The sequence below is a fragment of the Jaculus jaculus genome, chromosome Y, assembly GCF_020740685.1.
Source record: "Jaculus jaculus isolate mJacJac1 chromosome Y, mJacJac1.mat.Y.cur, whole genome shotgun sequence".
Lineage (NCBI taxonomy): Eukaryota > Metazoa > Chordata > Mammalia > Rodentia > Dipodidae > Jaculus > Jaculus jaculus.
Window position 1 is genome coordinate 6907533 of NC_059126.1, and position 288358 is coordinate 7195890.

The window sequence follows — 288358 nt, forward strand, 5'->3', positions numbered from 1 at the left end:
CTGAGTTGTCTGACGCTCATCATCCCCTCAACCCCTAGGGAGGAACCAGCAGACCTGGTCCTTCCCTCGGCACTACCTGTGTGGGAAGGAGCCCCGCAAGGTGTCTAGCAGCAACCCCACTCCTCAGTACCACTTTACTGTTGCAGTCCAGTTCACCTTGCTGGTAGAAATCACCCAACCAAGAGCAGCTTCTGGGAAAAAGAGATTGATTTTGGCTTACAGGCTCTCTGGGAAGCTCCATGATGGCAGAGGGGAAATGAGGGCATGAGCAGAGGATGGACACCACCCCCTGGCCAACATAAGGTGGACTATAGCAATAGGAGAGTGTGCCAAACACTTGCAAGGGGAAACTGGCTATACACCCATAAGCCCGTCCCCAACAATGCAATCCCTAGAGGAGGTGTTAATTCCCAAATATCCATCAGCTGGGAGCCTAGCATTCAGAACACCTAAGCTTATGGGGGATACCTGAATCAAACCACCACAATCATATTAATAAAACTGACCAGAATCATATCCTAAAGCATTTATCTTTTGACAGTAGGCTTAGTGTGATGGAAAAAAATGATAGAACCCTCCAGAAAGATATGAATAAATTGAAGGTAATTCAAGAATTGGAAGACCTCAACAACTAGATTATTAAGCTTAATGAAGACTTGATCAAATCCAAGAACAAACTACAAGAAAATCAGAATTCAAATTGAAATCATACCTTACAAAAAGATGGACACTGTACAGAGCCACACAACAGAAAACAAAAATAAAATAGAGCTTATGAGAACCTTTCTAGAACCACTCACCAATGGAGTTACTCATATGGAAGACAGAACCTCTAACCTGGAAGATAAGGAAGAAGAAATTTTCAGGAAGCCAAAAACTTTGCTAAGTTCAAGAACAAGTTACCAGAATATAAGGGAGCTGTGGGACCCTCTAAAATGACCAAACATCCAGCTCATGGGTATGCCAGAAGGAGAGGAAATCCAGACCACAGAAATAGAAAAGATGCTCAATAAAATTATTAAAGAAAAATTTCCAAGTCTTGCAAAAAAGAGGCCAATCCAGCTACAAGGAGCCTACAGAACAACAAACATGCAGTACCAAAGAAGAAACTCTCCAAGACACATCATATTTAAAACTCTTGACAATGAAAACAAAGTGAGAATGTTAAAAGTGGCAGAGAGAAATAATTCACAACATACAAAGGCAATTATAACTTCAAATTTCTCAGTGGAAATCCTGAAAGCCAGAGAGCCTAGAATGGAACAGTTCAGTGTCTGAAAACCTATGGCTTCAAATCCAAGCAAAAGTATCCCTCATAATAGATGATGAAACAAAACTTTCCATGAAAAAAGCGATCTTTATAATTATATGAACAGAAAACCAAACCTACAAAGAATACTTGAGGGACTACTCCATACAGAACAGTCCAGCAATCAAACTCAGGAGCCAATAATATCACAATAACCAAAATAGACCAGGCTCAAAACAGTACATAACACAAGTTAGCACCCAACACCATAAAACACCTCACCATGGCAGGAATTAATTCAAATCTTACAGTAATAATCTTAAATTTGAATGGTCTTAATTCAGCCATCAAAATACACATGCTATTAAAATATGTCCAAAAAAACCCTGTACGTTTCTATCTGATGTGTTCAAGAAACCGACCTCACCACTAGAGATAGCCAGAATGAAAGTTTGGAAGATGATATTACAAACAAATAGAAATAAAGACAAATGGGTGTTGCTATAATGATATCTAATAAAATAGACTTCAAACTTCAAAATCAAAAGACAAAGAAGTCCACTTCTTAATCATCAAGGGAATGATCTAACATGAGTACATCACAATTATAAACATATAAGCCTCAAGCACAGGGGTACCAAAACAAAATCTACTCAACAACAAAACAGAAACAAACTCCAACATGATCATAATTGGAGACTTCAATACTCCACTATTATGTATAGACACATTATCCAAGCAGAAAACCAATAATAATAGAAATATTAGAAAATAATAATAGAGTTCAACAACTCCATAGATCAACTAGAACTAAAGAATATCTATAAAACTTTCCATCACAACTCTACAGAATACACATTCTCAGCAGCCCACAGAACCTTCTGAAAATTTGACCATATATTAGTGTATAAAGCACACCTTTCTAAAGTCAGGAAAATTGAAAAACTTCCTGAATCATGTCAAATCATAATATGTTAAAGCCATAAAATAGCAAGAAGCATATCAAGAATGACACCAACCCCTGGAGGCTAAAGAAAAAACATTTATACAATGAATGAGTCATGGCAGTAATCATAAAAGAAATTGTAAAATTCCCAGATTTGAATAATAATGAAAACACAACCTACCAAAAGTTATGGGACTCAATAAATGCAGTCATAAGGGGAAACTTATAGCTCTAAATGCCTTCATGAAAAAAAGATAGAGAGATTACAAATTAATAACCTGTCCACTTAAAGGTGCTGAAAAAACAAGAAGTATGCAGCCCAAACTGCTCCCACAGAAAGACATAATGAAGATTAGAGCAGAAATTAATGAATTGAAAACTTGGAAAACAATTTTTTAAAAAGCAATAAAATGAAGGTTCTTTAAAAAAAATAAACAAGATTGACAAGCCCTTCGCAAAAATGATAAAGCACAAAAAAGAAAATTTCAAATTAACAAAATCAGAAATGAACAAAGAGAGACTACTACAGACATCAAAAGAAATGGAAGAATCATCAGTGCATACTTCCAAAACCTGTACTCCATAAAATTAAATAATCTTTAAAAAAATGGATGAATTCCTAAACACATTCCACCTACCAAAACTAAACTCAGAGAAGATTAGTCTCCCAAACAAACTTATCATATCCATGGAGATTGAAAATGTAATCAAAAATCTCCCCCAAAAGAGAAGTCTAGGACTTGATACATTCTTAGCTGAATGCTAACAGCATTCATAGAACTGAAAGCAATTTTTCTAAAACTTTTCCACATAATCTGAGATTAAGGGATCCTCCCTGACTCCCTTTATGAAGCTAGCATCACTCTAGTACCAAAACCAGACAGATATGCAACAAGGAAAGAAAATTATAGGCCTGTATCCCTAATGAACTGAGATGCAAAGATCCTGAACAAAATCCTTGCAAACTGAATTCAACAACACATCAAAAGCAGTATCAACCTTGATCCTGCAGGCTTAATCCCAGGGATTCAGAGATGGTTTAACATAAGGAAATCAGTCAATGTACTACAGCACATAAATGAACTCAACCATAAGAACCACATAATCATCTTGATTGGTCCTGAGAAGGCCTTTGACAAAACACAACACCACTTAATGATCAAAACACTGAAAAGAATAGGAATGGAGGGTTTATATTGCAACAAAATAAAGGCTCTATAAAGAGCTCTGAAAGTCCAACTAATTTTTAATGGGAAAAATCTCCCACTGAGAGTGGGAACAAGAGAAGAGTGCCCATTCTCACCACTGCTCTTCAACATAGTACTAGAAGTGCTAGCACAAGCAACAAGAGAGGAGAAAGAAATAAAAGGGGTTCAAATAGGAGAGGAAGAAGTCAAGTTAGCCCTATTTGCAGATGACAAAATCCTACATATAAGTGACCTGAAAGTCACCATCCCCAAACTTCTGATGATGATATATTTTTTCAGCAAAGTGACAGGATACAAAGTCATTGCACAAAATCAGTAGCTTTTCTATTTGTAAAGGACACATATACAGAGAAAGAAATCAATGACACTATGCGTTCTCAATGGCAAAAATAAATAAATACCTTGGAATAACACTAACAAAGGATGTGAAGGAATTATGTAATGAAAAAAGCACTCAGAAGTAGAGGAAGACAAGATGGAAGAAACTTCTGTGTTCCTGGATATGAATAATTAATATTGTAAAAATGGCAATTCTGCCGAAAAAAATGTACTGATCTAACACAATACCAATAAGAATCCAGCATCCTTCTTCATTGAGACTGAAAAAATGATCTCCAAATTCATTTGGAATGGCAGAAAGCCTCAAATATCCAAACATAGCCTCAGCAAAAGAAATACCTCTAGTGTTGTAACCATACCTGATCTAAAGCTATATTACAAAGTCATACTAACAAAACCAGCATGGTACTGGAATAAAAACAGAAATGTAGACCAATGGAACAGAATTGAAGAATAAGACTTTAGGGCAAGCAACTACAGCTGATTGATCTCTAAGAGAGTTGCTAATAATGTAGTCTGGAGAAAAGACAGCATACTCAATAAATACTCAATAAATAAATAAAGACAGCATACTCAATAAATAATGTTGGACAAATTGGATGACTATATGTAGAAAAATGAAATAAGACCCACTCATTCCACCATACACAAAAATCAAGTCCAAATGCATTAAAGACCTGAAATAAGACACAAAACTCTTGAAGTACTGGAAGAAAAAATAAGAAGCATACTCCACAATGTAGTACTGAGTAAAGACTTCCTGAAAAAACTCCAGTAACCGCAGAATCTCAACAAGCACTAAAGCAATGGCATCTCATGAAGCCAAAAAGCTTTTGCACAGAAAAACATACCATAAGCATAGCCAACAGATTACTCACTGAATGGGAGAAAATTGTTGCCAGCTGTAACACTGACAGAAGCCTAATATCTAGAATCTACAAAGAACTCAAAAAAGTAAACAATAATCAAACAACCCACTCCATAAATGGGGTGGAGAAGTAAATAGGGAGTTCTCAGAGGAAAAATTAAAACTCTTAACACATTTATGAAAATGTTCAAAATCTCTAAACTTTAAGGAAATGCAAATTAAAACAGCTATGAGCTTCCACCTTACTACCGTAAGGATAGCAAACATTAAAAAAATCAAATGAAAACAAATGTTGGTAAGGCTCTGAAGAAACAAGAACCCTCATTTACTCTTGGTGGAAACGTAAGCTGGTACAAGCACAGTGGAAATCAATGTGGAGATTCCTGTAAAGGATGAGTATAGTTACCAGCAGCCCCTGTTATTTGTTATTGAGCATTTGCTCTAAAAGCTCCACATATCAGTTCACAAATATTAGCTCAAGCATATTTACAGTAGCCCAATTCATGATAGCTAAAAGTTGGAATCTACACAGGTGTCCATCATTGGATGAATGGAAAACCATGATGTAATTCCACTCAGCAGTAAGAAAAAATGATACATTGAAATTGTTGGAAAATGGTTGAACTTGGAACAGATCATTTTAAGTGAACTCCCACAATCACAGGACAGTTGTCACATTATTTTGCTCACCTGCAGTTTTTAACCTGGATCAGTCCAAGTTGCTGACCTAACTGAATAGCATTTTGAGGCTTGGACAATAGCATCAGTAGCGATTGAGGGAAGGTAAAACGTGGGAGGGGACACAAAATATGAACCCAAATTGAACTGTTACTTTATATCCTGGAAATTAGACTAAAAATGGAACCCTCAAGAAAACCTTAAAGGGAGCACCTGAATCAAAGGCACCTGCACACAGTGAGACAAAGCCTAACCTAAAATTTTTCCTGTTTCTCTTTATTCTCTGGCTTTTTCTTTTTTCATTTATTTTAGCACTTGATTGTAAGTGCCTGTTCAGGATGTGAGCTACATCCACAATGATGTGTTGGTCAGAGAGACCTACTAGATCTCCCAAAGCAAACAAAACAGTCTTCTGTCAGGGCACTTGATTACCCACTAGAGATTAATGGTAAGATCATACTGCTGAAGGCACCAATCACTGTTAGCCCATACAATGCAGAAAACTGGAATCTGGAGGAGAGTCACTTCTCAGATAATTAGCCAATCTACTACTGGTAGGTGCTACATGACCTACTAGGGGAAAATTTTCCAACATCTATACTAGCAACTCAAAGTATAAGCAACCCAGAAGCACAAACTCACATGATGCTCACACAAGTGCAATAGTGGCATCCAGCCTTGATGGGTAACCAACTCCTCTTGTATTGGCTAACAGATCCACTCAGTGGAAAGGAAACCATATCCAGAACTAGGAAACATTCAGAACCATGTCCAGATAATGATTCTGCTTTTCATTGTCAAGCTTCCACCAATCTTAGACTGAAAAGAGTCTAGACCCTTGTGATCCCCTTTAAATTAAATCATTGTTATCCTATTTAACTGATGCTGATTTCACTCTCAGTTGTAGAATCTGCTTCTCTTTTTCAAATGGGAACTGGACTTGAGGAGATAAACAACTGAGCACACTCCATTCTGTCCCCAGCTGAAACCACAGAGGAATTATGGAAATGAGCAAGAATGCTACTCTCTTAGTTAAGCTGATATCAGCACAAGGGTGATGGAGAAAGATACTGGGGGACACTCAACACCTACCAAACAAAACATCCAGATGCTCTTAAGTGCCCATCAGTGAAGTAGTCTTAAAATGCCCCCAGCATGCTGAAAGGTCCTGGCAGATCTATTCTCTCCATCCCTCCCTCCCTCCTTCTCTCCCTCCTTCCCCCCCCCTTTCTTTCTTACACACACACACACACACACACACACACACACACCACACACACACTCCATGAAAAGGTCTACTTAAAGAATGCTCTGAGAAATTGACAGTCACCAGCAAGAAAGGTCATAGCTTGATCTTACTACATGTTGCCTACATCCTCAAGATGTGAGAGATTTTCTCCTCTGGAGAAGATCTTAGTACTCTACCACTTCAATTTCATCATTGTGAGATGCAGTACAGAGAAATGAGCCACAGCCACTCCAACAGTAAGTAAGTAACTCTGAAAAATAATATGTGATTGAAAAATAAGGTGTGATTCTTTCAGATTAAGATATTTTATTAGGATAGACAAATAAAACTAATACCAAATTCATAAAGGAAAGAGGAGAAAAGCCATTTCAGAGATCAAATCTCTAAGCCTGAACCAAGATAAATGGCTGTCACCACAGAGGTGAAATAATGTGTTATGTGATGAGATTAGACCATGATCAATATGGAACTCATTGCAAAATGAGGAAAATTGTTGCTAGGGATAACCCTAGGGTTTGTCTATATAATAGTGTAGAGTGAGAAAGAAGCCAGTGGAAGGACCATCAATCAGAAAAATAATCTAGATCAGAGAAGACAGGACATTTGACCAACAGTCTGGCATTTGGAATCAATAAAATATCACACATTCAGAGAGTCAATAAATGGTATGGTGAGAAAAAGATAGAATGTTCTTCAATATTTTGGGGTTAAGTGAATTGGAAGATGGTAATGTAATTACTACCAAAATCTTTGAAGAAAAATTTTGTATCTCTTTTCACCACTCAGGGAAAGGGGAGGTTTGTTGGGCTCCTTCCCACTCAGGTAGTGCTGAGGGAAGAACAAGGCCTGCTGGTTCCTCCCTAGAGGTTGAGGGGATGATGAGCATCGGATGACCCAGAAACCTCTCATGGCCACCAGAGAAAAACCACACTGAGTTGGGAGTCTTTGTGAAGCAGGAACTCACTTTATTGTTACAGGCAGGTGTTTATATAATGTTGAGAACAAAGGCAGACACTTTAGGTGGGGTAAGATGTAAGGGCCAATAGCATACCGTGACCTTTGAGATGATTGGTTCCAAGCGTGCATGAGGGGGGACTCTAACTTCCTGTGTGGAAGTGGCAGGCCAGAGTCTGTTTGGCCCCCTGCTGAGTTCTAAGCGCCCACAGGCAGGAATTCTAACTTCCTGTGTGGAAGTGGCAGGCCAGAGGCCATTTGGCCCCCTGCTGAGTCATAGCTGGGTGGAGGCTAAGGAAGTTCCACTAGGCCTCATGTCCAGGCCTCTCAAGGCCCAACACCTCCCACTTTTGTATTTGTAAGAGCATTAGTCACCATGGCCCCTGTCTTAGGTTGTCCCCCTCTGGGGATCTTACCCGTCATTGGTCACATGGAGGGCAGAGAGGTGGCAGTGGGTCTGAGGAACTTAATTCCTGAGTTGCCAGCCTGTGATAATGTATTTTGGCCTAATAAAGTTTTATTGTCTAAAGCCACTGATGAATAAATTGTGTAATTTTGTTAATTACACAAGGCCCAACAGTGAGGATAAGGAGGAGAAGGAGAAGGAGAAGGAGAAGGAGGAGGAGAAGGAGAAGTATGGGGTGGGGTCCAGGTAGAGGGAGGAGGTTGAGTAAGAAGTCATGTTGAAAGGCCCAAGAATTCAGAAGCCCAGAAATACTATCACGCTCCAAAGGGACCTTAAGCAGGCCCCTGCATACCTCAAACTCCAGGCTTTACTCTCTGTTGGAAGCAAGTAAAGAATCCCTCTTCTCATTATATCAGAGCCCACTCCTAATATAAAACTAGGCAAAAAGGGCATGAGATAGCCCTCAAGGATGGGAAATGAGTAATGAAGTGAACCACTTCTTTGGTTTCTGTAAATAGCCTGCACCATAAGCCTTAATAGCCCACACTGTAAGCCTTAGTAGCTCGCACCATAAGCTGTAGCAGCCTGCCTCAGACCACCAAGGTCATAGGAGGCTGATACCACACTCTACTACTCCCACCTAAGGACCTGCACAAATGCTGACCACCAAGGTCATAAGAGAATGATTGGTCCACGAGGGGATTGAACAAATTAAACTAATTGGCTTAGAAACTATGGGGTGGCACAAACTGACTGGCTCGCACCCCACGGGCTCCGGATATTAAAAAAATGATTGGTCTAATGTACAGGCTTTGTTAGAAACCCTATAAAAACTGTCCCGTTCCTTCATTCGGGGCTCTGCAGTCCTCACCCTTGTGCAGTGTATGTCTGTGGGCCCCAGCGCACTTGGAATAAAATCCTCTTGCAGTTTGCATCAAGACCACTTCTCGTGAGTGATTTGGGGTGTCGCCATATCTGGGCACAGCTTGGGGTCCCCCTCCTGGGGTTGTTCATTGGGGGCTTGTCCTGGATCTGAAGGCCCCCACACACACCCGAGAACTGACTTGGAGGCAAGGGGGACCCCTCTGGAGTGAATGTGTGCCGGCCAGTGTTTTCGTTCTGAGTATCTGGTTTCTGGGACGCGGGCTTTTGGCTTGGTTTGATTTGCAGCCGTCCTCTAGGGCCATAAAGGACCAGAGGGCCATGATCAGCAGACGTGCTAGGAGGATCACAGTCTGCCACCCTGGGGGACACCGTGGGAGGGGAGGAGAGGCAGGGACACCTTATGGTCTCATACTGTCGGTCGGAAGACTGAGTTCTGTTGTTAGAGTGGGAGCTTCCTCCTTCGCGGCCGTCTGATTCTTTTGCCTGCTTGTGGAAGATGTGGATGGGTCACTGGTGTCTGGCTTTGTTAGTCTCAGTTGTGTGTGTTGTTGTGCTTTGTGTCTTTGTCTATAGTTCTAAAATGGGACAGATGGTGACAAGGCCCCTTAGCTTGACTCTTGACCATTGGGCTGAAGTTAAGTCTAGGGCCCATAATTTGTCAGTTGAGGTTAGAAGGATACCCTGGCAAACATTTTGTGCCTCTGAGTGGCCAACTTATGAGGTCGGATGGCCATCAGAAGGAACCTTTAATTCCGAGACTATTCTGGCTGTTAAAGATATTATTTTTCAGAATGGACCAGGCTCCCGTCCCAACCAAGAGGCTTATATCCTCACCTGGAAGGATTTGGTGGACAACCCCCCACCATGGGTCAGGCCGTGGCTGAATAAACCAAGAAACTCAAGCTCCAGAGTCCTGACTCTCAAAAATGCTAAAAAGCCCTCTCCTGAGGAAGCCAGACCTCCCCCTCGCATCTATTCTGAGATTGAGGAGCCTCTGGCTTGGCTGGAGACTCAGCCTGCCCCTCCCCCCCTTACCTAGTCCTGGGAGCTGAGAGAGGGCCTCTTGCCCTTCCCAAAACTCCGCCCTCCACCCTTCCCAAGCCTCCGCCCCCTGCCCTCCCTGAGCCTCCGCCTCCCAGCTTGCCCAAGCTTCCTCCCTCCACCCCTCCTGAGCCCCTGGAAATGGAAGGGCTGGCTGCAAGGATGTGGAGCTGGAGAGATGCTATCCCAGAGGGACCAAATGGAATTGTAACACTGCCACTACGCGAGGCAGGTCCTCCCATGCTGGGGGGCCAACTACAACCCCTCTAATATTGGCCTTTTTCCTCTGCAGATCTTTATAACTGGAAAGCTAACCACCCCCCTTTTTCAGAGGAACCCCAATGCCTCACGAGGCTGATGTTTCTCTTATGTTTTCTCATTAGCCTACCTGGGATGATTGCCAACAGCTGTTGTAGACACTCTTCACAACTGAGGAATGAGAGAAAATTTTAATAGAGGCCAGATAAAATGTCCCTGGGGCTGAAGGGAGGCCCACGCAGCTCCAGCATGAGATAGACGTGGGGTTCCCTCTGACTCGCCCTGTTTGGGACCACAATATGGCTGAAGGTAGGGAGAGCTTAAAAATCTATCATCAGGCTCTGGTGGCGGGTCTCCGAGGTGCCTCCAGAAGGCCCACCAATTTGGCCAAGGTGAGAGACATGATGCAGGGGCCAATGGAGTCTCCCTCAATGTTTCTTGAGAGGCTCATGAAAGCATTTAGGAGGTTCATACCGTTTGACCCCACCTCTGAGACTCAAAAAGGCTCAGTAACATTAGCTTTCATATAACAGTCAGCTCCTGATATCAGAAAGAAACTTCAGAGATTGGAGGGATTACAGGAAGCTGAGCTGCATGATTTAGTAAAAGAGGCAGAAAAGGTATATTACAAAAGGGAGACAGAAGAGAAAAAGGAGCAAAGGACAAAAAGAGAGAGAAGAACATGAGGAGAGACGTGAGAAAGAGAGTGAGAAAAGGGAGGATAGACAATAGACAACAAGAGAAAAATCTGACCAGGATCCTGACCACAGTGGTAGAAAAAATAAGAGAAAGGGAGAGAAATATTCAAAAGTTTAGGACAGGCCCTAGACAGATAGTGAACCTGGGCAACAAGGCCCAACTTGATAAAGATCAATGTGCCTGTTGCAAGGAGAAAGGGCACTGGGCAAGAGACTGCCCTAAGAAGAACAGCAAAAGACCTAGGGTCCTAACCATTGGAGAAGATGAAGACTAGGGAGGATGGGGCTCAGAGCCCCTCCCTGAGCCCAGGGTAACTCTGAAGGTGGAGGGGAAGCCAGTCGAATTCCTAGTGGACACTGGCGCTGAACATTCTGTACTCTTGCAACCACTGGGAGGGCTAAAAGATAAAAAATCCTGGGTTCTGGGTGCTACTGGACAACGGCAATATTCATGGACTACCCGAAGAACCATTTACCTGGGAGTGGGACGAGTAACCCACTCATTCTTAGTCATTCCTGAATGTCCAGCTCCCCTCCTTGGTAGGGACCTATTAACCAAGATGGGTGTTCAAATTTCCTTCAAGTCAGAAAAACCAGAAATGTCTACTGGAGGTCGACCCATCACCGCGTTGACTCACCAACTAGATGATGAGTATCGATTATACTCTCCCCCGGTACAGCCTAATCAAGACCTAAAGCCCTGGTTAGAACAATTTCCCCAAGCCTGGGCAGAAACTGCGGGCATGGGCTTGGCGAAACAAGTATCCCCACAGGTCATTCAACTAAAAGCCAGTGCTACACCAGTATCAGTCAAACAATATCCCATGAGCCGAGAGGCCCGAGAAGGAATTCGGCCCCATATCCTAAGACCGATTCAACAAGGTATTCTGGTCCCGGTTCAGTCCCCCTGGAACACTCCCTCACTGCCAGTTAGAAAACCCGGAACCAGTGATTACTGCCCAGTACAGGATTTGAGAGAAGTCAATAAAAGAGTACAGGACATACATCCAACTGTCCCAAACCCTTACAACCTCCTTAGTGCCCTCCCACCAGAGCGGATTTGGTATACAGTGTTAGATCTAAAAGATGCTTTCTTCTGCCTAAGATTACATTTGGACAGCCAACCTCTTTTTGCCTTTGAATGGAGAGACCCAGACACAGGAAGGACTGGGCAGCTCACCTGGACCCAGTTGCCTCAGGGATTCAAGAACTCCTCAACCATCTTTGATGAAGCCCTACACAGGGACCTAGCCAATTTTAGAGTTCAACACCCACAGGTAACCCTCTTTCAATATGTCAATGACTTACTCCTGGCAGGAGCTACCCAACAGGACTGTCTAAAAGGTACAAAAGCATTACTACTGGAGCTGACTGACCTTGATTACTGAGCCTCAGCTAAGAAGGCCCAAATATGCAAAAGAGAGGTAACATATTTGGGGTACTCCTTGTGGGGTGGACAAAAATGGCTGACAGAGGCACAAAAGAGGACTGTAGTACAAATACCGGTTCCAACTATGGCCAGACAAGTTAGAGAGTTCCTGGGGACAGCTGGGTTCTGCAGACTATGGATCCCAGGGTTTGCAACCCTACCAGCCCCCCCTCTATCCACTAACTAAAGAGAAAGAAAAATTCACTTGGACCTCTAAACACCAGGGGGCATTTGATGCCGTCAAGAAGGCACTATTAAGTGCGCCTGCCCTAGCCCTCCCTGATGTGAGTAAACCATTCACCCTTTATGTAGATGAGCCTAAGGGGATAGCCCAGGGAGTCCTAAACCAGTCCTTAGGGCCATGGAGAAGACCCGTTGCCTACCTCTCAAAGAAACTTGACCCTGTGGCTAGTGGATGGCCTATATGTCTAAAAGCCATAGCGGCAGTGTCCACATTGATCAAAGATGCTGATAAACTAACTCTAGGGCAGAGGATAACTGTCATTGCCCCCATGCCCTAGAGAGCATTGTCTGGCAGCCCCCAGACCGATGGATGACTAACGCCCGTATGACTCACTACCAGAGCCTGCTCCTCACTGACAGGATAACGTTTGCCCCACCTGCCATCCTCAACCCTGCTACTCTTCTGCCTGAAGAAACTGATGAGACAGTGACTCATGACTGTCATCAACTGCTGGTTGAGAAAACTGGGATCCGAAAGGATCTTACAAATGTCCCACTGACCACAGGAACATTAACCTGGTTCACAGATGGAAGCAGTTACATTGTAGAAGGTAAGAGGATGGCTGGGGCGGTGATAGTAGACGGAACATGAACAGTCTGGGCCAGCAGTCTGCCAGAAGGAACTTCAGCACAAAAGGCTGAGCTCATGGCCCTCACAAAGGCCTTACGACTAGCTGAAGGCAAGTCTGTGAATATCTACACGGACAGCAGGTACTCTTTTGCTACTGCACACGTACATGGGGCCATCTACAGAGAGGGCCACTTACTTCAGCAGGGAAAAAAATTAAAAACAAAAAAAAAAATTCTAAGTTTGCTAGAAGCTCTACATCTACCCAAAAGACTGGCCATTATACATTGCCCTGGCCACCAAAAAGCCAAAGATTTTATCTCCAAAGGAAACCAGATGGCTGACCAAGTGGCCAAGCAGGCTGCCCAGGTGGTCAACCTTCTGCCCATAATAGAAAAGCAAAAGAACCAAAAAAGTGAGCAACGATATACCCCAGGTGACTAGCAAGAAGTTAAGAAAGTTAGGCCAGTTTTCTGAAACTCCAGAAGGGGCCTGTTTTACCTCAGAGGGAAAAGAGATTCTACCTCAAGCAAAGGGACTACAGTACGTTCAACAAATACACCATCTGGAGGCTAAACATCTGCAAAAACTGCTGCAGACATCTCCTTACCATATTCTGAGGTTGCCAGAGATAGCTGGCTCAGTAGGCAAGCATTGTGTACCTTGCCAGATGATCAATGCTAATCCCTCAAGAATGCCTCCTGGGAAGAGGCTAAGGGGATACAGCTCAGGTGCTCACTGGGAAGTGGACTTCACTGAGGTAAAACCAGCTAAGTATGGTAGTAATTATTTACTAGTTTTTGTAGACACTTTTTCAGGATGGGTAGAGGCTTATCCTACCAAGAAAGAAACCTCAACCGTGGTGGCTAAGAAAATACTGGAAGAAATTTTCCCAGGATTTGGGAGACCCAAGGTAATAGGATCAGACAATGGTCCAGCCTTTGTTGCCCAGGTAAGTCAAGGACTGGCCAAAATATTGGGGATTGATTGGAAATTACATTGTGCATACAGACCCCAAAGTTCAGGACAGATAGAAAGGATAAATAGAACCATTAAAGAGACCCTCACCAAATTGACCACAGAGACTGGCACTAATGATTGGATAGCTCTCCTACCTTTTGTGCTCTTTATGGTCAGAAACACACCCAGACAATTTGGACTGACCTCCTATGAATTGCTATACGGGGGGCCTCCTCCACTGGTAGAAATAACCTCTATACATAGTACTGATGTGCTGCTTTCCCAGCCTCTGTTCTCCAGGCTCAAGGCGCTCGAGTGGGTGGGACAACGAGCATGGAAGCGACTCTGGGAGGCTTACTCAGGAGAAGGAGACTTACAGGTCCCACATCGCTTCCAGGTGGGAGATTCGGTCTATGTCAGACACCACTGCGCAGGAAACCTCGAGACTCAGTGGTAGGGCCCCTACCTCGTCCTACTGACGACTCCAACAGCTGTGAAAGTTGAAGGAATACCCTCCTGGATCCATGCATCTCACGTCAAGCCCTCTCCACCATCGGACCCCGAATGGCAAGCTGAGAGGACATACAATCCCCATAAACTTAGGCTTCACCGTGTGGCTTCTCCTTCTCCAGCTAGGTGATGCCTCCAGTCCCTATGCCCCCCAAAAGTTAACTTGGCAAGTGCTTTCTCAAATGGGGGATATAATATGGACTACAACTAGGGAAGCATCCCCCTGGACTTGGTGGCCTGTCCTGACCCCAGACATATGTGCCTTGGTAGCCAGGGTAAAATTTTGGGATATCCCAAAGCTCACCCCGGAGGAGGTCCCTAGAGAAGTCCACTCTCATTTGGCTAAGCGGGCACTCATGCAAGGGGTCATCTCCCAAGTCCAATACATGGCAGACAACCCGGGGTGCAGCTCTGGGCCAGCCCAACCTAAGATGCTGCATACTCCATTTTATGTCTGCCCCCAAACTTCTAAACGAAGTTGTGGAGGGATAAAACAGTTCTACTGTAAATACTGGGGTTGTGAAACTACAGGCAATACCTACTGGCACCCACTTTCCTCCTGGGACCTGATTACTATGCAGGAAGGATTAGATGGGAAAAAAGCAGTTCCTCTCAGCATCTCCTTCACCCCACAAGGTCGAGAGTCCCAAGACTGGATAAAAGGAAAAACTTGGGGACTCAGGTTTTATATGACAGGATGGGATAAGGGCCTAACATTTACTATACGAGTTAAGATAGAGCCTCCCACCCCAAGACCAGTAGGACCTAATAAAGTTCTAGTTGAATAGGGACCCCCTAAAGTGGCATTACCCAAGCTCCCACCCACAGTGGCAGCCAAGACCCATCACATAATGACTGCTAGAACCCCTTTGACTAGCCCACTCTCGGAAGCCCCACATGGGACAGGACAGAGGCTCTTTAACCTAATCCAAGGGGCCTTCCTCACCATAAATGCCACCAACCCCAACATTACCTCTGCTTGCTGGCTTTGTTTATCCTCAGGATCACCCTACTATGAGGGGATGGCAACTATGGGAGAGTTTAATATGACTAAAGAACATAATAGCCGGTGTTCATGGGGGACCAAAAACAAGTTGACTCTCCCGGAGGTCTCAGGAAGGGGGGCATATATAGGAAAGGCCCCCCTGTCCCACCAACATCTTTGTAATGTTACTCTGACCTATAGTCAGACTTCAGACAAGCAATATCTAGTGCCAGGGTATAACAGGTGGTGGGCATGTGATACAGGGCTAACTCCCTGTGTTTCTACTTCAGTTTTTAACCCATCCAAAAATTTCTGTATAATCGTCCAGCTTGTTCCCCAGGTTTACTACCATCCTGAGGAAGTAGTCATTGATAAATATGACTATCATCCCACCCGATCCAAAAGGGAGCCTGTAACCCTTACCCTAGCAGTCATACTTGGCTTAGGGATAGCCGCCGGTGTGGGGACGGGGACCACGGCTCTGGTCACGGGACCACAACAATTAGAAAGAGGGCTTAGTGAACTACATGCTATCATAAATGAGGATCTCCAAGCTTTAGAGAAATCTGTTAGTAATCAAGAGGACTCCCTGAGCTCCTTATCTGAAGTGGTCTTACAAAACTGGAGGGGATTAGACATACTGTTCCTAAAAGAAGGCGGATTATGTGCAACCTTAAAGGAAGAATGTTGCTTTTATGTAGATCACTCAGGAGCTATTAGAGACTACATGAGCAAACTCAGGGAAAGACTAGAAAAGCATCGAAGGGAGAGGGAAACTGACCAAGGATGGTTTGAGGGATGGTTCAACAAGTCCCCCTGGATGACTACTCTGCTTTCCACCCTGATGGGACCCTTAATGGTTTTGCTCCTGATGCTTTCATTTGGGCCTTGCATACTTAATAAGATTTTTACTTTTGTTAGAGAACGAACGAGCACGGTCCAGATCATGATACTTAGGGTTAGATTGAGACAGGAAAAGCCTGGGAGGATTCCATTCTAACCTGGAAAAAGAATTCATCCATTTATGGGGGCCATAATGGCAGTCAATTTTACCTAGTAACCCCTCAAGAGCCATAATAACTCTGTTATTATTTCTCCGAAGCCAGGTAAAATCAGTTATCTTAAAGGGAGTGATAATAAGGTGAGGTTCTGTGCCAAACAACCAGACAGAGGTGTCTCTGCACTTGATAATGCAATCAGCAACCTGGTTGGTTATAGAATAAACTCTGGGGATCCCACTGATTGAGAGGTGGATCCATTGGATGGGCTCACTTTCCTGGGCCAACTGTGCAGTGCATTATGTTTCCCAAGGGAATATGTAGAGGGAGATGGGCAAAATTACCTGAGAGGAGAAGTTAAGATCTTTTAGGAGGTCAAACAAAGGGGATAGCTGTTCAGTAGTTATGGGTATCCAAGACCTCATCCAGTTAATTTCTCCCAAGAGCTTCTGGAGTTGAGACAAGGTGTAAGAATCCTGATTATAAACTTGTGGTTTAACAGGTGAAATGGTATCTAGGGTAAGGGTCGAGCCCAAGATCTTAAAGGGAGGCACGGTTTGAACTTTCTCAGGAGCTACTTTAAAGCTGTCAATATAAAGGATAGTTAGACATTGGTGAGTAAGGTCTTGGAGTGTGGAGGAATCTAGGCACCCCAAAATAATATCATCCATGTAGATATAAAACAGGGTATTGGGGAGATTGATAAGAGAAGAGAAAATGGATGACAGGTAATATTGACAAATGGGTGGGCTATTAGCCATGCCCTGAGGTAAGACAGTCCATTAAAATCTCCTATCTGGGCCATAAAAATTAATAGTGGGTACAGAGAATACAAATTTTTCCATGTCTCCTGGTTGGAGAGGGATAAATAAGAAGCAATCTTTAATGTCAATGACAGTAATATGGTATATATTGGGAATAGCTGGGATCCATGGGAGTCCCCTCTGGGAGGTCCAAAGGGGATCACACATTCATTGATCTTTCTTAAATCATGTAAAAATCTCCAGGACCCATTAGGCTTTTTTCTGACAAAGACAGGAGAGTTCCAGGGACTAGTGGAGGGACAGATATGTCCAGCTTCCAATGGTCAATCAGTGAGTATGTGGAGTTGGTGTAACTTAGAAGAAGGGAGAGGCCACTGCTCAACCCATATAGGGTCCCCTTGTCTCCACTGAATTGTAAATGGGTGGGAGGACTGGCAGTGGCCCTTAGAATTGGGGTGTTCATTGGAGTAATTGGGATGACATTTCCTTCCTTCCTCAAACTGTTGTTGATATATATATATATATATATATATATATATATATATATATATATATATCTCATATATAAATTTATATATAAATATATATTATATATATTTTTATATATATATAGTAGATATTTATATATTTTTATTTATATATATATATATATATATATATATATATATATATATATATATATCAATATATAATAAATAAATAAATATACAGGAGGAGGGCACTTCCTCCTTTCTCAGGACCGTTCAGTCCACTCCAGTGTCGATGAGAAGTTTGAATTTTTTATTGCCAATATTTAAAATAATTTTGGGTCTCAGGACAGGAACCAGGGGGACGGTCCAATTGGATTTGATAGATTCTTTTCCCTTATTTAACAGGGCTGGGGGTAGCACCAGGAGGAGTTTATAGGCTTTCCCTATATGTTAAACTTCAATCGGCAGTCCCTACCCCAATGAAAAGCCTTATTGCATTTAGGGCAGTGGGTGAAAAGGGCATTGGTCATCCCCTAGAGGGCAGGGGAGGATTTGTCTTGTTGGGGCACTCCTTTATAAAGTGACCCATGTACCCACACCCGAAACATGTTGAGTTTTTTGGATTTAACTGTAATGCACAGGTCGATCAATTAAATCTCCCTGTTTATTTTCCTGAAGGGTGGCAGCCATGGCCCTAGCCTGATGGAAGATAGTGCCAACAGCCTTGGTGGCTACAATCCATCTACTCATGGAGTTGTCCTTGAGACCCACACAGGTGAGGCGGTGATTGGCCATCATCCCTTCCCAGACCAAAATTTTAGTAAATTGATCTCATAATGCCTCTGGGGGGAATTTTCTTTGGAGACTTTTTTCCATCCTATCCATAAACGTAGCCAAGTCCCCAGATGGGTTTTGAGTAATACTCATAAGGGAGGTTTGAAAGGGTCCCTCATCAAGCTTTTTCCATGCTGCCAAGCCCAGTGCCCTGACCTGGTCGCTATACGGGTCAGGTATAGCTGCCTGATGAGTGCCTGTAGCATATTGATCAGAGATACCAGAGAGCATCCCAAAAGTTATTGGCATAGGGGGCTGTTGAGTTTGGTTTTGTTCTGCCTGTTTAAAATAGGCACACCACTTAAGGTATAGGGGACCTGACAAGACAGCCATGACTAGATTTTTCCAATCTTGGGTTGTACAAGGTTGATGGGCAAGTCCCTGTAATAGGGTCTCAGCCCAAGGAGAGTTGGGTCTATCCTCTGAGACTGCCTTTTTAAGCTCCTTAAGGTCCTGAGCTTCCCATGGATACCAAGTAGCATGGCAATTGCCCCTAGAATTTAGATTGACAGGAAATAAAAAAGTAGCTTTATTTTCTGGTGGCTTGGCAGCCGAATATGAAGGAGAGGGTGAGGGGGTCCAGAAAGGGCTAGTCAATGGAGGAGGTGGAGGAGGTCCCCCAGAAGGCCAGGGAGCACTCTCAAAGGGATCAAGTGAGGAGTATAAAGATGTATCCTTTTTGGGGGTTTTTATAGCTGTATCTCCAGGAGGAGTAGCCAGATCAGCCTGTATATTATCTTTTTCTTCTGTCTTTTGTTTATGTTTGGTTAATCTTGGAGGGAATCAGTCCATGAGGGCCGAGATCATAGGGAGGACCCCTGAGGGGAGTATTTGACCCTTCTCCACATGTGCCCAACAAACAAGGGCCTCTACCCTATCCCATGTGTTCCATTCAAAGAGATTTCCTTCTGGCAGCCATGGCGCCAGTTTGAAAAGGCAATCCCAGGTCTGTCGAGCCTGATTATCAGTCAAATTAAGCCCTGTACTCTTTAGGAGTGCCCTGAGAGATTCTAAGGCAGGATTGGACTTAGAGGTAGACTGTCCCTTATTATAAAGTTGAGAGAGAGATGTCCATAAAACTAGGGCAATAGCAACCCACATACTCATGAGTATAATACAACCACAAGGATCCAAAAGATAGGTAAACATGTTGTACCAAAGCCACAGATGCAGCTTGTCTGTGAAATGAAAGTGAAAGGAAAGAGAAAGAGAATGAAGAGATGTCGTCAAGTAAGTACAGGTTGTAGAAGCAAAGTTTAGTGCACTATATATGAAGACTGCCTCATAACTTATGAGGGTACGCTCACCTGCACAAACTGATTACCTCCTCAATGACTGCCTCTCACAGGGTGCACTAGTCTGTTGGGGTCTCAAAGCCCCAAGTTGGGTGCAAGATGTTGGGCTCCTTCCCGCTCAGGTAGTGCCAAGGGAAGAACAAGGCCTGCTGGTTGCTCCCTAGGGGTTGCAGGGATGATGAGCTTCGGATGACCCAGAAACCTCTCCTGGCCACTGGAGAAAAACCACACTGAGTCGGGAGTCCTTGCAAAGCAGGAACTTACTTTATTGTTACAGACGTGTGTTTATATAATGTTGAGAACAAAGTCAGAGACTTTAGGGTGGGGTAAGATGTAAGGGCCAATAGCATACCATGACCTTTGAGATGATTGGTTCCAAGCATGCACGAGCGGGGACTCTAACTTCCTGTGTGGAAGTGGCAGGCCAGAGTCTGTTTGGCCCTCTGCTGAGTCATAGCTGGGCAGAGGTAGTTAGGCTCAGGAAGTTCCACTAGGCATCATGTCCGTGCCTCTCAAGGCCCAACAGATGTTAATTCACTCAATTTTGGATGCTTTGAGTTTTGGGGTCTAGCAAGAGATTTACAACTTGACGGCAATTCCAGCGTTAAGAATTATTGCTATGGTGCTGGGCACTGCCGGCAGGGGCAGGTAGTGCTGAAGAAAGGTCTAGGCCTTCTGGTTCCTCTCTAGTGTTTGAGGGGATGATGAGTGTTGGACAACCCAGAACTCTTCTAGCCTCTGGAGAAAAACCACACTGAGTCAGGAGTCTTGTCAATGCAGGATCTTGCTTCAATGCTCTGAGCACCTACCTATATAATGTTGAGGACAAAGGTGGGGATTCTAGGATGGCGGGGGGCAGGGAGACGTTAGGGCCAATAGTAAAGTGTAACTATTGAAATGATAATTTTCAACTTCCACGAGGAGGTGGTAGGCAAGAAGCCATTAGGCATCTTGCTGAGTCCCTACTGGCCAGAGACAGGTCCCCAAACTTTAGCTAGGCTCAGGAAGTTCCAATAGGCCTCACTCCTGGGCCTTTCTCAGAGCCCAACATTTCCCCCTTTTGCTGTGTAAGAGCATTAGTCACCATGGCCCCTGTCTTAGGTTGTCCCCCTCTGGGGATCTTAACCATCATTGGTCACATGGAGGGCAGGGGAGGTGGCAGTGGGTCATTTGAGGAACTTAATTCCTGAGTTGCCAGCCTGTGGTAATGTATTTCGACCTGATGAAGATTTATTTATAGCTGCTGGTGAATTAATTGTGTAATTTTGTTAATTATATAAGGTCTGACAGTGAGGATAAGGAGGAGGGGAAGGAGAGGGAGGGAGAAGGTAGGGTAAGAAGTCATGTAAGCCCGTCTGCAGTGGGTAGTCTTTGAGGTCCTGTTGCCTCCTCTCCAAGTCTTCATGGAGCCTCTTAATTTTGTCCTGGATGATTCCCAATTTATTGGCACAAAAGCAGCATTTTTCCTGTAAAAACAAATATACGCCTCCCTTTTCGGCAGTTAGTAGGTCTAGTCCTCTCCTGTTTTGTAGGACTAACTAAGCCAGGGAATCTATCTTCCAGAAATGATATATACATCTGGGATTAATGTGGCTGGGGCACAAAGGCCCATCTAATTGGTGGGCAGAAAGTCATAGGCCATCCCACCTCCACAAACATAAACCATTCCAGAAGGTGGGCAGTGTTGGGCACTGGGCTCAGTTGTGTTAAAATTACAGGAGGAAGGATGAATGTATCCCACATCTATACTGGAATTATTAGGGGAAGGTAGAGCCCAAATGCCCAGAGGAAATTTGGGAAAAGCTGGATGGGTATGGGGAAGGTGGCTGAGCAATTTTTTTAAGGTTGTATGGGCAACTGTGCTGCAAGCAGCTGGAGAGGCCAAGATTGGAGGCAAAGCCTGCAATCCTCTGCAAGGAAGGGAGTTATTTAGTTTAGCAAGGTGAAGGACCATTTTAGAAACAGCCCTCAGGGGTGGGACTCCCCCTAGAGAAGTGATTGTCAGTGTCCCCTTGTTGGGACAAATATTTTAGGTCTCTCGCTGGTACCCAAATGGGTCTATTTTCATCTTGAGGGAAGACCCATTCAACCCCTCTCCCTGCTGTTAGGAGTGGATCAGGAACCAGTCAATGGGTTTCTCTATCTTACCCAGATGGAACTGTAGGTAATGGATGAGGACAAATGTTTTTGAAAAGTGCATAATTGTTCATTTTCTTTAGAAATTTAAAAATGTTTAGGGTAAATAATGCCTTTTTTAGTTGGTTGTGTGGGGGTAAGAATTCCCCCTTTTGCTTTTGCAACTGAGACTTGAAAGTATGATTATCTTTCAATGTTGCCTTGGTCCCAGGGGTTGTATGGGGTGACTGTGGAATGTGAGATTTTCCAGGTCTGGAAAAAATCTATAAAGGCCTTCCTTATGAAGCAGGGGCCGTTACCTTTAATTTGATCAGGGAGCCCAAGAGTGGCAAAACATTCAAGCATTTGTCTAATGGTATGTTTAGATTTTTCTCTGGCATGTGCTGATGTCCACCAGGCATGGGAGAAGGTATAGACTGAAAGAAAAATATATTTAAGCTTTCCAAATTGAGAATAGTGTGACCCCACTGATTGAGAGGTGGATATATTTGATGGGCTCACCTTCCTGGGCCAACAGTGTGGTGCGTAATGTTTCCCCAGAGAAAATGTAGAGGGAGATGGGCAAAACAGGATGGAACCTCTTTAAGGTCGCAGTATTTATAGCTTGTTGTACCTTATGAAAAATTTGTTGATGACAACAGTAAACAATTACCTGAGAGGAGAAGTTAAGATCCTTTAGGAGGTCAAACAAAAGGGACAGCTCTTCAGTAGTTATTGGTATCCAAGGCCTCATTCAATTAATTTCTCCCAAGAGCTTCTGGAGTTGAGTAAAGACATAAGAATCATGAATATAAAGTTGTGGTTTAAAAGGTGAAACTGTATCTAGGGTAGGGATTGAGCCCAAGATCTTAAACAAAGGCACAGTTTGAACTTTTTTGTTTGTTTGTTTGTTTGTTTTTTGAGGTAGGGTCTACTTCTAGCCCAGGCTGACCTGAAATTCACTATGGAGTCTCAGGGTGGCCTTGAATTCACAGTGATCCTCCTACCTCTGCCTCCCATGTGCTGGGATTAACGGCACACCCTGCTCCAGTTTGAACTCTTTCAGGAGCTACTTTATAGCTGATACTATGCAGGATATTTAGACATTGGTGGGTTATGTCCTGGACTGTGGAGGAATCTAGGCACCCAAGAATAATATCATCCATGTAAATACAAAACAGGGTATTGGGGAGCTTGATAAGAGAAGAGAAAATGGATGACAGGTAATATTGACAAATGGGTGGGCTATTAGCCATGCCCTGAGGTAAGACAGTCCATTAAAATCTCCTATCTGGGTCATAAAAATTAACAGCGGGTACAGAGAATGCAAATTATTCCAAGTGTCCTGGATGGAGAGGGATAGAGAAAAGGCAATCTTTTATGTCATATTCCCAAATATATTGGGAATAGCTGGGATCCATGGGAGTCTTCCCTGGGGGAACATGCATTCATTGATCTTTCTTAAATCATGTAAAAACCTCCAGGACCCACTGGGTTTTTTAATGACAAAGACAGGAGAGTTCCAGGGACTAGTGGAGGGATGGATATGTCCGGCCTCCTACTGTTGATCAATAAGTGTGTGGAGTGTTGTAACTTAGAAGAAGGGATTGGCCACTGCTCAACCCATATAGGGTCCTCAGGTCTCCACTGGATTTTTAATTTGGGGGGTGCTGGGGAGTGGCCATTAGAATTGGGGGTATTCTTTGGAGTAACTGGTATGACATTCCCTCTCTTCTTCAAACTGTTGTTGATATGTTATTTTTAAATTAACAAATCATTATAAAAGGCCTTATGGTCAGTAGTGATGAAAGCCTCAGCATCTCCAAGGATGTCTTGCCCCAGTAAGTCAGCAGTGAGCCCAGCCACCATGAGAGGGCAGACTTTTCCCTTGTCCCCACCTGGCTCATTCTAAAGGAGCCATGTGGCAGTCTCCCAGGAGGTGGCCTGCTTGCCAACTCCCACTAACGAAGGGGTGGACACAAGCTTTCAGGAGGGGGGCACTTTATCCTTTCTCAGGGCCATTCGGTCTGCTCCAGTGTTGATGGAAGTTTGAATTTTTTATTGCCAATATTTAAAATAATTTTGGGTCTAAAGCTGGGGACCAGGGGGATGTTCCAGTGGGCTTTGATAGATTCTTTCCCCTTATTTAAGGGGCTGGGGGACCCCGGAAGAAGTTTAAAGGCTTTCCCTGTATGTTAAACTTCGACTGATATTCCCTAGCCCAATGAAACCCCTTATTGCATTTAGGGCCACAGGTGCGAGGGGCATTGGTCATCCCCCCCAGAGGGTGGGGAAGGCTTTGTCTTGTTGGGGCACTCCTTTTCAAAGTGGCCCTTTTCCCCATACCCAAAACACATTGAGTTTTTAGGATTTAACTGTGATGCGCAGATTGTATTGGCCAAATCTCTGTTTATTTTCCTGAAGAGTGGAAGCCATGGCCCTAGCCTGATGGGAGATAGTGCCAACGTCCTTGATGGCTACAATCCATCTACTCATGGAGTTGTCCTTGAGACCCACACAGGTGAGGCGGTGATCCGTCATCATCCCTTCCTAGACAACATTTTATTAAACTGATCCTGTAATGCCCCTGGGGGAAATTTTCTTTGGAGACTTTTCCACCCTATCCATAAATGTAGCCAAGTCCTCAGATGGTTTTTGAGTAATACTCATAAAGGGTGGGGGTTTTCAGAGGGTCCCTCATCAAGCTTTTCCCACGGTGCCAAGTCCAGTGCCCTGAACTGGTTCCTTTATGGGTCAGGTATATCTGCCTGCTGATTGCCTGAAACATATTGATCAGAGATACCCGAGAGCATCCCAAAAGTTATTGACACAGGGGGCTGTTGAGTTTGGTTTCATTCTGCCTATGCATAGCACTCATCTTTAAAATATGCACACCACTAAAGGTATAGGGGACTGACAAGACAGCCCTGACTAGATTTTTCCAAGCTTGGGTTGTACATGGTTGATGGGCAAGTCCCTGTAATAGGGTCTCAGCCCAAGGAGAGTTGGGTCCATCCTTTGAGACTGACTTCTTAAGCTCCTTAAGGTCCTAACCTTCCCAAAGATACCAAGAAGCAAGGTGATTGCCCCCATGATTTAGATTTATGGGAAATAAAAATGTAGGTTTTATTTTCTGGTGACTTGGTGGCTGATTATGAAGGAGGGGCTGAGGGGGTCTAGAAAGGGTTAGTCAATGGAGGAGGTAGAGGAGGAGCCCTGGAAGGCCTGGGAGCACTTTCAAAGGGATCAAGTGAGGAGTATAAAGATGCATCCTATTTTGGGGTTTTTAAAGCTGTATCACCAGGATACAGCTGCACCAGTCTGTAGACTATCATTTCCTTTTGTCTTTTGTTTATGTTTGGTTGGCCTTGGGGGAAAACAGTCCTTGAGGGCTGAGATCATAGGGCAGACCCCTGAGGATAGTATTTGACCCTTCTCCACATGTGCCTGACAAACAAGGGCCTCTACCCTATCCCATGTGTCCCAATCAAAGAGATTTCCTCTGGAAGCCATGGCACCAGCTTGAGAAGGCAATCCTAGGTCTGTGGAGCCTGATTATCAGTCAAATTAAGCCCTCTATTCTTTCGAAATGCCCTGAGAGATTCTAAGGCAGGATTGGATTTAGAGGTAGATTGTCCCTTATTATAAAGTTGAGATAGAAATGTCCATAATACTAGGGTAATAGCAGCTCACATACACATGAGTATAATACAACCACAAGGATCCAAAAGATAGGAAAACATGTTATACAAAAGCCGAAGATACAGCTTGTCTGCACAATGAAAGTGAAAGGAAAGAGATGTTGACAAGTTAGTACAGGTCATAGAAGCAAAGTTTAGTGCACTAAGTATGAAGACTGCCTCATAACCCATGAGGGTACACTCACCCACATATGTACACCGATTGCCTCCTCCACGACTGCCTCTCACGGGGGCACTAGTCTTCCGGGGTCCCAATGCTACACATTAGGCCTCAGTTGCTGGGCCTGCCGGAGGTGGCAGGTAGTGCTGAGGGAAGAACCAGGCCTGCTGGTTCCTCCCTAGAGGTTGAGGGAATGATGAACGTTGGATGACCCAGACCTCTCCTGGCCACTGAAGAAAAACCACACTGAATCGGGGATCTTGTCGATGCAGGAACTCCTTTATTGCTCTGAGCAGCTACCTATATCATGCTGGGGACAAAGGCGGGGATTCTAGGATGGGGGGAGAGGTAAGGGCAAATAGTAAAGTGTATATATTGAAATGATAATTTTCAACTTCCACGTGGAGGTGGTAGTCAAGAAGCCATTAGGTGTCTTGCTGAGTCCTAGCATGCCACAGACAGGTCACCAAACTTTAGCTAGGCTCAGGAATTTCCACTAGGCCTCATGCCTGGGCCTTTCTCAGAGCCCAACACTATGGGTTGAATATGACATACTATCTCCAAGATGCATGCTGGAGTTTAGCTTCAATGGGTGGCATTCAGAATATGAGAATCTTGATTGTAATAATGGCAGTATGGTTGTGGAGTTTGACTGGGATGTGTCCCTATAATCTCATGTGCTTGAACTTTTGGTTCCCAGCATATGGTGCAGCATGAGAAAATTGTACACCTTTGAGGTGGAGTTCTGTAGAAAGTGGGTTCACTGGCAACTGTACTTGAGGTTTGATAGCCATACACCCACTTCCTATAATCCCTCTGTTTTCTATCAGTGGGGGCCAAGTGGCTATCTGTCCACCTGCTCATGCCAGCATGCCTTTCTTACCATGATTATCTCTATTCCTTGGAACTGTGAGCCAAAATAAACCTTACTTTATTTAAGTGGAATTAGGTATGCATTTGTTCAAAAACAGTGAGTAAAATAACTAGACATGTGCTGTTTAAAAGTAGGATCTTGGGATGGATTTCCAAGTGGTTAAGGTGCTTTCCTATGAAGCATAAGGAGCCAGGTTCCATTCTCAAGCACCCACTTAAGGCAGGTACACAGGGTGGCACACACATCTGGAGTGGATGGAAGTGCTCTCTCTCTCTCTGAAATTAATGAAATAGAATCTTTGAAAGGATAAACAAGAGTGATAAGCCCTAAACAAAACTGATCAAAATAAAGAGAGAAGAGACACAAATTCATAAAATTAGAGATGTAAAAGGCACCATCACAACAGATACACAGAGAAATTTAAAAATTATAGGAACATACTATTAGAACATATATGCCACTAACTTTAAAAATCTGAAAGAAGGGGCTGGAAAGATGGCTTAGTGGTTAAGCACTTGCCTGTGAAGCCTAAGGACCCCAGTTTGAGGCTCGGTTCCTCACGTCCCACATTAGCCAGATGCACAAGGGGGCGCAAGCATCTGGAGTTCATTTGCAGAGGCTGGAAGCCCTAGTGCACCCATTCTCTCTCCCCCCCATCTGTCTTTCTCTCTGTGTCTGTTGCTCTCAAAACAAACAAACAAATAAATAAATAAATAAATAAATAAATAAATCTGAAAGAAGTAGATGATTTGTTAATTTATATGACTTACCTAAATTAAATCAAGATGAGATTAACCACTTAAATAGACTTATAATATTGAAATCCAAGCAGTTATAAAAACATCTCCCAACTAACAATAGTGCAGGCCTAGATGGATTCAGAAGAGATTTTTACAGACATTCATGAAATAACTAACACCAGTGGTTCTCAAACTTTTCGATAATATGAAAAAGGAAAGAATTCAACCAAACTCTTGTTATGAAGCCAGCATCACCCTGATAAGAAAACCAGACAAAGATAAATATGAGAAAATGTCAGACCAATCTCCCTCATGAATATACATGCCAAAATTCTCAACAAAATATTAGCAAACAGAATACAAGAATATATTAGAGGCTTCTGGTCAAGATGGCATCTGCCTAACCATGCTGCTCCTGCCAGGGAAGGAAAGACAAGACATTAATGGTTACTTGGGTCTTCTAGCAGTAGTAGACTCTAATACACTTTCAGTGAAAGAGTTCAGAGGAGCATAAAAGGGAATTAACTGATTCCCACACTCTCAAGTTGACCACACTCTCAAGTTCCCTCAGTCCCCTCAAGCAGCCATCCTAGCCATAGTCCCAGCCACATTTTCCTCATTTCCACATTTTCCAGCACTAACCTTAGGCAAAAGCACCCAGGCTAACAGACTGGAATAGAAACACCTGTGCCTCCACATGCATGAACACTATCCCATTCATTGTCGTGCCCTATTCCCATGTCTGGACCCAAGCCAGCAAGCTAGTTGAGCTCTACCCATGCCGAATGCTCTCAAATAACATGCCACTAACAACCATGAGTGAGAAGGTTGACCCACACACCACCACATGTGTGAATGCCATCCCACTCACAACTGCCCCCATCCCTCATCCAGGACCCAAGCCATCAGGTCAGGGTAGCTCCACCTGTGCATCAGGCTTGGGATCCCCATCCCATTCACCTTTGCATCCCCTCCCCCACCCTGGCAGGCCAGCGTAGCACCACCTGTGTGTCCAGGCTCACAAATGCTGGCCCATTTGCTACTGCCTTCCATTCCATGTGTGGACCCAGGCAGGCCACTGTAGCTCCATCTGGATCTCCAAGCTCAAAAACTGCATAACACTCACTAATATTATGGAGGAAGGGATATTTATTGAAGCCTACAGATCCAGGGGAAGTTCCATAAATGACAGATGAAGCTGGCCTGCCTTCACAGGATCAGACACAGAGAGAAGTACAAGCCAAAATAAAGCCAAAAACCACAGCACACTTCAGGAATTCCTTCTAGGCAGACTTTGCATATATTTACATTGAAATCTGAAACCCACCACCACTTAAGATCCACCCAGTGACACTACCTGCAGCCAGGTGGCAGAGATGCAAACTACAAACAAATAAACAAATGAATATATTGGGGGCCATCTATTCTATTCAAACCACCACAACCCCCATCCCTGTGCACAGACACTGGCAGGCCAGGATCCTTCCACTCATGCACTTAGCCTTGGAAACCCCATTCCACTCAACACTGATAACTGAACTCCTAACAGACTGGACCAAAGGAGAAATTCTCCAGAAACATAATTAAAACTAAACATCGATACCAAAGAGAAAGTCCTAACATCAGCTAAGGAGAAAGAAATCAATACATATAAAGGCAACCCCATCAGAATTACATCAGACTTCTCAGTGGAAACCATGAAATCCAGAAGGGCCTGAAATGAAACACTTCAAAGTCTCAGAACTTATGGCTTCCAACACAAAATACTCGGCCCAGCAAAAGTATCAACCTCAAGTGCCTACAAGAAGCAGATTACAATAACAAAGCAAAGAGAAGTCACAAAAAACGACGAAGTTGGGCTTAAGGGATGGCTTAGCAGTTAAGGTGCTTGCCTGCAAGGCTAAGGGGCCCAGGTTCAACTCCCTAGGACTCATGTTATATAGAAGAAGATGGCACACGATACTGGAGTTCATTTGTAGTCACTGGAGGCCTTGACATTCTCTATCTCTTTCCCTCACCCCTCTCTGTCTTGCTGTCTTTATCTCTAAAATATAAAAATAATAGCTATATAAATAAATTAAAATAAAATATTTTTAAAAAACCATACAGTCCAAGAAAACACCAACCCACATAATTGCTGTGATATGACAGGGACTAAATCAAACTTCACAGTAATTACCCTAAATACTAATGGTTTAATTCACCCACAAGGAGACATAAACTAACAGGGTGGATCAGAAAATTAGCACCTCAATCTGTTGTCTTCAAGAAACCGACCTCACCACTAAAGACAGACACCACCTCAAGGTGAAAGGGTGGAAAAATGGTATTCCAAGCCAATGGGAATAAGAAAGAAACAGGTGTAGCTATACTAATATAGGATAAAATAGACTCAAAGCAAAAGTAATCAAAGATTTTTAAAAAGGCCACTACCTACTTATCCAGGGAATGATCCAATGAGAGGATATCACAAACATCAATCTTTATGTGCCAAACACAGGGGCACAATTCATAAAACAAAATCTACTTGACAACAAAACAAAAATAACCACCCACACTATCATAGTTGGAAACTTCAATACTCCACTATCAGCAATTGATACAGCATCCAAGGAGAAAATTAACAGGGAAGTAAGGAGCTCGACAAAAACATAGAATAATTAGGCCTAATGGCTATCTACAGAACATTCTATCCCAAATCCACACACTACACATTCTTCTCAGTTGCCCGTTGAGTCTTCTCTAAAATAGATAATACATTTATAAAGCCTGCCTCCATATATTTAGGAAGAGAAACATAATTTCCTGCTTGGTATGAGATCACAATGCTGTATGGCTAGAAATTAACAACAAAAGATGTACTGGAAGTCCCATTGGCTCCTGGAAATTGAACAACACACTTTTAAACAATAAGTGGGTAATGAACAAAATAAAAAATGAATTTGTGAAATTCCTAGAAATGAATGACAATGAGAACACACCATACTAAAACTTCTGGGACACAATGAAGGTGGTCCTCAGGAGAAAATTTATAGCACTAACTGCCTTTATAACTGACACAGAATGATCCCAAATCAATAACTTAACCATTCACCTAAAGACTCTGGGAAAGAAAGAAGAATCCATCCAAAAAAAGCTTTATACAGAAAGAAATAATTAAAATCATAACATAAATTAATGATTGGAAACTAAGGAAACAATTAAGAAAATTGATGAAACAAACAGCTTGTTCTTTGCAAAAATAAACAAGGTTGATAAACCCTGGCCAAATTGATCAAGTGTAAAAAATAGATGCTTCAAATTAATAAAATTAGAAATGAATGAAGAGAGATTACAACAGACATAAGTGAAACTGGGAGAATCATCCAGAATTATTTCAAAAACCACTACTCTGAAAAACTGAATAATATGGAGGGACTGGATGGACTCCTGGATGAAAATGACCTACCAAAGCTAAACTAAATCTAGATTAATCTGAAAACAAAGCTATCACAGCCATTGACATTGAAAAGATAATCAAAACACTCCCCCCAAAAAAGAACGTAGGACCAGATGGATTCTCAGCTGAATTCTATCAAACCTTCATGGAAGAACTGAACCCAATCTTTGTCAAACTGTGACAGAGAATTGGAGAATAGGGAAAGCTCCCCAACTCTTTTTATAAAGCTGCTATCACCTTTCTACCAAAACCAGGCAGTAATACCACAAGAAAAGAAAACTAGAGGCCTATTTCCCTTATGAACTTAGATGCAAAGATTCTGAATACAATGCTCACAAACCAAATTCAACAATACATCAAAAGCATTATGCACCTTTATTAAGTAGGGTTCATCCCAGGATCTAAGGTTTAGTTCAACATACAGAAATCTGTCAATGTAATACACCACATAAATAAGTTTATACAAAAAATCCACATGATTATTTTGATAGATGTAGAAAACCTCTTTGACAAAATACATCATCACTTCATGATCAAAACACTGGAGACAGTACACATGAATGGCTTATATCTCAACATAATAAAGGCTATACATGAAACTTTTAAAGCTCAAATAATACTTAATGGGGAGAAACTGAAGGAATTACCAGTGAGATCATGAAAAAGACAGGGCTGTCCACTATCATCTCAGCTTTTCAATATAGTACTGGAAGTACTAGCACAAGCAATAAAAGAGGATAAAGAAACAAAAGGGATACAAATTGGAAAGGAAGAGGTTAAGTTAGCTCTATTTGCAGATGATATGTTTAAATACATAAGAGAAGCAAGAAGCTCTATCTCAAAAGTCTTAAAGGGCATTAAGTCTTCAGTAAAGTAGTAGGATACAAAATCATTGCATAACTATCAATAGCCTTTCTACATGCAAAAGACAAAAATACAGAGAAAGAAATGCATGATATTGTCCTATTGTCAGTAGCAAGAATAAAACAACAACAAAAATCTCAAAATAACACTAAACCTATAAAGGAAAACAAAAAAGCACTCAAAACAAAAATCTCAACATAACATTAAGGATATGAAAGACCTGTAAGTGAAAACATAAAAACACTCAAAAAAACAAATTGAAGAAGCCTTGAGAAAATGAAAACACCTCCCATGCTCCTGGATAGGCAGAAATGACATTGTGAAAATGGCAATCTTACTAAAGGCAATATACAGATTTAATGCAATACCAACAAAAATTCCAACATTGTTCTACACAGAGATAGAAAAAGTGATCTCAAAATTCATATGGAATGTCAAAAGGCATCAGATATCCAAGCATATCCTCAAGAAAAGAAACATCTCTGGATGCATCACCATACCTATCTAAAGCTATATTACAAGTCATAGTAATAAAAACAGCATGGCACTGGCATAAACACAGGACTTTAGATCAGTGGAACAGAATCAAGGACTTAGACTTTGGGTCAAGTTAACTATAGGTACTTGATATTTGACAAAGGCACTACCATTGTAGGCTGGAAAAAGACACCATCTTCAATAAATGGTGCTGGACAAACTGGATAACCATATGCAAGAAATTGAAACTTGATCCACACATCTCACCATGTAAAAAATCAAGTCCAAATGGATGAAAGAACTCAATATAATACCAGAAAATCAGCAACTACTGGAAGAAAACATAGGAGGATTTTTCATGATATACGAATGGGAAAAGTCTTCCTGTATAAAACCCCAGTAGCTCAGGATCTTAAATGATTAATCAACCTTTGGGATCTCATGAGTCTGAAAAGTTTCTTCACAGATAAACATACAATAAGCAGAGCCAACAGGTTACCCACAGAACAGGTTTAGTTTTTGCTGGCAATATAACTGACAGAGGCCTAGGTCTACAATCTACAAAGAACTCAAAACACCTAAACAATAAAAAGTCAAACAACCCACTCAGAAAGTGGGGCAAAGAATTGTACAGGCAGTTCTCAGTGGAAGAAATACAGTTGGCAAACACATACTTAAGAATATGTTTATCAGCCCTAATGACAATTAAAACAACTATGACATTCCATCTGACCACAGTAAGGATAAAAAAACACCAAGAATATCTAAGGAAAACAAATGCCAGATAGGATGTGAACAAATAGGATCCTTTACCCACTGTTGTTGGGAATGTACAATAATACAACCACTTTGAAAAGCAATATGGAGGCTCATAAAATGGTAGTCTATAGAGTTACCAACAGACTCAGTTATCACCTTTATGGCCATTTATCCTAAAAGCTACATGGCTCAGTTTAGAGATATATGCTGAAACATGCTTATAGCTTCTCAGTTCATAATAGTTAAGAAATGGAATCAACTCAGGTGTCCATCATTAGACAAATGGATAACCAAGATGGAGTTTATCTACACAATGGAATTCTACACAGCAGTAAGGAAAAATGACAATAAAATTTGAAGAAAAGTGGTATAACCTGGTCATGTCATTCTCAGTTAACTCCCCCAATCACAGAAAGATAATCATGTTATAGTCTCACTCCTCTGCCACTCCAAACCATAACCTACCTGAGGAGTTGACATACATAATAAGCATCTTGAGGACCAGACAGTAAGGTGGGTGGGGCAGGAGAGGAGGGTAAAGTTGGAGGTGAGGAACACAATACTGGACTCAAATATCAATTTTGGCATAAAATCCTACATACTGAAAGACAGACTAAAAGTTTCAACCTTTAGTAGGTCCTCAGAGGGAACACCTGAAATCACAGGGCCCTGGAGAGGGTATGATGAATTCTGACCTTAATCTCTTGTTTCTCCAGCTCCCCCTTTTCCTCTTCTCTCTATCTCTTAAATATTATGTATCTTTTACTTCATTCTTTTCCTTAGCACTGGCCTCTAACTCCTAGCACCAGCTTCTGGTAACATCCACAGTGAGCTATTGGTCAGAGAGACAGATTGACAAGAGAAGACACATTTCTTTCAGAGTACTTGATGTCTCACCAAAGGTTAGTGGTAAAACCCTACTGCTGAAGACACTATCAGTTACATGGAATAAGCCAGGTGGAACCTGGAAGACAGTCAGTCCCCAGACAGTTAGTTCATCTAGTGCCAGAATATGCTACATGAGTAACTGGGGAAAATGACCAACATCTGTCCAAACAACTCAGGGTCTAAGCTACTCAACAGCAAACAACCTGATGTGATGATCACCCAAATACAATAGTGGCACAAAGCCATGGTGGGCAAACAACTGCTCTTGACTGTGGTACCTGATCTGCTCAGAGGAATAGAACCCATCAGGGAAAAGCAGATTAAAATTAAATTGAGATTCCATCTCACTCCTGTCAGATTGGCTACCATCATGAAAAGAAATGACCATAAATGCTTGCAAGGATATCAACAAAGAGAAATCCTTCTACACTGTTTGTGGGAATGCAATCTGGTCTAACCATTGTGGAAATCAATGCAGAGGTTCCTGAGACAGCAAAAAATAGATTTATCATGTGACCCAGAATTACCATTTCTAGGCATATATCCTAAGATGTTCAAATACAAAATATTAAATCCTTGAAGATACAATGAAGGCAGTCCAGACGGAGAGTTTATAGATTTAAGTCCCTATATTAAGAAATCAGAGAGTTGACAAGTAAACAGTGTAATGCTTCACCTTATGATCTTGGAAAAAGAAGCACAAGGCAAACCAAAAATCAGAAGACAGGAAGAAATATATCTGTCAGAGTACTGGATGACTCACCAAAGGTTAGTGGTAAGACCCTACTGCGGAAGACACCATATGCTGTTAGCACATAACATGGAGTGACATGAATGGAAGCCAGAAGAGAGTCACTCCCCCAGATAGCACGTCTAGTGCCAGAATGTGCTACATGAGCTACTGGGAAAAAAATGAGCCATATCTGTCCAAGCAACTCATGGTCTAAGCTATTTAGCAGCAAACAACCTGATGTGATGATCACAGAAATGCAATAGTGGTGCATAGCCTTGGTGGAAAACCAATTGCTCTTAATGTGGCTAAATGATCTGCTCAGTGGAATGTAAACCATAACTGCAGCTGGGAAACAAGTCAGAATCATATTTAAAAATATGCCCACTCACCATTATCAAGCTCCCACCAATTATGGGCTACAAGAGGGCCTACACCTATTAAACTCTCTCTGAACAAATAGTTATCCCATTTATCTGGAGATAACTTTACTCTCAGAGAATTTGATTCCAATTTTTAGACAGATACATATCCCAAGGATAAAACCACCTCATCATACCTCAGAAGAGCCTCAGCTGAAACTAAGAATAAGTGGGGAAACAAGAAAGAGTGATGTTTTCATGTTGAACCTGGTATCAGCACAAGGATGAAGGAGATAAACACCGAGAACAACCAACTTTTACCAAACCAGACATCTAGAGACATGGAGGCTCCCAAGACCTCATTGCTGAAGTAGACCTAAATTGAACCCAACATGGCTCAGGGAAATTTGTGGAAGAGGGGGCAAAAAGAAGCAAATGTTCTCATGATACACAGATATGTTGCCTCCTACCCATAACTGATGTCTACCCCCACAAGTCACAATCCATATTCCCCAATTAGTTGGGTCCCTGCAAAGGATGGAGTACAGAGAGGAGGCTAACAATGGCACCAACTTGATTGTATTTACTGAATACAAAACTAATAAAACTAATAAAAAAAAGCTTACCATTAAAAAAGAAAGATTCGGGCAGAAATTAATGAACAAAACAAAATCCAAAGAGCTGCTTTGAAAGGATAAACAATATTGATAAACCCTTAGCAAATCTAACCAGAAGAAAGAGTGAAGAAACAAAAATTAATAAAATTACAGATGAGAAAGAAACCATAACAAGAGATAGATAAGAAATTCAAAAAATCATAAGGACATACTTTAAGAATATATTGGCCTGTAAGTATGAAAATCTGAAAGAAATTGATGATTTTCTTGACTTTTATGAATGACCAAAATTAAATCAAGATGACATAAACTAATTAAATAGATCTATTGCAAGTACAGAGATCCAAGCAGTTATGACATCTCCCAACTAAAAATAGTCCAGGCCCAGATGGATTCATGAGTGAACTTTACCAGACCTTCATTGAAGAACACCAATGCTTCTCAAGCTTTTCATAAAATAGAAAAGGTAGGATTTTACCAAACTTTTTCTGTGAAGCCAGCATTATCCTGATACCAAAACCGGACAAAGAAAGGATAAAGAAAGAAAGAAAGAAAGAAAGAAAGAAAGAAAGAAAGAAAGAAAGAAAGAGAAGAGTTACAGACAATCCCCCTCATGAACATAGATGCAAAAATTCTCAACGTAATATTGGCCAACAGACTACAAGAATATATCAGAGGGACTTCTGGCTAAGATGGTGGCATGCCAAAGCAGCCTAGGGGGAAAAAGCCAAAACAAAACAAAACCAACCAACCAACCAACCAAACAAACAAAAAACCAAAAACCAGCAAAACACACAGTTTTATTAAAAAGTGAGGTGTATAGGAAATTAAAACAGCATCAGAGAAGTAGGAGAGATCCAGAACATCCAGGGCCCACATGGGCCAGCAGAAGCTGCTTGGGTGGGGCAGCTCTGCATGCCAGACCACAGCGGTGGTGCTCAGCTTGAGCCACAGAAAAAGCCAGGCAAAGGGAGTTTCCACTCACACTGGAGCTCTCTGCAAACTCAAGAAATGTGAAGGAAGAACAGCAGTGAACAACGAAGGAGCAGATCACAAGGTAGAAGAACGTGCGGAACAGCAGGTGAACTAGAGCAGCATCGGCTCCCTCCCTTTTCCCACCGCCAGTGCTCAGCCCTTGGGAACAGAGCAGCAGTCCAGGGAACTGACTATGCCTACTTTACCTGACAGAGCACCAAAGAGGGACTCAGTCAAGAGCCCAGTTGACACCAAAATCATTCCAAAAGGTAACTGGGATTACACCAGGTAATTTCCTGCCTAATAAACCTAGTATATATTCCTGAACCAGAAGTGCTAATTGCACCTTCCATATCAGGATAAATTATATGTAAAATCAGAATAATGGTCAAATTTGCCATTCTTAAATAAACTGTATTTTGGGCCTGTTATTTGTTGCTTCTTGAATTATAGTGGCTTTTTCTACTCTTCTGTTATACGTTAGGGAAGGGTCTCACCTGGTCACTGACTTGGAACCCTTTACAGACCAGAAATCTTAACCAACTTGTTGTCAGGATTAAGGGAGTGGGTGAGGTACCACACAGCCTAAGGGACAGACAGAGGACATGGTTGTCATAATACCTACTCTTGAATAAATACTCTGTGCTGTTTTTCACAGAAAGTGAACATTTTATAGTTAAATTTTAGAATCTGCCTGTATTTTGTTCCACTTAGCCTACTTGAATACTCTCATAGCAAGCATACCCAACACCTACAGTCACTTTTGTAGATACTCTGAGTCTTCAGAGCCACACATAGTGCCTTAATCTCCTACCCTGAAGATATTTAACTACATATTGATTGATACATCTCATAATACCCAGCTAACTGGAATATCCAAGCATTAACTTAGGCCAAGATGCAAAAATATATAGATTATAGCACAAGAAACACCAAAAATCAAGACAATATATATGCACAAAAAGTATTAATGCATCAGAATTGACCTCCAGTGAGAATGAGTTAGAGGAAATGCCTCTGAAAGATTTCAAAGGAATGATTATAACTATGTTCAAAGAACACAAAGAAGAAATCAAAGGAAGCAAAGATGAAATAGGATGCCAATTTGATGAAATAAGGAGGTCAATACTAGATGTAAATAAGAAAATAGAAATAATAAAGAAAAACTAGTTAGAATTACTAGCAATAAAGTACACAGTTAATGAAATAAAAACCATTGTAGAAAATTTTACCAGCAGAATGGATGAAGGAGAGGACAGAATATCTAACCTGGAAGACCAGGTGGTAGGTCTAATATAGTCCAGCAAAGAGAAAGACAAACTTATAGAAAAGTACGAGTGGAAATTTTAAGATATTTGGGACACTATGAAAAGATCCAATATATGAATTCAGAGCATAGTAGAAGTAGAAGAATTTCACTCCAAAGGCACAGTTGGTGTCTTCAACAAAATCGTAGAAGAAAACTTCCCCCAAATTGCAAAAGAGGTGCAAATGCAGATACAGGAATCCTTTAGAACAGCAGCCAGACATGGAAAGAACCTCTCCCTGCCATATTATAATCAAACTACCATACATACAAACCAAAGAAAATATATTGAAAGCAGTCAGAGAGAAAACTCAAGTTACCTACAATGGCAAGCCTATCAGGACTACAGCAGAATACTCAACACAAACTTTAAAAGCCAGAAGGGTATGGAGTGATATATTCCAAGTTCTGAAAGATCACAACTGTCAACCAGGTTTACTTTATCCTGCAAAGTTATCCATTCAAATAGATGGAGAAATAAGGACATTCCATGACAAAAGCAGGCTAACAGACTATTTGAAGACAAAACCATCTCTACAGAAAATACTTGAAGGAATCTTCTATGCTGAAGAAGAAGAAAGGCACATTTTAAGGAACCTATGAAAAACAAACTATACTCAAATACTAGTTAACATAAGCGAGCAAAGGTAAAACTGGAACAACTACAAAAAACAATGGCAAAAGTGAATACACATCTTTCAATAATTGCTCTTAAAATCAACAGCCTCAATGCCCCAACCAAAAGACATAGGTGTGCAGACCGGGTTAAAAAGCAGGATTCTTCAATTTGTTTCCTCCTAGAAACCCACCATTGTACAAAGGATGGACACTATCTTAGGGTGAAATGTTGGAGAATAGTGTTTCAAGCAAATGGACCTACAAAACAAGCAGGGGTTGCTAACCTGATCTCTGATAAGGTAGACTTCATTCCAACATTAGTTAAGAAAGATAAGGAAAGGCACTCTATATTGATTAAAGGCACCAAAAGGAGGATATTACAATTCTAAACATATATGCACCTAACATGGGGTCCCCCAAATTCATCAAACAAATGCTATTAGAAGTAAAGTCACATATAACACCAAACACAGTGGTAATGGGGGACTTCAGCACCCCATTCTCATAAATTGACAGGTCATCCTGGGAAAAAATAAAGAGGCATCGGGACTAAATGAGGCCATAGAAGAAATGGACCTAACAGTTATATACAGGATATTTCATCCAAATGCTGCAGAATATACATTCTTTTCAGCAGCACATGGAATATCCTCTGAAATAGACCATATATTAGGACACAAAGCAAACCTTAGTAAATACAGGAATACTGAAATAATTCCTTGCATTCTATCTGACCACAATGGAATCAAACTACAAATCAGTAGTAAGAAAGGCTACAGAGCATACACAAAATCATGGAAATTAAACAACACATTACTAAATGATGAACGGGTCAATGAAGAAATCAAGAGGGAAATAAAAAAAAAATTATAGAGTCAAACGATAATGAGAACACAACATGCCAAAATCTCTGGGACACAATGAAGGCAGTACTAAGAAATAAATTTATAGCTTTAAGTGCCTATGTTAAGAAATTAGAAAGGTCACAAGTAAATGACCTAATGCTACACCTTAAATCCTTGGAAAAAGAAGAACAAGGCAGACCTAAAATCAGCAGACAGGAAGATATAATAAAGATTAGGGCAGAAATTAATGAAATAGAAACAAAAAGAACAATCCAAAGAATTAATGAAACAAAGAGTTGGTTCTTTGAAAGGATAAACAAGATTGATAAACCCTTAGCAAATCTGACCAAAAGAAAGAGAGAAAAGACACAAACTAATAAAGTTAGAGGTGAAAAAGGTAACAACACAACAGATTCCAGAGAAAATCAAAAAATCATAGGGACATTCTATAAAAGCATATATTCCACAAAGTATAAAAATCAAAAGAAATGGATGATTTCCTTGATTTATATGACCTACCTAAATTAAATCAAGATGAGTTTAATCACTTAAATAGACCTATAACAAGTATGGAGATCTGAACAGTTATCAAAATCTCCCAACTAAAAAAATCCCAGGCCCAGTTGGATTCACTGCTGAATTTTATCAGACCATCAGGGAAGAGTTAACACCATCACTCCTCGAACTTTTCCATAAAATAGAAAAAGAAAGAATTGTACTGGACACTTTCTATGAAGCTACCATCACCCTGATACCAAAACCAGGCAAAGATAGAACAAAAGAAGAAAATTGCAGACCAATCTCCCTCATGAACATAGGTGCAAAAATTCTCAACAAAATATTAGAAAACAGAATACAAGAATATATAAGAAAGATCATTCACCCTGAAGAAATAGGCATGATACCAGAGATGTAGGGATGGTTCATATATGAAAATAGATAAATGTTACACATTATATAAATGGACTAAAGGACAAAAATCACATGATCTTCTCATTAGACACAGAGAAAGCCTTTGACAAAATCCAACATCCCTTCATGATAAAAGTCCCACAGAGACTGGGAATAGAAAGAACATATCTCAATATAATAAAGGCTATTTATGACAAGCCTACAGTCAACATATTACTAAATGGGGAAAAACTGGAAGCTTATCCACTAAAATCAGGAACAAGACAAGGGTGTCCACTGTCCCCACTTTTATTTAATATAGTATTGGAAGGCTTAGCCTTATCAATAAGGCACGAGTCGCACATAAAAAGGATACAAATTGGAAAGGAAGAGATCAAGTTATCATTATTTACAGATGTCATGATTCTATACATAAAGGACTCTAAAGAGTCTACCAGCCAACTGTTAGATCTGATAAACACCTACAGCCATGTAGCAGGATACAAAATAAATACATAGAAATCAGTAGCATTCCTACATGCTAACAGAATACATACAGAGGATGAAATCAGAGAATCACTCTTATTCACAATTGCATCAAAGAAAATAAAGTACCTTGGAATAAACCTAACCAATAAGTAAAGGATCTGTACAATGAAAACTTTAAAGCACTCAAGCGAGAAATTGCAGAAGACACTAGGAAGTGGGAAAACATCCCTTGTTTTTGGATTAGAAAAATCAATATTGTGTAAATGGCAATCCTACCAAAAGCATATATATATATGATGCAATCCCCATCAAAATTGCAAAGGCATTCTTTATGGAAATAGGAAAAATAATCCAAATATTCATTTGGAATCACAGAAAACTCAAATAACTAAAATAATACTGAGCAACAAAAATAAGGCTGGCAGAATCACCATGACTGATTTTAATCTATACTACAGAGCTATAGTAACAAAAACAGCATGGTACTGGCACAAAAGCAGACTTGTAGATCAATGGAACATAGTATAAAACCTAGATGTAAGTCCAGGTAGCTATCGCCACCTGATATAAATGCCAAAAATACTCATTGGAGAAAAGACAGCCTCTTCAGCAAGTGGTGTTGGGGAAACTGGATATGTATCTGTAGAAGGATGAAAATAGATCTTTCTCTCTCTCCATGCACAAGAATTAAGTACAAATGGATTAAAGAACATAACATTAGGACTTTAAACTTTAAAACTGCTAGAGGAAAAAGTAGGGGAAACACATCACCATATTGGTCTTGGCAGACTTTCTGAATACAATCCCAATTACTCAGGCAATAAAACCACAGAATAACCAGTGCAATCTTATGAAATTACAATGATTTTGTACTGTAAAGGACACTGTGAGTAAAGCAGAGAGGCAACCTACAGAATGGGAAAAAAATCGTTGCCAGCTCTATATCCGATAGAGGATTAATATCTAGGATATACAAGGAACTCAAAGGTAAGTAATAAGAAATCAAACAAGCCAATTAAAAAATGGGCTATGGAGCTAAACAGAGAGTCCTCAAAGGAAGAAATGTGTCTGGTATATAAGCATCTAGAAAAATGTTCTACATCCCTGGTCATCAGGGAATGCAGATTAAAACTACATCGAGATTCCATCTCACTCCTGTGAGATTGGCTACCATCATGAAAACAAATGATCATAATGTTGGTGGGGATGTGGAAAAAGAGGAACCCTTCTACACTGTTGGTGGGAATGCAATCTCGTCCAGCCATTGTGGAAATCAGTGGGGAGGTTCCTAAAACAGCTAAAGATTGATCTACCATATGACCCAGATATAGCACTCCTAGGCATTTATCCTAAAGACTCATCTAATTTTCTTAGATTTATGTGCTCAATCATGGTTATTGCTGCTCAATTTATAATAGCTGTGAAATGGAATCAGCCTAGATGTCCCTCAACTGATGAGTGGATAATGATGATATGGCACATTAATACAATAGAGTTCTACTCAGTGGTTAAAAAAAAAAGTGAAGTTATGAAATTTGAAGAAAAATGTATGGATCTGGAAAGGATTATAATAAGTGAGGTAACCCTGGACCAGATGTTCTCTCTCATATGTGCATCCTAACTACAGATGATTGGGCTTCTATGTGAGAAGGAAAAAACTCAGTAGCAAAGGCTAGTAAGCTAAAAAAGAGATACAAAGGGAAGATAAAGGAAGGGAGATGGGTACTTAATAGGTTGGTATTGTATACATGTAAGTAGAAGAACAGATTAATGAGGGTGAAAAGGCCCAAAGTGAGGTCAGGGAAGGAGACTCAATAAAGAAAAGGTGGAGGGAGGGCTAATCAAAATCTAAGAGGATATAAATAAGTCATATGGAATCCTCTGGTTTTGGATAATGGAACACTCAGGAGCTATAGATCATTGCCAGAAAATTATCAGTGCCAGGGATGGGATATCTTCCAGTGAGTTGTTGGCCAGGGAGGTTCCTGATGTCCCCTAAACATTATAGGCCATTACTGAGGCCCTTGGTTTCCCACCAGCTATCAGTGGTACGAACCTATTGCTGAAGACTCCATATACTTGGGCTGCTGAGAAGCCCACTGAGAAATCCTGTTATAACTGAACTGATAACCTCCTCCATGTAGACCAGCTGACAGGAAGCTGGAAGAAGCCATTCTACATGCAGTTCAATGGGAGAAAGTGATACCACTAGTGAAGATACTCAAAAGAGAACACTGCAGGCTGGAGAGATGGCTTAGCTGTTAAGTGCTTGCCTGTAAAAGCTAAGTACTCCGGTTTGAGGCTCAATTCCCCAGGACCCACGTTAGCCAGATGCACAAGGGGGTGCACGTGTATGGTGTTCATTTGCAGTGCCTGGAAGTCCTGGTACACCCATTCTCTATCTATTTGCCTCTTTCTCTCTCTCTCTCTGTCACTCTCAAATAAATAAATAAAAATGAACCAAAAAATATTTTTTAAAAAAAGTGGACACTGCAAGCCTTATGTGGTGGTTTGATTCAGATGTCCCCCCATAAACTTAGGTGTTCTGAATGCTAAGTTTCCAGCTGATGGAGATTTGGCAATTAATGCCTCCTGGAGGGAGTGTATTGTTGGGGGTGGGCTTATGGGTATTAAAGCCAGTTTCCCCTTGCCAGTGTTTGGCACACCTTCCTGTTTCTGTGGTCCACCTTATGTTGTCCAGGGAGTGATGTCAACCCTCTGCTCATGCCATCGTTTTCCCCTGACATCGTGGAGCTGCCCCTCGAGCCTGTAAGCCAAAATAAATCTCTTTTTCCCAGAAGCTGCTCTTGGTTGGGTGATTTCTATCAGCAATGTGAACTGGACTGCAACAGTAAAGTGGTACCGAGGAGTGGGATTGCTGCTAGACACCTGACTGTGTGGCTTTGGCCTTTTGGAGCTGATTTTCAAGAGGAATGTGGGAGGATTTGAAACCTTGGCCTAAGAGATGCTTTGCAGTGCTGTAAGTACAGCTTGATGGTCTATCCTGGTCAGAGCTGAAAGATCTGAAGGCAGTAAGAACTATGGACTGTGAGGCTTGGCTTATGAGGGGGAGAAAGAGCTTTGCTTGGACTGGGATAGCAGTTTGTGTGAGAAGCTTGCTCTTATGCCGGTGTCCGGAGAAGTTGTGCAGGGTTGCTTTGCATAGAAATGAACTGGTGTGTGCAGAGGGATATGGCACAGAAAGAAAAATCTTTGGGTGAACTCTTGCCTGTTCAGCTGCATCTGAGAGATTACAACCATTGAGACTGGGCTAACTGACCTGCGCTGAGGCAACAAGAAGAATGTAGACTTTTTTAAAGGGGTCTGGGTGCTCAAGTAGTGTCCTGTTCTTCAAAGTCTGCTTTATTCCCCCCTGGATTAACACAATGGCACCCTACCTGGTATTGTGGAGTGTAAGAAATGCTGGAAAGAGGGTGGTTGAGTTTGCAACATGGTATTGTGTTTTGGAAATGGCCATTGACAGTGTGAAGCAGGTTTGCTGGTTGCCTGCATAGAGACCTCATGGGGTCATGAGGATGAACCGTGTCTTGCAGTGGAGACCCAGTGGAGATGCTGGGACCATGAGATGGCTGCCAAGGAGCTGCCGGCCCCAATGAAGTTTTCCAGGACTGTGAGTAGTCTAGCTGGAGGGGTGGAATTTGAATGCCAGAGACTTGTTCCTGGTTAGAATTACTGGACTTGAAGATTTGTCATTGGTTAGAGTTGCTGGACTTGAAGGTACAGAGTTTGATATTTGCCCTGGTTGTTTTAAATCTTGTATTGGTTGAATGTTTCTTTGCTATGCCCAATGCCATCTTTTGCAGTGTGAATATTTAATTTATTCTGTGCTTTATGGTTTTTTTGAGGTTATTTTTTGGTATTATGGCTCAGTTAAGAGATTTTTGACTATGGGGATGTATGAACATCATTAGAATTGATAAAAACTATGGGGATTTTTAAAGTCAGACTGAAAACATTGTATTTTACATCATGCATGGATATCAGTTTATGTGGGCTGGGGCGGAATGTGATGGTTTGATTCAGGTGTCCCCCATAAACTTAGGTGTTCTGAATGCTGGGTTCCTAGCTGATGGATATTTGGGAATTAAGGCCTCCTGGAGGGAGTGTATTGTTGGGGGCGGGCTTATGAGCTTTTTAGCCAGCTTCCCCATGCCAATGTTTGGCACACCCTCCTGTTGCTGTGGTCCACCTTATGTTGGCCTGGGGGTGATGTCTACCCTCTGCTCATGCCATTGTTTTCCCCTGCCATCGTGGAGCTTCCCCTCAAGCCTGTAAGCCAAAATAAATCTCTTTTTCCCAGAAGCTGCTCTTGGTTGGGTGATTTCTACCAGCAATGTGAACTGGAATGCAACACCTTATAATTGGCCAGACAGGCCAAATGAGCCAACCGGTGCAATAGTGGCATGTCTATCATGGTGGAAATCAACTGCCCTCCAATGGGACTGGAGGCCCACCCCATGGGAGGGAATATATACTTGATACTGAAAACTTAAAGCAGTGGTAGTCATGAACCCTAGGGTTGTAACATCTGCTAAAGTCTGGATAAGTATATATACTATGCTTATCAAACTGCCTAGTAAGCGCTTCTCTTAATATTCATACCCTTATATTAATGCTATTCTCACTTTGGGTAGAGAATCTTCTCTTTCCAGATGGCAGTGACCTTGGGATGATTCAGACAGTATCATGGTGCTGGAAAGAAGTGACTAGAGAACCAAGTACCACCTCGATCATACTTTCCAAGGCTCAGGATCTAGTGTGGAAGAGGTGGCAGAAAGAACATAAGAGCCCAGGCAGGGTAGGACTCCTTACAACGTGCTCCCTCCAGATATAAAATGGCCTAGAAATCCATGACCTCATAGTGCCTGACACTACCTACACAAGACCATCATAAGAGGGAAAGATCATGACATCAAAATAAAAGAGAGACTTATTGAGGTGGGGAGGGGATATAATGGAGAATGGAATTTCTGAAAAGCAGGGGATGGAGGGTATTACCAAAGGATATTTTTTATAAGCATGAATATGTTTTTAAAAATTGAGAAAAAAATAAAATAAGGTTAAAAATATAAAAATGCAAAAAAAGTATATATCAGAAAGATTATTGACCCTGACCAATTAGGCTTTATCCCAGAGATTCAGGGATGGTTTGATAATGCAAATCAATAAATGTAATACACTATGTAAATGGATTAAAGGACAAAAATCACATGATAATTTGAATAGATACAGAAAAGGCATTTGAGAAAATCTAACATTCCTTCTTTGTAAAACACTACAGAAACTGGCAATACAGGAACATATCTCAACATAATAAATGCATTTATGACAAACCTACACTCAACATAATACTACATGAGGAAAAAGTTGAAGCTTTTATACTAAATTCACTTTTATTTAATATAGATTTGTAAGTCTTATCTATAACAATAAGGCAAGAGATACTCATAAAAGGGATACATATTTGAAAGGAAGAAGTCAAATTATCATTACTTGCAGATAATATGATTGTATACATAAAGGACTCTAAAGACTCTTCCAAAAAACTGTTAAAGGTGATAAACAATTTTTGCAATGTAGTAGGATACAAAATAAACACACAGAAATCAGAAGCTTTCCTATATACTAACAAGAAACATGCAAAGAATGAAATTAGGGAATCTCTCCCATTCATAATTGCATTAAAAAAACCTAAAGTACCTTGAAATAAACTTAACCAAAGAAATGAAGAATCTTTACAATGAGAACTTTAAAATACTCAAGTAAGAAATTGCATAAGACACAGGAAATGGAAAGATATCCCATCTCTTTGGATTGGACGAATCAATATTGTGAAAATGTCAATCTTACCAAAAACAATCTACACATTTAATGCTATCCCCATTAAAATTCCAATGGCATTCTTCTCAGAAATAGAAAAAAGATATCCTAAAATTTATCTGGAAGCACAATAAACCTCAAACACCCAAATAATTTTCAGCAACAATAAGACTGGTTGCATCACCACAACCAATTTTAAGCTATATTACAAAGCAAAAACAGCATGGTATTGGCAAAAAGACAAACATGTAGATCAATGGAACAGACTAGAAGACACAGACGTTAATCCAGGCACCTGCATCCATGTTATTTTTGACAAATGTGCCAAAAATGTTTATTGGAAAAAAGACAACTTCTTCAACAAATAATACTGGGAAAACGGGATATCTATATGTATAAAGATGAAAATAGATCCTTGTCTTTTTACACACAGAAGAATCAAGTCCAAATGGATTAAGGTCCTTAATATTAGATTGGAAACTCTGACAGTGCTAGAGGAAAAGGTAGTGCAAACCTTTCAACATATTGGCATAGGCAATGACTTTCTGAATATAACCCCAGTTGCTAAGAAAATAAAACCACTAATCAGCTACTCATGAAATTACAATGCTTTTGTACAGTGAATGACACTATATTTTCTCAATAGAGAAAAGAGACAAACTCCAGAATGAAAGAAAATCTTTGCCAGCTATACATGTGAGAGAGGATTAATATCCACAATGCAAAGAACTCAAAAATTAGAACAATAAGAAATCAAACAACCCAGTTAAAAAATGGGCTATGGAATTAAATACAGTGCTCTTATCAGAAAAATGCAGATAGTATATGAACATCTAAAAATAAAAAGTGTTTTACACCTTTAGCCACCAGGGAAATGCAAATTAAAACCACTTCAAGATTCCATCTCACTCCTGTCAGAATGGCTATCATCTAGAAAACAACTGAGCTGGGTGTGGTGGTACACGCCTTTAAGCCCAGCACTTGGGAGGCAGAGGTAGGAGGACTGCCGAGAGTTCGAGGCCACCCTGAGACTACATAGTGAATTCTAGGTCAGCCTGGACCAGAGTGAGACCCTACCTTGAAAAAACAAAAAACAACACAAAACAAAGAAAACAAATGGCAATAAATTCTGGTGAAGATGCAGAAAAAAAATGGGAGCCCTTCTACACTGGTGTTGGGAATATAGTCTGGTAACAGCCATTGTGGAAATCAATGTGGAGGTTCTTGATACAGCTAAAAGTATATTTTCCATTTGATCCAGCTATGGCACTCCTTGGCTTATGTATTAGTCGAGGTTCTCTAGAGGAAAAGAACTGCTAGAATGAATTACTTTAAAAAGAGAATTTCATTTGGGAGGCAGAGGTAGGAGGATCACTGTGAATTCGAGGCCACCCTGAGACTACATAGTGAATTCTAGGTCAGCCTGGACCAGAGTGAGACCCTACCTTGAAAAAACAAAAAACAACACAAAACAAAGAAAACAAATGGCAATAAATTCTGGTGAAGATGCAGAAAAAAAATGGGAGCCCTTCTACACTGGTGTTGGGAATATAGTCTGGTAACAGCCATTGTGGAAATCAATGTGGAGGTTCTTGATACAGCTAAAAGTATATTTTCCATTTGATCCAGCTATGGCACTCCTTGGCTTAAGTATTAGTCGAGGTTCTCTAGAGGAAAAGAACTGCTAGAATGAATTACTTTAAAAAGAGAATTTCATTTGGGAGGCAGAGGTAGGAGGATCACTGTGAATTCGAGGCCACCCTGAGACTACATAGTGAATTCCAGGTCAGCCTAGGCTAGAGTGAAACCCTACCTCAAAAAACAAAAACAAAACAACAACTACACACACACACACACACACACACACACACACACACACACACACACACAGGATTTATTGGATTAGCTTATGGTAGTCCAACAGCAGCTGCAGGGCTGAGAATCAAGGAAATTGGTAGCTACCCAGGCCATGTGGCCAGGTGCCTCAGCAGTCCTGATCTGGCACTGCAGATGGTACAGAAGACCTGGAGGCTTCCTTGAGGAGCTGCTGCTGAGTTTTGACCAACATGTGTCTCCAGTCGATGCTGGTATTCAGTCTGTGTTAGTCTTCAATCCATGCTGGAAGACAGCAAGCAGCTCTGGCAGCCAAGTGAGAAGAAGGAAGGGGTTCTTTTCACCCAGAACTTCTTTGTATAAAGCCCCCTCTGAGAGAGGCTGCCCACTTTGGGGGAAGGGCTCACTCTGGTGGAAGGACTTCCTTCTTAAGTTAATCCTTTCTGAAAGCAACCTCAGAGACCCAACCAAAAGGGATGTCTGTGACTTACTAAATCAAGTTGACAACACGTTAACTATCACAGTGTATATCCTAATGACTCTTCTCACAACCTTAGTGATACTTGCTCAATCATGTTTATTGCTGCTCTATTCATAGTAGCTAGTAAATGGAACCAGCCTAGATGTCCATCAAGAGATGAATGGATAATAAAAATGTCATACATCTACACAATGGAATTCTATTTAGCAGTAAAGAAAAATAAAATTATGAAATTCCTGGGAAATGAATGGGCCTGGAAATGATCATACTAAGTGAGGAAATCCAGGCCCAGAAAGCCAAACATCAGATAGCCTCTCTCATATGTGGATCGTAGCTACAAATATCTAAACTTGTGTGTGAGCTGGAACCAAAATATTGGTAGCTGAGGCCAGTAAGCTAGAAAAAGGATATAAGGAATTGAAGAGAAGGGAGGACTGTAGGGTATGGTATTGTATATTATAAGAACAGATTGCCGGGAGTGGAGTGGCCTAAGTGAGGCCAGGAGAAGAGATTTAATAAGGGAGTGTTGGGGGAGGGTCATTCAAAATTTAAGATATTCTTGAATATGACATATGAAAGTCTACTTCTTTGGATAACAGCACACCCAGAAGCCATACATTGCTACTAGAAAATTTTCAGTGCCAGGGATGAGATACCTACCAGTGAGTTGTTGGTCAGGGAGGTCCCTGCTGCCTCCAAAACATTACAAGCTTTTGCCAAGGCCCTTGGCTTCCCAAGAATAACAGATGATAAAACCCTATTGCTGAAGATTCCACATGTTTGGGCAGCAAGCGCATTGAGAAATCAACGTGGTGCTGAGCTGAAAAATTTCTCCCTGTAGACCATACAACAGAAAGCTGCAAAAAGCTGTACTGTATGAAGCCCTATGGGAGACAGAAGTCCCCAGCAGTGAAAACAATGGACATTGGAAGCCACAAGTTGGATCAGACAAGCCAAATGACTGAATAGGTGTGATAGTGGCATGTCTGCTATGGGGGAATCCAGCTGTTCTCTAATTGGACAAGAGACCTGCACTATGGGAGGGAATATAAGCCTGGTACTGAAAACATAATCAAAAGGCTATGGAAGGGGAGGTCATGTGCCTTAGAGGTATAAAGCTTGCTCTTTTCTGGAAAAATGCATAAATTATTTTCACCAAACTACCCTGAAAGTACTATATTTAATGTTCATATTCATATATTAATGTTACTCTTACTTTTGGTTAAAGAAGGTTCTCTTTTCAGATGGCTATGACCACTGGGGTGGCTCAAAAGGCAACACAGTGCTGAGAAGAAGTGATGGGGTGATAAGCACTGAAACACATCTATCACACTCTCCAAGTCTCAGGGTCCATTGCCGAAGAGGTGGCAGAAAGAATATAACAGCCAAATAAAGGGCACCACTCCTTTCAACTGCCAGACAGAAATTCTTCATAACCTTAGAGTACCTAGCAATACAAGTCCCTCATAATAGGAGATAAAGATGGTGACATCAAAACAAAAGAGCGATAGAGCAATGGATGGAGAGAGGGAGGGGATATGATGGACAGCGGACTTGTGAAGGGGAAAATGGCAGGAGGGAGGGAAATATGGTTTATTATCTGTAAGTATAGAATTTGTCAATAAAAAAAAGTTTTAAAAAAGAATATAACAAAAAGTTGTTTTGTTTAAAAATCAACTAACAAACATGAGCAGAAATTCACATTACATTGTCTCTTCCTCCAGGAAGAAGTACAGACATAAACAGCGAGTGCCTGCCCCTAGAGGTACAATTCTTCTAGAAAGCTTGTCATCCTAGGGGTCCACATAGTGTTAGAACACTTCCAATAGCTGGAGATTAAATACTCCAACACTTAAGACTCTGAGGACATTTTAATTTTTTGTTTTTATTTACTTATTATTGTTGTGTCAAAACAGGTGGATAGGGCCTAAGGAATGATATCTAAGTTTATCTTCTTTCCTCTCCATACATATGAATACATATTCTTGCACACATCCACCAGCAACTGTGCATACACAACCACTCACAAAAAAGAAAAAAAAATAACTCACAAAAATACTTATAACATGTTCATACAAGATGCATAATAACCAAATACTAGCTCTGAAAACTTTGGGTCATATTCTGGAAAATCTGAAAGTAATTGAAATCATATCTTCTTTCATCTCCTTGTCAGTATGTGCATTAATTTTGCAGCTGTGCACCACCAAACAATACAGGACCAGACTTAAAGAAGTCAGTTCTAAGCATTGGTTGGCTTATGAATCTACCCTACGTTAATGTCAACTTATGCAGAAACTCACAAAAACAATGTATGCTGAACTCATAACCAAGGTGTAAGTAAAAATAAACTCTGTTTCAAGAGTCACAGTCACTGTAGGACAAAAGAATGCAAAAGCTTTTCTCAAAAAAAAAGTTTGCAGAAGGATTAGAAGATTGTTCCATGGATAAATGTTCAAAAACCTAGTGTGGGGCTGGAGAAATGGTCTAGCAGTTAAGGTGCTTACCTGTGACCTAAGAACCCAGGTTTGAGTCTACAGTACTCACATAAGCCAGATGCACAAAGTGGCACATGCATCTGGAGTTCTCTTGCAGTGACTAGTGGTCCTGTCATACACATTTCCTCTCTATCTGTAGAACTGTCATGCTTCTAATGAACATTACCGATTAACATTTCTACTTTCACTTTCTCAGGATCAGTATTGTTCTAAAACATCATAAGCTGTTTTTACTCTACACCATCTAAAAACTGTTCTAGAGTTAATTTTTTATTCCTAGTAGAGTTATACATTTCCTCCATTTTCCTAATCATAGGAGGGGCACATTCAATACTCAAATTGTTTTTTGTACTCTGATTGCGTGCATGATTAATAGTAAGTGTAGCGTAGAAACTAGCTGTTCTTTGACAAACAACTAGAAGGAAGCAGGAGAGAAACAGAGTGCAGAAAACAGCTCATTGGCGCCAGCAATCAGGTCTTTGTGACTTCTTATGGGCAGCAGGAACCATTACAGTAACTGACTGCCAAGGGGTCACCGGGGGCATCCCTCCGAGGGGTGCTGGCCCTCTGTCCTCAGCTCTCTTCCAGTGCAGAAGCATCTCTGCTTGCTACACAGGCGAGGTCACCGTGGACGTAGCACATTGGGACAGCAAACCATTCGCAAGTGTAAATTATCGAGGTAGAGCATGTTGGAATCATCCTTGTTTTCAAAACCTGTCTCACTGGAGAGAAGAGATTTCTGAGTGGCCAAGGCACTTAACTGCAAAGCCAGTGGATGCAGTTTTACTTCCTGAGAACCCACACATGTTTAGGCCATGGTGATTAGAGTTCATGATTTAAGTGTTACATGTAGGCTGTAGACATGGCTTAGCAGTAATAGCACTTGCCTGCAAAGCTTAAGGACCCAAGTTTGATTCCCTAGTACCCACATGACACCAGGTGTATAAGGTGACACATGCATCTGGAGTTTGTTGGTAGTGGCTAGAAGCCCTGGTGTGCCCATTCTTTCTCTTTCTTAAATGAACTTTTTATGATTTTTTCAAAAAAAATTATTTGCAAGAAGGAGTGAGAGATATAGATAGATGATAGATGATAGATACTTAGACAAGACAGATAGAGATAGATAGAAAGAGAATAGTGATGCCATAGCCTCTAGCCCCAGCAAGTGAACTCCAGATGCTTGTGCCACTTCTGCGTGTGGCTGTAGTACTGCCAATCAAACTTGTGTCCTTAGGCTTAGCAGCAAACACCTTGACTGTTAAGCTATCTGTTCAGCCCCATTCTCTTGTGTCAGGAGCCATAAAACAAAAGCCTCTCCAGTTTTCCTGGGCCTGTTCTTAAGTTGACTCATTTATCAGAAAGCTGGTCCACCCAGCTAGAGGTTAGGAATGTTGGTCAACAGACTGTTTACAGAATCTTATCTTTTGCTAAAGGCCAGTTTGTAGTCAGGCTGTCAAGCCATTGAGGCAAGATTAGATAAACACCTGTTTCATCTCCTCTAGGTTCCCGAAGTTTAGACACCCTGTTACCTCTCCTATAAGTTCCCTAGCAATCCCATGGCCCTAAATCACGTCAGTCAGCTTACTACCCCTTTTCTTAACCCTATATAACCACTGTGTAAAAAATAAAAGTTAGAGAGCTTGGTCAGATTCTAGACTTGGTCTCCTGCTTTGTGTCTGTCTTGTCTCTCATCCAGGTTAATTTCCCCTCGGGTTCTTGTTTAACGCCCCGCTGGCTGGGGCACTCTTGCTCTTTCTTTCTGCCTCTTTCTTGACCTTCTTCTTCTTCTTCTTCTTCTTCTTCTTCTTCTTCTTCTCTCTCTCTCTCTCTCTCTCTCTCTCTCTCTCTCTCTCTCTCTCTGGTTAAATGAATAAATCTTTTTTTTTCCTTTTTGGCTTTCAAAGGTAGGGTGTCACTCTGGCCCAGGCTGACCCGAAATTCACTATGTAGTCTCAGGATGGCCTCGAACTCATGGTGATCCTCTTAACTCTGTCTTCTGAGTGCTGTGAGTAAAGGCATGTGCCAAAATACCTGGCAAATGAGACATTTTAAAAAACTGTGACATGTGAGGAAAAACAGTGATAAAAGAAAAAGAGAAGAGGGCAGGGGGAGAAAGAAGGATAAATATGAGAGAAATGAGGGGAGAGAAGAAAGATTAAACTGAGAGTAATCACAAGAAAACAACTAGGTTCTGCCACCATATAATCAGCCCTAAACTTGTTTCTCCTGTGAGTTCTCTGACAAAGAATCACAGTTAGCTTTACCAGCTACCTTCACATTTCTTCCCTTTATTATTATTTACAATTTGAGGTGTCCTGGGTCTGAACCAAACACCCATCCTCAAATGCCATCATTACAACTGAATAGTCTCTGACTCAGAGTCCCTGCATTGATGCATTGATGCATGTTCTACTTTGGACAACCTGAGAGTCTCATGGTCACTGGGAGATAATTTTCTTTTTAACAGGTTTTGTTGAAATGTTATGCATGGATTATGAGAAATATACTGCTGGATAGATTTCATAAATCCTCCCACTGTAACCTAATGATGAAGGTAAACTGTGGGATATGAAGGCATTTCCTGATATCAACCAATTTCATTCAAGTCTGATCTTATTCCTCTCAGTGTGCCAAGTGGCTAAGTCCCATAGCTGCCAGCATGGACCTTCATGGGGTAACCATACATGCTTTCAAGATCCCCAACCTTTGATATCCTTCCCCAAGGAAGCTAGAGAAATGCTCCAACCAAAATGAGGCAGTGTGATATTTAGCAATGCATTCTAGAAGTACATCTGAAACTATAGTCTCAGAGGAGAAGTACAAACTTAGGCTCACTTTCATTTTCCCCACCATGGTGTCTCAGCAGGACTTAGTGGGGAAACTGTATAGACCTCTTATCGGAGGAGCCTCAAATTAGCTTTCAAAATTCTTATTCACTTAAGGAGTGACTGTGTCTTCACACACTCCTTAAGTCATACACACAGTAATTAACGTTTATAGCATTATACAAGCAGGCAAATACTGAGAAAGTTGCATGAAAATTAGTGTTAGAATGTTGACTCAGTCTTGGGAAAAGAAACTGCTTGTTAGGAGCATGTTTTCTGGTTAGAAATAGGACAGTAAAACAGGAACAAGGAGAATTTGTTGGAATACTAGATCAGGGAATTTGTTTTCCTCTATTTTGTTTCTCTTAGGTACTTATACCTTGTTTTCCTATTATTTTGTATATAGCCAAGGCCAGTAATATCCATTTAAACATACTCAAGGAAAATTTGCTCTACTTATTAAAATTTCCTTTATGTGACTTAAAATGCAGGCATTTTCCCAGGCCTTCTCATGTGACTCTAGAACAATTCCAAACTTTTTACAAATGCAGTAAGCTTTCTGCAATGTAGAGATTTGCTGGCTGTTATTTCCCCAAAGGTTTTGGACAGATAATTAAAAATTCAGCTAATTCTCAGTATAGTTCACATTCAATAGTGCTTGACAAATGAAATTGGCTCATGTGCAAATGTGATAAAAAATATTCTTTACTATGTAGAAGCTATATTTCTTTAGACATATACATTTGAATCACATATTTATTGAGATGGCATGGTGTTGATATTTTGCCATCACTTCATGGATTTAAAATAGATTGTTTCCTAGTGCTTACAGATTGCTAGTGAAACAAGGAGGCAGAGTGCTTACAAATCTCTACTAACACATATCTATCTCTGTGCAACAATCATATCAGATTCATGAGCACATGTGGACAGGTGAAAAGACAGCATCTTCAACAAATGGTGTTGGACAAAATGGATGACCTTATATATAGAATAATGAAAGTAGATCCACTCACCTCTAAATACACAAAAATTAAGTACAAAAGGATTAAAGTCCTCACTATAAGACCTCTAACTCTTCTGCTGTAAAATAAAATAGGAAGCATTTTCTACAATGTAGCAGTGGAGAAAGGCTTCCTAAACAAAACTCCACTAGCCCAGGAAATAGAACAATCACTCAACCAATGGGATCTTGAGAAGTTGAAAAGCTTTTGCACAAACACACCATAAGCAGATCCAATAGGTTACCCTTGAATGGGGGAAAATATTTGCCAGCTATCCCACTGGCAGAAGCCTAGTATCTAGAGTCAATAAAGAACTCAAAAACTATACCAAAAAAAAAAAAAAAAAATCAAACAACCCACTGTAAAAGTGGCACATAGAACTGAATAGAGAGTTCTCAGGGGAGGAATTATAAATGGATAATAGACACTTAAGACAGTATTCAACATCTCTTTCCACCTTACTCCAGTAAGGATGGCAGTCATTAAAAAATCTAATGACAAGTGTTGGCGAGGATGTGGGAAAACAGGAACCTCATGTACTGTTGGTGGTAATGTGAATTTTTACAATCACTATGGAAATCAATTTGAATATTCTTGAAAAGGATGAAGATAGAGCTACCAACAGACCCACTTATTTCCTTGCTGGGCATTGATTCTAAGTGTATTCATTAATACAGAGACTTTTGTTTAACCATGTTTGTAGCTGATCAATTCATTATAGCTAAGAACTGGCTGAATCAGCCAAGATTCCCATCATTGGATGAATGGATAACAAAGTTGTGGTGCATTTACACAATGGATTTCTACTCAGCAATAAGAAAAAAATGATATAGTGACATTTTCAGAAAAATGGACAGACTTGGAGCAGATCATACTCAGCAAACACACAATCAAAGTGACATGCATCATGTCACTTATCTATGGTTCCTAACCAGGACCTGCTTGGAGCTGTCATACTAGATAGGCAACTCAAGTCCAAAACAATAGGAATTATAGGGTTTGGGGGAGAGAAGGAAAGGGAATGGGGAAAAACAAACACAAAATTAAATCCAAAATTAGCTGATACCATAGAAACATTTGTCTTTGAAGATAGCCTAAAAGATATAACCCTCATAAGGAGTAAGTGGGGAGCACCTGAAAAGTAGGGCTCTGGTGAGGGTGAGATGAAGTCTAAGGTTAAAAGAATTTTTTTTTTCTGTCTCTTGCCTATAATTCCCACTACCAGACTTTGCTACCCACATTGAACTGTTCATCAGAGAGAATGACAAGGTTGTCTACTTTCTGTCAAATCTCTTGATTACCTTCCTGAGGCAAAAGGAAGACCTTATTGCTGAAGGCACCATATGTTGCTGACACAGAGCATGGAGAGACCTGGCTGAAATTCAGAAGAAAATAGTCTCCAGACAATTAGCCTGTCTAGTCCTTGAAAGTCTACATGATCTACTGGTGGAAAATGGCCAACAATGTTCTGAGCAATCAGAGATCTAAACTACCTATAAGCAAACACCTTCTTGCAATATATATACCAGTGCAACAGTAGCCCATAGCCTTGTTGAGCAACCAATAGCTTTCTGATTAGCTAAGATATCTGTTCAGTGTAAAGGAACCCAAATCTGGAATTAAGAACCAGATCAGAACCCTATGAACCCAAACTTATGTACTCCAGTGTCAAGCTGCCTCTAGTCTTTAGCTAAAGGAATGTTGCAGTCCAGTTTGCATTGCTGGTAGAAATCACCCAACCAAGAGCAGCTTCTGGGTAAAAGAGGTTTATTTTGGCTCACAGGCTTGAGGGGAAGCTCCATGATGGCATGGAAAACAATGGGGTGAGCAGAGGGTGAACATCACCTCCTGGCCAACATAAGGTGGACCACAGCAACAAGAGAATGTGCCAACCACTGGCAAGGGGAAACTGGATTTAATACCCATAAGCCTGCCCCCATCGATACCCTCCCTCCAGGAGGCATTAAGTCCCAAATCTCCATCAGCTGGGAACCTAGCATTCAGAATACCTAAGTTTATGGGGGACACCTGAATCAAGCAACCACAAGGAGGGATTACATACATTAAATTCTCCCTAAATTAATAATGCTTATTCCATTTAAACTATGGTTTCACACTCCACTGAAGAATCTGCTTTTCTTTTTCAGAAGGTAGCAAGACCCAAGAGATAAACTTCCCTTGTACTTCAGCCAAGCTGCAGCTGTTTCCACAAAGGGAATAGGGAGATGAGGAAGAGTGCTGCTTCCATGCTATTCCTGATAACCACTGACTGGACTGAGCATTAATCAAAATTCTCCAAAAGGTAGAACTCTAAGATAGTCAGATCTACTGTTGATTTTACCATACATTTAAGTGCCATAATCCCAGAACTTCTCAAAGAGTTGGACAATTGAGAAAGGAAAAGAATATTATCAAACTCATCTTTGAAATTTGTATTATCTTCAAACCAAAATTGGATAAAAACACATTAAAGAAACAAAAAAGAAGCTAATTAGCCTTGTAAACCTAAGTGCAACAATTTCCAACAAAACATTTAGAATATGAATTCAAGAATACATTAAGATCATTATCAATGTCTTTATTTCATCATAGCATGCCAAGTTGGTTGAATATACACTAATAATTTAACACCTCACCACTGAAGCAGACTGGAGGACAGAAATTATAGGATGACCTCAATGTACCAAAAAGTATTTCACAAAGGACAATGTGTCCCTCAAATAAAGACCTTGAAAAACTCTAGAAATAGAATAAACATACTTCAACCTAATATAAGCTATTTACCACAAACCTACAACTAACATTACACAAAGGAGAAAAACTCTCAAAATTTCTTCTAAAATTTGTAGTCTAGCAAATTCTTAATTAGAATATTCCCTTCTGAAGGTAGAGGAAGGCTAAGAAAATTCAGATCAAGTCAGAGGACGATGATACCTAAAAAACAACAGATGGCTAACACCCCTAGGTTATATGAGCAGTAAGCAGCTGTTGAGGAGAACTCTGACTAATGTTGTGTAGCTTTTTTTTTTTTTTTTTTTTTCTGAATTGAAATACTCCCTTATGCAGGAGAGGGCATGCTCAGAAGACTCTGAGGTCAACAAGTATAAAAAAAAGTTGTAAGACCCCCTTCCTTAAGTTTATATAAAGGTTAAAGCACTGTTTGGAAACAGACTCTGTGACTGGCACACCTTCCTGCACATTATGCAATATGTGAAAGAGTTGCAGTTTCCATCAATCACCACTTATTCTGGAGTGGGCTTTTTGGTGATAAAAAGAGATGGACTTAAAGGTAAAGGGATATGAGACATGAAAGCAGTAGTGGACAATAGTGGGATTAGAAGGGGTTAAGCAGTGATGATGGCAGGAAGACAGGTTAGAGGAGAGAGTGGGAGTTGGAGAGAAGCTTAAATAATATCTAGAAAATAACAAAAAAGTGATATGAACATCTTACAATATTTTATAATATAAACTAAAGGAAAATGTAGTGTACAATAATGAGAATAAGAAAACTTATATGTACAAATAATGTACATCCCAGAAGTAATGATTTCTAAAATGAAAAGGTCAATGCCAAGTATGATATACCTCCTTGTGAAATGTTGGAGAGGGAAACTTGAGAGGCATTCAAAACAATCTGTACCATATTGCCATGACATTTGCTACCCACCAGAACTGAATATTATAATTCTACTGCTGAAAAAACTATATTGTTTGGTTGCAAAAAACTGGAGAAATCAAGCTGGAATTGAGCTGGAAACTTGGTTTCTTCTAGTTTGTTTTCATAATTCCAGAAGGTGCCATTGCAGTCTGCTGGTGCAGCACAAGTCATCAACAGTTTTGGGAGGGGTAGGGAGGGAGGGAGGGGAGAAGGGAGGGAGGGAAAGAGAAAGAGAATGAGAGAATTGATTTACTATGGTCTCCAGTCACTGCAATCAAACTCCATCTGTGTGCACCATCTTGTGCACATGTGTGACTTGTGTGTTTGTGTCACCTTGTGCAACTAGCTTACATGGAACCTAGAGAGTTGAATATGCATAGTTAGGCTTCACAGGCATAAGCATTAAGCCAACTCTCCAGCCCAACATTTATGTTTATGTGCACAGGCAGTGCTGCTCTCTGCTGTAGTTAGATAAAGCTTTTCTTTGGCAGTGGGTAGTAGTTATACCATATACTCATAATTCATCAAAATGCTGAAAATTAGTGACATTTTAGTGTTCAGCCATATATAAGGCATCTGAATTATCCTATCAGTAAGGCTCAAAGAACAATACAAAAGAGGGGAGAGAATTAAGATCCAGAAAACTGGGTATGTTGTTGCACACCTTTGATCCCAGCATTCAGGAGGCAGAAACGTCATAATTAGGTCAAGGCCAGCCTAAGTCTACCTAGTGAAGCCCAGGTTAGCCTGGGATGGAGTGAGACCTTACTTGGAAAAGCAAATACAAAAAGGAAAGCCTTAAGAGCTGGAGTATTGGGAGAAGGGGATATAAACTCTGCCATCTGGAAATAATGTAGTCATTACATATTCATGAACTTTGGTTACTTGCACAGGAAAGGAGCAGTCAACATTCTTTCACAGATGAAAGAGGAACTCATAAGACCCCCTCACTTTTTTGAAGAAATAATGCTAGCTTATAACTGCTGGAGGAAGGGGAGCCACTGCCTTCCATGGTATATGCACTGGTAAGTGGTAGGAAGAAATGGTTCAGAGGAAGTGAAGGTTGAAATAAAATATAATAGTAGCATATATGATCTAAGGTAATATACACTGTGTGTGGTGACTCACACAGTTAACCCCAAGACTTGGGAGGCTACATAGTGTTCTCATCTAGTTGCTACAGAGTGAGTGCTCATCCAATTTGGATGAGCATGAGACCTTACTTTAAAAGAAAAATAAAATGTATGTATGGAAAGGTCAAATCACATATGAGATGATTTAAAAAAATAAAAAAAAATTCTAAACCTCATGTGAATACACAAAAGATTCCCAATTGTAAGCAGAAAGAATCATGCTGGATGTTCTGTAATATATGAACTCCAATTATACTATGAAGCTATAGTGGTGAAGTCAGTAGAGTACTGGCAAAACAAAAAGAAAAAAAAAAAAAAAAAGGACAAGTAGTCCAAGGGAACAGAACAGAGATCCAAAAGCAAATATTCATAGCAGCGTCCAAAAAAAAGAAGAACCAGATAAGTTATGTAAAAGAGATAGAGAAATGAGAGAGAAGATAGAGATGAGAGAGAAGATGGAGAGAGAGAGAGAGAGAGGTATAAATAGGAAAAGATACTGAGCAGTTTTTGGTGTTTGTCATACCCTCTCCAGGGCTTTGTGAACCCAGTGTTCACTCTAAGGGACAGGTGGAGGTTCAGCCGTGTGGTCTGACTTTTAGGATGCAGAGTTTTATGTTATCATTGCCTTTGGGTTCAGTTTTGTGCCCCATCTCCCTTCATTACCCTTCCCTCCCTCTCCACCCTCCCTATTTTAGACAACAGTGAAATACTACTTCAAAATTTCATCTCACTCATATCAGAACTAACATCAAGAAAACAAATGACAATAAATGTTATGTTTACAGTAACCATCTTGAGGTAATTTCCATGATATAGGAATGGGAAAAGACAGTAGCTCAGGAAATTAAACAATCCCTCTACCATTGGGGCCTCAGGAAGCCGAAAAGCTTTTTCTCAGACAAACAGTAAGCAGAGTGAATAGATTTCCCACAGAATGGGAGAAAATCATTGCTAGATACACAGACACAGGTCTAACTTATAGAATCTACACAGAACTCAAAAGCCTAAGCAATAAGAAGTCAAACAACCCACTCACAATATGGAGGAGAAAACTGCACAGAGAGTTTTCAGTGGAAAAAATACAAATGGCAAACACATACTTAAGAAAACATTCAACAACCCTCTAATCATCAAAGAAATGCAAATTAAAAACAACTATGAGATTCCACCTTTGCCCAGTAAAGATAGAAAGCATTAAAAAAATCTAATGACAAGAAATGTTGGTGAGGTTATGGAGAAATAGGAACCCTTATCCACTCTTGGTGGGAATGTAAGGTGGAACTACCTAAATGAAAAGCAACAGGGAGTCTCCTAGAAAGGATAACTATAGAGATACCAACAGACCCAGTTATTCCCTCACTGTGCATTTATCCTAAAAGCCTCAAACCTCATCTCAGAAATATTTGCTTAACAATATTTATACCTGCTCAATCCATAAGAGCTGGAATCAACCCAGATGTCCATCATTAGATGAATGGATAACTAAGATGTGGTATATCTACATGTTGTAATTCTACACAGCAATAAGGAAATATGACACAAAGCATTTAAAGAAAATGGTCAAACTTGGAAGAGATCATTCTCAGACAATGCAACCAATCACAGAAAGATAATTGTTGCATAGTCTCACTCATCTGTGGCTCCTAACATGAATTTGCCTGAGATGGTGACATATGTAATAAACATCTGGAGGACTGAAAAATAAGGATGGTGGGTGGGAGGGGCCTAAATGTGTGTGGGGTGTGTGTGTGAAAAAAACTGGACCCAAATGGAAATGATACCATGAATTCCTAATCCTAAAAGACATACCAAAAATTAAAACCTTCATCAGGTTCTTAGGGGTTCATAGAGAGAATATTTGATTCACAGCAGCCTGGAGAGGGTATGATAAAGATTATCCTCAATCTTCTTTATCTCCCTCCCTTCCTCTCTCTCTCTCTCTCTCTCTCTCTCTCTCATCACTTTCTCTTTTATATTACCTATATTTTTCTTCCATCTTCTAACTTGGCACTGACCTGTAACTCTCAGTCCCAGCATGTGGGTAATATCCACAATAAGCTGTTGATCAGAGAGACCTACAAGGTTTTCCAAAAGAAGAAAAAACTCTGTCAGAGTGCTTCATGACCCATCAAAAGTTAATTGTAAGGCCCTAATGCCAAAGACACCACATGCCGTTGGAATGGAACATGGAGAAATCTGTCTATAAGCTGAGAGAGTCAATCCCCAGACAGTTAGCTTGTCTAGTAACAGATGGTGTTACATAAATGACTGGGAGAAGATGACCAACATATGTCTAAGCAATTCTGGTTCTAGATTACTCAATTGCAATCAATTTGATGTGATGCTGCCAAAAGTGCAATAATGGCACAGAGCCATTGTGGGTTACCAACTGTTCTTGATTTGGCTAACAGATCAACTCAGTGTAATGGAACCCATACCTGGAATGTGAATACAAATCAGAAACATTTCCAAAATGAGCCTGCTCTTCAACATCAAGCTCTCAACAATAGTAGGCTACGAGAGGGCCTATACCTATTCAATTATCTCTAAAATAATAATGGGTATACGTGTATCTTGCAGTGACCTCACTCTCCATTGGAGAATTTCTTTCTGTTTTCCAGATGGACACAGAACCTGAGGAAAAAGTCAAACCATTGTACCTCACCAGGCCACCAGTTAAAGCCATAGAGTTAGTGGGATAAATACCAAGAGATGCTTTCTTGGTTAACTTGGTATCAGCACAAGAGTGAAGAAGATAGACACAGAGAGCACTCAACTCATATTAAATCAGATATCCAGAGAGTCTCAAGTCTTCCTATTACTGAAATAGACCTAAAATGAACCCAACATGGCTCAGAAAAATTCACAGAAGAGGGAGTGCAAAGATTATTAGAGCCGTAAGTTGGGTCACTATGCACAGAGACATTGCCTTCCGTCCCTATAACTGATTGCTCCCCCTACAATGCAACTCGCACAACTGTAGGGTGGGGGATGACAGGAATAAGGCTGTATACATGCTATATACATAACTAATAAAAGATTCATAAATTTTAAAAAAAGATGGTGCTATAGTGGCCACATCTGTGCAGTTGGGGTGGAGTGGCAGGGATGGGAATGGAGGCAGAAAAACAGCACAATACACTCACTTACTGACAAGTGAAGTTATACTCTGCAGAGAAACAGGAGAGCTTTGAGCAACACTACTGGACCAAATTAGTTCCAGCTGGGGTGCCAGTGGTCTGCTAGGAAGAGGTACACACACCAGTCGGCACCTGAGCTGTCAAGAGCAAAACTACGATGAAGAGAGTCTCCACTCACATAAGCCTCACAAAGTAAAAACGAACAACAAAAAACCCAAAGGAGAATAAAATATGGACCACCTAAGCAGCTCTAGAACAACTTCAGACACTCTCCTGAGCCTCTTCTCCCCAGTGACTAGCACCAGGAACTACTGAAGACCTCTGGACACTAACTGATTTTGGCCACCCCTAAGCTACACAACATCCAACACAGCTAATCTGTACAGCAGATTCACAAAACCAACCACCCTAGCTGAGTCCACAGAACAACAAAAGGGGAACTAGAAAGGCATTCAACATAGGTGGGACCAGTAGTCAGCTCAAAAGGTAACAGGGCCTACTTACACCAGGTCAATACTTGCCCCAAACCCAGGTATATAGGCCTGAACTGGAACTGATCATAACACCTTTTCATGACAGGGCAAGTTTTGTGTTAGATATGACTGATGTACCTTGAACTCATGGTGATTCTCCTACCTCTGCCTCCCAAGTGCTAGGATTGAAAGCATGCATCACCAAGTCTGGCTCACTTTGTCAGTGTTTTGCAATCAACTTTTGTTATTCTGGATATTTTATATTTATAGTACATTTTTGACTTTTTTTTTTTCTTTCTTAGGGGCAGAGTCTCACTCAGGCCCAGGCTAACCTGGAATTCATTACAGACCAGTAATCTCAGCATTCATATTGACACGATCAAGATATGAGTTAACAAACACCCTTAGAGATTTGAGCTTTATTAGAGAATCTGTTTGTTTAATGACCACTCTGGCATAAATACACCATGTGGGTTTTAATGAGTGTGTACATTGCTGTTGTACTTTGCTTGCTTTATAAATCTTCTATTAGGTCAGGTGTGGTGGCACACACCTTCGATCCCAGCACTTGTGAGGCAGAGTTAGGAGGATCACCGTGAGTTCAAGGCCATCCTGAGTCTCCATAGTGAATTCCAGGTCAGCCTGAGCTAGAGTGAGACCCTACCTCGAAAAACCAAAACCTAACTAAATATATAAATAAATATTGTATTAGGTTGAGTGGTACAAAATAGAGACAAATTCTAAAATACAGGCTGAGATTCCTGATCTGTAATGTATTTACATACATATAACCTATATAATTTTATATAATAATATACACTGACAACTTAGGCTCTTACACTGAAGATAGATAGATCTCTCTCTCACACACACATATTGATATACTACAGCCAGACATCTAAGAATACAATAGATAATTAGAAATCCCAAGCACTAAAGTAACTCAAAATGCAAATATGTCTACAATATAATATAAGAAACATAAGAAATCAAGACAACATAATTCCACAGACAATTGTAAAATCCATTAGAAATGACTTCCAGTAAGACTGGTTTAGATGAAATGCTTGACAAAGAATTCCAAAGAATTATTATAAATAAGTTTAAATAAATCAAAGAAGAAATCAAAGGAATCAACTAATAAAACAGAATCTCAATGAAACAAGAGGTCATACATGAGTAGGAGAATAGAAATACTGAAGAAGAAAATGTCCCCCAAATGGAGATGCCAATAAAGATATAGAAAACAATGATGACAATGAAAAAAAAAATACAGAAACAAGCTAAAGGAATAATGACCACTAAGTCAGCTCTACAGAAACTCTTGAAGGGATTCCTCATGCTGAAGAGAAAGAAAAACACACATGAGAAAACAGGAAGAAAAAAAAACCATTCAAATAATAGTTAGTATGAGAGTGTCAAGCACAAACAGAAAGCACTAAAAACCAATAAGAATGGCAAGAATAAATGCAAACTCTTCAATAATAACTCATACTATCAATGGCCTTGGTACCCCAACCAAAAGTCTACAAAAGTCTTGTAGTCTGAATTAAAAGGAATGATCCAAGAAACTCATCTCTCTATAGACAGACACTATTTTACGGTGAAAGGTTGGAAAATGGTATTTTAAGAAAATAGGCCTAGAAAAAAACAGGTATTGCTATGCTAATATCTGGAAGGATAGACTTCAAAGCAAGATTAGTTATAAAAGATAAAGAATATCACTTTATGTTGATTAAAGGAACAATTCAGTAGGAGGACATTACAATTCTAAACATATCCACACTCAACATAGACACTCCCAATTTCTTTCTTTTTTTAAAAAAAAATTTTATTAACATTTTCCATGATTATAAAGTATATCCCATGGTAATTCCCTCCCCCCCCCCACATACTTTCCCATTTGAAATTCCATTCTCCATCATATTACCTCCCCATTACAATCATTGTAATTACATATATACAATATGAACCTATTAAGTATCCTCCTCCCTTCCTTTCTCTACCCTTTATGTCTCCTTTTTAACTTACTGGCCTCTGCTACTAAGTATTTTCATTCTCACGCAGAAGCCCAGTCATCTGTATCTAGGATCCACATATAAGAGAGAACATGTGGCGCTTGGCTTTCTGGGCCTGGGTTACCTCACTTAGTATAATACTTTCCAGGTCCATTCATTTTTCTGCAAATTTCATAACTTCATTTTTCTTTACCGCTGAGTAGAACTCCATTGTATAAATGTGCCACATCTTCATTATCCACTCATCTGTTGAGGGACATCTAGGCTGGTTCCATTTCCCAGCTATTATAAATTGAGCCGCAATAAACATGGTTGAGCATGTACTTCTAAGGAAATGAGATGAGTCCTTTGGATATATGCCTAGGAGTGCTATAGCTGGGGTCATATGGTAGATCAATCTCTAGCTGTTTTAGGAACCTCCACACTGATTTCCACAATGGATGGACCAGATTGCATTCCCACCAGCAGTGCAGAAGGGTTCTTTTTTTTCCACATCCCCGCCAACAGTTATGATCAATTGTTTTCATGATGGTGGCCAATCTGGCAGGAGTGAGATGGAATCTCAATGTAGTTTAATCTGCATTTCCCTGATGACTAGTGACGTAGAACATTTTTTTAGATGCTTATATGCCATTTGTATTTCTTCCTTTGAGAATGCTCTATTTAGCTCCATAGCCCATTTTTTGATTGGCTTGTTTGATTCCTTATTATTTAACTTTTTGAGTTCTTTGTATATGCTAGATATTAATCCTCTATCAGATATATAGCTGGCGAAGATTTTTTCCCATTCTGTAGGTTGCCTCTTTGCTTTTTTCACTTTTTTCACTGTGTCCTTTGCGGTGCAAAATCTTTGTAATTTCATTAGGTCCCAGTGGTTAATCTGAGCAACTGGGGTTGTATTCAGAAAGTCTTTGCCAAGACCAATATGTTGAAGGGTTTCCCCTACTTTTTTCTCTAGCAGTTTCAGAGTTCCAGGTCTGATGTTAAGGTCTTTAATCCATTTGGACTTAATTCTTGTGCATGGCGAGAGAGAAGAATCTATTTTCTTCTTTCTGCAGATATATATCCAGTTTTCAAAACACCATTTGCTGAAGAGGCTGTCTCTTCTCCAATGAGTATTTTTGGCATTTTTATCAAATATCAGGTGCCTATACATACTTGGGCTTACATCTGGGTCCTCTATTCTGTTCCACTGATCTACATGTCTGTTTTTGTGCCAGTACCATGCTGTTTTTGTTACTATGGCTCTGTAGTATAGGTTAAAATCAGGTATGGTGATACCACCAGCCTTATTTTTGTTGCTCAGTATTATTTTAGATATTCAAGGTTTTTTGTGATTCCAAATGAATTTTTGGATTGTTTTTTTCTATTTCCATGAAGAAAGCCTTTGGAATTTTGATAGGGATTGCATTAAATGTGTAGATTGCTTTAGGTAAGATTGCCATTTTCATAATATTGATTCTTCCAACCAGGAACAAGGGATGTTTCTCCACTTTCTAGTGTCTTCTGCAATTTCTCGCTTGAGTGTTTTAAAGTTCTCATTGTAGAGATTCTTTACTTCCTTGGTTAGGTTTATTCCAAGGTACTGTGTTTATTTATTTATTTTTTTTTTGATGCAATTGTGAATGGGAGTGATTCTCTGATTTCATCCTCTGTGTGTTTGTTGTTAGCATATATGAAGGCTACTGATTTCTGTGTATTTATTTTGTATCCTGCTACATTGCTGTAGGTTTTGATCAGCTCTAACAGTTTGCTAGTATAGTCTTTAGGGTCCTTTATGTATAGAATCATGTCATCTGCAAATAATGATAACTTGATCTCTTCCTTTCCAATTTGTATGCCTTTTATGTGTGTCTCTTGCCTTAGTGCTATGGCTAAGACTTCCAAAACTATATTAAATAAAAGTGGGGACAGTGGACACCCTTGTCTTGTTCCTGATTTTAGTGGAAAAGCTTCCAGTTTTCCCCCATTTACTAATATGTTGGCTGTAGGCTTGTCATAAATAGCCTTTATTATATTGAGATATGTTCCTTCTATTCCCAGCCTCTGTAGGACTTTTATCATGAAGGGATGTTGGATTTTGTCAAATGCTTTCTCTGCATCTAATGAGATGATCATGTGATTTTTGTCCTTCAACCCGTTTATGTAATGTATTACATTTATAGATTTGCGTATGTTGAACCATCCCTGCATCTCTGGGATAAAGCCTACTTGGTCAGGGTGAATGATCTTTTTGATATACTCTTGTGTTCTGTTTGCCAATATTTTTTTGAGAATTTTTGCATCTATGTTCATGAGGGAGATTGGGCTGTAATTTTCTTTTTTTGTTCTATCTTTGCCTGGTTTTGGTATCAGGGTGATGCTGGCCTCATAGAAGGAGTTTGGTAGAGACACTCCCAATTTCATTAAGAAACTACAATGAGATTTGAGGTCACAGATAACCCTAAATACAATTGTAGTGGGTGATTTCAATAACCAAATCTCATCAATTGATAAGTCATCCTGGCAAAAAATAAAAAGAGAAGCATGTGGATTAAATGACATTACAGAACAAATAAGACTTAACAGTTATCTACAGAATATTGTCTCCAAATGTTGCTAATTCTTTACAATAGCACATGGAACATGCTTCAAAATGGATCTTATGTTAGGATACAAAGAAATCTTAACAAATGTAGGAAAATTCAAATAATTCCTTGTGCTCTATATGATCAAAATTGGATTAAAATACAAATATAAAAAATATAAAATAGCAAAAAAATACCACTACATAGCATACACAAAGTCATAGAAAGTCAACAGAACACTACTGAATGATGAATGTGTCATTGAAGAAATCAATGAATAAATAAAAATATCATAGACTTAAATGATAATGAAAACGCAAATTACCAAAATGTATGTAACACAATAAAGGCAATTCTAAGAGGGAAAGTTACAAATTTAAGTACCTATATTAAGTAAATAGAATGATCACATGGGTTGAAAAAAATGGCTAGCGTGTAAGGTGCTTGCCTGCAAAGCCAGAAGACTCATGTTTTACTCTCTAGATTCTACATAAGTCAGACACACAAGGCGATGCAAGTGCACAAAGTCACACATGTACACAAAGTGGAATGTGGGTCTGGGGTTCTATTGCAGGATCTGGATGCCCTGACATACCAATTTTCTTTTTAAAAACTTTCAAAAAAAAAAAAAAAGTTTAAAAAATGTTCCTGTCCTACAAAAGTCAAAAGGGTCATGTGGTTAAAATCAACCATTGGTTTGTTTATGAGTATTTATTAATTGTGTGTTTTTATGGTCACCTGAAAAAAACCCATAGAAACATACTTTCTTATTTTTTTTCATGTTCTGAAATATGAAATAAAATACTAGTTTATGTAAAATTAGTGGTGCTAGCTGAGTGTGGTGGTGAATGCCTTTAATTCCAGTACTTGAGAGGAGAGCTAGGAGGATCACCATGAGTTCAAGGCCACCCTGAGACTCCATAGTGAATTCCAGGTCAGCCTGAGGTAGAGTGAGACCCTACTTCAAAAACAACAACAAAAGGTTAGTGATGCTTAAATACTGGAAGTATATACCTTGTATTAGAGAATTCAGTAACACAAAGTACCTACTTTTTAAATGTAGAGAAGATGAAAATGGTAGACAGGAAGATTTTATACCATTGAATCTAAGCCATTATAATCATACCTTTTTTTCCCCCAATATAGTCAAAGATCTGGAAAACTGCCAGGTGTGTTAGTACATGTCCTTTAATCCTAGTACTGTGAGGCAGACGTAGGAGATATCTGTGATTTCAAGGCCACCCTGAAACAACATAGTGAATTCCAAGTTCAGTCTGGGCTAGAGAAAGATCCTACCTCAAAAAAAAAAAAAAAAAAAAAATCTTGGGCATGGTGTTGCATATTTTTAAACCCAGCACTCAGGTAGGTAGAGGCAAGAGGATTACCATGACTTTGAGGCCACCCTGAGATGACATAGTGAATTTCAGATCATCCTGGGCTAGAGTGAGACCCTGCCTCAATTTACAAAAGAGAAATAGAAAACATGGAAATACTGTATATGTCACAATTTATATCAGAGCACATATACAAACAAGTAAACCATTAATAGTGGTAATGACATTATTAGTAGTACCAAGACTCATAAATATGTGTTTTCCTTATCGTTAACAGCACTGGGATTGAATTTATCAGTAAAGGCACTACCTCTGTGCTATATATTCTTCAGCTTTCATTTTATTTTACTTTTTTATCTGAGACAGGGTTGGAACTTGGCACCTCAGACAGGCCTTTTACGTAAGGTTTTTCTGTTTCGCTACCCAAGAGGCTAGGATTTTAAACCTATGCCATCTAATATAGTACTGTCCTGTACTAATATATATTAATAGCAGCACTTATATAATGACATAAAATTAACAATAATAATCTAACATTTCAGGAAATTCTTATCTATTTATTTGAAACAGCATGTCACTCTAATACAGTATGACAAGGAACTCACTATGTAGCTCAGAAATCAAGACAATATTCTTAAAAATTCTAGGATTAGGGCTGGAGAGATGGCTTAGCGATTAAGCGCTTGCCTGTGAAGCCTAAGGACCCTGGTTCGAGGCTCAGTTCCCCAGGTCCCACGTTAGCCAGATGCACAAGGGGGCGCAAGCGTCTGGAGTTCGTTTGAAGAGGCTGGAAGCCCTGGCGCACCCATTCTTTCTCTCTCCCTCTATCTGTCTTTCTCTCTGTGTCTGTTGCTCTCAAATAAATAAATAAAAAATAAAAAATAAATAAAAAAAAAATTCTAGGATTATAGGCATGAGACACCATATCCAGCACAAAGATATCTATTTTATTGAATGCTATAAAATGGAATTTATCATTTTTTCCAGCAATATTTATTTAATGTTTAAATTAATAATATAATATTCCCCTTTGACATTGAGGTTTTAATTTCCTTCTAATAGTAAATTAGACATATTTAAAAGCTATTTGGATTTAATTATATATACACATATATATATGCAGGTGAACATATGCATGCATGCATGTGCACACAAACACGAATATACCTAAAATTTAAATATAATTCTAATGTTGTGATTGGTGAAGTCCAGCCCCTAGTCCCACATCATGGCTTTTGTCTTCATGATCCAGCCCTTAGCCCAAACCAATCAACTCTCATTCTGGCTCACCTGAGTCACAAGATAAAGCCCACTACACTAAGATTAAAAATATGTTTACAAGGGGAACTCTCTTTGCTGCAAGTTCATGACTCCTGAATCTCCAGGTTCTGGGGACATTCCCTCTTAGCTGGGCTGGGAGGAGGGTGGAAACTCCCTGGCTTCTCTCTATACTCTGCAGTCCTCCATATGCCAGGAGCTCTCTGTCCTGGGATGGTGTAATGGGACAGTAAAACGTGGAAGTTAGACCTGATCCATGCATATTCTGCATGAAATTATGGAAATACTGCAATAATATGTACAATGAATTAATGCTAATAAGATTTAAAAAAAATCCAGGATGACATTATCAGTACTCATGTGTCTGTTGAATATAATTCTGAAAGCTTACCAATATTTACACTTCTCTTCCTGTCCTCCTCACCTAGATATAGCTTCTTCTATATAAGTGAAGTACTAGTATAAGAGCCAATTGAGTTGCAATATCTGAAACAGATAATTATTTTTAATTGTACTTCAGGTATTTTAGCATTCTCACATTTAAAAATGCCAAAATTTAATATTCTTAAAAGTAGTTAGTTTCTGAGCTGCCTGCTGACTTGGAAACATTCAGCTATTGGTGAGCTTTTCCTCAGCTGGGCATGGGCACTGCCCCAGGTCAGTAGGGATGAGCTGAGTGAACAGCCTCCTAGCCGTAACTCTATACATTGGTTCTTATCCTCTGAAGACCCCCACAGGACAGGAGCTCCTTAAACTTTCTTTCCTCTTTTCTTTCCACAGCTTATCTGGGCCTTTCATGTGGGATTCTAGTCACGTGGATGCCTTTCCTTGGCTCTATACTTCCCTCAATCAATATAGTAATTTAATAATTATCCTTCTATTATTTTTAATTAAGCTATTTTATTAAAATTAGAAAAGATATCTGGAGAGGTGGCTAGGAATTATTGTGCTTGCCTGCCAAGCCAAAAGGCCCATGTTTGATTTCATAGTACTCTCTTAAGCCAGATACACAAGGTGGCATGTGCATCTGCAGCTCATTTGTAGCAAATGAGAGCCCTGATGTGCCCATTCTCTATCTATTTGTCTCTTCCTCCTCTTCTCCTCTCTCAAATAAACAAGGAAAAATAAACTTTACATAAAGAAACAAAAAATTGGAAACACTCCTATGATTTGCTGTTCAAGTAAATAATAAAATCTCTCTAAACTTCAAAAGGCAGTCATCAGAAAATACTGCATTATAATGTCATACTAATTTATTTTATAGACAGGAACATACGAAATACTGGACTGAAGAGGTTGCTCAGCAGATAAGGTGTTTGCCTGTCTCTTTAATAATAAAATAAATAAAGAAGTAAATCTTTCTAAAAATTAAAAAAAAAAAAAAAAACAACAAGCTAGTCAGAAAATACTGCATTGTACCTTCACCCTACTTTCTTTTTACAGATAGAAATATACAAAACACTGGGCTGGAAGAAGGCTCTGCAATTTAAGGTGCTTGTTTGCAAAGCCAAATGACCCAGGTTTGATTCCCCAGTGAATCCAGATGCACACAAATCCAGGTGCACAAGGCAGTGCTTATATCTGGAGTTCATTTGCAGTGGCTACAGGCCCCGGTGACTCACCCATTTTCTCTATGTATTGGTCTCTTTCTTTCTGTCTCTAAAATAAATACCATCTTTTAAAAAGACAAGGAAATATAATACATTAGAAGATGTTGTATGTGGAACCCTCAAAATTACTTAGCTAGATGAGATGATAAATATTGGCTAGAAAATGGCTGGATAGAGAGAAATTTTACTGTTTATGTTTTTAATCTTATGTTTGTTACTTAAGCTATTTTTTTTTAAATTTTTATTTTTATTTATTTGAGAGTGACTGACACAGAAAGACAGATAGAGGGAGAGTGAGAGAATGGGTGCGCCAGGGCTTCCAGCCACTGCAAACGAACTCCAGACACATGCGCCCCCTTGTGCATCTGGCTAACGTGGGACCTGGGGAACCGAGCCTTGAACTGGGAGTCCTTAGGCTTCACAGGCAAGCGCTTAGCCACTAAGCCATCTCTCCAGCCTGCTATTTTTTTTTTTTTAACATTTTAAAACTACCTTCCTAACTCACATTACCTAGTTATATGATAAAGTTTGTTTTGCTGACCCTAAGCCTCACATATGTCCCTTCTTGTGTCCAACTGACTTTCTGGATTACAGAACCAACACCAATGGTTTAGAAAAAAATGCACAATATATCTTATATTAAAAAATTAAAATGTAAGAGTACATTTTCATATATTTTTATTTCTATTTGTTTGGTTTCTTTGAGGTATGGTCTTGCTGGAGCACAGGCTGACTTGGAACTCATTATACATTCTCAGAGTGGCCTTGAACTCACAGAGATCTTCCTACTCCTGCCTCCCAAGTGCTGTATTAAAGGTGTGAGCCACCATGCCTGGCTAAGATCTCCAATTTTTAAATAAGATAACTTGAGCCTGAGACATTGGCTCATATCTTTAATCCCAGCACTGAGGTAGGAGGATCACTTTGAGTTCAAGGAAAATCTGGGCTATACAATGAGGTCTAGGTCAGCATGGGCTAAAGTAAGACTCTGTCTCATAAATAAATAGAATAAATTAATTAATTAAACAAATAAAACTAAGAACAATATGAACAAAATATGCTATAATATCAATGAAAACACTTATTCACTTATGCCATAATTTTATGTTAGGCCCCCTGTACATTAAATAGATCTTATAGAAATGGAATTTTACCCAGAGCAACTTGAAGAATGACAGTTTATAGAAAGACAAACAGACACTCACCTCAGTCTGTAGGCCTTTTGCCAACCAACTATAGCTGCTGAACTTTGAAGTTTGCACATGCACAACACTTTATCCAAACAGGTCAATTCCATAAACTGTATCAATGGACTTTTCCACAATTAAAAAGAAGATCAAATAAGACAAATGGAAAGAAGCAAATCAAATTACATCAGGCCCCACAAGGTTGGCTCCTGATTGAAATATTTCATAGGGGTAAATGATATGTTGACCCTGAGATCATAACAGGGAACCATTGTTTTTACCAGGTGGGTAATTAAGTTGTTGGGCAGAACGACAAACCAGTAGGCTTTCCAGATGGCTTCATAGCCACCTTCCTCCATCACAACCCACAGTGTAGGAAATAGCATGGAAGAAACTGTGAGTATTCTGGAGAGGCCTGAAAATTAGTAATAGACCTAAGATGTGGAAGATGCATTTCCCCCAGTAGTAAATAACCATTGGAGGAGTTAAAGATTCTACCAATAAATACTACCAGGTTATGTATTTGCTCCTTCTCTAACACAAAGCCTTGTTTGTATTATTAAAAATGTACTTTAAAGAAGGCTTTCTCACAGAACAACAACTGAGAAGTGTTGACATTGGAAATAAATGTGGACTACCCTTACCTTGCTAAGGCTGCAAAGGTCCAAGTTCTTCCACTGCTCATCTAAAATGTTTTTTTTTTTTTCGGTTTTTCGAGGTAGGGTCGCACTGTGGGCCAGGCTGACCTGGAATTAACTCCGGAGTCTCAGGGTGGCCTCGAACTCATGGCAATCCTCCTACCTCTGCCTCCCAAGTGCTGGGATTAAAGGCGTGCGCCACCACGCCCGGCTTCATCTAAAATCTTTAATGAAGAAATTTTGGTTTCACAGAGTTTTGCAATCTGATTCAAATAGTTCTCATTTGCTCTGGTCTGAGCCTGGAAAAGATAAGATTCAGTGGGATTGGATTGCTCCTTGACAAAACTTTGGCCTACTGCTAAGTACATGAAAAATTATGGTACTAACAGTTCTCTTTTACTGCTCTAGAACTTAAGCTTCATTCAATAAAACACCATGAATGTACATAGCAACAACAAAAGGTTCAAGTAAGCTTTAATAAGAAAAGCGAGTGAAGGGCGTACTTTTTTTTCATCCAGTTTTAAAGAAATGAATCATTGTGTGCATAAAATATCAGCCTAGCGTTCTTTATTGACTCTTTTCCTTTGTCCGTTATTTTCTCTCCGTCTTTCCTTTCTTGCCTCCTATTCTCTACAATTAAAACCTTTGAAGGCAATTTCTAAGATCTCCTCTTGGGGAGCCATGGGACCCTTACCTAGGCTCTGCAGTTGTCAGTCTAATATGGGGCGCATGCTAATTGCTATGGGAAGTGAACACGGAGGATGAGAGTGCCGTGCCGTCCCTAGAGTTAACATCCACATTTGTATATTTTGTCATGGTCTCAGTAGACGGTTAAGAAAAAGGGTTAGATTTTCTTTAGGACCTTGAGTTATTGCCTGGAGTGTGCCAAAATTAATTCTACCATGTGCTTGTTCGTGCATCCCCTCAGCTAAACAAGGGACCACAAGCTGGAGGCACACATTTAAATGTTTGTTGGTCCCAGTTAGGGTCTGTATCAGGAATTGCTGGTCGTCCTGGTCTTGGGATGGGGCAGAAGGTGAACTGGGAATCTTGTTAGTTAAGCCTGCTGGCATGAACTTTCCAAATACATTTTCCAAATACCTAAGAATGCACTTAGGATGTGATAAGTGTCACTCCAAGTTCGAGAACAGATTTTAGGTAATCCTTGAACTGCTTTCTAAAATGTTGGGGCTAGAGTAAGACACTACCTCGAACAACAGGAAGAAAAAAAAGGGGGGGGGGGCTTTTCCGAAAAAGAATCTATCTAATAATTTCTGTTCAATGAGTTCCATTTCATTTAATGTAAAGGGAACGTGAACTGCATTTGGCCCATCTGTCCCTGTTACCCGTGCAAAGGAAACAGTCCAGTCTTGGGCATAAAGTTTTTACCTGATCAGAGTTGAGGAGCTGATGAAAGGAGGGGACAGATTGGCAACTGGAGAGGGAGACAGATGACGTTAGAGTGGGGTTAGAGAAAATGAGGTGAGGCTGCAGGAGTGGATTTGGGAGAGATTAAAAGGATGGTTGCAGTGAAGTGGGAAGAGCTAGCAAGGACGAGGGAGCGAAGGCAAGTGGGTATGTGGAGATGTTGTGGATGAGGAAGAACATTTGGAGAAGGAGACTCATTACCCAGATCAAAGGGCGAGCTTTGGATGGTTTTCTGAGGTGCCTTAGAGGTGCCTATTGACAGAGCAGGATCAGGGAGGCTGAGTATGGGGGCCAAAGGGAAGAACTGGAGTAGAAGGCAAAAAAGACTTGGAGATATGGCACCTCAGACCCCCTTCTTGTGATGTAGGAGATAAGTGTGGCTATCTGTGCTTATAATTAAGCTGAAGGTACCAAATTTGGACAGTGACTGCCTTTGTCTAGGTCTTACTGAGACCAGATCTGAGTGGAGAGCAGAAGTTTTTTTAAAGGCTGCAGCTTTATTAATCCGAACTCTTTGAGGTTAGGCCTGATGTAAGCCAGTGGCCTGTCCTTTGGAATTGATCATTTGGAACCCGTTTAGTCTAAGGTTGAACTGAGAAGTGAACTATCCCACCACCTGGGATGTCTCTGAGACTGAGAGTGGGCAATTAAAAAAGAAGGGATCGGGAAGATTAGAAGGGGATGTTCCTTCACTTCTAACTTTTGGGGCGCCTGTGGATTGCAAAGTGCTAGGCTCTTGGAGCCTCCTTTGAGGGAATACAGCATGGGAGACTGAGAGTCTCTGAGGTTCGAGATGGGGGAGGCTCCACCACGACCCTCTGAGTGAACTTTACATTGTCCTGAAGGCTTCAAGGTTTTGAAGTGTTGGGTGAAACGTGGTCTTCAGAAAGTGACCTTTCCTCTGGAGTTCGAGACTCCAGGGAAAAGGGAAGAGCAGAGAGATGGAAAGTAAACCAAGCGAAAGAGCATAGAGAAATTGAAAGTAAAAACGAAGGGAAAGGGCCAGCACTTAGGCTGGGTTTACTCCGAAGCACCCATATGGCACCCTGGCCGATAAGGGTGAGTCGAACCTGCCTGCCCCGCATTATGGGTGAAGGACATTCAGGTCACAACTGCCAACTGTTGAGCTTGTTAGTGGGCGAGGTGAATGTTCTTCCACCTGAAGGAAAGCTGAGGGCAAGGAACGGGCTTCAGACCCCAAAACCCACTAAGAGTGGGGTTTTGGCACCACTAATTGTAAGGAAAGTGCAGGAGAAAGAACATGCACTGGAACTGCGACAGAAGGAAACCGTTTATTCCATACCTCGACTGGAGAATTTTAATATATTTCATTTGTCATTGTAAAACTAAGGAAAATTTTACATTTTTAAATATATATATATATATCTGTTACATGTGGGGCAGTCTTTCTTTAAGTCACAACATATTACTCTAAAATTAAATCCTAGATACTTTTCACTTACAGTCAAGTATCTTGTTTAAAAAGTAAAACAAACAAACAAAAAGGCTTTTTCACGGGCTTCTAGAGCTTTTCTTTCCTGTGTATACGCAAGTATGTCTGTTTCATTGACTCACTGCCCATCAAGTCAGAATCTGATCTGTCTTATTGACAAACCCTGTTGTTTACAATAGGCTTTCATTTAGTTCAGTAAGTGGTATATGCCTCTTAAATCTAAAACTGCACTTCAGAACCATCCTGCCCCACAACCTTCAAATTAATATGATCATTGTTCTCAGGCTTGACTCATTCCTTGGGTGTTTCACGGGGGTTTGCTCAGCTGCCAATTTACAAAAAAACTTTCACGTGCACAATGAGGGAACACACAAGCAGCCACGTAAAAATATTTAGTGGGAACATTCACATATTTCTGTGTGAGTGAACCACAAAAGCATTAGCCCTGTACCTTCACAGAGTGGAATTTTAAAAGAGTAAGTAGAGATGGCTTAAAAAAGAACAATAGAGGAAAATTTAAGAGCAGACACTGGAGAAATAAGTAGTAAGAAGTTATTACATACATGGTAGATGCCAAGTTTAAAGGAATTAAACACATAACAGACACAGAGTTTAGAGGTATGTATCCTTGCTTAAAGACATGGCAACACATGTAACAGGTACGTGCAAAAAAAAAAAGCGGGAATCCCCACATGTAATATTCTCAAAGATCAAAGAGAACTTGTACATATAATCATAATAAGAAATTACACCAAAGCATGACACTGATGGAAGGCAAGTAAGGAAATATTCAAGCAGAGAGATGTGCCCCTCTCCGTGTGCTGACATAGATGCACATTACATGCATGCTCAGGCAGATGAGATCACAGGGAAGAGAAGGAAGTTAGGAGGCAATATACATCCTTTATAACTCATTAAAATGAAGTTTGTCCTCAAACTCAGGTATGTAAGAGTAAGACCTGATTGGCTCAGGGATCCATGTGGTTGAAGACTAGCCCAACTAGACAGGGTGCTAGACTGTTGAGGCAGCAAGCGTCACTGCAGCCATTCTAGAATAAATAGGATCACACATGGATTCTATACCTGCCAAGGTATGTGGAGTGATCTGTTTTGGTTCTTTTTTTAGGCTCCTGTTTCTAAATAAAGTGTCTAGGGCTGGAGAGATGGCTTAGCAGTTAAGCACTTGCCTGTGAAGCCCAAGGACTCCGGTTCGAGGCTCGGTTCCCTAGGTCCCACGTTAGCCAGATGCACAAGGGGACGCACGCGTCTGGAGTTCGTTTGCAGTGGTTGGAGGCCCTGGTGCACCCATTCTCTCTGTCTACCTGCCTATTTCTGTATCTCTCTCTCTCAAGTAAATAAATAAAAATAAAATATTTTAAATAAAATGCCTAAAGTAAGCTAGTTATCTCCTGTCTCCTGCAGTGAACTACCCTTCTTCTGAACCTAAAAAATACTTCTCATGAATTCAATATAAGTTTTTTTAATAAGGATAATTCTTTAGCTTTTAACTTTTATAACAGGATATACTCATTGGAAATTATTAAAGACAGGGTGGGGAGCAGTTTCTTAGTAACTCTTCGAGATACAACTCGAGGATCACTACACCCTATATTTACTAGTATTGGCTAGGAAAGTCAGAGGGTAAGTGTTCTGTTTTGTTGTTGTTGTTGTTTGTTTATTTTTAATCTTCCTCATGTCAGGAGGCATGATCTCTACCCTCTGTGTTTTTCTTTTCCTCTCTGCAGCTTCCACCTGCTTGGAAACCTAGAACAATGTGCATAGATCCTACAAAAAAGAAAAAAAGAAAAACATTGGTGAGTCTAGATTAAGCTTTCATCTCTTCTCTTTTGGCCCACTTGGAGAATAGATATCAAAGTGTATATGCATGTGCTCTGCAAAAAGATGACTGATCTTTTTAGTCATATGATTGTGCTCTGTACAATTTTACACCTTGGTAAAAGACACTTGTAATAACCAGTACTAAGGGAATCAATGCCTTTAGGGGACAAAACCAGTAAGCCCCATGCACAGCCCAAACCTGAATCTATAGGAAATACCAGTTACACCCAAAATTGCTCTGTTGGTTTGTGCTTGCAGCATGCACAGACTGGCTCATGCAGGTGACTTCCCTAGTCAGGATTCCTCATGAAGTGCATGGACCCCACAAGATTATTATCTTTTTTATGAAGCAGGGTGATAGCAGAAAGATGGTCCAATGTCACACTGAGACCCCATAGGCAGTGAAAATACAACTGTGACTTGATCAGAGGCAGAAACAGATTCATGCTCAGAGAACAAGCTCATTTTGGGGGTCCAACTTCTAATATCTATAGGGTGGAAGAAATATTTGGTGACTTGACATTTTCTAATGACTGTTTTGGTTACTTCATTTTTTTCCTTACTTTGGCTTTAGATTTTATAAGGTGTTTTAGGGCTGGAGGAATGTCTTAGCAGTTAAAACTGATACCTGAAAACCCAAAGGACTTAGGTTCAATTCCCCAGGACCCACATTAGCCAGATGCAGAAGAGGGCACATGCATCTGGAGTTTGTTTACAGAGGCTGGAGGCTCTGGTGTGCCCTCATTCTTATTCTCATTCTCTCTCTCTCTCCCTCTCTCTCTCTCTCTCTCTCTCTCTCTCTCCATCTTTCTCTGTCAAATAAATAAATAAAGTATTTAAGAAGATATTTTACCTGAAGGCAACAATTTTATTCTTTTAGTTACATGTGATAAACTATGGTTTTCCTAACCCAGACATCTTAACAGATTTTATGACATTCAACATGAGTTCTATCATGCTCCTATCCTATGTAGATTAAAGAATAAAGCATATGATGCGAGCCCCCAGGGAAGACCACACAACCCCAAGTAGTAGGAAAGGAATCTTTATTAGCTGGGTGGTGACTATATTCTGGACTCAGGAGTCTGAATGCAGTACCAGGCTGCACTTCATAGTCCTTTTTATAAGAGAAAATCATAAGATTGCACATCTTAGTTTTATAGTTCAGATGCTTAGTCATCATAATTTTACAAAACCATGAGTTAATTTTAGTTGATTTTAGAAACAACAAAAACTTCCAGGATCTCCTGTTCCTGCATTTTTTCTCTCCTGCAACTGTAAGCAAACAGCAGTTAATTCAGAACCTAAAGACTGCATTTAGTAACAGCAAGATAAACATCTTTTCTGGTGGTGCTCCCTTGTGTAAAGCAAGGGAAGCAGAAATTTCAAGTGCAGGTAAGACCATATTCTAAGATACTAAGTAAGCTGAACCTCACATGGAGTCATTCCCCACTGGTGCTATGGGCAGGAATCAAATGACTGACTCATCTTTAGTGGGTACAGGTTTATGTGATTAGTTATTTCTCCCTCAGTTGTGTTTCTTAGCTTAGGAAGAATGGAGAGTGGCTTTTCAAACAATACCTCATAAAAAGTGAAACTCACCTCAAACTGGGTGTATCTGGTTTTAAGGAGAGCAAAAGGTAGGAGGTTTGTTCAACTTTCACCGGATTTTTATAAATAGTTTAGTGAAAGTTTCTTTAATGCCCCATTTTTAAAATTTGACCTGAATTCTGTGTTCTACAATCACAATGTAATTTATAACTGATATTTAGTGTCTTTGTCAATTTTTGAGAGATTTTGGCTGTCATGGCTAGACCATTGTTGGACCCCAAAATAATGGGCAAGCCAGACCTAGGAACTAATTCTTGAAGAAACTTCTTAGCTACTATAGAAGCAGTTTCTGCCAAGTAGGAAAAGCCTCCACCCATTCAGAACATGCATCTCCAAAACCTGGAAGGTATTTATACCTGAAAGTAGCAGCTCTGAATTCAGTAAATTTCAACTCCTTATGTTCTCTGTGTGTAGCACATTTACCTGGTCATGGGAGAAAGACCTGTTCATGGTGTCCTTCATATTCTGGTCCAGTTGGGGTATGTAATGCCTGGGGCTAAGGAGTTCAGTTATCCTTGTGGCTCCCAGATACACAGTCTGGTGAGATTGGGCCATTAATAGTCTTCACAGGGCCACTGGGAGAATAGGTCTCCCATTTTCCAGTTGGTAACAGTAAGTATCCATTTTACTCTTGGTTATCATCCTCATATTGTATTCAGGCTTTTTTCTCTGAGGTATAGGGAGGCTTGTGAGGCAGGCTGGGCTCTGGTGTCATTGGAAAGGAACTGTAGGGGCACAACTGGTTCTAGGGTCACCACCCATGTGGATAAATCTCTTACCCTGTTTCCACGATTGGAAGAATCTCTCTTTTAATGTACTTTACAATGGACAATGGCCACCCTTTTTGGTAGCCAAATGGCCTTTAACAAGGCCAAAATCACTTTTTTTCCTTGTCTAAGGGGAAGTGAGGAGTCCTTATCCTCTGTATAACGTCCCATGTACATAGTCAGTGCCAAAAGGATACCTGTGATAGTTGAGGTGTTGTCAACTTGATCTGTTTAGTAATCCACAGGCTGCTTCTAGGAAGGATCAACTAAAGGAGGAGGTCTTTCTCCCAGGGTGAGCCCTTCCCCCAGAGTGGGCGGTCCTGCTCAGAGAGGGACTTGATATAAGGAAGCTCTGGGTAGAAGAGTTCCCTTTTTTCCTTCCTTCCTTCCACTTGGCTGCCGGAGCTGCTCCCTACCTTCTAGCGTGGATTGAAGACCAGTGTGGACTAAAGACCAACATCAACTGAAGACCCACGTGGATCGAAACCCAGCGGCTCCTCAGGAGGCCTCCAGGTTTTCTGGCACCATCTGCAGTGCTGGTCGGGACTGCTAAGGCATCTGGCCACGTGGACTGTGCAGTTACCAGGTTCGGTGATTCTCAGGCCTGCAACTGCTATTGGACTACTGTAAGCTAATCCAATAAATTCCCTTTATAAAATAATTCATTCTAGTAATTCTGTTTCCTCTAGAGAACCCTGACTAATACAGATTTTGGTACCAGGAGTGGTTCTAGAGAAACAGAATTGTAAGGATGGATTTCTCTAATGGGCTTAGTGCTATCTGGGGCTGGTTCTCCAATTTCAGTGCTACCAAAGGCCCTACTGGTGATAAGGAGAGTGCCTGCACTGGAAATAAAGAGGGCACTAATAATCCATGGTGTGAACTTTTTAAAGAACTCCATGAGATAGATGTATTTGGTGACCCTGACTCATGTCTTGTGAGGAGCAAGGAATTTAGTGACTCTGTATTTAAAACATTTGAATATTTGTGGAAAAGTAAGACCAATGAAGAGGCTGGTTGGTTGCTTTTAGCATCTCTAGACAAACTACTGAGGGAACAGCAGAAGCTCAAAAAGGAAAATTCCAAGCTTAAGACCCACATACATGATCTCAAGGTTTCTAAAGGTGCCCTGGAGGAGAGTCTCCTCTCTAGCCAGAACAGGGCTCAAATTGCAGAAAACCAAACCCAAGCTCTCATTGTGAGATTAGCTAACTTGCAACGTAAGCTTAAATCCCAGCCTCACCAACTATCAGAAGTTAAAGTGAGGGCACTGATTGGAAAAGAGTGGGATCCTGTGACTTGGGATGGTAATGTGTGGGAAGACCCTGAAGAACCTGGAGACATTGAAGTGTTAGATTCTGAAGAAGATGTTTTGGATGAAAATATGACCTGCCCTCCCTTAGCACCAGTTGTATCCCCACCCCCACATCCTGAAGGATTATCCTCCCCACCCTTGCCTGGGGGAATTCATCCCTCTTTGTCTGAGGAATCAGCAGAAAATGCTGGTGATTCTCAGTTCCCACCCATCTTTGCCTCTAGCCCTATAACCGGATGAAAGGCTAGGCAGGCTCCTAAAGGTGAGATAGAAAGTGTGACACAGGAGGAGGTGAGGTACACTCCTAAAGAACTTCAGGAGTTTTCTAACTTGTACATGCAGAAGCATGGGGAATATGTGTGGGAATGGATTTTAAAGGTGTGGGATGATGGAGGAAGGAACATAAGATTAGATCAGGCTGAATTTACTGAAATGGGGCCATTGAGCAGAGATTTTAGATTTAATAATGCAGCTCGTGCAGTTGGAAGGGGTGCCAAGAGTTTATTTGATTGGTTGACTGAAGTATGGCTCCAAAGATGGCCTACTGTGAATGAGCTTGAGCTGCCTGATATCCCTTGGCTTAATGTCGATGAAGGGATTAAAAAGCTCAGAGAACTTGGAATGCTGGAGTGGATTTGCCATGTAAACTCATCTTTGCCCCCACAATGGGCGCGACCAGAAGATGTGCCCTTCACTAAGACCATAAGAAAGAGATTTGTGAGGGGAGCGCCAGCATACTTAAAGTCCTCTATCATTGCTCTTTTATGTAAAGAAGACCTCACAGTGGGAGCTGCAGTTGCTGCATTAGGTGATTTAGATGCAATGGGCATAACTGGATCTCGGGGTAACAAGGGCCAAGTGGCAGCGATGAATCGCCAAAGGCGGGGTGAACGTGTTTTTCATAATAGACAGCATAGGCAAAATTATGCACATAAAGGTATGACTCGTATGGACCTTTGGCGTTGGCTGATTAATCATGGTGTTCCCAGAAGTCAAATAGATAAGAAGCCTACTGAGTTTCTTCTTGATCTGTATAAGCAGAAAAGTTCCACAGCAAGGGGACATAAAGCCACTTTGAATTATAGCAACAGAGAATCAAGGCCTCTTAATCAGTTTCCAGACTTGAGCCAGTTTACAGATCCTGAGCCCCTTGATTGAAGGGTTGGCCGGGTTCCCTCGGGGAAGGACCCCCTTACAATTGCCAAAAGTTTCAATATTAAACTTACATCTATCCTTCCTCAGAGGGACCTGAGGCCTTTTGCTAGGGTAACTGTACACTGGGGGAAAGGAAATAATCAGACCTTTCGGGGCTTACTGGACACTGGCTCTGAATTGACATTGATTCCAGGAGACCCCAAAAAGCACCATGGCCCTTCAGTTAAAGTAGGTGCTTACGGAGGTCAGGTGATCAATGGAGTTTTGGCGAATGTTAGACTGACAGTGGGTCCACTGGGTCCCCGAACGCATCCTGTGGTTATTTCCCCAGTCCCAGAATGCATAATTGGGATAGATATACTTAGCAGTTGGCAGAACCCCCACATTGGTTCCCTGACTTGTGGAGTAAGGGCTATTATGGTTGGAAAGGCCAAATGGAAGCCATTGAGGCTCCCACCACCAGGGAAAATAGTGAATCAAAAACAATATCGCATCCCTGGAGGGATTTCGGAAATTAGTGCCACTATAAAGGACTTGAAGGATGCAGGGGTGGTGGTTCCCACCACATCTCCCTTTAACTCTCCTATTTGGCCTGTTCAGAAGACAGATGGATCCTGGAGAATGACAGTGGATTATCGGAAACTTAATCAGGTGGTGACTCCAATTGCAGCTGCTGTACCAGATGTGGTTTCTTTACTTGAGCAGATTAACACATCTCCTGGTACCTGGTATGCAGCTATTGATCTTGCAAATGCTTTCTTCTCCATACCTGTCCATAAGGACCACCAGAAGCAATTTGCCTTCAGCTGGCAAGGTCAGCAGTACACCTTTACTGTTTACCTCAAGGTTATATTAACTCTCCAGCCCTGTGTCATAGCTTAGTTTGCAGGGACCTTGATCGCCTGTCCCTTCCACAGGGTGTCACATTGGTCCATTATATTGATGACATAATGCTAATTGGATCAAATGAGCAGGAGGTGGCAACCACTCTGGAGTTGCTGGTACAGCATATGCGCATCAGGGGATGGGAAATAAATCCATCCAAAATTCAAGGACCTTCCACCTCAGTGAAATTTCTAGGAGTTCAGTGGTGTGGGGCATGCAGGGATATTCCTTCTAAGGTGAAGGACAAGTTGTTGCATTTGGCCCCTCCTACCACTAAGAAAGAAGCACAATGTCTAGTGGGCCTATTTGGATTTTGGAGACAGCACATTCCTCACTTGGGTGTCTTACTCCATCCCATATACCAAGTGACTCGGAAAGCTTTTAGTTTTCATTGGGGCCCAGAACAAGAGAAGGCTCTTCAACAGGTGCAGGCTGCTGTGCAGGCTGCTCTACCCCTTGGGCCATATGATCCAGCAGATCCGATGGTACTTGAGGTTTCAGTGGCAGACAGGGATGCTGTTTGGAGCCTTTGGCAGGCCCCCATAGGTGAATTACAGCGGAGGCCCTTGGGATTTTGGAGCACGGCCCTGCCATCATCTGCAGACAATTATTCTCCCTTTGAGAGACAGCTCTTGGCCTGCTATTGGGCCTTAGTGGAAACTGAACGTTTGACAATGGGCCATCAATTTACTATGTGACCCGAGCTGCCCATTATGAGCTGGGTGTTGTCTGACCCACCAGGCCATAAAGTTGGACGTGCACAGCAGCAGTCCATCATCAAGTGGAAGTGGTATATATGTGATCAGGCTCGAGCAGGCCCTGAAGGTACGAGTAAGTTACATGAGGAAGTTGCCCAAATGCCTATGGTTGCTACTCCTGTTGCAATGCCTTCTGTCCCCAAGCATGCACCTATGGCATCATGGGGCGTGCCCTATGATCAACTGACTGAGGAGGAGAGATCTAGGGCATGGTTTACAGATGGTTCAGCACGTTATGTCGGCACTGCCCAGAAGTGGACAGCTGCAGCATTACAGCCCCTTTCTGGGACAACTCTGAAGGACTGTGGTGAAGGGAAGTCTTCACAATGGGCAGAACTTTGGGCAGTGCATATGGTTGTGCATTTTGCTTGGAAGAAAAAATGGCCAGATGTGCGGTTATACACTGACTCATGGGCTGTGGCCAATGGTTTGGCTGGATGGTCTGGGACTTGGAAGGAGCACAGTTGGAAAATTGGTGAAAAGGACATTTGGGGAAGGTGTATGTGGATAGACCTCTCTGAATGGGCAAAGGATATAAGGATACTTGTGTCCCATGTTAGTGCTCATCAGAAGGTGACCTCACTGGAGGATGACTTTAATAATCAAGTAGACAAGCTGACCCGTTCTGTGGATAGTGGTCAACCTCCTTCCTCAGCCACCCCTGTCATTGCCCAATGGGCCCATGAACAAAGTGGCCATGGTGGCAGAGATGCAGGCTATGCATGGGCCCAACAACATGGACTTCCACTAACTAAGGCTGACCTGGCTATGGCTACTGCTGAGTGCCAAATTTGCCAACAGCAGAGGCCGACTCTGAGCCCCCGATATGGTAGTATTCCTCGGGGTGACCAGCCAGCAACCTGGTGGCAGGTTGACTACATTGGACCTCTTCCATCATGGAAAGGGCAGTGTTTTGTCCTTACTGGAATAGACACTTATTCTGGGTATGCATTTGCCTTTCCTGCACGTAGCACTTCTGCCAAAACTACCATCCGTGGGCTTACAGAATGCCTTATCCACCGTCATGGCATTCCACACAGCATTGCTTCTGACCAAGGAACTCACTTCACCGCCAAGGAAGTACGGCAGTGGGCTCATGATCATGGAATTCACTGATCTTACCATGTGCCCCACCATCCTGAAGCAGCTGGCTTGATAGAACGGTGGAACGGCCTTTTGAAGAAACAGCTACAGTGCCAACTGGGTGGCAACAGCTTGGAGGGCTGGGGGAGTGTCCTCCAGCAGGGTGTATATGCTCTGAATCAGAGTCCTAAATATGGTACTGTTTCTCCTATAGCCCGGATTCACGGGTCCAGGAATCAAGGGGTGGAAATGGGAATGGTCCCACTTGCCATCACCCCAAGTGACCCGTTAGCTAGATTTTTGCTTCCTGTTCCCGCAACCTTATGCTCTGCTGGACTACAAGTCTTGGTCCCAGAGGGGGGAGTGCTTTTGCCAGGAGACACAAAGAACATTCTATTGAACTGGAAGCTAAGACTTCCCCCTGGTCACTTTGGGCTCCTAATGCCCTTGAATGAACAGGCTGAGAAAGGAGTTACAGTGATTGCAGGGGTGATTGATCCAGATTACCAGGGGGAAATTGGGCTGCTACTCCACAATGGCAGTAAGGAAGAGTATGCCTGGAGTGCAGGAGATCCTTTAGGGTGTCTGTTAGTGTTACCATGTCCTGTTGTCAAAGTCAATGGACGACTGCAACAACCCAATAGAAGTAGTGTGATAAATGGCCCAGATCCTTCAGGAATGAAGGTATGGGTTACCCCTCCAGGTAAAGAACCAAGACCTGCCGAGGTGCTTGCTGAAGGTGGAGGGAATACAGAATGGGTAGTAGAAGAAGGCAGTTACAAATATCAGCTAAGGCCACGTGATCAGTTACAGAAACGAGGACTGTGATTGCAATGTTTCTGTCCTGCCTTGATAACAGAGTGTTGTATCTACACCAATATTAAGATTGTATCATTAGCTAAACTGTTGAATTTATATTAGACCCATTGTATTAGAGACTAAGCTTGTGTTGGGGGGAAGATTTTGCGGTTCCGGTTGTACGTGGGATAGTTATGCGATGTTAGGCGGAATTATGAGCTTGTTACTGTTTTCATTTGGAAATTAAGTATGATGTAAGGAGACGTGATTTGATGCCAAGTTGACAAGGGGTGGACTTGTGATAGTTAAGGTGTTGTCAACTTGATCTGTTTAGTAATCCACAGGCTGCTTCTAGGAAGGATCAACTAAAGGAGGAGGTCTTTCTCCCAGGGTGAGCCCTTCCCCCAGAGTGGGCGGTACCGTTCAGAGAGGGACTTGATATAAGGAAGCTCTGGGTAGAAGAGTTCCCTTTTTTCCTTCCTTCCTTCCACTTGGCTGCTGGAGCTGCTCCCTACCTTCTAGCGTGGATTGAAGACCAGTGTGGACTAAAGACCAACATCAACTGAAGACCCACGTGGATCGAAACCCAGCGGCTCCTCAGGAAGCCTCCAGGCTTTCTGGCTCCTCAGGAGGCCTCCAGGTTTTCCGGCACCATCTGCAGTGCTGGACAGGACTGCTGAGGCATCTGGCCACGTGGACTGAGCAGTTACCAGGTTTGGTGATTCTCAGGCCTACAACTGCTATTGGACTACTGTAAGCTAATCCAATAAATTCCCTTTATAAAATAATTCATTCTAGTAATTCTGTTTCCTCTAGAGAACCCTGACTAATACAATACCTAATGTCTCTAAACATTGAAACAATTTTGTCTTTGCCCCATCGAAGAGCCTGAGTTAGGGCTGTAAGTTCAGCCTTCTGGACAGATGACTCCCAGTTTAATGAGTGAGCCCAAATAGTCCAGTCTATGTTGAAAACTGTTGCACCTGTATCCCAGAGGCCATCCTGAATGAAGCTGTTCCCATCTGTGAACTGTGCTTTGTCAGCTTTGGTCAGTGGGACATCAGTCAAGTCTGGTCTAGTAGAGTGGATTGCATCCATCACCTCATTACAGTCATATCGAGGTTGTCCTACAGTGTTTTCTGGCCGAAGGCTTGCTGGGTTAGGGACTGAGGTTCTGTGAAACCTTATGCAGGACTGGTCCATAAGCAGAGGCTGGTGATGAGTCACTGGGGCATTTGTCATCCAGCATTCACAGTGCCTCCCAGAGTGTTTTCAACTTATTGGTAAATAGTGAAGAGGAGCCCCTGTTCCTGGGTTAACTTATCTTTCACCGATATTGTTGCAGGGATAGCTCTCAGGTAGGATGGTCTGCCTACTGAAACAGAGTCCAGTCTTTAAATTAATAACTTACCAGCCATATTCAAGGTCCAAATGTTTGAGCAAGGACCCTTTTTGCAATCCTTCTGATTTTATCTAAATACAGACATACATACAGAGTTTAGTAATGTCTGGAAGGTCTAGAAATGCCAGCACAGGTGTAGTCATCAGGGCCTCCTTCAGGGTCTTAAAGGGCTCTTGTTTAGTCTCAGTCCATTTGAGAGAGTCTGCCCCTCTGAAACTGGTATATCAGAGATTGACAATTTCTGCAAACCCAAAGTTCCATAAGAGACAGTTGTAAGGGTCCAAAAATCACTGAGGAAAGACCCTGGACTCAAATGTATGTAAAAGCAAAGAGTGTTTATTCCTCAGAATCAGCCAGCATGCTGGGGTCAACCATTCATACAAAATGGTAACTCTGGGATGAGCTCACAGGCTCCTTTTAAGCACAGCTAGAGGAATTTTGGCAGATTAGTGTAGAAGTCCAACCAGATTGGGTAACCCTTTATCATGGTTGGCTAGACAGTCAGAAGTTTCATTTGTACATCTTGGACTGGTTGAGACAAATGTGCAAAAGGGACAAGTCTGGGCATGCTTGGACATGTCTCCAGGAACTGACTCAGCCCCTGGGCAGCTATCTTCTCCAGCCACATGTCAGGGTCACTAATGAGTAACAGCCTGCCCTTTCCCAGGAGATTTGCCTGCATCTCAGGGAAACTGAAACTTAGGCCTAGTTAGGGTGGCACCTTACTGAAACCTGTCACAGCTTCTTGGTCCCTTCATTCCCCCCTTGTGTACAACCCCTTCTCGAATCCTTGAGATGTACCTAAAGATTGATATTGTTGTCGTAGAACCATTAATTGTACTGTGGCTAAGTGATCCTTAACAAATTTGACCTAGGCATTAATAAGGCAGGGCCCACAAGTCAGGGCCAGCAACAAGAGGATAAGGGGTGTGCAAGGGAATAAGTTAGGGTTGTTAACCAAGATGACCAATTAAATAAAAATTCGTACCAGTTTTGATTTCCTGTCTAATATAGCCCTTTCTTCTAAACTCTTGTGGTCCATGGCCATGCTGTCTCTGATAATGCCTGAATGGTTGACATAAAAACAGCATTTTTCCCTTAAGGCCTGGAAAAGCCCTAATTGCTGTAGAAAGAGCAGGTCTAATCCCCTTCTATTTTCCAGCTACTGAGTCCAGTGACCACTATTGGTGATGGACAGACTTTTCTAATTCAGTAAGATCTGAGTCTATAAGGTTTGTTAGACCCTGATAAATCTGATCTGCTTTAATGAAGCTGTTGTAGCAGTGTCAATTCCTGCAGCTATGCCAGTCCCAATTAGTATTGTCAGAAGGATTGCTGAGACTTCAAAATCTAGTTTTTCTCTGCAGTGGTCATGGCCCAGGGTTTCCATATAGGTGTTCAAAGGAAGGTAGAAAATTTGAAGGAATAGGGTAGCTAAAACACACAGCTGGTGTTGTTCTGGAGGACTTGGAGGTGGATGCAAGGGGTTAAACCTGTGGTGTATGCAAACCAAGTTCCATTAGGGGCACATGGTAGGACATACGAGCTTCTGTGGTGATGGTATGTTTACAGAGATGCTTAAGGTGAGGAAAGCTATCTAGTATTCCCCCATTCACATCACACATAACCCATTTCCAGTTACAGTTTAAAGGGTAAGAGATTTTCCCCAATAGCATCTCCGTGGGCTTTCTGAAGGAGTTGACAGATTTCCTGTGGTGGCCCAATCATGGGGGGTCTGGGGTACAAACAGAGCCAACAGTCTTCCCTAGAAAGGTTACTGGTGGAGTTAAGAAACTTGAAAGTTAAGTATCTGTAACTCAAATACAAGGGATGTATCTGGGACTCTGGGGGGAGGCATGACAGTGGGTATGGACATGCCCCTGGCTGGGGGAGATGCCTGAGACTGAAATTTGTGCTCTAGGTTTGAGTTGTCCTGGCTGTCCTTCGATGGGGGGCATGAATAGGTTAGGGTTGGGCTCAATGGGTACTCCATGGTGAGCCCTGTGGACCCTCCTGGGTCCTTTCCTATTGTATATAGTCTTGGTCCCCAGCTTTTACCAGTCTCCCATCTGGTGGCAGCTTTTACTCTGTTAGGGAACTTAGTTAATAGCCAATTACATCAGGACTGCTCACATGAGGGGGACCCCTAGGTTTTGGTGACAGTGATATAGTCTGTTTTCAGGGGGAGAGGCAACAAACAGTTCCCATATATCCACATCCCCATGCTACACCATAGTGTGGTTCTGGGCCACCACAACTTTGCCTGTAGTCCGGAGGTTCTGTCATGACCACAAGAGCCATAAAATGCCTGTTTTCTTATGTTGGCCTGTGCTTCACGGAAATTGCATCCAAAGGATGGGTTGCACTGGCATGGGTGCCAGTTTTAGTATCAGTAGAAGTATAGTCCCAAGATTGCCCCAGCAGATCACACAAGTCAGGGAACCAGGTTCTTGAAAGGGGGGCCAAAAAGGATGTGCAATTAACCACTTCCCTATAAACATGTTAGTAATTGCCCATGTGAGATTATAGTGCTGATGTGGGTTTGAGGAGATCAATGTTAATAGACAACAGAAGACCAACATAGTCCAAAATATTCTGGCCATCATTGAGTCTCTAGCTTACAAATTCTCAGCTTGAGTGGGTCCTGCAGGCATGCAATGCCCCCCCCCCACTACATAATTCTGATTTTTCCTCAAGAGCATAATTGTCTGGATGCACCGTGGGTCAACAGGCTTCAAATGTGTGTGATATATGCAGGTGGGGTTGCCTCGACCTTGACAGCAGTTGGGGTGGTCAGGATCACAGTGTAAGTTTCATTCCAGCTGGGTTCAAGAATCTCTTTTCAGTGCCTTTTGATGAGCACTAGATCGCCTAGTCTGAACTTGTGGGGTGTAGGTGGAGGTGGAGGTGCCTTCCCATAGATGGCCTGTAGCTGAGGGCAGAAATGTTTTTGCAGCTGTAATGAAGCTTATAAAGAGGAGAGAAACCTTTCATCCTCAAATTCACTTAACATTTCTGTTTTTGTATTTGTTAACAAAATAACATTATTTCAAAGGGTGTCAGTGTTTTGGTATAAGTGTAGTTCTGAACTTGGAAAAGGGAAAAGACAAGGAGAGACACCCAGTCACCACCAGTTGTAATGGTTACTATAGTTAGGGTCTCCTTTAGGGTCTGATTTATTCTTCTACATGTCCTAAACTCTGGGGACAATACACTCAAAGGAGTTTCCAATTTGTCCCCATGATTTTAACTATAGCCTGGGTTACCTGTGAGATGAAGGCTGGTCCATTGTCTGATTCCAAAAGAACAGGTAAACTATACTTTGGAATGATGTCATCCAATAGTTTGTTGGCCGCAGTTGTGGCAGTCTCATTCTTGGTTGGAAAAGCTTCAGTTCATCCTCAGAGGTGTCTATAAATGCCAGCAAATACTTGTATCCATACAAACCAGGTTTTATCTCTGTGAAGTCAATTTCCCAGTTTACTCCTGGTTGGGTACCTCTTTTCCTGATTTGTGACTAAGAAACTCTGCTTTTTGCATTTACCAGGTGATAAGTATGAAACTAAGCTATGGCTTCTGCTGCTTTTTGTCTTAAGTCATAATACTTGAGGTGAGCTCACCTAAGTAAGTCCTCAATCTTCTGTTGATACAGATGTGTGCTCTGGTGTATTTTCTAATGAGTTGACTCACAAAGTCCTATGGGAGAATAATCCTCCCTTCAGAGGTTTTATACCATCCTTGTTTCTTATAGGCTGCTGTGCAGGTGTGGATCCTTTGTAGCTCTGAGTCAGTATACTTTGGTGTTTCAGGAAAGGTTGATGTCACCCTTAGAGGCACTTTTATCACTAGGGTGGTAGCAACCTGGAGAGCTGCCTCTCATGCTGCCTTATCAGCCCTGTTATTCCCTTTAGAATGGGGATTGTGATAGTTAAGGTTGTTGTCAACTTGATCTGTTTAGTAATCCACAGAAATCCCTTTCAGAAGGGTCTCAGAGGTTGCTCCCAGGAAGGATCAACTAAAGGAGGAATCCTTCCTAGAGAGGGCAGCCCCGCTCAGAGGGGGAATTCATATAAGGAAGCTCTGGGTGAAAAGAGCCCTTTCTGTCCTTCTTTACTTCTTTTCTTCCTTCCTTTGTTCCTTCTTTCCTTCCCTCCTTCCTTTCTTCCACTTGGCTGCCAGAGCTACTCCCTGCCTTCCAAAGTGGATTGAGTATCAGTGTGGACTGAAGGCCAGCATTGACTGAAGTTCTGTGTGGATCTAAACCCACCAGCTTCACAGGAAGCCTTCAGGCATTCCAGCAGCATCCGCAGTGCCAGATTGGGACTGCTGAGGTATCTGGTCACATGGACTGAGCAATTACCAGGTTCGGTGATTCTTGGGCCTGCAACTGCTATTGGACTACCATAACCTAATACAATAAATTCCATTTTTAAAATAGTTCATTACAGCAGTCCTGTTTCTCTAGAGAACCATGGCTTAAACAGATTTTGATACCAGGAGTGGTTTCAGAGAAACAGAATTGTAAGGATGGATTTCTCAAGTGGGCTTATTACTATCTGGTTAGGCTCTCCAACTTCAGTGCTACTAAAGGCCCTTCTGTTGATAAGGAGAGCACTTTGATTGGAAATAAGGAGGGCACTAATCTATGGTGTGCACTATTTAAAGAGCTCCATGAGATAGGTGATCCTGAACCATGTCTTGTGAAAAGTGAGGAATTTGGTGACTGAATTTAAAACATTTCAGTATTTTTGGAATAGTAAGACCAATGATGAGGCTAGTTGGTTGCTTTTAGCATCTCTGCACAAACTAGTGAGGGAACAGCAGAAGCTCAAATAGGAAAATTCCAAGCTTAAGACCCATGGGCATGATCTCAATGTTGCTAAGGGAACCCTAGAGGAGAGTCTCCTCTCTAACCAGAACAGGGCTCATTTTGCAGAAAACCAGACCCAAGCTCTTATTGTGAGATTGGCTAACCTGCTATGTAAACTCAAGTCCCAGCCTCACCAAGTATCAGAAGTTAAAGTGAGGGCACTGGTTGGAAAAAACTGGGATGCTATGACTAGGGATCATGATGTGTGGGAAGACCCTGAAGAACCTGGGGACATTGAAGTGTTAAATTTTGAAGATATTTTGATGAAAATATGACCTGCCCTACCTTAGCAGCAGTTACCCACACCCTGAAATATATCTGCTCCACCCTTACCTGAGGGAATTAAACCCTCTTTGAGGAATCAGCAGGAGGTGCTGGTGCTTCTCTCTTCCCACCCATCTTTGCCTCTAGGGCTATAACCAGACAGAATGCTATGCAGGCCCCTAAAGGTGAGATAGAAAGTGTGACACAAGAGGAGGTGAGGTACACTCCTAAAGAACTTCAGGAATTTTCTAACTTGTATAGGCAGGAGCATGGGGAATATGTGTGGGAATGGATTTTGAGGGTGTGGGATGATGGAGGAAGGAACATAAGATTAGATCAGGCCCATTGAGCAGAGATTTTTAATTTAACACTACAGCTTATGCACTTGGAAGGCATACCAAGAGTTTATTTCATTGGTTGGCTGAGGTATGGATCCAAAGATGGCCTGCTGTGAGTGAGCTCAAGCTGCCTGATATCCCTTGGCTTAATGTTGATGAAGGGATTAAAAAGCTCAGAGAACTTGGAATGCTGGAGTGGAGTTGCCATGTAAACTCATCTTTGCCCCCACAATGGGAGCATTCAGAAGGTGTGCCCTTCACTAAGACTGTAAGAAACAGCTTTGTGAGGGGAGCACCACAATACTTAAAGTCCCCTGTCATTGGTCTTTTGTGTAAAGAAGACCTCACAGTGGGAGCTGCAGTTGCTCCATTAGGTGATTTAGATGCAATGGGTATAACTGGATCTTGGGGTAACAAGAGCCAAGTGGCAGCACTGAATCACCCAAGGTGGGGTGATCCTGTTTTTCATTATAGACAGTGTAGGCAAAATTGTGTACATAAAGATATGACTCATATATTCCTTTGCAATTTTGCCAATTAATCATGGTGTTCCCAGTAGTCAAATAGATAAGAAGCCTACTAAGTTTCTTCTTGATCTCTATAAGCAGAAAAGTTCCAGAGTAAGAGAACATAAAGCCACTTTGAATTATAGCAACTGAGAATCAAGACTTCTTAACCAGTTTCCAGACTTGAGCCAGTTTACAAATCCTGAAGCACTTGATTGAAGGGGTGGCCATGTCCCCTCAAGGAAGGACCCTCCTGTAACTGCCCAAAGTTTCAATATTAAGCTTACACCTATCCTTCCTCATAGGTACTTGTGACCTTTTTCTAGGGTAACTGTACACTGTGAGAAAGGAAATAATCAGACCTTTTGAGGCCTACTGGACATTGGCTCTGAATTCACATTGACTCCAGGAGACATCAAAAAGCACCATGGCCCTCCAGTTAAAGTAGGTGCTTATGGAGTTCAGGTGATCAATGGAGTTTTGGCAAATGTTACACTGACAGTGGGTCCAGTGGGTCCCTGAACTCACCGTATGGTTATTTCCCCAGTCCCAGAATGCATAATTGGGATAGATATACTTAGGAGTTGGCAAAACCCCCACATTGGTTCCCTGACTTGTGGATTGAGGGATATTATGGTTGGAAAGGCCACTGATGCTCCCACCACCAGGAAAAACAGTTAATCAAACACAGTATCACATCCCTGGGGGGATTTCTGAAATTAGTGCCACTATAAAGGACATGAAGGATGCAGGGGTGGTGGTTACCACATTTCCCTTTAATGCTCCTATTTGGTTTGTTCAGAAGACAGATGGTACCTGGAGAATGACAGTGGATTATGGGAAACTTAATCAGGTGGTGACTCCAATTGCAGCTGCTGTACCAGATGTGGTTTCTTTAGTTGAGCAGATTAACATATCTCCTGGTACCTGGTCTGCAGCTATTGATCTTGCAAATGCTTTCTTCTCCATACCTGTCCATAAGTACCACCAGAAGCTATTTGCCTTCAGCTGGGAAGTTCAGCAATACACATTTACTGTTTTACCTCAAGGTTATCTTAACTCTCCAGCCCTGTGTCATAGCTTAGTTCGCAGGGACCTTGATCGCCTGTCCTTTCCACAAGGTGTCACATTGGCCCATTATACCGATGACATAATGCTAATTGGTTGAAATGAACAGAAGGGGCAAACCACTCAGGATTTGCAGGTACAGCATATGTGCATCAGGGTATGGGAGGTAAATCCATCCAAAATTCAAGGACCTTCCACCTCAGTGAACTTTCTAGAAGTTCAGTGGTGTGGGGCATGCAGGGATATTCCTTCTAAGGTGAAGGACAAGTTGTTGCATTTGGCCCCTCCTACCACTAAGAAAGAAGCACAATGTCTAGTTGTCCTATTTGAATTTGGAAGACAGCACATTTCCCACTTGGGTGTCTTACTCCATCCCATATACCAAGTGACTCAGAGAGCTACTAGTTTTCAGTGGGGCCCAGAACAAGAGAAGGGTATTCAACAGGTCCAGGTAGCTGTGCAGGCTGCTGTGCCCCTTGGACCATATGATCCAGCAGATTTGGTAGTACTTGAGGTTTCAGTGGCAGACAGGGATGCTAGCAGGAGCCTTTGGTAGGCCCCCATAGGTGAATTACAGCGGAGGCCCTTGGGATTTTGGAGCAAGGCCCTGCCACCATCTGCAGACAATTATTCTCTATTTGGGAGACAGTCCATGGCCCGCTATTGGGCCTTTAGTGGAAACTGAACATATGACAAAAGGCCATTAAGTTACTATGTGACCTGAGTTGCCCATTATGAGCTGGGTGTCATCTGACCCACCAGGCTATAAAGATGGACATGCACAACAGCAGTCCATCATTAAGTATAAGTGGTATATATGTGATCAGTCTTGAGCAGGCCTTGAAGGTACAAATAAATTACATGAGTAAGTTGCCCAAATGCCTATGTTGCTACTCCTGTTGCAATGCCTTCTGGCCATAAGCATGCACCTATGGCATCATGGGCATGCCCTATAATCAATTGACTGAGGAGGAGAGGTCTAGGGCATGGTTTACAGATGGTTCAGCACATTATGCAGGCACCACCCAGAAGTGGACAGCTGCAGCATTACAACCCCTTGTTGGGTCAACTCTGAAGTACTGTGTTGAAGGGAAGTCTTCACAAGGGGCAGAAATTTGGGCTGAGCATATGGTTGAGCATTTGGTGTGGAAGAAAAAATGGCCAGATGTGCATTTGTACACTGATTCATGAGTTGTGGCCAATCATTTGGCTGCAGGGTCTGGGCCTTGGAACAGCAAAATTGGAAAATTGGTGAGAAGCATATCTGGGGAAGTTATATGTGGATAGAATTCTATGAATGGGCAAAGGATATAAAGATAATTGTGTCCCATGTTAATGCTCATCAGAAGGTGATCATATTGGAGGATGACTTTAATAATCAAGTAGATAAACTGACCCATTCTGTGGATAGTGGCCAACTTCTTTCCTCTGCCACCCCTGTCATTGCCCAATGGACCCATGAAAAATGTGGCCATGGTGGCAGAGATGCACACTATGCATGGGCCAAACAACATGGAATTCCACTAACTAAGGCTAACCTGGCTATGCCTGCTGCTGAGTACCAAATTTTCCAGCAGCAGAGACCAATTCTGAGCCCCCAATATGGTAGTATTCCTTGAGGTGACCAGCCAGCAACCTGGTGATGGGTTGACTACATTGGACCTCTTCCATCATGGGAAGGGCAGAGTTTTGTATTTACTGGAATAGACACTTATTGTGGGCATGAATTTGTTTCCTTCATGTAGTACTTCTGCCAAAACTACCATCCATGGGCTTACAGAGTGCCTTATTCACCATCATGCCATTCCACACAGCATTGCTTCTGACCAAGGAACTCACTTCACAGCCAAGGTTGTATGGCAGCAGGCTCATGATCATGGAATTCATTGGTCTTACCATTTGCCCCACCACCCTGAATCACCTGGCTTGATAGAATGGTGGAATGGCCTTTTGAAGAAACAGCTATAGTGGCACCTAGGTAACAATAGGTTGGAGGGGTGGGGGACTGTCCTCCAGTAGGTGGAATATGCTCTGAATCAGCATCCTATATATGGTACTGTTTCTCCTCTAGCCCAGATTCAGAAATGAAGAGGTGGAAATGGGAATGGTCCCACTTACCATCACCCCAAGTGACCCATTAGCTAGATTTTTGCTTCCACTTCCCACAAACTTTGGCTCTGCTGGTGTACAAGTCTTGGTCCCAAAGGAGGGAATGCTTTTGCCAGGAGACACAAAGAACATTCCATTGAACTGGAAGCTAAGACTTCCCCCTGGTCACTTTGGGCTCCTATTACCCTTCAGTGAACAGGCTGAGAAAGGAGTTACAGTGATAGCAGGGGTGATTGATCCAGATTATTAGGGGGAAATTGGACTGCTCCTCCACAATGCAGGTAAGGAAGAATATTTATGGAGTGAAAGAGATAGTTTAGGGTGTTTCTTGGTGTTACATGTTCTGTTGTTAAAGTTAATGGATGACAGCAACAACCCAATAGAGGTAGTGTGATAAATGGCCCAGATCCTTCAGTAATGAAGGTATGGGTTACAACTCCAGATAAAGAACCAAGAGCTGCTGAGGTGCTTGCTGAAGGTGGAGGAAATACAGAATGGGTAGTAGAAGAAGGAAGTTACAAACACCAGCTAAGGCCACATGACCAGTTACAGAAATGAGGACCGTGATTGCAATGTTTCTGTCCTGCCTTGATAACAGAGTGTTTGTATGTAGATACACCAAGATTAAGATTATATCACTAGCTAACTGTTGAATTTACATTAGACCTATTGTATTAGAGACTAAGCTTTGTGTTGGGGAAGAGTTTGCGGTTTTGGTTGTACATAGGATAGTTATACCATGTTAGGCAGAATTATGAGCTTGTTACTGTTTTCATTTGGAAATTAAGTATGATGTAAGGAGATACAGTTTGTTGCCAAGTCGACAAGGGTTGGACTTGTAATAGTTAAGGTGTTGCCAAATTGATCTGTTTAGTCATCCACAGAAATCTTTCAAGTAGGTCTCAGAGGTTGCTTCCAGGAAGGATCAACTAAAGGAGGAAGTCCTTCCCCCAGAGTGGGCAGCCCCACTCAGAGAGGGACTTCACATAAGGAAGCTCTGGGTGAAAAGAGTCCCTCCCTCCCTCATTCCCTCCCTCCCTCCCTCCCTCCCTCCCTCCCTCCCTCCCTCCCTTCCTTCCTTCCTTCCTTCCTTCCTTCCTTCCTTCCTTCCTTCCTTCCTTCCTTCCTTCCTTGCTTCCTTCCTCCCAACCTCCTACTTGGCTGCCAGAGCTGCTCATTACCTTCCAGCATGATTTGAAGACCAGCACAGACTGAAGACCAGAATCAACTGAAGACCTGCTTGGATTGAAACCCAGTGGCAACTCTGGAAGCCTTCAGGCTTTCCAGCACCATCTGCAGTGCTGGATAGGGACTGCTGAGGCATCTGCCCATGTGTACTGAGCACCTACCTGGTATCATGATTCTCAGGCCCGCAAATGCTATTGGACTACTGTAAGCTAATCCAATAAATTCCCTTTTTAAAATAACTCATTCTAGCAGTTCTGTTCTTCTAGAGAACCCTGACTTATACAGTGATCCTTTCCTTCCTGGTGGCCAGGGCAATGCATGATTGCTATTTCTTTAGGGAGCCATATAGTTTGTAGGAGGTCCAAGATCTCATTTATTTTTAATGGTTTTTCCTTCTGCTATCAATAGTCCTCTCTCTTTATAAATGGCCCCATGAACATTTACTGTTGTAAAATCATAGCAGCTATCCATATAGATATTAAGTCTCTTTCCTTGGCCTAGTTGTAAGGACTTCATCAGGGATATCAGTTCAGTTTTCTGGGCAGATGTACCTGGAGGGAGGGCTTCTGGCCATACAGTTGTCTCTCCAGCTGTCACTGCAGCTCCTTCATACTGGACACCATCCTTAAGGAATTTGCTATAACCTGTATAATAGGTAGGCTCTGCCCCTTTAAAGGGACCATGCTTTTGATTTGGTTGGATCCCTTATAAACTGCTCAAGATCTCCAAGCCCTCATTTATAGCACTGTCCAGATTTGGATCAGGTAACAGGGTTGCAGTCAGTGCTTCTTGTAACTGATCAGCAGATCTGTTTCAAAGCTCCTTCTTTTTTTATGGCTGCAACTTTTACATGTAATTATTATTTATGGTTTAACTCTTGCCTTTTTTCTTTCTAAAATCATGTGGTTATTTCCAAGGAAGACTGACAGTCCAAATAGTTCAGGGCTGCCCTTGCCTGCCCGCCCCCCTTCCTGCACACCTGAGGTTACCTCTGGTATGTAAACCTGATTTACCAGACTTTCTTCTTTATCTTTTCTATCGTTTTTATCCAGTAAAACTTTGTCTCACATTTCGCGAGTCCATGGTCTTAATTGTGCAACACTGGACCCCATAACACTAGTAAAAAGCTGACACATTTAGATACACATATGAAATACAGGCTCTAGAAGCCTGTGAAAAAGCTTTTTATTTTCATTTTAAGCAAGAATTGATAAAAACACACCCAAAAGAAATGTATGAATTATGTGAAAATGCTTTTTTAAACATTTTAAATAAGATAATTGACTGGTAGGAAAAACCATCTGGGATTCATTTCTTTTTAGAGTAGTATATTCTTACTTAAAGAAAGATTGCCCTACATGTAACAGCTATATATTTTAAAAATGTGTAATTGTCCTTAGTTTTATAAGCATGAATGAAATACATTAAAATTATCCAATCAAGTTATGTAAGGATTAAAAAAAAATCTTTTTTGTGAATTTGGTTTTTTTGTTAGAACACTGAGAGTAAAATAACTGGCTGGAATATAAATAGCTAAATGAGGATACCACTAAAGGGAAAGACTATATTTTCACAAAACCATTGCTTTCCCCCATACTATCTCCATTTGATGTCAACTAAAATATTGGACATTTAATTTAAACAGAAATCGAAAAGAAAAGTGCAGCATGCTTGTGCACACACAACAGATACTCTATGTAGAGTGTAGGAATTTGGATGAGGATAATGAAAGAAGGCAGAAAGCTATATTGTACTAGTCAGGTTATGGTGTAACCAAATTGCAGCTTACTAATTGAGGAATTCCCAAATGAATTCAACATCAGTTTGTTTAATAAGGATAATTCTTTGGCTTTTAACTTTGTTTTAAGGTAATCTTATTGGAAATTATAAGTTGAAGGTTGTGACACAGGATTGTTTTGAGGAGCAATCTCTTAGTAACACCTGCAGATGCAACATGAGGGTCCCTATACTCCTATATTTACTCATATTGTATTGGATAGGAAAGTCTGAAAGTAAGTGTACTTTTTTTGTTTTAACATAAAGGCAATGTTATTCTCTATCCACCTAAAAGGCACTGGAAAAGCAAGAATACAATTCACTAATTAATCATATTAAAAGGGAAATGAGACAGCTGAAAAAAAAACCACAGATCAGGGCTGGAGAGATGGCTTAGCGGTTAAGCGCTTGCCTGTGAAGCCTAAGGACCCCGGTTCGAGGCTCGGTTCCCCAGGTCCCACATTAGCCAGATGCACAAGGGGGGGCACACGCGTCTGGAGTTCGTTTGCAGAGGCTGGAAGCCCTGGCGCGCCCATTCTCTCTCTCTCTCCCTCTATCTGTCTTTCTCTCTGTGTCTGTCACTCTCAAATAAATAAATAAAAAATATTTAAAAAAAACCCACAGATCAATTAGATGAAACAGAGTTCTACAAACATTCTAACCAGATCCACAGACTATGCATTCTTCTCAGCAGCCCTTGGAGCCTTCTGTAAAATACATCATATATTAGGTCATAAATCTTGCCACCTTATATTTAGGATGATCAACATAATTTCCTGCATGATATCAGATAACAGTGATGCATTTCTAGAAGTTAACAACAAAAGATTCACCAGGAATCCCACCAGCTCCTGTAAACTAAACAACACACTTTTAAACAATAAATATGTAATGGACACAATTTTTAAAAAATGAAATTTAAAATTTCTAGAAATGAATGACAATGAAACACATCTTACCAAACTTATGAGGCACAATTAAGGCAGTTCTTAGGGGAAGTTTATAGCACTAAATGCCTTCATAATAAAGACAGGGAGATCCTATATCAATAACCTAACCATCCACCTAAAGCCACAGGAAAAGTAAGAATACAACCCAAAAGTCTTTAGATGGAAAGAAATAATATCAGAACAGAAATTAATAAATTCAAAACTAAGCAAACTATTAAGACAATTGGTGAAACAAAGGGCAGGTTCTTTGAAAAAATTAACAAGTTTGATAAATCCCTGACCATTTTGATCAAATGAAAGAAAAAGACATTTTAAATTAACAAAATTAGAAATTTAAAAGGTGAGATTACAACAGACTTGAGGGAAATTGGAAGAATCATCAGGACTTATTTCAAAATCTCTACTCCACATAACTGAATAATATGGAAGAAATAAATGAATTCCTGGACTCATAACACCTACCAAAGCTAAACTTGGAACAGATTAATCTCCTAGACAAATTTACCACTCCCACTGAGATTGAAAAAGTAATCAAAAACTTTCCCCAAAAGAAAAGTCCAGAACCAGATGGCTTCTCAGCTGGATTCCATAAATACATTTATGAAGGAACTGAAACCAACTTTTCTCATCCTGTGCCACACAATTGGAGATCAGAGAAAGCTCCACAACTCCTTCCATGAAGCTACTACCACCCTACTACCAAAACAAGGCAGATATGCTAGAAGAAAAGAAAATACAGGCCTATTTTCCTAATGAACTTAGATGCAATGATACTTAACAAAATCCTCACAAACCAAATTCAACAACACATAAAAAACATTATTCAGGGCTGGAGAGATGGCTTAATGGTTAAGCGCTTGCCTGTGAAGCCTAAGGACCCCGGTTCGAGGCTCGGTTCCCCAGGTCCCACGTTAGCCAGATGCACAAGGGGGCGCACGCGTCTGGAGTTCGTTTGCAGAGGCTGGAAGCCCTGGCACATCCATTCTCTCTCTCTTCCTCTATCTGTCTTTCTCTCTGTGTCTGTCGCTCTCAAATAAATAAATAAATAATTTAAAAAAAAAACATTACTCACTTTGATTAAGTAGGCTTCATCCCAGGAACATAGAGATGGTTCAACATATGGAAATTTATCAATGCAATACACCATATAAATAGGCTTAAACACAAAAACCACAAGGTCATTTTGATAGATGCAGAAAAGGCCTTTGATACAATACAACATCACTTCATGATCAAAACACTGGAAAGAATAGGTATGGATTATCTATATGTCAACATAATAAAACTATATACAAAGACACTAAAGCCCAAATAATGCCTAATGGATAGAGACTGAAGAAATCACCATTGAGATCAGAATCAAGGCATGGGTGTCCACTCTCACCTCTGCTCTTCAACATGGTACTGAAAGTCCTATCTCAAGCAATAAGATTGGAGAAATGCCAGAGATGGCCAGCATGCCATTTCAGGATCACGAGGAATAGAACCCTGAAGAGCTGCTTAACATAGTACCAGCCCAGCTGTCTCTTCCTTGAAGTCTGATGTGGCCCCTGTATAGAAAAATCTTAAAGTTATAAATCTAAAAACTCTCTATGCTACAGAAATATGTGGTTTTCTGTATAATGTTTGTTTTTCTCTGTCTTTCACTTGGTGTCCCAATCTCTAAGTTTACTTTTCCAATAAAAGTTGGTATTGGTGAAATGTTGGTCAATGTATCTGAAAGAGGCTCTGGCATAGAATTGGAAAAACAAGAAAATGGGTCAGAGATAATTGTTTTCCTAAAAGGCCTTAAAGAAAGTAGGCATGGAGTATAGTACACTTAGGAGGAAACAATGAACCTACTGGAACAATGTAAAAATTGTTATATGACTGATTTTTCTAAATGGTGGCAATTACAATTGGCTCTTTACCAGGAATCCTTACAGAAAAACAACCAAAGTCAGAAATAGTTCAATTGGGGGGACCAAAGTCTAAGTATTGGAGGGACGTGAAAAGGAAAATTCAAAATAAATATTAAAGGATAAATGGATCTACTGGGTCAGTGATTAATGATGGGAAGCCCCATTTGTGGTTGTTTTGCCTCTCACTTTTAATAGAGTAATTGAAAGTAGAAGTCCAGGAAATCACAAGTGCTTGACCACACATACATGGGGAAAATGTGAAAACAGTTAATCATTACAGGGGCTTGGCGACTTTACTTGAAGTGAATAATTATGGGATTGTTTGATGATAAGGAATAACAAAATGTTTCTATGAATTCTGTGAAGTTGTACTTTTCTTGAAGTTTGTTCTTGCATGATGTGATCAGAAAATGAAAGACAGAGGCTAAGAGCTATGGCAGCAGAGAAGCAGAGAAATATAGAAGCATGGAAGCATAGAAATAGGGAAAAACAGAAAACAACAAAAACGACAAAAAAATAGAAAAAGAAAAAAATAGAAAAATAGGAGAAGCAGAGAAATACAGAAGCATGAAAGCATAGAAAAGGGAAAAACAGAAAACAAAAAGGGACAAAAAAATAGAAAAGGAAAACAAGAAAAAAATAGAAAAATATAAAGAGAAAAATTAAAAAATAGAAACAGAAAAGGAGGCAGAGAGAAAAAGATAGAAAAACTCAGCTGCCTTCAGCATTAGCCTGTCAGCTTGCACCAGAACTTGACTTCAAGATGTTATTTCACCGCTTCCTTTCACACCTCTCTTCGGGGACCCTCCTTCAAGCCAGGGCTGGACCCTGGCAGAGAAGGAAAGAAAAGGGATACAAATTGGAAAGGAAGAAGTTAAGTTAGTCCTATTTTCAGGTGACATGATTCTATACAGAAGAAACCTAAGAACCTCTATCTGAAAACTCTTGAAGGTGCTTAACTCCTTCACCGATATAGCAGGATACAAAGTCAATGCACAAAAACCAGTAGCCTTTCTATATGCAAGAGACAAAGATACAGAGAAAGAAATAAGTGACATTGTCCCAATTTCAATAGCAGCAACAAAAAAATACTTTGGAATATCATTAACCAAGGATGTGAAAGACTTACACAATAGAAGTATAAAAACACTCAAAAGAGAAATTGAGGAAGACTTGAGGAAATGGAAAGAACTCCTATGATCCTTTTTAGGCAGAATAGATATTGTAAAAATGGCAATAATACCAAATGAGATATATAGATGTAATGCAATACCAACAATTCTCACCACTATTCTTCATGTAGATAGAAAAAATGAAAAATTATCCCAAAATTCATATGGAATGATAGAAGGCCTCAGATATCCAATCGTTTCCTCAGTAAAAGCAACACAGTACCTAAACCTATATGACAAAGCCATAGTAATAAAAACAGCATGATACTGGCATAAAAACAGGATTATATACCATAGGGACAGAAACAAGGAACTGCACTTTGGGTCAACTAACTATAGCTACTTGATTTTGACAAAGGCCCTAGCAATAACAATGTATGCTGGAAAAAAAGAAAAGAAAAAAGAAAAAAGACAGCATCTTCGACAAATGGTGCTAGACAAACTGGATAACCATATGCAAGAAAATAAAACTTGATCCACATATACCTCCATGCACAAAAATCAAGTACAAATGGATCAAAGACCTCAATATGAGACTGGAAACTCTGCTACTACTGAAAGGAAAAGAAAAAAAAAATACTAAGGGCTTTCCATGATGTAGGAATGAGAAAAGACTTCCTAAACAAAGCTACAGTAGTATCTCAGCAACTTAAACAGTCACTCAACCACTGAATAAGCTGAAAAGCTTATTCACAGACAAACAAACAATAAGCAATCCAATAGATTACCCACAGACTGGGAGAAATTTTTTGCTGGCTATACAATGGACAGAGGCCTAAATTCTAGACTCTGCAAAGAACTCAATAACAGAAACAATAAAAAGTCAAAAAACCTGCTCACAAAATGGGGCAAAGAGCTGGACATAGGTTTCTCAGAGGAAGAAATACAAATTAATCCCTACTCACCAGGGAGGTACCAATTAAATAACATTAAAAAATTAAATGAAAACAAATGCTAGCTAGGATGTGAAGAAATAGGAACCCTCATTTTCTGTTGGTGGGAATATAAGTTTGCACAACCACTATGAAAAGCAATATGGAGAATCCTAAAAATTTGATTAGAGAGTTACCAACAGACCCAGTTATTTCCTTACTGGGCATTTCCCCTAAAAGCTCCATGTCTCACTTCACAGAGATTTGCTCAAACATGTTCATAGCTGCTCAGTTCATAATAGCTAAGAACTGGTATCAACCCGGATGTCCATCACTAGATGAATGGCTAACCAAGATATTGTATATCTACATGATGGAATTCTACATAGCAATAAGGAAAAATGGCACAATAAAAATTGAGGAAAAAGTGGTCAAACCTAGAACCAATCATTCTCAGTGAATTCACCCAATCACAGAAAGATAATTGTTGCATGGTCTCACTCATCTATGGCTCGTAACTTGAATCTACCTCAGATGCTGACATATCTAATAAGCAACTAGAGGATCAGACAATCAGGAGCATGGGGTGGGAGAGGAGGGCTAGGGTGGGGGTGGAAGACACATAACTGGGTGCAAATGGCAATGGTGCCATAAAATTCTACATCCTAAAATAGAGATTAAATGGTTAAACCTTCGTTAGATCCTTAAAGGGAACACATGAATCACAGGGCCCTGGAGAGGGTATGGAGAATAACTTTAATCTTCTCTTTCTTTGTCTCTCTCTCCACTTCTCTCCTCTATACCTCTTTTATATTACCTATGTTTTTCTTCCTTCTTTTCCTTTTGTTGGCCTTAACTCCTGGTAACAGTATATGGTTAACATCCACAGTGAGCTATTGATTTGAGACACTTACAAGGTTTCCTAAAGGAAACAGATTTCTGTCAGAGTAATTAATGACCCAACAAAGGTTAGTGGTAAGACCCTTACTGATCAAAGCACCATATGCTGTTGGTATGAAATATGGAGCAAACTGGCTGGAATCTTGAAGTGTCAGTCCTCAGACAGTTAGATGATCTAGTGCCAGAAGGTGCTATATGAGTGGCTAGGAGCAAACGATCAACATCTCTGTAAGTAACTTGTTGTCTAAGCTACTCAGCATCAAATAAACTTATGTTATGCTCATAGAAATAGACTAGTGGCATACAGCCATAGTGGGTAACCAAGTGCTCTTGATTTAGCTCACTGATCCACTCAGTGGAATGGAACACATAGCTGGAGCTAGGAAATAAATCAGAACCACATCCAAAAATCAGCTCACTCTTCATTACAAGCTCCCTCCAAATGTGGACTACAAGAGGGCCTACATTTATTATTAAAGTAATAATAGTTATAACATTTATCTGGTGCTGACTTTACTCTCCATTGAATAATTAGCTTGTCTTTCTCGGATGGGTGCAGATCCAGAAGAAAGAATCAACCCATCACATCTCAGCAAGGCCCTGGCTGAAACCAAGAGTAATTGGGGAAATGAGCAAGAGTGCTGCTTTCTTTGTGAACCTGGTAGCAGAATAAGGGTGAAGGAGATAGGCACTAAGGACACTCAACACCTACCAAACTAAATATCCAGAAACACAGAGGCTCCTAAGATCTTATCACTGAGCCAGAACTAAAACAAACCCAATCTGTCTCAGGGACTTTAGCACAAGAGGGGGCAGAAAGATTTCCAGAGCCCCATGTTGGGCCATTATGCATAGAGATATTGTGTTGTACCCATAACAGATGAACTAACCCCACAATGCATGACCCATATTCCCTAATAGTACCATATGAGTGTATTCACATTGTTTACATAACTAATTAAAAAATAAAGAAATAAAAGAAGGAAAGATAATTTAGCTTAAAATATAGTGAAATGGAGCTCATTGTTGGGGTGTCTTGGTTACAGAAATGACAGATATAAAAGTTGTCACATTCTCTTGATTATTTGCTCTTTTTGGCTACAAAAATTAGAAAATGTAAATAAAATTTCAATTTGGGGTCAAAGTCATTTTAGGGAGTTATTTTAATTTTTTTTTTGATTCCTGGCTAAACAAGCTTCTTTTACTTTTGCTTATACTGGTATTGGAGTGATCTTTTCAGAAAATTTCTGCAACATCTTTGGAGACCCTCCCAAGCTTTTCATTTACCATGACACTTTTTGGTCAGGAATGGCTGCTGCTCCTGGGCCTCCCATTCTGCCTAAGGTCCCTTGAAGTGGTAAGTGCATGCCTATGACATGATTGTGTGGTCCCCTTACAGGGGGCCCAGTGAGACTGCAAAATCCCAGACTGGAGTTTCTAAGTTGAAGGAAATGAGACTGAGCCAGACCTCCAGAACAGATAAACACTCCTTGGGAAAATAGAAAATTGGAAATAAAAATTTAAAATTGGTATTGTGACAAGTCAGGTTTAAATTATACTGGAAGTGATTTTGAAGTCTGAAGAAGCTGGCACAGATTCATCCCCCAAGAAGAATCCTGTGCCTCAATGCAGTTCCAAGTTGATGTCCCTCTTTCTATCAGGAGGACTAAAGTTTTTCTTGATACGACTGATGTTCTGCTCTTTGTCAATAGCCAGATCAGAACTGAAAATTTTCTAGACTCAGTAAGTAGGTAGATCAGGGTTTTGGATGGGGATTAGATTAAAAAAATATATTCAAACACTAAATAAATGAATTAATAAATGTGTGAGGGAGAGATGGCCATCTGGAGTCTATGTCAAAAGTACATTTGATATGAATCTTGGTGCATAAGTATGTCCATGGTTCATAGCCCTAAGGCTGTGGAGTGATTTCTGTCCTGAGTAATCATGTCACTGAGGAAAATTTTGCCTTTGTCTCTGTTTTGCAGCACCAACACAGGGGGAAATTCATTGTGGGGAAAGTCCTCCACCAAGCCCATTGTCCAAAATTGAATGACCAAAAATAAACTGCATCTCAAAATGGATATTCAAGCTATTATAATACTAAAATAACAGTTCAGAAGTTAAAGGCTTCTGTAAATTAGGATGGCCCAATTTTAGCGTTGAATGACCCCCAGAGGAATCACTGAGTGTAACTATGATTATAGATAAGGACAAATGGAAGATTCTCCTACTCTTAAAACTTATAAAATGGCAAAATCAGGGAGCTGGCCTGTATCCCTGAGAGAAATTATTGATGTGGGGCTAAACTTATGTTTTTCAGCAGATGGAAAAATTCCAAGGAGAGAATGGTCCAGCAGGGACCCAGAGAGATGACAAGAAGGCAAAACAACATAGGCTAAAATAATATAAACTGGAGTTCATTGTTAGGCTGGAATGACTATAGAAATGATTGATATACAAACTGTCATGTCTTGTTTCTTCACTTACACCTCTCCTCAGCTGTGAAAATTATAAAATGGAAATAAAGTCTCAACTAGAGATCAGAGCTTCTTTAGAGTGCTATCTCAATATCTTTGGCCCATTGGTAAGCACACTCCTCTACTTTCACTCATTCTCACATTGGAGTGATATTTCCAGAAAATATCTTCAATTATATTAAATCTTGGAAGCTATTAGTAATTGTTTGTTTGTTTTTCTTTTTAGTAAAACTGCTTTAGTAGCTGAGACATGTGTGGAGTCTAAATGTATGCATTTTTTATCTCTATGAAGCTATAAATCATAGAACCCACACAGGCAATCCAAAAAGCCACCTTAATTATGTGTATGAATATAAGATCACATAGACAATGAGTGGCTAAATCAATAGGCTTTTTCTCTGTCTCCTGGTATTAAGTGGTGCTAGTTATAGTTTTATGCAAGGTTACACTGGTAAGAAGCAACTAACCCAAACAAATATGACTCTTTCCTTGTGGTTGTTCAAAGAGAGAAAAAGGCCTCTAGGGGACACTCTAGAGAAAGAACAAGATATTTAGGAGACATAGTATGGGTTGTCATGTAACTTCAGATTACAATTCCCTTGAATGTATTTAAATCTGTTTTATAAACTACCTTTTTGGGGCTGGAGAAATGATTCACTGAATAAAGTCACTTGCTAGCAAAGCCTGATAGTCTGGGTTTGATTTCTGAATACCATATGCAACCAGATGCAATAAATCTGGAAGGTCATCTGCAGTGGCAGGAGGACCTGGTCCACCAGTACTCACTCTCTGTCTCCCTTCTTTATGTCTGGGTGTGACTCTTTCAAATAATAATAATAATAATTAAAAAATAAAGTACCTTATGTGCAAGGCTTTCTTTCTCCAACATACAGAAAATGCTGTGCCACCTTAGCACTCTTGACTACCATGGGAGCACATCTGCTGACTTTTGATTTGGGGGCTTCCATGACTTTGTTTTCTAAGTAATAAAAGTGCTACAGAGGCTATTGAGCACTAAATCAGGATTAACATATTGAGTGGTTTTTTTTTTTACTCTGATTCTCCTTGGTCTACATCACTGTAATACAAATCATGCTACTAAAACATCATATGCTATTTAAGTACAAAGAAAGCTGGATTCAGAGAATGGCTGGTACCCAGCTGATATCAGACCCCAAGTTGATTTGACCCATGCGTTCTCCAAATTTTGTGCTAAGGCAGGCATCGTCAGCTGGCTCAAAGGTAAGAGAAGAACATACAGCCTGTGGAGCTTTGACTTCATATTTTTTCTGTTTCACTTGGTTACTTATAAGGAATTTCAGCATCAGGTTATTAACATTCCAAGAGTTGCCACTAAGAATACTTTTGCCATTAATGTGCAGACATCCCTTAAACTAATAAAGACATTTGTCTAAGACTTACAACAAATTAGAACTTTGTAATTAAAAATGTGTGAACAGAAGCTGGAGAGATGTCTTAATGATTAAGGTACTTGCTGCAAAACCAAGCAACCCAGGTTTAATTTCCTAGGACCCATGTAAGCCAGATACACAAAGTGGTATCTATGTCTGGAGTTGATTTGCAGCTGCATGTTTATTCTCCATCTGCCTGTTTGTCTATCTCTCTGCCTCTCCCCTTCCCCACTCTCTCCATGCTTCTTTTTTTCTCAAATAAATAAATACATAAAAATTAAAAAAAAAATTTTCTGCAAGATCTGCCAGTAGCTTCTTCAGGGTTGTATTGCTCACAATTTCATTTTGGGGATCTGATCCTAATGTCTCTTTTAAGTTTTGATTAGAGACATCCTTTTTAGGGATGGGTGAACTTACTGTATTTATTTGCATTTGATTTTTCATGTTATTCCTTTTGCACTGTGGTCTGCTCATCACAGTGTATAGGCAGGATTATTCAGAGCATGGTTTTGATGGGCAGGAGAATTGGTGCCTGAGCTCATGTATGTGGGGGCAGACGGGATGAGCAGTTCTGAGCTAAGGCGTGAATGGCCAAGCAGATGGGTGGAATTTGCCTGTGTTGGTACTGGCAGAAAGGCAAAGTGGGCCTGAGCTAGCATGGGCAGAACAGCCTGAGTTTGTGCTTGCAGTGGGCAAATGGGTAGAGAGAGATCCTAAACTCTCATACCCATGTAGGTAAATAGAGTGCCTGAGCTGGCACAGGTGGATAGTCCACCTGAGGTCATGTGTGGGAAGGCTTAACCAGGTGATAGTCCCTGGCAGCAACTCAAGTGGAGCTATGCTGACCTGGGCACCCTTGCCTGCCATAAGTCCAAGAGTAGCCTGAGGCTGGAAGTATGTCTAAGACAGGGATGATTGGGGGACTTATGAGCTACCCAAATCAGATGATACCCATTTTTGCCCTTTGAAGCACTTCCACTGGTGATCTAGTAGAGATTGGTCTCCTCTAAAAGACCCAGTGAACCCTTAATACCTTGCCTTTCATTCCCTGGGAGGTGTGGCATGGTTAGGCAGATGACATGTTGACTGGAAAACCCGTTTTCTTCTTTTCTGCTGATCTTGGACTCTCTTACTTTTCTGGTGTGTGAAAAAATAACCTATACTCCTTCATTTTTCAGAAGAAGAGTGTACTTTTGAGAGTTTTCCTTAAATCCCTCCCTAGGCTGGCGTGGCTCATATGCTGACATGGCTCCTATGCTTACATCTTATCCACAAGTCTGGGACTAGGCATTCTTGATGGATATCTGTCTGCTTGTTGTCGCGCGCGCGCGCGCGCGCGTGCGTGCGTGTGTGTGTGTGTGTGTGTGTGTGTGTGTGTGTTGATGTTTGTCCATCTCAGAGTAAATGTCTTTAGAAATTAAAGACTAATGTGGTATTTTTAATGTGTAATTTGTTCTGGTTAAATCTGGAAGGAAGTGGGCTGGTGGGCTGCAAGTTTTGTTTGGGTGTTATTGAATGTAGAGGTCTTCCTTGTGTGCACTGTTCTTCAGTGATTCTGGGTGAGACACTGGGATTCCTTGTCCAGTCTATGGCCAAGCAGGGTCTTATTCTCCTAGTAATACCTGTTTTCTTGCCCTTGGTGATGAGATGGGCTACAGCTTCTGGTGGCAGATCCAGGACAAGGGAATCCCACTCTTGGCGTAGACCTTAATTTGGTAATTTGAGAGTGGCTTTCTGGGTCAAGTGGCTCTGTGGGTGGCTGGGACTCTGCTTGTGATCACCCCCTGGATTTTTCAAGTTTGTGGAGCATGTAGAGGCCCGTGTGGTACTCAGCTAGAGTGTGAAATTCCTATAGATTACATTTTGTGCACTCTAACAAAACAGTCTATAGTGGGACTAATAGCCCCAGATTCTGTGGTCCTACTGTGCCATTTCTGATAATTACATGTTATATAGTACAAGAGGAAGGGAGACAGCTGCCAGACTGTGTGGAGGTCTGGGAGACCTTAAGCCTCTGGGTCTCCAGCTGTATACCATCTGTGGAGTACTGAGAAGCAATCTGCTGGGCTCTTCATTTGTGTCCAGTAGGCATAGGTAGTTGCAATATATTGTGTGTACTATTCCTGCAGCCTTGGACTAATTGCTTTTTCCAAAATGTTCAGATGAGATTTAAGGTCATTTCTGTTGTGCTCTGCCAGATGCTTTCTGTGTGCCCTGGCTAATGTGGCAGTCCATGTTCTGCATTTTCTTGGTCATCTTCACTGTGCAATGCCAGACTGCTGTAGCCAAATACCCACACTGCCACCACCTCTGGTATGCTCCCCTGTTTTCTCCCCTCTGCAGCCACCCTCCCAGCTGATGACTATGTGCTTCCTCTGGACTTCAGAATTTCTCCTGCTGCCACATCTGGCATGGTGTCTCCTGTTCCCACCACTGCAGTTGCATTTCCAGGCCACCCAGCTGGAGCTGCAGTGTTTCCTGGCTGCCACCACTACCACTTTCTATATGGGAAACACAGTGCCTGTATGTATGGGCCCAAGAATGTCCTTATTAGAACAGAAGCCCAATCCCTTGCCATCTTTCTCCCTGAAGTTTTAGTTGTGTTACAAGTGTGCCAGCTTAATCAGAAGTCCAAACAATCTCCTTCTTCCTTTTAATTTTAATAATCTAGCACCTCTCTTATTTTCCTTAATTTTGTCTCTGTCTCTCTCTTTCTGCAAAGTAAGGTCTCTCTCTAGTGCAGGCTGACCTGGAATTGTCTGTAGTTCCTCGCTGGCACTTGACCATACTTCCTAATTCTGCCTCCCATGTGCTGGGATTAAAGGTGTGTACCACCCCACCTCTTGTTTTCCTACTTTCACTAAAAGATTATCTTTTTATTTGAACTTTGATTCTTGTGTTTTTCTGTGTTACTGTTTGTTAGCCTCCACTTTATTTTCCCTTTTCCTTCCTTTTCATAGCATCTGGTTTCAACCATCCTGATCTTCAAGGTATAAAACTAGATTGGTGAAATCATATTCTACATTTTATAAATGATTAATCTCCCACCATAAGCATTACTGCAAGCACTTCTTTGTTGCAATCTACAGATCATTTACAATTGGTAAATTTATATGAGGTAAATTACATGAGAGGAAGTAGGGCTTTCCACTTTCTTTACTCAACTCAATCTTTAAGAGAGTTGTTGAATTGAGTAGGATTGCCTTGAGTTCAAGGTGGCCCTGAGACTACGTAGTGAATTCCAGGTCAGCCTGAGCTAGTCTGAGTCCCACAACACCCAAACCCCCCAAAATGAGAGAGTTGTTCCTTTGTACAGGCAACATTCTACTTGCTGCCCAATCTGTTGAACTCTTACAGTGTTTTTAATAAACTACTACATCATAAACAAAGTGTGTTGCTTAATTCTCACATTTGTGAAATTTTTAACTTCCCTTCTGATATCATCTTTTGCTCCATTGTAGTTGTAGAAAACTACATGACTTCAAATTTTAAAATTGGTTGAGTCTTTACTGGGGCTTATCACATGACAAAATATGAGGCTATACAAAGAGTAGTAAAGTAGAATGTGTATACCACACTCCTTGTCTATCCCATTCATATACACATAGGTGAAATCAAGTCCATATGACATGTGGCTCACATATTCTATTTATTCACAGATCACCTGCCTACTTACTGTATTTATTATTCTTTCTTTTAATATATTTGTGTAAGGCTTGGGAGTGACCAAGGCCATGCAAACATCTCTGAGGCAAAGACGAAACTTTTATTTGGGAAAACAATGAGTTGCCAGGACTGACTCACAGGAGAAAAGTCCAGCTCCCATGAGGTTTCAGGTAGAGGGCTTTATAGGGCTTTTTCAGTTGGTAGAAAATGATGAATTAAAATTGTTAAATTGGAGCTGGAGAGATGGCTTAGCTGTTAAGCGCTTGCCTGTGAAACCTAAGGACCCCGGTTCGAGGCTCAGTTCCCCAGGTCCCACGTTAGCCAGATGCACAAGGGGGCACATGCATCTGGAGTTCGTTTGCAGAGGCTGGAAGCCCTGGCGCGCCCATTCTCTCTCTCCCTCTATCTGTCTTTCTCTCTGTGTCTGTTGCTCTCAAATAAATAAATAAATAAATAAATAAAATTGTTAAATTGAATAGAAAAGTTCCTTTAAAGAAGATCATTAAATAAACCAATTAAAATAGCTACGGTATGACTTCAGAACAGTGACTATGTGACTTACAAGATATGGGAGCAGGGAACCATGACATGAAGCATTATTAGGTCAGGAAGGGATAATGTCCAGGTGGTTTCTTGAGGAATGTGTACAATCCATTTACTAACAATCTGAATGATAGACCTTGTAACAGCATGATGGGTATTGCCGTTCTTTCATTTTCTTTTCTTTCATTCTTGAACAATACTTTGGAGAATTTAATGAATGCAGATGTAAGGAAAACATTTATTTCTATTTTACTACTGTGTTCATATGTGTGTTTGTGCATTTTATCTGATTAGTTTTCTTAATTTCTTCATTACTATATAAGTTGATCTTTATTTCAATATAGCCTTCTTATATCCATTGCTGCCACACATTCCTTGCACCAGCATCTCTGGGGAACATGGGGGCATGCCACTAAGACCATCTTACTTTTGTATCTTTCATGCCTGCAAAATCAGTACCATGTTGATTATGTTTTCAAATCCTTTTACCTTGAGATATAGTTCAGTCTCCTGGGGATATACTACACTGGCCTCTGTGATCTATGCTTAACTGCCTAGGCAGTTGTTTTTGAGCAGAGAACTCATTCAGTGGCATTTTCTTTTAGGCTCTCTCCTCTGTTATGAATTTGTATGTCCACAAAATAATCCTTCCCTTGGTGAGGTCCTGCTTTCAGGGCACCTTTCCCATTCTCCCTGTGCACAGCAGGATTTACTTGTTTATTTATTTATGTGAGAGCAACGAACAGAGAGAAAGAGGCAGATAGATAGATAGAGAATGGGCACACCATGGTCTCTAGCCACTGCAAAGGAACTTCAGACACATGTGCCCCTTGTGCATCTGGCTAATGTGGGTCCTGGGGTATCGAGCCTCGAACCAGTGTCCCTAGGCTTCACAGGGAAGTGCTTAACATCCAAGCCATCTCTCCAACCCAAAGCAGGATTTCTTTAGTAGTACTTATCTCTTTATCAATTATAGTTACATGCTTGATGAATATATACTGGAGGCCACTCAACTTGTAGAGGCAACTGCTTAACTTGTAGCACTGTATAGGTGAAGAGCAATAGAATGAGAAAGCATGAGCGAGAGAGTGTGAGAGAGAGGCCATGTATCTCCTATTCCTTCCAAGGGCATGATTTCAGTGGCCAAACTTCCTCATATATGGCTACCTGTGTGACAAATTCCACCACAGAACTAGCAAACAGACCCTATGAGAATGTATAAACATTATAAACTATAAACATTATAAAACAATAAAAAAGCATATACAAAAGAATCATTTTATTTTTCCCATGCTAATACTTCTGGTGTCTTATTTCATTTTATTTGTCTCTAGAAAACACTTTTATCCTCTTGCTGTTGTTACTGTCATACATATGTTTAGATATATTCAGTAGAATAATGAAGCCAGGCTAATTATCATAAACAGCCCCTTAAATATTCATCATCTTTCTATGTTAAAGTTTTTAAAAACCTTCTCTTTTAGGTACATTGGTTTCATATTCAACTCCACACTGCTAGCATAAACCTCCAAGCCAGACATAGTTTGTGGAAGGAATAGGATTTATTTCAGGCCTACAGATCAAGGGAAAATTATATAATGGTGGTAAAACTAGCCTCCTTTGAAATATCCAGGCAGATAGAAAAACCATCACCAGTACTACATGTAAACTCAATCCAGGTACCCCAGGCAGAGCTCATTATGCATACCTTTGCCTGGAATTCAAAATTGACATGAGTAATACTTTAAAGTTGGGCCCAAGATCTCATAGTGATACCTCTTCCAGCTAAGTAGTTAGAAATTCAAATAGATCAACTTTTTCCATACTTGCTGTATTCATTCTCAGCACCTTTTCATATTATTTTACTATTTGATGTTTTTTCTATGCTATGTAATAGTGTGAACATGCCTAAATGTTTTTACTTCATATAATTGCCCTCATCTACATACACATTGTGACAAGTGAAAGAATGTTCAATGATTTTAAGACTAAATAGTATTATAGCTCATCTTAAAATGTACCTCTGGGCTGAAAGATATTTGAGCTGTTGTGTGCTTGCTGTGCATGAATGAAATTCCTTATTAAGTGTATGCTCATTGTGTTGCAACTATGTTTTTGGAAGCTTACAAGGTTTGGGAGTGCAGACATTAGAATAATTTAGTTGTCATTCCCCACTAATTTTTGCTCAAATTCCAAAGCAGTTGACACAGTTGATACTTTATTTAAGTTCATATTATTTTTTGATTCTTCTTTCCTCAGATTCCTTTTTATAAACTTTATGGCGGTTTCATTGTTAATGTATGTCCCCCATAGCTTCAGGGGTTTGTTTTTAAGAAAATGTTTGTATGGATACATCATGTGTTGGTATCATCTTTTCCTTCTTCCCTCCTACCACTCTTTCTAGGGATCCTTGTAGTGGTGTTGCTGGTATTCTCCATGGGTTTTCTGTTATGTATTCAGGAGCAGCTCTTAGTTATTGGTAGCAGAGGCAGTACCTCTGGGCATGATGTCCCAGCCTGTGGCTCTTACAATCTTCTGTCCCCTTCTTACACAAAATTCTCTGAGTGATAATAGGTGTGTTTTAAGTCTACTTCAGTGATGAGATCTTAGGAAGCTTTGGGTCTCTGCTTTGGTAGGTGTTCAGTATTCTCAGTCTGTCTCCTTCACTCTGTCAGTGATTATCATGCTCAGCATGGAAGTAGCACTCTTGCTTGTCTCCCCAATTTCTCTGTGGTTTTACTTAGACCTTGCTGATGCAAAAAGAGATGCAAGGGGTATTTTATTTCTTTAGGTCTCACTACTTTCCAAAAAAGACAAACATTTTCCAATGGAGAGTGAAGTAGAATAGGTTAAATTAGATAAGCATTACTAATTTAGGAAAATTTTAATGTATGTTTCCCCTCTTTCAGCCAGCCTTGTGGGAGCTTGACAATGGAGAACACAATTTTTCTCTCTGTAGAATTTTCAGTCCCACATATGATGTCTTTTGCACTGAGTGGATGTTTCAGCCAGTAAGAAATCCACTGGTTTCCCACAAAGGCTGTGTGTGGCCACCATTGCATAGGTATGTACTTCTTGTCAGGATGGTTTGTTCTGAGTAGTTTAGATCCTTGTTTGCTCACAATGTTATTGGCCACTTTTCCTCAGTAGCTCATGTAGTGCTTTCCAGCAATAGGAGCTAACCACCTGGAGACAGGCTTTCTTCCAGATTCCAGCCAGGACTCTCACTGTTCTGTGTTGGCAGCATATGAGCATATAGTGTCTTCAGCAATAGAGTCTTACCTTTTACCTCAGGGAGGTAATTGAGTGCTTTCACAGAAGCATGTCTTGTTTCTTTGTGGGAAGGGGGGTGTTGTAGGTCTTTCTGATTAATAGCTCAATGTAGGCAGCACCCTTTTTTTGGTATTGGGTGTTACATGCCAGAGACCAAATATTTTAAGGTTAGGCTTCAACCCACCCTCTCCAGGACACTTCTTTTAATATGCAACTCCTATACACCTATTGAAAGTTAAATCCTTTAGTTTGTCTTCAAGAAGAAATGGTTTTATGGTACTAGTTTGGGGTTTGGTTTTATGTCTATTTCCCTCATCCTTCATTTCCCGTCACCACAAATCCTTCTATACCTATTGTCTAGGCCGCAAGTTGCCTATCAGGTATGCCAGCAACTCAAGCTGATCCAATTTAGGAAATACAAATGACTGAAGTCATGCAGAATTTGTTTTTCTGTGATTGTGTGAGTTAGCTAAGTATTTTCTGTTCTAAGTCCATTAATTTTCCTACAAATTTCATTGTATCATTTTTGTTTCTTTCTGCCTAGTAGAATTCAATTGCGTTAATGTACAACTTCACAATACATTCATCTAATGCTAGGCACCTGGGTTGATTCCAGTTCATAGCTCTTATGAATTTAGCATCCATAAACACAGTTTGAAAATATCTCTGTAATGAAGCATGGAGTATTTAGGATAAATTCCCAATAAGGGAACAACTGGGTCTGTTGGTAGCTCTATATTCATCCTTTTCAGGAACCTACACATTGATTTCCACAGTGATTGCAAAAGTTTGCATTCCCACCACAGTGTATGAGGGTTCCTCTTTCCTAACCTGTTCACCAACATTTATTGTCATTTGATTTTTATTTTATTTATTTTTTTATTGGTTGCCATCCTTACTTGATTAAGGTGGAATTCCCATGCTCTTGGGCAGCCCACAAGTCTCCCAATCCCTACAATCACAATCCCAGCTGCAGGTTCCTCTGCATTAACCACAGGCTAAGTGGACCCAGGCCAGCAGGTTATTTTGCTGTCCCACTCACCACTACCACATCCACCCCACCTTTGCAGACACAGGCCAGTAGGCTAGCATTATCCTCTCCTGCCCTATTTATTCCTGTCACCACAGAGCTACATGCACAAACACCAACACATTCACCATGAGCCTCTCAAGCCCACTATATGCAGATGCAGACAAGGAGATCAGCATTCCCCACCCTTCCCCACCCTCTGACCTTGGGATTTCCTGCCATCATGGAGCTCCACACATGGACACTTCCTACTCATCCACTCACTGCTGCCCTCCCCCACCCTATGCTTGGTCCCAGGCCATCAGATTAGCATTTCCCTCACCCTAGGCTTTCCCACCACAGGAAACATCCACACACAAACACCATCATACTCATGCTGACTGCCCTCACCCCTTATGGCAGACCCAGTCCATCAGGTTAGCATTCCCCTGGCAGAAACTCCATGTACCTCCAACCCTCTGTGCATAGACCCAGGCAAGCAGGTTAGTGTTCCCTTTAAGCAGTAGGGTCCCATTGCCATTAGAAGTCTAGTCAAAGCAAAATTAAAAGGAATAATCACTGAATACACCTCAAGGGTAGACTACTGTTTCCTTGTAAATTAAAAATTTCTACACCATGATGGGCAGACCACTGTGTAAAAAGAATAACATGAAAAATCAAATGCAAGTAAATCCAACAAGATTGACAAGTCCCACAGGATGTCTCTAATCAAAACATGGAAAAAACAGTAAGATCAGAGACCCAAATCAATTATACAAGCTATGTAACCCTGGACAAGCAAACCAGAACAAGCAGAAAATCAAAAATGGGCCAAGACATAGTTGTATGAATATTGTCCTTGCTAGGTTAAACCCAATATAAAATAACCAGGAAGTGTTTCAAAGACAGTTACATGATCTGAATGAGAACAGGAAAAAAAAAAAAATGGACCTGAATAGCTAGGAATAACTATCTGGGTAAACTCAATGAAGACATAAACAAATACAAGGATAAATTCCAAGAAGCAACAAGAAAATCAGGAAATAACATGAAAAGGGAAATTGACAAAGGGACACAAACTATACATAAAAAAATAGGAGAAAATACAAACCAAACTGAATAAGCCCAAATTTGTATGGAAACTCTCTAGAATCAGTCACACGGAGGACAGAAACTCAGGACAGAAACACAAAACAGATGAAACAGTTCATGAGTTCAAAACTTTCAACAAGTTCAATTATTTTTGTGAGCAGAACATGAGGGAACAGAGGGATACCCTTAAATATCCTTGAATTCAGATCATAGAAATACCAGAAGGGGAAGAAATTTCAGACCAAAAGCGTGGAGAACTTATTCAAAAAGAGTTGTCAAATGAAATATTTCTACTCTCTCAAAAGAAAGTCTTATCAAGTTAAGAGAAGGTATCAGAACTCCAAACAGACTGAAAGAGAGGAGAAATTACCTGACATATTATGAAGACTGTAAACATTGATAACAAAGAGAAAGTCATAAAGAAAAAAGCTACAGAGAAACAACACATTACATATATAGGTAACCCCATCATAATTAGTTCAGAGTTCTTAACATGAACCCTGAAAGCCAGAAGGGTCTAGAATGGAATATTACAAAGTCTAAGAGCTAAGGCTTCCAAACTGAACTAAACAAAATGATGAATTGTTAGAAAATAACAACAAAAGATGCACCAGGATTCCCACCAGTTCCTGGAAACTGAACAACTCATTTTTAAATGATAAATGAGTAGTGGATGAAATTAAAAAAAATAACACATTGCAAAATTTCTAGAAATTGATAACAATAAGGATATATATAGCAAAACTTACAGGACACAACTAATGTGGTCCTGAGGGGAAAATTCATAGAGTAAAATGCCTTCATAACAAAAACAGAGAGATCCCAAATCAAAACCTAACCATCCACCAAAATACACTGGAACAACAAGAAGATTCCAAGACAAAGCTCCAAATGGAAAGAAATAATTAAGATAAGATCAGAAATTAATGAACTGTAAACTAAAGAAATAATTGAGAATATTGATGAAACAAAGAGATGGTTCTTTGAAAAAATAAACAAGATTGAGAAACCCATAGCCAATTTGGTCAAGCAAAAAAAGAGGTGCTTCAAAATAACAAAATTAGAAATGCAAAAGGAGAGATCACAACAGACATAAGTGAAATTAGGAGAATATCAGGACTTATTTCAAAAACCTTTACTCCACAGAATTGTATTACGAGGGAAAATGGATGAAATTCTGGACAATACCATCTACCAAAGCTACACTCACAGTAAATTAATCCCCTAGAGTAAACTATCACACCCATCAAGTTGAAAAGTAATCAAAAACCTCTCCAAAAGAAGAGAGGAGGGCTAGCTGACTTTTCAGCTGAATTCTATCAAACCTTCATGGAAGAACTTTTCTGAAATTGTGCCATGCAATCAGAGAACAGGGAAAGCTCCCAACTCCTTCTATGAAGCTAATATCACCTTAATACCAAAATTAGGAAGAGTAGACAAAACAAAAGAAAACTATAGGCCTTTTTCATGGTGAATCTCAATGCAAAGATCTCAAATAAAATCCTTGAAAACTGAATTGAGCAACAGATCACAAGCATTATCCATATTCACCTTGATCTTGTAGGCTTCATCCCAGGAGTACAGAGCTAGTTCAACATACAGAAATCTGTCACTGTAATACACCACATAAATAAGGTTAAACACAAAAACTACAAAATTATTTTGATAGGTTCAGAAAAGGGCTTTCACAATCAAAACAATGAAGAGAATAGGTATAGATGATTTATATCTCAACATGATAGAAGCTATATATAAAGCTCCTGAAGCCCCATTAATACTTAATGGGGAGAGACTGAGGGAATTCCCAATGAGATCAGGAATAAGATAGGGGTGTCCACTCTCACCTCTGACCTTCCACATAGGACTTTTTAGTTTTTTTCACAGCAAAACATACAATAAGCAGAGCCAATAGATTACCCACAGAATGGGAGAAAAATTTTACTGGCTATACAACTGACAGAGGCCTAATTTCTAGAATCTATAAAGAACATAAAATCCTATACAATAAAAACTCTAACAATGCACTCACAAAATGGGGCAGAGAACTGTAAGGGAGTTCTAAGATGAAATACAAATGGCAAACACACACTTAAGAAAATGTTCATCATGCCTAATCATCAGGGAAATGTGTATATAACTAATTAAGAAAAATATTTAGTCAGTAATGATCTTTACATCTAATAGAATAGAAAAGTTAACAATCATCTCAGAAGTAATATGGTAAAAACAAAGGAGAGAAGAGGATATTAAAAAAAAATGAACTGAAATTCAGGCAGTTTTGTGCTACGTAAAAATAGTAATGTAGGAGTTAAAGCATTACAAAGTGCTAAATAACAAAGCAAAAACTAATATTTCATCTGCCTTTTATAAAATGTATAGCTAGTTAAGTCATTTAATTTTAATAACATAAATATAACTACACAATGCATGTTAAACACTTAATATTATTCATAATTCATATTGATGTATGTATGAATACATATATAGTGCTTCGTTATTACTAGAAAAAACAAGATTTAAAAGGTGTGGTGGCACAAAATTTAATCTATACATTTGGAAGATGAAAGTAAACAGATTTCTATGAATTTGTGGCAGGCCAACCTGGAGTAAAGTTAGTTCCTATTATAAGTTATAACAAGTTTGTATTTGGGAACTGGGAAAAGAAAAAAAGCACACACCTAATCTGTATAGTTTTGCAAAGCCATATTGGGCTATTTTACTACTAGAGATTTTAGGTACTAACTATACAAGAAAACTAGATTAAAAAACATTTTGTAAGGTACATCATTTCAGTAGCTCTGTAATGTATTCCTTTGTGGTTTTGAATGATTGACATTAATTTAACAAACAAAAATATTTACACTGTTTAAAATGTAAATCATACTTCCGGATAAGATGGCGGTGTAGGTACCACGCCAAAGCAGCCTGGGGGGAAAAAGACCCCCCCAAAACCAGCAAACTACACACTTTTACTAAAAAGTGAGGTGCATAGGAAATTGAAGTGGCAGCTGGGAAGTAGAAGAGATCCAGAGCATCCAGAGCCCACACAGGCCAGCAAAAGTGGCCATGGTAGCTCTGCCATCCATGGCTGCAGCAGCAGCAGTGGTGCAACAGAAAGCCACCAGACTCGGCTCCAGCCACAGGAAAAGCCAGGTGCGGGGATTTTCCACCCACATTGTCGCTCTCTGCAGCTCAACAAACGTGAAGGTAGAGCAGCAGTGAGCAATGGAGGAGCAGACTACGAGGTAAAAGTACACATGGAACACTGAGAGAACCAGAGCAGCTGCGGCTCCCTCCCCTCCCCCACTGCCTGAGTCCAGATCCAGTGAACAGAGCAGTGGTCCAGGGACCCGGCCTCACCAGCTTGGGCTGACAGCGGGACCCAAGCAGGAGCAGAGACTGGTAGCAACATCAGCGGCTCTGGCACTGGTACCAGCGGAACCAACAGCAGCAGACCCAGCAGCAGGAGCTTCAGTGGCAGCAGAGGCTCCAGAAGTGGCAGCTATAGCAGCAGCAGCAGCAGCAAAGGCAGCAGCAGCGGTAGGCCCAGCAGCAGCAGCTTCAGCTGCTGACAGACCCAGCAGAGGCAGCTTTAGCAGCAGCAGTTCCAGCAGCAGGGGTGCTGATCTGCAGGGCCACAGTTGCCAGCCTCAGATTGACCTGCAGAAAAAGCCAGTGCCAAGCTCCAGAAATCAGAACAGCAGCCCAACAACCAGGCAGCAATTTGACTGAGACCAAAATCATCCAAGGTAACTGGGATTGCACCAGGGAAGGGTCCACATGGTCACAAGCTGACTTGGATCCCTCAACAGACCAGAAATCTTAACCTCTATGTTGATAGAGGATCTGGTTGTTATAATAAGTACTCTGACATACATACTTGGGGCTGTTTTTGATTGAATGGGTACAGTGTTTAGTTAACTTTTAGAATCTACCTGTATATTATGCCACTCAGTCTACTTGAATACTCCCATAGCAGGGAAACTCAACCCCTAGGAGGACCTTTGTGGATACTCTGTGAGTCTTAAGAGCCAAACCTAACACCTTAAGCTCCTACCCTGAAAATATATAACATCAAATCAATTGATACAGCTAAGAATACCCAGCTAACTAGAAAATACAAGCATTTACTTAATCCAAGATGCAAAAACATATACATTATAGCACAAGAAACACTAAAAAGCAAGACAATATAAATCCACCTAAAAGTATTAATGCCTCAGAAATGACCTCCAGTGGGAACGAGTTAGAGGAAATGCCTGAGAAAGATTTCAAAAGAATGATTGTAAATATGTTCAAAGAAGTCAGAGAACAAATCAAAGGAGTCAAAGGGGAACTCAAAAAGGAAATCAAAGGAATCAAAGAAGATGCAGGACACCAATTTCATGATATAAAGAAGGCAATACAAGACATAAATAAGGAGATAGAAATAATAAAGAAAAACCAATCAGAATTACTAGCAATGAAGAACACAGTTAAGGGAAAAAAAAAAAAAAAACAAAAAACAAAAACAAAAAAACACCTCTGTAGAAAATCTCACCAGTAGAATGGATGAAGGAGAGGACAGAATATCTCAGCTAGAAGACCAAGTGGCAGATCTAATGCAGTCCACCAAAGAGAAAGACAAACTTATAGAAAAGTATGAGTGGGATTTCAAGATATTTGGGACCCTATGAAAAGATCAAATATAAGAATTCAGGGCATAGTAGAAAGAGAAGTATTCTACTCCAAAGGCATAGTAGGTGTTTTCAACAAAATCAAAAAGAAAATTTCCCCCAAATTGGGAAAGAGGTGCCAATGCAGATACAGGAAGCCTTTAGAACCCCAGCCAGACAAAACCTGGAAAGAACCTCTCCTTGCCATATGATAATCAAACTTCCAAACATACACACCAAAGAAAAAATATTGAAAGCACTTAAAGAGAAAAATCAAGTTACCTACAAAAGCAAGCCCATCAGAATTACAGCAGATTATTCAACACAAACTTCTAAAGCCAGAAGGGCTTGGAGTGATATATTCCAAGTTCTGAAAGATAACAACTGTCAACCAAGGTTACTTTATACTGCAAAGTTATCCATTCAAATAGATGGAGAAATAAGGACATTCCATGACAAAAGCAGGTTAAAGGAGTATTTGAAGACAAAACCAGCTCTACAGAAAATACTTGGTGAAGAAAAGGAAAAGCACACATATAAGGAACCTAGAAAAAACAAGCAATACTCAAATACTAGTTAACACAAGAGAGCACAGGTAGAACCAAAACCACACAGACACACACACACACACACACACACACATACACACAAAATGGCAAACATAAATACACACCTTTCAATAATATCTCTCAATATCAATGGCCTCAATGCCCCAACAAAAAGACATAGGTTTGCAGACTGGGTTAAAAAGCAGGATCCTACAATTTGCTGTCTCCAAGAAAGTCACCTTTCTACAAAGGATACACATTATCTTAGGGTGAAAGGTTGGAAGATGGCATTTCAAGGAAATGGGCCTAGAAACAAGCAGGGGTTGCTATACTAATATCTGACAAGGTAGACTTTAGTCCAACGTTAGTCAAAAAAGATAAAGAAGGTCACTTTATATTGATTAAGGGCACACTCCAACAGGAGGACATTATAATCCTATATATGCTCCTAACATGGGGGCCCCTAAATTCATCAAACAAACACTATTAGAACTAAGGTCACAGATAACACCAAACACAGTGGTGGTTGGTGACATTAACACCCCACTCTAATCAACTGACAGCTCATCAAGGGAAAAAATGAACAGAGAGGCATCTGGACAAAATGAGGTCATAGAAGGAATGGACCTAACAGATATATATAGGACGTTTCATCCAAAGGCTGCAGAATATACATTCTTGTCAGCAGCACATGGAAAATTCTCTAAAATAGACCATATATTAGGACACAAAGCAAATCTTTAACAAATTCAAGAAAATTGAAATAATTCCTTGCATTCATTCTGACCACAATAGAATTAAACTACAAATCAGCAGCAAGAAAGGCTATAGAGTATACACAAAATCATGGAAACTAAACAATACACTACTAAATGATCAATGGGTCAATGAAGAAATCAAGAAGGAAGTCAAAAAATTTATAGTCAAACGATAATGAGAACACAACATATCAAAATCTCTGGGACACCATGAAGGCAGTTCTAAGAGGTAAATTTATAGCCTTAAGTGCCTATATTAAGAAATTAGAAAGGTCACAAGTAAACGACCTAATGCTTCACATTAAAGCCTTGGAAAAAGAAGAACAAGGCAAACCAAAAATCAGCAGACAGGAAGAAATAATAAAGATTAGGGCAGAAATTAATGAAATAGAAATAAACAAACAAAAAAACAATTCAAAGAATAAATGAAACAAAGAGTTGGTTCTTTGAAAGGACAAACAAGATTGATAAGCCCTTAGCAAATCTGATCCCAAGAAAGAGAGAAGAGACACAAATTAATAAAATCAGAGATGAAAAAGGTAACATCACAACAGATTCCAGAGAAAGTCAAAAAATCATATGGACATAGTATAAAAACATATACTCCACAAAGTATGAAAATCTGAAAGAAATGGAAGCTTTCCTTGATATATATGACCTACCTAAATTAAATCAAAATCAAACTAAACACTTAAATAGACCTATAATCTCCCAACTAAAAAAAAGTTCAGGCCCAGATGGATTCACTGCTGAATTTTACCAGACTTTTAAGGAAGAGATTACACCATTTCTTCTTAAGCTTTTCCAGGAAATCGAAAAAGAAGGAACTCTACCAAACTCCTTCTATAAGGCCAGCATCACCCTGATACCAAAACCAGGCAAGGATAGAACAAAAAAAAGAAAATTACACACCAATCTCCCTCATGAACATAGATGCAAAAATTCTCAACAAAATATTCGCAAACAGAATACAAGAGTATATCAAAAAGATCATTCACCCTGACCAAGTAGGCTTTCTCCCAGAGATGCAGGGATGGTTCAACATACGCAAATCTATAAATGTAATACATTACATAAACGGGTTGAAGGACAAAAATCACATGTTCATCTCAATAGACGCAGAGAAAGCATTTGACAAAATCCAACATCCCTTCATGATAAAAGCCCTACAGAGACTGGGAATAGAAGGACCATATCTCAATATAATAAAAGCTATTTATGACAAGCCTACAGCCAACATATTACTAAATGGGGAAAAACTGGAAGCTTTTCCACTAAAATCAGGAACAAGGCAAGGGTATCTACTGTCCCCACTTTTATTAAATATAGTTTTGGAAGTCTTATCCATAGCAATAAGGCAAGAGACACACATAAAAGGGATATAAATTGGAAATGAAGAAATCAAGTTATCATTATTTGTGGATGACATGATTCTATACATAAAGGACCCTAAACACTCTGCTAGCAAACTGTTAGAGCTGATCAAAACCTACAGCCATGTAGCAGGATACAAAATAAATACACAGAAATCAGTAGCCTTCATATATGCTAACAACAAACACACAGAGGATGAAATCAGAGAATCACTCCCATTCACAATTGCATCAAAATAAATAAATAAATAAATAAAGTACCTTGGAATAAACCTAACCAAGGAACTAAAGAATCTATACAATGAGAACTTTAAAACACTCAAGCGAGAAATTGCAGAAGACACTAGAAAGTGGAGAAACATCCTATGTTCCTGGATTGGAAGAATCAATATTGTGAAAATGGCAATCTTACCAAAAGCAATCTACACATTTAATGCAATATCTATCAAAATTCCAAAAGCATTCTTCATGGAAATAGAAAAAACAACCCAAGAATTCATTTGGAATCACAAAAAACCGAATATCTAAAATAATACTGAGCAACAAAAATGAGGCTGGTGGTATCACCATACCTGAATTTAACCTATACTACAGAGCCATAGTAACAAAAACAGTGTGGTACTGGCACAAAAACAGACATGTAGTTCAGTGGAACAGAATAGTGAACCCAGATGTAAGCCCAAGTAGCTATAGCCACCTGATATTCAATAAAAATGCCAAAAATACTCATTGGAGAAAAGACAGCATCTTCAGTAAATGGTGTTGGGAAAACTGGATATGTATCTGCAGAATGATGAAAATAGATTCTTCTCTCTCGCCATGCACAAGAATTAAGTCTAAATGGATTAAAGACCTTAACATCAGACCTGGTACTCTGAAACTGCTAGAGGAAAAAGTAGGGGAAACCTTCAACATATTGGTCTTGGCAAAGACTTTCTGAATACAACCCCAATTGCTCAGGCAATAAAACCACAGATTAATCACCAGGACCTCATGAAATTACCAAGGATTTTGCACTGCAAAGGACACAGTGAAAAAAGCAAAGAGGCAACCTACAGAATGGGAAAAAATCTTCGCCAGCTATATATCTGATAGAGGATCAATATCTAGGATATACAAAGAACTCAAAAAGTTAACTAATAAGGAATCAAACAAGCCAATCAAAAAATGGGCTATGGAGCTAAATAGAGCATTCTCAAAGGCAGAAATACGAATGGCATATAAGCATCTAAAAAAATGTTCTATGTCACTAGTCATCAGGGAAATGCAGATTAAAACTACATTGAGATTCCATCTCACTCCTGTCAGATTGGCCACCATCATTAAAACAAATGATCAAAAATGTTGGCGGGGATGTGGATAAAGAGGAACCCTTCTACACTGCTGGTGGGAATGCAATCTGGTCCAGCCATTGTGGAAATCAGTGTGGAGGTTCCTAAAACAGCTAGAGATTGATCTACCATATGACCCAGCTATAGCACTACTAGGCAATATCGGAAGGAATCATCTCTTTTCCTTAGAAGTACGTGCTCAACCATGTTTATTGCTGCTCATTTTATAATAGCTGGGCAATGGAACCAGCCTAGATGTCCCTCAACTGATGAGTGGATAATGAAGATGTGGCACATTTATACAATGGAGTTCTACTCAGTGCTAAAGAAAAATGAAGTTATGAAATTTGCAGGAAAATGGATGAACCTGGAAAGGATTATAGTAAGTGAGGTAACCCAGGCTCAGAAAGCCAAGCGCCACATGTTCTCTCTCATATGTGGATCCTAGCTACAGATGACTGGGCTTCTGCATGAGAATAAAAATACTTAGTAGCAGAGGCCAGTAAGTTAAAAAGGGACATAAACAGAAGAGAAAGGAAGGGAGGAGGGTACTTAATAGTTTGATATTGTATATATGTAAGTACAATGATTGTGATGGGGAGGTAATATGATGGAGAATGGAATTTCAAAGGAGAAAGTGTGGGGGGGAGGGAGGGAATTAACATGGTATATTGTTTTATAATCATGGAAAATGCTAATAAAAATTAAAAAAATAAAGAAATTGAAAAAATGTAAATCATTCTTGAAACTTTTTCTGTTGGAATTTCTCTGTCCTTTGAGTGTGCTCATCAAAAATATTTTACTACAATAAGTACAGTTTTTTTTTTTAAATATGTGTTGGTAAGTTTTTTATTGGTAGTTGATTTAATTTAAAATATTTGGATTTATTGCACCTTCATCTATTAAATACAATATTTACATCAAATGACATGTTACAATAAAAAAATGTCTTTATAAAACTATCTAACAATTTACAAGGTTGCACCAATGCTTAAAAGTAGAATTATGGCATTATATATAAGATTTTTGCAAGTTAAATCTTAAATTCTAATTAAATAACAGTTGAATTATACTGTGAGTATGATTTATTTTCTAGAGTAAATGGTCATACAGATAAAGCTGTTTCTATCAAATTTCTATTAAAACGTAATGTAATTAAAAATTTCAACAAGAGCAATTTTTCTTTTTTGGGGTAAATTCTTCTAGACCAGGCTGCCCTGGAACTTGCTATGTAGACTCAGGCTGGCTTCAAACTCACAGTGATACTTTTACCTCTGCCTCTCAAGTGCTGGAATTAAAGGTGTGTGCCACCATGCCTGACCAAAGGTAATTAATTTTCATTGAAATTTTATTCTAGATGTTATGGTCTCCATTCTAATTTCACACAAAAAATATCCTATTTCTTGGGCTACCCATCAGAACATGTTGGTTCCTGCTTCAAGGTTTTATTTTCTCCAAAACAAATGCCACACCTAGTTGGAGTGGGTGTTGTATAATATTTTATTTTGTGTCTAGACATAACATTTATCCATCCTGAGGTAAAAAATACTGTTTCTAGGTAGCTTGTAGAAATTCATCATAAAACAGTACAGTGATACAAGATCTATGGTAATAGAAGTAGAGCTATTGACAAATCCATAAATACTGGAGAAAGTGAGGACCTGAAAACCCTCACCTGGGTTACAATTGTTCTCTTCTATTTGCCCTCCCTCAATGTCAGAGTTTTCCCAAAGACAAACAAAAGCATGCCACTTCTAACTTCTTATAGCTTTTGTCCTGTCTTTAATAATACTTAGTGTTACAAAAATAATAATTGAAATAATTATTGGATTTTAAAACTGAAAATGACAAATTTCAAAACAATAGAATTTATTGGTTCTTTTCCATGGTCTTTTGTATCTAATGATGATGTATATTATCTAAACTACAGCTATAGTACCATTGATTTATAGTATTCATATAATTTCAATATTGATCATGCTCTTTGTTATCAGGCACTTGTTATGTTGCTTTGTGTTGTTTCATATAGTTTGTCTTCAGGGAAAGCCAAATTTATGTCCACTAAATATTGAAAACCATATGGATAAAAATTAAAATAATACTCAGTTACTAAAACAAGGCTTATAATATGTTTAAAATAATTTACCTATAAGGTTTTGGCTTCATGTTTGTTCATGCTTATTATAACAATTAAAAGTTGTCTTCTAAATATGTTGTGACTTAAATCTTTAACAAATTAGTTAACTTGGATATGTTTTTTCTATATTTTTAATTGTTATACTCTCTCAAAAATGTAGCTTTCTAAGTTTTCATTTTAATTTCTAAGTTATCACAATAATAATGATAATAAAAAGGATACAATTTAATAAAAGTAATAAGATTACAAAAATATGGTGTGTTTTCAATTAAGAAAGATTTGCTTTAAAACTAAAAAGACACATGGCATATAAAAACATGTTATTTAAACAAAAACAATGGAGAAAAATAGATAAGACCATGGAGACATGTGCTTATCATAACTTTTATAATGTTCACAAAAATGGTCTCATGTTTGCTGAAACTTGGAGCAACACAATTCAATCCTACCTAGCCCTCCACTCCTTCTGCAGACTGGGAAGGCCCTATTGTGACCTGAAGGAGCCTGAATAAATTTTCCCATCAGACTTATATAGTTCTAACAAGGATAGGACAACCTGAAGTCTTCTTACTATGCTTATGGACATGATGACAATCATCTCCTGTATGGTAATGTATTTACCCAGCATAAGGGGAATGCATATTGAGTTTTCATTATTGACCTCCCTTTATGAGAATCCATTGCTTGGATGGATCTGTCTTTTCTTATTTTTCATATTGTCATATCTTAGCTAGGAGGCATACAGCCTCAGGATTTAGCAAACAATTTAATCTCATATACATTTCACCCTCATAAATCAATTATTGGGCCTCTCATTTGGCAGTATGTATGGCTTCTAATAATTTGTGTCTCACACCCAAGTTACTTGCTTGGCTCCAACAAACTGAATTTTTGGTTGAATATAATTATATACACGGCAAAGAAACAATTTGTTTCAACCCCTTATAACCTGCAGTTCTATTCATACAGACCATCATCCTAAAATTTAAAAAAAAGGGAAACATGCAGGGCCTTATAGAATATGTTTTCAGATTGGTAAATTATTCAGTTATGGATTGCATTCATGTTAAACTATAATTGTCCTTTCTTTGTCCATACTTCTATCAGTGGCTTAATAATATATGATTACAAAAATGAATCTAGACCATCATAATAGGAGGAAAATATGACATCAAAGTAGAAGAAAGAGTGATTGAGAGGAAAGTGGTATGATGGAGAGTGGATTTATGAAGGAAAAGGTGTTGGGGAGGGACTTCCCATAGTTTATTGTCTGTAAGTATGGAAGTTGTCAATAAAAGAAAACAGAAAGAAGGAAGGAAGGAAGGAAGGAAGGAAGGAAGGAAGAAAGAAAGAAAGAAAGAAAGAAAGAAAGAAAGAAAGAAAGAAAGAAAAAAAGAAAAAGCAAATGGTGCATATTTTCTGTCATATGTGAATCCTAGCCACAAGTGATCAGACTTCTCTGTGTATAGGAAGAAAACTCAGTAGCATAGACAAGTAATCTAGAAAGAAGATATAAAAGGAATAGAAAGGGAGGAGGGGAATCTAATAGGATGATATTGTATATATGTAAGTAGAAGAACAGACTAATGGGGTTAAAAATTACTAAGTTGGATCAGGTGAAGATATTGAGTAAGGAAAGTTGGAGGGAGGGTTAATCAAAATCTAAGAGGATATAAAGAAGTCATATGGAAACCTACATTTTTGGACAATAGAACACACAAGGAGCCATAGATTGTTACTAGAAAGTTTTCAGTGCCAGGGATGAGATACCTTCCTTGATTTGTTGGCCAAGGATATCACAGATATTCCCAAAACATTACAAGCCATTGCTGAGACCCTAGGTTTCCTACTAGGAATAGATGGTAAGACCCTATTGCCAAAGACTCCACATGCTTCGGCTGCAAGATCACTGAGAAATACTGCTGGAACTGAGCTGATAAGCTCCTCAATATAGACCAGGTAACAGGAAGCTGGAAAAAGCCATGTTGCATACAATTCAATGAGAGAGAGAGAGAAATCACCAGTGACAATACCGAGCAGTGGACACTGCAAGCCTTATATTTGGCCAGCCAGACCAAATGAGCCAACTGGTGCAATAGTGGCATGTCTGTCACAAGGGAAGCCAGCTGCCTTCTAATTTGACTGGAGGCCCGCTCCATGGGAGGGAATATATCCTTGATATTGATAACCTACAACAGGGGTAGTCATGAGTCCTAGAAGTGTAATATCTGCTCCTGTCTGGCTAAAAGTATATACTATGCTCACAAAATGACCAGTAAGCACTTCTCTTTATGTTCATACCCACATATTAATGCTACTCTCACTTTTGGTTAGAGAAGCTTCTCTTTTCAGATGACAGTGACCACTGGGATGACTCAGGAGTCACCATGGTGCTGAAAAGAAGTGATAGAGGAGCACTCAGCACTGAAATATCTCAATTACAACTTTCATGGCTCAGGGTCCATTGTAGAAGAGGAGGCCAAAAGAATGTAAGAGCCAAAGGAAGGGTCCTTACAACATGCTCCTTCAGACACAAAAGGGCCTGGATATCCATGACCTCACAGTGCCTGACACTACCTACACAAGACCATCATAATAGGAAGGAAAGATCATGACATCAAAATAAAAGAGACTGATTGCGATGGGGAGAAGATATGATGGACAGTGGAGTTTCAAAGGGGAAAGTGGAGGGAGGGAATTACCATGGGATATTGTTTATATAATTAAGAAGTTATCAATAAGTATATATACATGTATGTATGTATGTATGTATGTATGTATACATGTGTGTGTCTGTGTGTGTGTCTGTTTGTAAAGAGAGAGAGAAAGAGAGGGAAAATAAATTTTAAAAAGTTTAATTATTCTATTGTATGTAAACAAAGAGGGCTATATAGCTCCCCCAACAATTTTTAGGCAAAGGAAAACAACAAACTTCTATTTGGAGACCTGGTCCCATGTTCTTAAAAATATTCAATGTGGGAAAGTAAATTTCCAAAAGTTCAAAAAAGATCTCTTTACTTTCTATTACTACCACACTGGACAATTTCACCTTTGTACTCTGTTGTGGTCAGGTTCACACTGCTGGTAGAAATCACCCAGCCAAGAGCAGGTTGTGGGGAAAATGATGTTTAATTTGGCTTACAGGCTCAAGCAGGAAGCTCTATGATGGCAGGGAAAACGATGGCATGAGCAAAGGGTGGAAATCACCCCCTGGCCAACGTAAGGTGGACCATAGCAACAGGACAGTGTACCAAACACTGGCATGGGGAAACTGGCTATAATACCCACAAGCCAACTCCCAAAACAACACACTGCCTCCAGGAAGCATTAATTCTCAAATCTCCATCAGCTGAGAACCTAGCATTCAGAACACCTAAGTTTGTGGGGGACACCTGAATCAACCTCCACCTTCCACCCCTGGCTCTCATAAATTGATAAACATACATGGTGTAAAATGAAATGCATTCAGTCCAACTTTAAAAGTCCCCATAGCTTTTATCAATCCCAATGATGTTCATATATCTCCATATTCCAATGTCTTTTAACATAGCCATAATGCCAAAAAATCCTCCCAAAACTCATAATGGCACAGCATAAACATTCACACTGCAAAAAGATGGCATTAGACATAACAAAGAAATAGTCAAACAATACATGACTTAAATAGGAAAAACACCAAGCCCTGTAGCTCCAAGTTCAACAACTCTAGTTAGTGTCAGATTTCAAGCCCACTAATTCTAATCAGCAACAAATCTCTGGCATTCCATTTCCACCCCTCCAGCTAGGCAACTCACAGTCCTGGGAAACTTCATCAGGGCCAGAAGACATCTTTCCTTAGCAGTAATCTCATGGTCCCAGCACCTCCACTGGCTCTCCACTGTAATCCATGGTCCATCCTCATGGTTCCATTGGGTCTGTATGCAGGGAACCAGCAAAACTGCTTCACATTGCCCCTGGCCATTTACAAACCACAAGACCATGTTGCAAACTCAATGACCCTCTCTTTCCTGCATTTTTCATACTCCACAAATACAGGTAAGGTGCCAATTTGTTAATCCAGGAGATAATAAAACAGACTTTGTAGAACAGGACACTCCTTGAGCACTCAGGCCCCTTCAAGAGTCTACATTCTTCCTGTTGCCCCAGTATAGGTCAGCAGGCCTAATCTCAATGGTTGTAATCTCTCAAACAATTTGCAGGTGAATTGGCAGCTGTTTTAGGCCCAAAGCTTTCATTTTTTTCCGTGTCATATTCCTCTTCTCACACCAGTTCAGTTCTATGCAATACAACCCTGCACAACTTCTCAGGACAAGGGCATTACAGTAAGCTTCTCGCACAAACTGCTAGCCTAGATCATTCTCACCCTCATAAACCAAACATCACTTACTGCATTCAGGTCTTTCAACTCTGACCACAAAAGTCCATCAAGCTGTACTTATAGCCCTGCAAGCCATCTCTTAGGCCAAGGTTTCATATTCTTCCACATATCTCTTGAAAATCAACTCCAAAAGGGCAAAGCCACACAGTTAGGTGTCTACCAGCAATCCCACTCCTCGGTACCACTTTATTGTTGTAGTCAAGTTCACACTACTAGTAGAAATCACACAAACAAGAGCAGCTTATGTAGGAAAAGAGGTGTATTTTGGCTTACAGGCTCAAGGGGAAAGCTCCATAATAGCAAAGAAAACAATGGTATGAGCAGAAGGTGGATATCATCCCCTGGCCAATATAAGGCAGACCATAGCAACAGGAGAGTATGCCAAACATATCAAGGAGAAGCTGGCTATAACACCCATAAGCCCACTCCCAACAATACACTCCCCCCAGGAAGCATTATTCCCCAATCTTCATCAGTTGGGAACCTAGCATTCAGAATAGCTGGTTATGAGGATCACCTGAATCAAACCACCTCATACTCCCTATCCATATGCCTTTCTTACTGGTCTTTTTGACATTACTAAAAAAAAAAAATCTATTTCATGTTTTATGCTCTTCCAGCTATTAATATGCTTTACCTGATAATTTCTTTTTTAATAATTATTTTTATTTTTTTTCAAAAAGATAGAAAAAGAGAGAGAAAATAAATGGGCATGCCAGGGTTTTATGCTTTACATGGTTACTGGGGAATTGAGCCTGGGTTCTTAGGCTTTACAGGCAAATACCCTAATTATTAAGCAATATCTGTAGCTCCTACCTGCTTGTTTCTTAATAAAAGTATGTTTATGTGATGTGAAGCCTGTCTTATCCCAAAAGATTATATTGAGCCTTAAAAAAGAATCTAGGGCTCTTATTATAGCTAATAAAGTAGAATAATACTTCAACAGACCTAAGGGGTTTTGGTATACTCGTAGTCGTTATAGCCACTGCTGTTTGTATACTAGCTGCTTCTGCATCACAGTGACAAAAGTGGCCTAAACTTCTTTAGCATCACATTTTGTATACCAAACTCTGTGTAATGTAACAAGCGTCATTACTATACCACATGAGGACAAAAAACTAATAATCTGAGTACAATTTATGAAATCACTATAAAATATATTTGGGACCAAACTCCAGCCACTCTGCTCTAGGTTGCTTTAAATTGTGAATAGAGATGTAAAGTTATATGTATAATTACATATCTTTAATATAAATCTAACTATACATGGAGCAAAATTAAAACATCTTCAAGTGTCCCTACTTAATTATGTTCCTACAAATAGCAATTTATTACATAACCAAATTAATCAAACAATGCTTAACTTAAAAAAAATAATCAAAAATATATTTTGACTCCAGGATTTCTCTAGAAATTTGTTTTGTTAGCTCAGTACCTCTTTCTAGTTTTCAATTACTTGGTCTTCCCCTTTGGTGGCCATTGGATTAATTATCTTTACCTTGTTCTTTGTAGAGTTGGAGGGATCAACCTAAAAATACTTACTCCCCAACACAATATGTCTTGTTCATTACACCACTTTAAAAAAACAAAAATGAATGTGAAGATATAGAGATCAAGCTAATTAGAAAAAGGCTAGTATTTACACAGAATGAACCTGGAGACATGAAAACCTATGAGCCTTGAGTGGAGCTTCTTGAAGACAGAAAACTCAAGAGTTTCTCCAGCGATTTCCTGATAAACATAAACAAACAACTCATAATCTGATCTGCTGCAAATTTGTGATCTTATGTTCTGACTTCCCATATCCTTGACTGCCTAAATCTGAATAAAATCTGAATAAAATTAATTGGGAATGTGCTCAAATACATCTCTCTGATCTCCATTAAATCATATTTTTGCCTGTTGTGTGTTCATTTCATGTTTATCCAAACAGCTCTGGATGGTGTACACAATTTGTATCTCACTTGTTTCTCTTTAATAATCTACTTGCCTTTGTAGGTAAACAAACAGATAAATTTGCCCCATCTTAGTACACATAAATATAACTATTCATGAATTAAGAGTTGTATAGTATGGAACAATGCTTATTTCCTCTGGTATTATGGAAATCTGCTAACATCTTTTAGACAAAAACAGACAGTAGCCAAGAAGATAACACTCTGACCATTACTGTCCAATTACATATAGTTTTTTTCTCTTTTTTTTCCTATTTAAATTTAAAACTTGGAGTTGAAGAGATGGCAGTGGGTTGAGACCCTGGTATGCCCATTCTCTCTCTATCTTCTCTCTCTCTCTGCTCATAAATAAAATAAAATCCTATGTGATTACCTCAAAGACAGATAGGACATATCATAGCTAAAACTTATTTTCATACCAAGGGAGGAAAGAAAAATTAAAATCATTTTCTGTCTAGTTATTGTCCATTGTAAAAAGTCTTTTCTTTCCATTAAAAATAGTGTAAAGAAGCCAGCTATGCGGGCACATGCCTTTTACACCAGTTACTTGGAAGGCTGAGGTAGAAGGATTGCCATGAATTCAAGGCCATTCTTGGCTAAAAGATGAATTCTAGGTCAGTTTAGGGTAGAGTGAGACCCTACTTCATAAATAAAAAAGAAAAATAAGACAATGGGAAAAAAAGGAAAAAGAAAAGAAAAAGAAAATCTTAGAGGGAGGGAGTTTGTACTGGCTAAGCTCGCTCTCTCTCTCCCCCTGCCCCAACTTCTCTCCCCTTGTAATGTGCTAAGCATTGACCCTTGATCAGGGTGATAGGAGTGGATAAGGAGCAGCTGTGCTCAAACTCCCTTGAGTAATTGTGGCTGCCTGTCCTTCATCTGTCACTGACCCCAGGTTAGAAAAGGGTGCCATTTTGAGCAACATGATCACAGAGAAAAATCATAATCTATCCTTTCTTTGTTAAAACCTTGGGAGGTATACTCACAGAAGCTCTTACTAATCTGGTGCTTGCACTGACTCTGGGTCTTCTCAGGGCTCCATTGTGTGCCTGAATTTTTTACCCTGGCACACTGGAAAGGCTAGTCCCTTACAGAGGAGTCAGTCAGCTGGTTCTATGAGTTCACTTCTTCCAGTCTTCTTGGAGGTTACATCCAGTGGCAAGTGATGTGAAAAATATCAACATTTCTGAATGTTGAACAAGAGCACTATGAATATACAGGATTCCTCAATGGGGAGGTAGTATATAAAGGCTTTTCATCTAGGAAAAAGCTTTAATTTTGCCTGTACTGACTAGTTGATTGTATCTAAAGACTGATCTCTGCATATAGCCACACATTGCACTTTAGTCTCCTTTGTACATTTTTAGCCCCCTTTCTCTCATGTATAGTAGCATACTACTCTAAGCTACTGGGGACATTATGGAATCCAAGTTTGCTATGTGCACACAAGCTCACATATGCCTTCTCTTTGGTTTGGGAGGGCCCTTACCACATTTTCAAAAAGTCTTCAAAATGCTAATAGCCAAAGAGCTTAAAAGCATTCTGATATGACAAAAGTGGGAAATAAACAAGCATGCAGGCAACAGTCTTTGTAGTGATAAGATAATAAACTAAAATGATCTATAAGAAGAAGCTAAAGAAACTGCTATGCCTACTAGGATACTGGCTTTAAAAAAGCTGGCTGTAGTGTCAGATATGACTTGTAGGAGTGGCATAAAGGAAATATCAGAAACAGATCCAGATGAAGTAATTAATGGACTGATGTGTGGATATATGGCAAATCCAGATATGTCAACAGGAGGATGGGTAGATGTCAATTTATTATTTCTAGTAGGTTGCAACAACAATGATGACTAAGCTGAGCTGAATGCCTTCAGATACGTGTGAATTCTCTTCCTGTGAATCCTATGAGGAAAATACCTCCCTCTCTTTAAAAACCAGGATGACCTTACCTCAAAAAATTAAACAAAATGTAACATACAAACAAATTAGTCAAAGTACAGTCTCTAAGTAGTGAAAGGCAAGGCAGCTTATTTTCCATCTTGTAAGGTCAGAGAGCAACCCAAACAAAAATGTCAATACAGGGGCAGGAAGGATAACTCAACAGTTAAGTCACTTGACAGCAAAGCCTAAGAACCAGGGTTCAATTCCTTAGTACCCACGTAATGCCAGATGCATTTGGAGTTCATTTGCAGTGGTTGGAGGCACTAGCATGCCCATTCTTTCCTCAGTTTCTCTTTCTGCTTTCAGATAAATAAGTAAAATATTTTTTAAAATGTCAATACCTTGTTTGAGCACAAAGTCATTACTTTTTATAGATAAATCTTTTCCCTACTCTTTATTGGCTGCCTGCTTGAAAATGCATAATCTTCCTCATTTTCTAATGCATTGTTTACTCTGAACTTTTTGCCTTTTCTGTTCAATTTTGAGACCAACAGGTGTCCTATGTGAGGTAAATAGATATTTGTTTGTTTCTCCTCACAAACGCTTTCAACAACATCATGATACTTCCTGTTTGACTAATACTTATAATATGCTGGCCTGGGATAAAAACCATCTCAGACTGGCACATGCCATAATGTGGTATTCTTATGATCAATTCTATTCAGCCTCTATTCAGATCAACTCTATTCAGATCATAATCCATCAGCCTTAGACATTCAGATGATAATCAGTATTATTTTGCTAATTTAGGACTACCCAAGAATAGGGATGTGGTTGGAACTTTTTTTCTGTTATAGTCCTACTCCCTTGTTTAGACTCCTTAAGCAAGGTGATTGTGGTGGGGAATATGAAAATGCATGCCTGGCAGAGGACAAGGGCTTACCCACTGACAGTCTATATCCTATTCAGAAAGAAGGTTTATCACAATTAAAGGATTATCCCCTTAATTAACAAAAACATCATTTTGCCATGCTGTCAGTTTCACTTATTCTCTTCCAGATATGCCAGTTCTCTCTCTCCCTCCTTCCCTTTCTTTCTCTCTGTCAAACAAATAACAATAAATAAGTAAACAAATAAAGTAATAAATAAATAAATAAGACATGGGACAGAACCACAGTGGTAAGTTAGCCAGCCATTAAAAAAAAAGGGCTGTAGAGATGGCTAAGTAATTAAAGCACTTGCCTACAAAGGCCAAGATCTCATGTTTGAATCTCCAGGTCCCACATAAGCCAGGCTTACAGTAATACAAGCTACAATATTGCACACGCACACAAAGGGCTACATTCTCTCTTGTTCTCTTTCTCTATCAAATAAATAAAAGAAAAATATTATAAATTAAAAAAAACATACCATTTTCAGCAAAACAGAAAAAAATGAAGAAAATCAATGTAAATGTAAGTACACAGAAATGTAAGTCTGCCTCATATGTGAATACTAATAAACATAAAGATGTGTTAGAAACTACATAATAAAAATTACTAGAAGCTGAGCTGATGGGATAAGATATATGGAAGTGCTGGCTAATAGTTACCCAAACACATCAGACAGAAATAACAAGTTTTGCTGGAATGTGTTTTACAACAGTAATCCTTAGATAGCACTCAGGAATCAGAGGTAGGAGGCTTACAATTTGGTATTTAGTATTGATAATATGTGTGGAAAGTTCACAGATATTACTAGAAAGACTTGGCACAACACCAGTAGTGGTGTGTAGGCCTCCTGTAGAAGACCCCACAATTTATATATATTTATACCGGGATCCTATTTTCTCTGTCTTTTCTCTTTCTTTTTTTCTTTTTTTTTTTTTTAACCTTATTTTGCTACCCTCATTGCCTTCCCCAATCCTTGCCTTTTCTTCTCTTTGCCATAAGTCAAGTATTCTAGCTGAATTAAATTCTGTTTCTAGTGTCCTTAGGAGGATTAATTTATATCAGGTTGTAGAGTTGATCTCAGGGCTGGGGAGATGTCACAGTGGTTAATTGTGCTTGCTTAGAAAGCCAGCTGTCTAGGGTTCAATTCCTCATCCTGAAATAAAGCCAGATGCCCAAAGTGATGTAAGCATTTGGGTTTGTTGGCAATAGCAAGAGGCTCCTGCTCCTTCTTTCCTCTTTCTCTCTCTTTGGCAAATAAATAAATAAAACTATTTTATAAAGACATAGATGATCTTAGATCTTGTAGCAGACCTCCTCCTACCTACTTTTTCTACTATATTCTGTATCATTTTCTTTTCTTTCTGTACTGCTTTATATATAGATGCTCTTTCCTCCAAATTAAATACTCTGGGAAAAAAAAATGTTCTCTAATTGACTCATAAGTCAGGAAATGAGAAGATCTGAAATTCCTCCCCTATATTAACTTTTCCCTTTCCTTCTCCCTTTTTCTTCTCCCTCCTCCCATTTTCCTCCATCTCCTATTTCACCATCCCTCCTCCTTCTCCCTCCTTTCCTTTCCTTCTCTCTTTCCCTCCTTCCCTTTCTTTGTGAATTAATTTTAAAAGTCATTTGCTCCCTATTGATGCAGGAATTTTGGGTTTAGGGAGGGAATATGTCAGAGATTCCATGTCTAGGAACTCTAATTTTTAAGTCCTTATTCAATTTAGCAAAGAATTGAAAAACTGAACACTGTGAAGGGTAAATTATGAATTATGAGGTTTATTTTCAGGATAATTATAATCCAGGAGAAGGCTAGCTGGGACACTGGACATAGAAGGAAATTCTATTATCTTGGCTGGAAAGGAAAACTGAAGAATAGAGAGGTTAATCTCCATGGAAGAAACTTTTGGACAGTGGGTGCACACACATACATACACACATACACTCTCTCTCACACACACAAGAGATGAGATGAGACCTAAAAGATCCCTATCCTATAAAAGATGAGACATGATTAAGAGATAGTGAAAGACTCAGGGCTTAATGAGACACCATACATGTTGGAAAGTAGTAAGACATCTGAGACAAATCTTTAAAAAATAGGCAAATAATAAGTTTCTGTCCTCTTTTCCAGCCAAGCTAGGGGAAATCTTACCAAAGCAGGGATCAAATTTAGGTGCCAGAAGAAAAGAGAGTTATACACACATGCCAGAAACATTTATATGGGTCAGATATGTATATGGGAGAGCCTAGACATCAGACTCAGGTTTGTAAGGCAGATACTTGAATGATTTATGGACTCAAAGTGCTGACTCCAGAATGGCCAGTCCACTCAGGTGTGATGCAATGAGGAAAAAGGAAGTTTCTTCCAAGGATTATTGTTTGAAGCCATCTTGAATGAGACTGGATCAGAAATGGGTTCTAGTCCTGCCATTGCAGGAAAAGGTTACATTGATTTCTCCTTTGGCCACTAGCCTTGGCTGACTGCTTATGGAATGCTATCTTCACCCTATTTTTCCTTCATTATCATCCCTCCTGGGGCTTAAATCAAAATGTATTGTGAGAAATTATTTGCTTATAGTTTGAAAAACATGAGGTTTATTAGAGTTTCAACAAAAAACCTGCCTTTTCTACTCCTCTTCCTCCAACTTCTCATTTACCCACTACTTTAAAAAAATAGTTTTATTTATTTATTTGCAGGGGTGGGGAGAGACAGAGAGAGACAGAAAGAGAAAGAAAAGGAGGAAGAGAAGGAGGAGGGAGGGAGAGAACGGATTTGTCAGGGCCTCTAACCACTGCAAACGAACTCCTGATGCATGCACTCTTTTGTGCATTTGGATTTATTTTGGTACTGGGGAATTGATCCCTGTTTGGTAGGCATTGATTTCCTTCTTGATTTCTTGACCCATTCATCATTTAGTAGCGCATTGTTGAGTTTCCATGATTTTGTGTATGCTCTATAGCCTTTCTTGCTACTGATTTGTAGTTTAATTCCATTGTGGTCAGATAGAATACAAGGAATTATTTCAATTTTCCTGAATTTGTTAAGATTTGCTTTGTGTCCTAATATATGGTCTATTTTAGAGAATGTTCCATGTGATGCTAAAAAGAATATATATTCTGCACCATTTGGATGAAATGTCCTGTATATATCTGTTAGGTCCATTCCTTCTATGACCTCATTTAGTTTAGATGCCTCTCTGTTTATTTTTTCCCTTGATGAGCTGTCAATTGATGAGAATGCGGTGTTAAAGTTACCCACCACCACTGTGTTTGGTGTTATCTCTGACCTTAGTTCTAATAGTGTTTGTTTGATGAATTTGGGAGCCTCCATGTTAAGTGCATATATGTTTAGAATTGTAATGTCCTCCTGTTGGATTGTGCCCTTAATCAATGTAAAGTGATCTTCCTTATCTCTCTTGACTAATGTTGACTGAAGTCTACCTTGTCAGATATTAGGATAGCAATACCTGCTTGTTTTCTAGGTCCATTTGCTTGAAACACCGTCTTCCATCCTTTCACCCTAAGATAATGTCTATCCTTTGTAGAAAGGTGAATTTCTTGGAGACAACAAATTTTAGGATCCTGCTTTATAACCCACTCTGCAAACCTATGTCTTTTGTTTGGGGCATTGAGGCCATTAATATTAAGAGATATTATTGAAAGTGTGTATTTATGCTTTCCATTTTGTGTGTGTGTGTGTGTGTGTTTCTGGTTCTACCTTTGCTCTCTTGTGTTAACTAGTATTTGAGTATTGCTTGGTTTTTCCAGGTTCCTTATATGTGCACTTTTCCTTTTCTTCTGCATGGACGATTCTATCAAGAATTTTCTGTAGAACTGGTTTGTCTTCAAATACTCATTTAACCTGCTTTTGTCATGGAATGACCTTAATTCTCCATATATTTGATTGGATAGCTTTGCAGGATAAAGTAACTTTGATTGACAGTTGTTATCTTTCAGAACTTGGAATTTATCACACCAAGCCCTTCTGGCTTTTAAAGTTTGTGTTGAATAATCTTCTGTTATCCTGATGGGCTTGCCTTTGTAGGTAACTTAATTTTTCTCTCTAACTGCTTTCAGTATTTTTTCTTTGGTTTGTGTGTTTTGTGGTTTGATTATGATATGCTGAGGAGAGGTTCTTTCCAGGTTTTGTCTGGCTGGGGTTCTAAAGGCTTCCTGTATCTGCATTGGCACCTCTTTCCCAATTTGTGGGAAGTTTTCTTCTATGATTTTGTTGAAGACACTTACTATGCCTTTGGAGTGAAATTCTTCTCCTTCCAAAATACCCTGAATTCTTATATTTGATCTTTTCATAGTGTCCCAAATATCTTGAATTTCCCACTCATACTTTTCTGTAAGTTTGTCTTTCTCTTTGTTGGATTGTATTAGATCTGCCACCTGGTCTTCTAGCTTAGATATTCTGTCCTCTCCTTCATCCATTGTACTGGAGAGTTTTTCTACAGAGTTTTTTATTTCATTAACTATATTCTTTATTCCTAGTAATTTGGACTGGTTTTTCTTTATTATTTCTATCTCCTTATTTATGTCTTGTATTGCCTTCATATTTCATTAAATTGGTGTCCTGCATCTTGTTTGATTTCCTCTCTGATTCCTTTGATTTCCTCTTTGATTCCTTTGATTTGTTCTTTGACTTCTTTGATCATATTTACAATCATTCTTTTGAAATCTTTCTCAGGCATTTCCTCTAACTTGTTCTCACTGTAGGTCATTTTTGATGTATTAATACTTTTAGGTGGATTTATATTGTCTTGCTTTTTAGTGTTTCTTGTGTTATAATGTATATATTTTTGCATCTTGGATTAAGTTAATGCTTGGATTTTCAAGCTAGCTGTGCATTCTTAGCTGTATCAATTGAGTTGATGTTATATATCTTCAGTGTAGGAGCTAAATGTGTTAGGTGTGGCTCTTAAGACTCTCAGAGTATCTACAAAGGTGTTCCTAGGTGTCAAGTTTCCCTGCCATGGGAGTATTCAAGTAGACTGAGTGGAATAAAATACAGGTAGGTTCTAAAATTTAACTAAACACTGTACACATTCAATCAAAAACAGCACCAAGTATTTATGAAAGAGTAGTTATTATAACAACCAGATCCTCTATCAACAAAGAATTTAATATTTCTGGTCTGTTGAGGGATCCAAGTCAGCTTGCGACCAAATGATACCCTTCCCTGGTGCAATCCCAGTTACTTTGGATGATTTTGGTCTCAGTCAAGTTGCTGGCTTGGTCATTGGACTGCTGTTCTGATTTCTGAAACTGGGCACTGGCATTTCCTGTGGGGCAAATTGAGTCTGGCAAGTGTGGCCCTGCAAAACAGCACCCCTGCTGCTGGAACTGCTACTGCTGCTGCTGAAGCTGCTGCTGCTGGATCTGTCACTTCTGCTGATAAAGCTTCCACTGCTGGGTCTGTTACCACTGCTGCTGAAGCTGCTGCTGCTGCTGATCTACTGTTGCTGGTGCCACTGCTGCTGCTGTAGCTGCCATTGCTGGAGCCGCCACTGCTGCTGCTACTGCTGCTGCTGCTGCTGCTGCTGGATCTGCTGCTGCTCAGTCTGCTGCTGCTCGCTCTGAAGCTGCTGCTGCTGGATATGCCATTGCTGCCACTACTGGATCCACCACTGCTGGGGCTGCTATTGTCAGTGCCAGAGTTGCTGATGTTGCTGCTGTACTCTGCTTCTGCTTGGATCCTGCTGTCAGCTTAAGTTTGTGTGGCCAGACCCAGGACCACTGCTCTGTTTGCTGGATCTGGGTATAGGTGTTGGGGAAGGGGAGGGAACCGCAGCTGCTCTAGTTCTCTCACTTTTCCACGTGTCCTTCTACCTTGTGACCTGCTCCTCTGTTGTTTGCTGCCACTCTCCCTTCATGTTTCTTGAGTGACGGAGAGCTCCAGTGTGAGTGGAAGCTCCCCGCACTTGGCTTTTCCTGCAGCTTGAGCCAATCTGGGTGGCTTTCTGGTGCACTGCCACCACTGATGCAGTTGGTGGATATGGCAGGGCCACTTTTTCTGGCCTGTGCGAGCTCTGGATGCTCTGGATGTTTTCTACTTCTTCACTGCCATTTCAATTACCTATACACCTTACTTTTTAGTAAAAGTGTGTATTTTGCTGAGATTTTTTTGTCTTCGCCCCACGCCCAGGCTGCTTTGGCTTGTTACCTATGCTGCCATCTTAACTGGAAGTTCCCTGTAAGTTTGCTTTATGAAGGGTTCTCTATGTCTTTTATATCACTTATCTGGTTCTTCCCTCTCTTCTTGGGCACTGGCCTGTAACTCCTGCTGCCAGAAGATGGTTATCATCTACAATGAGCTTTTAATCATAGAGGTATACAAGGTCTCCCAAAAGAAGACAGATTATGTCAGAGTAATTGAGGACCCACCATAGGTAAGTAGTAAGCCCCTATTACTGAAAACACCATGCATTGTTGGTATCTATCATGGATTGAAATGGCTGGAAGAGAGTCAGTCCCCAGACAGTTAGCATGTCTAGTGCCAGAAGGTGCTACATGAGCGACTGGGGGGATAATAACCAATATCTGCTCAGGCAATGTGTAGTCTAATCTACTTAGCAACAAACAACCTGACATGATGCTCATACAAGTGCAATAGTGTTGCATGGACATGGAGGAAAACCAACTGCTCTCAATTTGGCTGACTCATCTGCTCAGTGGAACAGAACCCATAGCTGGAGCTGGGAAACAAGTCAGAACCATATCCAAAAATGAGCCTGCTCTCCACTAAACTTCCTCTAAAAAATAATGGTTATTGCATTTATTTGATGCTAACTTTACTCTACTTTGGAGAATCTACTTCTCTTTTTCACATAGATGCAGATCCTAAGGACAGAACCACCCTATCATACCTCAAAAGAGCCACAGCTCACACTAAGAATAATTTGTGAAATATGTAAGAATGCTGTTTTCTTGACAAACTGATAACCAGCACAAGGGTGAAGGAGATAGACACAGAGAAAAATCAACCCCTACCAAACCAGATATCCAGAGACACAATGGTGCCCAAGATCTCAACATGTAAGCAGACCTAACATGAATCCAACATGGCTCAGGGAAATTGCAGAAGAGGGAGCCACACATTGAGTCATGACATGCAGAGAACATTTCCTCCTACACAACACTAAAGGCTAACCCCTTAATGTATTACCCATATATCCAAAAAGGGAGGGTCCCTGTGTAGGGGGAGAACAGGTAGGAGGGTAACAATGGTACCAATTTGAATGTATTCACTGACTACAAAAATTTAAAGTTAACAATATTTTCATGTTGAAACCACAGGCTAGCTATTTCCTAAATTTCCTGGAGCATATCTCTAATAGTGAAAATCATTTATGAGTTTTGAAATGAAACCTTCATTGATACAGTGTGAACATCACATTCAAATTGATTGGATTATATAAAAATATTATGTGTAGAGGGATAGAAAAATAAGTTAGATTAGATGCAGAACTTTTTCCTTCCCTAGCTGACCTTGCAATCTAGCCTAGTTTTTAAAAAAGCAAGTAATTTATTTTTCCATATTTATTTATTTTACATGAAAGCACAGTTAGAAACATAGAAAGATAGACAGACAGAGAGAGAGAGAGAGAGAGAGAGAGAGAGAGAGAGGGAGAGAGAGGAGACGTGGTCAGAGAACAGCTGCACCAAGGCCTGCAGCCACTGCAAACAAACTCTACCTTCTGTATCTGGCTTTAAATGAATCCTGAGGAATTGAACCTGGGCCCATTGGCTTTGCAGGAAAGTACCTTAGCCACTAAGGCATCTATCAGCCTCCTTATTTATTTCTTAAATTCTATGGATGCCAAGCTTTGATGTAATGTAAGCCATTTAAATGTCTTTCCAATGTTTTTTTTTTTTTTTTTTTTTTTTCAAAGGAAGGACCCAAGAAAGATTTAAAACAGGGTTGTGGCAAATGCTGGGCTTGATGCTCTACATGAAATTTCTATTCTGTGTTCAGTTTATTCACAGCTAAAAGGTTTTGAATATTCACTGTTAAAAACTGCCATGCATTTGTCCCATTTATACCTTTCAAGGTAAGATTGTTAGAGCCCTAAGTTGTGTCATTATGGCCAGAGACATTCTCTCTCCCTCATAACTGATGACCAGCCCTACAATGCAACACCCACAATCCTCATGAGGGGATGACATGGAGAAGGCTAACAATGGTACCATCATAGCTGTATGCACATGGTATACTTATCCAATAAAAAAAAGCTACACAGTTTACTATTATGTATCATTACACCAGGCAGAAAATTTAAAAAAAAGATACCTTGGATAGCAGGAATAAATAATAGTCTTCTATGTTTGGGATATGTAAGGAAATTAGAAAATATTGTTCTTAGTTCCTTTCAATGACAACAGTACCAATCACACCTGGCACACACATACTACCCAATTATTTCTAATGGTCTGCATGAAGTGTTCATTACTGATAAAAAGAACACTAAGAGGATTCTTACCCTTTCTTCCTTAGTACCATTGTGTACATGGAACTTGCTAACTGAATTTAAAAACCCTACATAGCTATTGATGTATACTTCCTATGTCATCCTGTGTCTTCAAACTTCAACATGAGAAGAAATGACTTCAGTAATTGTGTATTTTGAACAATTCTGCATTGATTCAAATTAATTCATCTTAATAATACTTTTCTTCTTTCAAATACTCATGCTTGCTCATTAGCTCAATAATGTCTATGGTTGTGTATATATACAAAATTTTTAATGTAAATATTTATGATGTGGCAATGATGACTTTTTATTTGCATTTGTCTGATTGTTTGCATGTGTGTGTGTGTGTGTGTGTGTGTGTGTGTGTGTGTGTGTGTGTGTGCAAGGATTCCTTGCTATTGACAATGGACACCAGGTGCTTCTCCCCATTTTTACATTCAGGTTTATGCAGTTTGTTGTGGAACTGAACCTGGCCAGCAGGTTGCCATGAAGTGTCTTTAACTGGTGAGATATTTCCCTAGACCTCATGTAGTTTTTTTGAAAGGTATATGGGGATCTCATGTAGATCAGGCTGTCCTGAAACTTATGAAGGCAAGCATGATCTTCAATTCCTTTATACCCCTGATTCTACTTCCCAGGTGCTTGAATTAGTCTTGTACCACTTCACTCAACTTTTTCTCATTGTTTCTTTATTTGTGAATATAGAGAGGGCAAGAGAGATCAAGAAATTGCCAGAGCCTCCTGCCACCACAATAAACTCCACATGCATGTGTAACATTGTGCATCTAGTGTTATGTGGGTACTGGGGGATCAAACAGAAGATATCAAGCTTTTTAAGGAAGTGCCTTTAACTGTTGAACAATCTCTCTATCCACATAACCAGTTTTTCACTTTCTCCTTAAAGAATAAATCATGCTTTATATTTCTATTGTATTTTTTCCAAAAAGCTAGAGAAATATGTTAAAAGCATCCAAAAATTCTTTATTTATCTTAATTAAGATGGTTAGGAACATCCTGGCTATAGTGGAGCACCCCTATAATATCAGCACTCAGACAAGTTACAAAAGGAAGATCTTGAGTTCAAGGCCAACTTGCATCTAAAACACAGATACAAATTAAAAAGAACATTCTTACCTACCTAGGGCAATTTTTTGACATAAAGATTTGGACAGAAAGTAATTTTCAGTGCATATGGTTTACTATCAAAGAGGTCAATTCAAAGGAGAAGTGTCTGGACTTATTTTTATATAGAGAAACATAGGTTTTCATCTTAAGAGTTGCTTCAGTAACTCAATATATAGGAACTGACTCTAATCACTAAATATCCTGTGCCACATATCTGAAACAAATACACAATTGAACATATATCCAGCTCTGTTCAATATATATGTTTTGTTTTCAGTTTAGTTTTTGAGGTAATGCTTTGCTATACCTCATACTGACTGGGAATTGAATATGTGGTTTCAGCATAGCCTCAAACTCAGGTCAATTTTCATACCTGTGCCTACTGAGTGCTGGGATTAAAGCCATGTGCCTCTATATCCAGCTACAAGTCTAACTTAATTAGTAAACATTAGTGTTTAAAACCATAATAGAGGTTGTATATTTAAAAAATAATGTACATACAAAGTTTTAATTTATCATGACAATATAAAAGAAAATTGGATCCAAAATGCTTTATATTATCTTGATATGGAGTTTCAGTGAACTTCAAGGTATCATTTTCATTCAGACTAGCTATCCAGTGGGACCCAGAAATTCTTTTGTCTCCTCACCACAAAAGGATTAGGATTACAGCTGCGCATGGATATACCCAACTGTTTATGTAGATGCTGGGGCATTAAACTCAGGGAAAATCAGGCCTTTAGGTATATGTGGAAATCACTCTTACCCAATCTTTCCAAGCATCTATAGATAGAAAGCCTTTTGACGTCTAATTTAGTAGCATAATTCTTTTGGAAAGAAAATGCTTAAAAAGGGAGATGTTAAAATGTACTATTCATTCAAAATTTGTTCAAGACATAAAAAGACTTAAAGAGCATTTGGATGTGGAATAACATTACTGGGGCTGGAGAAATGACTCAATAGATAAATATGCTTCCTGTGCAGGCATGAAAGCCTGAGGAGGGCTGAAACTGCCCAAGTTCCAGTCTACAGAATCCATGCAAAACATCTATGTGTAGTCATGTGCATTTGCAACCACAGTCCTACTGGAGGAGCAGAGACCATGGAATGGCCTGGCTGCTGAAATGTAGCAAGCTCGAATGGAGCAAGGCACCCAGTATTCTGCTATGGCCACCACAGACAAACAGTCCTTCCCTCTAAAGGCAGAGATAATGTGACTATGAAGACTGGTCTTGTGAATTATCAAAGGGTGAAGAAAAGATATTGTTAAAACTGGCCTATTAGAACTAAGGTGCCACATTCTATGCATGTCCTGAGGTTTTGGACAGAGATAAATGTAAAATTAACTGATGTGTGTGCTTGGAAGAAGTATGAGCAGAAATGGTTAAGGAGATTAATACCACCAAGGTGGGCCAACTCTTTTACTTTGGGACTGTGGAAAATATGGAGTAAGTGTGATACCCAATAATGAAAGTTTCAAGCTAGTAAGGACACAAATTCTCTTGGAAGGAGAGGTCTTGAAAGAAGATATTGGAAGGAGTATTCTGCCCCTCAAGGTCACTGTACTTCCCTTTATATTTTCATGTTTGGCTACTCAGCTCACCTGACACAGTTTTGGAAGGATGAGAAATGCAGGAAGAAATGGTCATTAATGTACTTATTCCCAGGAACTGCTGAGATTTGTCAATGGGAAAGAGGGCTAGAAAAACTGTATGGAATCCCTGTAAGGCCACAGTAGGAATCTATGAATATGAAGTACTTGCAGTATCCACTGTGATACAGCAATATGAAGCAGGATTGTAACCACTGTATGGAAGCACTGCAAAGCCATTGTATGAATCTATGAAGATAAAATAGTTCCACTAACTGCTGAACTGCAGAAATGTGAAGCATGGTTTAAACAAGTGTATGGCAGACCTGTAAGACCATTCATTGTATGGAGCTATGAAGAAAAACTATATGTTGCAATGGAAACCCAGGACTGAGGGACAGGATTCAAGGAAAACCCCTAGCTATGATCTTGTTGGATCTCCCTAGAAAATAAGCTGCACAGCAAAGAGCAAAAAGTTGTAGAAGTCTTTGGAAGTCAATGAACTGCATATCCTAGATAAAAGTGAAACTGTACTAGTTTGTTGCTTTTCTCATTGTTATTGATTTTTCACTGGTTCAGCCTCTCCTTGTTATAGCTAAGTTTTTCAATTGGAATGCTTACTTTGTTTTGTTATGTCCTAGGTGAAACTTGTGTTTTGATTTTACAGGGTTCACAATTAAATGATTGTCATGAATCTCAGCTCCGATTTTCAATTTTGATCAGTTTTAAAACTGATGAAGAGAGAGAACATTTGACACTTGGCTTTCTGGGCATGCGTTACCCACTTAGTATAATCCTTTCCAGATCCAACCATTTTCCTGCAAATTTCATAACTTCATTTTTCTTTACCACTGAGTTGAACTGCATTGTATAAATATGCCATATCTTCGTTATTCACTCATCAGTTGAGGCACATTTAGGCTGGTTCCATTTCCCAGCTATTGTGAATTGAGCAGCAGTAAACATGGTTGGGCAAGTATCTCTATGGTAATGAGTTCTTATGATATATGTCTCAGAGTGCTATGGCTGGGTCATATGGTAGATCAATCTTTAGCTCTCTTAGGAACTTCCACACTGATTTCTACAATGGCTGGACCAGATTGCATTACCACCAACAGTGTAGAAGTGTTCCTCTTCTTCCAGATCCTCTCCAACAATTATAGTCATTTGTTTTCATGATGGTAGGTAATCTTACAGGAGTGAGATGTAATCTCAATGTAGTTTTAACATGCATTTCCCTGATGACTGGGGATGTAGAACATCTTTTCAGATGCTTATATGTCATCCATATTTCTTCTTTTGAGAACTGTCTATTTAGCTCCAAAGCCCTTTTTTCTTTTGTTTTCTTTTGAGGTAGCATCACATTCTAGCCCAGGCTGACCTGGGATTCACTATGCATTCTCAGGGTGGCCTCAAAGGCACAGCGATCCACCTACCTCTGCTTCCCAAGTTCTGGAATTAAAGGTGTACACCACCATGCCCAACTCTCCAAAGCCCATTTTTTAATAGGCTTGTTTAATTTATTCATATATCCTAGATATTTTTCCTCTATCAGATGGATAGCTGGCAAAGACTTTTTTCCCATTCTGGAGGTTGCCTCTTTGCTTTATTCACAGTGTGGTCGGTCATATGGTATCTCTGTAATTTCATGAGGTCCCAGCAGTCAATCTGTGGTTTTATTGCCCCAGCAATTGTGGTTATATTCAAAAAGTATATGTTTAAGGGTTTCCCCTACTTTTTCCTCTAGAAGTTTCATGGTTTCAAGTCTGATGTTAAAGTCTTTAATCTATTTGTACTTAATCGTTGTGCATGAAGAAAGAGTAGAATCTCTTTTCACCCTTCTACACATACATATCCAGTTTTCTCAGCACAATTTACTGAAGAGGCTGTCTTTTGTCCAATGAGTATTTTTGACATTTTTTAAATCAAATATCAAGTGTCTATAGCTACCCACACTTACATCTGTGTCCTCTATTCTGTTTCACTGATCTACATGTCTGCTTTGGTGCCAGTACCATGCTGTTTTTGTTATTATGACTCTGTAGCATAGATTAAAATCAGGTTGGCCAGGAAGGTCCCTGGTGCCTCCAAAACATTATAGGGCATTGCTGAGGCCTTTAGTTTCCCACCAGGAATGGATGGTAAGACCCTATTGCTGAAGAGTCCACATACTTGGGATGTAAGCCCACTGAGAAGTCCTGTTGGAACTGAGCTAAAAAATCTCCTCCATGTACACCAGCTGAAAGAAAGCTGGAAGAAGCCATTCTGCATGCAGCTCAATGGGAGAAAGAGAAAACACCAGTGAAGATACTCAACAGTGGACACTGCAAGCCTTATAATTGGCCTGGCAGGCAAAATGAGAAAACTGGTGTAATAGTGGCATGTCTGTCATGGTGGAAACCAACTGTCCTCTAATTGGCCTGCTCACTGGGAAGGAATACAACCCAGATACTGAAAACTTAAAGCAGGGGTAGTCATGAGTCCTAGGGGTGTAACATCAGCTGCTGTCTGGCTAAATGTATATACTATGTTTATCAAACTGCCCAGTAAGCCCTTCTCTTAATGTTCCTATCCTTATAATAATTCTACTCTCACTTTGGTTAAAAACCTTCTCTTTTCAGATAGCAGTGACTTTGGGATGAATCAGAAGGCATCATGGTGCTGGAAAGAAGTGACAGATGACTGGAGGGATGGCTTAGCAGTTAAGGCATTTGCCTGCAAAGTGAAAGAAGTGACAGAGGAGTGTTCAGTACTGCAATATCTCTATCACACCTTCCAAGACTCAGGGTCTATTGTGCAAGAGATGGCAGAAAGAATGTAAGAGCCAAAGGAAGGATAGGACTCCTTACAACTTGCTCCCCCCAGACACAAAATGGCCTGGATATCCATGACCTCATAGTGCCTGACACGACCTACACAAGACCATCATAATATGAGCAAAAGGTCATGACATCACAATAAAAGAGATACTGATTGAAATGGGGAGGGGATATGATGGAGAATGGAGTTTCAAAGGGAATTGAGGGGGGAGTGAGGTTATTACCACGGGATACTTTTTATAATCATGGAAGTTGTTAATTGAAAAAAAAGAAGAATGTTGCCAGAAGAGTGGATCATTGTTGCTAGAGACCTGCCTGAATGACTTTAGATTTTTGGATCCAATTTTCCAGACTGACTATGAAAGGATTTGAAATCTTGGACTAAGAAAACTTGTGAGACTGAATGTAGAATTTGATGAACCATTATTTTCAGAGCTGAAAAATCTAAATGCAGAAAATAAATCTGTGAGCTACGAGGAATGGCTTAGGAGAGGAAGAATAATCTTTGTTTGGATTAGGCTAGAAGCAGTTTATGTGAAAAACTTGCTGCTCTTGCCATGTTCAGAGTGCTTGAACAGTGTTGAGTTGAAAGGAAATAGAATGATTGGAGTGCATAGATGTCTCAGAAAAAAAAAATTGAGCACATAATAGTGCTTGCTTCAGCTAAAATTATTTTAGAGATTACCACCACTAAAACTGGGCCAGTTATTCAGGAAAAATACTGATTATTGTAAATAGGAAGCCTGAAGGAAGAATGTTGAAGGTGTTTACCTGCTCTTCAAGTCCGGTTTATTTGTGCTTGGATTAACAATTTGGTGGAAAAGCCTACCTGGTTCTGGGTTTTGAAGTATAACATATGGAGGAATTACGGGTCATTTTAATTTGCAATGAGATTGTTTTTTCAGGGATGAACACTAAACAAAGTGAAACAGGGTTTTGGAGACTATGTTTGGAGGCACAGTGGATCCACAAAGATGAACCGAAGATTGCAATGAATGCTCTGAGATTATGGAACTTTCAGGAGTACAGGAGAACTGATGTCCAGGGGACACACTATTCACTAGGCTGCAGGGTGCACTTTCTAAAAGTTTATTTTTATTTATTTATTTGAGAGCAACAGACAGATAAAGAAAGAGAGGGGGAGGGGCGAGAGATAGGGAGGGAGAGAGGAAGGGACGGAGGGAGATGCACCACCTTGTGCATATGGCTTACAAGGGCCCTAGGGAATTGAGCCTTGAACTGGGGCCCTTAGTCTTCACAGGCAAGTGCTTAACCACTAAGGTATCTCTCTAGCCCTGCAGGGTGCATTTTGAACTTCAAAGACCATGTGTGTCACAGATGGACTTAGAAGTATATAGGATTTGATATTTGCCTTGCATATGTTAGATCTTGAATTGATTCACTCATCCCTTTCAGTGTGATGTTTTGCAGTGTGAATGTTTACTCTGGGCGACTATGGTTTTACAGCTCACAACTTAGAGCCCTTTGCCTACAAGCATGTTTGAGAAGTGCTGGGATTGATTAAAAAAAAAAAAAAACAATGAAGGACACTTTCAAATTTGGACTAAGTGCATAAAATTTTGTATCATGGATGGTCATGTATTTATGAGTCTAGATGTGAAATATGGTTTAAATAAAATATCCTATTACAAACTCATGCCTTCTAAATGTTTGGTTCCCATATGATGGCAGTTTGGGAGTTTGAGCCTTGTTAAGGGAGGTGTGCTGTTGGGAGTTGGCTTTAGGTTATTGTATTCAGCTGCCTATTGCTAGAGTTCAGCTCACTCAACTGCTATGTCCACGGCGACCTCACCTGTGTAGCAAAGATGCCTCTACACTGGAAGAGAGCTGAGGACAGAGGGCCAGCACTTCTCGGAGGGATGCCCCCGGTGACCCCTTGGCAGTCAGTTACTGTAATGGTTCCTGCTGCCCATAAGAAGTCACAAAGACCCGATTGCTGGCGCCAATGTGCTGTTTTCTGTGCTCTGTTTCTTTCCTGCTTCCTTTTAGCTGTTTGTCTAAGAACAGCTAATTCAACACTTATTAGTAATCATGTATGCAATCAGAGTACAAGAAACAATCTAAGCATTGAATGTGCCCCTCCTATGATTAGGGCAATGGAGGGAATGTATAACTCTACTAAGGATAAAAAATTAACTTTAGGACAAATTTTTGATGGTGTAGAGCAAAAACAGCTTATGATGTTTGAGAACGATACTGAGCCTGAGAATATGAAAGTAGAAATGTTGATTGGTAGTGTTCATAAGAAGCATGACAGTTCTGCAGAAAAGGACTTGCAAAACTTAGGCATTCCCACCAGGAAACTTCCTGGGGGATATGTTCAGTACTTGATCAAGGGCAGATGGTGGACTCCTAGAGCTGGAATCTACTTAGTTCCACTCCCCTATGAGGGAGGATATGATGAATTTGGTAATAGATGGGTAAATTATGAAGAAAAAAAGAAGCTATGGCATTCTCTTCCATTTATGGGAATGCTTAGCAAGGAAGTGTAAGCCTTGGTGTTTATACAGTCCTTGGGGCATGACAGTCCTTGGGGTATAAGAAACAAGTAACCTGTTATTCACCTTACACCTTTTACCCTAGTTTCTGTTCATATAACGTTGTGGTCAATGGTGCGAGACGTGCTTCTCAGAAAATGGGTACACTTCCTGCCTGATAAACACTGCACGTATGCTTAGAGTAGAGCAATACTTAAGATTGTTTAGATTAATAATTCTTAAGATCACTTGTTCAATCTGTATAAAACCTTGATGAAAACTTTAGTAAATCGCAGCAGCATATTCAACTTAGAGTGTGTCTGTCTGTCATTTCCTCGCCGAATCCCGAGTTCTCCTTGAGCCTTCGCCCTTGTTCTCCCTCGGTCCTGATCTCCCCAAGAGTCAGTCCGCGGCACTCAACCATTGACTGATATACAATCTGTGATCTGCCAGTTTATCCCTACCATTTTGTCATAATGGAATATCCCTCAAAACTGTAAACTGAAATATATCCTTTCCTCCCATCACCTACTTTTAATTGGTTGTTTTCTCCTAGTAACATACCATGAAGATAACACACACACACATATATACATATGTGTATACACATATGTGCATATATAAAAACTTTATTTTAAAAGTTTAGTAAGGTAGCTTGAAGTTCCAAAAAATAACCATTAGTCAATATAAAATGTACAATCTGCAGGGATATAAAGGTGAGTTTTATCATTAAATATGTACAGAGTTATATTAGGAAACACTATTGTATGTTATTTTTCAATTTAATGTTCTATTTTTTTAGTTATTTTATTTATAAAAAGAGAGAGAAAGAGGGAGGGAGAGAGAGAGACAGAGAAATAGATAGAGAATTGGCATGCAAGAGTCTCTTGCCATTGCAATAAAACTCCAGTTATATGTAACATTTTGTGCAGGTATGCAACCTTATGCAAGTGCATCACCTTATGCTGGCTTACATGGGTTCTAGGGGGCTGAACCATGCTTTGCAGCAAGCACCTTAATCACTGTCATCACCCCAGTCCCAATTTAATGCTATCTTAATATTTTTTAAAGTTATTATCCCATTAACATACATTTTCACTCTGACATTTCAAAGTCCTTGAAGAAGAAGAAAACAACTTGGCCATATATGTGCTTGAAATCCAGTTTTAATTTGCAAGATGGAATGGATCCAGTCTAAGCAGATATAGGATGGTTTTCTTATGGTTCCCTGTTAAGATGGAAGAATTCTACTTTGTCACACTTATAACAATTTTTGTGTAAGCTTTTATAAGTACCTTATAGGCCCTGCAGAGTATATCAATATTTTGGTAAGACTGCAAAAATTGTAATTTTAAAAGCTAAATTAGTGTAAGTGAAATGAAAAGTTCATTGAAACCTTATAAATGGGTTGGAGAGATGGCTTAGAGGTTAAGTGCTTGCCTGTGAATCCTAAGGACCCTGGCTTGAGGCTTGATTTCCCCAGGACCCACATTAGCGAGATGCAGAAGGGGCACACACATCTACAGTTCATTTTCAGGGGCTGGAGGTCCTGACACATTCACTCTCTCTCTCTTTCTGCCTCTTTCTTTATGTGTCGCTCTCAAATAAATAAGTAAAAATAATAAAAAAATAAAACATTATAAGCAATTTATCCTGTATTAATCCACTTTATGAAATCAGAGACAAACAATATGAATATCAAGAGCTAATGCTAATGTATATTTTACTAAGCATGGGTTTAGAAAAACACAACTATTTAAAAGAAATGCAAAAAAAAATTTTGAGCACACTATAAGATAGAAAAGAATGGTATGTCCGAAGGTTCAAGGAATTCTGTGTACTGATATAAAGATATATTGTAGGTCCACAGAAATGCCTTGGCACTTAAGGCACTTGCCTTATAAGCCTAAGGACCCATGTTGAACTCTCCAGATCCCATGTAAGTCAGAGGCACAAAGGTAAGGCAAGTGCAAGGTCTCACATACCCTCTAGGTGTCATAAATGTCTGGAGTTAGATTGCACTGGTTAAGGCCATAGCATGCCAGTTTTCTCTCTTGCTTCCTCTCCCCTTTTCTTTCTGTCTGTCTCTCTCTCTCACACATGCTAATAAAAAGATATATTATGACAATCAAACATATGCTTTGAAATTCTCAAGTACAGGATAAGCAATATTTCCTGTCATCTCTACTTTCTCAGAATACAGTACCTTTGGAACCAGTATACACAAGTTGTCAGGTAAGCTTCTGTACCTCTCATTCTGCCACCACTAACATGACCACATATCTGAAAGTCAAAAGAAGATGGCTGTACACTTACACCAAGGAAAAGTTTACATTATAGGTGCTGTAGAAATGCATTCAAAAGATAGATACATACTTAACCACAAATAAATGTACCAAGAATATTTTCACTGCATATTGCACAAAGTCTAAATATGTAAGAGATATTAAAGTGGACATTAAAAATAAACATAGAATATGACCCCTGATGAACTCTTACTACTAGCAGATTTTTACAAATGATCCTGTTATTTTCCTTACAATTGACTTATGACATCATACATTGAATTACTGAGATAATAATAACTTTAAAAGTAATGTTTACTTTATAATGCAGATACAGAACTTGAAAACAAATTCAGTTAAAAGAACACTTGCAAAATGACTAGAGAATACAAACATAAAAATGGCATTTGATATTTGCAAATGTGCAGATGTTAGTATCTGTTTTGAAGGACATCAGTTTTTATTTCTTAGCACTCATACACAGACAAGCACACACACATACACAGACTCCTATACATTTATTAAAAATAATTTACATCTACAAAAAGTTGTGCAGTATGTAGTGTACCATTCTACTGAAGTGGAAGTGTTCTCTAAATCTCTTTTAGCTTCTCATTTTCCTGTTTTATCGAGTCATAGTCCTTGGTATCGCAGTCATGTTATAGAGCTATTGATGCATGCATCATCTAAGTTATTGCAATTCATGTCTTGTGAATTTTCTTGTGAAAGAGAAGTATACAGATTTATACTTTACTGTATGTACTAAAATATGTTTCATAAAAATAAGTATTTATATGTATGTGTACCTACATATGTCAGAGTTTATATAGATTATATATCTATATATAATTTATATTTTATATGCATTTGTTACATTTGTACCATATCTATGTATTTCATGTGTATGCAGACGATTTTTGTTTCCTCACTTAGGTACAGCAAGATTGTCTGTTGTCTGTCTCTTTGGCAGTCACTGGGAAGTAGTTGGCATAGTCAGTGAATTTTAAAGGGCATGTTATAAAACGATTGTTGCCATCAATACTAGGAAGACAAATGACATGTTTATCAGGATGAGAATATTTATCAAAACAAATGAGAAGCCACTGGATCTTATTTCTCTACTCTGCAGTTTTTCTGTGGAGCAAAAAATGGTTTTAGCTCTAAGTCAGGTGATGCTAATTTTTAAATTATTTTGTTTTAAAGAAAGCCTGATAGAGTACCTTTCTTATGCAAGAGAGAGAGAGAGAGAGAGAGAAACAGAGGGAGACAGAGACAGAGTGAGAATTGATGCACCAGGACTCCAGTCACTGAAATCAAACTCCCGTTGTGAACACCCCTTTGTGCCCACATGAGACCTTGCACACTTGTATCACTGTGCATTTGGCTTAAGAAGGAGCTGGAGAGTCAAACCTGAGTTCTTAGCCTTTGCAGGAAAGCACCTTAACTACTAAGCCATCTCTACACATATGTTCTTTTTGACTCTCATGTATTCTTCCTGAAATCATAGCATAGTGTTTCTCCACAGTACAGACAACAATGGAATCCTCTTCCAGTATTTTTGATTTCAAATAACAAAGATTCTTTTCCTGATATAACACAGTTATAGTTTTTATGTGGTCAGCTTTCCTTAGTTAGCAACTTGATTTTTTTTTTTTTTTAGTATCTTATTTTACTTATTTATTTAAGAGTAAGAGCCAGAGAAAGGGAAAGAGACAGATACCAAGAATGGGCATGTCAAGGCCCTTACCCACTCCAGACACATGTGCCACCGTGTGCATCTGGCTTACATTGATATAGGGGAATTGAACCTAAAACCTTTGGCTTTGCCAAAAATCAACCTAATGGCGAAGCCATATCTCCAGCTCAACATTTTTTTAAGAATAGCTATATATTTTCAAGTGAAGATAGGGAGAGAACAGAGACAGAGAGAATGGGAGTACCAGAGCCTGTCTTGGCTAGCAACTTTTTATTGGTACAACCTAATGACTTCTACTTTGCCAAAACTTGGTCTATTTCTAATATACCTAATGCATTGGATAACTCAATATCTGAGACTTCTTAATAATTAGTTATTTCTGGGTCCAAAAACCTCCTAGAGACCCAACATAAAAATATCTTGGAAGCTTGTTATAGATATGCAATGGAAGAACAGTATGGGATTGTAACTAAGGAGTAATGGTCTGAGCCATGAATGGGCTTCCAACTCTATCCATTAATGTTGGTGGAATAATGATTCTATTTTAAGGGAAATGGATGGATTCCAAGTACCTTTTGAGATTAATATTATCAAGTTAACCCTAGTTTATTTCCTTACCCTGGTCAACTTGTGGTTGAATAATGGTCTTAAATTATCCCTGATATTGGATCGTAGATACAGATACATTATTTGTCAGATAAAATAGGAAAATAATGTGGATGTAAGCTAGACAAATGAGCAGTAGAACTGAAATACATCTTATACTTGAAATGGTAAGTCCTGGTATTAATCTATAAACATACATTTTGAATGTATACGTCTCTATTAGTTAACAAAATTGTACTATGGTTTCATACTACAATCAACAAAGATGGATCCTAGTATCCTACAGTAACCCTTCCTTTGGGCATGTAATTTCAGCAATTGTTTAATTGATTTAGATCTCAAGAGGTCTATAAAAAATAGAACGCTAGTGCATTTTAGCTGAATGTAAGCCACCTCCTCTATCCTCTACACATATGTTGCTTTTCAGTTGGCTTGTATCTAAATGTTAACAAGTCCTGGGTACAAGACAAAGCCAATGAAATCACACCATCACATCAAATGGATATAATTAATCCAGTGATTAAGCATAAACCTACTACATTCAAACCCCAGATACAGACTAGACAAGCAATATATCCTTAAATCCTTCATTTGCTCTAAAATCATCAGACTTGTAATCTGCTTGAATTACATATGACCCAAGTCCAGTCACATTTAGAAACTAAATCAGAAAAATTCTGTACCTAGTGAAAGCTAATACACACCATAGTTGCAGTTAATAACTACAAAAATAAATTCCATATTAAAGCTAATATTCAAATAGCTCCAGGACTTAGATTGAAAAAGATAAAAGAAATATTGAAGGAAGCCAAACAGATTCAATTAGATTCTGGGTACAAGGTGATGTTGAAAGAGTAATATAACACTCTGAAACCAACCTGAATCTATTACAGATACATATTGGTTCTTCTGTAAATCATTTTACTCAAGATTGAGGACCCAAACAATTGAAAATGCTCCAAATCTTTATCCATCCTGAAATTGATATGGTCAGCCTATTTGTGCAGTTGGTTCCAAGTATGGAAAAAGTTGAAAACATTTTTATTCAGACCTTGGAGACAGTCAAAAAATTAAACAGTAGCACTTTAGAAAAAGTCTGAAGGTAATAAAATCAGAATTGCTTGCATGTTAAAAACTAAGGACATAAAACTAACTTGAATCTGAAACAAACCATTACTTTTCTACAACTAAGGACAAATCAATAACTTGGAATTATACAAAAATGAATACATCAAAAATTTGGAGACAGAGTTTCAAATAGTGTCTTCTTGGACCAACTATGAAGATGATACAGCTATCCTGTGGACTCAAGAGTCAGGACCATCCTATTTAACTTTGGGGATACACACAAATGGAGATAGGCTTGTAGACAGAACTCAAGTAACTCACAACAGGATACAATGTGAAGCTGAAATAAACCAGTCCCTAGAACCAACCTGTGGCTGATAAATTAATAATATGTAGTAGTTACTACAAAAGCTTCTACTTTTAGGCTCTTGAATGAGTGAGTGTGATGTTGGCATAATGCTACCAAGGGTGTAAACAAGAAAGCTAATATATTAATACAAGGGAACTCAAGTTGTGTTTATAGAAGTAAATCTCTAGACACAGTTTAAAAGTGACTTAAACATTTTCTCTGGACAAAACGAAAACTCCAAAATTAAGTGATTGAACAGATCTGCTATCTGGTATAGTCTTGGATAAAGTCTAAATTTTAGGAGCTAAAGGACTGGACACAATCTGAAACTGAGAGTTAAAGAGTGGACCCCAGATAAAGTTAAAGTACTGAACCCCTTGACATGTTTGAAATTCATACATTGATACCATGAACCACATAGAAATTTCTTTTTTAACATCTAAAGCAAATACAGAAAAATTATAATTAAAAATGTGGAAAACTGAAATAATATCTTCTTTCAATCTGATTATATGTGATAAAACTATAATCAACAGCAGGAAAAATATAAAATATACATAAACTTGAGGAATCTGAACAATACTATTTTGAATGATGAAGAAATAATGAAAGAAATCAAGCAGAATATAAAAAAAGATTCTGAAATTAACTATATAGCAAAACTTATTGTATACAATGAAGACATTCTTCAGTTGGGAAAAGCTTTAAGTACATGCCTTAAGAAATTACAGAGGGGTTAGAGAGATGGCTTAGCAGTTTAGATGCTTGCCAGCAAAGCCTACGTACCCAGGTTTGATTCCCCACAACCCACATAAGCCAGATAAACTAAATAGTGCATGCATGTAGACTTAATTTGCAGTGGCTTGAGGCCCTGGTGTTCCCATATTCTCCATCTCTCTCTCTCTCTCTTTCTCTCTTTGTCTTTCTTTCCCTCTAATAAATAAATAAATAATATAAAATATTAAAAAATTAAAAAGAAATTCTACAGGTCCCAACTAATTGCCTTAAATACTCTAAGGCCTTACAAAAAGAATAATACAATCCAAAGTTTAACAGGCATGAAGAAATAAAGGTAATTAGCCTAGATATTAATAAATAGAAACAAAAGACAAAATAAATAATTAATGAATCAAACAATTGCTTCTTTGGAACACTAATATAAACAACTCTTTGGCAAAAGTAACTAGAAGAAAGGAAAAGAGGAATTTGAAACTTAATTAGTATATTTTAATTAATTAATCTAAAAATGGATTAAAATTAGAGATAACAAAGAATGCTAGTGAAATCCAGAAAATCACAGGGAATTACCTTAAAAGTACTTACTTACTAGGAGGGACAATTTTATGGAGCTGTTTCTAGATATATATGACCTATAAAAGTACATCAAGGATTGTAATGTCCTCATGTTGGAGTGTTCCTTTAACTAATATAAAGTGACCTTCTTTATCTTTTCCCATTCATGTTGATTTCAAGTCTATCCTGTAATATACTAGGATAGCAACCCCTGCTTGTTTTCTAGGCCCAGCTGCTTGAAATACTGTTTTCCATGCATTCACCTGATGACAGTGCCTATCATTTTTTTTGGGGGGGTACATAGATAAATAAACTTCTATTGTTGAGCAAAAAATACATTAAAAAATATTTATTTGCAAGTTGAGGAAGATAGACAGAAGAGAGACAGAGAATAGGCATGCCAGAGCCTCTAGCCAAATCAAACAAACTTCACAGACATGTGCCCTTGTGCATCTGGCTTATGTGGGTACTGGGGAACTGAACTTGGGTCCTTTGGCTTCATAGGCAAATGCCTTAACCACTAAGCCATCTATATCTCCAGTCCCACATTGTTTTTACTGGTTTTGTACTCAGTGAATACAGTCAACTTGGTATCATTGTTAGCCTCCTCTCTGAGCTCCCTCCTCCAAAGAGACCCTTCTTTTTGGATAATATGGGTCATGCATTGTGGGAATAGCTATCAGTTATGAGTAGGGGGAAATGTCTCTGTGTATCATGACCCAACTTGTAGTTCTGATATTCTTTCTGCCCCCTCTTCTGCAAATTTCCCTGAGTCATGTTGCGTTTATGTTCAGGTCTGCCTCAATGATTAGGTCTTGGGAGCCTCTGTGTCTCTGGATATCTGGTTTGGTAGGACTTGATTGTTCTCTGCGTCTATTCCCTTCACCAGTTGTGTGTTGTGCTTGTACCAGGTTCAACAAGAAAATAGCACTCTTGCTTGTTTCCCCAATTATTCCTACTTTAATTGGGAACCTTTTTGAGGTATGATGTGGTGGTTCTCTTCCAAGGAACTCTGTCTATCTGAAAAGAGAAGCAAATTCTCTGATGGAGAGTAAAGTTAGCACCATATAAATGGGACAACGTTTTTATTTTTTCTTCCTTCCTTTCTTTCTTTTTTCTCTAGAGAATGTAATATGGGTGGGGCCTCTTCAATACCACAACTGGTGGGAGCTTTGTAATGAAGAGTGGACTCATTTGTGGATATGATCCTGACTTATTTCCCAGCTCCAGCTATGGGTTCTATTCCACTGAACAGATCAATTAGCCAAATCAGGAACAGTAGGCTACCCATCATGGCTGTGTGCCACTATTGCACTTTTGTGAGCATCATGTCAGTCTGTTTGCTGCTAAGTAGTTTGCACCATGAGTTGCTTGGACAGTCGCTCATGCAGTACCTTCTGGCACTAGATATGCTGTCTGGGGACTGACTCTCTTCCAGCTTCCAGCCATGTCACTCCATGGTATATGTCAATGGCATATGATGTCTTCAGCAGTAGGGTTTTACCACTAACCCTTGGTGGATCATCAAGTATTCTGACAGAAATCTTTTTTCTTTTGGGAAACCTTATAGGTGTCTCTGAGCAAAAGCTCATTGTAGAGGATAGCCATATGCTATACTGGGAGTTAAAGGTCAGTGCCAAGAAGAGAAGGAAGAAAATGATAAGTAATATAGAAGAGAGAGAAGAGGGAAAAAAGAGAGAGAGAGAGAAGCAGAAATAGGAGAAGATTAAGATCAGATTTCATCATACACTCTCCAGAGCCTTGTGATTTAGTTGTTCTCTCTAAGGGCCTGGTGAAGGTTCAACCATTTGGTCTGTCATTTAGGATGCAGAATATTATAGTAACTTTTCCATTTGGGTCCAGTTTTTTGTCCCCTTCCACTTTTCTTGCCGGCCCCTACATCACCACCCACTCTAATGTTCAATCCTCGAGATGCTTGCTGGGTATGTGAGCTTCTTTGGAAGATTCAGGTTAGGAGCTGTAGATGAGTGAGACTGTGTGGCAATTATCTTTATGTGAATGAGTGACTTCACTGATAATTATCTGTTCTAGGTTCAACCATATTTCTTCAAATTTCATTTTGTTATTTTTACTTACTGCTGTGCAGACTTCTATCATGCCACATCTTAGTTATCCACTTGTCTAATGATGGACACCTGGGTTGATTCCAGCTCTTAGCTATTATGAATTGTGCAGCTGTAAACATGGTTGAGCAAATCTCTCTGAACTGACGCATGGGGCTTTTAGGGTACATGCCCAGTAATGGAGTAACTGAGTCTGTTTGTAACTCTATAGTCAACATTTTTTTAAGAGTCTCCATATTGCTTTTCAAAGTGGTTGAACGACCTTACATTTCCATGAACAGGGATGAAGGTTCCTATTTCTCCACATCCTTGCCAGTTTTTTTTGTTTGTTTTGTTTTGTTTTTGTCATTTGATTTTTTAATGTTTGGTATCCTTACTGGGGTAAGGTGAAATCTCATAGTTGTTTTAATTTGCATTTCCCTGATGATTACAGATGATTAACCATTTCTACAGTGTGTGTTTGTCATTTGGATTTCTTCCTCTGACACTGCATGTCCAGTTCTTTGTCCCATTTTGTGAATGGGTTTTTTGACTTCTTGTTGTTTAGGTTTTTGATTTCTTTGCAGATTCTAGAGGTTAGGCCTCTGTCAGTTGGCTATTCAGCAAATATTTTCTCCCATCCTGTGGGAAATCTATTGGATCTGGTTATTTATTTTATTAGTTTTGTACTCCATGAATATAGTCAAGTTGGTATCATTAGTTCCCTCTGCCCTGTCTTCCCCCCTCCACAGGAACCCTTCTTGTTGGTGTATATGGGTCATGCATTGTGGGGTTAGCCATCACTTATGGCTGGGAGGAAATAACTCTGTGTATCATAACCCCAATGTGTGGCTCTAACATTTTTTTCCACCACCTCTTCTGCAAATTTTACTGAGCCATGTTGAGTTCTTTTTAGGTCTGCTTCAGTGATGAGGTCTTGGAAGTCTCTGTGTCTCTGGATATCTGGCATGGTAGGAGTTGAGTGTTGTCTGTGTCCATCTCCTTCACCCTTGTGCTGGTACCAAGTTCATCATGAAAACCACACTGTTGTTTCTTTCCCAATTATTATTAAGTTGCAGCTGAGGCCCTTTTGACGTATGACTGAGTGTTTCTGTCCTAAGGATGTGTGTGTATCTGAAAAAAGAGCAGAAGATTCTCCTATGAAGAATAAACTTAGCACATGATAAATGGGATAACCATTACTTTTTAGAGAGTATTTAATATGTATAGGCCCTCTTCTAGCCCACAGTTGGTAGAAGCTTAATAATGGACAGCAGGCTCATTTTGTATATGGTTCTGCCTTGTGTCTCACCTCCAGCTATGGTTTTCTTTCACTAAGCATATCAGTTAGCCAAGTCTAGACCAGTTGCTTTCCCAGCCTGGCTATGCACCACTATTCACTTGAGTGAGCATCCCATCAAGTTGTTTGCTACTTAGTAGGTTAGACATGAGTTTCCTGGACAGATATTGGTCATGTTCACCCAGTCACTTATATACCACCTTCTTTCACTGGATGTGCTAATGGTCTGGGGACTGATAATCTTCCAGCTTGGAGCCATGCCATTCCATGTTATGTGCCAACAGCATTTGGTGTCTTCAACTGTAGGGTATTACTATTAATCTTTCATGGGTCATCAAGTACTCTGACAGAAATCTGTCTTCTTTTGGGAAGCCTTGCAGGTCTCTCTGATCAAGAACTCATTGTGGATGATAGCCCCATGCTGGTACTTGGAGTTACAGTTAAGCACCTAAGAAGAGAGGGAAGAAAAAGTTAACTATTATGAAAGACATAGAAAGATGAGAGAGAAGAAGGACAGAGAGGAGAGGACTAAGGTCAGTCTTCTTTGGACCTTCTCCAGGAAATTGTGGCTCAGGTGTTCCTCTAAGTGGCTAATGAAGGTTCAATCATTTGGTCAGTCTTTTAGCATGTAAAACTTTTAGTTACCATTGCTGTTTGCATCCAGACTTGTGTCCCCAACCCTCTCCCTTACCCTGCCCTTCCTCCCCACCCATCCTGTTTTCCAGTTCTCAAGATGCTTGCTAGGTATGTCAGCATCTTGGATAGATTCAGGTTAGGAGCTATCGATGAGTGAGACTATGCAGCAATTGTATTTCTGTGATTGGGTAAGTTCACTGAGAATGGTCTGTTCCAGGTTCAACCATTTTCCTCAAATTTCATTGTGTTGTTTTTCCTTACTACTATGTAGGACTCTGTCTTGTAGATCTACCACATCTTAGTTATCTTTTACTATAGTTATCTATTACTCCAATGGTGGACATCTGGGTTCATACCAGCTCTTATCTATTATGAATTGAGCAGCTAAATATATGGTTCAGCAAATTTATTTGGACTGACGTATGGAGCTTTTAGGGTACATGTTCAGTAAAGGAGTAATTGGGTCTGTTGGTAACTTTATAGATAGCATTTTTAGGAGTCTTCATATTGCTTTCCAAAGTGGCTGTTCCATCTTACATTCCCACTAACAGTGAATGAGGGTTCCTATTCCTCCACATCCTAGCCAGTATTTATTTTCATTTGATTTTTTGATGTTGGCTATCCTTAATGGGGTAAGGTGGAATCTCATAGTTGTTTTAATTTGCTTTAATTTGTTTTAATTTGTTTTAATCTGATGATGAGGGATGATGAACATTTTCTTAAGTTTGTGTTTGCCATTTGTATTTCTTTGAGAACTGTATGTCCAGTTCTTTGCCCCATTTTGTGAGTCAGTTGTTTGAGTTTTTATTGTTTAGGTTTTTCAGTTCTTTGTAGATTATAGGTCTTAGGCCTCTGTCAGTTGGATATTCAGCACACATTTTCGCCCACTCTGTGAGTAATCTATTGGCTTTGTTTATTGTATGTTTGTCTGTGAAGAAACTTTTCAGCTTTATGAGATCCCATTTGTTGAGGGAATGTTTAAGATTCTGTGCTACTGGGGTTTTGTTCAGGAAGTCTTTTCCCATTCCCATATCATTGAAAGTTCCTCATATATTTTCTTCCAGTAATAGGATACATTCTCGACTTATATTAAGGTCTTTGATCCATTTGGACTTGAGTGTTGTGCATGGCTAGATGTGTGGATCAGGTTTCAGTTTCCTGCATATGGTTATCCAGTTTGTTCAGCACCATTTGTTGAATATGCTGTCCTTTTCCAGCCTATATTGTTAAGGCCTCTGTCAAATTTTGAGAGCTATAATTACTTGACCAAGTTCAGGTCCTCATTTCTATTCCATTTTATGTCAGTACCATGCTGTTTTTATTACTATGTCTATGTAATATAGCTTTAGATCAGGTTTGGTGATGCTCCACAGGTCTTTCTTTTGCTAAGGATATGCTTGGATATCTGAGGCTTTCTGCCTTTCCCTATGAGTTTTGAGATTTTTTTTTTTTTCTATCTCGATGAAGAACAATGTTGGCATTTTGTTTGGAATTGCATTAAATCTGTATGTTGCCTCTGGTATTATTGCCACTTTCACAATGTTGATTCTGTCTGTCCAGGAGCATAGGATGTCTTTCCATTTTTTCAAGCCTCATCAGTTTCTTTCTTTCTTTTTTTTTTTTTTTTTTTTTTTGAGTGTTTTTTGTTTTCATTGCATAGATCTTTCACTTTGCTGGCTAATGTTATTTCAAGGTATTTTATTTATTTGTTTTATTTATTGTTGCTGCTATTGAAAATGGGACAATGTCACTTATTACTTTCTCTGTGTTTGGTCATTTGCATATGGAAAGGCTACTGACTTCTGTGCATTGATTTTGTCACCTGCTACTTTGCTGAAGAAGGTAATAACTTTCAAGAGTTTTGGTATGGAGGCTTTTGGGTCTCTTTCTTATAGAATCATGTTATCTGTGAATGGAGCTAACTTAACTTGTTCCTTTCCAAATTGTATGCCTTTTATTTATGTATCCTGTCTTATTGCTTGGGCTATAACTTCCAGTACTATACTGAAGAGCAGAGGTGAGAGTGGACACCCCTGTCTTGTTCCTGATCTCAGTGGGAATTTCTTCAGTCTCTCTCCATTAAGTATTACTTGTGATTTAGGACCTGTGTATATAGCCTTTATTATGTTAAGATAAAAAATGACCATTCCAATATTCTGCAATGTTTTGATCATGAAGTAATGTTATATTTTGTAAAAAGCCTTTTCTGCATCTATCCAAATCATCATGCAGTTTTTGTGTTTAACTTTGTTTATATGGTGTATTATATTGAAAGATTTTCATATGTTGAACCACACCTTCATTCCTTGGATGAAGCCCACTTGATCAAGGTGGATAATGCTCTGAATGTATTGTTGGATCTGATTTGAGAGGGTTTTGTTCAGAATTTTGTTCAGATTTTCTAAGTCACTCAGGAAAATAAGCCTGTAACTTTCTTTTCTAGTGACATCACTGCCTGGTTTTGACATTAGGGTTATACTAGCATTACAGGAGTATTTGGGGAGCTTTCCCCATTCTCCAGTTGTTTGGCAAAGTTTGAGGAAGATTGGTTTGAGTTCTCCCATGAAAGTTTCATAGAAATCAGCCGAGAAGCTGTCTGGTCCTGGACTCTTCTTGTTGGGGAGGTTTTTTTATTACCTTTTCAATCTTGATGGGTGTGATAGGTTTGTTTCAGAGATTAACCTGCTGTCAGTTTGCTTTAGTAAATAGTATGTGTCTAGGAATTTATCCATTTCATCCATATTATCCATTTTTGTGGAGTCGAGGTTTTTGAAATAAGTCTGGATTCTCCCAATTTCACTTATGTCTATTGTGCTTCTTTTTCATTTCTAATTTTGTTAATTATAAGCATCTCTTTTTTTCAAGTGTCTGACTTTTGGTTGTGACATTGAAACCATCGATATTAATAGATATTGCTGAAAGGTTTATTGTCTCCATTCTCCTTGTTTTGCAATGCTTTATGTTTTCTTTTTACTCTCTTGTTTTAAGTGTTTTTTATGAGTGGTTTATTTTTTCTTGTTTTCTCGTGAGTGTGCATTGCTTTGTCTTCAGTGTGAAGGATACTTTCAAATATTTTCTGTAGAGTTGGCATAGTTGTCATAAATTCCTTTAGCCTGATTTTATTGTGGAATGCCCTTACTTCTCATTCAATGTGAATAGATAGCTTTGTGGGATAAAGTTGTCTTTGTTGACAGTTGTTATCTTTCATAACAAAGGGACTATGAATCTGAAAGCATCAAAGGCAACAATAGATGACTTCAATACAGTTTATTTGAAAATGGTGAAGCCACCCATGAATATGTAACCCATAAACTGCCCTCATTTAAAAGAGAGATTAGCACATTCATTGCAGGCTTATGTGCCTGTTTTTTTTTGTTTTTTTTTTTTGTCAGTTGTTCTTGTTACTTTTGGGGGTGGCTTCCAGCCTCACTAATGCGGACTGCCCACCTCAATACCTGTGTGTTGTGTTATGCTGTACCATTGGTACTCTGATCAGCTGTGCTTGATGCTCTACTGCTGGGATCTAAATGCATTCTCCATAGGTTTGTGGTTCTGACAATTGGGATGTGGGAGAGTGCAGGAAGCATGGAGTTGTACGCAAACTGCTCAGCTGCTCCCAGGTATATCCCTTTCAGCAGCACCTTAGCTATTCTCTGCTGTCTCCCCTTCAGTTTGATGAGGTTGTAAATTCTCCTTGTTTGATCTTTGCTCCTATACCTGTGTGTTGGGCCTGGCAGGTGTTCAAATCCATAGGTGCCTCCTCAGGATTCTGGCTGTTTTCCTCCTTTCTGGTATATCTGAGTCTATCCTGCGTCTCTGCTGTGGCCAGTAAAAACCTATACACCTTCACCTTTCAGAATAAAAGTGTATTTTGTATGCTTTTGCTTAAATCTGATTTGGTGTGACTCCTATGCAGCCACCTTATCTGGAAGTCTCTTGACAGGTTAATCTTTATGGATTTAAGAAACTGCAGCAGAATTTTCAAAGATCTGCTTCCCTTGGTACTTCTTGGCAGAAGAAAAAGAAATCTCAGCTAATTTAAGCAAGATAATAATTTTTTTCCATACACTACTTCTATAAAAATGCATATATTTATTTTTTAATTTTATTATTTTTACCTTTAATATTTTTATTTATTTTTATATGAGAGAGAGAGAGGGAGAGACAGAGAGAGAGAGAGAGAGGGAGAGAGAGGGAGAGGGTGAGATAGAGAGAGAGAATGAGTATGCCAGGGCATCTATCCATTGCAAACAAGCTCCAGATTCATGGGCCACCTTGTGCCTCTTGCTTAAGTGGGCCTGGGTAATTGAGACTCAGTGGTGTGGTTTTGCAGGCAAGTGCCTTAACCATGGAGAACTCTCTCCAGCCCAGATTAACTTTTAAACACAAGCAAATTTTAATAATTAAAGCACTTCCAAGTCGTAAAGTATAGGAAATTTTAATATTAAGTAAGAATCTCTTGGACATTAGTAATCTAATGTTTTACAAGCTTAGAAAACTTGGCTAATAAGTTGGAATCTTAAAAATAAGGTATGAATTAAAGTTCTAAAGCCACTTAAGAGTGGAATTACTCTGTGTCAATATAAAACATACAGCAAGTTTTAATTTAATGAAATTATCAGCTAAATGTTTGTTTAGTAACTAAGGACATGTTAAAAGTAGCAAATGTACATGCATTATTTGATAATATTGACATTATTCAGTTAAGTGAAACATCTATGACTTTATAAATTACTTTTTATTGTAACTCATTTTCCTACAAATAGTTACTAAATAACTGTCTCCTTTGGTTTTATTTTCAGTTCTATCATAATGCAAATTTTACATGAGGCCATCCCCATCTGTTATTGAGAATAAAAAGAAGAGATGAGGTTAAAAATGCTTCTTGAATGACTGCTTCATTGGTTCCAGAATTCAACTCTAAGCTCAGAACGCAGAGTAACATCGATAAACATAAGTATATTATAGTTGTTGAAGCTACTGAACAAGACTTATTTTCCACCTCTGCAAATTTAAATGTACCACATATAAACAAGGCTTCCACTGGCCAAGGGATTACTTGCACAAATTATCCAATCAGAAGTTAGTTTTGTGCTCTCTCCTCAGGTTTAGGCCATCAGAACAAGTACCAACAGGTCAAGACTCTTGTTTTAACTCATTTCACCACTTTTTATAGGCACTCCTACTGCAACTACTCTCAAGCAAATGACAACATTGTGAATTTATTTCCACTTTTATTTCTCAGTTCCAAATCATATCTCCTTTCCAGAATACTCATTTGGGACTGCCTCAGGAGCATTGTTCTTTTCTAACTGGACATTCTAATTTCTCAGCTAACAATTCTTGTTATTATAACCTGCTACTAGCAGAACCAGCCTGGCTCCCAACATCCAGTGAGACTAATACATGCACTGCCTCACAGCCAACATCAACTTGTCAACTATCTTTAATATTCCAATGTCATAGGAGCATATAATTTTGCAGAATATCCTAGGTTAAACTTCATGTTGACAACCAGCTGAGAAATAATTCTCATATTTGAAAAATGAATCTACATATTCATCTGTATGGGTTCTTCACAGTTATTTTTTAAACTAGTTTTCTATTCAGCAAATACAGGCAGTTTGGTACCATTATTTGGCTCATCCATGACCTACCCCCTCCCCATTGAAGCCCCCCTTGTTGAGGTATATGGGTCATGCATTGTGGAGTTAGCCCAAAGTTATTGGTATGATAAGTGTCTCTGCATATCCTGAGCCAACATGTGGCTCTGACATTCTTTCTTCCTCCTCTTCCACAAAATTTCCCTGAGCCATGTTGGGTTCATTTTTGGTCTTCTTCAGTGTTGAGCTGTTGGAGGTTTCTGAGGCTTTGACTCTCTGATTTGGTAGGAGTTAATTTTTCTTTGTGTTGGTCTCCTTCCCCTTTGTGCTGGTATCCGGTTCATCAGGTTATTTCACAGTTTTGAAGATCAAGACTAACATGAAATAAGAGTTAAGAATGGGGGAAAGAAGGAGACTAGCAGAATGGGAGAGAAGCTGGAGCACAAAGTATGTGGTTAAGGGAGCTGAGTAAAGGGTATGATATACTTGATAGAAATTGTATTGCTGAACCCATCACTGTGTATAAAATGAATAAATGTCAGAAAACAGTAGGATCATATGTTTCAGTGGCAAAGTATCATAGTATTAGTCATTTAATATATAGTATTTAACATGAAACTTTTCTGCAACTGTAAATGCTTTTAACAGGAATGAAAAATAATAATGAGGAATAGAATACACCAAGTGGACAACATAAAACATATTGAATTGTGAAATCACTGAGAATGAGTGAAAGCATGGTCTAAACTAGAAATATTGTGATGGTAAAATATGAAAAGAAATCCAGAACCTGTGGACTTGCACCAGTTCTTAATAAAGTCAGAAGACTTCATTAATTATATGATTACAATTGGATTTCAGAAAATAAATTTGCATACATTAAAGGTGTTGCACTCCCAGTAATCATGATCTCTTCTATTTTCTATACCATCAGTAAAATAAAGGGTATTCTCTAAACAAGAAAGAGCACCTTCAATTACAGGGTTGTTTAAATTTGAGATTTGTTTTTAGGGTGAAAGTCCACTCTTGTTTTCCAGGTAGCAGTGGGCATTGCTCTCTAGTGTCTATGAGTTTCCATCAACTGGGTTTTAACTTGGTTTCTAGTACCAGATATGAGTTCTCTCCCACAGATAGACCCCATCCCAATTAGAGAAGTGTTGGTCATCTACAGTATTGCATAAGTGTACTTACTTTCAATATAGGATTGAAATGACATTTGACAAGCTATGAGACAGCAACCAAGATGTAGGCTGGAGAGATGACTTAGTGGTTAAGGTTACCTATGAATCCTAAATACCCAGATTCTATTCCTCAGTACCCAGGCAAGCCAGATGTACAATGCCATACATGTGTCTAGAATTTATCTGCAATGGATGAAGGCACTGGTATGCCCATTTTCTGCCCCTACCCATCTCCCTTTCACTCTCTCTCAAATGAGTAAATAAGATTTCTTAAAAACTCAGGATGAACCTGAACCCAAATAGAAATTAATGACACAATTATTTATCAAACAATAGCATGTCTAAGCAGTATCAGAATCCCTACAGCCACTTTAGCCCATCAAGGTATTACCAATTGCTAGTGGGAAACAGTAAATGGGATCATAGGACCCCATTACTTATCTGAAAGATCACTTGAACAAAGGAAGATTCTTTTTGTGTTCCTTATTGAAATATACAGGTTAACACATGAGAGCAAGACAGTGGGAAGAGAGTGGGAGGTTGAGAGAACAACATAGAATACCTGGGTGAAGAATTAAACAAAAACTACCAATGCCACTGAGTTAGTTACTAATTCTCTATTAAATTGAATGAGATCATTTATTACCCTCTAGCACACACACACACACACACACACACACACTTAAAGCCAGATAAAATTCTGTTTATCTTACAAACAGAAAGACAGTCTCCATTAGACCCATTATCTCATGTCCAACCCCACACAATAGCTGTAATCTGGACTAATTTTTGTTAGTGTTGTTTACTTAATTCCTCTATATTTAAATATTACCTCCTGAAAAGGGGAGGAGAGCTTGGAAAATTCTGTAGAATAAGTCTGGGAAGGTATGAACTTAAGAAAACATCACAGGGACACTTCACAAGGTTATAGAAAAAGAGGAGTGGTAAACAAACTTTGAGGTTCAAACTCTAACAAAGTTGTGTAGCAGTTTTCTTTGAATTGAAATATTTATTTTTATTAAGGGGAATAAATTTTATTTTATTTTACTTAAAGAGAGAGGAGAGAGGCAGAAATAGGGACAAATAGAAAAAGGTGGAAGGAGAGAATGGGCACACCAGTGCCTCTAACCACAGCAAACAAAATTCAGATGCATGCACCAATTTGTGCATCTAGCTTACGTAGGTATTGGTAATCAAACCTAGGTTTTTTGGCTTCCCAGGCAAGTGTCTTAGCTACTAAGTCAACTCTCCAGCCCTGGAACATTCTTTTCTTAGGGTATAAGCAAGGCTCTAGAGATCAGTAAGCCTTGGAAAATGGCTGCAAGGCAGCTTTCATTGGCACTAGAAGCCTACAAATTCTGCATATGAGCCGGCTAGCAGAGTTTTTGCAAGTTGTGCAATGTGATCCAGAGATGAAATTTTCACTAATTGTCACATGTGCTAGGGTGGATCTTTTGCTTATGCAGCTGCACTGGAGTCAACATGATCCTGTCAACCTTCTCTTTTTTAAATTTTGTTTTATTTGAGAGTGAGAAAAGAGAAAGGCAGATAAAGAGAATGGATGTTCCATTGATTCCAGCCACTGCAAGCAAACTCCAAATGTGTACATTACCTTGTGCATCCAGTTTATAAGTGTCCTCAGGAATCAAACCTGTATGCTTTGGCATTTCAGGCAAGCATATTAACTGCTAAGCCCTCTCTCCAGCCCTCTTCATCCTGATCTGTAATAAACTCAATAAACTCATTGGTCCACCAAAACTAGTTTGGGTTAGATTAAACTTGTCTGCTTTTTGTTTAGTAAATATGCTACTGAAAGTTCTTCTTCAAATTATGAAACATGTTGACATGGCTAAATAATTTGTGGAAGCCCCAGAATTATATTTTCTATACCACAAATATCACATCCCATCATGAGATCATGAGATCTCATCATGAGATCCAGCAAAAACAATAAAACCCATCTTCATCCTTAGGTCCTTGCTAAATTAATTTATTACTAACTCTCTACTTTACACAGTTGTATTCTGCATAGCTTCTGTGCTAGGGAGTGCACACCACCTCCTACTTGCTTTGATTCTATGAACTGTCATGGTACAGTTTGATTCTGTGCTTCCCTGCAAAGATTTTGGCCAGAAAACCTTAAATAACTCTTTTTACAGTGTTTCTGGTCATCAAATGCTGCCTTTTTTGTGCCCAGCTTCCTTTGCCATCCTCGTCCTATCTCTGGTGTCATGCTTTCTCAAATATTCATGGAAACTGAACCTCTTCATAATAAAATGTGTATCTGATGGTTCCTAAGTAAGGCTTGATCAGGCAATCCTGCCCTGCATAGTGCCTCAGATATGTGGTCTTTCTCTGAAGGGAGGATGAGAAGTTATCATATACAATATCTTCATTCCCAAAACACCCAGGCTAGCATCTGAACATGGAACCTCATTATCACATCTTACAAGGCTCAGGAACCATTTCAGAGGAGATAAGCAAAAAGCAAGCAATCAAAAACATAGTTGGACCTAAGAGGTTCATTTTTTATGGATACATCTTTCCTTCCCTCCTTTCAATGCAATTTTTTCCCAGTGGGTTTGTGAGGGACCATTTTACAAAGGTATAATTTCTATCCTTTTTCTCTTATTCCTCATTCCACCTATAAGAAACAACAAGGCAACATCTCAATGTCATCTTCTTTTTGTTAATTTCAGTACTAGTTCAGAAGTTCATATGACACTTGTTCTTTTCTCATTAAAATGCTACCCTCACCCATGTTCTCTCTGTGCTAAGCTTCAGTTGCCTGTCCTATTGCCAGTTTGAAGTGGGCTCATGTATTTGGCTAAAGATATTGAATTGAGAGATTTAAGATTTTAAGTTGGAAAACCTCAAGCAAATTACAATTACAGGCACTGAGACTGGTTTTAGGTTACTGCTTTTAGATTAACACAGTAATCTTAAGGAAGATGGTCCAACTGCTTTACATTAAAACAATGGAGAGGATTCCTGAGGAAAGATTAAAATTGAAATACAACCTCTTTTGGAAGAGAGTTGACTAGAAAAGAAACCTACTCTTCAAGGTTAAGATTTATTTTCCTCCTGAATTAAGATATGGTGTGTCCTCATATTTGGACTGTAAGGCCACAGAGAAATCCTTCTGGAACTGAGCTAATAACCTCCTCCATGTAGACCAGCTGACAGAAAGCTGGAAGAAGCCATTCTACATGTAGTTCAATGGGAGAAAGAGATACCACCAGTGATGATACTCAACAGTGGACACTGCAAGCTTTATAATTGGCCAGCCAGGCCAAATGAGCCAATGGGTGCAATAGTGGCATGTCTGTCATGGTGGAAACCAACTGCCCTCCAATTGGACTTGGAGGCCCACTCCATGGGGGAAACACATCCTTGATACTGAAAACTTAAAACAGGGATAGTCATGAGCACTAGGGGTGCAACATCTGCTGATGTCTGGAAAAATGTATATATTATGCTTATTAAACTTCCCAGTAAGCACATCTCTTAATATTTATACCCTTATATTTACACTACTCTCACTTTGGGTAGAGAATCTTCTCTTTTCAGATGTCAATGACTTTGGTATGAGTCAAAAGGTATCATAGTGCTGGAAAGAAGGGACTGGAGTACTGAGTAACATCACAATCACACCTTCCAAGGCTCAGGGTCTAATGCGGAAGAGGTGGCAGGAAGAATGTAAGAGCCAAAGGAAGGGTAGGACTCCTTACAATGTGCTCATTCCAGACATAAAATGGCCTGGATATCCATGACCTCATAGTGCCTGACACTACCTACACAAGACCATTATAAGAGGAAGAAAAGGTCATGACATCAAAATAAAAGAGAGACTTATTGAGATGTGGAGGGGATTTGATGGAGAATGGAATTTCAAATGGAAAAGTGGGGGGGGGTGAGGGAGGGCAAAAGTGGAATACTTTTTATAATCATGGAAAATGTTAAATTTAAAAAAATATTTAAGCATGGTTTTCATAAAAATAAAAACAGATATGGTGTGTCCTGCACACCTGGTATCAGTTTTGAAAACATGACAAATTCATGGAGTGGTCATGAAATGCACACAGTTCTATGAGTTGCTGCTTATATTGCTGCTTATATGTGGCAAATAAGCAGGGCATGAACAGTCTAAAAGAGTCTTTGGAAGATGGACCATAGTTTGTATGGAGACCTGAATATATTTTTGATATACCAGGACTATGCAAAGGCTACCATGGATGTTGTTGGCTAGGGATAGAGGTGTTTCCTGGCTACTATGCAAAACTGAAGAAGTGAAATTGGAAAATGTGAAGACTGCCAGTCACTAGACTTGAACTTCAGAAGCTTGATATTTGTTTGATAGTTGTTGAGTTTGCATTATTATAGTATATCCTTCATATTTATCATACAAGTTGAAAATGTTTATTCTGTGCCTCTATATATTTAAAGTATTTAACTTGTTCTGTGCCTTTATATGTTTAAAGTATTCAACTTGTTTGATTTTTGCAGGACTCATAGCTAGGAGACAATCTTAAATCTCAGTTTATTATGGGAATACCATACATTTAATGTTTTTAGATTATATTAGTTTAGATGAAATATAATCAATGTACCTATAAAAATTTAAATGCTTCTAAAACTTCCAGTGAAGTGATAGGTGTTTCACTTCCCTCCTCTGAAACTGTAGCAGGGGACATTCCTCTCATAGTAGCTAGCATGAATTCTGTAATTCTGAGCATGACCACTTTAGAAAATATGTAACTGCCTTATCACAGGACACAGTTGTTTGTACTTAATCTTACTTAACAGAACCCTACACATTTGGATGTACATTTATCCTATCTCTAAGTATGGGGGAATTCAGACAAAGGATTGTAAAAGGCATTTAAGTGCAGCACAATCTGAGTTCAGGGCCTCTGTCAGGTTTTTAGCATTAACCAGCAGAAGTCAGCATGTGAATAAAGGCTCTCTTCCTCTCCCTGAAGTGGATTTTGCCCGATTGTTCTCATTGACTCATTAATTCCTATACCAAGATGAGTCTTTGGACATTGGAACTATTTAAAATTGGTAAATAATGTGAGGACCTTTGAAGTTGGACTTAATAAGTTTTGCAATGTGTGATGGGTTTGTATCTACTAGGTGGCCTGGCATAGAATGTGGTAGTTTGAATAAATGCTCCAAATATATTTAGTGTTTTAGTAGTTTTTACTTTGGATCTTCAGCCAGCTGGGTGGAAAAGGTGTCATTGGGTGGATCTTAAGGTGTGGTTGTGGGATTAAAATTCCAATCTAAAAACATAAAAAGTGCATAGTTTCACCTGGAGTTCTTGATGTGTGTTGTGTAGTTTTTGGCTTTTGGCTTGCGACTTTTTCTCCTTCTATCTGCATGTACTGTAAAAGCAGGGCCAGCTTCTTTAGCCAGTATGGAAATTTCCATGGATCTAAGCTTCAATAATTATCCATATATGGAGGCATAGTTGTGCCTGGTCTGGAAGTTAAGTTCATCTCAGCAAACCTGAAGCAGTCGACTACAGAAATCCAGCCTACTTTGCTAGGTATGCCAGATTCTATCTTCTCACAATGATTCTAACAACATTCAAGTTCACATAGGATTTTTGAGACATTGAAAAGCAATCATTATTTTTTAGTTATTTACTTTATTTTGGCTTTTTAAGGTAGGGTCTCACTCTCTGCCTGGCTGACCTGTGATTCACTATATAGTCTCAGAGTAGCCTTGAACTCATGGTGATCCTCATACCTCCATCTCCCAAGTGCTTGGATTAAAGGCTTGCCCCACCATGCCCAGCTTGCAATCATTAATTTTGAAAAATATTTTATTTATTTACTTTTTTACTGATGAGGGGGAGAGAGTGAGAATGAGAGAATGAAGACCCCAGGGTCTCTTGCCATGGCAAACAAATTCTAAACACATGCACCACTTTGTGCCTCTGGCTTTACATAGGTACTGAGGAAGCAAACCCAGACCACCAAGCTTTGCAAGCAAGTGCATTTAACTGCTGAGCTTCCACTGCAGCCCAATATTCATTATATTTGAAAAGGTTTACTTTATAACAACATCTGATGTTTGTTGCAGTTTTAAAAGAAAAACTATATTTAAAGGGAGTACATGCACTTTATTTATGTAACACTATGAATAGAATGATTAAAGGAGAAGTCTTAGTTCCCTCACACAGAACATTGAAGTTAGTGAATAAGAATTTCAGGGCCAGAGCTGGAGATATGGCTCAGCAATTGTTTCCTCACTACACAAACATAAGATTCAAAGACCACTAGAGATCAAATCTCAAGATTTCATGTTAACAGATCAGTTTTCAGATCAGGATATGCAGGTTTCTAACCTCAGTCCAACAAAGCGGGTAAAGAAATGAACATTCTTGCAGGCCTTCAAGTTCCAGAATCAGTGAAGAGACAAGCTCCAAACAAGACCAGGTGAAAGAGTGATTCCCTCTATGTCATAAGGAACTCCAAGCGACAGGAGTGGCTTGATTGGTTCCTATACCATACATGAACTTCTTTCTATTGAGTGAGTCACAAATCAAATTATATAGCAGTGGAGACTTCTGGGTAAGATGGAGGCTTTGGGGCCATGCCAAACCAGCCTAGGGAGGGATTTAAGCAAAATAACAGCAAAATACACTCTTCTGAAAAGTGAAGGAGTATAGGTCATTCTCAGACACAATAGAGAGACTGGAGAGACCAAGATCCACCAGAAAGTAGGAAAACATCCAGAGTCCCACTGAGGCAAACCTGGCCCATGATTTGCATGCCCTCATGGTGCAGTCCAGCCAGGCAGGCCAGGCTGCAACAGCAGCAGAGATCAAGCAACAGATGTTTCAACTCCATCAGCCTTCTGGCAAAGGTAAGAAATCTGAAGGAAAGACAGCTGAGATCATCTAAAGAGCTACTGAAAGTGCAAGCAACTCCAGAAGTCTGAACTCTCCCATCCCCCACCATATGAAACATTATCCTTCAGCATTCTGCCCCCAGTGGCAGCATAGCCAGCAGAGCAGATCACAGGTACAGCTATAGAGTACAACATGGAAGGATCAAGGTGGGCACCTAGCACTGGTGAGATAGGAAGCCACCACAAATGGTACAGAGGCTGACTGACCAAAAAAAAAAAAAAAAAAAAAAAAAAAAAGTAATGAGAATACAAAACCTTTGGGAACAAAGAAGTTTGTCCTAAGAGAAAAATATATAGCTGGAAGTGCTTATACTATGAAATTATGAAGTTCACAATTTAATGCTCTGCCTTAATACCTTAAGGCTTTAGAAAAAAGAACAAGATAACCCAAAACTCAGTAGAAAAGAAGAAATCATAATGATTATAAATTAATGAAATAGAAACAACAACAAAAAATCCAAAGAATCAATGAAACAAAGAGTTTGTTCTTTCAAAGGATAAACAAGATTGATAAAACCTTAGCAAATTTGGCCAGAAGGAAGAGGGAAGAGACAAAATGAATAAAATTAGAGATGAAAAAGGCACCATTACAAAAGATACCAAAGAAATTCAGACAATTATAAGAACATACTTTAAGAACATGTATGCTTCATTTCCTTGACTCATGTGGCCTACCAAAATTAAGTCAAGCTTAGATAAGCCATTTAAACAGACCTATAACAAATTAAGTGGTCAGAGCAGTTATAAAAAATCTCCCAACTAAAAATAGCACAGGCCCAGATGGAATCACCGGTGACTTTTGACATACCTTTATGGAAGAACTAACACCACTGCTTCTCAAACTATTCTATAAAATAGATAAGGAAGGGATTCTACCAAACTCCTATGAAGCCAGCATCACCCCCATACTAACACCAAGCAAAGGCAGGAAAAAAAAAGAAAAAAACAAAACAAAACACTACAGGCCAATCTTTCTCATGAACATAGGTGCAAAAATTCTGAACAAAATACAAGAATATATCAAAAAGAATATTCAGCCTGACCAAGTTGGTTTTATTGCAGGGATGGTTCAATATATGCAAATCAATAAATGGTCTGAAGGACAAAAATCACATAATCATCTCAATAGGCACAAAAAAGGTAGTCAAAAAAAAAAAATCCAACATCCTTTCATGGTAAAAGTACTAAATTTTATGAGAAAATTCCATAACAAAGGGAGTAAAAAAATCCCACATAGTCTACTATGCTAGTTAATTTTTCACCTAGCATCATGGTATAGATATCTAATTTAATAATATTATCAATACTCAAATATTTTGATGAATTGATCACGTTAGATGGAATTTGCTGAAGCTCATTTCACAATTAATTCTTATAATTGTCATTAATAAATCTGTTATAAAATTCAGTAAATATATTTTTATTCATATATTTATTTATTTCCAAGAAGAGAGACATAGAAGAGAGAGATAGAGAGAGAAAAGGAGAGGGAGAGAGAGAGTGAATGGGATTATCAGGGACTTTATCTACTGCAAATGGATTTCAGGCACATATGCACCTTTGTGCATCTGATTTTGTGAGTGCTGAGTAAATAAGCCTGGGTAGTTAGGCTTTGTAGCCTAACTACTACGCAATATCTTCAGCCCAAATTTAGTGAACATTATTAACTAGGAAATATACTGTGAGGATTAAGCTCTTTAATGTACTTAATATCACCAAACAAGGTTTTATTAAGCATAAGTAATAACTAATCTGGTAGTGAAAATAAACTAGTGTCAAACAGAGCCACACTGGCTGCCAACCACGATATACTGGGGGGGGGGGGGAATCCTTAAACTATCAGGGTGAACAACAGTTGGTTGATTCCATTTGATGTAAGCAGAAAATGAACATTACTGCATCTATATTTTACTCTCCAGCAAAGGAAGTACTCCAAGCTTCTGTGAAAGAGGAAAATGCCCAAGGGCATGATGAAGATCCTACTGCTGGCAGCTATATCCTGTTTCAGGTTTTATCTCATCAGCTTTGTGAAATCTAATGTTCCATTTGATGTGAATTTTAGTATTTAAGTCAGTTAGAGTGCCACCACTATTCTTGGACCCATTTTTTAAATTATTACAGCAAAGTTTATACCCTTGTAGATTTAGTCAACTATTGCATGACAATAAATGAATGATTGCACAAAGACATAAGCTGGAGCTATTAAGTTACAAGTGTGACTTAGAAATATAAGTCAAATAGCACTGACTATAAAAAGGACAGGTATATATTTGTAGAATAATAGATTCTTAGCATGTCTGATGGTGTGAGTTACCATTTTAGCAGCTTCCATTGTCATCCAACACCAACCCTAGCAACTCCTTGTGAATTATAGAAGTCCACCAATATCCACTACCAACCTGGAACATGTGATATACCTGATATAATCCAAGGATAATCCTGATTGAGGTCATGCCTCACCCTGGAACCACTCAGCCAAGGAATGGCCATCAGATTGATATAAAATGCTCAGTCTTTATTTTGATCTCTTATATCATCCATGGATCCATGAAGCTTCATTCAGATACAGATTAAGAACCACAATTGATAATTAGTACCACTCCAGCCTTTCCATCCCACCCTTGCTTCTACTCATAGTCTTTTATACATACTCCTGCCACCTAACTCGTATGCATTCAGAATCATTTCATGCCCCTGACCTCCAGTACTAAGTATAGTTCCCAGCATCCTCTTTAATTTCAATTATCTAAACTGTAGCTGTATCTCCACACCATCACACCTTGATGTTATTTCTATGGTTACCTTATGACTAGCCCCTCAGATCCCATATTTGACCCCAGACACTGGTTTTCTCCTATAGCAAAACACGATGTATGTGCCAGTTTGTTTCCTGGACAATGGCAAACTAGTGATATCTGGTATGCATATCAAAATCACACTTGTGGGCTGGAGAGATGGCTTAGAGGCTAAGCACTTGCCTGTGAAGCCTGAGGACACCTGTTCGAAGCTCGATTCTCCACGACCCATGTTAGCTAGATGCACAAGGGGATCCACGAGCCTGGAGTTCAGTTTGTAGTGGCTGGAGGCCCTGGCGTGCCCATTCTCTCTTTCTATCTGTCTCTGTCACTCTCAAATAAGTAAAAATAAACAACAACAACAAAAAAATTTAAAGACACTTGTTTTCTAAGCAAAGCCATGTACTAGGGAAGTAACTTTGAAGACTCAGATAATAACATGACATAGAAATTGCAGTAACTACTACATTGTCCATTGTGTGACTCGGCATATGTGAGTAAGGAAGTATTAATGTCCTAGAAACTTTCTGTGCACAGTTGAATGTCCATAAAACTAAGCTTCCAGGTGCTCACATCCTTTATTTCTTACTAATCTAATTAGGGGAATAAAGGAAGTTGAAGCAGCCCCAAACCAATTGCCAAAAAAGGATGACTTCACAGATTGTGAAACAAAATCAGCATGACAAGTTGGATCCTTCCACATCTTTCATAATGAGACTTCAACTGAGTCTTCCTTTCCATATTCACTATAGAAAGAGAGCTGCACTGAGCTTCCTCAGATGAGTTCAGACAGATTCCAGGAGTATGTTCATTCTACTGTTGAAAGCAGCTCTCAACTGCTTGGTTTCTGGTCAATAAAAACCCTTGAAGGTACCATGTCTAACAAGAGCTGAAGATAGCTCTGGGGGGATTCCTCTTACACATGGATCTCAGTATCATCGGATATAGTCATTGCTTCACTTGACTCTCTTTTATTAATCCATCCTGTCTCAGTGCTTTTGGTATTTACTAGATTATATTTTCCCTGTTGTGAGAATGGTAAGGAATGCATTTATTTTTTGAGGTAGGGTCTCAATGTAGCCCAGGCTGATCTGGAATTCACTATTTAGTCTCAGGGTGGCCTCAAACTCATGGATATCCTACCTCTACCTCCTGAGTGATTGGATTAAAGGCATGTCCCACCATAACAGGCAAGGAATGTACTTTTGTGTGAAACAACTTTTTTCCCTTTTTACTACTTGAAATAAGTAAGAATGTTTTAAATGTTATAAGTTTGTATGGAAAATATAATATCACAGTAGATATACGGCACTTTTTTCTGGTATTTGGAGGCAGGGTCTCCCTGTTACAGTGCTAACCTATATTTCATATGTAGTATCAGGCTGATGTTGAACTTACGGCAAATTTTCTTATTTCTGCCTTCAGAGTCCTGGCCTTAAATTGTGTGCCACCATGCCTAGCAAGGCACAGAATTTCTTAAATATAGAAAAATAAAAAAAAAATCAAATGAAATGACTTTCATCTTGACTGAATTCTGCATGGATATCCATAAAGTTACAGTATCTACCAAAGTTTGAAAGATGAATATGTATTATATTTGCATTTGGACCTTACATGTCCAATGTGTTTTTGAGTTGTTCTCCTGTGGCAACTATATAGGTTGAATGTGTCATAATGCCATCATTCATTTTTCTTCTTCTTAAAACAGCTTCAGTTTAAATTTCATATTTTTGGTCCTTATCTGGGTCATTCCCTTGATGGTCTTTTGTAGAAAAAACAGGCATAATATTTTCTAAGTTTTTTTTTTTTTTGGTTTATTTTTATTTATTTATCTGAGAGTGACAGAGAAAAAGAGAAAGAGGCAGATAGAAAGAGAGAGAATGGGTGCGCCAGGGCCTCCAGCCAGTGCAAACGACTCCAGACACATGCGCCCCCTTGTGCATCTAGCTAACTTCGGTCCTTGGGAATCCAGCCTTGAACCAGGGTCCTTAGGCTTCACAGGCAAGCACTTAATCACTAGGCCATCTCTCCAGCCCAGGCATAATATTTTTAAAGACACATATCAGGGTCCTTAGGCACCACAGGAAGCACTTAGCCACTAAGCCATGTCTAGAGCTCAGGCATAATATTTTTTAAAGACAAATATCTGTCACCAAAATATGATTAAAGTTGATATTTACTATTTTTGCCTTGCGGTTTTTATTTGGCACAGTATCCCATAATATCTGATTGTAGTCACAGCTGTATTTTGGGGTATTCAAAGAATAAGATAAGAAATTTCAGTCTCCACTTTACATTGAATTTACTGTTCTCAGTTCTATTATGTGTGTCATAAAACAATGTTAAAGATGTTAGGATGCACATATACATGGAATGTGAGAGATCATATTGGAATTTATTGTTGAAAGCATAACTATATAATTCAGTTTCCACATAGCTGCTTCACAAAACTAAACCTATCTTCATTTTGATAATATTATGTAATATTCACTGAACCTAACCATTTTCTCATTTTATAGAGTGGCTGTAATCCATCAAAATTATCAATGATATGCCTCAAAAAGGCCAGATATTTATTTTCCTGTGATGAAAAGCAGATTCATTAGTTATAGTATATTTTCTAGAACAAAACAGGAGACATGGTTATGTATACCAATTGCACATTCTTGTCTCAGTTTTTAAGAGTTTTTCACATCCTGTACCTGGCCTCTAGTCATGTAGTGTCAATAGAAGAAAATGGTTTGTTCAGGCTTTATTTTCAATTTCATAAGGAAGAAATGAATAAAGAAAATATTTGTGATATTTTTTATCAGGTAAGTCAAATATATTCAATTACTAGAAATGACCTATTTGAATGCTAACCTAAATTACTCTGTCAAATTTAGATAGAAATATCTAAGAATTTTAGTTTCCATTGGTAGTTCATGCAATCTGAATTTCAGAGATCAGGATACAACACTACATTAGCCAGAACACATTGAGGAATACCTTGAAGATGTTCACAGTTGAAAATATCATGCTGAATTCAATTAATTTTAGTCAATATTTACAGGTGGTGAGAAAAGTTCATTCTGTATAAACACAATTTGGTTAAAGACCTCTAAACCCAATGATTGTGATTGGTTTTTATTCCTTTTCTTTCTGGATGTGGGGTCTCATGTGCCTCAAGCTGGCCTCATCTTTAGCAGAAGATTACCTCAAAATCCTGAGCCTCCTGTATTCCCATGAAAAATGCAAAAAAAACATAGCAGTGTGCTCCCAAAAGAACCACCTCTTGGACTAATGAAAGTGATGTGTAGTGAAGACTCCATAGAGATATAATAGTAAGAAGGCATGTTGAAATATAGTCTTACTCCAGGCAATCAAGAGGGGAATATCTCTACCACTTTGGATACTGAGGATTTTATGTACTTCATTCTAGAACAGCTGGTATAAAAATGTGTTCCCCTATCTATCAGAACTATTCTGACAAATGATCATGTACTTCATTGGAATGAAGAACAGGAGGAGAAAACAACCTGCCTCCCACCATGGAGGAGGACATCCTCACCTGCAAGTAACCCTTCCTTGACATGGGTGAATATATGGCATACTCTTAGTGTAAAAGAAGCATCATTGTAAAATTTTGGAATAAAATACTGATATTTTACAAGCCTATAGCACTATTATAATTCAGAATTTCCCCCTAAATTTGTGGATAAGTGAGACATGTATTAATATCCATATATCACATGGAGATTTCTCCTTAGTGGAAAGAGAATCATGAGTTCTTTGCACAAAAGTAGTAATAATAAGAACAAGAAAGTTGGTAGCTAGACATATTTATAGCAAAAAATTAGAACATCACTTGAACCTAAGAATGTTGCACAAGGCGAATGTGATAACTGTTGCCAGATATCACAGCCAGTATGTTCTAGGATTGAGGAGGATTAGAGGTTCAGGGATAGCCTAAGCTACATAATGACTTCCACGACAGCTTCTGTGTTCTCTCTCCAATTGGCATTAACTCAAAAATAATCTCCGTTCCCCAAACTACTATCAAGAGACATATTAATGCTTAAAGTATTTTCTGAACAAATCTTGAGACCCTTTGCTCAGGTACCATCATCCATATAAGAACTAAGACAGAGTGGCACAAGTCTGTCACCCCAGTACTGAAGAAGCAGAGAGGAGAATATGTCCAAGATATTTTGCTTTGCAAGGCTGCTTCAATCAGTGGTACTTGAGTTCACTGATAGCTCTTGTGTGGTCTTTTGTCATTGATGAAAAGAACCATATACATCTTCAACCTTTATATGCACCCATGCATATAGACAGGTATGCATATCAGCTAGACATACATATTCAGTAAATAAATAGACAACAGGAAAAGGTGTAAGGTTCAAGAGAGAACAAGACCATGTAAACCACTCTGAGGCAAAGATGGAAGATTTTATTCAGGAAAAGCACAAGATGCCAGGACTAACTCTAAATGACTGAGCACAGCCTACCTGAGATTCCAAATAGTGGCCTGTTGATCTTCAGTTGGGGAAAGGTGGGGAAGGAAAAAGAATACCTTTGTTCTTTACATTAGCCATTTAAAATAGCTAGGGTAAAAAATAAAATAAAATAAAATAGCTAGGGTGTGAGACCAGAAGAGTGACCAGGGGACTTATGAGATAAGGGGGTAGGAAACCTAGCCTTGGGGCATTGTTAGGCAAAGAAGGGATAATGGCTGGATGGTTTACTGAGGAATGTTGACAACCTGTTTCTTTATGTCTCTTTCACCACATGGTGACTCCATTTTAGGAGCCTGTCCCAACCTAACTTTCCAGCCATTTGTTAATGATAAGAGATGATGGTTAACTTTTTCATGCTGACCACAGGAGTGATGATGAGTTCTTATTAGACAGACTGTATAATGCCAGTAAATAGGTCTCCCTTCAGGGCAGGTGATATGAAGGCAGCTTAATTGCAACTAGAGGTGGTAAAGTGGTGACACTGATAGACCAAGTGTAACATCTTTAATGATTTGGTCCTAGGTGAAGCAGAGACTCTCTGGTACCATGTCTGTATTGAACTGGCTTTGATATTTTGATTTTTATTTTTGGTGTTGTCTATAGGTATGACATCAAAAAGCCAGACATAGAGAGGATAAACATTCAGAGGCAAGGGATAGGGGCTTGTGGCAAGAGAGAGGAGGCAGAAGGGCATCAGAGTATTCAAGAAAGGATTTTTGAATCAGGGGAAAAGTAGGAACACAAGAGAGTTTAAGAGTGCCCTTTGGGGTGGCAGTGTACTTATCCCTGAATGATGTAGGGTAAGTGCTAAGGAAGGAGGATGCACAAAGAATAGCTCTGATCTCTGATTCTGACTAAGGCAAGTGGGGGGAGCTAGAACAAGGATAGGTGAAGTTCAGAAATAATCAGGGACAGGCAGATGAAGATGGTATGATTTAATGTTAGTGTTTAGTATTGTAAGTTAGCATCAGACAGGGGAGCCTATTAGTCTGAATCTTTGTTTTTATAGTAGTTAAATGTTTCTTACTGGCTGATTAAAACCATGTCAGCTGCCAGAATTAATTGCATATTTTGCAAATCAATAATGGCACTATAGGAGAGGCACCTCCGGCCCTTGAGGATTTCCATCATTCTCAGTATTGTCATCTGCTAGGATAAATCAAGGCCATGCTGACCAAGTCACCCTCCCTACTTTGGGAAGCCTGGAGGACTGATTTTCCTTGAATTTGACTCTCCTATTGCAGAAAGACTTGCGATTCATTTCTGGGTCTTCACATCCTCTGTTATAAAGAAGACAGGTAACTTATCAGAGCTAGAAGTTCAAGTGTCCCATCATCTCCTGTGGCCTTTTGACCTGGGAACAGGAACTAAAATATTGGTTATCCTTTTAGCTCCAATGTTTCCAATTGATTTTGGTTTCTACATATGTTTATTAATCACACAGACTGACTGTACATATCTGATTAGCAAAACAGATTTAGTTCAAAAATACCAAAACATATCTGGTTAGCAGAGCAGATCTGGTTAGAGAATGACACAATAGTTTTAAATCACTTTGATTAATATTTAAGTTCAGATGTCAAGTGACAGTGTAGGCTATATTTAGAACATAGAAAGCATACACATTCTATCTTTTTTTTGTTCAGTTTTTATTTATTTATTTATTTGAGAGTGACAGAGAGAGAAAGAAAGAGACAGAGAGAGAGAGATTGAGAACGGGCACGCCAGGGCTTCCAGCCACTGTAAACGAACTCCAGATGCATGTGCCCCCTTGTGCATCTGGCTAACGTGGGTCCTGGGGAACCGAACCTCAAACCAAGGTCCTTAGGCTTCACAGGCAAGCGCTTAACCACTAAGCCATCTCTCCAGCCCACATTCTATCTTTTAAGTACGTCAGTTATAAGTATAGGCAAGCCATTGTATCCCTGAAAACAAGATTTTATCGATTAGTTAATCAATAACTTTAAGTCAATTGATTGAATCTAGAAATTGTATGCCAGGGAAAGACCAGGCATTATATGTGGGGAGCTATGAACCAAACCACAGCCACATTAACAGAAACTGCCATACAGCAAGTTAAGTTTCTACTTCCTCATCTAATATTCAACTACCAGAAACAAAGACTGCCAGATAGCAAGTTAAGTTTCTACTTCCTCACCTAATAGTCGACTACCAGAAACAATGGGATTATACAACTGGCTGAACACTCCCCCATCCTGGCAGTAGCTGATGAAGAAACAAAGGCATTGCAGTGTAACCAGTAACTCTGTGATCTTTGCCCTAACCACAGCCCCTACCCCATACAGCTCCTTGCCCTGACTATGTCCCCTTCCCCCTAAAACCCTATATAAACCTACATGTAATAATAAACTCTCAAGGCCTTGACAAACACCTAGCATGGTCTCCTTCTTGTGTCTGTTTGCTTTTTCTCACCCAGGTTAGCTTCTCCTTGAGTCCTTGTTCAATTCCACACTGGCGGGGGCAAGTGGCGCCTGAACTTGGGGTCTGAGATACGAAGTGTGACCTGGGTGTTGCTCAAGTGGAGAGCCGTCCTCGCCATTGGATCACCACCCCACCAGGGTGAGTGAAGATGCACATGAGATCCATACAGGCAACACACCTGAAAAACAGATCTGCTCTGTGGTCACCACAGAAGAAAACTGCCTGTGATACAGACTTGCTAAGGTAAGACAAGTGATGCAGACTTCTAGGCAAACCATTTAAAGAATATTTAGTCAGATTTGCAAGGCACAAGAACTGCAGGGTTTCTTTTTGCAATTTTCTCCTTTTACTTTTGGTTGGCACCATCACATGGGATTGCAACATAATGACAAGGCAACTGAAGCCTCTTGGCCGGGCTACCCTTCTGGCATTGGCTGAAGGCCCCAGCTCCCTGTGCAAATCCCAGCAGCCTGTTTGGGCATTGGCAAAGACCTCATATCTGGCCTCTCTTCCTACCAACTAACCTGGTTATGCAACAGCCAGTAAATGCGCTTAGAGTGGCTGCTAGTTCTTAAAATTGCAGACAGGCTCACGTCAGGCCCACTGTGAAATTCCCCGTGCTGGTTCTCCAACCAGGAACATTGCTCTCTGGTCTTGCCATTTCTCCTCATTCCTTTTCTATCATGGGACAGACCCTAAGTAAGCATGAAGGGCTTAAAACTTCTCTCAAGACACAAGGAACATGGGTTAAGAAAAAAAAAGAAAGACAAATTTAGCAAAGAGTAAAAAGGAGCTAATTGCCATAGTAAAAGACATTTTAAAAGCACAAGGAATTGAGATTGCTTCAAGTTCTTTAAGCAAATTTTTTATTTTATCAGGAGGATTTGTTCTTTTTATGTGTGTGTGTATGTGTTTATGTGTGCTCATTGTGCTTGCTAGTCATGTCATGTTTGTGACTGTTTGTAACTAAAGAGATGAGATGGACACAGGTGACATTCCTTTCTCTTCTAGAGAACCATTTCAAGAAAATTAAATACCTAAGCACAAAAATTAAAAAGGAAAGCTTAAATGTCTTTTGCAGGGGTAAATTTGCCAGATATTTGTTCTAAGTCAAGTTCATCTTACATAAAGGATTATTAAAAACAACAAAACTTCCTCTAAAGAGGTAACTTATAATTTGTCAGATATTTTTTTAAAAGATTGTAATGTTCTGTTACTTAAAAGAAGGAGGCAACTGATCTGACTTCTGAGCCAGCTTGCCTCAAGATAACAACAAAATTTGCCTTAGTTACTCCTAATAAAATCATTTCCAAGTGTTATTGGTATTGATGACATAAAATTGTATTAAGACTGCTTTCTTGTTAGTAAAAGGATTAATCAATCTGGTGTAATTTTTTTAATAACCTTATAAGAAAGATAATTAATCACTTCTTGGGCTTTTGGCTAAGATCAAGTGTAGTATCTGTTCTTATCAGTTTAATATCTGATATGTCCTCTATCTGAAGACAATATAGTAAATAGATTTTTGGAGTTCAGAGTTGGAATAGGAACTTGTTCCATCCACTCCACTCATCGACCTGATATTGCAGTACCACTAGGTATGGTGCACCTCCTTGGGGGCAGAAAACACCATGCCTAAAGTTAAAGGTTTTTAAACTGTTTACAAACTTTAAGAAATAAACAACAACAACAACAAAAAAAAAAACAACCGAATTTTCAGGGTAAAATATGTTGGGATAGCTTGCTTAAGTTTTATCAAATTTAATTCATGGGTAAAATATAAAATTGTTTTATGTTTATAAAAATTTCTGTGGTATATAAAAATCAATAGCTATCAAGTTTAAGCCAAAATCATTGGCTGTCAAGTAATGTTTTTCTCTCAAAACATTTGTCAAGGGTGATATTAATATTTAGTTAACTGCTTTGGCTGAAAAAAGACCAGATTCTACTCTATCATATGTAAAGTAACTGTCTCAGTTTTGGCACCATGATAACATTTCATTTGATTTGGTTAAATTACATTCAGAAATTCTAGCTATACAGAAGAGTCATCTTAATTTTGATGCTACAAAGGCTGCTAATGACTTATCTACTACAATTAAGTCTGCGTTGCCCAGTTGGGACTCTCTAAGTTCCTGGATAGGCAGATTTACAGCTGTGGGAGTTTGCCTTATGCTTCTCTTATGCCTATTGCCTCTTTTCTTCAAGTGTTTAATAAAGTCTATTGTAAATGTTCTCGTGGAGGTCTGAGCTATATACTATAGGACATGTCCTTGGATCTCTCAGACTTTATCCTAGTTCTCCCTGAATTTTGTCTATCTAGTGGCCAGACATGAATAAGAAGGGAGAAGGAGAATCTAAAACAGAGAAACCTGCAGGTTCAAAAAGCACTAGGGATAAGGTAATCACCATTGTGATGGGATAAGCAAACAATTGTACTTTACTACTTTTAAAATGATAGGTTTATCTAAACAGGTGGTGGGAGGCCAGAGGCATCACAGTGGAGTGTTTCTGGAATGCCCTTAAAATGGAGATTGCTCCAGGACCTTAGAAAAATTAATAAGGCCATGGTACCTAACAGAGCCCTGCAACAAAGCCTCCCCACTCCAGTAGCAATCCCTACAGGATACTGTAAAATCATTACTGACCTAAAGGATTGCTTTATTACAATTCCCTTATACCCTGAGGATCATCAGCATTTAGCATTTAGTTTACCTATGGTAAATTTTAAAGGCTCTGAAGATAGTGGAGGCTACAATTCTGAGCCAAAGTGTCACTTTTATCTCTTATAAAAAGCATCTACTCCTGGTCATTTGTGCCACTGACTTTACACCCACCAGGGTGTTCTGGAAGGAGGGGCCCCTCTTCTGGGTCCATTTACCCGGCAAAAGTTAAAAACAGGGGATTTATATCCCATAAAATACTCTCCAAGAAATATCCTTCATCATGCCTTGTTTGTCCTAAACTTTTAAACACTTGATACTAAGGGAAATTCAGTTGCTGATTGCTTTTGGCACACAAATACAAAAAATACCTTTACCAAAGCCATGTGGAAAGATCCTTTGACCTTAAAATGGAATGGCCCAGACCCAGTACATATTGAGGGCCGAGAATTAGAACACTTGTTCGACACCAAAGGAAATGTTGCAATATGGCTGCCAGAGAGACTTGTAAAACAAGCTTATGACCCTCCAGTGACATCTCACATATCCAGGGAAGAAACAGTTCCCTGAGAGAATCTCCTTTTTTCCATAACAGGACAAAGCTGCAAGGACCTCTACTTATTTTAATCCTTTTACTCACAATCAGACATATTATTATAACTAAAATAATCTCTTTTTATGTCAACAGATTAAAGCCATTAAGATGCAGCCCCTCTTATGGGAGCTGCATGAGGATTCAGACCTATGCATGTTGGCTCACAATGAGGTGAGTGTGATATGGACACCAACGTGGGTGCAAGGCAAAGCACTTCAGGGGAAGGTCCCTATCTGACCACTTCTGGATTCCCTGAGAGGTATACCTGGCTTGCATGGATGTTGGTACCATAACTGTTATCACTAAGGCCGTGCCTCACTCTCCAGCCACATAGGCCCTGCCTCCCCTCCCCAAAAGGTACCAAGGGCCAAAGATTGTAGGAAAAAGACATCCCCACATGAGGAGTAGGGTCCCTACTCCCCCAGTTGGTTAATGCCCACCACTGCAAAGTGGGCCTCCCCCTCTTTTTGTGTAAAAGAAGGGAGGAGATTTTGGGAGCTATGAACCAAACCTTGGTCATGATAACAGAGACTGCCATATAGCAAGTTAAGTTTCTACTTCCTCACCTAATACTCAACTAAGAGAAACAAAGACTGCCAGATAGCAAGTTAAATTTCTACTTCTTCACCTAATGTTCAACTACCAGAAACAATGGGATCATGCACCTAGCTAAACACTCCCCCATCCTGCTGGTTGCTGATGAAGAAACAAAGGCATTGCGGTGTAACCAGTAACTCTGTGATCTTTGTCCTAACCTCGTCCCCTTCCCCCTACAACTCCTTGCCCTGACCATGTCCCCTTCCCCCTACAACCCTATATAAACCTACATGTAATAATAAACTCTCAAGGCCTTGACAAACACCTAGCATGGTCTCCTTCTTGTGTCTGTTTGCCTTTTCTCACCCAGGTTAGCTTCTGCTCAAGTCCTTGTTCAACTCCCTGCTGGCTGGGGCAATTATAAATTCTTAGCATCTGTGAAAACAACTTTGGCTAGTCTGTATATCATTTATGCAAGAATGCAAGAATCTTTTACCTTCCAAACTGGAAGGAGAACAGCGATTTAAGATTAATTTTTAGGCAGCAATATGTCTTAAGTATTAGTACTTTTATAAGCAATGGATTTAAGATAACAGAAATGAGAAAATTAAATAAGTGAAACCTTGACTGTTACTGATTATATATAGCTCAAGCATAAAATAAAACCTGATCCTTGTTGAGTTAAGAAAGCCCAATTTTAACATACAGTAGAGAAAATATGACAGACCCAAAGCAAATTCTTAAATAAGTACCTTTTACCATTGAACAACCTTAAGGCTTAAGTAAAGAAATATTTATTACTGCTACATGAAGCTTTAGCATTGTTTGTATACAGTGGATTTTCCTAAGACTTGGGGAGCTTTTTCAGTTTGCCTAAAAACAAAACCACAATATATCACTTACATTATAACCACAGTGATAATCTTCCAGCAAAACCAGCATGAACAACATGAGAACCATCTTAAAATACAGAGTTTTAGCCAGGCATGGTGATGCATGCTTATTGATAGCCAAAAATCATGGACATTGTACAAATCAAGTTACAATATTCTGATATCTGGAAAAGTCTGATTTTAACAAAAAGTAGAGTTTACATATTTAAGGCACATGAGGCTACATAGAGTAAACTATGAGCTGAAGATCTGCTGACGGAATATAAAGTAAACAGGAAATCTATATTGTGTAGTAACCTTTTTAGCTTAAATATGAAGATATGAAAAGGTTCATAACTTTTAAATTTCATCAGAAGTGTGTCAGGCATTGTAAGGCACAAACTGGAACCTTCAGGAGAGGAGCCTCAGCTTTCAAGCATGAATCAAGATCTCCAGGCTACAGGAGGCCACTCCCTATCCAAACTTAGCACACCTGAACTTAGGCTCTGCCCATAGCCCTGTACCCTTTGGCCAATTGCCTAGAACAGTCCTTATCATCCAGCACCCTTCACAAAGTCCTGAGACACTAGATCACCTGACAGCTCCCTCCTCCCCCCCACCATTGGCTATTTGCTACAATGAATGTCCCCATAAGCTAATTAGACATCAGAAATTAACTTGGTATCCCCTTAGAGTCCTCTCCCCATCCTCAGATGCTCATAAAACCATTTTCTCTGACAATAAACTGAGAGAGCTGTTCACCAAAACTTTTCCCAGAAGTCTTTTGCTTTCATGGGCTCATCCACCGCAGTTGCTTGGGTGAGTTTGCAGAGTAGGGGAATCATAGACAGGCCACAGAGGACACAGGAGCCCAGAGCTGTGCCTGAACAAGTATACTATGAGATGGACAGGGTAGGTGAGTGCTCTCCCAGAGCAACAGGGAGAAATTGGCCCATGAGGTCTTGCCTCCACACTTTTGAGTGCTGGTAGGTTTCTTTTTCTCCCCCTTTATTTTTGGTTCATGCTATTGTATGGGACCAGACACAACAAACTGGCAACTGAAGTCTCTTGGCTGAGGCCACTCTTTGGTATTGACTGAAGACCATCTTCTGCCTGGACTCCTGTAGCCCACTGGGGGTTGGCAAAAACCTCATTCTATTTATCTTTCCTCCATCAGATGGAAGTTATTTTTCTTTTTCCTACTTTACTTTAATATTGTCTTCCAGCAAAAGAAGCCACAGATTCATAGATTGCGGCCTCTTCTGAAAGTTAAGGAAATTAAGCTCTTCCAGAAGGAGGTCAGCTCTTCTTTGGAAGTACTCCAGGTCACCCCTGGATTTCTGGGAAACTATGTGGCCCAGAAATGTGGACTTGCATAGCTTCTCTGGCTGGGAAACAAAAAATTCAGGAAGGAAATTTCCCTTCACTCCCTTTAAGTGAAACTACAATACAGCTTTGTGAGTGCTCCAAAGCATCTCATGTAAGAATCAGGCAGCAAGCTCACATATGCCCAGAAAATTTCTCCTTGACCTGTGCCTCCTCTCCCAGTGCACATGCTCCCAACCCTTTCCTTTGCCAATGAACCCTAGTGGGCCACTGTCCTTCAGAAGTCTCCCAGTGGTTAGAGGCCTCACTTTTTCCAACAGTCCCCAGACCTCCCTTCTTTTCTGCCAAAGCCTGCTGGCTGAAAGGGTTCCATCCTGATGGGGAGTGAGGATTAAGGAAAGACAGAATAAAGAGTGAAAGTATGGACCCCAGTCCAGGGCTGAAGCAAGGCCTCAAGCCAGGACTGAAGACATGGTTTATTTCACAGCATTCCTTTTTATATCTTTTTACAAACAGTTTTTCTATGGACAAAGATTTTATGAGCTTTACAAGTTCCTTATCAAAAAACCTTCCCGTTACAGAGTTTTTGCATTTCAATCATTTCTCAATACAAAGGACCAGCCAAATGGCTGAAGATACCTAATCTTGCTTACAGGTAGGCTGTTATGTTTATGCTAATGTCTTGCTGCCAGATGGCTTCCCAACACTGAAGATACACAATCTTACTTGCAGGAAGGCTGCTATGGTTTTGCTAATGTCTTGTGGCCAGAAGCCCACGGCTAAGGATACAAGTCTGGACCCCAGGTGAGTGGCCAGGAATAGGATGGGGCTAAAGCCAGGCAGGGCTGATCTAAGGTGTATACAAGCCCCACCCAGCTGGTACAGGACATCAACAAGTGGCAAGAAAGAAAGAAAGAAAAAGGTCACATTTAACTAAAGCCTATGGTAAACTGAAGTTTTACATAAAGAATGTCAAAATTTGTTATATGATATCATAAATATAATTACTGAGTTTATGTTCTAGGTCAGTTTCAACTTACATAGAGAATTATTGAAAACAACAGAATTCTCTCTGAAGTGGTAACTTATATCTTGTCAGGTATTTTAAAACAATAATAGTAACAGTAAAAAAAGATTGTAATATCCCGTTACTTAAAAGGAAGAGGCAACTGATTCAATTTCTAGGTCAGCCTGCCTCAAGGAAGCAACAAAGTTTGCCCTACTTACTCTTAATAAAATCATTACCAAGTGTGTTATTGGTATTAATGACATAAAATTGTTTTTAGACTTCTTCTTGTCAATGAGTAATAGGAGTAATCAATTTGGTGTAGTTTTTCTTAACAGCCTTTTAAGAAAGATGGTTAATTATGGGGTGAGATAAATTGATGGAAGGAACTGGGAAGGAATTTTTCAATGTTGGGACATAGAATGCTCATTAAGAATGCTTTCTGAGTGGTACTTAGTTCAAATTGTTAAAGTATGTGGACAAAGTTATGCATGTTCTGGAAAGAATTTTCAGGCTAAATCTAAATACCATGACTGTTGCAGTCCGGTTTGCATTGCTGGTAGAAATCACCCAAGCAAGAGAAGCTTCAGGGAAAAAGAGATTTATTTTGGCCTACAGGCTCAAGGGGATGCTCCACAATGGCAGGGGAATACGATGGCATGAGCAGAGGGTGGACATCATCCCCTGGCCAACAGAAGGTGGATCACAGCAACAGGAGGATGTGCCAAACACTCGCAAGGGGAAACTGCTTTAATACCCATAAGCCAGCCCCCAACAATACACTCCCTCCAGGAAGCATTAATTCCCAAATCTCCATCAGCTGAGAACCTAGCATTCAGAACACCTAAGTTTATGGGGACACCTGGATCAAACCACTACAATGACTAAAGTTACAGATTTTTCAATTGCTTACAAACTCTTAAGAAAAAAACTCTAATTTTTAGGCTAAAATATGTTGTGATAGCTGTGTAGTCTTTATCAAATTTAAGTCATGGGTGAAACATAAAATTGTTTTATGTTAATAAAAATTTCTGCTGGGTGTGGTGGCACATGACTTTAATCCCAGCACTTGGGAGGCAGAGGTAGGAGGATCCCTATGAGTACGGGGCCACCCTGAGACACCATAGTGAATTCCAGGTTAGCCTGGGCTAGAGCAAAACCCTACCTCAAAAAAGAAAACAAAACAAAACAAAAAAATTCTAGGGTACATAAAACCAATAGCTGTCAAGATTAAGCCAAAGTCATTTGTTGTCAAATGGTGTCTTTTCTTTCAAAACATATTTATCACAGGTTATATTAAAACTTAGCTAGCTGTTTTTGCTCAAAAGAACAAGATTCTACTATATTGTATGATAAGTAATTTTCTCAATTAATTCCAGTGTTTTAACAAAATTAATTCTTAAGACATATTCCCTACTTTAAGGTACAGCCTCATGATCAAACAATGCTCCTCATCGTAGAAAAATAATATTCAAGCTCTGTGGTTCTGTTTCTAATGTTTTGTGGGTAATTGGTACCCACAAAGGTATCTGAACTAATCAAAGATGTTTTCAAACACAGGTACTCAGACTTTATACTATCTTATTTGTCCTTTTCTGACAATTTCAAGCTTAAATTAATTAGCTTGTTTGTAAATTAATTGGTATTGTTTTCAAGACTGGTAAAAGGTTCTGCCTGTACTTATAACTGTTAGGTATTTCGATTGTGGGGTGTGCCTATTTCCTATGCCAATGGCTTATGCTGCCACAGTACAAAAAAGTTTAGAAGATTGGACAAAATGATTTTAGATGCTCCTGTGCCATTCTTTAACTAAACCTACTTAGTAATCAAATGTCCTCTATATGTACACACATCCAGGCTGGTGTAACCTCCTTTTTATGTGTTTTAATTAGCTACATAGAAGCTAGAGCCAGGTGGAATCACTGCAGCAAGAGGTGCCAATATTTTGGCCTGTGCTCCCAGGTCATGAGGCCACTTGAGATGATGGGACACTTCTACACTGGCTCCCTGTTAAGTCACCTGTCTTCCTAAGCAGGGAGAATACAGAGACCTAAACAAAGTTGGTGTACAGACTGAAACAGGAGTGTCACAATTGAGGAACTATTGTTCCTCCTGACTTCACAAATAAAGGAAAATTACTTGGCCAGCATGGCCCTGACTCATCCTAACAGACAGAAAACACCAGTAAGTTATGGGACTGCTGTGGGTCCCTAAAGTCTCTTTGGAGAGCGATTAGTGACCTCCAAAATTAATCCATAATTAAATTTTGGCTATCTGTATGGTCTTAAACACTCAGAGAAATGTATAACCAAAGATAAAAAATACCTTAAATATATAAATGGCCTATTTAGTAATACAACAAAAAGAGCTTTCCAAGAGAGGAAACAAACAAACATTAAGACATCTTTTCTCCATAGTTCTAATGCCATAACAACAACAACAACAACAACAACAACAAACCACAACTATAGATGTCAAATGGGTTATTTTCAGATCTGAAATATATAAATAAGGTCTGAGAGCAAAAATATACTTATACAGCCTTTAATGACACCCAATGGCTCTCTATTATCAAGGTTAAATATTGTGTATGTTTCTGATAACTGCTAATATCTCATCTGTTTAACAAGCCATGTAGAATACTACTGTGCCATTTAATGAACAGTTCTGAAAGAAAAACTCAGCCATCTCATTTTCAGGTGGTACTGAAGCAATCCAAGCTTGCCTACCTGGATTCGTGAACCTCAAATTGGACCAGTTTGCTGTGTACTCACTTCTCAATAAGTCCTTTTATTCTTTCTCCACAGTGTTGTTTTCCAAGACTATTTTCCTACATTTCAGGGTCCACTAGAATAGTTCCCTTCTCTGGGAGAGACTCTCTAGTGGAATCAAGTCCCCACTTCATGTCTCATTCAACAGGAAATAATAAATGATGTGATGTCTTTGTCCCTTGTCCCCTCAAAACAGAGTATCCTCTCATAAGAGGGAGAAATAAAGGAGGATAGAATTAGGGTGAATGCACCCCTGAAGATAAAAAGGACAATTTTCTTTTTCTTATCTCTTGTCCAGTTCCAAAGAATTGTTTCTCCATGTGTGCTCCAAGTCTCTGGCTCTGCAAAGGATGGTTCTTGCCCTCTTTGATGCAGGTCAAATTATGTTGTTCTGCCTGACCAGCTCTAAGCCTACCAGAAATGAATGCCTGCTCAATATTTCCATAATCTGGACCAGTTGTGTTAAGACACACACTCTCCTTTAGTACAAAAGGAGTAACTACCTACACATAAATATTACCTTCCACACTTATTGTTCTCTAGTCTTGATTGCTTCACAGATCTTCATCCCTTTGCTGATGGGTGTCGGCCTCATATTGTGTCTCCATGCCTCCAGTGATCAACAGCCTCAAATCTATTCAGAGAAAATGAACTTTCTTCTGGGTATGGTACTTCGAAACTGTTGAGCTTTGGATTTCATTACTGATGAACTTGGGGGTCATGTATGGTCTTGGGACAAGACTATTATTTTCTTTGTTAACATATCAAATATTGTTAAGCTGCTTGACTACTACAACCCTGAGGATCACACCACCTGATTCTCTAACCATTTATTTACTTGGTTCCACCTTATCCACTGTCCTTACTATAGAAACCCTATCGCTTGTAGCCCCCGGTCTCATCAAATTTCTCAAATAACATATAACTAATATTGCTAAGGTTTCTATTAATCAGATACTTGTATTAAGCCTATCAGGAAGTTTAAAATTCTAAAGAACTCATTTGGAATGACACTGCCTCATGGTAAAAGCAAAGAGGGAGTTGTCAGGCACTTCCAGGCACAGGCTGGAGCCTTCAGAAGAGGGTACTGAGCTTCCAGGCATGGTTAAGGAACCCCAGGCTACAGGAGGCCACTGCCTCTCCAAGCCTAGCACACCTGAACTTAGGTTTTGCCTGTAGCCCTGTAACCTTTGCCCTGTTGCCTAGGAAACTCCTTATCAGCCAGCAACCTTCAGACAGTACTGAGACCCTAGATCACTTATCCTCATTGTCATTGCCTATGTGATAGAATTAATGTCCCTATATGTTAAATAGTCATCAGAAATATGTTAAATAGTAATCAGACCCAATCAACTTAGGGCCCTCCACCCCACCCTTAGATGCTTATAAACCCATTTTCTCTGACAATAAACCAAGAGAGCTGTTCATCAAAACGCCTCCTGAAAGTCTTTTACTTTCATGCACTCACCCACCCTTGTTGCCTTGGTGCCTTCAGGGTAGTCCATGGCTGGGCCCCAAAGGACACAGGAACCCACAAATGTGGGATAACTTTATATAATATATGTATTATTTATGAAAAGATTTAGCAGTTTTAAAAGGTAAGTAGGATTCTAAACTTCAAGATGGTATCTGCCTAACCATGCCACCCTTTGCCAGCAAGAAAAGGCAAGGTATTAATGGTTCACTTGGTCTTTTCAGGGAGAGCAATCCTTAATAGAATGCCAGTGGGAGGGGGCTGAGGGGACAAAAAACAAATCAGGTGATTCCCTCACTCACAGATAGCCCACCAGTTCCCCAATCCCCCAAGCAGTCACCCATGCCAAGCTCCCAGCCTCAGGATACTCCTGCACTTACTGTGGGAAAAGGGGGCCCAAGCCAGCATAGCTCAAATTGCCTCACTTCACAGGGGCGATCACCCAGCTACCCCACCCAAGCACAACCTCAGGTCAGTTCTGCCCACAAACCCTGTGAGCTCAAGCTCCCTCCATCCATATCCCCGCCCTCCCTCCCCCCTTGCACACAATGACCTGCACCACCTATCTGCCCATGTGAGCTCAGCTTGCTCAGCCCATCTTCCAACTTGCTGCCTGACCACCCATACTTGTGTGAGTTCAGGCACATTCCACTTGCCTACATACAAGCTCAGGCTTGCTCTGGATGTTTGCCTAACCAGATCAGGCCCAATTCCTCAACTGCCAACTGTGTGCAAGCTCAGGACACACAGGTCAGCCATACATTTGTCTGGCACACTATGCCAGCTGTCTGCCCAGATATGAGCTCAAACCCACTCTGCCTGTCTGCCATACAAGATCAGGCCAGATTTGGCAATCTATCTGTGCAAGCTCAGGCCCAATCCCCAACATCTGCCCACTGGATGAATGAGCTTACCCTGAAATGCCCACCCATGCATGAGCTCAAGACTGCTCTGCCTGACCACCTGCACATGAGATCAAGACTGTTCTGTCCAACGGCTTGCCCACATGTGAACTCAGGATAACCCCCCCCCCCCCGCCCAAAGTCACCACTCCACCCAATAATCAAGACTACATGCCTACTCTCCCTGCCCATACACTGTGATGGGCAGACTACAGCACAAAAGAAATGCTATGAAAAATTCAATGCAAGTAAGTCCAGTAACATCACACAGTCCTACAATGAATGTGTCTAATCAAAATATAGAAAAGACATTAGGATCAAAACACTAAAATGAAGTTATGAGCTATGCACTTCTGACCAAGTTACTGGTAGAACTTGCAGAAAAATAAAAAAGGACTCATAATCATGTGGAAGCTGCCAACACTAATCTAATCTAATCTAATCTAATCTAATCTAATCACTAGATTAGACATAACAGATAAGAAAATGGAAGGAGTTCAAAGACAGTTAAAAGACATGAAGAATGAAAAAAGAAAAAAAGAGGACCTCAAACGTCACCTGGCAATGCTACATGAAGACATAAAGAAATACAAGGTTGAATTCCAGGAAACATCAAGAATGAAAACAATAATGATGTGAAAAGGGAACTAGAAAGAGGAATGGAAACTATACATAGAAAAGGAGTAGAAAAAGCAAACCTATTAAACAGCCCAAAACCATTTAGGTGCCCTCAAGAAGAGCGTCAGCCTTATGGAGGATAGAAACTCAGATCTGGAAGAAAAGACAAAAGAAACATGTCAAGAGTTCAAAACTTTCAATAAATTCAAAAATTTCTGTGAACAGAATATGAAAAAATTGTGGGATACCCTTAAATATCCTAACACCCAGAAGATGTGTACACCAGAAAGGGAAGAAATTCAAACCTAAGGCATGGAGAACCTATATAATAACTGTTGTGCCAAGATCCCTGACCAGGATCCAAGACCCCCTGTAACCCAGGAGTCACCCAGAGAACCACCACAGAAGCCAAGACATTCAAATGTAAAATCAGCATGTTTCTTTATTGCAAGTGTAGGCCTGGGCTCCGTCCACACAGTCTGGCACAGTGGTAGTGAAGGAGAGAGCCCAGACCCTCAGAAGGAAGGGGTTTATAAAGAAAAAGAAAAAAAAAAATACAACCAAGGTTACATCATATTGCAACTATTAAAATGATTGGTTCTAAGATGGTGCATGTGGGAATTTCAGAGAGGGCACATGTGGGAACTCCAGCCTATCTATCTTAGGTCAGTAACTTGTTTGCAGAATCTATCTTTTGCAAGAGGTGTTTGCAGAACTTATCTTTTGCAAAAGGCTGGGCCTCCATGGATAGGTATTTCTGGAAATTTTTTGGGTGGAGGCTTCCCAGGAATTGAGGAGGATAGGAGATATAGTTAAGCAAGCAGGGATACAGGAGCACAAATAGCACATTAGTCAGTTAGTTCCTCATCTCAGCCGGGCCTGGTTCCTTATTTACTCAAAATGGCTGTTTGATATAAATGGCAGCACCAATGTCCAGACACAAAGTGAGGTCACAGAAGCCAGCTGCAGCATGTTACTTCTCCTTGGTCTCTCATTTACCCCTCTCTATGTACCATGTGGAGCCAATCTTGGATCCAAATTGAGTTATGGAGTGAAGTCTAAGGTTATATATTGTGATCTTAAAACCATAAGCTGTACTGTATCAATGTGTTCCCTAATAGAAGAAACTAATCTATTAATAATGCAAGGTCCTATTGTGATTAGCAACAAAAATATAAGTAATGGCCTGGCTAAAGCAGACAGCATGTTAACCATGGGGAATGACTGAACCATGACACAAACCATCCTCTATCAGCTTTTATTTCTTTCATTTTTCCAAATTCTTTCATACCTTTGCCATTGAATCTCTAATTATACCTGATTGGTTGATATAAAAACAACATTCTTTCCTAAGGCCACATATAGTCCCCCTTAGTAGGTGGGTTTCAATATACCCTTCTGGTAGACACACATTGCAAGCCACCACAGTAGAAGGCTTCATTTCCCTCACAGCTCCCTTTGATTCTGGCTTTCCCTAAGTGCCCAGGGCAAACGTTGAAATAAGGTATTTCCTGATTTGCCAGAGTCTCATGAGTTACCCACTAGTTGATAGAGGTCAAAGATCAAATCAGGAAACTAGGTTCCCCATGGGGCAAAATGTGATTTGGAGTTTGCAATTTCCCCTGTGGCAGTGTTGGTTATTATCCAGGTCAGATTACAAACTTGGTGTGCAGTTAGCATAGTCAGGATCAGGAGCATTTGAGTTGAAGCTTTAGTGGGGTGCTGCATTTACATTGTGGCTGACAGTCCTCAGGTTCAGCCAGTGGATCAGCTGGTTGGATGTGGGTGTGATGAATCCAAGTGGAAATTCCATCCATATTCATAGTGGTAGGTGTGGTAAGGATGAGGACATAGGGTCCCTTCCAGCATAGGGTCCCTTGCAGTGGGGTTCCAGTGTCTTGCGGCAATGGCAACACCCAGTCTCCCGGATTACTTATATATTTTAGGTTTGAAAATAACCCTTTGAACATCTATATTTGTTTTATTATTATTATTATTATTATTATTATTATTATTATTATTATTATAGAATTAAAACTATGGGGAAAAGATGTCTTAATGTTTGTTTCCCCTATTGGAAAGCTCTTGTGTTACTTAATAAGCCATACATATATGTAAGGTTTTTTTTTTTTTTATCTTTTATTATACATTTCTCTCTGAGTTTTTAAGACCATGCAGATAGCCAAATTTAATTAAGGATTAGCATTGGATGTCACTAATGGCTCTTCAAGAGACTTTAGGGACAAAGGAGTAGCTTCATAACTTACTGGTGTTTTCTGTCTGTTATGATGAGTCAGGGCCATGCTGGCCAAGTAGTTTTTTCTTCTTTGGGAAGTCAGGAGAACTGATTGCTTCTCAATTATGACTCTCCTCTTTCAGACTGTACACCAGTTTTGTTTAGGTCTCTGTATCCTCCCTGCTCAGGAAGACAGGTGACTTAACAGGGGCCAGTGTAGAAGTGTCATATCATCTCAAGTGGACCCATGACCTGGGAGCGCAGGCCAAAATATTGGGGCCTCTTGCTCTGGTGCTTCCTATTGGCCTTGGCTTCTATGTAAGTAATTAACACATTTATAAAGGAAGTTACACCAGCCTGGCTGTGTGTGCATATTGAGCACATTTGATTACTAAATAGACTTAGTTAAAGAATGGCACATCTCATATTTTAAATATCTCATATTGTAAATATCTAACATTTATAAATATGGACAGAACCTTCTACCAGTCTTGAAAACAGTACCAATTGATTTGCAGACTAACTCATTTAACCTAGAACTTGTGAGAAAAGGACAAGTAAGGCAGTATAAAGTCTTAGCACCTATGTTTGAAAATATCTTTGATTAGTTCAGATACCTGTGTTGGCATCAATTACCCAGAGAACACTGGAAATAGAAACACAGAGCTTGAATTTTTTTTAAAACCAAAACAGCTAGCTAAATTCAAATATAACCATTGATAAATCTTTTAGAAAGAAAAATAAACTATTTGACAACCCATGATTTTGGATAAGCTTGATAGCTGCTGATTTTATGTAGCACAGATATTTTAATTAACATAAAACAATTTTATGTTTTACCCATGACTTAAATTTAATAAAGCCTAAGCAACCTACCCCAACATATCTCAGGAAGATGAAAGTTATCCTTAATGAAATTAAATTACTTAAACCTAAGTGATTAACCTAGTTATTCAATAGAATTAGAATAACTACAGAAGCTATCATTAAAGTCACAATGCCTTTATGTATGAGTACTTCACCTTTGGAAATTAACCACTTCTATCTGACCCTTTACCTTAAGAATAGTTAAATCCTTGATGAAAAGAGGAATCTAATTTACTTTATTGAGAGAGTCTTAAAGCTAGTTTTAGAACCCTTAAATCATAAGAAATTAGCATCACTGACTTGTTAATGAGTGAGGCCTTATCATAAGACTCAGTTTCTCCACTGATTAAAAGATTGACATCAGGTAAACAATAGATTTAATCCAATTAAATGTTTCATTGAAGGGTCCCTTACCCTGATATACACATTAGGTAAGCCTGATACTTGTCTTATGTAAGGAGTTTGTAACCTGATCAAATACCTTGACTAAGTTTACCTATTTAACTTTTTGTCTAGTGAGAAACTTTATCTAACAGATGAGACTTTAGGTTTTCAAAAGAGAAGTACTAAAGAGAACCACAGTTATATGTTGTTCTCCTTTTTCTTTGTCAGAGCCAATTGGCCATTTTGTTGCTAGTCAGAGTCTGGGGGACATATTGCTTAAACTTGCATGGAGTCTGAGATAAAGGGGGTTCCATTCATTTTTTTCAGAGTCCAGCTATGAATTTAAGTAGCATATGTTGGAAAACAAGAACAAAATGAAATTACAGAGTTGAGAAATAACCATCCTGACATTACTTAAGTTGTTTGTTTTTACATAGCAAATTTACCCATTTTCAAAACACAAGGTGATAGACTTTTGTCTATGTTTAACCTGGCTGAACCTCCAATTACATCTGTACTTATGACTTTGTGACCCACCTAGCATAGGCATCACCTGTGTCTAATATAAGATGAATTTAATTAATACTATGTCCCTATATAAAACTTTTAGAGTATCCTTAAGAGTCTGTAAACAGTTGAAATATCTATAACTTTAGGCATGCCATTTAGGTTTAACCTGAAAATTCTTTCCTATATATGCACATCTTTCTTCACATACTTTAACATTCTCATCAAGCACCACTCCAAAAACATTTTTAATGAGCATTCTATGTTCCAACTTATCAAGGTAATGATCCATCAAGAGGATATCACAATTATAAATCTTTTTACACCAAACACAAGGGCACCACAATTCATATAACAAAACCTACTTGACAATCAAACAGAAATAACTATCAATTCCATCATAGTTGGGGACTTTAATATACTATTATCAGTAATAAATAGATCATTCAAACAGAAATTCAACAGGGAAGTAAAGAGAGCTCAACAAAACCTTAGAACTTAGAACTAACAGACATCTACAGAACATTCCACCCCACATCCACAGACTACACCTTCTTCTCAGCAGACCATGGGACCTTCTCTAAACTAGATCATATACTGGGTCACAAAGTTTGCCTCCATATATTTAGAAAGATGGACATAATTCCCTGCATGATATCAGATCACAATGCTATATTGCTAGAAATTAACAACAAAAGACCCACCAAGATGCCCATCGGCTCCTGGAAACTGCACAGCACACTTTTAAACAATAAATGGATGTGGACACTACATTGCAAAATTTCTAGAATTGAATGATGATGAAAACACATGGTACCAAACCTATTGGACACAATGAAGGCGGTCCTCAGGGGAAAGATCATAGCAAAAAATGCCTTCATAACAAAGATGGAAAGATCCCAATTCAAGAACATAACCATACATTAAGGGCACTGGAAAAGCAAGAAGAATTCAACCCCAAAAGTTCCAGACAGAAAAAAATAGTTAGGACCAAAGCAGAAATTAATGAATTGGAAAGGAAGAAAACAATATAATCGATGAAACAAACAGCTGGTTCTTTGAAAGATAAACAAGATTGACAAACCCTTGGCCAATTTGATCAAGCAAAAAAAGAGACACACTTCAAGTTAACAAAATTAGAAACAAAAAAGGAGAGATAACAACAGACATAAGTGAAATTAGGAGAATCATCAGGACTTATTTCAAAAACTACTAGTCCACAAAAGTGGACAATATGGAGAAAAATGGATAAATGACTGGACACATATCATCTACCAAAGCTAAATTCAGAGCAGATTAATCTCCTATACAAACCTATTACACTCAGTGATATTGAAAACCTAATAAAAAACCTACTCAAAAAGAAAAAAAAAAAAAAAAAAGAGCTTCTCAGTTGAATTCTGTGAAACCTTCATGGAAGAACTGAAGCCAATATTTTGCAAACTGTGCCGCACAAATGGAGAACTAGGAACGCCCCCTTACTTATTCTATGAAGCTAGTATTACCCTAGTTCCAAACCCACACAGAGATGCAACAAGAAAAGAAAGTAACCTGTCTATCTCCCTGATGTGCTTAGAAGCAAAGATCCTGAATAAAATCCATGCAAACTGAACCCAACAACACATGAAAACATTATGCACCTTGATCAAGTGGGCTTAATCCTAGGAATGCAAGGGTTCAACATATGGAAATCTGTCAATGTAATACCCATGTAAGTAAGCTTAAACACAAAAACCACATGATTATTTCCATAGATGTAGAAAAGCCTTTTGACAAAATACAACATCACTTTATGATCAAAACATTAGAGAAAATTTGCATGGTTGGATGATATTGCAACACAATAAAGGTAATTTATAAAGTTTCTAAAGCTCAAATAATACTTAATAGAGAGGGACTGGAGGAATGCCTATTGAGATCAGGAAGAAGACAGGGGTATCTCCTCTCACCTCTGGTCTTTAATATAGAATTGGAAATCCTAACTCAAGCAATAAGACAGGATAAGAAATAAAAGGCATACAATTTAGAAGGGAAGATATTAAGTTAGCTCTATTTGCAGATGACATGATTCTGTACATAAGAGACCTGAGACACCCCATTCCCAAACATGTGAACTTCCTTAGCAAAGTAGCAGTATGCAAAATAAATGCACAAAAATCAGAAGCCTTCCTATATGCAGGTGACAAAACTACAGAGAAAGAAATAAATGACATTGTCTCATTTTCTGTAGAAACCAAAAAACTTAAAAAAAAATACCTTGGAATAATGTTAACCAAGAAAATGAAAAAGCTATACAATGAAACATAAAAACACTCATAAAAGAAATTGAATAGGACTTGAGAAAAATATAAATGCTCCTGGGTAGGTAGAATTAATATTGTGAAAATGGTAATCTTGTCAATGGCAATATACAGATGTAATGCAATTCCAATTAAAATTCTAACAGTGTTCATCACAGAGATAGAAAAAGTGATCTTAAAATTCATATGGAAAGGTAGAAGGCCTCAGATATCCAAGCATATCCTAAGCAAAGAAATACCCTCTGCAGGCATCACCATCCCTGATGTAAGGTTTTATTATAAAGCCATAGCAATTAAAACAGCATGATACTGGCACAAAAACAGGAGTATAGACCAATTGAATAGACTTGTGATCCCAGACTTTGTGCAAGAAACTACAGTTACTTGATATAAGACAAAAACCCTAACAATGTAGGCCAGCATGAAATGCATGGAGAAATTTGTCTCAAAATAAATGATAAACAAAGAAAAGAGGCCAAAGAATTCTGAAAACAAAAATGCATATCATAGCCAAGACTGTGCTAAGAAGATTGGCTCCACAGCTTGAGGTTTTATCCATTACTCTGAATTCACTCATTTACCTGAAATGTATTATTATATAATGATGTTATCAAAGAAAATGAATGAATGTTCAATGAAAAAAGAGCTAATCTATGTCAGTTTCTGAAATTAATTCAGCTATAGTCTACATACCCAAAGAATGTAGGAACTGCATTAAACTGCTCTGATCTAATGAAAAATGGAGACAAGTCTCATTGAAAGAGAGAGTATGAGCATCTCAAGGCCACTTACCACTGCAAACAATTTCCAGATGTATGCTCCAATATGTGCATCTGACTTTGCAAATAAGGACCACATCTTACTTTGTTCACCAACCCAAATATATTGCAGCAATTATACACCAAGCAATTATAACTGTGTTGTTGTGCCAAGACTCCAACCAGGAACCAAGACTCCCAGTCAACCAAGAGTAACCCACAGACCTGCCTCAGAAGCTGAGACACTCAAATGTAAAAGCAACAGGTTTCTTTACGGCAAGCCTAGGCCTGGGCTCTGTCCACACAGTCCAGCACAGTGGTAGTGGTACTGAGGGAGAGAGCCCAAACCCTCAAAGGGAATGGTTTTATAAAGAACAAAAAGATACCGAGGTTACATCCTATTGTGACTTTTAAAATGATTGGTTCTAAGAGGGCATGCATGGGAATTTCATGGCAATTCTGGCCACCAGCACGACAGGGATTGTTTTCCTGTTGTTTGGTTAATTATTATCCCAGTTGCCATATTTGCTATCTTCCAGGTAATGTTTACAGGTTCATGGGGGGTATCATAGCTATCCCGGCAAAGGAGGCAAACAATTAGGAGCATCAGGAGACTGGAGGTTCAGAAGAGGTATCTCAGTGGAGGCAGAGTCCGAGTGGATCATCTGGGTCAGGGTGGCTCATCCATGTGTCTCCAATTTTCCAGGGTATTGCCTTTACATGGGCCCAATGGATCCATGACATTATGCTGTCTACCTTTATGGCTGTGGGAGTGGTCATCAGCAAGATGTAGGGACCATCCATCTGTGCTCTAGAGTTCTCTGCTGTGTCCTGACAAGGAATTTGTCTCCAGGTTGGAACCTGTGGGATTTTAGGGGGGCAACAGTTTCATAGATGGCTCTTAAATAGGGCCAGGTTTTCTTGTGGGTCAGCTGCAGGTGCTTCAGAGATTGAATCAGGTTATGGTCTTCCATCTCTGACAGGAGGTCAGCCTGTAAACTAGATAATAGGAGGAGGTGCTCCAAATATTATCTCAAAAGGGGTAAGGTTTAGTTGATAGGGTCAGTTCCAGACTTGGAACTGGGCAAAGGGGAGGAGAGCCATCCAGTTGGCTCTAGTCCCTAAAGCCAATTTAGTTAAGGTCTCTTTTAGGGTTCTGTTCATTCATTCTACCTGTCCTGAACTCTGGGGATGATAAGCCCAGTGTAATTTCCAGTTAGTCCCCAGTGCAGTAGCTATTCCCTGACTTACCTATGATATGAAAACAGGTCTGCTGTCTGAGCATAAAGAGACTGGAAAACCATACCTGGGTAGTATTTCTTCCAGTATTTTCTTAGCAACAACCTGTAGTCTCAGACTTAGTGGGGAAAGCTTCTACCCATCCAGAGAATGTATCCACAAATACTAAGAGATATTTTTATCCCAATTTACCAGTGGTCATTTCAGTGAAATCTAGTTCCCAGTAGGCTCATGGCCTTATCCTCCTCAGTCTGGTTCCTGGATTAGAGGGGAGAGTTGTGGTGTTGGTCATACAGCAAAGTTGACAATTAGAAACAATTTGTTCAATAATGTGGCTAGCATCCTGTATTTTCAGGTTGGAATTTCTTAGTAACTCTTTCAGTCATTTGGTTCCCAACTGGGAGGAGCAATAGACCTTTTTTAAGGATTTTTTTCCCTAGCTAATGGGGCAAGATGAGGTGACCACCTGCCATTTTCCACTAGTCATCTGACTTACTAGTTCCTTTTAATTGGCTGATCCATATAAGATTCTCTGAAGAATATTTAGGGGCATCCGGGAGTTTTCTGCCTCCGGGGTCAATCAGGACAGGGGGTACCTTACCCAACAGAGCTACCTGTTTGGCTGTCTGGTCAGCCATATTGTTTCCTTAGAGAATTATCTTGTCTCCCTTTTGATGCCCTGGGCAGTGAAAGATAGCCACCTATGTAGGACCCCAGAAGGCTTGATGCAAATCCAGAATGTCCTGTTTATTTTTGATAGTCTTTCCTTCTGCTGTTAAGAGTCTCCTTTCTCTGTATATTGCTCGGTCGATGTGAGCCATAGCAAATGCATACCAGCGGTCTGAGTAAATGTTCAGCCTTTGGTTGACTCCCAATTGCAAAGGTTTAAGGATGGCTATAAGTTCTGCCCTCTGGGATAAAGTACCAATCAGAAGGGAATCTGCCCAAATGACATTTGTCCCCAAAGTGACCACTACCCTCATGTACCTGTGTCCATCCTTGATAAGACTGCTGCCATCCATGAACCAGGTCACCTCAGCATCCTTTAGGGGGTGTCTTTGAGATCTGGCCTCATGTTATGTACATGTGTCAGTATCTCCACACAGTCATGGAGAGGAGTGTCCAGGTCTGGGTCTGGCAACAGGGTAGCAGGATTCAGAGCTGTTGGAGTCTGGAAAGTTATTCTGGCTGGATTCAATAACAGGGTCTGATAGTGGACCATCAGAGCATTACTGAGCCAATGATCAGGTGGTTGGTTCAGTACGTCTTCTATAGTGTGGGGAGCTGGGACTGTTAAGTTTTTAAGGTTAGCATGTCTTCATCCTTCACTAAAATGGCTGTAGTGGCTATAATTTTGAAGCATGGGACCAACTTTCTGCAACAGTGTCTAAATTCTTTGATAGGCAGGCAACAGGATGACACCAGGGTCCTAAGCTTTGGATGAGGACTCCCTCTGCTACCCCATTATGTTCAAATGCAAAGAGCGGAAATGCCTTAGTCATGTCACCGAGGCTTAAGTCAGTCCAGGGTTATGTACCTGGAAATCCAATAGGTCTTCATGTAAGGCCTCATCCAAGATGGTAGGGGAATTTTTGAATCCCTGGGGCAATTGAGTCCAAGTGAGTTGACCATTAATGCCAATGTCAGGGTCATGCCATTCAAAGGCAAAATATGATTGACTCTGCAGCCAAGGGTAGGCCAAAGAAGGTATCTTTTAAGTCCAAGACTACATACCAAGTTAGTTCAGGCGTTAGGTTCCCCAATAGAGTATAGGGGTTAGGCACTGTAGGGTGGATGCCCATTAATTTTTTATTAACTTCTCTTAAGTCTTGTACGAGGTGATAATCATTTGAATTGGACTTTTTTACTGGTAGGAGGGGGATATTCCAAGCTGACTAGACTGGCCTCAAGTCCCCTGATTGAAGAAGCCTCCTAATGTTGGGAGAAATTCCTTATTCAGCCTCTAATGGCATGGGGTACTGGAAAACCCTGACTGGAGTGCTTTCAGGTTTTAGTTCTATCAGTGTGGGGAACCTATGTTGTGCCCATCCCATTCCGACAGTCTCTGCCAATTCCTGTGGGTAGTCAGTCAGCAAGGAAGGGTCCAAGGATCGTGGGACTTTAGTGTATTTTGGAAAAGTCTATGTTCTTCTGTCAGGTTAGTGGTCATCAGGACTTGTATTGGAGTGTCTCTCATTTTTGAGACTTTTGCTCCCTGTTCTGAGAATGAAATTTGGGCTTTCATTTTGGACAATAAATCACATCCAAATAGTGGGTATGGGCACTACAGTATGACTAAGAAGGAGTGGGTTACTTGGTTGGTGCCTAAATTAACAATCCTTTGAGTTGTCCATTGATAGGGTCTCGTACCCATGGCTCCTTGTACTCACGTGGTTTTCTTAGTCATTGGTCCTTCTGCTTGTAATTATATAGAATTTTCATCCCCAGTATTGACCATAAAAGCTATCTTTTTCCTCTCCACTTCAAGGGATACCCTGGGCATAGGGAGGGGGGCCAAGCCCCATCTCCCTCAGTCACTATCTTCCTATGTAGATGCCAGGATATTTGCCTGCTGTTTTTTCTTGGTGCAATGTCCTTCCTCCTTACAATAAGCACATTGATGTTTTCTTACCTTTGGTTTTGCACCAGTATTGTTTTTGGGGTTTTGTTTGTTTGTTTTGATAGGTGATTTTTTTGGTGGTAGGATTTCCCATGGCCATTAGGATTTCCTTACATTCTTTATGGTGCTTTATCTGTTGTAACTCTAAAATCTTAGCCTAACTTTTTTCCTGTCTTTTTCCTCATTTTATATCTTTTTCTTCTGAACTTTCCTATCACAAGCCTCTTCCGCCACTACAACTAGCTCTCTAATGTTCTTTTCTCCTAGTCTCTAGTGACTGTATTTTCATTTTAATGTCAGGAGCAGCCTGATTGATAAAGGCAAATATGACAGCAGTGGCTGCCTTTCCTGACTCAGGTTCATAGGGAGTGTATTTACAAAAGGCTTCCTGAAGTCTCTCCAGGTAAGTAGCTGGACTCTCATCAGGCCCCTGCCTAATGTCATATACCTAAGACATATTAGCAGGCTTTCTGGCTGTTGCTCTGAGACCTGCCAATAGAGTCCAGCAATAGATTAGTAGTCTCTCCTTACCTTGTGCTGTGTTGTAATCCCAAGTGGGGTGGGTAGTTGGGAAGTAACTGTCAATAATAGCTTGGTCTGGGGTGGGGTCTCCCAATGGACTGGGATGAGTTTGCAGGCATTTTCAATGATTCTGTTCTGCTCCTCGGTGGTGTAGGAGCTGCTGACAGTCATTCCAGGTTGGATGGTGAGTAAAAAGCAGTTTCTAACAGATTAATTAATCCCCTAGGGTTCTGAGAGAAGGGAGAAATCTGATGATGCCAATTGTACAGGTCACTAGTGGCAAAAGGCCAAGAGTGGAAGGACTCATTTCCATCTGCATCAATGGGTCTGGCTGAATGGAGCAGCAGAGCCACAGAGACATCTGGGATTTGTGGAGTGGTTGCCCTCCAGCTCCACATGGTCTATGCTGGACCCTTTGTGTTGGGAGGAGGAGTGTCAGGGGCCTGTGCTTCTGCCAGAGGTTGGGGGAAGGGGGAAGTGGAGGAGCATGGGGGAGGGCATATCTGCTTTTTCAGTGCTCCCCACAAGAATTGGGGCTGGGGCTTCATCAGTGGGCTTGGTGCTTCTTTTGGGTGTTACTGCCAGCACCTATAAAGGAGGGGGCAAGGAAGGGAGGAAAGACTGCACCCAGGGGAGAGGATCATCTATCAGTTTCCTCCAGGTCTTTGGGTGTCCACCCCTAGGGCAAAAAACAATTTTTTTAACCTCAAGTATAGTATTTAGGTGAAAGGTCCCCTCTGGTGGCCATCCTACATTGAAGGTAGGCCATTCAGAGGAACAAAATGTAATCCATCTGTCGTTTTTAATGTTTAGTCTGTTGTTATGGGCAACTGCTTTGACATCCTTCAAGTGCATGAGGCAGAGTCCTTAAGGGGAGGGAGAAGTCTGCCCCATGTTATTGAGTCAGGGAGGAACATCTGTAGGATAAGGGCAATGACAAGACACACAAATATTACATAGACACACAGGGCTCAAAAAACAGATGTGCATGCTACAAAGTCAAATAGAGATCCGTGGTGGCCATAAGAGTCTGAGTCCTTAGGGGAGAGCTCAATAATGCCAAACACATGCACGGATGGGAGCAGGTCTCCCCAGCAGGTTTGCTCTGTCCTGAGGGACAGAGCCCCCACTTAGATGATGGCTCAGGACATCACATGCCCCTTCCAGGTCTGTCCTTACAGTGTGACCACCAAGACGTATGACCTGACCAGAAAACAAATGCAGCTAGCCAACAGAGGGAAAGTAAAAAGAGAGTGCTTGAGTGGAAACCTTAACCCGACTGGTCAGAGAAGAAACCTTCAGGGACTCAGGTTCATTGGTGGGGGTCATCTCTGGGGGTCCCGCACAAGCCCCCAAGATGTTGTGCCAAGACCCCTGACCAGGAGCCAAGACCCCTGACCAGGAGCCAAGACCCCCGGTCACACAGAGAACTGCCACAGAAGCCGACACACTCAAATGCAAAAGCAACATTTTTCTTTATTGCAAGCCTAGCCCTGGGCTCTGACCACACTATCTGGCACAGCAGTAGTGAAGAAGAAAGCCAAGACCATCAAAGTGAAAGCATTTATAAAGAAAAAAAAATAAAAGATAACTGATGTAACATCATATTGTGACTTTTAAAATGATTGGTCCTAAGACCACGCACGTGGGAATTTTAGAGAAGGCATGCATGGGAACTCCAGACTACTTATCTTAGGTCCGTAACTTGTTTGCAGAACCTACCCTTTGCAAGAGCTTTTTGCAGAACTTACCTTTTGCAAGGGGCTGGAGACTCCATGGCTAGGTATCTCTGGAATGTTCTTGGGAGGAGGCTTCCCAGGGATCAGGGGTGGGGGCCTTTAGCTAAGCAAGCACGGATACAGAAGCAAAAATAGCACATTAGACAGCTAGTTCCTCATCTGAGCTGGGCCTGGGCTATTTATTTACTCAAAATGGCTGTCTGATTTAAAATGGCAGCACCACTGTCCAGACTCTAAGTTAGGTCACAGAAGCCATATGCATTACTTCTCCTTGGTCTCTCAATGTGCAACTTCAGACATGCACATTATAAGAATGGACCACATTTGTGTTTCATAAGTATGTGTATCTGCATTCTGCAAAATTTTTGTTATTATTATCAAAGCACATTGTGAATTCTCTGAACTCAGAATGTATTCATTTTCTTCAGTACTTGAGGAAAACTTTTTATAGCAACTCTTGGTTTGGGTTTGTACAATTATTAACATAAGAGAAGTTATGGAAAATTGGTGGGGTCATCTGATATTAACATCTTAAAAATGCTCCATCATATATGCCATGGAGTTTTCTAAATTTTGTTTGATGTTGCTTGACTAGTGGCAAATTTTATATCAATACACAAGCAATTTTAAAAGTAAAAGTGGTTTCTACCTTTCAGCAATTGTTGGGGGAATAAAAGCTGTGTTAGTCAGTTCATTAGGTTAAAAAATAAAGGATCATTTTTGTTCCTGTTGGCAAAGATTTAATCTGTGAATCCAGATCTTTGATGATCTATAGCATATTGTGGGGACTGTTTATTTCCTAACAGAAAAACAAAACAAAACAACAACAACAAAAAAAAAAAAAAAAACACAAAGAAACCTAACCGTGTAAAGAGAGAAAAATGTTATATTTTTCTACATTTCTTTATGTCACTTCCTTGTAGGTACATCAAACCAGAGAGTGAGAGGCATTAGATCTCAAGAGCATGTCTTTCTTGAACCCTGGGTTTAAAGCCAAAAAGGGACCAAAGTGTGTAGCCTGGCATGCCAGCATAGCTTCCACAAGAAGAGATTAAACCTGACAGCATGGCAATCTGAGAGGGCACACTTACTAAGAAGGAGGGAGAAAACAGAGAAGGGAAGAAAAGTGAGGCCAAGCCAGTACCAAGTGAAATGGTCTGAAGCTGTCAGAGTGTCAGTGGCAGCTCAGAGGTCTGGTCAGGTGAAAGGAGGTCTGGCAAACCAAGAGGGCAACTAGAAGCCTCCTATCCAAGTCGGAAGCACCAATATAAGGTTCAGGAGTGACCAAGACCTCCAACAACCCTGTGTAATGTTGTATTTCTCTATATTTCAATATCAAGCTTAGAGAAAAGTAGAAGTCACTTTCTGGTAGGAGTTCATAAAAGAGTGAAATGAAACAATTTCTTAAGCAGATGTGGCTGGTAGATAAACAAGATGCTCTGATGGTCTTAATAACATTACCTAAGGCTTGCACTGTTGAGCAAAATCCTTAAGACAAGATAAATGATACATTCAGAGATTCTTGTTTACAGGACTACTTCAGCCCCCACCCACAGGCACCTTCTGTAACTGACCATCAGTCCTGTTCACAGGTTTGTTTTGTTTTAAGTTTGTTTTGTTTTCTCTTCCCTATAATCTTCTAAGACTACAATGACCCTGAAGTAATTTACCAAATTCCTCTTTATGTTTGAAATTATTTTCATGGTGGTAATTTTAACATGTGAGTGGTGATTTATGGTTTAACTCCCATGCTATTTTTGCTATAAACATTTTGTAGTTTTTTTTTTTCTTTCTTTTTTACCAATAAAAGCTGATTCTCTGAGTAGTTCAGGCTATTCTAAGAGATCCTGTCCTCTGATGTGCAGCCCTGGCATTTGTTGGTTCACACCCAGCATTTTGTGAGTCAGTGGTCTTGTTTGTGTGACACTGGACCCCACTATAACTATTTATAGCATGATGTTTCACATTGTATTATACACTCTTAAAAATTATATCAGATTTTAGGGTTGGCCAACTTTTGTGAGTCATGTTCTCACAAGGAAGCTAGCTTCATAGGAGTGATTTTAGTTTACTCAAATTGATACAACTGGTTTAGATGGAAGGGCATCAAATGTATAATCTGAGTCAATCATCCAAAATGCATTACAATATAGAACAAAACTATAGGCTTTCTATGCTTCAAAGAAACTGCTAACAAACAGCAGCCTCAAGATTTGTGTTTACTGTATGGTGTGAGGGCAGCCGTAGCTGTCTGGAGTGAGCAAAACAGACCTATTTTTTCCCCTCCCACAGCTTGGGTCTGAGCTCCCTGTGCAGTGTGTGGGCAGGTGACACAGTCTGGAGTGAGTAGGCTGGACCATCTCTGCCACCTCCCACAGCCAAGGTATGAGGTCAGTGTGTGGATGAGTGCAGCAATCTGGAGTGAGTAGGGCAGACCCATTTCTGCCCACTCCCACCACCCAGGTCTGAGTTTTCTGCAATGTCTGTGTGTGTGCAGGCACAGTGTTCTGTAGTGAGCAGGCAGTACCCATTTCTGCTCCACTTCCATAGCTCAAGTCTAAGTTCCCTTCCCAGTCAGTTTGTGGGCTCCTCCCACTTCCCTAGTTTAGGTAGCCTACATGGGTCCATGTTCCATGATGAGTCCATCATGAAGTAGGCCAAACTCGTGTTCCCTTACTCCTCCTATCCCCCCTGGCCCTAGTAGATCCTAATGTGCTTTGCTTGGGGAGGCCTTACTCCAGTGTGAGGTGTGTGGAATCAGGCCTTTGCACTGTTATCTTGACTGGACACTAAGAACCACATCCCTGTTCACCTGAGTCAGAGGGCCAAAGAACATAAATTTTCTTTCTCATCAATAAAGTATACAGTCTTCCTCAAATGGGTACACAACAACACAAGCCAACCAAAATCAGAAAACAGAGAGATTGCTACCAAGGATGCCTAGTCCTACTATGGAATCCTCCAATGAGATCATAGAGAAATCAATAGAAAATCATTCCCTAAAGGAAAACACAACAACCAATGAGACCCAGATTTTACACACACACACACACACACACACACACACACACACACACACACACATCTTGAAGCAAGCTATCAAAGAACCAACAATCATAATGATGCAATTGAAAACAATCATCTCTTAAAGCATTCAGCTTTTGACAGTAGGCTTAACTTGATGGAAGAAAATGTTATAATCCTCCAAGATTTATGAATAAACTGAAGATAAGTTAAGAAATGAAAGACATCAACAACCAGTTGATTAAGCTTTAATAAAGACTTGGTCAAATGCAAGAGTGAACTACAAGAAGCATCAAGAAAATCATAATTAGAATTGAAATCATACCTGGAAAAGAAGATGGACATTATACAAAACATCACAACAGAAAACAAAAATCAAATAGCCAAAGTGATCAAGCACAGAAAAGAGAAGCCTCACATTAACAAAATAAATGAAACAGGAGAGATCACTATAGACATCAATGAAATTGGAAGAATCATCAGGGCATACTTCCAGAACATACTTCCAAAACCTCTACATCACCAAATTAAATATTCTGGAAGAAATGGATGAATTACTAGACATATGACACCTACCTAAACTAAACTCAGAGCAGGTTAATCTCTTAAACAAACATGTTACATCCATGGAGATTGAAAAGGTAATCAAAAACTTCCCCCCAAAAGAAAATTCCAGGACCGGGTTGATTCTCAGCTGAATTCTATCAAACCTTCATAGAAGAAATGAAACCAATTTTTCTCAAAGGATTCCACATGATTGGCAATCAGGGAGTCGTCCTTGACTTTTTTTATGAAGCTAACATCAGAAAAGAGATAGAGATGCAACAAGAAAAGAAAATTATAGTACTGTAACCCTAATGAATGTATAGGCTAAGATTCTGAATGATATCCTGGCAAACTGAATTCAAGAACACATTAAAAACATTTTCCATCTTGATCAAGTAGGCTTCATCCCAGGGATGCAAGGATGGTTTAACATATGTAAATTGGTCAACATAATATACCACATGAATAAACTAAACCATAAGAATCACCTGACCATCTTATTTGATGCAGAGAAGGCCTTTGACAAAAAACAATACCACTTCATGACCGAAACACTGGGGAAAAAAAAAAAAGGCATGGAGGGTTTATAACTCAACACAGTAAAGGGCATATAAAGTTCCTAAAGCCCAAATATTTCTTAATGGAAAAAAACTCAAGTATTTCCCACTGAGATCAGGAACAAGAAATGGGTGCCTGCTCTCATCACTGCTCTTCAAAATAGCACTAGAAGTACTAGCCTAAGCAAAAGGACAGGAGAAAGAAATAAAAGGGATTCAAATTGGAGAGGAAAAAGTTAAGTTAGCTCTTTCTGCAGATGACATGATTCTCTAAATAAGTGACTTGAAAGCCTCCATTCCAAAACTTCTAAATCGATAAATTCCTTCAGAAAAGTTGCTGGATACAAAATCAATGCACAAAAATCAGTTGTTTTTCTATATATGCAAAGGACAAATATACAGAGAAAGAAATCAGTGAGACTATCCCATTTTCAATAACAACAAGTAATTGAAATACCTTAGAATTACACTAACACAGGATGTGAAGGAAGCATATAATGAAAAGGAAAACATTCAAGAAAGACATAGAGAATAATATAAGAAGATGGAAGAACCTTCCATGTTCCTGGATAGTAGAATTAATATTGTAAAAATGGCAGTTCTACCAAAAGCAATATACAGATTTTACAAATACCAATAAAAATACCAGCATCACTCTTCACTGAGACTGTAAAACACATGATCTCAAAATTCATATGGTATGGCATAATGCCTGAGATATCCAAACATATCCTCAGCAAAAGAAACACCTTTGGTGGAATCACCATATCTGCTTCAAACTTATATTAGTTACAAAGCCATACTGACAAAAATAGCATGGTACTAGAATTAAAAGAGAATTGTAGACCAATGAAACAAAATTGAAGACCCAGACTTTAGAGAAAGCAACTATACCTGCTTGATCTTTGACAAAGTTTCCAATAATGTAGGATGGAGGAAAGACAGCATGTTCAATAAACTGTGTTGGACAAATTGGATAACTATATGCATAAAAATGATTTTTCCATACTCAAAAATCAATGTCAAGTGGTCAAAAGTCTTCAGCATAAGATGTGAAACGCTTCAACTACTGGAAGAAAAAAAACAGTAAGCACACTTCACAATATAGGAATGGGAAAAGACTTCCTCAACAAAACTCCAGTAGCCAAGGAAATAAAACAAGCACTAAACCAATGCAATCTCATGAAGCTAAAAAGCTTTTGCACAAATATACCATAAGGAAAGCCAATAGATTACCCACTCAATGAGAGGAAATCTTTGCCCACTATAATATTTACAGAAGCCTAATATCTAGACTCTACAAAGAACTCAAAAATTAAATAATAAAATAATCAAACAACCCACTCCATAAGTGGGGCAGATAAGTAAATATGAAGTTTTCAGAGGAGGAATTATAAATGGCTAAAACACACTTAAGAAAATGTTCAACATCCCTAACTTTTAAGGAAATGCAAATTAAAACAACTATTAGATTCCACCTTACTCCAGTAAGTATAGCAAACATTAAAATATCAAGTGAAAACAAATGATGGCAAGGCTGTGGAGAAATAGGAACCTCATTTACTGTTTTGTGGAAGTGTCAGCTGGTACAGCCACTGTGGAAATCAATTTAGAGTCTCCTGAAAAGGTTGAATATAGGGTTACAAGCAGACCCTGTTATTCCGTTACTGAGCATATACCCTAAAACCTATAAATTTCAGTTCAGAGATATTTGCTCAACCATGTTTATATCTGTTCAATTTATAATGGCTAAAAACTGGAATCAACTCAGGGGCCTATTATTGGATTAATGGATAAACAAGATGTGACATACCTATCTGATAGAATTCTACTCAGCAGGAAGAAAAAATGACATACTGAAATTTGTAGAAAAATGGTTGATCATGAAAGAGATTTGAGATGAACTCACATAATCACAGAAATTGTCACATGATCACACTCTTCTACTATTCTTAACCAGGATCAGCCCTAGTTGCTGACATAATTGAATAGCACCTTGATGCTTGGATAATAGCGAGGGAAGGGCTTAGGGGAAGGGAAAGGGTGGGGCCAGGGACACATAATCTGAACCCACATTGATCTGGTTCCATAGAATCCTATATCCTAGAATTCAGACTAAAAGGTGCAACCATAAAGCATACTTTAGAGGGGGCACCTGAAGCAAAGGGACCTGGAGAGTGTGAGACAAAACCTAACTTCAAATTTCTCCTGTTTTTTTTTCCTCTGGAGTTTTCTGTTTTCTTTTCTCTTGGCACTGGTCTCTAATTCCATGTACCAAGAAGTGGTCTACATCTGCAATGAGCTGTTCGTCAGACAGACAAACTAGATCTCCTAAAACAAACAAGACAGATTTCTGTCAGGGCTCTTGATTACTTACCAGAGGTTAATGTAAAACCCTACTGCTGAAGACACCAGTCACTGTGAGCACAGACCATGGACAGACCTGACTGGAATCCAGAGGAGTGCCAGTCCTCAGATAATTAGAATATAAAGTGCTGGAAGGCACTACATGAGCTAACAGAGGAAAGTGGCTAACATCTGTCCAAGCAACTCAAAGCCTTACACTCCAGTAGCAAACAACCTGATGTGATGCTCACACAAGAGGAATAGTGCACTGCACACAGCCATTTTGGGTAATCAACTACTCTCTTGCATTGGCCTCCAGATTCATTCAGTGGAGAGAAAACCATATTGGGAACTGGGAAACAAGTCAAAATCATATCCAAGTAATAATTCTGTTCTTCATTGTCAAGCTACCATTAATCTTACACTTTAATAGTGTAAGGTTGTAATTCTCTATATATTAATAACGATTATCCCATTTAACTGGCAGCTTCTTCATTCTCTGTTGGAGAATCTGCTTCGCTTTTTCAGATGGGAACTGGACTTGAGATAAATAAACCAGTACATTCCATCCTGGTTCCAGCTGAAACCACAGCAGATTCCTGTAATGAGCAAGAATGTTGCACTCTCAGTTAAGCTGATATCAGCACAAGAGTGATGGAGAAATATTCTGAGGACACGCAACACCTACCATACCAGACATCTAGATACTCCTAAGTTCCCATCACTAAAGTAGACTTAAAATGCTCCCAGCATATGTATATGTATATATGGAGAGGGGAGTGATTTAATGCTAAAATTTGGAAGTTCTTGATACTGAGTTTGTAAGAAAATTTCTAACAATATTCAAAACTACTTTTATATTTCTTAAAAAATGTGTTCCAGGAAGTTATAAGAAACACAGTTTTAAAATCTAGGTTTATTTTGGGTAAATAATATAAGTCAAATCTGATATAGTCTTTCTTAGAAGTTATTATAAAAGACCTTTTTATAAAAAAAAACTTAAATGTCATATTAAAATCTTATGACAAGGAAAATAAAAGTTTTTTGTTGGTAGTTATGGGGTGACTGATTAAAGAAGGTAAACTGAGAAGGAAACATTAAATGTTGGATATTAAATGTTTGATGAAAAGGATTGTTACTGAGTCATTACATAGTTTGTAAAGTAAAAGTTTATAGATGAGGGTGAGTAAAATATTGTGGTGGTTTGATTCAGGTGTCCCCCATAATCTTAGGTGTTCTGAATCTAGGATGATGAAAATTTGGGAATTAATGCCTGCAGGAGGCAGTATATTGTTGGAGGTGGTCTCAAGGATGGTATAGCCAGTTTCCCCATGCTAGTTTTGGCACACTCTTCTGTTTCTGTTGTCCACCTTATGTGGGTCAGGGGGTGATGTTCACCCTCTGCTCATGCCATCATTTTCCCTGCCATCATGGAGCTTCTCCTCAAGCCTGTAAGCCAAAACATACCTTTTTCCCAGAAGCTGTTTTTGATTAGGTAATTTCTACCAGCAAAATGAACCTCACTGCAACAGGACAGGAGTACCAAGGAGTGGTGTCATTTGCTGCTATACACCTGACTGTGAGGCTTTAGCCATTTGGAGCTGAATGTGGCAGGTATTGAAACAATGCCTAAGGGACACCTTTCAGTGCTGTAAGTACAGGTTGGTGGATTATTCTGGTCAGAGTTGAAAAGTATGAATGCAGTAAGAACTGTGGACTAAGAGGTTTGGCTTATGAGAGTGAGGAAGAGCTTTGCTTGTACTGGGCTAATAGTTTATGTGGGATGCTTAGTATTATGCCCATGTCTTGAGAAGTTGTTTTGCAATGGCATGGTGTGAGTAGGAGGATAAAGCACAGAAGAAACTGAAATCTTTAGGTGCTCATTCAGCTGCAATTGAGAGATTACAATCTTTGAGATTAGGTCAGCTGGACTTCCGGTTAAGATGGTGGCATAGGTACCACGCCAAAGCAGCCTTGGGGGGAAAAAAGACCAAAAAAACTCAGCAAAATACACACTTTTACTAAAAAGTGAGGTGTATAGGAAATTGAAGCGGCAGCAGAGAAGTAGAAGAGTTCCAGAGCATCCAGAGCCTGCACAGGTGGGAAAAGCAGCTCTGGCAGCTCGGCCTACCGCCACGGCCGCGGCGCACCAGAAAGCCACCAGACTTGGCTCGAGCCGCAGGAAAAGCCAGGTGCGGGAGCTTTCCCTCACACCGGCGCTCTCCGCAACTCGGGAAATGTGAGGGGAGAGCGGCAGCGAGCAACAGAGGAGCAGACCGCGAGGTAGAAGAACGCTTGGAGCAGTGAGAGAACCAAAGCACCTGCAGCTCCCTCCCCTCCCCCACCGCCTGAGCCCAGCTCCAGTGAACAGAGCAGCAGCCCAGGACCCAGCCACGCCAACAGCAGGACCCAAGCAGGAGCAGAGTTTGGCAGCAACATCAGCGGCTCCAGCACTGGTAACAGCGGCCCCAGCAGCAGCAGACCCAGGAGTGGCAGCAGCGGCAGACTTGGCAGCAGCAGCTTCAGGGGGAGCAGCAGCAGGGGACACAGCAGCAGCAGTGGTGGCTCCAGCAGTGGCAGCTACAGCAGCAGCAGAGGCAGCAGCAGCGGTGGGTCCAGCAGCAACACCTTCAGCAGCAGTGGCTACAGTCCCAGCAGGGGCAGCTTGAGCAGCAGCAGTTCCAGCAGCAGGAGTGCTGATCTGCAGGGCCACACTTGCCAGGCTCTGTTTGCCCCACAGTAAAAGCAAGTGCCCAGCTCCAGAAATCAGAACAGCAGCCCAACGACCCAGGCAGCAACTTGTCTGAGACCAAAATCATCCAAGGTAACTGGGATTGCACCAGGGAAGGGTCTCACTTGGTCACAAGCTGACTTGGATCCCTCAACAGACCAGAAATCTTAACTTCTTTGTTGATAGAGGATCTGGTTATTATAATAACTACTCTTGCATACATACTTGGGGCTGTTTTTGATTGAATGTGTACAGTGTTTGGTTAAATTTTAGAATCTACCTGTATTTTATTCCACTCAGCCTGCTTGAATACTCCTATAGCAGGGAAACTCAACCCCTAAGAACATTTTTGTAGATACTCTGAGAGTCTTAAGAGCCACACCTAACACCTTAAGGTCCTACTACGAAAATATATTACATCAAATCAATTGAATACAGCTAAGAATACACAGCTAGCTAGAAAATCCAAGCATTAACTTGATCCAAGATGCAAAAATATATACATTATAACACAAGAAACACTAAAAAGCAAGACGATATAAACCCACTTAAAAGTATTAATGCATCAGAAATGTCCTCCAGTGAGAAAGAGTTAGAGGAAATGCCTGAGAAAGAGTTCAAAAGAATGATTGTAAATATGTTCAAAGAAGTCAGAGAACAAATCAAAGGAGACAAAGAGAAACTTAAAGAGGAAATCAAAGGAATCAAAGAAGATGCAGGACACCAATGTCATGAAATAAAGAAGGCAATACAAGACATAAATAAGGAAATAGAAATAATAAAGAAAAACCAGTCAGAATTACTAGCAATGAAGAACACAGTTAATGAAATAAAAAACTATGTAGAAAATCTCACCAGTTGGATGGATGAGGGAGAAGACAGAATATCTAAGCTAGAAGACCAGGTGGCAGACCTAATGCAGTCCAACAAAGAGAAAGACAAACTTATAGAAAAGTATGAGTGGGAATTTCAAGATATTCGGGACACTATGAAAAGATCCAATATAAGAATTCAGGGCATAGTAGAAGGAGAAGAACTCCACTCCAGAGGCATAGTAGGCGTCTTCAACAAAATCATAGAAGAAAATTTCCCCCAAATTGGGAAAGAGGTGCCAATGTAGAAACAGGAAGCCTTTTAGAACCCCAGCCAGACAAAACCCAGAAAGAACCTCTCCTCACCATATTATAATCAAACTTCCAAACACACACACCAAAGAAAAAATATTGAAAGCAGTTAGAGAGAAAAACCAAGTTACCTACAAAAGCAAGGCCATCAGCATTACAGCAGATTATTCAACACAAACTTTTAAAGCCAGAAGGGCTTGGGGTAATATATTCCAAGTTCTGAAAGATAACAACTGTCAACCAAGGTTACTTTATCCTGCAAAGTTATCCATTCAAATAGATGGAGAAATAAAGACATTCCATGACAAAAGCAGGTTAAAGGAGTATTTGAAGACAAAACCAGCTCTACAGAAAATACTTGATAGAATCCTCCATGGTGAAGAAAAGAAAAAGCACACATATAAGGAACCTAGAAAAAACAAGCAATACTCAAATACTAGTTAACAGAAGAGAGTGCAGGTAGAACCAGAAACACACACACACACACACACACAAATGGCAAACAAAAATACACAACTTTCAATAATATCTCTTAATATCAATGGCCTCAATGCCCCAATGAAAAGACACAGATTTGCAAACTGGGCTAAAAAGCAGGATCCTACAATTTGTTGTCTCCAAGAAACTCACTTTCTACAAAGGATAGACATTATCTTAGGGTGAAAGGTTGGAAGATGGTGTTTCAAGCAAATGGGCCTAGAAAACAAGCAGGTGTTGCTATCCTCATATCAGACTGGGTAGACTTTAGTCCAACGTTAGTCAAGAAAGATAAAGAAGGTCACTTTATATTGATTAAGGGCACACTCCAACAGGAGGACATTACAATCCTAAACATATATGCACCTAACATGGGGGCTCCCAAATTCGTCAAACAAACACTATTAGAACTAAGGTCACAGATAACACCAAACACAGTGGTGGTGAGTGACTTTAACACCCCACTCTCATCAATTGACAGGTCATCCCGGGAAAGAATAAACAGAGAGGCATCTGGACTAAATGAGGTCATAGAAGGAATGGACTTAACAGATATATACAGGACATTTCATCCAAAGGCTGCAGAATATATTCTTTTCAGCAGCACATGGAACATTCTCTAAAATAGACCATATATTAGAACACAAAGCAAATCTTAACAAATTCAGGGAAATTGAAATAATTCCTTGCATTCTATCTGACCACAATGGAATTAAACTACAAATCAGTAGCAAGAAAGGCTATAGAGCATACACAAAATCATGGAAACTAACCAATACACTACTAAGTGATGAGTGGGTCAATGAAGAAATCAAGAAGGAAATCAAAAAATTTATAGAGTCAAATGATAATGAGAACACAGCATACCAACATCTCTGGGACACAATGAAGGCAGTTCTAAGAGGTAAATTTATAGCCTTGAGTGCCTATACTAAGAAATCAGAAAGGTCGCAAGTAAATGACCTAATGCTTCGCCTTAAAGCCTTGGAAAAAGAAGAACAAGGCAAACCAAAAATCAGTAGACGGGAAGAAATAATAAAGATTAGGGCAGAAGTTAATGAAATAGAAACAAAAAGAACAATCCAAAGAATTAATGAAACAAAGAATTGGTTCTTTGAAAGGATAAACAAGATTGATAAACCCTTAGCAAATCTGACCAAGAGAAAGAGAGAAGAGACACAAATTAATAAAATCAGAGATGAACAAGGTAACATCACAACAGATTCCAGAGAAATTCAAAAAATCATAGGGACACACTATAAAAGCATATACTCCACAAAGCATGAAAATCTGAAAGAAATGGATGATTTCCTTGATCGATATGACCTACATAAATTAAATCAAAATGAGATTAATCACTTAAATAGACCTATAACAAGCATGGAGATCCGAACAGTTATCAATAATCTCCCAACTAAAAAAAGCCCAGGCCCAGACAGATTCACTGCTCAATTTTACCAGCCTTTTAAGGAAGAGCTAACACCATTGCTTCTTAAGCTTTTCCAGGAAATAGAAAAAGAAGGAATTCTACCAAACTCATTCTATCAGGCCAGCATCACCCTGATACCAAAACCAGGCAAAGATAGAACAAAAAAAGAAAATTACAGACCAATCTTCCTCATGAACATAGATGCAAAAATTCTCAACAAAATATTCGCAAACAGAATACAAGAATATATCAAAAAGATCATTCACCCTGACCAAGTAGGCTTTATCCCAGAGATGCAGGGATGGTTCAACATACGCAAATCTATAAATGTAATACATTACATAAACGGGTTGAAGGACAAAAATCACATGATCATCTCATTAGACGCAGAGAAAGCATTTGACAAAATCCAACATCCCTTCATAATAAAAGTCCTACAGAGACTGGGAATAGAAGGAACATATCTCAGTATAATAAAGGGTATTTATGACAAGCCTACAGCCAACATATTACTAAATGGGGAAAAACTGGAAGCTTTCCCACTAAAATCAGGAACAAGACAAGGGTGTCCACTGTCCCCACTTTTATTTAATATAGTTTTGGAAGTCTTAGCCATAGCAATAAGGCAAGAGACACACATAAAAGGGATACAAATTGGAAAGGAAGAGATCAAGTTATCATTATTTGCAGATGACATGATTCTATACATAAAGGACCCTATAGACTCTACTAGTAAGCTGTTAGAGCTGATCAAAATCTAACAATGTAGCAGGATACAAAACAAATACACAGAAATCAGTAGCCTTCATATATGCTAACAACAAACACACAGAGGATAACATCAGAAAATCACTCCCATTCACAGTTGCATCAAAAAAAAATAAAGTTCCTTGGAGATTGGGTCAGCTGACATGCATTGGGGCAACAGGAAGAATGTAGACTCATTGGAAGGGGCCTGAGTGCTCAAGGAGTATCATGTTCTTCAAAGCCTGCTTTATTCCACCTGACTTAAGAAATTGACACCATGCCTGGTATTGTGGAGTATAAAAACTGCCAGAAAGAGAGGGTCATTGAATTTTCAACACAGTCTTGTGTTTTTGGAAATAGCCATGGGCAGGTTTTCTGGATGCCTGTATGGAGACCCCATGGGGCCATGAGGATAAACCATGGGTTGCAGTGGAGACCCTGTGGAGATGCCAGGACCATGAGATGGCTGTAAGGAAAGCTGCCAGCCCAGATAAAGTTTTCCAGGACTGTGAGTACCCTAGCTGGAGGAGCTGGATTGGAATACCAGAGACTTGTTATATTGGTTAGAATTATCAGACTTGAAGATTTTTTACTGGCTAGAGTTATTGGACTTGAAGCTACAGAATTTGGTGTTTGTCCTGTTTAAATCATGTTTTGCTTGAGTACTTCTTTGCTATGCCCCATGCCATCTCTTGTAGTGTGAATATTTATTCTGTGCCATTATGGGATTTTTGAGGTTAATTTTTGGTTATTATGGCTCAGTTAAAATAGCATTGATATGGGGATGTTTGAGCATCACTGGGATTGATAAAAACTATGGGGGCTTTTAAAATTGGATGAATGCACTGCATTTTACATCATGTGCGGATCAGTTTATGGGGGCCAGGGGCAGAATGAATTGGCTTGATTCAGTTGTCCACCATAAACTTAGGTGTTCTGAATGCTAAGTTCCTAGCTGATGGAGATTTGGGAATTAATACCTCCAAGTGGTAGTTTATTGTTGGGAGTGGGCTTATTTGGTGTTATAGCCAGTTTCTCCATGCTAGTGTTTGACACACTCTCCTGTTCCTGTTGTCCACCTTATGTGGGTCAGAAGGAGATGTCCATCCTCTGCTCATGCCATCCTTTTCCCTGACATCATGGGGCTTCCTCTTGAGCCTGTGAGCCAAAATAAATCTCTTTTCCCCAGAAGCTGCTTTTTGTTGGGTGATGTCTATCAGCAATGCAAACCTGACTGCAACAATTACGGAGAAGAAGATATGAATAAACTTAAACAGAAGGTTAAAGACTATGTGCTTAATCAAATTATAGATTTCTTGAGATATAAAATGACTATTAGCCTAGGATTTAAATCAGATTAACAAAGTATGGTCCTAGATAGTAGCGGTTTGCTATGGTATTCAGGTTGTAAACTTAACTTTAATTGAGTGATGTTAATCTGGTAATAATAAGGGTCATGAAAGACAAAATTTACAGTACCTAACCAAGTTAACTAGGTTTCTCTATTTTTCAAACTTTTAACTAAATCTTAAGCTTAAAATTGACTCATTAATATTTAATTTCTCCTAAGGTTATTATATCTAAAACCCTGCCTCAAAAGGTCAACAAGATTTTACTGTGATTTAAGATGTAATGCCTCAATTCTTCCAACAATCAGACTTAGTACTTCAGTTTTAACATGTCAATATTGAGCAGTTTCACTAACTTATCACAGGCAGAATTATAGTTATTTAAGGTTCAAATACATATAGATTGTGTCACAGAGTTTTTTTGTATGTTTGCAATTCAATATAGTTTTATAAAATTGATTTGGGAGATAAAAAATATTTATTTTTGGCTCAGCAGTTAAAGGTGCTTATTTGAAAAGCCAGAAACACATAATGGAACACACATTTGCAAATTGTTTGCAAGTGGCCTTGACATGCCCACTTCCTCTCCATGATACTTTTTTCCTTTTTTTATTAGATCATGGCATTTTAATCCAGTTCCTCTATGCTTTGGGCTGTTAAATATAGCTAAATTAATTTCAGAAAAATGACTTATAGATTGGATCCACATTTTACTTAGCTTTGAAAAGTGCAAAATTTCCTCATTTAAAAATATATATGTATATATTTTATAAAGATATCCTATTTCTGGTGAAATTTAAAAATTATAAATTTTTCATGTCTTCATTTCATGTTAATTTTAAATTCTGTCAGCAGGTATTCTGTTCATAGGTTACTCTCTGTAGCCTCATGTGCCTTCAATATGTAAATTCTACTTTTTATTAACATCATACTTTTCCAGATATCAGAATACTATAATTTGGTATACACAGTTTATGATGTTTGCCTATCAATAAGTATGCATGACCATGTATGGCTAAAACTCTGTAATTTTAAGGTGTTTCTCATCTTTTTTTTTTTTCTTTCTGTTATTGCTGGAAGATTATCACCTAGGTTATAATCTAAGTCTTATAAAAAGTGACTTTTTATATTTCTGGAGAGTTGGCTTGGGGGTTAAGTCACTTGCCTGCAAAGCCAAAGGACCTTGGTTTGATTTCCCAGAATCCATATAAGCCAGATGCACAAGGGCACTTATGCATCTGGAGGCTGTTGTATCCCCATTCTCCCCCCCTTCTCTCTCTGCATCTCTCTCTCTCTCTGTCTCCTTCTCTGCCTATTTCTTGCAAATAAGTAAATAAAAATAAATCTATAAAAAAAAGTGACTTATTAGGATTTTGTTCTTAGGAAAGGGAAAAAACTCCCCAAGTTTTAGGAAAATCTACTGTATACAAACAATATTAATATAACTTCTATAAGCCTCATGTAACAGGCAAAAATATTTATTTAGGGCTGGAGAGATGGCTTAGCTGTTAAGCGCTTGCCTGTGAAGCCTAAGGACCCCGGTTCGAGGCTCTGTTCCCCAGGTCCCATGTTAGCCAGATGCACAAGGGGGCGTACGCGTCTGGAGTTCGTTTGCAGAGGCTGGAAGCCCTGGCGCGCCCATTCTCTCTCTCTCCCTCTATCTGTCTTTCTCTGTGTCTGTCACTCTCAAATTTAAATATATATATATATATATATGTGTGTGTGTGTGTGTGTGTATGTATGTATATATAAAACTAAATATATATATATTTAGTTAAACCTTGAAAGTGGTCAATGGTACAAGGTACTTATTTAAGAAATTGTTTTGTGCATCATACTGTCTCTAATGTAACCCAATGATGACCCAGTTTTATTTTATTCTTGAGCTATGTATAATCAGTCTCAGTCAAGGTTTCACTTAAATTAATTGTCTCATTTCTAGTACCTTAAGTTTACTGCTTATAGATACATTGATACATGTATCATGTTTCCTGCCCTAGAAAAATAATCTTGAATTGTTGTTATACTTCCATTTTGGGCAGTAATTGGTATGTACATTGATATACAGACTAGCCAAAGTTGTTTTCAAACACAGATGTTAAGTTTTTATACTGTTTTGTCTTTTCCTGGCATACAATTTCTAGATTAAAATCAACTGCCTTAAAGTTATTGATAATACATTGTTTTCAGGGCTACTAAAATGTTCTGCCTATACTTATAACTAAAAGATACTTAATAGAATGTGTATGCATTTTGTGTTCCAAATATAGTCTATAATGTTACCTAACAAGTATATTTAATTTTTTTACTTTATTTATTTGAGAGCAACAGACAGAGAGACAAAGAGGTAGAGGAGAAACAGAGAGAGAATGGGCATGCCAGGGCTTCCAGCCACTGCAAACAAACTCCAGATGTGTGAGTCCCCTTGTGCATCTGGCTAACATGGGTCCTAGGGAATCGAGCCTTGAACCTGGGTCCATAGGCTTCATAGGCAAGCGCTTACTGTTAAGCCATCTCTCCAGCCCTAAGTTTAAATTTTAATCAAAATGGCTTTAAACTATTGTGTCATTCTCTAACAAGATGTGCTTTGCTCGGCAGGTATGTTCAGCACCCTTTTTAACTAATCTGTTTTGCTAATCATATATGTACAGTCTCTCTGAGTGATTAATAACCATACATAGAAGCCAAAATCAGTTGGAAATATTGGACTTAAAAAGATAACCAATATTTTGGTTCCTGATCCCAGGTCAGAAGGCTACAGGAAATAATTGGACCCCTGAACTTCTAGCTTCCGGTAAGTTACCTGTTTTCTTGATCACAGAGGGTATGGAGGCCTAGAGATTTGTATCTGGAAGAAGAGAGTCACATTGCAGGAAAATCAGCTCTCTAAGCTTCCCAAAACAGGAAGAGACACTTTGTCAGGACAGCCTGGACTTATCTTAAGCCCTAAGCCCTTACCCATATCAGAAAAGTTTTTCCACTTAACACGAGAATCATAAAACACATCACAAGTCCATGAAAGTCCCTCCTGCAGCACAATTTTTGATGTCCAAAATATGCTATTAATTCTGGGAGCCCACTCAGGAAGAAAAATATAACTAAAACATAAACAATGAGTCAGGCTAGTGCTTGCTTACAATACTAAACTCTAATATTAACTCATGATTTCTGCTTCTGCCTGTTTCTGATTAATTTCTCTTACCCTAACACCAGGTCCTCCCACTCACCTTAGCCATAATCAGAGCTATTCCTTGGAACCCTTCTTTCTTTAGACGTTACCCTATCTCATCATGGACAAGTACACTGCCACCCCAATGGACACTCTTAAACTTAAACTCTCTTGTATTTCCACTCTTCCCCTTTTCCCAAAATGCCCTTCTGCCTCATCTTGCCCCAATCCCTCTATCTCTCACCTCTGAATCCTCATCCTCCCTTTATTCCTGGAGTTTTGAAGTCATGCTGTTGACAAGAGTAACAAGCTCCTTTAGTCTCCCTTCTGTCTTCTCATGGGGTGCACAGAGCCCATTCTCTCACATTCTCTATAACAAGTGTCTGCAATCAACTGCCCTAAGCCAGTTCAATACAAAGATGGTATGGAAAAAGTCTTTGCTTTACTCAGGACCAAGTCATAACAACATGCTTCACTATCACTATTAATCTCACCACTCTGCCAATTCTAATCAGTATGAAATTACCTCCTCATCTTTCCTGAAACGAGACCCTCAACTGCATTCTCCAGCTTCTCCCATAGGAACTTACTGCTCTTATAGTCAGCATGAAGAAATTAATATTAGTCTCTCATCATTAACAAAAGTCTAGACTGTTAGGTTGGGATATGCTCCCAAAATGGAGTCACCATATGGTGACTAAGATATGAAGAAGTAGGTTATACACATTCAAGAAACTTCTCAGCCATTATCCCTTCCTTGCCTAACAGTAACCCCCCTCCCACCCCCCAATCAGGTCATGATTTCCTGGAAGTCACCTGGTCACTGTTCTGGTGTCACACCGTGACTATCCTAGATCTCCCCTAAAGAAACATTTTTTTTTTTTTAACTTTTTCCTTCCTTGCCTTCACCCAACTGAAGAGCTCTATACAGCCCACTATCTGTGAAATTATCAAGTAGGCTATGCCCACTCTTGAGAGTCAGTCCTGGCAGTTTGTGCTTTTCCTGAACAAAAGCTTCCATCTTTGCCTCAGAGTGGTCTCCATGGTCTTTGTCACTCCCAATGTAGTAGTAAGTATGAGCTTATTTGCCTAGAGAACTTTAAGTATGATTTAAAATAAGTATGGAAATCCATGAAATTATAGTATACACCTTTCCTGAGCTGGTACAATAGATTGGCATCTTTGTATATACATAGAGATTCTGATAGAAGTTATATTAGATCCTGAATCAGCCTTGGTTATGTTCATGTTAAGTGGAAAAAGGCAACCTTTCTATTTTCTGTTATGGGTAAGGGCATATTTTCTTACTCCACTAGGTCAACCAGAGGGCATTAGAGTGAAGCAAGGTAAAAGACACTCAGAATATATGAGTGATGCAAGAGCATGTTAAATATACAATTGGACAAACTTAATACTGCAATCGATATTTTCACCTAAGCCAAAAAAATGTATTTTTCTCCTAAGGCATATATGTAAATCTGTTCATGTTGGAAGATGTATCTGCTATTTCCTTCTTCTCAGAGGCGATTTGACAAGTGTTATGATGACATCATTTAGTTATCAGCATTGTTTAAGTACTAAATAAGATATTATGTAAAAACAATAATGTTTTCTTTGTCACAAAATCTCAACATGGAAGCAGACCTAATTTGAACCCAATATTGCTCACGGAAATTTGTGAAGAGGTGTCAGAAAGAATGTCAGAGCCATACTTTGGGTTATGGCACACACAGACATTTGCTTCTACCGAAAGCTAAAGGCTAACCCCACAATGTGCAATTGATAACAACCCAACAAGGAGGGTCCCAGTGGAGGGGGGAAGACAGGGAGGAAGCTAACAATGCTATCAACATCAATGTATTCACTGACTACAAAAAATAAAAATAAATAAATAAAAAGTAAATATTAATGTGTTCATGCACATTTTTTCCTGAATGTAGCTGGTATAATACAGAACTCACAAATGTGTTTTCATACATTACAATCACTGGTTGAAGGATCTGCATTTCTATATTTACCTAATTATACCGAAGTGCAAATACCTACACACACAAGTGTATGCTTCCTCTATGGGGACTAGGAAAGTCTTCCATGTAGTCACATCCATTCTGTAAGAAAAGGTCAACGTTATATGAGACAAACTGCAGGAGTCAAGGGGTACTGAAACAATTGGATTTTATCGCCTACAATACAAAACTTAGGTTCAGCTGTGACGATCCCTATCAGACACCCAACAGAATGATTCTAAGCCTCCTGATATTAGATGAACATCTCAGTTTTAATGGGTTTTCAGATTCTTATAATACTTTTTTTTCTTTTTTGTTAATCATAAAAGATACAGACAATATCCTTGCTAAACAGTTAAGATCACTTCAGCATCATTTTAACTTTTGTCATGAACACCAAGGAGTGGATTCCAAACTTTGTGTTGAGCACTAGTGGGAAGTTAGCATTTTGCTGCATTGGAAACTCACATCTGTTCACAAGCAAATCATGTCTGTGTTTCAGCAAATTCTCACCTTTTGGACATGCCCTGAAAAGATGAGAAATGGCCTTTAATGTCTGCATTTTTTTCACTATTAGAAGAATGATTCAATGTTCCCTATTAGATTACCGGCAGATATGCCCCTAACTTGTAGATGTCCTTGAAATGTGACCTTGTAGATGGAGTCTGATTGTGGACACTGGGTATTAACAGAGGAAAGTAATGCTAATCAGTACATACTCAGGAATGTTAAATCAAACCTTTAATTTTGAAAGATTCTAAAGACCATTTCTTCTAACTTTTTTTTTTTTTTTTTGAGGCATGAAGATCAGATTAAGTTATCCTAGCTAGAGAGTTTGTGGTCAGCCTAGGCTACATGAGACCCTGCCTCCAAAAAGTATTTGTTTGTCTGTGAAGCTGAGCAACACATCTATACACATTTTCTTTTCTGGTAGGAGACGAAACTCAAACTTAACAAAACACGATATAGGATAACAATAGAAATGCCATCAAACTCCACAGCTGTGAATACTAATATCTTCAAATTGACTTAAAAATGGTGCTGGAGTTAATTTACAGTGTCTTGAAACCCTGGCACACCCATTCTCTGTATATGCCTTCCCTCCCTGCTTTGCTTCTCTCAAAATAAATTAAATAGATAAATAAATCTCTTAGGGCTGGAGAGGTGGTTTTGTGGTGAAGGTACATAAGCATGAAGCCAAAGAACCTAGGTTCAAATCCCTATACCTACGTAAAACACATGCATAAGGGGGCTGCAGTGGCTAGAGGTCCTGGTGTACCCATTCCCCTACCCCCTCTCAATAAATAAAATATATTTAATTTTTAAAATTATTTTTGTTAAAAAATGGTTGAACTGAAAAAGAATCATTGAGTCTTCATATTCCTTTCCAAAGTGTTTGGACCATCTCACATTCGGAGTTACCAATAGACCTAGTTATTTCCTTCCTGGACATGTACACTAAAACTTTTAAACCTCAGTCCAGAGAAATTTGCTCAACCATGTTCATATCAGCTCAATTAGTAATAACTAAGATGGCTATCACTAGAAGAATGGATAACCAAGATGTGGTATATCTACACACTGGAATTCTACACAGCAGTAAGAAAACATGACCCAATGAAATTTGAGGAAAAATGGTTAAACCTGGAACAGATCCTTCTCAGTGAACTTACTCAATCACAGAAAGATAATCACTGCATAGTCTCACTCATCTACAGCACTTAACATGAATCTACACAAGATGCCAACATACCAAGCAAGCATCTTGAGGTCTTGACAATAGGATGAGTGGAGGGGGAGGGTTAGGGAGAGGGTGTCAGACACAAATCTAGACCCAAATGGCAATCATGCCATAAAATTCTACATCCTAAAAGGCAGACCAAATGTTTGAGCCATTATCAGGCCCTTAGAGAGAACACCTGAGCCACAAGATACTGGAGAGTATATGATGAAGACTGAACTTCATCTTCTACAGCTTCTCTCTCTCTCTCTCTTTCTCTCTCTCTCTCTCTCTCTCCTGTCTAACTCTTTTACATTAGTTACCTTTTTCTTCCTTCTCTTAGTGGGATCTGACCTGTAACTCCCAGAACCAGCATGTGGCTATCACCCACAATCAGCTTTTAATCACAGAGACCTACATGGTTTCCTAAAAGACAGATTTTTGTCAGAGTACTTGATGACCCACCAAAGGTTAGTGGTAAGACCAACACAGAGAAAAATCAACTCCTACCAAATCAGAGAGCCAGAGCCTCAGAGGCCCCCAACACCTCATCACTGAAGCAGACCAAAAATGAACCCAACATGGCTCAGGGAAATTTTGCAGAAGAGGGGGCAGAAGAATGTGAGACCCACATGTTGGGTCATGATATGCAGAGACATTTATTGTACCAATAACTGTGGGCTAACTCCACATATACATCAACAATGAGGGGCCATTGGGGATGGGGTAGGTCATGGATGAACCTAATAATGGTACCAAACTGCCTGAGTTTGCTGAATAGAAAACTAATTTTAAAAATTAATTTAAAAAAAGACCCTACTGCTGAAGACAACTTATGTGGTTGACAGGTAAAATGGAATGGCATGGCTGGAAGCTGGAAGAGTCAGTCCCCAGACAGTCAGATCATCTAGTGCCAGAAGATGCTACATGGGAGCCGGGGGGTGGGGGAGGTGGGGGGGAGGGGAATGACCAATATATCTCCCAAACAACTCAGGGTCGATCCTACTTAGTAGCAAATAACCTGACGTGATGCTCACAATAGTGGTGCACAGTCATAGTAAGAAACCAGCTGCTCCTGATTTGGCAAACTGATCAGCTCAGTGTAATAGGACTGGAGTAGAATAGCTGGAGCTGGAAAACAAGCAGAACCATATCAAAACCTGAGTCCACTTTCCATTATCAAGCTACTACCAACAGTGGGCTACAAGAGGGCCTACACATATTAAATTCTCTATTAAAAATAAGGTTATCCAATTTGTCTGGTGCTAACTTCACTATATGTTGGAGAATCTGTTTCTCTTTTTCAGATAGGCATAGATACTAAGGAGAGAACCACCCCATCATACCTCAATAGGGCCCCGGCAGAAACTAAGAAAAATTGGCAAAACAAGCAAGGTTGCTGTTTTCTTGGTGTACCAGGTTCCAGCACAAGGATGCAGATCAACACAGAGAACAATGAACTCCCACCAAATCATATGTAGAACCCAAATGGTTCAGGGAAATTTTGCAGAAGAGGTGTCAGAAAGAATGTCAGAGCCACATATTGGGTCATGATACATAGAGACATTTCTCCTACCCATAACTGTGGGCTAACTCCACAATGCGTAATCCATATACCTCAATAAGGAGGGCCCAGGGGAAGGGATAGGACATGGATGAACCTAACTTTGGTACCGACTTGACTGTATTCACTGAGTACAAAACTCATTAACAACAACAATAATAATGATAATAATTGAGTCAAATTTCAGGATGCAAAGATACCACCTATAGATCTTTTGCTGTTCTACAAAACAATAGTGAATCCATACAAAAAGAAAAGTACATAAACCATTCAATATAGTAAGTAGCACAAAAAAGGTAGGGGTGTCAGGAGTAAACTGCCAAGTATACAGAAGATATATCAACTGAAATCTATAAATCATTAATGAAAGACACACCACACACTTGGACTGTAGGACACTGAGACATCAAGCTGAACCTGAGCCATAATCCTCTTCACTGGCTGGAAAAATCTGTGCAGGCTGCTCAGGGAAAAAGTCCTCAACATTCTTATGCAGTGTGTACTCAGTGAGTTACACAATCAACAAGACAGGCAAGATGTGCCCAGTAGTGCAACTGTACATAACTGTTATCAGCGTCATCTATTCTTCACTGGCTGAATTTGAGGCCTATGAGGAGGAAATTCACTCCTAGTACTTAAAACCAAGTCCATATCTTATGACTGGGAAGGTCATAGACACTAGGGTATAGTTGGTATACTGTTCTTTACCTGAAAATGTATGTTGTGCTCATTAGGCAATCCAGGCTGAAGAAGCCAATTATGAACAAGGACACAAACAGCTACAAGTTACTTATCTACTGCAACTGGTATGGACCATTTTTCTTAGGATTTTCATTATAAGCTAGCATTTCAGTCTGGCTTAGTACTTCACCTTTCATCCCACAGAAAGGCTACTGTCCCTCATCTCTCAGTAAATTGTCTGTCTGTAGAAATCAAGTCTGATGTTGTCTTTTGCTTTTCTCTTATACTTTCCTTACATTCTGGTGCTGTGCCTCAGATCAGAGTCCTACAGGATTTTCAGGCTGCATGTCCCTACTTCCCCTTTCTCTCTCCTTCACTCTACCTCCCTGCCCATGTTTCACTCTCTCAGGAATACAAAAACCCATTGTGCTCACTACTCTGAACTAAATAGCCAGACATCTATGACCTAAATCTATGACCTTAAATCTTTCCAACTTGAAACCTGAGGGCTTCTTCCTTTTCTTCTTTTCACCCTGATCCACTGGACTTTTGAACTACAGACTAGAGGCCTCTATCCATGTGATCAACTGCATCCACATCCTCATCAAATTACAATTTGAGGGAAAGGTATTCATTCTCAGTCTGTGGTGGAGGTGCCGGAACAAAGACCTTAGAAACTGGTGATTTCTCACTTTTCAGTCAGTTAGCATTCAGACACTTCAATAGCCATCCACATGTCATCCCACTAAATACCCAAGCAGGTATCTCTTTGCAGGGATGCTTCCTTCTAATACTTGGGATTTGTTTGGCCTCCTTAAGCCTGGGAGATTTCCCTGGTTTTAGGAGTTGACAGTCTAGCCCTTGTACTCTAAAATGAGCTCCAAATTATCTGCTCCCCCCAAAAACCCACTCCATTGGTATATCTCAAGGCTAATTTAAAGGAGCTTAAACTTCTTGAGCTCCTACCTGCCAAATTACTCTGGCTCTCTATTCAAATTGGACTGCAATATTCATTAGATAACAACCAACACTGGCTTGAATTTAGTATTTTTGACTTTAATATTCTTATCGATCTTGATAACTTCCTCAGAAAACATTGCAAGTGGTCTGAGGTTCTTTGTCCTCAGTTTCCACCCTTCCCTTTCAACTTCTTGTTCTACCTAACAAATTCTCCTGTGTCTCCAACAACCCTCTAAAACCTTGCTCCTTTTAATACACTATCTCCAACACGCAGTTCTTCCATCTGGCTATGACTTTCCAGGAGCACTCCCTCTCACACCAAATCCAAGCCATCCCACTAAATCAAACATAAACCCTGCCTTCTTAAAGAAATGAAATAAAATAAAAACTCCTGTCTTTACTGGACCTCTAACTACTTCATCATATGGATGTCTCATTTTTCTCTCCTTGATAAAAGATAAAATCACTGTACAGCTTCTACATTTTTTTCTTTCTATTTCATTTTTCCTTCTTTCTATTACAAGCCACCAAAGGAAAACACCAAATTTAAATTCAAACCACTGGCTGTTACCCTGTTAAAATTACATCTTCACCAATTTAAAAGAAACTAAAGTCTTAAAAGAATGTTTCTCCATGTTTCATGTTGTTATGTCTAATATTGGCCAGCTATGTCATGGCCTATGTTCTATGTTTCATATAGTCTGTTTTTATGTATGACTAAATTTACAGTTATTAATTGTACCAGTGCTTGTGGTCATATATTTTAAGATGATGTTAAATTATTAAAACCATGTTTACAATATATTTCATAGTTAAACTCTATGTTTTTGACAAAGTACTTGTTCATGCTTGATACAATAGACAATCAACTGGCCACCACTGCCCCCCTGCTGCTGCTTGTAGCTAGTGAGTGGGTTAGGTTCTGTGTTCAAGAACAGAAAATCATAGAAAGTCTACATTAAAATAAAATGCTGGTTTTGTTGATCTTCACTGTAGATTATGGAAGTTCCAGAGCTAATTGTGGCATTTATTTGACTCAGTTGTTTCTGTTTTTTGGTTTGTTTGTTTTTTTGTATGTTTTCCATGATTATACCATGGAGCTTACTATAGTTTCTTTCCACAGTATGCCTAATTGTTAATATTGTGGTTTTCAACTTCTAAGTTTGTTTTAACTTTAATTGTTTATGTATTTATTTATTTGAGAGAAGAGAGAAAGAAAATTGGTCTCTAGCCACTGTAATCATACTCCAGCAGCATGCACTGTGATGTGCATCTGACTTACATGGGTTCTGGGGAATTGAACCTGTGCACGTAGGCTTCACAGGCAACTACCTTAACAGCTAAGCTGTTATTCCAGACCACTTTTAACTTTTTATTGAGAATTTCTGTAAATACAAACAATATTCCATGATCATAATCCCCTCCAACATCCTACCTTTTCCTCCTCCAGAATCCCCTTTTCTCAACAGGTCTGCCTTTAAAAAAATGAATTAATTTATTTATTTGCAAGCAGAGAGAGAGAGATAGAAGAGACAGAGAGAATAAGCCCTCTAGGGTCTCCAGCTCTTGCAAGTGGACTCCAAATGCATGCACCTCTTTGTATATAATTGGTTTTACATGGGTATGGGGAAATCAAACTCAGAACCTTAGGCTTTGAGGAAAGCACCTTTAGTGAATGATCCATCTCTCCAGCCTACTGTCTTTTAGTTTGATGTCATTATTTCTCCTTTCTATTATGCAGGTGGTATGTACATAGAATCATCCACTGTGAGATCATGAGTGCCATAGCCACTTTGTGTCTGTCAGGCAGCACTGTAAAGCACTCCTTGCCATCATTTGGCTTCTACATTTTTTTCTACTCCTTCTTCTGCAATGGCCTTGAATGTTGGGGGTTGTGATAGAGATGTCTCAGTGCCAAATACTCCACTGTCATTTCTCATCATTTTGATGAGTTTTGAGTCTCCAAGTGGTCACTATCAACTGAAAAATAAAAGTTTTTTTGAACCAAAAGTGAGAGTATCACTAATACGTCAGCAAAGACATAAATATTTAGAAGGCGGTTTATCCATTTAGCCAAACAACAGTAGTAATTCCCCATTTAGGGCTTATGACCACTCCAACCATAGGCCTTTGATTAGGTTTTCAGTAATAGCCATGAATTCCCTCCCATGGAAAAGGCCTCAAGTCCAGAGAAAGAGAGAGGATAAGGGAGAGAGAGGAGGGAAGGAGCACAGCTGATTTTCCCATAAGTTATGCACAATTGCAATAATCCTGGCCCATTTTTCTGGGCTGGCAGTAAAGCTTGCAGGATCCACTTCTGGTTAAGGCCACTGATGACTTTTCCCCTCCATCAGGCTGCATAACTTTTTCCAGCATCACGACTGGGGTTATAAGCATGTGCAGCCATGCCTAACTTTTTATATGGGTGCTGGAGATAGAATTCAAGTCCTCATGCTTTCACATAGCTCCAACCACTATACTTTCACCCCAGCCTGGTTGCTTAAGATCTAGCTTATACATGAATGTGGACAAAAGCTAAAACTATGGTTTTAATATATTTGGTGCTAAGTTTTTTTTTACTTGGTTTTGTATATTTTGAGACAGGCCTTCTACATTTAGGTCAGCATGGTCCCTGGAAAGTGCAGTCTCAGCCTAGTAGGTCTTAGGATTTTAGGCATGCTAGCAAACACCCATCCATTTTCCATGGCTCAAATTGTAAGTAGCACTAAGGGCACCTTACAACTGAAAAATGCTACTCTAATATTTAATTCTTGGCATAGTTATTTCATTGAGAGTAGGTAGACAGGTAGAGCTTGACTGGGGAGGTGGGAAGGGCCTGGGCTTGCATAAGAATGGGTGGCAACTGGATCAATAAGTGGAAAAATGGGCAGAGCAGCCTAAGCTTTCCTAAGCAGCGATTGGCATGTGGCGGGCAAATGAACTGAAGTTGCCTGAGCTACAGTGCGCCAATAGGCGGGGCTCCCCCGTCTCCCCCCTTCCCCCCCAAGGTCACGCATGGGTGGGAGTAGCAGGGTGATCCCCTGTGCAGTGAGGGCAGTGGAACTATACTGGCTTAGGTCCCCTTTCCTACCATAAATGCAGGAGTATCCTGAACCTGGGACTGTCGGTACGGCAGCTGCTTTTGGGGATTGGAGATCTGGTGGGCTACACGATGGCAAGTGAATCAGCAATTCCAGTTTTTCCCCTAGGTGTCATCCCAGTGGCAATTTGTTAGAGATTGCTGTCCCCTGAAAGACCCACTGAACCTTTACTGCCTTGCCTTTCTTTACCAGGGATGTACGGTGCAGTTAGGCAATTGCCATCTTGGCAGGAAATCCTCTGTTTTTTTATGTTTTCATTGTATAGGTCTTTAACATTCTTGGTTAATGTTATTTCCCAGTATCTTTTTGTTGTCATTCTTGTTGTTGCTGTTGAAGATGGGACAGGGTTACTTATTACTTTCTCTGTATATTTGTCTTTTCATATAGAAAGGCCATGGGGTTTTGTGCATTGATTTTGTATCCTCCTATTTTCCTGAAGGAGATAATAACTTTTAAGCATGTTGAGATGGACGTCCTCAGGTGTCTTATGTATAGAGTCATGTCATCTGCCAATAGACCTAAGCTTACTTCTTCCTTTCCAATTTATATCCCTTTTATTTCTTTCTCCTGTCTTATGCCTTGATTTATAACTTACAGTGATATATTGAAGAGCAGAGTTGAGAGTGGACACCCCAGTCTTGTTTCTGATCTCAATGGGAATTCCTTCTGTCACTCCCCATTAAGTATTATTTGGACTTTATGACCTTTATATGTAGCCTTTGTTATATTGAAATATAAATAGTCCATGTCTATTCTCTCCAGTGTTCTGATCATGAAGTGATGTTGTATTTTGTCAAAGCCCTTTTCTGCATATATCAAAATCATGTTTAATTATGTTTATTTATTTGGTACATTACATTGACCGATTTCCATATGTTGAACCACCCCTGTGTTACTGGGATGAAACCTACTTGATCTAGGTGTATAATGCTTTTGATGTGTTGTTGAATTTGCTTTACTAGGATTATATTCCAGACCTTTGCATCTCATTGTATTGGGGAAACACCTGCAGTTTTCTTTTTTTGTGGCATCTCTGCCTGGTTTTGGTATTAAGTATTAATAAAGGTATTAAGATAGTAGCTTCATAGAAGAAGTTGAGGAGCTTTCCCTCTCCTCCCATTTGTGGCACAGTTTAATAAGAGTTGGTTTCACTTCCATGAAAGCTTTATGGAGTTCAACTGAGAAGCCATCTGGTCCTGGACTCTTCTTTGGGGGAAGGTTTTTGATTACCTTCTCAATATCAATTAGTGTCACAGTTTGTTTAGGAGATTAATCTGCACTGAGTTTCACTTTGGTAGGTGGTATGTGTCCAGGAATTCAACCGTTTTGAAATAAGTTCTAATGATTCTCCCAGTTTCACTTATGTATGTTGATATCTTTCCTTTTTCATTTCTAATTTTGCCAATTTGAAGCCTTTTTTTTTTTTTTTTTGGCATTTGATCAAATGGGCCAGGGGTTTGTCAATCACTTTAATTTTGTCAAACCAGCTCTTTGTTTCATCAATATCTCAATTGTTTTCTTAGTTTCCAAATCATTAATTTCTGCTCTTATCTTAATTACTCCTTTTCATCTGGAGCTTTTGGAGTTAGGGTTCTTGCTTTTCCAGTGCCTTTAGATTGATGGTTAAGATATTGATTTGGGAGCTCTCTGTTATGAAGGTATTTAGTGCTATGAAATTTCCCCTGAGGACTCCCTTCATTGTGTTCCATAAGTTCTGATAACATGTGTTCTCATTGTCATTAATTTTTAGAAATTTTGTGATTTTATACACCACTACTTATTATTTAAAAGTGAGTTGTTCACTTTCCAGGCACTGATGTGATTCCTGGTGCATCTTCCATTGCTAATTTCTAGAAATACAGGATTGTGGTTTGATATCATTTAGGAAATTATGTCAATCTTCCTAAGTAAATGGAGGCAGGCTTTATGACCCAGTATACGGTGTATTTTAGAGAAGATTACACAAGCTGCTGTAGATTTTGAGTAGAATGTTCTGTAGATATTCTTTAGGTGTAATTATCTCTGTTTTTTTTTGAGCTCTCTCTTTTTCCTGTTAATGTCTGTTTGGATGATCTATCTATTGCTGATAGTGGAATATTGAAATCCTTAACTATGATCGTGTGAGTGGTCATTTCTATTTTGTTGTCAAGTAGGTTTTGTTTTATAAATTGTGGTGCACTTTTGTTTGGTATAAATAGATTGATGATTGTGATATCCTCATGTTGAATCATTCCCTTGATAGGTAGGAAGTGGCCTTGTTTGTCTTTTTAAAATTACTTTTGGTTTGAAATGTATTTTATCCAGTATCATTATAACTGCATCTACTTGTTTATTATTCCCATTTGCTTGAAATATTGTTTTTCACTCATTCACTCTGAGGAGGTGTCTTTCTTTAGTAGTGAGGTTGTTGTCTTGAAGATAACAGATTAAGGTAATTTTCTGATCCACCCTTTAGCTTATTTCTCTTGATGAACGAATTAAGGCAATTAATATTTAAGGTAATGACTCAGGTTTGATTTAGTCCCTGCCACATTGTGGTGGTTTATGTGGTTTAGTATTTTTTTGGACTTTGTAGTTTCTTCTGCCTTCTTTAAGTTTGGTTATTGTGACCTGCTTCTTGTATGCACTTGAGGTTGATTATTTGACTCTTCTGTGTGGAGAATTCACTAAAGTACATCCTGCATGTTTTTCTTTGTGTTCATATACTTGTAAAGCTGAATTTTATTGTGGAAAGGTTTTCTTTCACCATATGTTATTGGGGATATTTTTGTTGGGTAGAGGAGTTTGGGTTGGAAGATGTAAGTTTTTAGATTTTGCAGTGTCCCATTTCATACCTTTCTGGCTTTCAGAGTTTACACTGAGAAGTCTGAAGTAATTCTGATGGGGGTACCTTTAAATGTAATGTGTTGTTTCTCACTGGCTGCTTTTAGGGCTTTCTTTTTGTTATTAATATTTAGGGTCTTGGAGAATTTGTCCTTTGATCCAGTCTGTATGGGGTTCTGTTAACCTGTTGCATCTTGATGGGACTTACTTTTTAGAGTGTGGGAAAGTTTTCTTTGACAATTTGTATGAGTTTTCAATACCTTTGGTCTCATTTTCTTCCCCTTTTGGTATTCCCATGAATCAAATGTTGGGATGCTGAAGGGTATCGCACAGGTCCCTCATGTTCTATTCATAAAAATTTCTAAGCTTACTGAACATTTTGAATTCATGAACTGTTTCTTTTGTTTTGTCTTCTTCCAGTTCTGAATTTCTATCCTTCACAAACCAAAACTGAGAGCTTCTATTGTCTTTTGGGCATGTTCAGTTTGGTTTGTATTTTCTGCTACTTTTTATGTAGTTTCACTCCCTCTTTCAAGTTCCCTTTTCACATCATTATATGATTTCTGGATTGTCTTTTTCTTTTCTTTCCTTTTCTTTTTAATGCTTCTTGGAGTTCATCCTTGCATTTCCTTATGTCTTCTTTGAACTTAGCCAGCTGGTTATTGAGGTCCTATTTATTTATTTATTCATTTGTTTGTTTGTTTGTTCTCCTTCAGATCATTTAACCATGTTTGGTTCCCTTCCTGGCTCTTATTTATTAGGTCTAGTCTACGGAGGACAGTATTCATGTGATTATCAGTCCTTTGTTGCTTTTCTGAAAGTTCTGCTAGTTGCTTGGTCAGGGTTGCATACCTTAGATCTTCTTTGTCGGTTCTGATTCTAACATCTCTCTGTGTTTTGATTAAAGACATCCCCTGTGTGACTGGATGATCTTATTGGATTTTCTTTCATTTAGTTTTTTATGTTATTCCTTTTGCATCATGGTATGCCCATCACAGTGCAGGAGTCTTATGAAATTTAGGAGGAAGCTTCAGTCTACTCTTGAAGTGTCTTCATGATTATTCCCTTTTATGTTTGCATTCATTCGGCTTCTGATGTCAATTGGGCCTGCCTGCTCAGAGGGAAGGTCCTTGAGGCTCTGGTGGAGGTCCAGGGACCTATTGTAGGGGTTATTGTTCCATGATTCAGGGTACTGTATGGTGTGATAGGTGGCATGAGGAGAAATGGGGTAGGCATAAATGGGACAAAGCTGACTGGTGTTACACATTGGCTGTAGGGGTGCCAGATGAGAATGCATGGCAGTTCTGCAATGCTGAAGGGTGAAAAGATGGGATAGCAGGCCCCCTTTGGGCTCTATAGCAGGGCTTAGGTGGGACTTCCAGGTACTGTAACAGGAAAGCAAAAGCATGGTTAGATGGGACTGCTGAGGGTCACGTGACATGCAGGAGAGGTGTGGAGGTCCTCTATAGTGGAAGAGTCTAGTTAGGGGGGAATTCTTGTCTGCTGACCTGGGTCCACACACAAGGGGCAGTGGTGTGTGAAGGTCCCTGTTACCAGTGGGGGGAGTGCTTGCCTGCTGATCTCAGTCTCTGATGGAGGTGTGATATGGCTGCCAGTGGGACTGTGCTCATGCATGGGGGTCTCCTGGGGAACTCTTACTGGCCAGGATCATCGCACTGGGGTGGGGGGCAATGTTGGAAAGTGGGACAATGTTCCTGTGTGGAGGTTCTCCTGGTGGAATGCTAACCTGCTGGACTGGTTTAGTGCACAGGGTGTGGAGAGGTGGACAGTAGGATGGTCTTCCTATGTGGAGGTCCCTTGCGGGAACAGTAGCCTGCAGGCTGGGTGCCCACATGAGGGTGCGGAGCAGCAATGAGTGGAATGGTGTTCCAGTGTTGAGGTCCCCTGGGGAACATTAACTTGTTGGCATGGGTCTGTATATGGGGGTGGGGCCTGCAGCATATGGGATGGCTTTTGCATGCTTGGAGCTGGGGGGAGAAGGGAGAGGCAGAATGCCAGCCTTCTAGCCTGAATCTGTACAGAGGGGCCAGAGGCATAGGTGTGTGGGAAAACTATCCCACATGTGTATGCTGGCCAGTGGGGAGTTGAACAAGGACTCAAGGAGAAGCTAACCTGAACTGGGGGAGGCAAAGAGACACAAGAAGGAGACCAAGCTAGGTATTTGTCAAGGTCTCAAAGCTTATTATTACACATAGGTTTTTATAGGATTGTACAGGCCAGTGATAACAGGGTTAAATGCAATTTCTTTGTTTCTTCATCAATTACTGGCAGCACCAGTAGAGGCTATCACTCAGGGATAACAGCTCCTTCATTTCTGGTAATAGATCATTAGATGAGGAAATAGAAACTTAACTTGCTATATGGCGGTTTCTGTCAACATGGCTGAGGTTCGGTTCTTAGCTCCCAACATCTCCTCCCTTCTTTTATACAAAAAGGGAGGGAGGCCCACTTTGCAGTGGTGGGTATTAACCAACTAGGGGAGTAGGGACCCAACTCCTCCTGTGGGCATGTATTTTTCCCACAATCTTTGGCCCTTGGTACCTTTTGGGGAGGGTAGGCAGGGCCTATGTGGCCAAAAAGTGAGGCACAGCCTTAGTGATAAGAGTTATAGTACCAACTTCCATGTAAGTCAGGTTTTTCTCTCAGGGAATTCAGAAGTTGTCAGACAGGGACCTCCCCTTGTGGTGCTTTGCCTCACACCCACATTGGTGCCCATATCACACTCACTTTATTGTGTGGTGATATGTATAGGTCTGAATCCTATGCAGCTCCCATAGGAGGTTAGCTATTTGGCCATGACAGGTAGACTTCAGCAATAGCAGAGGTGTAGGAGATAGCAGTATAGTAAATGAGTACAGAATGTACACAGTATAGTAAATGAGTACAGAATGTAAGATCAAGGGAGAGTGACAGCTTCAGGTGGTAGGTCTTCAGTGGCAATGCCTTGATCTGCCAGCTCCAGTGTGTGATAATGAATCTGCAAAGGCTGCATCTGAATAGCATCAATCTGTTGATATATAAAAGACATGATTTTATTTATAATAACAGGTCTGATTGTGAGTAGGAGGATTAAAATAAGTAGAACTCCTTCCAGCTTTGTCCTGTTCGGAAAAAAGGAGAGTTTCTCAGGGAAGTGTTTCTTCCCTGGATATGAGAAAAGTCATTGGAGGACCATCAGCCTGTTTTCTCTGGCAGCCATCTCGCAGCATTTTCTTTGATGTCAAACAAGCATACTGATCCTTGGCCCCAAATGAGTACTGGGTCTTGGCCATACCATTTTAAGGTTAAAGGATCTTTCCACATGGCTTTGGCAAAGGTATTTTTTGTGTTTGTGTGCCAAAAGCAATCAGCAGCTGACTTTCCTTGAGTGTCAAGGGTTAAAAAGCTTAAGACAAACAAAGCATGATGAAGAATGTTTTGGGGGGAGCCTTTTATGGGATATAACTACCCTGTTTTTAACTTTTGGAGGGTATGTTTAATAGTTTGATGGGCTCGCTTAACAATTCCTTGACCCTGGGCATTGTATGGTATGCCTGTAATATGTTTAATTTGTAATTGATGACGGAAATGTTGGAACTTATTTCCAGTATATCCAGGACCATTATCAGTTTTTATAATTTGGGGCTTTCCCATGATATTAAGGCAATTGAGTACATGATCAATGACATTTTTTGAAGCTTCTCCAGCATGGAGGCTGGCAAAAATGAATCCACTATAGGTATCCACAGTAACATGGAGGTACGTAAGATTACTAAATGAGGGAACATGCGTTACATACATTTGTCAGATCTCATTGGGAATTACACCTCTAGGATTTATGCCTAAGTGGGGAATGGGTAGGAGGGTGACACAGTTTGTGCATTGTTTGACTATCTGATGAGCTTGTTCCCTAGTTATTTTAAAATGATGATGCAAGTTTTGAGCATTAAGGTGATGTACAGAATGAGCTGCTTTAGCCTGGGCCCCAGGATTGAGCTTAACAAGGAAAGCAAACTGGGTGGCTTTGTCAGTCATGGCATTGCCTGTGGCTAGAGGCCCAGGGAGTCCAGAGTAAGCACAAATATGGCCTATATAAAAGGATATCTGTAAAAGAAGGGAAGAGATGTTGCATTTTGGGTACACTGGGGGCCAAACCTGATATCCCCAGGGTTCTGTCCAGGGGTCATCCTGGGTCCCTGGGATAGGCCCCATGTTAAGTTTCCCTGCTTTTGTGGTAAGGGGTTTCCCTGGATATCTGTTGTAGAATGGCACTCAGAGGCCCAGTGTTTGCTTCGCTTACAACGTGGACAGAGGGAGGAAGGAGGTGGTCATGTAGCCTTAAGGGCAGTACATTCTCCAGAAAAATGACCTGGCATTTTACAGTTAAAGAAGTTTTATTTTTATTTCCCTGTGTGAAGCCCTTCAGGGTGGCTCCATGGCTAGCCCAATGCTACAAGAGGCGGGATCCACATCTGCACATAATTGGATAAAGTCAGAGATACTTTTACTTCAGTGGGATGGGTGGATGGCTGCCTGGCAGACTGAATTGGCATTCTCAAAGGCAAGATGTTTTATGAATTCATTATCTGTTTCTTCCCTTCCTTCCCTTCCCATAAGCTATTCTGCAGCCTCAGTGAGCCTCCCTATGAAGTCACTGTATGGCTCATTAGGCCCTTGCCTTACTTTGGTTAGTGAAGTCACAGCTGATCCATAATGTGGAAGATTTTTGCCAAGCCTTAAGGGCAGCATGTTGGATTTGTGAGAATAACCCAGGGGAGAATTTTGCCTGGTCCTGATTAGTGTCATAAGGAGCATTGCCCAAAAGTTTATCTAGTGTCCAGGACTTAGAAGAGGATCTATTGGATGTGTTGCGGTGGGCAGCGTCCCTACATCTCTCAGTACAATCAGCCTGCCACAGGAGGATGTCACCTCATGCCAGGACAGCCTTTGCTAGCATTTTCCAATCATTTACTGAAAGCCAATTATCACTAAGGGCCTCTAGTAGGGTCATGGTAAAGGGAGCAGTAGGACCATCAGAGGAAACAGCACTTTTTAATTCTTTTATATGTTTAAATTTTAAATGGTGATACTGCTGGGGCTTAATAACAATACTTTTGTTTCTGTCTAGCTTGCTATCATCATCTGAATCAGTGGATTGTTTAGAGTGCTTATCTCCTTCAGAGCCTTCCTCCCCTGAATCTGTTTTTGCACCGCTCAACTCAGGTGGTGAATGAGTTAAAGAATTTGTTCCTGCTTTCACTTGGGTGTGTGTTATTGGAAATGCATGAACAGTCTGGGGTTGTTTGATTTTAGCTTTGATGTGCTGTATGGGGGCAGGAGAGGGAGAATGGATTTCTAGGTCTAAGTCATGGAGTTGTTTAAGTAAAGTGGCCTTTTATTTTTTAACTGCAAGGAGAGTTTTTAGTGATTGGGCTTCCTGGGAAAGATGGCAGGTTGCCTGTCGAGTCACTGCTAATAAATCACAATCAAGAGTTACAGGGGCACATAAGTGACATGACTTAGGCATGTGAAGAAAAGGTGGAGGGTCTGCTATGGGGTCTGTGGTAAGTGGCCAGTCAGTGTTGTTATAGCTGGTAGCCTCACCCTCTGGCTATGTTTCCTCATCTAGGGAAAGACAGGTACTAGGGGGAGGGGTAACTGCAGATTTGAAGAGAACAGGATAAATGGATTTAAGGGCAGGTGGGTCATCCTCAGGCATAGGAATAATGAGAGAGGGGCACTGTGAAGGAGGATCGGAAGATGGGTTGTTTGCCTTGCCTAGCACCTTTGCCTGGGAGCTGCCTCTGTGGTGTCTGCCTGGAGGGCAGGGCGGCTCGGGGGAGGGAACTGCTGCAGCAACAGAAGTAGCTGCTCAGGGATCCTGATGGCTGGAAGTTAGTTCATGAATGGGAGGGGTTTGGCTAGGTTTAAGGTTATTTTTAAGAAATAATTCTCCATCCCTAACAACTTTTGAAACATGTGGTTGACACCAATGAACTTGAAGTACATCATTTATTAAATTCCAATATGAGAAGATTTGAACTGGGACCTTTTCAGGGCCATAAATCCTATAATAATCTTCAAAACAATTTCCCACTCTCCCCCATCTTTTTACATCAATGGTACCTTCCTGGGGAAATCATGGACATAAATCTTCTAAGAGGAAAAAACTAACAAGATCTTTTTTCTTAACTTTTGTTCCATGAGTCTTGGGGGAGTCTTTAAGTCCCCAGATAAAAAGTTCCTCCCTACTTAGGGTCTGTCCCATGATAGAAAAGGAAAGAGGAGAAACAGCAAGACTAAAGGGCAACATTCCTGGTCAGAGAACCAGCACAAGGGATTGCCCAGTAAGCTTGGCGCAAGCCTGCCCACAATTTTAAGAACTGGCAGCCACTCTAAGAGCATTTACTGGCTGTTGCATACCCAGTTTTGTTGATAGAAAGAGAGGCTAGATAGGAAGTCTTTGCCAATGCCTGAACAGGCTGTCGGGACTTGCACAGGGAGCTAGGGGCCTTCAGCCAATGCCAGAGGGTAGCCCTGGCCAAGAGGCTTCAGTTGCCCTGTCACTATGTTGCAATTCCATGCGATGGCACCAACCGAAAGTAAAAGGAGGAAAAGAAGTGCAAATAGAAAACCCGCAATTCTTGTGTCTTGCAATTTGATTGAATAGTCTTTACTTTAATTGCCAAATTTCGTCGCTTACCTCAAACAGATCAGTTTTGCAGGCAGGCTTTTTCTGCATCTATCACGGTGCAGGTCTGTATTACAGGAGCAGACTGCCTGCAGTGACCTCTATGCAGATCTTCACTTACCCTCTTGAAGGGGTGGTGATCCAATGGCGGGGACAGCCATCCACTTGAGTGACATTCAGGTTTTTTTTCGTACCTCAGACCCGACGTTGTGCACCACTTGTCCCAGCCAGTGGGGAGTTGAACAAGGACTTGAGGAGAAGCTAACCTGAATGCGTGAAGGCAAACAGACACAAGAAGGGGACCAAGCTAGATTTTGGTCAAGGTCTGGAAGTTTATTTTTACACATAGGTTTTTATAGGGTTGTAGGGGGAAGGAGTCATAATCAGGCCAGAGATCACAGGGTTACTGGTTAAATTTACTTTCTTTGTTTCTTCATCAGTTACTGGCAGAATGAGGAGAGGCTCTCTCCCAGGCATAACGGCTCCTTCATTTCTGGCAATAGATCATTAGATGAGGAAACAGAAACTTAACTTGCTATATGGTGGTTTCTGTCAACATGGCTGAGGTTTGATTCATTGCTCCCAACACGTGTGCAGGTCCTCAAGGGAGAGCTAGCCTGCTTGTCAGGGTCTGTGCATGAGGGTAGGGTAGTGGCATGTGGGTTGGCCTTCACACATCTTGGGGAAGATGCTAGCCTGCTAGCCTGGATCCAGCCTCAAGTAGGGTGGTTTTCGCAAGCTAGAGGCACTGCAGCCTGATTTCTGTTGCCTGTGGTTAATGCAGGAGGAACTTGTGGCTGGGACTATGGCTAGGACTGCTGCTTAAGTTGATTAGGGGACTGGTGGACTTCCAGAGAGTGTAGAAATCAGGTAATTCCCTTTTATGCTTCTCCATACTCCCAATGAAGGTCTATTAGAGTCTACTTAACCCTTGAAAATCCAGTGCACCCTCAACATCTTGCCTTTCCTTTCCCAGGTGGTGTGGCATGGTTAGGTGGATGCCATCTTGACCCAAAGTCATTCTCTGTTAGGACATTTTTTCAGTGTATGTGTGTGTACTTTGTGATGTCTATGTATGTAGTATGTGTGGTGGGTATAATTTAGGCAATTGTGTGTAAAGATTTAGACATCAAGTGCACACATGTGCAGAGGCCCAAGGAGGATGTCAGGTGTCCTCCACTATCACTTTTCTGCCTGACTTCCCTGAAACAGAGTCTCTCACAGATCCTGCTGCTCCTATGTATAGTCAGACTGGCGAACCTGAGAGCCCTGAAATGTTTCTGTCTCTGTTTCTCCTCAGTGCCATGGTTACAGGCATGTATAGGCACATACATTTTTTATGAGAAGCTCTAGATTGAACTCATGCTTACACAGCATGTGTTCTTACCTGCTGAGCATTCTTGCCTGTCTCAGTACACTTGCTCTTAAACTTTACTGCTCCCTCGAGTTCCATGTTTCCAGAGACTTACATTGATTAGTGTGAAGTTTGAAAGCACAACTCACAATCTACACTGCGTGTGTGTGTGTGTGTGTGTGTGTGTGTGTGTGTGTGTGTGTGCATGTTACAGATTTTGAAAGGGGCTTGGCCATTTTGCATTTTTATATTCTGTACACATTTATCTACAAGGTCTCAGATGGTATCTGGCACTTAGAGGTTACTAATCACTGTTTATAACTGAATTTTAAGAACCACCTGGGTATACTAAATGAGAATATCCCTGCTGATTCCCAAAAGTCCCTCATTTAGGATGACTGGAGTGCATCCCAGGCATCCACTGGCTTAACCAGCACTCAGGGAATGCTGGTGCATATAGTTTAAGAACACTTCTCAGAGAAACCCTTTTGATACCTTGTTATGCCACGTCTTGTAGAGCTGTGTCCTTGAAGGAGGTAGTCTCACCTACTTCTGAAAGGTATTATTCTTTAGTTCCCTGTCTTGCATATCACTGTGCACAGTTACTGCTACCAGGGTGTTTTTAAAGAAAGTAAGATTGCTAGGACAGTGGGTTGCTAGGACAGAGTGCCCATGTGAGCCTCATGGCACTTAGAAGAACTGAGTGAAAGTCAATGACATAAATGGTAATCAACAAGGGAAAATTTAGTATAAGTATGTAAGCAACAAGATTAGAAGGAACATGTGTGTGTGTGTGTGTGTGCACATGCATACACATGTGCAAGTGTCTACCACAGCACATGTGTGAAGGACAACGTCAAAGTGTTTGTCTTGTGTTTTCACTCTTCTTGAGACAGGGTTTTCAATGATTTGTTCTTTGTTTGCTTGTTTTGTGTTTTTCCCCCTTTAGCCATTTCACCTGTGCTGGTCTAGTTGGCCCATAAGCTTCTATATTGTCTAGGATCCATATCTTGTTAATTTGAGACACTGAGATCACACAGCCATGCATCACTTTCTGTTCAGCTTTGCTGGGAAATTGAAGTCTGGCTGGCAGGCTTGTAAGCAAGTACCATTAATCTCTGAGCCATCTCTCTGGCCCCCGGAATTTATATTTTCTAGACATCATATATATAGAACAAACACTATAGACACATTCAAACATATTAAACAATATTTTCCTGTAACAAATTCAAAATTTTGCATGGGTAATATCTGTAGGAAGAATGACTTATTAAAGCATTTTCCTCTATGATTACAGTGTAATGGTCAAAGTCTGAAACAGTACTCATGCAAAACTTGTGTCCATGCTTGAGGCCACCAGTTGTGAGAATAGAGTTCAAATGGGCTATGCCTCCTGAATCTATTTTAATGTGCAATAGTACTTGACTCTTTTTATAAATCACAAGTACAGATCAATCACTTTGCAATTGGGCTTGGTAGGTATCTTCCTGCAATGAGTTTCAAGTTAGGCATTTCAAAAATTATTTGAAATTTATAGTCAGTGTGCTTATCATTTAGCTGAGGGTCCCTACCTAATGGAAAATGGATAAAATTCTCTTAGAAAGCTTTCATAGTGAAGTTCTTATTTTCCTATAAGACCTTAGTGAGGAATATAAGTTCTATAAGGAAGGCATCTTTCTTCCAGATGCAATTAAGATCTATGTTATGTTTTTAATGTTTTAGTTCTTCCTGTGGTATCTCTATTTCAGTGTGTATCTCTGTGTCTCTCTCCCTGTCTCTCTTTTACTGCTAAGTTCACCAAGAAGCCAGATAGTTTCTTTCATGAGATGGTCACATTCGTGACTTTTCAGTTTCATTGTTGTATTTTTTAAAGCCTTTACTTTATTCCCCTCAATTGAGACAATAGTACATTCTTTCCAGCGTGACATCAAATTCTGAGCCAAATTTTCCAACAGTTATTTATTGAGATACTCTGAGTCTGAGAGACAAGGAGAAGTAATGTGCTACAACTGGCTTCTGTGACCTTGCTTAGCTGCTGGACAGTGGTGCTGCCATTTAAAATCAGATAGACATTTTGACTCAGATGAGGAACTAGCTGACTAATGTGTTATTTTTTGTTCTGTATCCATGTTTGCTTAGCTACAGCACACTCAGCCCCGTGATTCCTGGGAAGCCTCCACTTCAAGGACATTCCAGAGATACCTGGCCATGGAGGCTCCAGCCTCTTGCGGAAGATAAGTTCTGCAAACAGCTCTTGCAATAGGTTCTCCAAACAAGTTACTACCTAAGATAAGTAGGCTGGAGTTCCACGCACACCCTCTGAAATTCCCACGCACACCCTCTTAAAACCAATCATTTTAAAAGTCACACTATGATGTAAACTTTCCTTTATAAACCCTTTTTCTCTGAGGGTTGGGGCTCTCTCCCTCACTACTGCTGTGTCATACTGTGTGGATGGTGCCCAGACCTAGGCTTGCAATAAAGAAACCTGCTGCTTCTACATTCAAGTGTCTCAGCTTCTGTGCCAGTATTCTGGGTGACTGGGGGTCTTGGCTCCTGGTCAGGGATCTTGGCACAACATCTTGGGGGCTCATCTGGGATACCTAGGGACCCCAATGAAACCAAAACCCCAGAGATTTCTTCTCTGACCAGTTGGTAAGTTTTCCACTTGAGCACTTTCTTTTTCTTTTCATTCTGTAGGCTAGCCACATCTGTTTTCTGATCAGGTCATATGTCCTGGTGGATGCACCATAAAAACAGGCATGGAGAAGTCAGGAGACATCCTGCCCTTCATCTGAGTGGGGGTCTGTCACAGACAGAGCAAACCTGCTAATCTGTGTGGGGGCTCTGTCCCTCAGGACAGAGCAAACCTGCTGGGGAGACCTGCTCCCATCTGTACCATATTTGGCATTATTGAGCCATCCCCTAAGGACTCAGACTCTCTCTTCTCGCCACCACAGATCTGAATCTGTAGCATGCATCTGTTTTTGGGTCCCTGTGTGTCTGTGTAATACTTGTGTGTCTTGACATTGCCTTAATCTATGGATGTTCCTCCCCTGACTCAATAACATGGGACAGATTCCTTCCTTCCCTTTAGGACTCTGCCTTGTGCAATGGAAGGATGTTAAAGCAGTTGACCATAACAATGTGGTAAATGTAAAAAAAAAAGATTGATCCTCTGAATGGCCCACCTTCAATGTAGGATGGCCACCAGAGGGGACCTTTCATCTAAATACTATGTTTGAGGTTGGAAAAAAAAAATTGTTTTTCACCCTAGGAGTGGACACCCTGATCAAATCCCTTATATTGTGACCTAGAGGAATGTAAGAGAAGAGCCTCTCTCCTGGGTGAAGTCTTTCTTCCCTTCCTTACACCCTTCTTTACAGGTGCTGGCAGTTACACCCAGAAGAGACACCAAGCCCACGGCTGAAGGCTCAGCCCCAATTCTTGTGGGGACATTGAGGAGATGAACAGGGTGGGTAAGTGCTTTCCCAGAGGGACTGGGAGACATTGGCCCATGTGGCCTTGCCACCATGTTTTTGAGGGCTGGCAGGTTTCTCTTTCTCCTCCTTTATTTTCAGTTCATGCCATTGCATGGGACCTCACAAGACGAACTGGCAACTGATGTCTCTTGGCTGAGGCCACTCTTCAGTATTGACTGAAGGCCAACCATCCTCTGCCTGGACCCTGACAGCCCATTGGGTATTGGCAAAAACCCTCTATCTATTTCTCTCTGACACACACACACACACACACACACACACACACACACACACACACACACACAACCTGGTAACACATCAACCTCTTAAAATCCTGCAGGGCAGGTCGCTGGCCTCTTAACCTTGTCGATAAGTTCATGCCCAGAGCTTTGGGGAGCCCTCCATGTGATAATCAGCCCTCAGTAATGTTGCTCTCTGGTGTTGGCATTTCTAATCTTTCTCTGTCATGGGTAACATTGCCTCCCAATAATACACACACACACACACACACACACACACACACGTGTGTGTGTGTGTGTGTATCTATATGTATATGTATATATATGTATATCTATATCTCTATCTATCTCTATCTATCTATCTATCTATCTATCTATCTATCTATCTCAGATCCATGGAATAAGAGCTCTTCTGAAATTTAAGGGAATTAGCTCTCCCAGAGGGAGGCAGGACCCTTTTGGGAAGAAGTAGTCCAGGTCATTTCTGGATTTCTGGGCATCCATGTGAACCCACATAGCTTATCTAGCTAGGAAATGAAAAGTTCAGGAAGGAAATTTCCCCTCACTCCCTTTAAGCAGCAAAACTACAAGCCAGCTTTGCAAGTGCTCCAAAGTGATTTGAGTCAGAGTCAGGTGGCAGACAAACAATGGCCCCTCTGCCCATGCAGGTGCCATGTCTCCACTCCTCTCCCAGTGGCCCCCAGCATGCCCACTCCTTTTTCAGCAGCCTCCCAGTGGGCCGCCTTCTTCAGAGGCCTCCTGGCAGTCCTGAAGAACCCCCCTTTCCCCTTCCAGTAGTCAGAATCCTTGGCCCCCCCAGCAGTCGTCTTGGCCATTGCTTCCACTTGTACCAGACCAGACACCTGGGCAGTGCTGGGAGTAAGGCAGGGCTTATCTAAGTTGATACAAGCCCCACCCAGCCACAACCAAAAAGTGACAAGAAAGAAAAAAAATGTTATATTTAACTGTAGCCTATGAAGAACTAAAGTTTTACATTAAAAAAAAATGTCAACTTTGTTACATGATATCATGAATATAATTACTAAATGTATGTTCTAGGTCAACTTCAACTTTCACAGAGGATTATTAAAAATGATGGAATTCTCTCTAAAGTGGTAATTTATCAGATATTTAAAAAAATGTAATGTGGCACTGCTTGGGGGTGAGCGAGCTCAAGTGCCCGCGGCTTGGAGCGGCTGGAAGCGGCAGGCTAGCTCTCTTCTCCCCAGCCTGTGGTGGTATGGGGGGAACAACACCCACCCTTGGTTCTCTCCAACTTGGGTGAGATCTAGCGCCGCCTACCGCCGGCTGTCAGAGCGATGAAGATGGTCGAGCCCTGGAAGCGGTTCTACTCCAACAGCTGCTGCCTGCTCCGCGTGTGGTACCTGATCATCAATGCTGTGTTCCTGTTGATCTTACTGAGCACTCTGGCTGATCCAAACCAGTATCCTTTTTCAAGTTCTGAGCTCAGAGGGGACTCTGAGTTCATGGATGATGCCAACATGTGCATTGATTGCCATTGCGATTTCCCTTCTCATCATCCTGATATGTGCAATGGCTACCTATCGTGCATACAAGCAACACGCTGCCTGGATCATCCCGTTCTTCTGTTACCAGATCTTCGATTTTGCCCTGAACACACTATCACTGAGCTTGTTTATCCAAACTCCATCCAGGAGTATGTACGGCAGCTGCCTCCTGACTTTCCCCACAGAGATGATATCATGTCAGTGAACCCTACTTGCTTGGTCCTTATTATCCTTCTGTTTATCAGCATTATCTTGACATTCAAGGGCCACTTGATTAGCTGTGTTTGGAACTGCTACCCATACATCAATGGCAGGAACTCCTCCGACGTCCTGGTTTACGTTACTGGCAATGATACCATGGTGCTGTTGCCCCCTATGACGATGGCACTGCAGTGAGTGGCACCACCAAGGAGCCGCCGCCACCGTAAGTGTCTGCCTGAGTGTGAGTGCGGTGGAGCCCAGAGCAGCGGTGTGACTCCAGCCACCCGAGCAAGAGCTCTGTGCTTCCACCTCCACGATGAGCTCTTTGAGCCCGTTTGCTGTCAGATACCACGTTTTATGATTTCAGTATTAAGTTGGATTCCTCTTGTTGCAGTCATACGCTTTAGCTGGTTCACTGGGATAGCGTAGCTATAGGACTCTCTCCTGAGGGGTGTGGGTGTAATAAACTCCCTTAGTCTTTCCTCCCAAATCTAGGTGGCTCTTGAGTTCCCCATATTCACTTTCTCTCTCTTCCCTATATCTTTTGAAAGGGTAAAATTAAATGAAAATTAGATAATACTTTTCTTAAACCATTCCAGTATATAGAACAATCCCTTATGAAAACAAGAATACTAATTGCAGTAGGTAAATAGAAGCCCTTATGTATAAGAATTTCCTTCCTGTCTCTAAATTCAGAAGCATTTGGAACTTGCTGGTTAGATTTTTCTCCATTTGCTATACTGAGATGACCTGATACCAGCAGACAGTGAGCTAGGAGTGGGGGCCCCTGCTACAGGAAAACTGACTTGTTTGTGTGGCACCCTCTTTTACAACGTCCTGCCCTAACTCAATCTCCCTATCAAGTAGAATTGCCCACACTTGTTTGCCTAAAAATATGGGAAAAGGTTTTTATTTGCTGTCCTTAACGTACTTCCAACTCTTGAATTTCTAAGAATGGTTAATCATCCTTTAAAATGTTTAGAAAGATGAGGTGGGTGGTTTCCCTGTGCAAAGCTCTTGAACACAAAGGACAATTATGTATTCCTACGTTCAGAAGCCAGCAGCTCTGCTTGTTCATCGCCAAATGTGCCGTAAATGACCGCTTTCAATTAAAGTGAGATGTGTCCACATCCTGAAAATGAAAAAAAAAAAAGTAATGTACTTAAAATGAGGAGGCAACTGACCTGACTTCTAGGCCAACCTGCCTCAAGATAGCAACAATATTTGCCATAGTTTAATGTATTATTGGTATTAATGACATAAAATTGTCTTTAGACTACTCACTTGTTAGTGAGTAATGGGATTAATTAATTTGGTGTAGTTTTTCACAATAGCCTTATAAGAAAAGTGGTTAATAATGGGCTAAGATAAATTTAAAACACTAGGAAGAAATTTTTCAATGTTGGGACATAGAATGCTCATTAAAAATGCTTTCTGAGTGATACTTAGATAAAAATGTTAAAGTAGGTAAATAAAGATGTGTATATATAGGAAAAATTTTTCAGGCTAAACCTAAACACCATGTCTATAGTTAGAGATTTTTCAACTGTTTACAGACCCTTAAGGATACTCTAAAAGTTTTATATAAGGACATAGTCTTAATCTAAATTCATCTTATATTAGACACAGTTGATGCCTATGCTAGGTGGGTCAGAAAGTCATAAGTACAGATGTAATTGGAGGTTTAACCAGGTTAAATATAGACAAAAGTCTATCACCTTGTGTTTTGCAAATGGGTAAATTTGCTATGTAAAAAGAACTTCAGAATAGAATAAAGAATGTCAGGATGCTTATCTCTCTGTTCTGTAATTTTATTTTGTTCTTGCTTTCCAAAATATGCTATGTAAATTCATGGAAAGCTGGACTCTGAAAAAAAAAAAAACAAAAAAAAAAAAACCTTTATCTCAAACCCCATGCAAGTTTAAGCCATGTGTCCCCCAGACTCTGACTAGAGACAAAATGGCCAATTGTCTGACAAAAAGGAGTACAGTATATAACTGTGGTTCTCTTTAGTTCTTCTCTTTTGGACACCTAAAGTCACATCTGTTAGATAAGTTTCTCACTAGACAAAATGTTAAATGGGTAAACTGAGTCAAGGTATTTGATCAAGTTACAAACTCCTTAAAGAAGACAAGCAGCAGGCTTATCTAATGTGTATATTAGGGTAAGGGACCCTTCACTGAAACATTTAATTGGACTAAATCTAATGGTTACCTGATGCCAAGGTTTTAATCAGTGGAGAAACTGAGTCTTATGATAAGGCCTCACTCATTAACATGTCGGTGATGCTAATTTCTTATGATTTAAGGGTTATAAAACTCGCTTTAAGACTCTCTCAGTAAAGCAAATTAGGTTCCTCTTTTCATTAAGGTTTTAACTACTCTTAGATAAAGGCTCACACAGAAGTGGTTAATTTCCAAAGGTGAAGTACTCATACCTAAAGACATTGTGACTTTAAAGATAGCTTCTGTAGTTATTCTAATTCTATTGAATGGTGATAACTAGGTTAATCACTTAGGTTTAAGTGATTTAATTTCAATAATGATAACTTTCATCTTCCTGAGATATGTTGGGAAAGCTTGCTTACGCTTTATGAAATTTATGTCATGGGAAAAACATAAAATTGTTTTATGTTAGTAAAAGTTTTTGTGGTACATAAAATAGCTATCAAGTTTAAGCCAAAATCATTGGTTGTCAAATAATGTTTTTTTTCTCTTTCAAAAAGATTTATAAAGGGTTATATTGGAATTTAGCTAGGTGTTTTGGTTTAAAAATAAAATCAAGTTCTGTGTTTCTGTTTCCAATTTTCTCTGGGTAATTTGTACCAACACAGGTATCTGAACTAATCAGAGATGTTTTCAAACACAGGTGCTAAGACTTTATACTGCCTTACTTGTCCTTTTCTGACAATTTCTAGGTTAAATGAGTTACTCTGTAAATCAATTGGTACTGTTTTCAAGACTGGTAGGAGGTTCTGCCTATATTTATAAATGTTAGAAATTTAAAATATGAGTATTTATAAATATTATATATTATATTATATTATATATAATTATATATATTATAATATATATATTATATATTATTTATTATATATTATATATATTATATACTATATATAATATATAAAATAATATAATATAATATATATATTATATATTATAAATATGGCTGGCAATGTGTGTCTACTTTGTATACCTCATATATAAGGCTTATGCTGCCGTAGCACAGACAAAAATTTAAAGATAGGATAAAATGATTTTAAAAGCCCTTGTGCCATTCTTTAAGTCTATTTCAGTAATCAAATGGGCTCTATATGTACATACATTCAGGCTGGTGTAACTTCCTTTCTAAGTATGTTAACTTCCTACATAGAAGCCAAAAGCCAAAAGGAATCATCAGAGCAAGAGGTACCAATATTTTGGTCTGTGCTCCCAGGTCATGAGGCCAGTGGAGATGATGGGACACTTCTACACTGGCCCCTTGGTAAGTCATCTGTCTTCCTGGGCAGGGAGGATATGGTGGCCCAAACAAAATTGGTGTACAGTCTAAAACAGGAGAGTCACAATTGAGGAGCAATCAGTCCTCCTGAGCTCCCAAACAAGGGAAAACTACTTGGACAGCAAGGCTCTGACTCATCCTAATAGACAGAAGATACCAGTAAGCTATGGAGCTACTCCTGGTTCCCTAAAGTCTCTTTGGAGAGCCATTAGTGATCTCCAAAACTAATCCTTAATTAAATTTGGCTATCTCCATGGTCTTAAACACTCAGATAAAAATGTATAACCAAAGATAAAAAAATACCTTACATATATAAATGGCCTATTAAGTAACACAAGAGCTTTCCAAGAGGGGAAACAAACATTAAGACATATTTTCCCCATAGTTTTAATTCTATAATTAAAAAATATAACAAATATAGATGTTCAAAGGTTTATTTTCAATCTAAAATATGTAAATATGTAAATAATCTGGGAGACTGGGTGCCATGAGACACTGAAACCCCACTGAAAGGGACCTGCGTTTTCATCCTGACCACACCTACCACTTTAAAAATGGACAGAATTGCCTCTTGGATTCATCACACCCACCCACATCTCTATCCACTGGCTGAACCTGAGGACTATCAGCCACAGTGGAATTGCAGCACCCTACTCAAGCTTCAACTGAAATGCTCCTGATCCTGACTGTGCTCCTAACTGTATGTATTATGGCAGTTATTCCCCACCAACTTTATAATCTGACCTGGATAATCACCAACACTGCCACGGGGGAGATTGCTTACTACAAATCACATCTTGCCCCACGTGGAACCTATTTTCCTGATTTGATCTTCAACCTCCATCAACTAGTGGGTAACTCTTGAGACTCTGGCAAATCAGGAAATTTCTTATTTCTACATATGCCCCAGGCACTTAGGGAAGATAAGAATCAAAGTGGGCTGTGGGGCACCTGAAGCCTTCTACTGTGCTGGCTGGCAATGTGTGTCTACTGGAAGGGTATAATGAAACCCACCTACTAAGGTGGACTATATGTGGCCTTAGAAAAAAAAATGTTGTGTTTGTATCAACCAATCAGGTATAATTAGAGACTCAACGTGGAGATATGAGAAAATCTGGAAAAACGAAAGAAAATAAAAAAGCTGATAGGGATGGTTTAATTCATGGTTCAGTCATGCCCCATGTTTAACAACTCTGCTGTCTGCTTTAGCAGGGCCATTACTTTTATTTTTGTTTTTAATCACAATAGGACCTTGCATTGTTCATAGATTAGTTGCTTCTGTTAGGGAACACATTAATACAGTACAGCTTATAGTTTTAAGATCACAGCATATACCATTAGACTCCACTCTAACTCAATTGGAATCCAAGATTGGCTCCTCATGGTACATAGAGAGGGGGAAATGAGAGACCAAGGAGAAGTAATGTGCTGCATCTGGCTTCTGTGACCTTGCTTAGCTGCTGGACAGTGGTGCTGCCATTTAAAATCAGATAGCCATTTTGACTCAGATGAGGAACTAGCTGACTAATGTCTTATTATTTCTTCTGTATCCGTGCTTGCTTAGCTATATCTCCCACCCCCCTTGATTCCTGGGAAGCCTCCATTTCAAGGACATTCCAGAGATACCTAGCCATGGAGACTCTGGCCTCTTGCAAAAGATAAGTTCTGCAAATAGCTCTTGCGATAGGTTCTCCAAACAAGTTACTACCTAAGATAAGTAGGCTGGAGTTCCCACACACATCCTCTCTGAAATTCCCGTGCACACCCTCTTAGAACCAATCATTTTAAAAGTCACACTATGGTGTAAACTTTCCTTTATAAACCCCTTTCCTCTGAGGGTCAGGGCTCTCTCCTTCACTACCACTGTGCTGGACTGTGTGGACGGAGCCCAAGCCTAGGCTTGCAATAAAGAAACCTGTTGCTTTTACATTTGAGTGTCTCAGCTTCTGTCACAGTCTTCTGGGTGACTCCTGGGTGACTGGCTCCTGGTCAAGGGTCTTGGCACAACAAGTCTGTAGCTGAAATTAATCTTGCTTGTTAACTTGAGAGCTTGTCCTTCCAAAGGATACTTTCTGCAGGGTTCTGCTTTTGTTTTTACTCAAGGCAGGGCTGTTAGTCCTCAGAATTTTATTAGCCTTGAACTCCCTGGATTTCAGAAAATCAATCAGAGACCCCTCATTTTTGTGATCATTGCATTCACCATCTCGCAGAGACCTCTCCTGTGTCAAGAGTTTTCTAAAAACCATCTGGGATCCTTTCTGCAGTCTTGTAGATCAGTACTGAGAAGCCTTGGTCTAAGCTCTTAGTAGCAGCAGGAGTTCAGCAATGTAAACTGAATTCATGAAGGCTCAGTGTTACTTTTTCTAAATCCTGGGTGAATATCAAACATAACATGTAAGTTAAAGATAGTTGTAAAATTTGATGTGGGATTTTGCATACAATAAGTTAGAAACACTATCCCTGTGGTATAGATCATATAGGCTGAATATCAGAAATAAAGCCCCCTGATTCAAACTTGGGGTACCAGGATGATTTCTCTATATTTTGTGGCCTCCTTGTGGGAAAATCCAGAAGAAAACATCAACTATTAAGTAATTCAATAACACAAAGCTGTTTGATGTTCATTAATCCAAAGGTTCTCAAGAAGGGCCTGGGGAGATTGGAAAACCCACCTTAACTGTCAGTGGCATCTTTCCACAGACTGGGATGCTGGACTGTATGAAATGAGAGACTTGACTGAGAATCTGCATCCAGCTCTTTATGCTTTTTCCTACAGACATGACAGCATGACACTAGCTTCCTACTCCTGTCATGAGGAATTCTGTCCTCTTGAGTTGTGAGCCAAATTATGCTTTTTCCTTGTTTAAACTGCATCATGTCAGATATTTTTGTCCCAGTAGATCTAGCACAAGGCTAGAGGACATGAACTACACCATGGATATATGTGCTTATGAATACTACCTTACTCTCTGTGTGGACACCATAAGCAGAGCTGCATTAAATCTTGGTGATTTTGGAGTTGGTGGTGTATGTGGAGAAATGAAACTGCTCCACTGTCAGATGTTGACTATCTATGGAATTTTAGATGAAGTAGTCTCATGGCAGAAAAAATTCTGTGAGGGGATAGGTTTTATTCTCAAAAATTCATATGTTTAAGTCCTAATTCACACAAACTCAAGACATGGCTATCATTGAAAATGTAGTCTTTCTAGATGTTACTGAAGTTGATTGAGGTCCCTGGGGAGGTGGGTGAGGAGTCAGAGTCTCCATATCCCCTTCAAGGGCATATCTCCTCACAGATGGGAACAAGCCTTCAGAAGACCATAGGGAACCATTTGGAATACAAATTATAATAATACCCCAGAATTTCTTCTTTTCCAAAGAAGATCCAATTGCAAATTTCTGCAAATTGTCATACAAACAAAGCAGTGAATCAGACCAACAGATTTTCTTCTCATCACAAATTTGAATTAAAAGGGACTTGCCTCACGGAAAGTTCATATAACAACCATGTTAGAGAATTACTTTTGTGTCTCATAGGAAGATAATGAGTAGTAAAGGAGGTCTAGTCTGATGTTAGAAGGAGATGTCTGGGTATTTCTTGATTAGGGAACCACACTTAGAAATAATAATGCAGGTTGGAGAGATGGTCTAGTGGATAACACATTTGCTTGCAAAGCCTAAGGAACAAAGTTCAATTCCCCAAGACCCACATAAAGCTAGATGCATAGTAGGGCACATGCATCTGGAGTTCATTTGCAGTGGCCAAAGGCCCTGGCACACCCATTCTGTTCCTCCCTCTCCCTGCCCCCTTTCTTTCTTTCTCTCTCTCTGCCTTTCCCTCTCTATTTCTCTAAAATACATAAATTAAATAGTTCAAAAGTCAAATATGCATGATGACTTGAGATAATCCCAATATATGCATAATTCTCATTGTGATAAGATTCCTGCACATCTTTTTCAGCATGTGTATGCTTGTGTGTGTGAACACATATTCATAAGTATGGTGTGTGCATATTTGTACATGTGCACATGTTCATGAGTATAATATATGAATTTTTATGTGTGTGCACATACTCATTGTATGGTGTGTGTATGTTTGTGTGTATGAATGAGTGTATGCACATGTTCATAAGTATGGTGTGTGCACATTTATGAGTGTAGTAAAGGAAGTACACACGTGCCAAACTGCACATGTAAAGGTCAGAGGATAACTTTTGGGTTGCTCCTTGCTGTACACTTCATGTGAGGCAGATTTTCTCTCCAAATATTTTCACTTCATGTTTCATTGTTGTGCTCATCAAGAATTTCTGGAAAATGCTCCTGTCTCTATCTTCCATCTTGTCACCAGAATTCTGGGATTACTGGAGTCTCCCAATGGCTTCCCCATTTGTACTTGCGGTCCAGGTATTGAACTTGGGTACTCCTGCTTTCAAAGCAAGCACTTTATCCACTGATCCATCTTCCCAACCCTATCTGCACATCTTTATTGTAGATATGGTGGGAATTTGGTACCATTATGCAATGTGTAGTGATCAAACAAGGAGAATAACTACTTCTAACTCTTAAAGTGTTGCTCATTTAATGTACTGAGAATTTTGTCTTCTCATAATTATTTTGAATCATATCATTGTTATAGCCAAGAGTTACCCTATCTTCACAAAATGAGAACTATTTCATTTTCCCCAAGTGGATTTTAATGACCCCTGTATCATACCCACTATCCATGTCTTCTATCTATCTCAATTGCTAGTACTATATTCTGTTCATTTCCTTTTTTTGTGAGGCTAACTTTAAAGAAATTATTTTATTTGAGAGTGTGAGAGAAAGAGAGGTGGGGGGGGCAAGAGATGATGAGAGGGAGAACTGGTCATGCCAGGACCTCTAGCCACTGGAAACAAACGCCAGATGCATACAGCACCTTGTGCATCAGACTTTTTGTGAGTATCAGGGAATCAAATTCAGGTCCTTAGGTTTGCAGGCAAGTGCCTTAAACACAGCCATTTCTCCTGCATAAGGCTGACTTTTTAAGGCTCCACATCTGAGTGAAACCATTCAGTAATTGTCTTACTGTGACTGCATAACTTCACTTAAAATAATGACTTCCAGTTTCATTAATGTTACTGCAAATTAAAAGATTTCATTTCTTTTCTGTCTTTATAACATAATAATATTCTGTCATATGTACATGATACATCTGTAAACATGATTGGGTGTATGATGCATATATGTTTATTGCAATTTCCATATACATTCATCTGTTGAGGGCATCTTGGATGCTCTCATCTTTTACCTTGTGAATAGTGTTGTGATAAACTTGTAAGTCATTACCAATTTTGTGCACACACACACATGTAGCAAGCTAAATATAAATATATGAAACATTACTGCCAAATGAATACAACTATTCAGGTGAAATTTCACATTGCTGTGACTTAAGAAGATATCTTCTACCATGGATGATACTACATGCTGCCCATTCATTCATTATTTCATAAGTATGAGAATCAAGACAAAATACCTGGAATGTTTTAGTTTAAAATATCTACTGTCTATAGGGAACTTCACCCTGGTTGCATGCAGTTAAGTTGAATGAAACACTGACAGTTATATACTGTAAACTTCATAGTGTCTGTATTCTGCATGTCTGTCACAGACTGGATATTCTAATGATTATTTGACACCCAATCTTGGTGTCTATTGAGGTGAAATTTGCATTTTATTCTTTGGCCTTTCCTGCAGTTGTGCCTTTAATAAGATTAGAATTCTGTAGATCATTTCATTAGGAGTGAAGGAATAGTACTTTTAATACAAATAAACAAAAGGAAACCTTTTTCAGTTACAGTTTCCATACATATACTTATTTTATTTTGAACATAATCCCCTCCTATTACCTTCATTTGTCCTGCGCTCCTTCCATTGAACTTCTTTGTCTTTCTAACTAGTCATTATTCTATTTTATTTTTCATCCATTTAAAAGAGACAGAGAGACAGAGATAAAGAGAGAGGTGGAGAGAGAGGGGGAAATGGGCCTGCCAGGGCCTCTAGCCACTGCAAACAACTCCAGATGCATGTGCCACCTTATGCATCTGGCTTATGTGGGCCCTGAGGAATTAACCATGAGTCCTATGGCTTTGCAAGCAAATGTCTTAACTGCTAAGCTATCTCTCTAGTCTTAGTCCCTCTTCTGTTTTAATGTCTTTGGCTTTTTTCTGTTCTCCACCATCCACATTTGAAAGTTGATGGTTCATTATTGTGCAGGTCTTGCACAGATAAATGATAGCTGCTGTGATGTCACATATATAAAAGCCATTTTGTATCAGAAAGACAGCACTTCACAGTGCTCCTCTGTATGTGCCTTACAGTCAAGTCCACAGTGCACCTATAGAAGCAATCTAGCAGGAGAAAATCCAAGCAAAGAGCAGCATAGTGAAGCTGAAAGGGCAGGTGTTATTTTACAGTGTAAGGATGCCTCAGGGCAATTTATTACATTGGAGGGTGTTTTGATTTCTTTATACATTGCTTTTGCCAAATATGTGTCAAAGGCAATATAAGGAATGAAAAGTTTGATTCTGGCTCTGGCATTCCATCATGGTGGGAAGAGCAAGGCACTGGCTGGTCATACAGCATCCATATTCAGGAAGCAGAGAGGGAACAGAAAGTGGGGTGTGTCAATCAATCCTCAACACCCCCTCTCCCCTAGTAATACACTTTTTCTAGCCAGGTTCCACATTCTAAAAGTCCTACCACTTTCCCACACAGTGCCACATGATAAGGACCAAGTGTTTCAAGATGTGAGCAATTTGGGGGACAATTTATATTCATTCATACTATAACAGAGTAGATACTCTGAAATGAAATGAGTCTCTGGAACCCCATAGTAGAAACATCTTGATCAAGATCCCACTAAGACTATATTTAAATGTCTCAGTCTTCTGATGTATACAAGTCCTCTCTCTCTACCAGCCACCTCTGAGTTTGTATAATGTACCTATAGACTTTGGAAAGTACAGGCCAAGCCGTGCCAGCCCACATAAACCTTCACATTGATTAATGAAACAGCTGGTTAACTTCTTTGATCAAAGAGCCAAGGAGAAGTCCATTCATCCTTACCATTGGTATGTCTCAAACAATTAAAGGAGCTGCTGACAACATTCTGGCAGTATGTTTGCTCTAAACATGAGCTTTCTGTTGATGTCTACAGAGGTCATTTCAAAAAATGAAACAAAATATTGCATAAGTCTTACACTAGCGATGTAGCTAGCATTCAACCAAGCAATAGAAGATATCTCTTGAAGGTAGCAGAAAGAATGTAAGAGGGAAAGGAAGGGTAGGACTGCTTGCAATGCTAACATGAAGACAGAAATTGACTTCAAAGTCCGTAACATCATAATATCTAGCACTACTTTCAAAAGACCCTAATAATAGAAGTAGATTATGACATCAACATCAAACAAAGACTAATGGAGAGTGGAGTTGGAGTGTGGATTTGTGAAGGAAAATCTGGGAGAGGGAGGAGTTATGATTACCTGTAAGTGTGGAATCTGTCAATAAAAAGGGAAGCTGCCTTGTGATATCATCACCTTCATTCACATTTATACACATATGTGAGGAATGCAGGACAGAACTGGGGATAGAGCTCCAAAGCAGACTATTTCCCACCATGTTCTAGAACAGTTCATAGCTCAGTTCCACAAAAATGAATATGCAAGAGAGATCCTCTAATATCAGTGGTCAACCTTAATGTCCATGGGTCATCATCATGTTTCCTTAGCCACATATTAATGAAGCACTCTATGAGTTTGCTAGTGTGTTAAGTTTTTTTTTAATACCTGTGACATGATAGTAAACAGAAACATGTTAAAGACAGAATGACATTGTGTTGTTTCAAAGATGTCAATTCCTCATGGTGGGAGAAGTGGGAGAGATGAGAAGTTCATGTCATTGTAGCCAGGAAAGTGAGACTAAGAGAGACCCTGTACTCAGTGGCTCCTGTTTGCTTTTACCCTTATTTCATTCATTCCACTTGCCTTTGGGATGGTGCTACCCTCATTCAGGGAAGGTCTCCCTTTCTGGATAGATACATACCTCACAGATGCAACCAGAAGTAACCTTTAGGAAAGTCATAGCTGCTACTCAGTCCAGCCAAGTTGACAATCAAGATTAACAAGCACAGGAGTTGGGAAGAGTATATACCAGTTAAAGGTGCTTGCTTTAAAAGCCTGTTTACCTGGGCTCACAATCACAAACCACCCACATAAACCACATCCAAAAGTAGTACAGGTATTTGGTGTTTATTTATAGTAGTATACATGTGTGTGAATTTACACACACACATACACGCAGAGAGACAGAGAAATAAAATAAATAAAATTTAAAAGAATGATTAAGCATTACACCATAATTTAAACCCTTCTCTTTTAGTATTCACCTAACATATTTAAATTCTAATTTGCTTGAGTCTAATCAGATAGATGACTTGTTTGCTATATAATGTTTATGGAGGTTCAAATTATAAACATGGAGCAGTATTTAATGAAGATTATTAATGTTTTTTGTTTATTTTTATTTATTTATTTGATAGTGACAGAGAGAGAAAGAGGCAGATATAGAGAAGAGACAGAATGGGTGCGCCAGGGCCTCCAGCCACTGCAAATGAACTCCTGATGCTTGCGCCCCCTTGTGCATCTGGCTTGTGGACCTGGAGAACCAAACCTCGAACTGAGATCTTTAGGCTTCACAGGCAAGCGCTTAACCTCTAAGCCATCTCTCCAGCCCTTAATGAAGATTTTTCATGTTTTTGTTTCACTGAATTATTTTGTGTGACTGCAGTCAATTTGCTGAGTGTAGCTTCAAGAGTAGAAAAGGATTTGCATGCTCCTCTGCTTACAAAAGGAAGCATTGCAGAAGCTCATTCTGTTTTTTGATCTGGCTCATACTCCAGGAAAGATTTTAATGTGAAGGGAAGATAGCATATGGCTTCTGAAAAGGTATGTGACAGATGAAGGGTAAAAATGGCTATATTAAAGTCATAGGTTGTGGGATGCTACTTCTACCCATGTTTCAAATTTTAAACCTCAAATTCATATTGACTATTTTATTATTTATTTATTTATTTTTACTTTTCATGCTTTTTGAGGTATGGTCTCCCATTCTAGCTCAGGCTGACCTGGAATTCACTATGTAGTCTCAGGTGCCCTTGAACTCATGACAATCCTCCTACCTCTGCCTCCTCAGTGTTGGGATTACAGGTGTGCACCACTATGCCTGGTTTGGTTAATTTTCTTATAGAGGCTTTCCTTCCATTCTTTGCCCCCTAGTTTAAAATGTTTTATTTATTTATTTATTTACTTAATTTGTTTATTTTTGAGAGAGAAAGAAAGGGATAGATACAGAGGAAGAGAATAGGCACAGACGGGCCTGTAGCCACTGTAAAGGAACTCCATGACACATGTGCCACCATGTGCATCTGGATTTACATGGGTACTGGGAGGTTCCTTAGGCTCTACAGGCAAGCTTCTTAACCACTAAGATATCTCTTCAACCCTGCCTCACAACTTAAACATCATCTTGATTAGATGAGGAATACATTGTACTCTCAATCAGAGTGACTAAGAATATACTTTGAGAAGCTATGGGGATACTTTAACTCCAACAGACAAAGTACAATTGAGTTATTAAAATTCCAGAAAGTTACAAAATGGAGAAATATTCTTGATATTATTGTGCAGAAAGCTGGACCTCATCAAAAAAGACACAGAAATCAAGATATAAGAAAAAAAACACAAATATTCAAAATATGAGCATTTTTAGCATGGAGAGAGGCTTAGCAATTAGGGCACTTACATGTAAAGCTTAAGGACCGATGTTCAACTCTTCAGATCACACATAAGCCAGAAGCACATGGTGATGCAAGCACACAAGGTTGCACATGCACACAATGTTTGCACACATCTAGAGTTCATGCACAGTGGCTGAAGACCCTGGCATGCCAGCTTTCTCCCTCTCCCCCCACCCCCACTCCTCTCTCCTTCTCTCACATACTCGCCCGCATTTATTCTCAATTGATTTTTTCATGTTTGCTGTCCTTACTGGGGGAAGATGGAATTTCATAGTTGTTTTAATTTGCATATCTCTGATGATTAGGAATGATGAACATTTTCTTATGTGTGTGTTTGCCTTTTGTATTTCTTCTTCTGTGAATTGCCTGCTCAGTTCTTTGCCCCATTTTGTGAGTGGGTTGTTTGACTTTTTGTTGTTTAAGTTTTTGAGTTCTAGAGATTTTGAGTTCTTTGTATATCCTAGACATTAAGCCTCTGCCAGTTGGATATTCAGCAGATATTAGAAGGGCCAGTCTGTTGGACATGTCTCAAAAATAAGCCTTCTTATTGCACAGGGTTTTTGTACATATCTGAAATACTTGGGACAAGAAGTATATCAAATTGGATGTTTGGAAAATTTGCATGTATGTAATGAGATATATGGGATCTATGACTCACATGTAAGTCCAAAATTAGTTTTGTTTTACACACAGCTTATACAAATAAAGATAACTATGTGTTATTCACATTCTTATGTTTAGACAGATTGGTTTTTACTTGTGCCCTTATACTGGAATTCATCCTATAGTACTGATTTCAGAAATAATATTGATTAACTTATAACCACAATTTATATTTGGTATTTCTAGTAAGGTACTGATCTGTTCTTTATCATTGTATAGCTAGTATCTTCCCTAGTGTACCACTTAGGAAATAATAAACATGAAATATTTTCCATAGTCTTGATATGTTATTATCTTAGTATTAGTTGAGGAATTTTCCAGTCACAACAAACTGTTGGGAAACACAGTCCAAATACACACGCTCACTTCATCCTCACTTCCAAATGTGTATATTTCTAACCAATCAAAAATTTGACTAATTTTTTATGTAACAAAACAAAGAATTCCATAAAAGCAATGTATTTATTTTTGCCTAATAATTAAGTAAAGATAAGAAGACATTGGAAAACTGACAGAGTAAGCAGTATATAGTTACATTAGGAGACACTATGACAATCACCAATATTGAGCAATTTCCTCCTGATAGGGCTTTCCATAAATCAAAGATGCATTGCGATGGTTTGATTCACCCTCATAAACTTAAGTGTTCAGAAAGCTAGGTTTCCAGCTGATGGATATTTGGGGATTAACATCTCTTGGGGGGAGTCTATTGTTGAGGGCAGGCTTATTGGTATTATAGCCAACTCCCCCTTCCTAGTGTTTGGCACACTCTCCTGTAGCTATTTCCACCCTATGATTCTACCCTCTGCTCATTCCATTGTTTTCCACTGTCATGATGTTGCTTCTCCTTGAGTCTGTAAGCCAAAATAAACCCTTTGCTTTTTCCCTAAAGCTCCTCGTAGGTGAACTTTTGCCAGCAATGTGAACCTGATTGTAACACTATACCAAGAGGGGCATTGCTGCAAGACATGTGACTCTGTGGCTTTGGATTTTTGGGGCTTATTTTTAAGAGGAATGTGGAAAAAAAGAGACACTTTGCAGTGCTGTAAGTACAGCTTGATGGTCTATTATGGTCAGAGTTGAAAGACCTGAATGCAATAAGAACTAAGAACTGTGAAGTTTGGCTTGTGAGGGTGAGAAAGAGCTTTGCCTTGACTGAGCTTGAAGCAGTTTGTGTGGGATAATTGCTGTTATGATTGTATCGTGAGAACTTGTGCAGGGTTGCTTTGCATAGAAACAGACTGGTTTGTGCAGAGGGATATGACACAGAAAGAAATATTTGGGCCAAATCTTCTGCCTGTTCAGCTGCAATTGTATGAGATATTACAGCCATAGAGCTCTGGCCAGTTGACCTGCACTGGGACACAGAAGAATGTACACTCTTCTGCAGGGGCCTGGGTGCTCAATAAATTTCCTGTTCTTTGAAGTCTGATTTATCCCTGCCCTCCTGCAGATTAAAAAGTTGGCAAGTTGGCACTCTACCTGGTATTGTGGAGTATAAGGAATACAGAAAAGAGGATTATTGAGTTTGCAGCACGGTCTTGTGTTTTGGAAATGATCATGGACAGTGTGAAACAGGTTCGCTGGATGCATTCATGGAGACCTGATGGAGCCATGAGGATGAATTGTAGATTGCATTGGAGACCCATTGGAGATGCTGGGTCCATAAGATGGCTGCTAAGGAAAGCTGCCAGCCCTGGATACAGTTTTCCAGGGCTGTAAGTAACCTAACTTGAGGGGTGGCATTGAAACTTCAGAGACTTGTTGCTAGTTGGAATTATTGGACCTGGAGATTTGTCACTGATACGAGTTGTTGAACTTGGAGCTAAGAGTTTGGTGTTTGGCCTGTTTAAATCTTACATTGGTTGAATATTGCTTTGTTACACTTGATGTCATCTTTTGCAGTGTGAATGCTTATTGTGTGCCATTATGTTTCTTGGGGGGGGGCATTTTGGCATTATGGCTCAGAAGAGTGGATTATAGGGATGATTGAAAATCACTGGGATTGATAAAAATTATTGAGACATTTAAAGTTGGATGAATGCATTGTATTTTATATCATGTGTGGTTATCAGTTTGTGGGAGCGTAGGGAATCTGGTGTTTGATTCAGTGTCCCCCAGAAACTCAGGTGATCTGAATGCTTGGCTCCCAGCTGATGGAGACTTGAGAATTAACACCTCCAGGAGGCAGGGTATGACTGGGAGTGGGCTTATGGGTACTATAGCCAGCTCTCCCTTGGTGGTGTTTGGAACCCTTTCCTGTTGCTATTGTTCACCTTATGTTGGCCAAGGGATTGTGTTCAGCCTCTGCTCATGCCATCATTTTCCCCTGCCATAATAGAGCTTTCCCTCAAGTCTGTAAGCCTAAATAAGCCTCTTGTTCCCAAAAGTTGCTCATGATCAGGTGATTTCTGACAGCAATGTGAAACTGACTGCAAATGAATATTGCTAACTTGCAATGTCTGGTACAAAGTGTAGACATTGGCAAGGATACCTCCAGGCCACATTAGGTACCAAAAAATTTACAATGATATTTCAAAGAGTAGGCTTGTGTGTTATTTAAATCTTCATATAATGAAATTATTTGTTGTTCAGATTTTCATCAAGTAGATAGTTCTTATTTGATAAACTAAATTTTTCTATTTGTTTATGGATATGGGAACACCAATATGTAGATACCAGTGAGTGTTGGTAAGTGGGTTTATACACTCCATTTGGGTATGAATGAGCTAGTTGGTAGCCTGTATTAGGTGTGATCTAGTTCTAGTCCCTAGAATCAACTGGGCATGGATAAGCTAGGAGATATAGTCTGTGGACTCCACTGGGTATGGTGATCTATGTGCATGGAGGTATCTCTGAGAAGAACTCATCAAGCTGCTGCTGGGTAGCAGTCTAAAGTTGGGTGTCTGCCTCTATGGACATGAACACTGATGTGCTATCTTCACAAATGCTTCTTGGTTTGTAGTTATCTTCAGTGAGAGAGTATTTAAAAGGCAAGTTATCTACTTTTATGCTTGAGTTAGGTGTCATCAATTTTAGCCTCCCCAGGTTATTTGTGATTTTATATGTATTTATTTATTTTTATTTTATTCATTTTTATGATTATTTATTTATTTAAATTCCCTGAAAAATAGGCAATTAGCCATAATCATGATCCTCTCTAGCCACCCTCCCTTTCCCATTGCAAATCCTCACTCCAATAAGCCCTTTCTTATTTCCAACTATTCTCTCTTCTATTTTGATGCCACCATTTCACTTTCTGCCTGCTATACAGGTCATGTATAGGTAACATCAGCCACATCAGTCATGAATATCAAAGTCACTTTGAGTCTAGGAGCATGACTTTCCTTTTCTGTCTCAATTTTTATTAACATTTTCCATGATTATAAAAAATATACCATGGTAATGCCTTGCTCACCCCCCGACTTTCCCCTTTGAAATTCCATTCTCCATCATATCCCCTCCCCACCTCAATGACTTTCTCTTTTATTTTTATATCATGATCTTTTAGGAACATGACTTTTATAAGTCACTCAGCCTCTTCAGTCTGTGAATATAGCCAGAGAGCATTCAGAGGGCAGTGAGTTTATGTCAAAACTGGTAATGATCTTGCTTAACCAATATGTCTGAGTCATACCCATGCTCATAATTAGGATGGTCACATGTTCAGAGGCATATCTGTTACCTTCATTGTTGAAACACATTCAGAGTCTTAGCAATCCATATGGTCAAATCTTTAAAACAAAAAACAACAAAATATGCATAGGTTGGGCATAGTGGCACACATCTTTAATCCCAGCTCTCAGAAGGAAGAGGCAGGGGGTTTGCTTTGAGTTCAAGGCCAGCCTGGGACTGCAGAGTGAGTTTCAAGTCAGTCTGGGCTAGGGTAAGACCCTACTTCAAAAAACTAAAAAAAAAAAAAAAAAAAAAAAAAATTAAACAGTGAAACCGTCAAAGACTTGCATGGTGCAAACTAGACTAAGACATTGGGAGGAACCAAACAATTCATTGTTTCTCAGGCATTTAACAAAAGCAGTGATCTCCACTTTAAGGAGAAGGTGAAAAAATGAAGGATCCCAAACCAGTCTAGAAAGATTAAATTCTCACTTCCACTGTAGTAAAACATGCTTGACTATCAAGTTTTGTTTCATACTTTACATATTAGACATGTGCTTCAAAAGCAATTATTACCTCACACATTTTCTGAAGAAAGACAGAAGTTGTATAAAATACTGTATGTCTATTAGGTGTTGGAATTAGAAATATTTGGGGGCATTAAAGTATCTCTGAGAACGAAGAGGTCCAAATTACTAGATTCTGGAACTCATGACAATTCATGTCATGAGCCCTGACAGATCAATTTAATATCACGTCATTAATTTTACTGTTTCTCATGCAATTTAAAGCTCCTACTGAATAATAGTGCAATGCATTCAGGATTTGAACTTTGAGTGATAGTTCAGAAAAATAACTAAAGTTTAAAAATGGAAGAAACTACCATGGTTAGGAAAATAGTAAGTGATATCCTACATGGTTCCTATTTTTTGACACTGTCATGTCCTAAGGATAGAGTGAAAATTCATATAAACTGTGTAGAGGGAAGATTATATAATGATTCCAAATAAGGAAAGTATAGACATGAGGCATTTTTTCCAATCACATTTCCTTCCCCTAATTTCTTTTGTTGTTGCTTTTGTTTATATATATATGGTTTGAGTGCCTGTGTATGCTCATATGCAGTGGGCATATGTGTGTGTACAAATGCACATGTACCTGTGTGTGTGTGGTTTGACATTGGGTGTCTCCTTCAACTTCTCATCGCCTTTTCTTGGTGGGGGGAGGGAAGACATTGTATATCACTCTGTGAAGGCCACTGACTGGGATTGACAAGATAGTGAGCAAACCCTGGGGATCTCCCTATCTCTACCTCCCTTCCCCCACACTAATATTACAGGCATGAGCTGAAAAAATGACTTCGCAGTTAAGTGCTTGCCTGCTAAGTTTAAAGACCCAGGTTTGATTCTCTAGAACCCACATAAGCCAGATAAGTAAGGTGATGTATGGATGTGGAATTGATTTGCAGTAGCTAGATGCTCTCATATAACTCTCCTTTCTGCCACTCCCACCTCTTTCTCTCAAATAAATACAAAGTAATTTTTTAAAGCTCATTTAAAACAAATAAATGGGGCTGAAAAGATGCATTAGAGGTTAAGGTTCTTGCTTTCGAAGCCCAAGGACTTGGTCAACTCTCCAGATCTCACATAAGCCAGATGTACAGTGACACAAGCATGCTCATACATCTGGAGTTTCAGTGAGGTGGCAGGAGGCCCTGTCCAACTCTCTCTTTTTCACTCATTCACATTTAAAAAAGCAATCTGCTGGGTTTGAATTTAAAAAGAGAGAGTAAAAGTAAAAATGGGCAGCCTCTGGCCACTTCAAAAGAACTCCAGATGCATGTGTCATCTTGTATATCTGGCATTATGTGGGCACTGGGGAATCAAAGTTGGGTCCTTAGGCTTTGCAGGTAAGCACCTTCCCTGCCGAACCATCTCTCCAGCCCACATGAAACATTTAAAAAAATGTTTTATTTATTTTGATGTCATGATCTTTTCCTCCTCTTACGATGGTCTTGTGTAGGTAGTGTCAGGCACTATGAGGTCATGGATATCCAGGACAATTTATATGTAAAGGGTAAGGAACTCCATTGTAAGGAGTCCTACCCTTCCTTTGGCTCTTGCATTCTTTTGGCAACCTCTTCTGCATTCGACCCTGAGCCTTGGAAGGTGTGATTGAGATGTTACTCAGTACCCCAGTCACTTCTGTCTAGCAGTATAATACTTTCTGAGTCGTCCCAAGGTCACTGCCATCTGAAAAGAGAAGATTTTCTACACAAAGTGAGAGTAGCATTAATATAAAGGTATAAATATTAAGAGGAGTGCTTACTGGGCAGTTTGATAAGCATAGTATATATATTTATCCAGACATCAGCAGATGTTATGCCCCTAGGGCTCATCAAAATAAAAGAGAGACTGATTGAGATGGGGAGGGGATATGATGGAGAATGGAATTTCAAAGGGGAAAGTGGAGGGAGGGAGGGCATTACCATAAGATATATATTTTTTAAATTTAATTTATTAGTTTTCTTTTCAGCAAATACAGGCAGTTTCGTACCATTGTTTAGGCTTATCGATGATCTACTCCCTCCCATTGGACCCTCCTTGTTGAGGTATATGGGTCGTGCATTGTGGAGTTAGCACACAGATATTGGTATGATAAATGTCTCTGCATATCGTGACCCAACATATGACTCTGACATTCTTTCCACACCATCTTCCGCAAAATTTCCCTGAGCCATGTTGGGTTCATTTTTGGTGTGCTTCAGTGCTGAGGTGTTGGAGGCCTCTGAGGCTCTGGCTCCCTGATTTGGTAGGAGTTGATTTGTCTCTGTGTTGGTCTCCTTCCCCTTTGTGCTGGTATCTGGTTCAAAGGAAAACATCACCCTTACTTATTTTGCCAATTGTCTTTAGTTTCAGTCCGGCCCCTTTTGAGGTATGTTGGGGCAGCTCTTTCCCTAGGATCTGCATCTATCTGAAAAAGAGAAGCAGATTCTCCAATGGAGAGTAAGTTATCACCCAGAAAATTGAGATAACAAATTACTTTTTTGATAGAGAGTTTGATAGGTGTAGGCCCTCTTGTACCCCATGATTGATGGTAGCTTGATATTGGAGAGTGGGCTTATGTTTGGGGCTACCATCCACAATGAGCTTTTGATCAGAGAAACCTACAAGGTTTCCCAAAACAATGACAGACTTCTGTCAGAGTACTTGATGACCTACCAAAGGCCAGTGGTAAGATCCTATTGCTGAAGACTCCATATGCAGCTGACACATAAAATGGAACAGCATGGCTGGAGGGCAGGAGAGAGTTAGTCCCCAGACAGTCAGCGTGTCTAGTGCCAGAAGGTGCTACATGGGCAACTGGGGGAAACGACCAATATCTGTCCAAGCAACTCATTGTCTAACCTAATTAGCAACAAATAACCTGATGTGATGCCCACACAAATGCAATAGTGGCACACAGCCATGGTGGGGAACCAACTGCTCTTGATTTGGCTAACTGATCCCCTCAGTGGTACTAGACCCATAGCTGGAGCTGGGAAACAAGTTGCAGAACCATAAGATATTTTTTATAATCATGGAAAAAGTTAATAAAAATTGAGAAAAAATTCTTTATTTATTTATGTCAGACAGAGAAGAAAGAGGCAGATAGAGAGAAAGATGGAAAGAGAATTGGTGTGCCAGGGCCTCAAGTCACTGCAAATGAACTTCAGACACAGGCACCACCTTGTGCACCTGGATTATATAGGTCCTAGGGAATTAAACCTGAATCCTTTGGCTTTGCAGGCAAGTATCTTAACCCATAAGTTGTCTTTCCAGCCCATGTAATACTTGTTAATCATAAACTCTAATCATTATTCCACTGACATGTTCACACTTTTCTCCATCATTAATTCTCTATCCACTAAGCAGCTACAAGCAATGAAATCAAACCCCCTTACTCCAACCAGCCAGAGTCCTATAAAACATCATGCCTTTCCACTCAGCTTACAAAGCATGAACTTTAAGGAAACTCCCTTTGAAATAATCATCAAATATACAAAGATCATAGGGACTAGTCTTCGGCTGTGAAGATCAGTCAGGTACAAAGATGCTCTTAGCCAAAATTGAGAGCAGAACGTACAACAAGATGTACCTGAGAGAAAGTAGTGGAGCGTTAGATTCAAGTAACATGAAAGAATCAGCACGAGCATTCACTATGCACTAGGCATCTTCTCAGGCAACATGGTTTTCGTACAATACCTGTCACCAAAGTGCACAGAAATTACTTAAACTTTGCAGTAGAAGAAAGTGTGGTGGAATAAGTTATATAGGAGTTTAATTGAATAAGTTATGTGGAGTTTAATTGAAGGATTGCATAGCATTCTCTCAGATGTCATTTGGAGAATAAACCACATGCATAGGGTGGCACATAAATCTGAAATTCATTTGTGGTGGCTGAGGCCCTGGAATGCCCATTCTCTTCTCTCCTCTTCTCCCCTTCTCCTCCCCTCCCCACCACTTCCCTCTTTTCCTCTCTGTCTTTCTGTCTCTCTCTCTGTCTCTCTATCTCTCTAATAATAAAGTATTTTAAAATTACTGGAATGCACCACCACACCTGGCATTTTTACGTGCGTGCTGGGATCCAAATTCAGTTCCTCATGTTTGTAAGTTAAAAGTTCATTGCTGCTGAGACATCTCCCCAACCCTCATCATAACTAATTTCTGCAAAACAACAGATGTTAGGGCAACATGGTAACTTCACTTAGTAGATACTTTTGCTCTACAAAAATCACCCTGATTCTTTAATTTAGGATGAAAACAATACCTCTTTCCACACTTTTCTCCCAAGATTCATCTGGTCTTAAGGACTTCTGAGCTAAACATGGCCCACATGGGCTTTTGGGCTCCATGTGGTATACTTCCTTTTTCCCCATGTTATCTCCCTTTACCTCTCAACCTTCCCTTTTATGCACTTCTTTATAAAATCTGAATGAAATGTGGAATTTTAAAAATCATTATCTGGAATTGCCAGTTTTTTGGTTAGTTAACAGATATGAACTAAAGGCTTCAGGGTCATAGGAGGTACCCCAAAGCCCCAATTTTTCTGTTACAATCTTGTGTCTGTGTAGGACATGGAGCTTGGTGGTCATGTGCAGTGAAACGACTCGTTTCACTCAATGAATATCTCATGTTACCATCACATCGCAAAATGTTGAATAATTTTAAATGAAAACATTCTGTACCAGGGACCATCTGTATTTGTGTGTATATGGCTGTGTGTGTGTGTGTGTGTGTGTGTGTGTGTGTATGTTTGTGTGTGTCTGCCTGTCTGTCTGTGTTAGTTATGCATTCTTAATATAGAGGGTGCTATTATTTTCTTTTGAAGTTAAACATTTCAAGTATGTGCTAACATGTTACCCTGAGTGGATCATTATCACTCACAAAGAGCACAGGCACCTGTGACCCAACTGCCTGTGTCAATGGGAGGTGGAAGTAGGAAAGTCTCCCAGGCCTGGTACACATGCAAGGAGAGAAAAAGCAAAGAAATCCCTGTCTCAAACAGGGTAGAAAGAAGGGACAAAAACCTCAAAGTTGTCCTCAAATCTACACACATAAGTGGCACAGCATTAAAAAAGAAAAAAAAAAATTACAAGGCTGGAGAGATGGCTTAAGAGTTAAGGCATTTGCTTGTGATGCCAAAAAAGATCCAGGTAGAGTTCCCACAACCCACATAAGCCAACTTCACAAGGTAGTATGTGCATGTGACTTCATTTACAATGGCTGAAGGCTCTGGTGAACCCATTCTCTCCTCTCCTTCCCTTCCTCCTCCTCTCCCCTCCTTTCCCTTCTTGTTGCCTCACCTCCTTTCCCCTTCTCTCCCTCATTCCCTCTTTCTCTCTCTGTAACTGCCTTTCTATTTCTCTCTCTCTCTCTCTCAAATAAATAAACATCAAATAGTTTTTGTAGAGACTGCAAAAGATGGAGAAAACCTTAATGTTAGACATAGCAATTTTAAGTAATGATGTAGGATACTCAGCTGTCCACGTAACTTTAAAGTGTTCATGCCCAAGGTGAAAAGAGAACAGTATAGGGCTGGAGAAATGACTCATTAGTTAAGACACTTGCCTGCAAAGCCTAAGGACACAGGTTTGATTCCATAATACCCATGTAAGACAGATGCACAAAGTGCCCCATACATCTGCAGTTTGTTTGCAGTGGCTGGAGACTCTGGTGCACCTATTCATATTCTTTCTTTCTCTCTCTCTCTCTCTCTCTCAAATAAATAACTAAAATGTTTTTAAAACACAGTGTAACTAGATTAATAATATAACTGTACTTTCACAGAAGCCATATTCTTTTCTATTTCTCCTTCCCTGAGTGCTAAGAAAAGTTGGGAAATTTTTAAATCATAAACGTTGTTGTTGTCACCTTGTTCACTGATGATATTTCATAGTATTTTAAGTCCTTTGGTGCATGTGGGAGGAATATGAAGGAAACTGTCTCTTTTTTTTCAGTTAAGTTAAAGAGTTTGCTGGTAAAAGGAGCATTCTGTTGTAATAACATTTTAATACAAAATATAATTAGTTTATGATCACATGAGAATTCATTTCTTTCACAACAAGGAAATTCACGTTGTTGCTGTGCTCTCAACTTACCTTAAATCTTAGGGTTTTGTGTTTTGAACACATTCCTAACTTCAGGTACATATTTCTTCCCCTTCTGGCAGCAGTTGCTGGGATACTGATTGAGTGATGGGCTAGTGCTTAAGTGAAAGATATGGAATGGAGGGATGGCTTATGGAATGAAAATCTTTACCCATACTGCTTCAATAAATCATTGATTGAAGTAAATATAAGATACTGTGGAACAAATGGTTTTTAAAAATTGGAGCAATAGGGCTGAGGAGATGTCCCGGCAGTTGCACAGGAGTGAGAACATGAGTTCAGATCCCCAGTACCCATGTAAATACAGAGAAGGTGTGGTGGCCCATCTGGATTCCCACTACTGGGAAGGTGGAGACAGGTGGATCCTAAAGCCAAACTTATCTAGCTAGACAGTATGAGTCAGTGATATCTGAGTTCAAGTGAGGAGCCATGTCTCCATAAATGGGGTAAGAAGCAATCAAGTAGACAATCAATGTAACCTTCCGATCTGCACATGTTCACATACACAGGTGCATACACTTGTGCACAAATATGTGTCCACACACATAGGAACAGGTATACCACATACACACACACACACACTACACACATTCAAAGGAATTGTAATAAATATCTTTTTAAATATTTTTATTTGAGAGAGAAAGAGAGAGAATGGGGACACCAAGGCCTCCTGCCACTGCAAATGAACTCCATATGTATGTGTCACTTTGTGTGTATGGCTTAAAAATGGGTACTGTAGAGATAAAACTGGGTCTACAGATTTTGAAAGCAAGTACCTTTAACAATTGAGCCATCTTCCAGGCCCAAATAAGTACTTTTCTCTGGTAAGCAATTTTTAAAATACATGACTTTATAGCAAATTGTATATATTGCCATCAAGTTATCCTGTTTTATCCCCTCTCTCCAACCCAATTCCACTGATGACCTTATTACTTTTAGTGTATGTACCACAAACAACCTTTGAGGGTACACTTTTGTATTGTGTATACTCATGAATGTTTTGTACTAAATTGTATTTTGGGAGCCTGTGGAAATGGCTTAGCAGTTAAGGCTCTTGCCTGTGAAGCCTAAGAACCCTTGTTAGACTGCTCATTCTTTCTCCATCTGCCTCTGTCTGTCTTTGTGTTGGCTTCAAACTTGATATAAGTTGAGGAGGACCTTCTCAACTTGCTGCTTCTATGTCCTAAGTGCTGGGATTGAAGATATAAATTGGGCTGGAGAGATAACTTAGCAGTTAAGGCACTTGCCTGTGAAGCCTAAGGATCCATGTTTGACTCTCTAGTTCTCATATTAGCCAGACGCACAAGGTGAGGCAAGCACAGGTCTAATTTTCATAATACTTTATTATTTGCATGTTCCAGAGTGAAAAGAACAGAGTTAGAAGACATGGTATGCCTTAAAAATAACCAGTGTGAACTGGTAAGTTCTATTATATACTCGTTCTTTTTTAAAATCAACTTTTAAAATATATTTTATTCATTTATTTAGGAGATAGAGAGAGAAAGAATTGCACACACTGCAAACAAACTCCAGATGCATGTGCCACCTTGTGTATCTGGTTTACATTGATACTAGGGAATCTAACCAGGGTCCTTAGGGTTCACAAATAAGCATTTTAGCCACCGCTTCACCCCAATATACTGGTTCTTCTAAGCTAGTGACAACATCCTTTGTCATAGAATGCCACTTTAGACATATTATAGTCACTACAAATACATGGTTTTAAAGCTTCTTGTAACAGCTTTAGTGTAATCTGGTATATAGAGGTACTGCAGTCAAATATTGTTTTAAAGAGATTAGATATGTCTTCTCAGAATGCCAGTAGTTAGTTCCAGGGGAAGTGCTACTCTACCCAATAAGCCTAGAGCTCTGCTTGTAGAAAGGTTCCATGGCTTTCTGCCATGGCTATTCAGATACTTGACATCCAGATAATCATCTTTTAGCTGCTGAGCCAAAAGAGACAGTGTTCTCATTGGCATTCTTGTTCAGAGGCTGGCTCATTAGAGTGTCTCAATAAAGGCTACCTACCTAGTTCTAGATAAAGAGCTTGAAATCCCTGTGAAATGCACCTGGAAGCAAATAATTCCACACCCAAAGGACTCTACATTGTACCACAGAGATACTTTCACAGCCATATTCATTGCTACTGCCTTCATAATAGTCACATTATGGAATCAGCCTAGGTGGCTGTCAACAGATGAAAATATAGTGACAGTGGAATATACACAAGGCAATTTCAATCAGCTCTAAGGGGAAATGAATTTAGGAAATTTGGAAGGAAATGGATGGATCTGAAAAGCAATTAAACATGATGATTCACACTCACAATGGCAAAACCTGCATGTTCTCCCTCATATATGGATTCTATCTTGCCATGTAGCTATCTATGCAGATAAAGGAAGCAGACATGAGTAAAGCCTACAAAACTAGAAAGGAGACCAAGAGTAAATGAAAAGTGTTGCTGGGGAAGGGAGCGAGGGTATAAGAACACAGGGCACATCAAAGTGGCAAAGAGACAAAGGGGCATAGAGGGATGGAGGAGATGAGGGAAGAAGAATCAACTAAAATAAATGTTTAAAAATACTACAATGATACCTAAAATATTGTGTGTCAATTGTGAAAATAATTTAGGGCCTGCAGAGATTGATAAGTGGTTAAAGTTCTTGCCTGCAATGCCTCATGACTCAGGTTCAAACCCCAGAAACTACATAAGCCAGATGCACAGGTGCCACATGTTTGGAGTTCATTTGCAGTGGCTCGAAGCCCTGGTACTTCTCTCTCCCTCTCCCTGATTTTCTCTCCCTCTCTAACTTAGTATCTCTCTTCTTGAAAAAAAATAATAAACTTAAAAAAAGAAAAAAGAAAAAATTTAAAAATCCCTTTCAGCTCATTTTTTTGTGGCCCAAGTATTAAGTGCCTGGATTAAACACACACATTACAGTAAGGTGACAAAGACATACATTCAAGTGGCAAGGACCTGACTTTGGGTCAAGTAACTATGCTACTTGATATTTGACAA

At 39.7% G+C, this 288358-nt stretch overlaps 1 non-coding gene and 2 pseudogenes across 1 annotated transcript; all 3 read left to right on the top strand.

The window, feature by feature from the left end:
- The first annotated feature begins 9362 nt into the window (after positions 1–9362).
- Positions 9363–197330, top strand: LOC123457054 (annotated as a pseudogene).
- On the top strand, positions 192708–192898 carry LOC123457123. The gene has a single exon (XR_006634897.1). It is a non-coding gene; the product is annotated as a U2 spliceosomal RNA (small nuclear RNA).
- Positions 197331–260659: 63329 nt separating the features above from the next.
- Positions 260660–261309, top strand: LOC123457084 (annotated as a pseudogene).
- The last annotated feature ends 27049 nt before the right edge of the window (positions 261310–288358 follow it).